Source organism: Struthio camelus, chromosome 7 (assembly GCF_040807025.1).
Source record: "Struthio camelus isolate bStrCam1 chromosome 7, bStrCam1.hap1, whole genome shotgun sequence".
In the NCBI taxonomy this organism is placed as follows: domain Eukaryota; kingdom Metazoa; phylum Chordata; class Aves; order Struthioniformes; family Struthionidae; genus Struthio; species Struthio camelus.
Window position 1 is genome coordinate 24,224,934 of NC_090948.1, and position 282,328 is coordinate 24,507,261.

A 282,328-nucleotide genomic window follows, 5' to 3' on the forward strand; every position below is an offset into this window, starting at 1 on the left:
AGGCTCTGTCACCAGCAGCCTTTAGGCAGCTGGGCATTAGGGGAATCCTGCCCAGCATGGGGACCACCACCACGCTGCTCAAATATCGATAGCAAACACCCTCCAGGGCAGGAGCCAGTGGCTCCTTCCTGTAAAGCAAAAGCCCAGTTTTCCTGTGGACAGGCCATAGCCATGGATGCAGGGTACCTCTTCATTGACCTGACATTTCACTGAGACGGGAAAGCCTGTTCCCTGGGGTGTATTTGCTGCCTGCAATACTGCTGACATTAAAAAAACAGGAACTAGTGCTGAGGATGACTGGCAGGACAGCTCAGGACTGAAGCCAAGGGTGAGGCTGAGGAGCAGCTTTTAATCCAGATGCACATGCAGTGCTGACGGGTTTCCTCATCCCCCCCCCCCCCCCCCAAACCCCTTCTGAAAGCTGCACACTAGACCAGCCACTTCTCCTGAGAGACTTTCTGGCATGAAGTGTGCACACCATTTACTTGTCAAATATACTACCGATTAATATGAACAGCAACTTAAAAAGTACATGTTTGCTAGCCAGCGCAGGGCGCTTGCTAGACCAACTTTCAACATCAGTTTTGCCTTTAACTGGTTTATCCCAGAGCTGCACTAAAGCCCAGAAAGATCCTGAATCCTAGACCAGCTGAAGGCCTGGTACTCTGAGGGCTACAGAAGTTTGATAACATATAGCAACAGGCTTTGAACTGAAGCACAAATTACCCATAACCACAACCCCACACTTACTGTGGAAAATAGCTCTAGGAAAACATGTATCAAAGCAGCCTATCTCACCAAGACAGACCAGTGACACCGATAAACAGCTGAGGGATCCTGTAGCAAGAGCCTGCCTCAGACACACGCCAAAGACATAGCCTTAACTTTGGCATTTCCTGACTTGCTTTTTTTTTAAAGCAATTATTTGCAGTGGTCTCAACAGAGCAGTGCTTACTCACATCAGAAGACCTTGCTTGCCTCTTGCTTGGTGTTAGCATTCTGTTAGCATTGGTCTTTTTTTACCCATTTGGTCTCTAGAAGTCTTTGAATCTGTTTTTACAAGGCTAAAAGTGTATTTTGATATACAAGCCTTTATTGAACAGCTGGCTTGTGCCTCTGGAGACTGCAGCCAAGACAAGCCAGACAGCTCCCAGCTCTGCAAGGACTCGGGAAGCTGGTGGTATCAAACAAGATACCCAGCTAGAATAATGCAGGCGCCCAGAAGGGGGAATCCCATGGGCCTTGCATACCCTTCGTATCTCACCTACCACAACGGCGGGGTGGGAACAAGAGGTCAGTGACCAAACCCAGAGGACACAACTGCCACCTCTAAGGTGAGGGATGGGGGCCAGGAGGAAAAACCCCTGGCAAAGGCCTTGTGACTTTCGCAGGTGCAGGACCAGAGCAGGACATGCCTCCTGTTAAGTTTGTGGATTTCAGGGGCAGTTCACAAAGGTCCTTTCCAAAACAGCATACTCAGGTGTGCTTCTGCAAGCATGCTGCAGCAGCTGCACCCTCACCTCATCTTACACAGGATCCGAGTGTAACCCGGTATTTCCCTCCGCTTTTACACCTTGGTTTCTTCAGGAAGGAGTCAAGGCCTGCCTGTGGCTCACAAGGGAGAACTGATGAGCTTAGACCTGGTGTTGAGCACGATGCCTGGGGTCCAGGACGCCAGGGAAGACCATGGCAGACCTCTAGTGCTCCATATGGACACAGGCAGACAACTAAAGAGGGGCACCGGTACAAAACTGCATTGCTACCAGAACAGCAGGAATAGACTTTATTTAATAATTTGTACAAGGAACACAATAGTAATTCAATACTTCCATTTATTAATTGTCAAATTGTAATCCACTGCAATAAGAAACAAAAATCAACACAAAAATAAGTTGTGGTGTGTGTGAGTGTTTTTTTTTTGTGTGTGTGTGTGTGTGTGTGTGTGTGTGTGTGTGTAACTAAAAATGGCAAGAGCAAGAACAAAAAATAAACCTTTAAATGAGTAGGTTATATACAGTCAGTATCATCATATTACTTTGCTGGATAGATTAAATTTGGTGTTATCCAATCTTAGCAACAGGCCTAAATATTGCTGCAGATAGCTGGAGGGCAAACCCAAAGCAGAAAAACAAACCCATAAGTAAGAAGCAGGATTAAAGTTATCTCCTGCAGAAAAGAAACAATGGTGCTTTGTGTCATATTTGTAACCTTTCATAGTGGATATTTTGTGCTAAAACTCTTCACGTGAACATACATGGAATTCCATTATTTAAATAAAAGTGGAAAAAATCCCAGCCTTTCATAACTGCCTTTTTTTCTCCTCCCTTCACTTAATGTGTTTAAATTATTTTTCTATACAAGGTAAGTACATTGTCTGTACAAAGTTAAATATACATATTTACAGTCAAACTTCTGAGACACTGAGTCTTCTCTTCCGCTGATGCAGGCGGAAGACAAGCCTGCTTGATTTTAAACCCAGGAGAATGGCTAATTTATCAAAACATATTGCAAGTCGTGCTAACAGTTAGTTGCAGTTACACTTAATAAACCTGTATAAAAGCATCAGCATAAAAATAGGCATTTTATATTATTAAATACGGCTTATGACAAAATAGCAATCTAACCCTTTGCTATTTGTATGGTATCTGTAGGAAGCAGAGTCTGATGGAACTGGTTTTGTTTATGCTGTTTTCTTAATAATAAAACATCTATCAAAAGAGTATTTGTACTGGATTTACAGGCAAGCATATAGGCAAGCCTTTTTTTTTTTTCCTCAAGGAAATACAAATATATGTAACTGGTAGTAACTGTGGAAACACAGCCTTCCAAATTGATTAGACTTTCTTGTTAAGAGGCAGCCAAAATGCATATATTTATATGAGACTTACCATCAACACCGTAACCAAAAAAAACCAAAAGGCACCCTCAGTGATATGTGGCTTAGGTTTATCAGAGCCTCTAAGATACAACGCCAGGAAGGAGGCGAAGTCTTCGTCCCCTACAGTATGCTTCAAAATGTGTGTGACCATTTAGGGCCAGCAACGGGGCGGGAGGAGCGGGGAAAGTGAATGGCCGCAGGACTCCTAAGCAGGATTTGCTCTCACAGATGTTCTGTTTATTGATTCTATCCCTTGTGCAGATAAACGTAAAGCTAGGCTGATCTCTTTTTAAAAAACATGACTCTGTTCTGATGCACCCAATACACACACACACGCACACCCCCTGCACAGAAGGAAAAAAGAAAACCCTGCAGATATAAGTAGTACTAAAGGGCCTGGGCAATTTTTGTACTTGTATTATGTTTTGGCTGACCTCTCTGGATTAAATTACCAATCCCAAACTCCTTTTCCACACAGAGCTCTGGAGTTTAACCACATCAGCTGTCCTCTGCCTGTGCTGGGTCTTAAGGTACATGATAAGAAGGAAGAGTTTTCCGTGAAAGCAGAAGGCAGGATGAAGTGATTCTTCACTAGGCAGAACGCTCGGCCTCCCGAACCTCGTCAGGGAAAGGCAGCAGCTGCAACGCTACTTACTGCCCCAACGCACTATCACATCTCAACACAGAAACAAAACCTATACCATGTGCTTCCCCGAAGCCTTCTCACAGGTAAATACTCCATACAAATTAAGATTATCACCAGAAATCTTGCTGGGGAGGGGAGAGGAATACACAAAGGCAGCACTGTAAACTAGAAACTTTGTCTCTTCATCAAACAAATCACACCCTGAATCAGAGGAAGCAGGGCTACACATTCAACTCAGTACTGTACCACATTACCACATCCTCCTAACACTCTTGTCTCTTGTCTGTTACATTCATAAATTGTCTGTTTCTCTGCTATTTAAAAACACCATCCGGAAAGAACTCCATCACTGCCACTGTGGGATCACTGCTTTTTTACAGATACAGAAGTTTCACATAGTTGCCTGGGAAGGTGCCAAATTGTCTTGTTCTCCTGGATGTACCTGTAAGGAAAGAAAACACAAGAAAGTCAGAGTAAGATGGAGCCATGCAGGGAAGGCTTACAGGTTTAGAACGGTAGAGGTGGCAGGCTGCTCTGCTTGCAGGTATTGCTTTTTAAAAATGAATAGGAGTCCTGGTCAAAGAGCCTTTTGGTATAGATGAGATCAGAACAAGTTCTGCTACTAATCATCTTCGCTCTTTAACGATTAATTTCACAATTAGCTGGTGAAAGCTCCTGGGCCTACAGACTAAGAGCCAAATTCCTATCAGTTTAAATGAGCTAATCTCCCTCAAGAACAGGGAGTAAGCCTAAATTTCCGCTGTTGAGATGGAGAGCACTGTCCAGACTTGCATCCTTTGAAGGCAGAGGGCTAGATTTCTAAACCTACAGCTACAGATGAGGCTAGATTTCCAGGGACTGCAGCTCCCATCTGCGCCCTACTTGCCACTTTCTGTAATAACTTGCCATAGCTCCAGGGAAAATAAAGCTCCACCAGCCTGCACTCTAATTTAATGTTCTTTGTGGAAAAAGATGAGAAAAAAGGTGCATCTTTCTTTCCTGTTTTGACCCTGCAAATGAGAGTAGCTTCCAGATGCTCTGCAAAATCGCTTGTTTACATCTCAAAGAGCCCTGCCAACAGGCAAGCATCACACTCACCCACAAACCAGCCATCATCACATTTCTCCATGACATCAACAATATCACCATCCCTCAGTTCCAGCTCATCATCGTTCTGAGGAGTGTAGCTGTAGAGGGCTTGGTAGCTAACTCTAAAACCAGAGAGAAATTACACATTAGCCATCTGACATCCTTTCAGTAGGAGATATCCCCATTCCCTTTTCTAATTCCCACAATACTTTGTTCAGTGCAATCTGGACCTCATGTGGTTTCCATTCGAGAGGTCAAAACCAACTGCATTAAACTGTCTACTGTTACAAGGCTGTAAAAGTAGAGAGTGTCATGCCCGCACTGTGTGGGAGCTTCTGTTTCCATTTTGCCACGTGCTTGTCTCCACAGACTACGATCACCAGAACTTGGCTAAAGGAAACACCAGGAGAGCGTACAAGTGCAGATATCCTATTGAATTCATGCCAAAGCCTGGATACACTAATTCCTGGGCAAAACAAGACTTTTGCTCCCCTCCCCACGCACACAGGCAGGCCCACGATCTAGCAAATGGCTGACAGAGTGAAGGACTTCAGAAAAAGATACTGCACTAAGGTTGCTGGATGATTCATGGAAAAGGAGGAACAATGCAAACAAAAAGCAAAATCTGAATCCTGCCCTGAGATACCCGCCGCACCAGAGCCACTCTGTGACTATAAGAAAGGAACATTATGGAGTGGAAACAATCCCTGGGCATATTTTGGGAGGTTTGGGTTCCCTGGCCATGGACAGTGGCTGTTGTGGGACTTTCCATTCTGCATAAAAGGAGGTGGTGGGAAGCAAAGACTCCTTTCAGGAGCCAGCCACCAATGAACTTCAGCCCCCAGTGTACATCATAGCCTAATATTCTCCAAACCATCAGTGAAAGGCCCAGCTGAGCTTGATGGCAGCTCGAGGTCTAAACCCACTGGGCAGCTTTGAATATCTTGACCTTAGTTTCTCAGATCATTCAGCCACTGGTTCTTCAGTGGACCTGGCCAACAACACACCAGCTAGCACCAGTGTGGGACCGCTCACTCTGGTGTGAGAAGCTAACAGGAGCACGCCCACTGACTCATGCCATATGAGCCAGAGAACTACTGGATGATAATTCATCTGCAGCTTCAGATACAAAGATGTTGAGATAGTCTCCATAACCAGCATGAATCAAGCACCCAAAGGAGACCCAGTTCTGGAGCAAGAGATCTTTGTTCCACTTGCTAAACAAACATGAAAGTCCCAGTTTTAGGCTTCTCACTATGACAATGAGACTTTTTAACTTGTTGTATTTTGTGTCTTTAAAGAAAGGCTGAGGTGTCCCCATAATTCTAACTTAACTCCTGAGATGCTGAAGCCCCTGGAAGAGATGGGAGCCAGGACTTACATGTCTCGGGGTGTTTGACTTCTGTCAGGGCTGGCTCCTTGCTGCTGTGCTTGAGGTTGCTGAGAAATGATGAGAGATGGTTTATTGTCATTAGAGGTCACCTTGTGGCGAGAGTCAAGAGGCTGAGAAATAGTACTGCAGTAATGAACAGACTTTTCTGCAATGTTTATGATCTCATTGCAAACAGCTTCCTGCGTGGTAGGCAGCATTGACATCCAAGAACACCCAAAGAACAGTCAACAAGGGGGTAGGGAGGGGAAAATATAGACAGGAAGAGATGGGACATTCCAGATGCAGCACATAAGTCCAGTAAAAAAAAAAAAAAAAAGAGTTGTAGATCCAGGTAAATATCCAGGTAGTGGAGTGCAGAAGGGATCCAGGTGTAAGCATGGAAAAACAGGCAAGATACAGAAGAATTTGGCATTTAGTTTGAAGATATGTAACAAATACATATACATATGTTTTAAAAAGCAGCAGCATAAGAGGTTGCAATTAGTTATGCAGTGGCACCATTACAAACGCTATCCAATCAGTTCGAGATTGCAAGGCGGGCTGCTCCACTCATGCATTTTGCCTTATTTAACTTATATCCAGGGACTGGCAACACAATTAACCCAACTCTTCATTGGCTATGGCAGCCTTTCTAGGTGCTAAATTCCCTTTTTCTGTTGCAAACATAACAACATATATAAAAAGATAAATATGTACCTATTCTGCAGCTAAACATGGTGCTGGCATTTTATACTCTACTCAGGTATTACTGTCTGGGTGAAGAGAGGCTAGGACTACACATCTGATTTAAACAGTGGCCTTACCACATAGCTCTTTTCAGACTCTGTGAGATCTGGTCCAGCTCTCAATGAATGGTGGGAAGGCTGTGTGATCACCAAGCAAATGATAAGGAAGACATTTTAGCAGATGTTATATTGCTCAGAATTAAAAATTTTTTAATGGTGTGCAGATAACAAAAGAAAATGAATAACTCTTCCCCCACCCCTCACCCCAACACCACTCTTCTTGGAAAACAGGATCTTTTATTTAAACAAGGGACATTAAGGCTACAGTAATGCAATTGCATGGCAGCACACAGAATACTGCACAGAGAAGGGTGGTAGCGAAACTGAAGATTAGAGCAGGGAGTCAGAGGACAATATGGACAGCTAAGGGCACAACTACAACCAGAAAGGGTACATAGTGTAATATCGCATTCCTGCAGCAGGGGAAAAACAAGGACAGAAGCACACATTGAGAGCACCAGACTTGAAAGGCCAAAACCAAGCTGAGAGGAAGCTGCTGCTGAAAGGGCTTTCAGAAAAGCCCTTTATGACTTTGACACAGGAGAGACCAGCAACTCGCTTGCTTCCTAAAGTTAACTAGCTTAGGTCCTCAGAAGACACAATGCAGCGTAGCCCCATCAAAATCACTCCAGCTTGTACCAAGTGAGGATCCGAGCTGCTGTGTTAATTCTCTGCACAAGGCTGAGTTTCAGGTCAGAGGAGGCCCTGACTGAAAACCCCAGCTCCAAACACCACCAGCTGTGATGCCTTCTGGACCCTACCCTGCCTTTCTCCCCACTCACACCTCTTTTCACAGGGAGTCACATGTCAAGCCCAGGGTGCTGCAAGGAGAATCAGCGTGTGTGGGGTTTGAGGCTTGTGGGGGAAGTGTCACTGAGAAAGCTGCACAGAAATATCCAGAGCCTGGTTATGTATGCTTTTGGCAGATTCAGACGCCTACTGCAAGCAAGAGGAATGCTGTGTGCATGCATGAGAAAATAGGATATCTAAAGCCATGTAAGGGTTATTCCTACTGCGTGCAGTGCTGACTGGCAAACTGGATCGGAGAACATACAGAGCACTGCCATCTTCTGTGATCATTCAATAAACTACCCAACCGAAATTCCAAAAGCCTTTGTTTCATGCCTTTGCTTCTCTTCTTATTTATTCACTTCAGCAATGCCCTTCAGTCCCTCTGGGCTCTCAAAGACCTGGATGCAATACAATCTCAGGAAAAAAGCTCTCTTGCTCATGGCCTCTTAAGATAGAGCAGAAGCAGAGGATAAAGAGCTTTGTGCCACCTCCAGCGCAAGCCTGCTCAAAGAGCTTGGAAAATTGTAGGATGATGAGCTCATCCCTGTCTACTTCCCACTCTCAAAGCTCCTCTGAACCACAGCTTGGACCTCTGGAACTATGCTTATCTCTGTACTAAAGAAAATTGTCTCTTTTCTTGAGGACTGTGACCCACTCTCTACCAAATGAACCTCACAGCAACCCCTCTTTTAATCAACGCTGCCCTCTGGGGCTGGGATCTGGGTTCATGGGGATCAGAGTAGTGGGATCACTGCCCCGAAACAATGTTCATCTATCAGGTATGTTTTGGTTCAGAGAAAAAAATGTAATTTGTATAGGCTAACTGCAGTGGAATTAGCATTCATTTGTATTTACTATGGAGCCTGAAATCATGACAGAAACGTCAGAAGTCGTTCCTGTCAGTCTATCATTAGCCCTGAAAGGCTAATGGGGCACTTGGAAATTTAAAATCAATACTGTGCAGAGCAATTGGATATAACGCATCAAATCTGATGAAATCAGAGCTAACTCAGGTGACAAGATAGCTAGGAAAAGCCAATCTGCAGGCTGAGGAGAGTAGCAGCTGTAAGGACGATTTTTGTAATTCAAGAAAGCGCTTCTCCACTCCATACAAATAAACTGACAGCTGGAAATTGCTCCACAAGCTCCTAGGACAGTGTGGTCCATTTCTCATCGATTATTTGTGAACTCACTGAACAGCTTTTGTCCAAAACCTATTAATAATGCTGCATTAAATTGGCTATTTGAAGCTAAAAAATTGGCACTACCTCTGAAGGGTCCATGGTGCAGACTTAGACCTGTAACACCAGCAGGTGCAGCCTGCCCACAGCATCAGAAACTTGTTCGCATTCCCTTTTCACTGGCAGGATCCCCGAGGGGATTTCCAGGAGGCAGCTGGGCAGGGGCAGAGGCCATGCAGTGCCTTACCCTCCCAGCTGGCCCCAGTCAGAACAAAACCACAGCCAAGTGGATTCCCCTCATGCCCTAGGGTGCGCTCCCAGCTGCTGCTCTGGAGCAGGCGCTCTCCTCCGGCCCCTCTGCCCCAGCAGCCCAGGGCCAGCTCCCGCAGAGCCGTGGATGTCTGTGCTGCAGCAGAGCCCTAAACTGAGGTCATCAGACACCCCTAAGTTAGCAATCATGCAGCATTATCCAAAGAGGATGAAAAACTGACCAAATCAGATCCTGTAACTTCTAGCTGTAGATGTAGCACCACACTGTTCCAAACAAGTGACCCTGATGTCATGGCCTAGATATCTTTTTTTCCTATATTATTTTTGTGGGGAGAGAATAGAAGAAAGAAAAAAAAGATGTTTTAGGTCCAAATGCTCTTCACAGTTTCAGAAAGCAGGATGGGAAGAGCACTTCAAGGCTACCACACGTACTAGAGCAGTGCGACTCCCTTTGCTGCCTCCCCATGCCAGGGCGGCTGAGGAATCAAGGAGCGCAGGGCACAGCTCCCTAGGTATAAACCACAGAGGTTCTCCAAAGATACTGAGCCAGCACTGCTGCTGCTGCTGCAGGTTAAACTGAGGGTCCTAAAAGTGACTATGCATTCACAGCCCACCAGAGAAGTTAATTTCTGGGGTGCTGGGTGATATACCCCCAGTTCAGCAGAACACTTAAGGGCAGCTCAACTCCTACCCCCTCAACCACACTATGAGCTTTGCTAACACTAAAGGCCTACACTTAAGCAGGTGCTTAAGCGCCTTGCTGAATCAGTGTCTACGTCTCCATATCTGCAGACTATACAAATATGTGATACAGTCAGTACTAAAGCACAGCTGGCCACTGTTTCCACTCATATGCAGTTTGCATCATGCATAAGCAGATGGATCTAAAAAGCATAAAAGATTTTTAAGAATACCAGAGAACGGTTCTATGCTAAAAGCCTAGAAAAACCCTGAGGCACATTTTTACTTTCAGAAAGAAAGATCCTGCAGCTACTTCATAGCTCTTTCCCTGTTCCTATTGAAGGCAAGTGTCATCAGTGTGTTTATCCATTACAGCTCTTGTTTCCATCCCCTGTTCCATCCCTTTCTGGTGGGAGTTAAAGGACTGCGCAAGCAAAGAGAAAGCTAAGCAGAACAGACTGACAAACAGACAAGACAGATAGAGGCAGACAAATTGATATCCTTTCAAAGACAGACACACATCAGCATCAATGTTCCTGTACGTGAACGGAGAACAGTGAGCAGTGAGGGCTCCTCAGTTCAGCTGAGGGAGCAGAGGAAAATCTCTGCACACATCAAACCCCTGCTCTGGGGAAAGCGAGGGGAAAGCTGGCCAAAGAGCTCTCACAAAGGACACTGAAAAGGCTGCAGCACAGAGCAGCCTGAACTAGAGGCTGTCAAAGTCAATGGAAAGACTCCCTGACCCCTGGATCAGAGGCCAAAGGCTGTGTCTACCACAGGACAATGAAGCGCCCATGGGGACCAGGTGTCAATGCCTGCTTTCTTAATCACCAAGACACATAACTCTGGCTTGGATAATGCACTGGGCAGAAATGCAGCAGCGTTGAACCTGGGAAATAGTGGAAAAGCACGGGAGGGGATAAATTCCTACTGTGGAGAGAGTGGTACAAAATGAATAAAGCAGAGCTGGTCTGCTGGGGAACATGGGGTCTGACCAGGAGCAGGCCTGCTCTCCCCAGCCCGTATCTTCATGCTCTTCTTCCCACTGGCACAAAATGGTGAAAGTCCTCACCGTTGCACCTGAATTGCTTTGCACAGCGGTAACGAGCAGATGGTCCCGTGCTCTGAGCCCTGCACCACCAGGCAGCACCTGCGCTAAGTGGGGACCCTCGTTCAGCCGCTCGCTGGCGTTCAGCCCTGCCTTCCCCACCCAGGGCCGGGCGCCTGTGCCCTGCAGGGCCTTGGCATCTGCACTGCTAGAGCGCTCCGTAACACCACTGCTGACTGTCACGCTGGGGTAACAGGCTCTCACAGCAAAACAGGAAGCAAAACAGGAAATTCCTGAGGGTCCTTGAGATAAATTCAATTGATTGATTACGTTAGCGTTCAATATTCACATTTTATGGGCATACTGGAACAAGTTGTCTGTAAATTACACTTTTAAGGTTGTTTTTTGTCTTTATTTCGTAGTTTGGACTTTGAAACTAAACACAAAGGAATAATTTCATAATATCTAAAAAAACCATTGAACTTCGTATTACTATTGAGAACAGGCAAGAACACAATCCCTATCCCAGCCCTGTATCTAAGGGGTCTTAAATTTGCAATAAAACCTGGATCTGAATTTCATAACTGGGAGTTTTCTCTGTGACGAACAAACCTAAAATTCCCAATTGTAAAAAACCCTCAGGCACCACAGATGAACAGTATGGTAAAGAGGATACCAAGACTCCTGATAATGTCTCAAACAGTTTTAACTTGACACTGACAATGCTCTGATTGTCCAGGCATGTAAAATAAAAATTTTGGCTTGACCTGGACTCCAAGAAAGGCCACTGAGTCGTATTACAACCAGGTGCAACACCCAAAATAGAACTGTGTGCTAGCCAGTGCTCAGGAGGAGCATCTCTCCCTAAATGTGGCACTTTGCTCCTTCTCTTTTGCAGCATATATCTGGTGCGAGCATCAGCAGAACCAAGCAGATCAGAGGTCAGGAAAAAGGACAACACAGAAACTTCTGTAGATTTTTAATGTGAGGCAGAATATGTATCCTATTGGATTCAGATATTGAAATTGAAAGGGAAGGAGGAGGTAGTTTTTCAGTAAAAAGTTTTGCAAGCTCTTGCTCTGAGGGGAACGAGGTAATTAAAGGTGATTGAGGAAAATTTCAGGGTTAAAGCTGTGTCTCACTCTCAAGGACTGCTCAGGAAAATGAGTAACATTGGCAACTACTTTCCCACATTCATCCTGCGTGAGCTACCTGCTTGGTTCACTGACCAAGCCAAGACGGCTTCCCCAAAACCCACTATAAGCTCAGTCCAATCTTTGCTAAATGTGAACTTTCTGCTTCAAATACTGCCATCTAATGGATGCTGCCTGCAAGGACTGATGAGGCAAGAGCAGCTGTGAGTACTGCTCATTCCCCCAGTCCTGGAGGTCCCAGCTGTGCAGCACTGGGGCAAGCTCGGTATGCTGCACAGACACTACTCTGTCCCTCTTTAAGGATGTTTGTAGCTCTCAACAGCAGAGCTGGGAGCCTCTGAAATAACAATATCCTACCCGAGAAGGCTGGGACAGGTCTCCAGCACTGTGGTTTCAACACGTGTATGCCTTACCCTCAGCTCAGAGCCACTCAAAACCCTGAATCCTGCTCTCAGGTGGTTAAACAAAACCTGTGCCAAAGCATATCACATTATGTCGTTCTTGCTAACGAGACCACTGATCCTGTCTTGCAGCTCCTAATAAAATTGAGCTGTAGGCACTCAAGGTCAGAAGCTATTAGCAGTTGGAAGTGCTAAATAAGTCCTGGCTTAATCCCTCGGAGGAACAGAAAGTCAAACCCTCAGCTGGTACACACTGGCATAAATCCGTCGGCTTGCAGAGCTATGTGGATTTGAACCAGCTGAGGATTTTGCCCGCACCTGCCCTTCTGCACAGCCTGGAAATCATTTAAAATGATTTTTTTATGACAATGCTGAATTAAAGGCAAGAGTAGTATCTCATTTGTGGAATCCAATGAATGCACAAACAGGCGTATGGTAAAACAATGGCACGGCATGGAAACAACTCTAAGTAATGGAAGAGTAATCAGCAAAGATGATTACCTGTGGCTTATTGACTCTGCGTGTAAGTCTGGGAGGTGGTTGTGTTGTGACAGTAGAGGAAGAGAGGGCAGAGGAAGAGAGAGGAGTAGATGAAGAGAATGCTTTTGAGTCTGCAGTCTTTTGAAGGAAAGAAAAGTTGGTCAGCATGGCACACATTCTCTTATCACAATCACTGCTAGTGATAAGAGCATCTACTATCCAGTTAAATTTGATGCACACACAGCAAACTTAACTCCATGCAAGGGCAGATGCAGCTATCTATTTGGTTTGTCTGAGCTTACCACCTCAGTGTGTTTTAAACATGCAGGTTATGTCTGTAAAAACTACGACTAGAAATGTATGCAAATAGGAAACAGCACAGTTTCATACAGCTTTCGATACACTCCTGATTACGATTGCAGATTATGAAGCACAAACTAATTTGTCATAAGATTTCCCAGTGTGAAATATATCATCCTAGAAAGCACAGTGCCTCTTTATTTAACATTGGCTAGGTGGGGTATATCATGGAGGCTATCACAATACATTTAAGAAGCTATTCATAATGCTGTGATTTAAAGCTCTCCCAACTCCCACTCTTGTGCAAGGTAACATAGCAACACTCTAATGTACTTTGGCTGGCTGTGGCCCATAAGGTATCCAAGCCACCTGAGGGTTGCAAAGTAAGGCAGATCTCTTGTATCAAAATTAGGAGCAGAAGAGATATTGCAGAAGCCACTTAAGGGTTCCCCTAAGTTTCTTCTCATTGGAACATGCCGCTACATATAAACAAACACTCTTGGAGGAAAATAACACTGGGTCTAATTCTCATTTGGGCCTGGACTCTTTCATACCATTTTGGAAATGCAAAACTAATAAAATCTACTCAAAGTATAGATGGCAGTCAAGCCTCCCTGACTTAGTCACGCTAATCCCTGACTAAGGTTCACTAAATCATAGGCTCCAGGATCTTCCCTTCCTGCATGGCCACAACAGAGCGCAGCATTTGGGATTCCAGGAGCCAGGCTGACATTTACAAGGACTTCCACTCCTTGGCTTTAGGGGAAATAAATAGATCCCAGCACCAAAGATGGTCCATTGCACACTGGAAAATCTTTTAATAGCAAGAAATTGCTTGTATTCTACACAGCTGGCAGTGAGGTATACAGGCATGGGGCCTGTGTGATCACATCTGGTTACAGCCATTTTCTGGGACAATTACCTCATTAGATGTGACCAACTAAGTCAGTTCTGTGTTATTATCTGTCCTAAAATAGTTCTCACCACACTACTCCTGAGCCCTCTTCTCAGGCTTTCTGACCTGCTTCCCAGAGACTGCCACTGGTGACCCCTGAAAGAAGGGCTCTGGAGTCTCAGAAGAGGATGTGGCAGTCACTGGCTCTGCCTGGCCAGCTGAGCAGCACAAACCTCAACACATCAGAAAAATCAGGGACTCAGTAGCATACACACATGCAGGAAAAGTACCTTATTTTCCCCGCTTTGAAACTTTCTCAGATCACCTTTCCTCATGGCCTCATTGCCTCTTTTCTCTCTTTCACCTCCCTGCACAATAGCCATTAGCTCCTGACACAACTGGTTGTCCTCAGAGCAGCCCACGGGTTTCTTTTCTGGGCTCACACGCATGTCTAGTTGGGACGGTTTCAGGCAGCCCTCCACAGAGATCTTGGGAGCAGCATGAGACCCCCGCTCAGGGTCGCTGCTGCCCTCTCTAGTCTTTTGGAGCCAGCCTTGGCTGCCCATGGTGTTGCTCTGCTCTGCAAGGATGCTTTTGGGACCCCCAACTGCCCAGCGAGGGGAGTTACAGTAGCTCACGCTGGAAGAAGGCGAGCCAACAAACTTTTCTTCGCTTTGTGGAGTGGCCTGATAGAAACTGTGAGCGGAGGACTGAGGCCTGGATGAGTAAGAGGGCAATGGGGATTTAATGGACCTGGGTGTCGAGGAGCCAGAAGGATGAAAATGGTGGAGGCTGACCGAGGGGGAAGGGCTGGCCGCAGCAGAGGGCGTGAGACAGTCAGAGCGAGAGAGGGAGGCTTCAGGCAGAGGAGGCAATGGAGGAGTTATGGCAGGAGTGGTGCTAGGAGACACTCCCACGGTCAGGGCGATCCACTCAGATGTGATCGCCTGCACCTCTGGAGACAAGGCACGGCGCGTGAAAGGCAAAGGCGGAGGAGTTGGTGTATGGAGCAGCTCAGAGCTGGCAGACTTGAAAGAGACAAAAGCAAAAGAGAAAAAGAAAGAAATGAACAAAAAATAATAAAGGAAAATACAAAACAACGGAGTGAAAGTGAAAGGGGAGAGAGTGAGAGTGGAGAGGAGCAGATCTGTGACCAAGTGTGGTGTGTAAGTCTTCCACGGACAGGTCCACCCTGGTGGAGAACGAGCTGTCTACAGCTACTCCAACCACAGAGTCCAGCCCATATCTGTGTTGCTAGTATCTTTCTCAGCCTTTGCCAGGATCCCCGATACATAGCGTCTTGTGGAAGACCCTTTATCTCTTACCATACCCTAAGTCCCTCAGGGAGCAGCTGAAGCCACCATCCATGACGGCAGCATGAAGCATTTGATTGGCCTGGCAGTAATTCCCATGAAGTGGCCCTCAGCAATTCACACTGCGGACCAGTCAGAATTCACTGCTGCAATGAATTTTGACTGAATTCAACTCTACAATGAGTAATGTTTGCTCCTCAAGAAACTTGCATTGCTGAAGCTGTGGAAGGGAAAGGGATCAAAAGAGCTAAATGTGGCTACCTGGTACTTGGATGATTAAAGCAAGCTCTGTTTAGAAAGGCAGAACACAGGACAAAATTCTGACCTTAGGCTGTCACCACCAGCAACATAAGTGAGATCAGCAAAATTAGCAGTTACTAGAGTGTTTCTCAGTTAGGCACGCAGCCCTGCCAAGTTAGGCAAAAAAGCAAGGAAGAAAACGGCTTTACTAGGGAGGAATCAAAAGAATAGCAGAGGAAACCAAAAAAAGGTGGATCCAATCCCCTCGATCAAAGGGGGAAGCTTGTAGAGAGCTGGCGGTACATAGGCTGCAGCTAAGGAGAGACTGCCAAGCCCAAACTTAGTAAAGCTCAGCTGGGGTTCACTTTGACAAGGAACCCTGAAAAGGCAAAAAGCGTCTCCCCTTTACAGATGAATAACGTAAAGAGTATAAACAAATACAATAACAAATAAAAACACTCCTTTTAGGGAAGATCCAGACGGACCCCAGGCATGAGCCATGGCAGTCTCTCCCAACCATCCTGCACCACATTTCCCCTCCTCCTGATCTCAGTTCTCTGCTGTCATTCCTTGCAGTCTTGACCTAAGAATGACCTTGCTTTGGTCCCGCGGGTGAGAGAGGGGACACACCAGAACGTCACAGCCCTCACTTAAGACACATATGCTGACCTTCAAGGACGAGTATTTGCATGATGAAGGCAAAACAGAAGGATTTAGAGACTCACTGCCTCCCTGACATGTTTTCCACAGCAAACATTCTGGGATTGCCATATTCCCCATACAATTATCTGTTGCCATTTTGATTTCTGGTTTGAACTGCAGTATGGTTTGAGGTAAATCATAGTCACGAAAGATCCCAGACTGGCCTGCTCTCCAAACCCAAGTTCACTTAGCATCGAGAGCAAATAACGCAGGCCGCCATCTTGACCCTAAAACCTTAGGCTTGACCTGGAATAATTAGGAGTAAGAGTAGGGCCTGATTCGAGTTGACTGGGATAGACAGAAGGACTCAACAGACCATAACATTCCATGAGGCCCTCTTAATAATCATAATCAAAAATTCACTCATCACTGTGGAGGCGTGTAACGTACAAACACCCACCCAGCAGAAAGTGAATCGCCAATTCATCCTATCTCTGGCAGTGAAATTCATTCAGGGGGCTATGAACTGCAGCCCTCTCTCCCTGGCCTGATTCAAGCTACAGATCACAGGTGAAAAACTGAGTGTCCAAATCCCCAGATAACCTAGTCATTAACCTTTCAGGTAAATGAAGCATGACTTTTTCCTGCAGATGCAGCACACTGCAGGGAGCAAATACTTTTACTGTGCAAAATCACTAGTGTTAGCAAGAGCTTCCCTCAGCTATTACTTCTTGCACAGCAATGGCAACATCCCACTTTTCTGCAAGGTGCAATAACTGGCTGCATCTAGTCCAAATACCTGTGGTGAAGCCGTCATGCTGCGGTTAGGGGAGAGGGACATTGGTGGGTCAGGATAATCGATGGCATTCTTGACCACAGGCCGTTTGAGCACTTCCACATAAGTGACAGGGAAGATGCCCTGGCGATTGGTGCCGGAGATTTTTCCTTCATACCAATTCTCATCCACACGTCGAATCAGTGTGATCCTTTCACCCTGTGGGAAGAAACGGTAACGTAGTCCTGACATTAATGTATGTCATAATTCCAAAGCAGATGAAGTTCTTAGTCTTGCTACAGCTGATTTAAAACAATCTGTGGCTCACAGCCTCCCTTATTCCTCAGTTATGTTGTCTAAAACCCAAGCTCTGGGTAGCAATGATTTTTTTTCAGTTACGAGAAGGAGGAAATGCACAGCTTCTGGAGCTCTTTTGGGCTATCTGCAAATTCAGGCAGGGTACAGTTTCGCTCATCTCACATTTTCAAGACCATATTTGCCAGAGCCAGTTTAAAAAATGAAAACCAGAGCCTTCAGTCTGACAATGAGACCCTTGGGGGTATGAGATGTACAGGGAGTAAGCACAGATCTGCAGTTTAAACTTGCTCTCATTAGTCTACCTTGACTTCAGCAAGGCTTTTGACACTGTCTCCCATCACATCCTCCTAGGTAAGCTCAGGAATCGTGGGTGAGATGAGTGGACAGTGAGGTGGATAGAGGACTGGCTGGATGGCCGAGCACAGAGGGTTGTGATCAGCAGTGCGGTCTAGTTGGAGGCCTGTAGCTAGTGGTGTCCCCCAGGGGTCAGTCCTGGGTCCAGTCTTGTTCAATATATTCATCAATGACCTGGAGGAAGGGACAGAGTGCACCCTCAGCAAGTTGGCTGATGATACTGAACTGGGGGGAGTGGCTGACACACCAGAAGACCGTGCTGCCATTCAGAGGGACCTGGACAGGCCAGAGAGCTGGGTGGAGAGGAGCCTCCTGAAGTTCAACAAAGGCAAGTGCAAGGTCCTGCACCTAGGTAGGAATAACCCCATGCCCCAGTACAGGCTGGGGGCTGACTTGCTGGAGAGCAGCTCTGCAGAGAAGGGCCTGGGAGTCCTGGTGGACAACAAGTTAAGCATGAGCCAGCAGAGTGCCCTTGTGGCCAAGAAGGCCAATGGTCTCCTGGGGTGCATTAGGCAGAGTGTTGCCAGCAGGTCGAGGGAGGTGATCCTGCCCCTCTACTCAGCCCTGGTGAGGCCTCCCCTGGAGTGCTGTGTCCAGTTCTGGGCTCTCCAGTACAAGAGAGACATGGAGCTCCTGGAGCAAGTCCAGCCTAGGACTACTAAGATGATTAGGGGACTGGAGCATCTGTCATGTGAGGAAGGGCTGAGAGAGCTGGGCCTGTTCAGCCTGGAGAAGGGAAGACTGAGAGGCGATCTCATCAATGTCTACAAGTGTCTGAAGGGGGGGGAGGGGTGTCAAGAGGATGGGGCCAGACTATTTTCAGTGGTGCCCAGTGACAGGACAAGAGGCAACGGGCACAAACTGAACCACAGGAAGTTCCATATGAATATGGGGGAAAACTTCTTTCCTGTGAGGGTGACAGAGCACTGGAACAGGTTGCCCAGAGAGGTTGTGGAGTCTCCTTTTCTGGAGATATTCAAAACCCGCCTGGACGCGATCCTGGGCAACGTGCTCTAGGTGACCCTGTTTGAGCAGGGAGGTTGGACTAGATGATCTCCAGAGGTCCCTTCCAACCTTGGCCATTCTGTGATTACGCTCTCTCCTGCTCTGCTGACAAATTAAGTGACTATCAGATCCTTAATATAAACTACAAGCCCCATCTTCACTTATAATTAAAAGAGAAGGCAGACAAGATCTAACCTGAACATCAAAAAGACAGCAAGATGGTTGAGAAGGACCAGCTTAATCTAAACATATCTGACTTCACTCTGAACAGCCATTACCCAAAACCCATTCCTATTCTTTGTCTCTGCAGTCAGAGGTCTAGGCAGTCACTTCAACAGCACACAGCCTCACTTGCCTCTGCTCAATGATTTTGCTTGTAGCACTAAGGAAGGCAATCCAGCTTCCTTCTTTTCTGTGTTACTGTTCTTACTTGATTATGTGCACTGCCACTGGAGAGAGGATCAGAGTGGAGACATTGTCACCAAATACGTAACTTGCCTTGCAGAGCCAAGCTTCCAGCACTATACTCAAAACCACCTTCTCAGCTAGCCCTAAGGAAACAACCAGCACTGCTTCAGACAGCCTACCTGCAAAACTCTGACTGCAATGCACTACATGATAGCTATGGGGTTAACACAAGGGTCATGAGAAGGAATCCTTCCTGATTGAAATTCTCAGGAAAAAAACGGCAATCTTATCAGAGCCTTCATTTGGAAACGTTGCAAGCTACCAGTGTTAACAAACGTCAGCACTTATCTGGATTCAATTCATCAGCTCACAAAAAGTCCTACCTTTCTGAAGGACATTTCCACTTGGGTATCTCCGTTGAAATTGAACTTAGCAACGGCATCTCCATATTCCAATACTTGCAATGGTGCTGACTTTTTGGGCTGAGCTTTCTCCGCTGGTGGAAGTAGCTAGAATGAACAAACAAAATCAAACGAGTGACAGGCAAAAAGCTCATAAACTGGCCACTGCCAGAAAAGGAATGGGCAAAAAAAAAAAACACTTCCAAGGGAAGCAGCTACCTCTATGTATGATCGTGGGAAGATGCCAACTCTGCCATGGTGTTCACCTTCATACCAGTTCTGGTCAATCTGCTTGTAAATGTAAACAATATCTCCTTTTTGCAGAGGAAGTTCCCTGTTAATAACACAAGTGATTAACGGATGGCGCACACTCATCAGAATTTCACTGGAGGACAGATGTGTTCTTTACATGTTCAGCACTTCCCAGGTCCTAAGAAATCTGTATCAGCCCTACTGATACAAATCATGCTCCGTCCAAAGCGAAAGCCACATGATGAGAATCACCCTGTTCACACCATGATGTGCAGCGGCTCTCTTGCTCTTTGGGTGTCCCGTACAAAAAGCAGGCCTGGGAGGGTCCTGCTGACAATGCAGCCTCCAGCAGCAATGGGGGCAAATTCAAGCAAAACATGCCACTGATTGCTTTCCATGTTGAATACGACAGGAGGACAGAGGGCAGTGCTTGTGCTCCTGTTTTGAAAGGGGTCGCGTCATGATTTTCTTCCAAAAAGAAACATGACTTTAACAGAAGGTACTTTGTTCACTTGGTGAACCCTCTCACACACAAATCCTGTAAAGTTTACGCTTCTCATCAGCCAGCACTTGGGCAATCACTGACCTCACCTGGGCAAACAATTAGGCAACCTAGAGTCCTCAGTGCTAAAATCATGAATGCCTGCAGCTTGAGGAACTCCTGCTGTGGGCAGCTTGTACTAGGCTCATAAGTCTACTATACCGTAGACTATGTATAGACTACATATTCAGATCCCCACAAGAAAGCAACTAATCCAGCCCGTCCTACCATGGCTTTCACAAGCTCTGCTTTACTTCTGTCTGGTATCCTGTTATGTTATGCTCAAAGGACACAGCAGTTGCTTCTTGCATTTGCTTGAGTTTTATTACAGGTCTTTGAGAGAGGCTGTGCAAATCTTTATAAATCAACACCTATAAGACATACAACAAAATCTTCCCAGGACATCAGCACCAGACAGGAAAAACAACAGGTCCTTCACTGAATTCTGTTTTTCTTTCTACCTCACTATGTAATGTTAAAATGAGAACCTCTCCAGGCTCATGCAGGAAGAGAGGCCTTACAGGCCTTTTGTTCACAGAAGTGTTTCCAAAAAAGAACAAGTAGAGCTTAGTGACTCCTGAGAGGGGCGGTAACAGAGCTCAAAGGCACAACAATGCCACTGTTCACTCTACAAGCATCCCCTGCTATATGCACAGATATCAGAGAAGCAGTGACACCTCCAGGTCTGTCCCCTTACAGGTCCTGATTCAGCAAAATACTGACTCAAGGGCCCACTTACATGCTTAAAATCAGGCATTTAAGTCCCCTGCTGACTTTCAGCTATACACAGTGAATTCAGTAAAAGGATGCTGCTGTGCTTTACATCTATATTCTTCTAATCATTGTTACGTCAGATTTACATAGCAAGCTAGTGACTAATACAGCCCTTCCCACTCCTAAATTGGAGCAGAACCAGGGATGTCATGCAGAGGAGTTCTTTCTGTCTCTCAGCACAATGGCAGAGAGAGAGATGGCGCCAAACAGGCCTTACCCAGCCGTCCCGCTTACAAGCCACGAGGAAGGAGAACAGCCAGAGGGTTGTGCTGCAGCTCAACCAACCTTGAAGCACAATACTTATTTGTTTCAGCAAAGAATGTGGGTTTGCCACAAAAATCATGTGGGATATCGATGAGCTGAGAAAGTTGACATTTTCCTAAAGGTCCTTTAGAGGCTGTGGCTTGCAATATTTGCATTACTTTCCCCTGCCTTACTATGGACCCCTTGCTTTGACTGAGATGTTAGAAAGACACTCCCGAAACATGAATCCAGTTGTATGACACTTCACAAGTGTTGCATCCTGGGAGAAAAGACAGAGAAAAAACACTAAAGGCAGTCGCAATGAGCTATACTCACTTTAGAGTCTGTGCTTTAAAGTCAAACTTGGCTCTAGCAGGTCTCATCTAAAGATCAAGAAAATCAACACATTAAAATAATAGTTAGGTTTTCAACCCCCTTCTGAGGAAAAGCACCCAAATTCTTCTACAGCTAACATTAGTCTGGGGATGAAATTAAATATAGGTATTCTGCTACAGACATGTTTGCAATTGGTACCACTGCCCAGATATGTTAGATGGGTCTTTCCCACCAGGGCAAAAGTGCCAACTTTTGGTATAACAGTAACTAGGAGCTCTAAAGGAAAGGGATTTAACAGCAGTAAACTTTTATATGTGACAAACCTTGCTGAATGCAACAACTACTCCAGCAACTAGTTACTGGGGCTTTGGGACCCAACTTCCCTTGACTTGCGAATCAAAAGGTAAAATTTGCTAGCTGGAAAAAAGCAGTAGGGTTTTATTTGATGTGGCACTTACTGATTATTGCCTCGCCCTACTGAATGGGACCTAAGTATTCTGTATCAATTGGTAGGAAAGAGACAAAGGTGAGGAGAAAGTATGAATAAATTAAGCAATGTGTCAAAAAAAAAGTCTTCTGTGGCTATAAAACCAAAGAGGACATGTTGGCAGCAGGCCTAGGCTTTAAACTTTGATTTACTTGGCTGTTTTTTTAATGGCCATAAAAATATTTAGGCAATTTTAAAGTCATTAAGGAAATCAAGCATAAAAATTAGAAATGGTTGCATTCACATGGCACTAAAGGATCTGACAACGCTATATAAACAAAGGGCAGATAAATGTCCTCCATCCACATGGAAATGACGTCACCCACCTCCCCAGCACTGCCACCTCTGGGTGAAACACAGAAGCACTTAAGAGCCACAGCAGCCATCTACAAGGCAGAGAATGGGCTCTGGCCAGGACACCTGGCCTCAACCAGCCCTAGTGCAAAGTGCCTTGGGCTCACCATCTCCTCCTTTGTCTCTTTCAGAAAGTCTGACCATGTACTTAGTGAAACATGCTGGGACTTACTCCAATCGTTTCTAGAGGACATTAAGCATCTTTCAGGAGGAGAAGAACAATCTATTTCTACAAAAAACTATGAGAGTCACATGGCCAGGATCAACAAGACATGAAGTTTCTAAGCATAAGGCACAGACAAGAAGACAATGTAGCAATATGATGCAGAGGATGTAAAATGCCTTTGAATCACTAAAAGTAGCTGATATTTAAAGACATGCATCACAGGTGTGCACCAGCAATTCTCAGCAGGCATGCTTTAACATATGCAGCTTGGTATAGAGATATCAATTAATTTACCAGGCATAAGAGTCAAAGCAGTTCTAAATGAAGCCAGAGTGGGAAAGGGGAAGGGGAGAAAAAAAACAAACAACATTCTCTGGAGAGCTAATGTCGGCCTAAAGCGCAACATTGTGAGAAGTAAATATTGCTTTGGGTCAAGCAGCAGACTGAGGTAACTTAAAACAGACCTCTGACCCAGATTTCCTCTTTGCTGTATCGTCTATATTTAGGAGGTCCCCAAATCGCTCATTAGTGATAAACTGATGGTGCGTTGGAATAACCCCTGTGTGCCTTCTAGCTGCAATATCGGCTTCTTCTTGCTCACGTTTAAGCCGTCTCTGGTCCTCTAAAAGTTTCTGCCATAAAATTGCATAAAATGGGCAGTAAATCATCTACTTTAGGGCATTTGACAGCTGCCACAAATGTGACTTCAATAAAGTTTCTGAGGTCCCAGCAGATAGCCGGGGCTTTACAGCAACATAAAATACGGATTCCACTCACTACACAACAGCTCCCCTTTGATTTAGCAAACACAGAAAGTTCGTATCTGTGGCATATCTGAAATCCAGCTCATACAGCGGACCTGATCCAAAGCTGGTGGAAGTCAACAATGTTTTGGGCCAGATCCTGAGAGTTTCTAAGATCAGGGGGAGATTTCTGATAATGCAGAGGGCTGATCCAAACCTCCTTCGGTCAACAAGGAGTTTTTCTCATTGACTTCCATGAGTTTTCTTGCTGGATTTTGGGGGTGAGGGGACTGTTAGCTGTTTCATGGGAGAAGACAGCAAAAATATATTTTTCACAAAGGAATTAAAAGCAGGTTTTATCTTATTTCAAAGCACAAACAAACATCATTATTTGAACAGAGAAGGGTAACACAATTATTCACTACAAATATCACTTTGTTTAACTTTCTGGTCTTTTCACACAATGAAAATTAGCAGCTTTCTGGAGAGCAATTACTTACAACTTCTTTAACTCAGCTTTAATACAGTCCATGCTGAAAAGCCGGCATGGCTTTCTTAATATTTCAGCTTGTACATATGTTGGCCAGCCATTTCAGAAGGGACTGTTACATTTTGTATTTAACAATCTGAGAGACGATAAAGAATGCTAGTTTTAACTCAAGGGGAACTCCACATTTTCTGATAGCTTTAAGTATCTCACATTGGCCACTCGAAACCTGAGGCTCCCCACAAGAAAAATAAGTCCTGACCACTTTGATTAATACTAACTCAAGTGGCTTGCTTGGAGAGCAATAAAAACATGCTCACTTATAGAACAGCCATTTCACCTGTGAGACACTGAGGTGTTGTACCACATCTTACACATATCTCCAACCTTTTTACATTCTTTAAGGTCCTCATATATAATTTTTGTGAAATTGATAAGAACTATCAGGTTCATTTTAAATAACAGATAAACTGAAACACAGACAGGTTATACAGTAGCTCAGTGGCAGAGGTAGTATCAAAATTCAAACATGCTAGGTTCAACTTGTTGCTCTAATTTCCAGCATATATCAATAGACACTTAAGTTCTCCTTATGTAAGGCTGAATATTATATTTCTTGCATGTGAAGCTATTACTACTGTTCTTAGGCTATAAAGGAGGGCATTACCTCTTTATCATCATGACGTCTGCGGATAATTTCTTCTGGAGTTTCCATGTAATCAACGGGTGCAAAATGCCTTGGTGATTCTGAATCTACTTCGAAACAACATAAGGAAGTTAAAATACAGGTGGATTTACCGAGCATAGCCAGAAAGGAAAAAAAAAAAAAGGGGGGGGAGGGTATTTTTAAATAATTTGCTTCCATTATGGCAGCAAGAATTCTCAATTGCTATTGACCAAATTGCCCATCAAATGTCAAGAGTTTATCCATTTTCATTTTTTTCCCGTTTGGGCTGTACTTGTGAAAAAAGATCCCAAAAAAGGAGAAAATAAAGGTATAGGAAAGAGTAAAAACATATAAGGACTTCATGAAGAAAAGATTTGCTGCCATCAAAATAAGATTTAACATTTCATTGCTGAGAAAAGTTTAACATACACATACACACACACACACACAACTAGACCTTGAGAAACCGCTCCTTAAAGCAAATCATCTGGGTTTGTTTTATACTCCCAACTGTGCAAATGATATAGGCCTAGAAGTATCTCATGTTGAGATTCTTGTATCCTAGGAGTTGCTTGAGAGACAAACTGAGCCTGATGTGTTTAGAAAGGCAGCGGAAATCGTTTCTCAGAAGTGCAGCTGTTAACAAGTCCTGAACATAAATTCTCAGCAAGACACGCAAAGGACGTTAGACATACTGGAAAAAAAAGAGAGTCAAGGGATGCAAAGGTGGGGAATAAAAATGCAGGGGTTGTGGAAGAAAAGGGGAGGAGAAAGTAAAGCAAGAAGACAGATGAAGGGACACTGGTAAAGAACACAAAAAGCCACCTCCTAGGTACGTCCCAAGTTCACTTTGCGGGTTGTTGTTTGTGTCCAAGCTGTGATAGAGAGCATATGGAACAGGGTTGCCATTGTTAAAGGAGTCAGGAGTACCAGCTTGGCCCATGAAGCTATCTTGGCTACATCCCACGGTGGGGAAGTGACTAAGCTTCTCCACAATGTCAAAGGAAGACAGGCGCTTGGGGGCTAGAGGCCTGCTTTTGAAGCACGGTCCGTGCTGGGAGTAGTGACTCTTGTTTCCTACGCTGCCTTGCAGCTGTACGGGGTCTTTTGGGCTCTCAGGGTGGGGTGCTGACAGGGTTCCCGGGCAGTCCGGGGGTGGAGTCCTCCTGGAATTGTGGCGGAAGGGCTTTTTCAATCGGAAGGGGAGTGGGCTCATTAGGTAGACGTTTCTGGGGAGCGTGTGTCTGTCCCCATAGACATCCCCTTTGGAATCAGGGTTCCTGGAAGACTGCTGCTGCTCATGCCTTCGGATTGTAGTGAACCTGGTGTAGGAAGCTGGGCATGTGCCTTTGCATCTATTGGTTTTATATTTCTGAGGCCCATTGAGGTTGCTGCTGCTGTCGCCGCTGTCATTGGATGCATTTGAGAGGAGATCTATCTCATCTGTGCAAGCTGAAAGTGTGTCCATAGGGATGGCATCACTGACATCTGAAGCTGTGTCCTCCACGTTGCTGCAGGAGTGGGAGGATTTGTCTGCCAAGCTGGCAGTATCCTTCTCTTCTTGGTGGGCTTTTGGTATATCCAGAACGGACTCTGCAGAGTAGGCAGAACTCAGACAAGTTTTAGACTGGAGAGAAGTGGGGAATTTGCTTTGTCCAATGGAAAAGTCAAGCGAGGGCATTGATCGGGATCTCTGGATCAGCTGCTCAAAGGCACTGATACGGGAGGAAACTGTGTGTTTGGGGATCTGCTCTGAATTTTCCTGGCTAAGACTGTGCTCCATCATGTCCTTTGCTTCATTCTCAAACTGAGAGGCAATATCCCTCACACTGCAGGAGGAGACTGTGCCCAAATGGATCCTGGACCGGTTGATCTGGTGCATGTCTTTATACAGCATTGTAAACTCCATCCCGCTCTTCCTGGAGGCAGGGAACAGGTCGCCTTTCCTTGAGTTGGTGCCATACTCCTGCAGGCTCATGGTACTGCCAGATTTGATGGCATACTCCTGCTTCGACTTCATCAGCATGTTTTCTATGCCTTCCCCTATGTCTACCATGAAAGCTTTTTTATTATCAAACAAGGTAATGGAGCTACGAAGGTTTTCGCAGCTTTGAGCTTTCTCATGAGAGAGCAAGATACCCTTCTTGTCCTGCACAAGAGCAGCTGGAGCTGCTAGTTTGGGTTTGAATTTAGAAGGGAGGATTTCAGTAATGCAGGCTTTTGCGGCTGATAAGGGCTTCTTATGTTTACATGCGTGACCTAACATACCGGTATGACTAGCGTTAAAGGTTCGGCTATTAACTGAAGAGGGTGCAGTCATATGAGCATTCCCACCTTTACGATCCACTGGTAAGCATGCAGAATAAAATAAATACAACCTGTTAGCTTAAATGCTAGAAAGCTATTGTGAAAGGAGAGAGAACATGCTTGGATTTCATAAAATGCACTTTAAAAAACAAAGTTCCAAAAAATAAAGAAAAGCAGAAAGACAGTGCACAACAAGCTGCGCTTATAGAAGTAGGTGTAATGTTGCTAATGTTTCTAAAATGAGACGCATGGCCAGAAGCAGGCCTGGAGCACTTTGAAGGTACCATCCTAGAAAGTGCTGAGTATTCTCAGCTTCCAGAGAAGCTGTGGCACCATGGAGGAGGGCAGCTGAACTCTACAAAGGATGTTAGCAAGAATCCAGAGGCACTAACACTGCAAAAATGGCTTAATACCAAGCTTGCAATCACACCTGTGGTATGGTCTCCCCACAATGCTTGCCAAACAGATTATTCCTGGGAGGGAGAAGGAAATCAAGTGCTGATTGCGCTAGCACAAGAAAGCCCCATCAGCTGGCCTTGCCCAAGAGCTGCCTGCTTAGAGATTCCCTGTACTAGGAATAAGCTGAGTGTGTTTCAGACAGTGTGGTTGGCCATGTTTGCTCTAAAAAGCAGGGAGTTAAATCAGGACATTTTTCAGGTCAGATCCAGTCTGGGTTCAGCTGTAACTGCAGTTTTTTAGGTCTGTTTCTGATCTAGGTTCAAACTAAAATGTCAAAATAACCATTCACGTTCAATTGCAGTTTGGGGAAGGGTAAACTTTTTTTTTGTTCAGATCCAGTTTGACTCCCTGCCCTACAGGCCTGACATAATGCTGAAAAACAGCTGGCAGATGGAGACAGAGAGAGCGCTTTTTGGCATGATATACTATTTTTAGGGAGAGCAGCTCAGAAACCCAGTACATTCCTTCCCCAGTCCTCTCTCCATCTCAAACCATTTTTAGGTTGAAATTGGCTCAGAGATATACTCCCCATCACAATTCCCTGATGGGAGTCAGGCTCTTCCTTTTTCCTAATCTTGCAGAGATTTGGGGGGGGGGGGGGAGAACGCAGCAGTCTCTGCTGCCTTGCTGTCCCACAGACTGCAGGGCCACTGCCAGGTTCACAGTGTCCAGTGCCTTTGTACACCCCTCGAAGGCAGGAGGCTGCTCAGCCCATGGTGCCAGGTATGCAAGGGCAGTCAGGCCAGCAGGCATGGTGTGGCCTGCCGAGATACTGCAGTGGAAAAAGCAGAAAAGGCAGGGGAAGGCTCTAGCGTGACAAGGCCAAGGGAGCAGATGGGTAGCAAGGCCAGGCCTGAGCAGCCCAGAGGAAGAGCATGAGGGCATGGGGAAACACTGGCAGGTGTCTGCGGCGCTGAATGGAGGGAGCTGGTCCCTGCTGGGAAGAGGAACCTGGATCAGATAAAGGGGTCACGAAGAATATTGGCCAGTTCGGACTGAGAGGAAAAAGGAGGAAAGACTGGGGATGGCAAAGAGGAAGGACAGAGGAAACCTCAGTTGGCTTGAATAGGACTCCAAACCCTGCAGGAGTTTGCCCTGTATCACCTGGCTTTTGATACTCTGTGCAGAAAAGAGGACAGAGACTAGTGCTCTGCTGACCTACCTTTTGTGGAAGCAGAGCTAGAAGGTCGCTTAAGACCACTCAGCCCCTGCAGCGGGATATCTCCACCTTCCAGCACACTCTTGTAAATCTGCCTTTCATTCTCCAAGCCAGCAGGGTCCCCCGGTGCAAATTCGGACTCTCTCTTCACTGCATGATAGCTAGGTGAATACGCAGAGTTGGAAAACAGTTTGCAAAACAGGAAAAAGCAGGAGGAACATCAGTGGGTTGTTACTTCTGTTTGGTGAAAGCATCAGGAAAAGCAAGAAGGAACCACGCTTACGAACCCAGGCTGGACTACGCATAAGGAACTGATACTTCAGGCTGGCAGAACAGCTGAATGAAGAGATTATGAATATATCGTAATACTATTCTAGGTTTTGCACTACTGTAGCATTCTCTACTTAAGGGTACTCTCTCAGCTCCGTTCCCCAGGAAATAGGTGGTTAGGAAAAGAGAGACACAGAGCAGCTACGTGCTTTCCTTACAGACGCACAGAAATTCAGTGGCTAGCTGCAGGTAGATCATCTTGCAGCTCCCAGTCCTCTCTCCTTAAACACTAGCCATTCCAGCCTCTTGGTTAGAGAGCACAGCTGCTCAAGAGTCCACCTCAACCAGCTGTGCCTCCCAGCTAACATCAGAGGTCAAGACTGGCAAGGCAATTCTCCGAGTCCACCAGTAAAGGACTAAGTAAAGAAGCAGCAGTACCACGCTACGGACACTACTCCAAAAAAATTCCCAGATGTGCACAGTTCTTTATTTCAGCTTTGCCTCAGGCTTTCACTGTAGGGCAAACAAAATCCTGGGTTCTGGGTCTACCACAGAGTCCAGCATTTTGTTTATACGTTTGGGGGATGCATATTAAAAATAGACAGAACTGTAATTTCTTAGGTTTTTAAAGACTGAAGAAATTTATTACAAATTCCTTTCCTCAGTAATGAATCTGAGCGCCAGTTTGGTGTCACATCTGATTTCTAGAGTTGTTTTCTCTCTAAAAGAATAACCAGCATTGCCATGGTATAAATGGCCTTTCCAGCTATAAAAGACTTGCTGAGCAATCGAGCAGACAGTGTTTTCCTAAGAGCTGATCCATCTGACACCAGTTCTTGTGCATCCTCAACCAGACTCCTCAGAATAAGATTTAGTCTCACACACAAAGCTGTTCTGGGGCCAAAACATGGCTGCTGGAAAGTTTAGAAACTGAAAAAATAGGTCATTTGCCGATCCATGGAAAACTTTTTGAAAGCTGGTTTACCTCCTGATGTCCACTGGTGATTCAGATTTGAGTGAGTGTGGAAGTGCTTGTGGTTATGCATGCTTGTGTGTGGATAAATTTCTACATGCATCTGGTTATGTTGGATGGATACTGTGCTTACAAGAGAAAGAGAAAGCTTTGAAATACATCAGAGGACTAGTTATGGGGGTGGAATTACACAATGTCTGGATCTCAAAGACGATTTTAGTTTCCAGACAAAGAAAATCAGGTCATACGAGTGCAGTCCCATAAATTGCTTTCTAGAGTAGAAGAGCTCTTGAAAAACACCAAACCAAAAAGAAGGGTAATACCATCACTTTTTCAAACTGGGCAACGCTCCAGTGGGAGCAGGAGTCACAGCCATAGCTACAGAGCTATTTTGTCTTACGTGGGTTATCCCAGTGCCTCTATCTGTCAGGTTCCTGAGGAAACCCAATCAGTTGCTGCAGCGGATAATTACTCTCCTGAGGTTCCTCACCTGGGAGGTGGAAGTATTTTACCCTCCTTATTAAAAATCAAAGGGTTCAAATGATCCTCTCTTGGGGGATCAAAAGGGAACTCTCCCAGCTCAGTTCCCCAGGAAATAGGTGGTAGGAAAGCACTCCTCTTTTTTTTTCAGATAAGAAAGCAGAGTCACAGAGCAGCTACATGGTTTCCTCACAGACGCACAGAAATTCAGTGACCAGCTGCAGGGGGAGTGAGAGGAGGCATCTGGCAGAGTCCCTTTACTGGTTGCTCCCTCATCAAGGCCAACTAGTAGCATTGCATGGGGCTAATGCAGTCTGCAAGAAGGCCCGAATCAGGTGAGTAAAGGGAAGAGCAACATTGCAGAAAAGACAACAAACTCCATGTATCTTTTCTCCCTACTCTCCACAGGCTGGGAAGGGAAGAATATGTGAATCCATTGGGCCCCATCTGCCCTTTCCCATTTCCAGGCTACCCAGGTTGCTTCCCCTCCTCTAGCACAGATGCCAGCACTACTGCATGCTTTGGGTGGTGTCAGAAACCACACGGGCAGTGCTGCCATCGGTGGAAACCTTCTCATTTGCTAAGGGATCAGTCTATGCACAGAGAAGACGCTTTTCAGAAGAGAATGATGCTCTGTGTGCTGAAAAGCAAGGATGAGACTGTTTTTCTGTTTGCTGAAATATATGACAATGTAATGCATGTAGATCTTCTCTTTTATCTAGAGGGTAATTCTCCTGATATGAGCTACAAACAGTAATTCTGTATGTATAGATACAGTCTACAAGGCTCCATCCAGCTCCTACAGCCATCAGTGGTAGGCTGGGCTAACAGTCTAACCAAAAAGTCATAGGAGCATCTGATTTATAGGGATGACACAACCAGCAAATGGAAATAGTGCAAGTTTTCCTGCAAAATGAATACAGATAGAAGGGAACTGAGTTGATATAAGTACAGGAGACTTCTAGGGCAAACTATGAGAGGAGGCAAACACAGGTGATTTTAACGGACATCTGGAGGAGAACATGCCTTTCCTAACAAACCCATGCAGAGGGAATCACTGTGTCTATGTGGAACATGAAGCATCTAGTCCTCCTAAGGGAGCGTCAGGTTCGCAGCAGGAGCTCCACAGCTCCTGTAACTCAGCACAGCTCAGAATCTGGACTTAGATTTATTTTTCCCCTCAATCTTTTAAAATAAACTATCTCCATGTACAACATGTTCAGACAGAGTACACTGCTTATTATGTATTCCTCCAAGAAAGCAGCACCACATTACGTTTCTGAGAAATATTGTTACTACTACTGCTCTTCCCTTCCTAGGGACTAGGCTATTGTTGCCTTTCATTAACAGCATCCTTCTGATCTAGTGTCCATAACTGGAAACCTCTAATAGGACTTACATTTTTAATTTATCATACCTGAGTTGCAGAAACAACCTCTGTTCTTTCTGGGCAGTAAAGTTACTTGCATGAAGTTAGGGTCAATTTGTAAACTTCATCAAAAAGGAGTTAAAGTTATGTTTGCTCTTCTAAAAGCTGCTATCTGGCACAATCAGCAATCCTTAACTAGCCAATGCAATCATCGTGTAATCACTTCAAATTTTACTCAAGATCAAGGAGCAAGTACTGTATTGAGGTTCAGCTAAAGCACACGTTTAAGTTTCATGATACATGCACCTGTTCATATACATCACCAAAAAAATAAAGCCAACCCTTTTCCAGCATCCTAAAAACCCTGTCCTACATACCCTCAGACTGTAAAAATGACATCAAAAAGCAATGTGAAAACTTACTAGGAAGAATGGTCTGTAGAAGTTTCCAGAGGAGTAACACCTGCTGTATTCTGCAAAAGTCCAAACAAAGGAGTCATTGATACACACTTATATGTGAGGAGAAAGAAAAAGCCTTGCACAAGTAATTTTCCATCTACTGCCGGAATGTTAGCTTTTGGGAGACATTGAGATTTAAGTCTAAACGCAGCCTAAGTTGTCAATGTCTCTGCAGAAAAGCGACAATTTTCTTGAGTTCCTTCAGGGCAGTGACAGGTTTTAGCACAGCCGATGCCTTTCATGGCGCCTATTCTTTTGTCTGCAAATGAGTCATTGAGAATAAAGCCAAAAGCAAGAAGAGATAACCAGCTGGGCCATGACCAGGAGACACATGCTCATAATTATTTCCCCAAGCTTTTCCCCCAACCGGTCACTGCCCCCCTTTGCTTTAAAGGTATATTACATTTCTGCAGCACAATACATTCCTCAGCATTCAAATAAATATCATAGCAATAACAAGAAAAGCAATCTTTCAGTCCAGTTTCCTTACTTAAGAGAAGCAATGCCAGCTGCACAGATTCAATAGCAAAAGCCAGTTCTCATCCGCTTGCTTTAAATCCATCTAACGCTTCTTAGGCGCATTATTTAAAAAACTGAAGGCAATTTGGAAGAAATGCTATATTTGGTCTCCCCTTGTCTATCTGAGGATTCTTACGCAGGAAGAAAAAGCATATCTTGGGTTTGAAAAAGCAGCTTTTTCAAGTCCTGGTTAAACATCACAGTATAAAAAAAAAAAATCAAAAAAAAAAAAAGAAAAATTAGCGTGTTACCAAATTAATCTATCACTTCATGGTTTGAATCCCGCAGACCCTCGGAACAGCAGCAGCAGCTAACATGCCCTAGAAGGCCATGGCAAGGTACAGCTTAAGGAAAATTGTGTAAAATCTCTTGAGAATATCCAAATCTTGGGTAGGCGTGAGCTTCTAACAGAGAGCAGGGCTTGTATGAAGGGAGGGTAGATGGCAACACGCTTGAAAGGCACAAGATGATGACGTGACGCCAACCAAGAATTTTAAGCTGATTGCTGCTGCCTATTCATGTGAAAAACAGAGAGGGGGTTTTTGCAGACATCGAACTCAAAACAAATCCTAAAAGGGGAGCCGGGGTGGGGGCGGGAGAGGTTGAAACGAAGCAGGGGAGAGAGGAGATCACTGTATCTGAAATGGATTTCAAGCCGGATTCTCAGCATCATGTTCTATTATTTCTGACAGCTACACAGCAAGCCATGCAGTCAGACCGGTCAGAACCATTATTTATCCCAACCTCATTTAATAATCATCCAGCAGTGAATAGATTAGAGCAGAGAGTTTGGAAACAGGGATTGGCAGCATGAAAAGAATAGGAAATACCTTCTGTGGCTTTTTATCTGGTGCTTTATAAAGCTTCTCCATTTTTTCTAAATCTGCCTCTAACTCAGTCTGGTAGAGGTAGAGGTCTTTTTCTAGATCAGTCTGGTTAAAGAAGGAGAAGAAGAATGGGAAAATAATGCTTAGGGTTAGGGGAAACCAAAGGAATGTTAATTTTGAAAAAAAAAAGAGCCTTTTAAATAGAAAAAATAGACAAAGATGGTATGGACAATACACAGAAATTCACTAGTAATTAATCAATCATGTTTCAATCATTACAGAGGCAACTGCTTTAGGCATTTAACATTTAAGATCAAGAGGTGCATAGGCCTGCTAGAATCTAATTCTACGAACCATAAAGTTATAAAACCCACCTGTAAAAAAAAAGAATACTGTAACAATATGCAATATGCTGTTAGTATAATTATCATTGCAGGTCAAGATAGCAAAATCACCACTCTAAACTATGGCTGATTATGCTTTAAAAATTATTAAATCAGTTTACTAATTATATAATTGTTAGGCTAATGAGCTCAAGCCCAATTAAAAAAATCACTCACAAGCACACAAAATCCAAGCAATGCTACAAAAAAAAAAAAAAATATCCACGCGCACATACATACATACTAGATGCTGTAGTACAACGTACGCAAGACAGAATTACCTTTCTATCCTCTCTAGTAAGGATAGAGCAATCTCCAGGAGTATAATCCCAAATCTTTTTTGGAGGCTGATGGAAAGCAGAGGAAGGAAATGAGGAAATGAAGATAAGGAAAGACATCACAAAGAGTATGGAAACTGGATTAGAACAGAGGGGGGATACAACAGGGGGATTGCACCAACACTGAAAAAAATTTAAAAAAAACAAAGAAAGAGAGAGAAAAAAAAGAGGGATAAATCTGCTATAGCACAAATATCAAGAAATCATGGGAGGTAAAAGGGAGCATGCACGCCGCCTGGGAGGGGCTGCTCTCAATACTGTTCAAGGACATTTTTATTTTTGCAAGATGCTCTTAGGGATTTTGCACTCTCCAGCGGGAGCCCCCAGCTGGTGGTTAAAGCATTCTTAACGCAACAAAACAAAAAAATAGGAGGGAAAAAAACACAAAAAAAATTTGCTTTGCTCATTCTTCTTTTTGAAAGGAAAGGGTAAAACAAGGGCCTTTCATAAAGGAAAGGGAGATAGGCTTCCCACCCCCATCAGACTACGAATACATACCATGTGAACAAATGGCTGAATTTCCAGTGTTGGCATTGTGGGGCAAAGGGAATGCAGAGTTGTTATTTTTTATTTCACTGTTTGGGAGGGGGGTTGTTTGTGGGGGGTTTCGGTGGAGAGGGTGGGACACAGGGAACTTTGGAAACTACTTATTTAAAATTCAACCTACACATGAAGACTCAGATTTCAAAATAAGATTTTCCTATTTTATGCATGTGTAAATAGCAGGGGAGGATTGTTCAAAGCGAAAGACCTTTTTCCTGGTGTTCTTATCCAAATAATGCCATGCTAATATCCTCATCTCACCAGAAATGTTCCTCACTGATACGCTCAAGGAGACTTGATTCCTGCTTTGTGAAATCAGAATACATTTGCTCTGTATGGTAGATGGTCCTGCAGAGTTTTAGGTTTGAGATGCGGAGGGAGGAACTGGAGGGGAGGAAGCAAGAAGGCAGGACACGCACCCCTTTTCCCAGTCCTCTCCTCCTCCATTTAGAGCAAAGAGCTCACTCAGCGCTGTCTCAGAGGGGCTAGGAGAAGGTGCCCTGCAAGCGTGCCTCCGCGGTCACAGTGAAAGACAACTGAACTACAGCCTGACTGAGGGTCAACTTCTGTGAACGGGCATCATGGTGCTGCAGGGCCACAGGTCCAGAGGAAGGAAGCAGGGAGGGAAGGAGGGAAGAAAAGAGCGCGTGGGGACATAGTCTCAGCAGCACACTGAAAAAGCATCCATGCTTCAGAGACTGAACCTAGAATCTTCCTGAAACAACTGGATGTTTGTCTGCAGGGCACACGCACGTCCATACAGCTGCTTAGAAAGGGATGTGTGATGCTGAGCCAGCAGTGCCGCTTCATCTGCCCTAGGCTGGTGCCTGTGCTTTGCCCAACAGAACACCACATCCTGGTCATTCTGGCATGTTTGAAGAGTGTCAGCCATAAGCTCACAAGACTCTGTGCTCCCTCTTACCATGGGTGTTTCCTGGCCATGTCACGCAACTGCCAATAAAGTCAGAAAGCCAGGGGAAATCAGGCCTGTAGATGTATGCGTTGTCTGCAGTGCAGGGGGGGGGGGGGGGGGGGGGGAAGCTGGGCCAAACAGAGAATTTCTGAAAATCCCAGGCCCTCGTAGACACAAATTGAAATGCTTCGGTTAGACGCAGGGCTTAGCCACAAGCTGGTCACAAAAGTCTGGTCCTCTCATGGCTGGAGTGAGCACTACAGCAAAGACATGTAAAGAGTCTCTCTTGACTCTAGTGACTTTGCTCATACGGAGCTTTGCTAAATTTCTGTCAGATTCCAGGAAGGGGCAGCTCTCTCTCAAATTCTGAGATGGCATCTTCAGCTGCAGTGCCTGGCATCATGCCAAAGCACAACACACCTCATATCGTATTCACGGGCTGACATAGCTCATCGAGGAGCATGCTTGCGTGCCTTTGAGCTAGAGGAAGGTGACATGGGAAATCATGCCAAGGCAAGCAGTAAGAAAGCAGTCCTTAACAGAATAGAGGCTCTGCTGGACAAGAATCGGATGGCTAATGCAGTCTGAGACATCCTCTTCTGAAGGAAGGCCAAGGCTGCGAGACTGAAAGCACGAACACTTCTAAGGAACAGATATGCCCTCACTTGCAGAAAGGCCTGAGGGCATAATGTTCTGTTTTCTCTGACACACGAACCAGTAACTTACGCTAACTCAAAGGAACCTCATCCTAAAGCTGACAAACCTTCCTCCATTGCAAGGGCACGTGACTATTACACAAGAGCAGAGAGAAGTAGGTTTTTTTTCCACGTTGTGGAAATCATAAACCGTGATGACTTGTGGAGAGTTAAACCCTTTGACTGACATTTCTTTATAGCCTCAGTGAAGCATGATAGGATTCACCTCACCTGACTTTTGCTGCCTATAAGTCAAGGGTTCTAACCTCAAATGTTGTCAAGGCTCCTTCTTTAGCTTGGGATAGAAGGTCCATAACTATAAAACAAAGCTGTCTATGATGGGGGGTTACCTGGCCTCTGAACACAACTGTTTTTCAGCAAAAATTGCACAGTTTAGGTGATGTGCTCAGACTGGGCACCCGACTCTAGGCAGCTACATTCAGTGCAGAGGAATTTTGTCACTTCTGTGAGAAAAAGAGAACAAAATTCAGATTTAAGGGAAAAACTGCCCTCTGGTGTCCATGTGTAACCGCCTTTGATGCCAGTGGAGGTAGTACTGAGCCCTAAAATATACTTTATTTTGCTGTACATGCAAGCAAATCTGAGCAATGCTCAAAAGATTTTTGCAAGGCCATTTAACAGTTGATCTCAAGGTGAAAGGGGAAACAGCCACGACGCTTGAATCAGTGTGAGAAGCTGATACTGACACTCTGGGGCAGTAAGAGTAGGTAACAGTACTTAATAATGAAGTTAATAGTGTTTAACCGGTGAGAACCAGGCCATGAAATGCTACAGAAGTCCCTTAGAACATTTTCTTCCAGTAGCCCTGTCCACTGATGTGTTCCTCTATCTAAATGTTCTCTGCCCTATCAAATAAGTAAGCTTTGATTTCTCAGTCTGGAAAAAGATAAAGCAAGGCGTCTTTCACACATGTAGCAACGCAGCTGCATTTGAAAAGAAAGCATGCTGCTCTCAAACTCTTCTCTTGATTTCAGGGAATGGCCGGGGCGATTTAACATAAACTGAGGCACCCCATTTGGGCAATGGGCAGCTAGCTACATGCATAAGGGAAGGAGCATACATGATCAGTTTACAGACAGCTGGAAATTACTGACTTACAGCTTACAAGCCTAAGGCAGGAATAAATGAATCATTCTCCTTGATTTAAAACTACCAAGCAGGGAAAGTAGCAGCAATCCCAGATCTTGTAAGGAAGGGAGAGAACAAGCACTTTGAAATAGGACTTTCATTAACGAGAACAGGGCATTACTGTTACCATCAATAAGAAAAAGGCAGTCTGAACTACGGTATGTGAAAAAATATTGCCTTGCTGGTTCACTTGGCTGTAAGGTTGGGAATGTTTGCAAACAGCTTCAAAATACATTAGGTGGTCACAGAACAGTGCTTTATCTCAGCACCAGGACCAAGTTATGAACGATCACATTTTTAAATGAGTAGGGCAGCTGGTTCCAGGTTTAGGCCTAGCAAAGAGATGTGACAATCATTAAAAAAGGCAGGTTGACTTTATCGGTCATTGCAGCTATCAAACTTACCGGTTTCCCAAACTCCAATTCCGAAAAGAATTTATACCAAGGTTCATTCTTTAAATCTATCTCTTCTGGGCTTATATCCCGAGTCTAAAGGAGTTGGTGATAGGGGAATGGAAGAAAGAGAAGTATAACATTATGCAAAGAATACACAGGAAAGGGACTGTTAAAGATGCGGACTCCATGGTTTCCATTTTGAAATGTGGATATTTAGCTTTATAATTTGGAATTTCTATAGCACCTCTCCCACAAAGGCCATAAACTGCTTTGCAAACATCAGTTAAGCCTAATGGCATCATTGTGAGAGGCATGAATATGAATGGATTCCCTTCTACAGACCAGGAGACCCACACAGAAAGAGATTATGCAGCTTGCCCAGCGTCATGGGGAAACTCAACGGAAGAGCTAGGAGTCAACCACTTCCTCAGTCATACTGTTAGAGACTTTCACTGCAAAAGTACAAAGCTGCATGTACTTTTGAAGCTTTTTTAAAATCTTTAATTGGCCAAAAAAAGAGAAGTTTCTAAAAAAAAAATGTATTTTATGAGACCTGAATCAAATACTGCAAAATACTGCATCTTTAACAGCACATGAATATGTGAGAAACCCTGTTCTATACACTGCAAACAGAGTGAAAGGTGGTTTTCTAAATCAAAGGGGACACAATCAGAAAGAGTACATTCCTGAAAGATTTCTGAAGGGATGGATACAGAGACAATATAATTTGTTTCTTCACAAATAAATGTTAGAGAATCAGACAAAAATAAAATGAAGGAAAACCAGACAGGACAGATAACAGTAGAGTTGAAAAGAAAATTCCATTCTGTTCATAGAATCTGTTTTATGAAACAAAAATAGTTGAAATAGTTGCAGTTGTTTAACAACACTATTGGTGAGGTAGATGTAAGAGAATAAAGTTCACTGCTCGGCTTTATGCGGTGCCACTCCCCAAAGGATATCTAGTTAACTCTTGCGTTTCAGTGCACCTAGCCCTAGACAAAATGGATCTCAGTACACTAGAAATATAAATACATTATGTCCAATATGCCAGTGAGAACCCAGCTTCTCCGTCTCTCAACATGTGATGAGCCACACACAGACAAAGGGCCGACATACGTGCCCTGATGCAAATCTTAGTGTGACAGGTTGACGGGGCTGTTGAGGCAAGGGAGCAGGGGGTACTTCCCAACAGCCTCGGGCTCTGCTAGGTGCCCTGGAGTCTGCCACACAAAGAAAATGCTCTAGTAAAAAGGCTCAAGATTGATGCTTGAAAAGGGGAAATGCTTAAATTTGACAGGTAAACGGTTACCATCACGTTTGAACTCTAAGGGCCTAGAGAAATATTTGGACATTTCTCAAAGGCAGAGTAGAAACAATGCCTCCCTTTTTTTCTTTATTGCCCTCTGACTAAAATTGCCTTCTTTTTTCTTTATTGCCTTCTGACCTCAATGAGAGGCCTTTCATTGATCTAGTTTTGGATCAGGCTCCTGATAGTCACAGCTCTGGGTGTGATTACCAAGAGACATTCATGAATCTCCTGCAGCTCATAGATCCTCTTCAGAAACACAGAGCAAGAACTAGTCACTACACACTGTATTACTGTGGTATTTAACGAGATTAATAGAGACCATGAAGCCACTATTTCCAGACCTTTCTTCTGTGTCTGTGATCTATGATTTGGAATTAAAGCTCAAAACATAACACTGGAAGTAACATAGCTATTACATCTTCTTATCTTTGGTGAGCTCTGTAGGACTTTTCTCATTATTCTGGTCATGGTCCTGCTTGTGGCTTTTAGACTCTGATTCAATAGCTCAATTAAGCACCTGATGAAGTCTGAACATGTGAAGTACCATTGGTTATGTTAGACCTTTCAAAAAGGCTTGAGTGTACCGATGAAGTAGGTCTTTTGCCACAAGGCTTAATCCTGGCTGTTTTCCATGAGACAAAATTGCCACTGAAATCATCAGAAATCTTGCTCCAGGATGGACGACAGGAACAGAGTTGTGATACTGTTTTCAAATCACTCCTCACTGGCACTTATCTACTGGGCTGAGCCCATGCCCAGTGAAATCAAGAGAAAATCGTTGCTCTTTTCAATGGCCATTAGATCATACTCTGATTAGAAGCAATTTTTCGAAGTCCATGAAGTGACACAGGTGTGAAAGGAATTTGGTTGCACGATCTTTAAAAAGTGATGGACTTTGGTTGTACTTGGAGGAAAACAAAACTCACCAAAACACTAAGTACAAGCACCATGTCCCAGATCAGCTTGATTCTTATATTTCTATTGATTTAACTTTCTGTTCACTCTTGCGCTTCAGCATAAAATCCATGTTACGTTTTTCAGAACCACTCCTCTACTACCCCATGAATGGGATCTGTGTTTGAGCTGTTAATGCATAGTTTGTACTCTGAATCTCGCAGTCAGCTAGCACTTCAGATCGAACTCTCCAAATTAATGTCCATATAGAACAACTAAACCTTCAGGTAGCAAACTAGTTATTCAGTAATAACCTCACTCAGTATTTTCTAGCGCTTACAGTGTCACACTTGTACCACTGAAGGACACTTCAAATGAGCACAGGCGAGTTATGCAAGACTGGCTGATGAGGTTAGCGCCACCCCTCTACTCTGCCCCTCACCAAGCATCCTCAGCCAAGCCTGCAGAATGGGACTGACTTTTGTATGTCCCCTAGCTGCCAAAATTCACAGCACTACTTATTAATTCAAACTGAAATTGGTGACAGCTCAGTTAATACTCCAGGTTATGTATCACAGTAGGTGTGGAGTCAGTTCGTATTCAATTTCTCCAGCCCTGCCATGGAAGGGGCGAGCTCCAGCAGAGGAGCAGGGTAGCTCAGGGAAGACTGCCTCCCCTAAAGCATCTCAGCAGGTGTCTCTAGGGGCACAGTACATGCACTGTAAAAAGTAGCTGTTATGTGTTTAAAGTCAATGGCATAAGAGGAATAGAAATAGAAACTGAACCTGCCTACCTCACTGCATAATGCCTTCCTATTACATCAACTAATGCTGTGCCCTAGATAAAGTACAGCTGGCAAACCAGCTGCTGAACAGGTCACAGTGTTAAACATGGATTAAAAACTAGGGTTAGCGATCCATACTTAACACAGAAAACAACACATCCAAAAAGAAGAGCCTCTCAGTTCCCCTGGATCTTGCTTTTTAGAGAACAATAATGTTAAAAGTTATGCAAAACAATTTCAAAACATAATATACAGGAAATACACAAGCAACGTAAGCATAAGGAACCCTCCTATCGGAATGGACCTGGACAAGCACTTGGGGAGTGCGCTACAATCACAGGATCAAGCCACAGACTAGGATAAGACAAACGTTACCATTTTTTCATTGTTCAGAACCGAGGACTTCCCTGGCTGATAGTCATAAATGCTCCTGGGCTCTGCGCGATATTTTCTAGTGTCCACCTTCTTGTCAGGAGGCTCCCAGTCATTTCTGAGGAAAGAAAAACCAATTAGCCCAAAACATGGTGGTTTCCATGGCAACAAGCACTTCCCTTTGACAGGCGCCTTCCCCCATTAATCCTGGTTTAATCAGGGAACTTTTTTTAATCTGAAAAGGAAGCCTGCTGCAAGAGGGAGCGCTCAGATAGGGCTCTGAGTGTATATTTGTTTATTTACAGCAGGTAGATTTTGACATGGCTCAGCTGCAGGAACTACGGAAAGAGACAGAGGGGGGGTTTCTCCAAGTACCTTTAATGAACTGTCAAACCTTCGTATCTTTCACCGTTGGAAATAGCTTGGTGATTGGCTTCAGCTAAGCTCACAAATGCCAACGTGTCCAAACTTTGAGCTGAACTCAGGTTAAACGTCTTCATTTTGCCAAGCCACTGATTACCTGAGCGCTAGGAAACAGCTGGAACTGATCTAGACTCTGGGGGCATTCCTGACTTTCTAATGCTAGGCGAGGTCCAAGAGATGGTCTTTACTAGAGATGTGAACCAACTAGCTCAAACTAGTATATATAAAAATGGCTAAGAACAGTCCACTAAATCCAAACTGGTATAATTTTGTGCTGTGTCCACACGGGTACTGTTCAGACAATATCAGTCACAAAGCATTCAGGGTCCATATCCTACAATGCCCAATTCCTCCCTGAAAAGCAGTATATTCAAACATGTTGTGCAGGATAATCAATGCCTGCGAAAAAGCCCAGACATCAGGTCATTTAACCTCGCCTACAACCATACTGGCAAACTAACTCTAAACTTGCTGTTGATGCGTTCCCCTCAATTGGCACTGGAGTGTGGATACATCTCATCTAGCATTTACCATCCTAACGTGAGGCATCTAACCTAAACTGCTACCCCAGGCTTTCTCCCACTTACCCTACTGACCTGGTATAGGATGGGAACTGCCCACTGAGACGCCCAGCTCCCTCCACTGGCTTTGGAGAGACACAGATGACTAATTCTTTTTTTAAGTAAGGCAAAGCGACAGCCAACCTGACGGGCGCACAAATACTGTAGAGATTTCAAGGAGGTTAACTTCTGCTGCTTAAAACTAACTTGACTGCTTAAGATCCCAACCGCAGAGAAACACCGCCCTAGTAAAAGTTGTTTTATCACTAAATAACAGGAAGCACTAATCATTCTACTCCTTTCACTCACAAGAGTTTTCTCAGAGGGCCAGGGTACTATGTCTTGATTACTGTGCAAGGAGGAGCTGTTCTGTCAGTGAACTTGGTCTCCTGATCCTGTGGCCTGAGATACTCACTGAATTGGCAATCTCAAAGTATGGCATCATTCATTTGAGGCAGTAAGTGCAACACATAAGAGGAGATGGAAATTGAAGAAGGGAGGAGTGGTTTAAAAGCTGGGAGAATTGAGCAGTACATAAAATATTCATTGCCTATTCTACTTTCCTTCCATTTGGTAAATGCATTCATTACTGTTACAAAGAAGTTCAAAATACATGGTAAAAAACAAAGCAAAAAACCAAGAGGGAAGTCAACTTGAAAGATCAGAAATGACAGAGCTAACTAGAACCTACCTCCCATAAAGTCCACAGGGGTGGAAGTTCTTGAAGATGGACAACGAAAAAAACTTTTACCAAGGCCCAAGCTAAATCCAAATTCTCCTTCTCCACAATTATTGCTATTTGCTTATATTCTGAGGCACTTTCATGGTGCCAAACTGAACCAAGAGCTTCCACTGTGCCTCTGCTGTGGGAGGCACTGTACAGATATGATACACAGGCAACATTGCTCACCCCAGGCAGGAGAATAGCTGTGACAGGGGAGGGGATGCCTAGTGAAAAAGACTGACACAACAGGGGTTCGGACTGTGACAATGAAGGAGTTTGTTGCCTATTAGAAGAGTCATAGTTACAATTAAATTTTGCATTTTTGTCCCCTTCCCAATTCAAAGCTTGAAGAGATACTTCCAATATTGATCCAAAGGGATCTTAATTCACATCACCTTTCCGGGCTTGATTTCAGTGATGAAGTACGAGTTGGAAGTGGCAAAGTAGCAGACCTCTTAACAACCTTCTCTGAGTCAATATTGTCCATCTCACTCCTGGAGCGGGGAACTGAAGGCTGAATTCTTGCTGCAGTGTAAGTTAAATACAGAAACGTTGGTGACTTGGATAGGAGGCTGATTAAAACATTCTTTACGTACCCTTTCGGTTTGAGAGATTACACAAGAAATGTTAGTTACTTACTGTCTTCAGAATAGGAATAACGAGGAGAGTATGAATCAGAATCTTCATCTGAAAGACAAAAGCATTTTACAAGTGAGCTGAAACAGCCCCAAAGAAGGAGCACCACAGACTTTTCTCTTTTCTTCTGCTAATATATTGGCCATACATTCAGAAAAACATAATCAATACTTACAACAGAGAAAGGATCCTAAAAAAGAAAAGCTGAATGAGGTTTAAATTGCATTTAAAAAATAATTCCTAGATTACACACAAATATTAAGGCAGTACTTGCACTAACACCCTTCCCTGGGCTCTCACAGCACTTCAAAAAATAATCACTTTCTATCAGAAAACTCCTCCACAGCAAGTGCTATTAGATCCACTTTATCAAAAGATGAAAGATAAATTGAGTACCTAAAAGCCAAAGTACATGCCTAAAATAACCCACTAGGTGTTAGACACAGTAATAGAGCTGAGGAGTCCTGCTCCCCATCACATATGATAATCACTGGGCCTTCTTCACTGTATTAAATAGCATACCCAAATTCAAGTATGCTCACCCACTCAGATTCTCTTTTAAGCACAGATAACGTTCCTGGCATGACACACACATGAATACTTGCACCAAGAGATTGCTCTTGTTCTGAAGAGCCTATATTTTGAATAGGAAAGATATCTCTACAGAATGCAATAGAAATACTCAAGCAGCTCAAAAACAGCTAGCAATGACACAAGCGTAATTGAGTGGTGTGGCCTGGATCCCGGGTTAATTAACTTTCCCTCATTGATAGTGAAAGCGTTGCACTGCATTAACAAGCTATATTGTTTCCAAGATCCAACTGATGCCTTGTGTTATGGAATTATTGACTACCTTATTCAAGGCTAACGTGGCACTGCACTGAACAAGGCAGACATGCCCCAAAACAGGGTGGCAGGTTGGAAGCATTGCTACCCCCATCTCACAGATGTTGGCCAGAGGGATTTGTGACTTGATCCAAGTCTGCAAAGAGAACTGTGAACATATCTGTGAAGAAATAACTCCACTAACACCTCTGTGAAGAAGCAACTAAAAATTCCAGGGATAAAAAGACAGAAAAATAAAATAGATAAAGAAATCTGAAGGAAAAAACAGACTAAAGAAGTGTTACATGAACTTAGTGACATCACTCAGTCACTGAAAAAATTCTCAGCTTCTCTCTGAAGGACATCAGTGAGCTATTTCACCCATTCTCCTCTGCTGGAACAACTACTTGAGATAACACAGCTAACCTGAACTTATGACACGAACAAAGCCTTTCAAAAAGACTCAAAGTCGTCTTAACTTCTCTCTTCTCTGCTGAATTCTCTTGCTGAAAGAATTGGAAGGTTTAAGTTCCACACACATGGTTACTGACTCTGTTGTGCTTACTATAGTCTTCAGGCAAAATAATAGTAAAGGTCTATGCTCAGGCCAATTTCCGCATTTTAGACCCAAATGACAGAAAAAAAAAAATTTATGTATTTAATATTATACTGAACTGTTGAGAAAGTTGACTGGTATTCCTGCACAAAAGACGATTTTTTTCAGATAGTATATTATTTGGTATATCACAACACTGTCCCTACAAATGGGGTATGTCCCTACAAATACAGATGAACAAACGTCTAAAACTATCTTCACAGCCATTCACGTCTCATAGTATTTTTTAGTGTTGGCGAACAATGAAAAAACTGATTTACTTACTTGAAGGAAAATGTCAATATTCGTTATAGCTCATCATTCAGACAAGAATATCATACAGGAAAAAATGCACTTCAGGTAAGTGCTAGTTTCCGATTGCAAATATCCTAATATCTACAATAGCAAGGAGAACATGTATAACGTTTTGACCCTTCAAGTATCTTATGAAGAAGAGTGTCAACATTTCTTCCCATTTTACAGCAGGGGGTACTGAAACACAGAAATCTGGAATGACTCAATAAAGATTGAAGACTAAATCAGAGATGAGCGTTAAAAAGATCCTATGAGATCTTCCTCAAGGAGCTGGGAGTCACAAATTCATAGTTTCTAAATTTGATTCCTTTTGTGAGAACAGGCAATTCCCTTGTAGCTCCTAGAGAATGTGCAAAAATTGCTTTTTTTTTTTTTTTTTTTAACGGTTGGCCCAAATCTCCCGATCTCAATATTGTTAAGACTCTACAGATATTTTAGAGAGAAGCCCAAATATTAATGTTTCTAGGAGATCCTATGTATCAATCCAAAGCAAAAAAACCTCTGACATTTAAAGTGTATGAAATTTGAAGCTTGAGCCCATCTCTGTACAAACACTTTCCAACTGAATATATGGCTTTGAAAGGTTTTCAAAACATTAAACATGGACTCCAGCCCATCTACCTCATCAGGTATTCTGGATTCCTTATCAAGGAAAGAATCCAAGCAGATACTAGAGAGTAGAAGATTTCCCAGTGTACTGAGACTAAAGAGCAAGTGTTTGGTCCAATAAAATTTCAAATAGCTAAAAATAACACATCATTTTCACCTGCACATTTGTAAATGCACAAGAGACATTTATGGGAAATTAGACTCCTAATGTATTAACATCATTGGTTTATTGCAAACTACATTAGTTCAGACAGGAGTAAAATGGATTCTCAAACTTCATTATGAACAAAAAAACTGATATTGTAAGCAACTTTTTTTTTAAATCAACTAGTTACTGAGGTTTTTTAATCTCTCACATCCATACCGATATACCATTCTGCCAACAGAAAATAATTTATATCGCATCTTTGTTTTGCAGGGCAGGACTCTTCACCTTCAGGTTTTACCAAGAAATGAGCAAATAGCTTAGATATCTGTATAACACCATTACACGTTCATTTTAACGGTGAAATGCAACATCTCCTTTACATCTCCTACTCTTCTTGAGCGTCTCTGTTGGAATCCATATTGTATGTTCTCCTTCACAGTACCCACCAGATGTTTTAACATAAGCACAGAAACAGTTAATTAATACTCTCAACAGGGATGGCTTGAGGCACAGGCTAAGTAGGCAAGTTCCTAAATTGTAGTATCAAAAGCAGTACCAAAACACTAACAGCAACTTCCCAAACAGGAAGCTTCTGTCTGTCCAATGCAGCAGAGTCCAATGTTTCTCATATGCAAGTGTTTTCATGCCTACACACATCTACATGCAGTTACAGCATTATCATTGCAGAAGATGCTTCTTCACTGTCCCTGGAACAGGGATGCAAAGGATTTTGAATTGTACTTGAAGTTTAAAACAATCTGCTGAGCATGTTGTGGGGGGTAAGGTGAAAGATGGTGTTATTTCAAGTTGTAACAGTAAGGGGTTCTGATGAGACTGCCAAATTCTGTCCTTGCCTAGATATGCCAGTGTACCTAAGGCCAACCCTGAACATATGTTACCAAGCTACATTTATTCTAAAAGATTACATTGAGGGACTGATCCAAAACCCACTGAAGCAAGTGACCATTTCTCCAATAGACTTCTGTGGCATTTGGGTCTGGCCCTAATTCTGTGTTAATATTCAAAACCAGAAGTGAATAATTAAAGAAATGGATTGATCCAAAAGGGGGGCAGGAGAAATCTCAGTCAAACCATGTCTTTACATGTAAGTCAGCATTGTAGGCATGTTAAGTAACCACTGCACACATATGGCTAAATACAACTGATTAAGCACATAAAACCAAGCAAACCCCAGGACTGTAGCATTAGTCAAAGTCTAGTTAAAAAGCCAGAGGAGCACTGCAAAGCCAGAAAGGCATCACACAGTCAAGGCAACGCTTAGAGTGCAGCAAATCATTAGGAGGCAGCATAATGCTCAGCAACTAGAAAAAACTCCAAGAAGAAAATAAATGGACAAGGCAGCATTTGCACAGAAAAGTATATATGGTCCTTGATTATTACCTTCAGACATAGGACTAGGAGTAGACGCAGGAAACTGGTATGTAGGAGAATAAGGATTGTCTTCTGCAGCAGAGAAAAGCAGTGGATTTTGAGACTATCCACAGCGAAGTGGAGGTACTGCTTCATCCCCCAATTTTCTATCACCATATGATTTCATTGCCTACTTTAACCATACCAGAGTACATGGCATCATACTTTAAAATAGATCAACGGATTAGAAGGATTTAATTATTTTATACATCACACAAGAAGGTATAGGGGGGGTAACTGAATTCCTAGCCAGCATAACAAATGGATAATGGAAACCTAAAACCTGAACCTAGTTACTATTACGGTGCTATAATACAGTTTACTCAAAGCACAAACAACAGATACTCTGACTAAGCTTCTGGTACCTTCAGGTTTTTGCTGGATTTCAGGAAGTTCAGGAAATATGTACGTAGGGCAATAAGGATTTTCTTCAGGAGTGTCTAAGCAGAGGAACACAATTTGAAAAAAGAACAGAGAGGAAAGATTTAAAGGGGAAAAAGGATGAGACAAGAATCCACGCAAGCTGCAGAATGGTTCCTTTCTTTCTCATGTTACAGCATGACATGACCCAGATGCCTCCTTGCTCACTGCTGCCTTGCACTCCTGGGTCTTGTGGGAGATCCTGGAAGCAGTGGGGACTGAACTCATTCTCCTCCCCGAAGTGTGAGCTCTAACTGAGCTGAAGTTTTCTTTCAGCCTTTGTTAGGGAGCGCTGGGATTAGGAAATACAGTTTAACTCATTCACATTCCATCCAATACAATGCAGTGCCTATATATGCACAAAGCTCATCACAACAGCACCTGCAGCAGCAAATACAGCTCAAGTTTTGCATGCTCTATGTTTCATTCTGTAAGCGCGGTTCTGAACGGCATTTGCCTGTACAGCAGGCTGTTCGGAGGGTTCCATTTGCAAATGCTACTGCAGCCATTTCTCACGCAGAAGAACGAACGTGAATATACCAGACACTCAGGTACAGAAGTGCCACGAAGTAGCAGATTCCCTGAGAATGCACCACTACAAAGTTTGCAAGTGTTCACCACAATTTTGTGTTTTTAAAGTAGAAAATTTGGGGTTTTGAAAAGCCCACTGAAATCAATGGGAATCTTTCCACTGGTTTCAGTGAGCCTCATATCAAGCCTTGCTAGGCAGGAACTAAAGTAATACTTTTCTCTTGTGCACAGAGCAGTTTCATTGATAACCTGCTATCGTTTAAAAGTGGGAGGAGGTTGTTTTTTGATTTTGTTTGTTCGTTTGTTTTTTTACATGCCAACACCAGAGTTCAGGGATCTGTTTTCTCTAAGTACGGAATCTTTAGCAGCTGTCTGATTTCACATCTCAAATAGTATTCTTGATTGCATGAAGGCGCTGCAGTTCACCACTCAGAACCTCTCAGGATTTTACTGGCTTCTCATCTTTGACTTTAGAGATTTTAAACACAGTGGTTGAGTTCTGTGCTCCAGAGCAAACCCTAATTAATATATAAAACAATTTTATTTAACATCCAGTACAATTCTTCATGTGTATGAAACAAAATGTTATCAAGGTGATCTTTGAAAGTAAATTAAAAAAAAAATCTGTGTTACAGTACCTCTGTTTAGCTTGTGGATCTGTTTGAACATTGTCTTGTACCAGTCCTTCGATCTGTCTGTATTCTATTGGAAAAATACATACAAACACAAACATTCACAAATGTGAATTCTGCCAACCTTTCAAAGTTTTTAGGAATTTTCAGCAATTAATACTTAATAATTATTTAAATTATGAGTAATTTCACTCAGATGTCTCACTACATTCAATGAAGCTACAGGCTTAACTCAAATTACTGTGCAAGTTTTGCAGGAGTAGGTTCTAACCTGTGTGGAACTGTAGATGGTGTGGAAGGTTTTGCATAGTAACTTAGGGACATATAAAGCACAATTTTATCCTAATTCCACATGCCAAACTCCTGGGACATTTGGGATTGCAGTCACTGCTAAGACTACCCAGATTTGACCACCCAGCCTTGACTTGAATCTCTATGCTTAAAGTTGTTTTTGCTCAGTTTTAGGGTGTCACACATGCTACCGATGAAGACACCTGGGTGTCCGTTACGCTGTCTGAATATAGATCATTTTTTCAGTTTTGTTTTTCAATTTAATAATTGTGCACAAGCCTACAAGAAGTCAGGCCAGATCTCACAGGAGAGAATTTTGCTGACACTAAGCTAGTGTGGAACAGGGACTCAGCAAACCTGATACTATTTTGTTTTGTGGAAGAAATGAAGCCGATTAGCTGTAGGTTGGACTTAATTTGACTTGATTTTATTCATCTAAAAGCAGATACCTTGCCTGGTCTGGTCATACATATTGATTTCCTCTACATTCAACAGAGAGCCAGAAAATTCAGTTTTCAAGTCATTCCAGGCATTAATCTTAAGAACAGGTGAATCGTTCTTTTCCTTATAATCCCCCCAACCATAACTTAAATAAGCAGCTTAGAAGAGATATCATCCTTTTAGATAGTTAGAATACTGTGAGATGAACCTCTGTCTTAGCTGTTAGCAGTGAATGAAACAGAAGAGCGGAAAACAAAACCCTGAAATATGATGACAAGACAAACTCATTTTTTAATTTTTTTTTTTTTTTACTTGGGGCAGTTGAAATACGTCATGAAAGGGAAGGGTTTGCAAAACACGAGATTTAGAATTCTATTTTCTCCTGAATCGCTGCAGTCCCTGGAGCTTTAGTGAATTCCCTAAGTCTAAAGGCAGGCAAAATCTGGCCCAGGTTTTGCACACTGACCACATGCCCAGTGTTGTCTTACCCTCAGTGGAATGCCAATATCGTCCACAGAGGTATCAGCCATGTGCTGAGGGCTCTTGACAGTTCTTCTCTTCTCCTCCATTGCTCTTTTCTCACTTGGAGCCGTCTCCTGAACCGGCTTGTCCTGTGTGAGTGCCGAATCTACTTTTTCAGGAACTACTCTGTCCGGCACTGGATCTGGAAATGAAAATGGGAGATTCTTATCTTATAATAGCATTTCACCACATCACCATATTCTGCTCTTTAAAGGCAAAAATCCTGGCAAATAATTGATGAGACAGACTATGTCACAACTACTTGTGTTCAGTGTCTAGATTGAAGGAAACCTACCAAGAAAATGTTTGATGCAGGCAAGAACAGGCTAGCATCCCTCAGGTAGCCTCCTTCACAGGTCTTGTGAGGGACTCAGCCACCACTTGCATAAGACAACAGGAGCCGATCTTGGCTTGAGGGTCTGTTTGTTTTTTGCTCTTTTGATATAATTAGTGACCCTACAAATCTCATTCTTCATCAAAATTCCTCAATGATACACTCTCCAAGAGCTCCTTTTCTTCCGGTGACTGCTACCTAATGCAGGATCCTATAGGTCTCTATTGTTACAGCAGCTTGTGCTGGCCTGCCTGACTAGAATCTCAGTTGTTAGAATTGGCATCCAACCCTTCTGATTCATCTCTGTACCCTAACCAGTAGAATTTGCTGTTTACAAACTCCAGTGGTTAGTACACGTACAATCAGTCTTGCACAGCAAGACTGCCTTGAGATGGAGGCAAACAACTAATTGTGGCTACCCGTGCTACACCGTGCTGGAGATGCTTTGTTTTCTTACAGCACTGGGAACTGTTGGAGCTCAACACTTGTGTTTGACTGGTGAATAGTAGCTCAGAATAGCTCTGCCCTCTGCACCCTCTGTGCAAAGGGATACAACCTGGACAGCACCTCTGTGGGAACCGCACTCTTACAAAAAGATGGCACTGCCTGGGACTGCCAAAATGCAGAAGCAGGAGCCAATGGACAGAATAACACACCTCAGTTTGATCACCACGGTAAACTAAAAGACTGAAAGTGTTCAAGGCCTTTAGACAATTTTGTGCTCCTCCAGGCAGTTTTGAGGTTAAAAGCCTGAACTCCTAACTAAAAGGACAGCTGTTTTGAGAAGAGCACCATCTAGCTTCCATCTGGGCTGCCCACAGAATCAGTAGCTTTCCGACAGAAGGGGAAGATTTGCTTATAGGTATTCAGCCTGCATGCTGCTGGCCCATGAAAGAACCTGATCTACTGAGAGCGTACTTTCATTTGGGGTCAACTTACTTCTGATCCATAGCAGCCATCTCTCACTATATGTGTCTCTTCTGACAACACGTCCATCACAGGGCTGCCCACAAGCATTCCGCACCCTCCAGAGGCTGCCTATACATCTTTTTGGCTGCCCACGATGTAATTAACCCCCAGAGCATACCTGACTACTTGTTTCACTGACGGAAGCTCTGGTCATGCTTAAGGACCAGCAACTACATGGTTAAGGACCAGAGGCAATGCAGACTGAGTGAAGAGTGATCCGTACACATGGCACGCCACATGAGGACTGCCACTCCTCCTTCCTATCTGTTCTCCGCATCTCCATGTGCTTCTACACAAAACTCCTCAGGGGACTAGAGACGACAAACTCACTGTCTCCCCTTTAGCGAGTCCAGTGGAAATTAATTCTGTAGGAAAATGACGTTTTGGGTACGCACATCAGTTTTTAACTAAAACAGAATCTTTGCCTTCTGAGGTGGCTGTTTAAAATGCTGTCTTGGTTCTAAAAGCGCTGAAGAATGAGCAAGTGCTGCCATATAAAATTTGGCCTAAGCTCCTCTTCTTTCCTAGGGTTCCAAATCCATTCTTCAGACTTTACAGTCTCACTTTCACTGAGGATTTAGAAAGGGATTTGACACTCTAACCACTTATTGGAGACTGAAATTCCAGGCATTAGTTTCCAAAAGCATCTTCCAGTATCATAGTCTCCCCTTCCTTTCCTCTCCTCCTCATTCTTTCCTTCACTTACTCAACTGTTTCACAAAGTACCATCTTCCCAGCTCTTCATGATGTGCCCTATTATTTCCACTCTACTTCCAGGAACACCAAGGAAGAGGTATGTCTCAAGTTTATAGATCCACAGTTCGAAGTATTTCAGCCCTGACTGCTCTCAGGATTAAACATCCCTCACTCACCTTGTGCTTAAACTCACGCTTTTACAGGATAATCATAGTTAAAGGTAGTCAACGAAATTAAGGTTTCCCTCATTTATTCAGAAGAGCAGGCAAGACAGGACTAGAGTCACAGACTCCACGTTCCAGACCGTACTGCTTCCATCTGGAACACCTGGCCACTGCCTGGCTGACACCCATGGGTGGCAGCAGCCACCACAAGACTACCAGGAAACAAGGGAGTGCAGGCTGCTCTGAAGCTCTACAGTGCTCTGGAGAGCTGCAGCATGGCAACCTGTAGGCTCTGCTGAGGATTTGTGTGTGGATTTTCTGGAGAGAAAAACATATGTGAGCTCAGTCTGCCTCATCAAGGCTTTGCCAAGTCCTATCCTTGTTACATCACTGCATGCACAGAAGACAGGGAGAGGAGATGTTTATCCACATGCACATCACCATATTGCCCAAAGCCATTAAACGTGCAGATGTCTGAAAGGGGCAGTTAGCAGAGGAAAGGCTCGTGCATAATGAAGCATTGGTCTGTTGGAACCCACAGCAAACACAATTCTGCCCTGCAAAATTCAGGTGTGAAGGATTTCTGTTTGAGTGGTTCGTTTGAAATTACTAAACTCAAGTCTTTCTCCTCTTAAGAAAAACAGAAATAATGTCTGGAAATGGTCAAAATAGGGCAAAGCTTCAATGAAATCCTTGTTTAGCATTTGCATTTTATTTTCCCTCCCTGTGAACAAAGTGCACCGTCGTTTGGTCTTTTTGTGTTCTTAGTGCAAAGGGCTCTCTACGTTTTGGCAAAGTGTTTGGCTCATTTCCATGACTAAACTTCTTACTAAGCCTCTAGAAACAGAGCATGGAAAGAGCAAGTAAAACTAGACTGTTCTTTCATGACCTTGAAGACCACAGGGAAGCACGATTTTGGATGTAAGAGGATGTAAACTCTGGAAAAGGTCACAACTTCTCTCCACTGCTTATATGAAATAATTATCTCTGCTAATGATAGAGGTCCTGAGCTTCTGGGCTAGAAAAGTCATTATTTTCTGCAACCTAAGGAATTTGCTGCCAGGGAAGGTCACTAAATCCTCCTTTAACAGGAGTGCATAATTATAAGACCACTCTATCATTAAATCTCTGGGCTCAGGTCAGATTTTCTCTTTGATTGTCTATCACTGGAAAAGCGGTTGTCTGTTTGCCAGACGAACCTACGATGAAGATGTTCAAAATACCTGGAACAGACAGAAATAGCAGGGTAGATGTATCATGGTCTGATTTCCTACCGCCGTGGCCATGATACAAGCAAAACCTTCATTTTGATGATTTAGCAAAAAAACAGTGTCTAGCCTATGTTAGCCATCTCCTGACCATAAAGTCACATTCTAACACTGCCATATGAAGGTGAATCCTCTCCAGGATGGCATAGCCATGGGAAAACCATTAGCTAGTTAAACATATTTTGAAGGGGTTTTCAAAAGTATTTCTTGGAGTGCACTTAAAACCGGTCAAAGGTGCAGGACTGATGGCCTTGGAGACACAAAAAAAAAAATCTGTCCGACAGCATGAGTATCATTAGGGTAAGCTCTTCCCATGCAGTGCTGCCAGACAAGCCCTTCCCAGGACCACAGGAATCAACCAGGAAGGCCAATTTAGCCTCTTTCAGTTTGGCTGCCCAGCTGATATTGCAAATATGACACATACTGCAAGGGTATCTTTGCAGAGAGAGAAACTGAAGCAGATATCTTTCACCACAGGTTTCCTATAATCCCCCACAGCTCAGAGAATATCAGCTAAACTTCACCCTGACTTATTTGCCACGTGGCTCAAACGATTTCAGGAGAGTTAGCAGAGGTATATACCAGGCTCTGAGGCATTTAAAATCACATGTAGAACCTGGTGCCCAATTGCACAGATAACCAGACTGCATCAGGTAACATGTCCTGTGGCTTCTGAACCACCCTTTTCCAGGAGCAGTGGTAATACGGGGTCATACAGCAACAGTTTTACTGCTGTGATCAAAAGCACGGGGAAGAGGAGGCAGCCAGCACCACTGTGTGGTTGTTTTGATCTACTGAGAGCAGGTGCAGACCCAGCTGTGCCACAACATGCTTCATTGTTCCCAACCAAGGATCACTTGGGCTGGAACAAAATAGTCTGTGAAGAGCCAGACAGGAGGGTTTCAGGCTATTTCTAGTTTAGAGAACAAAAGAATTCCTAATCATGAGGGGAAACACCTTGGGAAAGAGAAAGCCAACAGGAAACCTCTGTCTGGAATTGCAAGCAGGCATTATATTCACAGCTGAGAGGTGTCTGCTCCTACACTGCCTACACTGAGGAAAGGAGAGAAATCTGTGCAACTCCTATATAGCCCAGTGTCATCCCAAGAGGGTGACAGCAGAGAGGAATGGGCTGGTGTAGCAACCATAGGAACCTGGTGGAAGAAGTAGCTCAGCTCCTGACTCCAGGGCAGACTCCACTAAGCCCTGCTAGTCCAGATCCCATGTAGCAGAGCACAACAGAGAAATATAGGCTTCCCTGGGTTTATATTTTTAATATTTAAAGAGTCTAGGCACTCTCTGTGACTCTCTTCTGTGTTATTCAGGGGTGAAAGGGAGGAAAGATGAACGAGAAAACTACTTACTGTCCCTTAAAGCAGACACTTCTATTGCAAGATCATATAGCTGCCTGGGGAGAGCGGGTGGGCAGGTTAACTTAAGTTAACCTGCACGCTACAGTTTTATCATATATTTCTTGAGATCTGACACAAATACACCTTCCTGCTCTTGGGAGTCATGTAAACACAGATTTTCATTTCTTCCCTCCATCTCCCCACCCCCTGCAAAGCAAGACCTAACTCTCATGGCTGTGAAGAAAAACAGGAGCATATTCCCCAAGGGAATAAACTTAAAAGGCCCCAAAGGCAACAGACAACTAAAACGATGAAAATGTCTGCAAATCTTATGATTTGGGAGAAACAGGCTAGTAATTTAGGGGTTATATATTTTTAACATGTACCATTTGGTAGCATTTGGAGAAAAGACTGAAATCAAGCATTCAGTGATCTGCACTGAGCCAGGACAAACATTTATTTGGAGAAAAAACTCATTCCTTTGCAGTTCCCGAGAAGTGTGTTTGCTAAAGGTACCCCACAAGCTAACAGAGCAGCAGCTTTGCTCCAGCAGAGGCAGCAGTTGGAGGGTAGCAGACCTTTCACATCATACCTGCCAGGCTACTAAGCCTTTTTTGCTGTTCTGTGGTAAAGGAGGAAACAAAACAAAAAGAAATACAGAACAAATGGGTGAGACATAAACAGCAAGTGCTCTGGTGCTGCACTTCTGACAGGCAAGAAATATGCTGTAGACAGAACAGCAGCAGCTGCCGGAGAGAATCTGTTTTCAAATACCCTGCCAAAGTGACAACCCACAGTCCCTTCTCCACACAGGAGCACTGTTGAATAATACAAATCTCATGATGCAGGGACCAGTACATTTGCAAAGAGCAACTATCTTTACATTAGGCAGAAGGAAAAAATCTGGACAGGAGACAGTTTAGAAACCAGTGAAGACTCACAGAGTCAAACAACCTCATGTTAATGGTAACAGAGTTATTTATCAAGTACATGATTAAATGATAATGCTGCAGCATTTTGTAGAGATACAGGAAAGGATCATGCTGCTGTTGGTGCTTGCTGAGCCTTATCACATCCTACTGAGTGACAGATGCAGTGATTCACCCACAAATACAATTAAGAGTTAATGCTATGATTCCCGGAACCACCTCCTTAGTTTAAGGGCCTTTACTATGGAGTCCCCAGATGCGAACATTTGGGATATCTTCCAGGATGCTTGGCCACCTTAAAACTGACACTCAAAACTGCTTTCTAAAGTGATGCCTAAGTGACTTGCCAGCAGCACAGCCAAGGATTCTTAGTTCTCTGCTCTATCTACTTCCTAGCAATGAATCCATTTATTTGAAGCATAAAAGCCATTTTAAAAGAATAAAATATTTTACTGACATATAAAATGCAGCCACTCTTAAAAGCTCATATGGTTAAGCCAAAGATTTCAAAACTTCAGGTATACATTAATAACATCTGTTATATATTCATAATAAACCATGCCATGCAATGCCCTCTCAGGACCGTGCTTCGACGTGGCGTGGGACACTCATCTTCACTCAAGCAAGTGTGCAGTAGGTAAGAATCCCCGAACTGTACGCTGTTTGCTAGGAGAACCAGACTTCACTATATACTGGCACTTAGTGGAACAAGTCAGCCATGGAAGCTGCTATTTCTCCTCATTCAGTGCAGCTCCCTCACCGGTATCTATGAACTTTGCTCTTTAATCCCAGCATTTCTGCTCTGCTAATCATCAACGGAAAGCTTCTCAAGTGCATTACTGTGATAGATATCAACATATGAAACAAACCCATAAGTGCAAGGGGGAAAAGAAAGGGTTTGTAAACTGAAGCTGAGAAGCAGCTTGGGAACTACCTACTGCAGGGTTCCCTCTTCTGAACAAGCCATCAGGAACAGGTCTGGTGTATTACAGGAGAGGAGAAAGGGTAGGAGTGAGGATGTCTCAGCCTCAGCCATCACCTTCACTGAAGAGAATTGTTGTGCTCAATCATTAAGTTCTCCTAGTACATATAGGTGGTTTAAAGGGCTTGTGCTTGAGGAATCTTCCCTATTTCTTCTTCCTCAGAAGAGGAGATATCATGGATGAGTGGACTTTTCATGAAATAATTTTTTTTTTTTTTTTTTTTTTTAGGTGAAGAGAAGGTTTCCTCTTTACTTGAGCCGCTGACTAGAAAAGAAGAGCTGCTGATAGACAGAAGCTGAAGGAGAGGAAGGTGCCTGCTATTTCTTTGTTCTGCCTGATCAGAGCCAGCTTGTAACCCCAGGCACATACTAGCTGACTGAGGCTTTCATCCCTGATCTTGTGTCCTGGGACTGTAAACAAAGGCCAAAAGCTTGTAGGCTATTCAGAGCAGAGGCTGAGCAGAAGAATATAACTGCTGGCAGCAGCAGAGGGATCATTAAAGATGCTTTGGGAATTCCCAGAGGAGCATTTGAAGAAAGATTTGAAACCAATAACAAAAGGGGAAGAGGAAACAAAGTACATGTTTAGTGCAAAACTAAAATATCAATAAGAAAATTAATCAAGGCACCAATGGATGTGAAGGGAAGAAATTCTTACTGTGGTGCTAGGATGAACAAGAGGATGCGAAACGACTTGTTACAAGCATAAATCTTATCTGGCTGGTTTTACTAAAATCTGACACAAAATAATTCTGAGATCTCTCTTCAGCACTTATTGAGGAAAGTCAAGCAGGTGAAAGAGGATAGCGTAGCTTAGATGATTCCGTGCTTTGAATGCCGTTACCTGTTTCTAAGTCTCTGATAACTCTAAAGCAAAAGATTTTACACGCTCACAGATTAAGTACTAGCAGATAAAGCACAAGATGGGATAGTAGATGTCGTCTGCTACAACAGTTACTCCAGAGAATAAGACAATCAGCTCCTTAAACAGCGATCAATGATCCATTGAGGAGGAGGAAAGAAAAACACTTCATCCATCTGGGAGTTAAACTAAACTACCGGAAATCTCAGACTACCAGCATTAAAATGACCCTTTGAGTTAGAAATTTCAAGGTATTACATCGCACGCAAAAGGGATTTTTATTAAACCTCAGCTTGACATAAAAAAAGGGACGGATCCCATAACAAAACTTTTTGAACCATTTAGGGGAAGGTGGATCATAACCTAGTAACAATTTTCATGTGCCAGGAAACCAAGCCAGTTTTGAATGGATAAGGCCCACAAAAATGAAACCAAATATGTGGGGGGAAAAGCTTAAATAGAGAAATGTAAAAGATAACTAAGATCCAAGAACCATTTAAAGCCTCTCACTAGGTCAGCAAAAAATCCCTTAAAGCTATGCTGGAATAAAGCCTAGCTAAGAACGGAAGCAGAAGGAGCTGTAAGAAACCCTCAGTACATAACAAGATGGAAAAATAGATGCGGGGAAGTAAAAGAAAATGACAATGGAAATAAAAGGATTCATAGAACGTTTGGAAGACTCGAAAGAGGTTTTAAGGTACATGAAGAATAAACAGAAACCTAGCAATAGTTTTTCTTGGTCTTTTACCTAGTAAGCACAGTAAAATTGTTAATAAGAATGAAGGAAAAAACACACATTCAATCGCTATTTCCATTCTACATTAGCAAAAAAAGAACAGCTGATGTCCTACTGCTTGATGAAGAAATACTTTCCACTTCAACAGTAACTAAGGGCTATGCTAAATGACAACAACTGAGGTTAGATGCTTGGAAATCAGCAGGTTCGTATAAACTGTACGGAAGAGTTTCAAAGCAGGAAGGAGGACACTTCTCAGGGCCATTGAGAGTCATCTTCCATATGTCTTGGAATACAAAGGGAACTCTACAGGACAGGACAGAAGCACATGTTGTGACATCTGAAAAGCATAAATGGGATGGCTGGTCTGTCAAGTCGACAATAATCCCAGACAAAATATATTAATGGCTGATATAGGATTTCATTAATAAATACACAGTGTGACATATGTAATGTCAACTTATACAGATTTGTGACAAGGATGCCTTGTCAAACCAGTTCATTATGCATGCAATGACAAGTTTGGCTGATAAAGGTAACGTGGTAGAAACAATACACTTAGGTTCCTGAAAGGCATTTGATGTTGTGCAACTTATAAGTGCTTCTTCAGGTAGATTAAAACTGGCCTTAAAATATGGTTTTTGATGGATAATCACCCAGTGGCTGTATTCCTTCTGGCCTCCCACAAGAAAGCTTCATACTTAAAATATTTTTTAAATCAAGAACTTGAAGAAGAATATTAAAAGACATACTGATAAAGCTAAAATATGATATGAAGTGTGTGGGGGGGTGGTAAATAAGGTATTGAGCAACATGGATCTTTTGTTAAACTGGGCATAAGTCAACAATACCTTTATCATCTAATCAAATCTAAATCACAGGGCAGGGAGGGGACAGAAACCATCCTGAAATCACACGTCAGATCATCCTGGGAAGTTGTAACTCTAAAAGGATATATTCCCCAGAAAAACGATGACAAATCAGCTGAACATGAACTCCTAATACAGTAGCACGGCCCAAAGACCTAACGTGATCCTTGGTGTATGAAGAGGAGGAAAATGAGTAGGAAAGAGAAGTTAAATTAATGCTAAACTTTGTACTGGTTTGATCAATATTGAAACTGTATGTTCAGTTCTAGTTCTTTCTAGTGGAAAGTATTTCTTCATCAGGCAGTAGGACGTCAGTGAAAAGGGCACTGTAAGATTGGAGAGTTGAAGAAAGTATAGAGGAAGAGCCATAATAATTATTAAAGACTGGAAAACACACCTTAGAATGAAATACTCCACAAACTCAATCATGTTGCTCATTACACTATGATCCCTATCACAGTTAATAAAAACATAATGAGAGAAAGTACTTCCCTTTAGCAAGCTACAGCATCACGAGTGCTAATGGTCAGAGGCAAGACATTCAGACTAAAGCTAAGGCACCAATTGTTAACTGTGAAATTAATTAATCAACAGAACAATTTAACGTGAATCGTCCCAAAGCCAGCGTGTGTGGATCATCATATTAAGCACAGGGGTCCCTTCTGCTCTTAAAATCTACAGCGAGAAACTGTCCTTGTGCAGTAAACACATTGAAATACTCTAGATTTAATGTAAAAGCCAACCAAAAGGGTACCCCTCTCAAGAAAGACCACAAAAACCTTTCAGATGAAAAGACTGCCTCAGATAATATCTTCTCCTCTTGAAGCAGATAAAAAGCTCTGGAATCCAGACACCTTCACGCAGAAGCACTTAAGCAAAGTTGCTTCAGACACTGGCAGAAGGGAAGAGATACAAACCCACTTATTATCCATGAGTGGTACAATCAGCACGGCTACAGAGGGGTCACTATCTTTAAGGCCAAAGACTGAAGTATGTTTTACAAAGGCACTTAACAAAATACAAGGGGATTGCAAAAGAACGCATCAATGAACGCTTGCAGTTAGAATAACTAAAATAGGAGGGGTGCAGACCTTGCCCCTATTTTGTGATTTTTTTTTTTTATTTCCTTTGCAAAAGGTAAGTTTTTTGTTGTAGTTGTAGCATTGGAGATTGGTATCTGCTTGTCCTGGAGCTTCCCAAGCCCACTGAAAACGAAGGCAAATCAGAGCTGTGGCCTTTTATATGCTACAGCATTAAGTGATGTATAACCATTGACCTGAGAGGCTGGGGTAATGCCAACCATCAGGAGAACTAAGAAGGAGGAGCAAAGTTTCCCTCTAATGTCAGAGGCAAAGGGAGGGTACTATCCATTCAGAGGGAACAGTTGTGAGGTAGAGAAAGTCTTAGATCAGTAAACAGGATCGTGCTCAGTCAAGGTTGTTCATACGCAAATCCAGAGGTCAAGGACTGCTGCAAGGAGGGTCTGAGTTTTTCCAGTTATGGATACAGGAACCAACTGCCAAGTTCAAAAATACGGGCATACGGATGAGCTACTGTTACGTATGTTCTGGTGAGAATTCAGAGGTCAAATCTGTTCTGCAATAACTGCTGACATGGCCATTTTGACACTGCAGTAGCTGAGAAGTATCATACCCCTTTCCCAATGAGGCAGAACCTACCTCGAGCTGGCCTCGATTCTCCTGACAGCACATAGCTTTGCCATCGCTACAGAACACCTAAGGGGTCGTAAGCTTGTCATCTTGCAATAACCTATTTGTATGTCCATAGCCCAATTATAAACCTTACCCCAACCTCACAGTGGCTTCTGATGCACAGATTCTAATCAGAAAAACTAGACGTTATCCCATGCCTCTAACCACGTAAGTATGATCGTTACTTGAGCGTAGCGTGCTCCAGCCACTACACTTTCCTGAAGGTAGCTTTGTTATCTCTTAGTAGTCTGGACTTAGGAGTCCATAGCGCGCACACGCTCAAGTTCCTTATAGTTTAACAGCTTGCTCAGTCTGAGCCACAAAGATCTGTTTGTAAGTCTCCTTACCTCGGTTGTGCTGCAAGAGGACTATAGTGGGGTTGACGATTGTGGTAGAGGGATAGGCAGAGGAAGGCTTGTTGATTGACGTGAAGGAGGTTGGATAGTCAGTGCCAGTGCAAGGCTGGGGCACTTCATTTAGCACAGGACCAGAGTCCTGAAAAGGAGAGGAAGGCATCGTTATCAGCATGCAGGGCTGCTGCAACACTGGAAAAACGTGGAAAAAGCCATTTGAAACCAAATAAGAAACATAATTACAGCAGATTTTAGTAAAAAGGCATAAGCATGAATGTTACCCTGCTCCCTGTACAGACCCTGCTCCTCGTTAATGCAGTTAGTTTGCTAAGGCAGGACTACAATTCTTTGGTGTTGGTTTCTCAACTCCATCCCCCAAGAAGAGGCACTAAATTCATCTGCCAGTGTCTCTGGAGCAAACACAGGGTGGCAGAAATGAGCTATTCTGGTTATGGAGAAACATATGGACCTCCTCCCACCCCCACGCCCCCCAACACACACACAAATGCTTTTTTTTTTTTTTTTTTTTTTTTAAAAAAAAGGATTCCTTTCACAGCAAGAAATCAAGACATGCAAAACTCATGCAATTCTGAGTGAAATGTGATTACTGCACCTGGTCTGGTAGGAATATCAGAGAAATAAGGTTAGCATCATCACTCAGGAAACATTAGACAGTGTGACGCCAACATGGTTAAAATTATGCAAAAAACAGATGGAGGGTAAATAGTAGGACTCTAGTAAGGAAGATACACAGCATGGCTTTGCTGCTGGAGCATGGATAACAAGCTGCTCTTCTCTCCTAAAGCATCTGGTTCTGTTATTTATTTATTTTTAACTCACCTCTGGTATCCTCACAGCTCTGTGCTACAGGAATAAAGGCTGGGTCAGCAGGGAGACTTTAAAAACTATTTGAAAACCCTCAGGCCAGGAATATCATGGGTTTTTTTTTCTTTTTTTGGTAGGAAGGGGAAAAGATAAGGAAAGGACAATAGCCTAAGACTGCATGTGCCTATTTAGGGCGAGATATTTCAAAGCTTCTAAGAGATTTGGACACACGATTATCATCAAATTTAATAGGGAATAAGCACCCAAATAGTGTGAGTGTGAAATAATAGTGTACCAGATTTTTGCGCTCCTGTTACTCCACTATCAGACTGAAATGCTACAGGCCACTGATCTGTGAAATAGCTCTAGAGCTGAGCATTCAGGGCAATTTTCATCACTCAAGAAAAAAAGGAATACACACAGAATATTGCTCCAGAAGAGCCCCTGTTCCTGACTTTTCTTGCCAAGTGCAATCCAGTACCCTTCGCATCCATCAGTATCAGTGCAAAGGACTTACAGTATCAGGAACTCATATTCCCCAGAGAAAGGGCTGGTACCAGAACTCAGAGAGAAATCACGGTCAGAATTGGCCATCATCAGAACAAGCATCTACAGTCACTCCAGTCCAGAGGGGAAGTAAGGAAGAACAATCCTGTTCTGCTGGATAGAGATGACCTTGCTCCAAGGGGCATCTAATCAGGCTATAGATGTTTCATGATGAAATAACAGGTTCTAATCAACAGTCTTCAGAAATAGAAATCTCTAAGATTTCTATCTTAGATAAGAGATGCAACCAGCCCCACTTTGCTAGCTGTGGTAAAATTTCAAAAAATGGCACTTGAGAAAAGGAGAGGGAGTTAAGAAAAGTTAGGAGAGTTGGATTTGAGCTTCATTCAATGAACAGCACACAGAGAACTCACCAAAGAAGAGGGGTGTCAGATCAGGACATGCTCAGCAGTCCTGGCTAAGTTACTAAAGTGGGTAAACAGATACCTATTTAGATGATTGTGGAAAATAGTTCTGTGGCCAAATGCCTTAAGTGAGCATGCCCTTAAAATAATACTTTAAAACTCTCATCTCACCAAAACCAGGTACAACAAAATTTCCACTGGTCCTCCATGATTTGGACACCTGCTGAATTTTTATGGACTCTGGAGCTCATCTCCAAAAAAAAAACAAAAAACAAAACTTCAGCTGTTCTCAGCAGTAAAAATCCCACTGATTTCAACAGGAGCAGAAAGAGGCCAACATTGAGAACTACTGAAAATTTCATGCTTAGTTCTTTCTTTCTTTCTTTCTTTTTTTTTTTCCATCTGTCTGTTGCTAGACCCCTGTAGGGTCAAAGGACAAGGAAGGTATGATCAAGAGCAAAGGGTGATTTTGCAGAACTTCTAATCCTGCCATTACAAGCAATCAAGTAAAAGAGCTGGTGGCTGTAGAAACTTCTGTTACAAGGAGGGCCAAGTAATGTTTCCTTTCTCTGCATCTTTAACTCAAAGCTAACTTCCCTCCTTGCCCCCCAGGCCTTTTTTTTAAAAGGGTGATGAGCTTAAAGAGAACAGAAACCTAATCCAGGACGAACACAGTGAAATCCAGGTTAAAATTGTTGCAGTTCTTTCTGAAAATTTTGAATTCAGTCAGAGCCAGGCAATTCCAAACTGAAGGGACACTCTCCCCCCAATCTACCCCATGGTGTCTCCACACTTGCAGGAGTCTCCAGTCAGTAACCGGTATTCCTCCTTGTAGGTCATTGGGTATTAGCAGCAATCTTACACTGATTTCAGCAGGCATTTGCATAGAGACCTTAGGTCTTGCGGCTCCAAGTGGAACAGAAAGCCAGCCCTAACCTTGAAGGGAGACTGCCGAATGTTGTGAGAGAAGTCGACAGAAAGTCCCAAGCTGCATAAGGCAGGCAACTCGCATGCACTAGTACAGGACGTAAACAAGGTTTCAGTTGTCATGCTGCTGGCAGGGAGTAAGTCAGCACACCTCTCTCAAGTTTAGTATGCCAAAGAGAAAGTCATTTTAATCTGGGAACACAGATTTAGGAAAAGGGTGAGGAGGGTACTTGGCAAGCTTACTGTATGTGAGATGACTCCAGTGATTTCAGGCTTCAAGCCCCTGTGCAAAGCCCCCCTAACTGGAGGGACAAGTGAAGGTGGTGATGAGAAGGATGGCAGTTTCGGGTAAACAGGGGGTAATGTGCCAGATGCGGAGGGTGCTTGGTTATGGTGGGGACCCCTCTGGAGGTGTGGGGGAATGAAATCATCTAGAGTCGGAAAAGTCAAGGGTGAGCCAGGAGAAACAGTCTCAGGGAATACGGAGCCTTGCCCGAAAGGAACCAGAGGCGGTGGTGGAGTGCTGGAGCTGCCTTCTTGCTGTCTGTCTGGGTTAACCTGGAGGAGAGGGACTACTATAACCCCAGGCTGAGCTGTGGTGCTGGCAGTGGCATCCTGTAGGAAACAAGGTGTTGTTATGCAATGGGGGAGATTGGTACTTTAGACTAATGCAGCCATATAGTGACATGCAAGGATGCACCCAAAATAGTATGTAGCCCCAACAGATTTTTTTCCCCCCTCAGGGAGATATATTTCTTCAGCCTTGCAGCCCTGGCCTCTGTAAACATGCAGGGTATTTCACAAAGCCTTTCTTCCCCTCACTACCGCCCCTCTTATCATTTGCAACGAGGCTAAGTCAAATCACAGAACAGGTCTCCTTCATTCCCCCATCACTTGAGAAGCAGTAACCATCACATCACAGTTTGCTTCTTTTACTACCTACTTACCCAGCCCAACCCAACTCCCTGCAAACACACACGCGCGCGCAAACACACATATCAATGTTGGGGGGACATGGGGTGTTAAGTATTATTGCATAGAAGACCATAAGATTCAGGTGGAACAACAGATGCTCAGAAATTAGGAAACAGGAGGATAAAGCATTAAGAAAAGACTGTAATAAATTAGAGAACTGTTTATATAGCTGAAAGAAAACAAGGTTACGGAGAAAACATGTACCATGCTGCGTCCCATTGCCTTGTACGGCGGCTGCCGCTGCTGAGTAAGGTAAGGCTCTTTTCTCATCCTGTCCTCTCTGGCAGCCGTGCTCTGGGGCTCTACCACTTTGTCCCTCAAAGCTTGCGAAGGTGACGACTGAGTCCAGGAGGGATGGCCCGCACCATAACTAAGTGCGTCTTTACTGAGGACAATGTGAAAATACGGCCTGGGAGGAATAGGAGGAGGAGGAGGAGGAGGAGGAAGAGATTTTCCAGTATCTGTTACAGAGGAAACAATGTTGGTGGCTGGTGCTTGAGTGAGCTCAGCGCCCAAACTGGTGCTGGCTGCTGGGTCATGTGCGGTGCCAGTGGAATTTTCAGATGCGGCTGAGCAAGTGCTGTTAGATAAACAAGCTACATATAGTCTGCTGACCTTTTTATCCGCTTTCGTCTCATGACTGGAATTCATTCCAGCCTTACTACTGGGATCTGCCCTAGCAGGCTGGTGTTGTATGGACGATGCATCTGACAATACAGAGCAACTTCCCAAGAGTGGCTGCCCAGCATGCACGTTGTCTTTGGGGCTCGAATAGGGAGGCTGCCCTGCTTGCAAGCCTTGCTTCCCACTGGAGACTGCCCCATAGGGGGTAGGTGACGAGAAATAACACCGTGCACTGGCATTTGGTGATGCACGCTGCGTATAAGGCTTTGGTAAATTCAGGTACACGCAGTCCATGATGGGCACTGGCAACAGGTTGGACACTTTACTGTCAGTGCGAGGACGCCATGCAAAGCTCTCCTCTTTGGGGAGAGGAGGACGGGGAGGAGCAAGGGCCTGCCCAGGCAGAGTCAAGAAGAAGAGGGGGGAGAGGTAGCAGCACCAAATGAAAGGAAAAAGGGGAAAAAAATAAACAAATTGAAAGAATGATTTTGGTCATTAGACTTGGGTTAAGCAGGTTTTAATACAGCAAGAACAAAAAGCAAATACAGTATCTGGAAGGCCAGCGCAGACTCGCTCACATCCATGATCTCACACATTCTCTCCTTCTCAGCACTGCTTCCTGCAGCATGCAAACTCTACCCAGCTCAAGTCCCTGCCCACACATTTCTCTCAGGGCTAACTTTCAGCTAAGCATTGTGTAGACAGGCCTGTACAGCGAGATTCACCATTCCCCCTGGAAAGCCCAAGTAAAGATTTAACATCCCAGTTAATAAACCCAGACTCATGACTGTGTAACCCAACACATCCCAGCACTGGGGACATTTGAACCACAAAGTCAAATTCAGGGCTCTAGACCATCTCTGCCATACTGCTGAAAAATGGATGTTATGAAGTTGTGTCCCTGCTAACAAAAGCAGAGGTCACATGAATACTATAGTTCGTCACATTAGGCTAAATAAAAAGTCAGCATTTGTTCCTAGGAAAAGCTGGCACTCAAATTCTCTTTAGGATTGTTCAGTCCTAAATACGCTTTAAGCAAAACCAGAAGAATTAAAGTTTCTTAAGGGACCGAACTGATAAGAATTTGCCTCCCGAGTCAAGATTGCTGACAGTGAAATCCTGCTTCTAGCAAAGAAAAAAAAATGCTTTGCCGTTTTCAGTGCTTTGCAACATACAGGTTGCTACTCCAGAACTGCTTGCTGATTGCCACTCTGATTCCTATTACAGTGAATTTTTGCTGAGAGCCAAATTGTTCTGAGGTAAAATAAATAACTTAGCAATAGGGAGGTTTCATTTTATTTATTGCTTGGTTGCTAGCAGCTAAAAATAATGAACTGCTGGAAGGAGGAGAACTAAAACACGAGCCTAGTGAACAGTAGCTCCCTGCATTCTTGCAAATTAACCCTTTGAAGACTATGAAAGTGGGTTTTATACACACCCCACTGCCACATCTTTATGTGCAAGAGCTGGCTAAACCACTGCTAAAACTGCCGAAAACAGAGAACAAGGAGGCCTTAACAGTTTACAACATTCAAAAGTCTGAATCGATACCTCCTTTAAAATTCATCCATGCATGACAGCTTTAGGCCTGCACCTATTCGTGTTACATGGATATAGATCTAGGATAGCTTCATAAAAAGCACAGCTGCCATCCTGAGATCTGCTGTCCTCAAGATGCACCTCTTTCCCCCACTTCCCAGATGCATAAGGAATAGAGAAGTGGGTTGGTAAGTGTTCCTTTTGGAGGACTTCTGGTTCTGGAAGAGACTCATCCCTTTCTGTTCCTTAATCCTTAACCAAAGGATTAAGTCTGGAGACTTCAGAGTGCCACAACATTTCCCGGAGTTAGGCTAGGTTTCACTTTAGCATTATATAGCATCATTGGGAAACATTAATTCACTATGATTGCTGTTTTCTATTTGCGCCATTGCAGCTTAGTTTGAACAATTATCCTTGAAAATCCTGTAAGAAAATTATGTGCAACAGTACTTTCTCTGTTCATCGACATGACCAAAAAGTGACTAAAGGACAGCTGTGCACCTCTGCTGCTTTCCCATGCCTTCATCCAAGTTTTGCCCTCTTCTGCCCCCACGTACAGTTTCAGGCATGGTGCCTACTCTTTGGCATTGCTAGGGGTTCCCGAGGATGGAAGCAGCCACCCTGACCAGGGACAAGGCTTTAAAGGGGCTCTGCTTCACACAAGAAAGCAGTTTCTAAAGAAGGGTTTCCTTACCTGCTTTCAGGCTGCTCATCTGCAGACCAAACACCCACAGGAAAAAGGACGAAGCTACGCTTCTCTTAATAGATCAGCTTTAACAATTTACCTTAGGGTACGAATAACATTTCCCTTGATGGCCTTAAAAGCCTTTTATCAGTTCTAGTGTTAAAAAAGAAAGGCATTTCCCCAATATCTTGTTTTTAATGTGGTTGTGTGTAACTCTGCTTTCAGAGTTTTCTTGCAGCAACCTCAAGGAAACAGTCCAAACACAAAAGAGAAACAGTAATAGACGGCTACTTCACTGTTTCCTTGCAAACAAACAGCACTGTCCTCCTCCTTTGTCCGCTGAGGAAAGACTGTAGTGTGCCTGAACACACTATCATCACACCACTCTGCTGACATCAGCGCTACCCTCATTTTACAGGTAGGAATAGCTGAGGCACAGCAACTTACCCAAGTCTGCAGCAAAGGCTGGAGTTTGATCCAGGACCCATACCACGAATCCAGTGCTTGCACCCAGATCATCACCCTCAGAGTCGCAGAAGAAAGGCTTACCTGTGGCTTGCTGTCTGAGGAAAGGTTTGGACGCACACTCCTATAACCCTTGGCAGCCAGAGAAGATGGTTGCGCATCCCCATTGGCATCAGTGTTAGATGACAACCTCCAATCATCTACAGCGGAAGGAAAATCTCAAATCACAGAGGATTCCCTCTAGCTGCTGAAGAAGTCAAAAGGAGGGGACTTTTTTTTTTTTTTTGTGCCAGGCAACAAGACATACTTCCAAGAAAGCAACAGAAGCAACAATATAAACAGCCAATGTTTGTACCTGTTTCTGGGTTCTCTGGCTCCAGACCTAAGCATTTCACAGAAAGCAGGGATGGAAGAAGTGGATGGAGGGTAGGCATAAAGGAAAAGAAAGGGGAAAAAATAAACTGTCACATTTACAGAAAACATGTACCAATTGAAGTTAAGAGTCAATCTACTTCATTTCACATAAAATTCTTTCTGACAGGGCTGCCTAATTACCATAGAGACCAGCCCTAAATATGATGCCCTCCCTGTTTCTGACCTTTGTAAACACAAGGCAATTCATTCAGAGCAATGAAGAAACAATTGTTCATTGACATTCTTATTTCAGAGGCAAAAAGGCAGCCCAGCTAGCTACTTTCTAAAGCTGCAGCTTGAAGTCCACACACTGCAAATTACTGGAAATGCAGGCTCCCATATTCAGCAACAACGTAGGCTGCAAAGACATACCTCTCCTTATCAACATTGCTATGTATGATTAATGTGGGTGGAGGACTGCCAGCAAATAGTTCAGGTTTTACAAACTAAGTGTGTGTGTGTGTGTGTGTGTATGCACGTGTGTAAGGGGGAAGGGGGGGAGTAAAAAAAATATGATGTCACTTTACAACCCAGCCCGTGCAGCTGCATGCTTTGAGACAAGTTGGTCTCATCGCCTATTTATCTGCCTCCTACTGGGCTCCTCCCCATCACCCCTCCCCATGCTGGTCACTTTGCTGTTCAAGTTATATGCAAACAGCTCTTCCAGCTCCAAAGTGCATTTCATAAAGTGACTGAGAGAGTAAGCAAAGGAAGTATTAATGAGCTCATTTCCATAGTAATGGGCTCATTGCCATTCAGGCTGCTGGAAATTTATGAAGCCATCAACAGAGAGGAGAGAGGCTATGGGGGGGCAGGAATGAAGAAACAATGGCAAGCATGAAAAGAGGGAAGGTCATGGATGGAGAAGAAGGGGAGGAGAAGAGAGAGGCAGAAAGCAGCACACTGGGGCTGGAATTATTGGAATCACCCTTCCTATAACAATAAATCCTGCAACTATGCATGCTCTGCTTTCAGGAGCAAGTTTGACCCCCTTCCCCCTTAATAGCATCTTGCCTTTGGGAGTTCATCCTCTCTGCCAGAGCCATGACACTGGCCAGGTTTGTTATGCTTTGCCTGTCTCCTACAATTAAGTAATTATACATCTGCTATTGAAAGACGGTAGAGCTCTGTGGCAACGTTGTCCGTCTGGGACACCATCCCTGCTCCCTTGACAACTGCAAGTGAATGCCGCTGCGGCAGCAATGCCACCCGGCCTCTTTCTGTTCCACCTCACGCCTGGGATAAAAGGAGGCAACACAGGCCTGCCGGGGGGGGGGGGGGGGGGGGGAAGAGTTCATAGTTTTAGGTGCCCTTTACAGGAACAGGGAGCTGTAAACAAACTTACCCCATGAGTAAGCAGTTATGAAACCCGTATTAGCAGAGAACAGGACTCTGTCTCCCTCCACTGGTCTCATCCTTGCAAGAAGTTTATGACTCTACTATGGGACTCAGGGCTTTAGATTTTAGTCAAAAAAAGATCATGCCAAGATCCTGGACTGACCTCACACGAAATTACCGCAAGTTACATATCCCAGTTAACCTTTTACCCATGACACTTACTTTCAGGTTGCTCAACATCCTGAGGACATGGCGAAGAGATATTCTGATTTTCTTCATAGGCTGGAGATGCCCGGAGGGTCACAGCTCCTTTTCCGCTACAGACTTTGCTGGGATCCATTTCTACAGGAAGTGTACACCCACAAAGGCAACACATTGAAACAGATGATATAACGCTATTAGGTGCCCTCAGGGCTCTATGGAGTAATTTTAGCATGGCGGCCTCTGGGTGAATCAATCTAGTAATGTTTATGTAGATGAAGATTAGCTGTGGATTCGAAGCATTGAGAAATCAAAGCAGTTTTGTATTCAGGTAACTGAGGAATGTAGAAATAAGTTCTGAGTCAGTGCAGCAGAGTTAAGAAAGCAAGAAAAAAAGATGACTGTTTGAACCAAATTTCACGAGTCCATTTGCTTTATTAGGTCTGCTTTCCATGGAGATAGCGTACTCGCAAAGTTTTCTACCATTATACCTGTGGCTCTGCTAAAGGGATGTCCCAGTGGTACAAAGCAACACAATTTGTGTGCTGGGCCTTAGAAATGCCTTTTGTGCAGGACTGAAAGAGAAAGAATGTCTTAGGACTACTGGAGGACAAAAATCTCGTAACTATGCTAAATATAATCTAAAGATAAGGCAAGGCACTGCAAGTCACTTTCTCACCATCTCCCCGTTTCATGGCTGCATTTAATCCTCTAACACAGAGACTCTCTCAAAAACTAGAAAGAGATTTAACATATACCTGTTCAAATCACCTTGTGAGCCAAACACCAGATCATGTCAGCTTCCTTGGTGAGGTCTGATTCAACACAGCTTCTTTGCAGGCTTACCCTTGAGCATTTCAGTCCACGCATTTGGGCTTTTTCTCATGCCATCCCATTAAATAATAACAAATCAGGGCTTCAAAGCTGTCTCCCTCCCCTTATTAAAAAACATCCTGGAGAGTTGTTTCCTCTGAGATATCTATTGAAACAGTAAGCTTAAAGAGTCTCTCACTTATCCAATCCTCTGAGATATCTATTGAAACAGTAAGCTTAAAGAGTCTCTCACTTATCCAAGCTACTTCCCCTGGAGAACACACCACTTCCCTTCTCGTGCACTATCTTGTTACTGACCCTGCAACGACCATCAACTTTTTCACTTTGACCTACCTAAAATCAGCTTCCAGTCCTACCAATGCACAAGGAGCCTGAAGGGGTTCTGGGCAGGTGCTGTGTTGCACAAATGACAACACAAGACAATCTTTATCTTTACAGGGTGAGTGTCATGCTATCTACGCACTGAGAAGGATGCAGTTTCTCTCCAGGAACTGTTATTGTAATGAAAGTTATGCCTGCAGAGTAGAGGGAGAGGGCAAAGGCTGCTGCTTATTGCCCCGATAACAGCCCGTATTCGTGCAGATCAGTATCTCCTGGCTAATTTCAATAAGACAACGCCCAACTGAATCCACAGCAGTACAGTACCTACAGACCACAACACCACCTTAGCCGAGGCTCCGAAACACTGCCACAAAATAAAGAACTATCACCAGAATCAGATGGACAATAGCAACAATAGCAACTCAATGAATGTCAAACATCTGGTTCACAGTGGAAGTCCTGTGTGCTGGAATCACCTGTGTTCCAAGCTTTTGCACGAGCTTCCAGCGCTTTGGGGCTTTCTCAAAAAGGATAGTTTCAGGTAGCAAATCCATACTCGGAACTGGAGGAAGGACAGAATGAGTAGGGAATTAGAGGAGACTTTCAGGTCCTACGTTTCATCCTCTAGTTAATTTGCAGTCCTGAGGTGGCCACTACCTATGAAGGGAAAGGCTATATGCACACCAACAGTCAAACGGTGCTTAATCCTGTTTTCAGGTTTTAAATGTGCCAAATATGCACTCACACAACACAACAGGTCATGCCTCATGGTCACCCACGTGGCTGGTAGCATAGATGTTGATTTCTGAGTGATTTTCACATGATCTGAGCAGGATCGGGAGATGTGTTTGCCCAGTTCTGGCTATCATTCATATCCACATCGTACAACATGCAGCATCAGGACTCTACCAAGCCCTGTTCAAAACAGGGGGGCAGGGTTTAAACTCTAAAACTCCAGTTTTAAGAGAGCTGCAACTCTCTAAGGTGTAGACACACTGGTGGGAGTCACCTGGCCCAGTTTAGACACACACAGGGTAGCTGTTCCTCTGAGCTCCTCTCCCAGGCACTGGGGAGAAACAAAAACACCTCGAGCTCAAGGTAAACACCTTTGTCACATTGGAGGAGAAAGGCCCTGGAATTGCCTGTTTCTCTTCCTGGACTGTAAGAGTCTAAATGTCTAGTTTAGCAGTATTTACTGAAGAAATCTTAACACGTAATCCTAGCTGTTGGGGTGCAAAGAGAGGATAAAGCTGTCCATAGCCCCCAGATCTTATTAACAACCTTAAAGCTCGAGAAAGACATATCAGCATCTTCCTGAACCATGGCTCCAGTGGCTGGGGATGCCCTCTTTGCTATACAGTCTATTCTTGCCATAGGCCTAGCAAAGCAGGCAAAAGCAGAAAATATCCCAGAAGAGTGCCTTCCTCTAACTCCCTCCTCACCAAATGCTTCAGTCAGTTCCTTTCCTATTCTCCCCCTCTCCCCCTCCTTTCTAGTCAACATTTTGTTCCTTGGTCATTAAGTTGTTGAGTAAGTGAAAAGGTTTTTCTTGATCATTTTGGCAAAAATAAACATTCTCACAGCAGAGTGTGAGAATGCAGTCTGAGGGGATAAGGCCCAGAAATAACAGAAAAGGCTGAAGAGGCTTTAAATGTCCTATTTTCCTGGTTGACAGGCAGGCGTCACAGAGTGCACATCTTGGACTGCACTCTAACACATCTTGCTTCTGTATTAAGGATACATAAACCATAAGGAGGGGAAAACAGTCAGCTTCTGGGCCACGTTCCTCTCTTCCCTTTGTCTGCTCCTTTTGAATGTTAAGTTTCTGGGGGCAGGAACTCGGATCATACCAGAAAGTGCACAAGAAGCGTTTTCCACTGCAGAATGATATCCTGACAAAATGCAAACACACTGAAGAAACAAATCTACTTCACGGCCACTTCATGGAAATTCTCATGGGAAACTATCAAAGCATTTAATTTTGTTAAGATTCAGACGTTTTAATTTTACTTGATATTTTTATCTCTGTACAACACATTACAAATGTATACAAAAGTCAAAACAATGAGAATCAGAAAAATATGTTCTGAACTCAACAAAATTAGAATGCTTTAAAAGGCATGAAAATGAAATATCATCAGAATATTTCATTTTAGGAGAGGAAGACAAATACTTAAGATTTTGAATTTCCTCACAATTTAGATGAAAAGGAAAACAAAAATCTGAATCTCCCAGTATAGAAATTCAGCAGATGGTAACAAACATGATATTACCATCGTACTAGTGCAATGGCACACACATGTAACAGAGACCAGAAGAGACAGGCAGTATCAGCTAGACTAGTCTGACTGTCCAAATTCAGCTAAGTACAAAAATAATTTGGTACTTTTAGCTAACAAAAAAAAAAAAAGGTGTTTGGGGAAGAGGTGACAGAGAGCCTTTTGCTTTTATTTATCCATATGAAAGTTCTGTGAAGTCGGTGTACGTACAGAAAAACAAAACCATCTCACAGATGCTGAACTACACTTGAACATGTGAAATGAAATCTCTGATGTCTATTTACTTTCATAAAGATCAAAGATATACAGGAAATATTTTCTTTGGTTCATCAGGAGTTTGGTTCAAAATGAGACTGCAATAACAATATCATTCATAACCAAGCATTAGTGGAAGTGTTTACAATGATCCCAGACTCAGGTAAACTCAATTATGTCTGCAGAGGAGCAGCGTAATTGAGAGCAGCATGTTGTGTCGTCATGAGCTAACTTTAATACCTACTGATGAAATCTACAGCTATGGAAGCAGTGAAAAGAGGATGAAGCTAAAAACTAGCTGAAGCAAGTGGGTGAAGCAGAGAGAGAGACAGAGAGACAGAGAGAGACAGAGAGAGAGAATGTGATGGCCAACTAATGCATATGGCGGCAGAGAAGAAGATACCTGTAGGCAGCACTAGGTGAGGAGAACTTTTCACTTTCTTCACAGGGATTATTTTAACGGCAGAAATAGAGCGTGTACATAAAGGGACGTCAACAGCTGCAAACACAAAAGTGTAAATGGCACATCCAAAAAGGAAGAACAGAGTTTGGGAAGCATGCCACAAAGTCTTCTAATGTACTTGGAGACACAATAGCAGGAAATTTCAGATACAAAAGCAGTCCAAAGAGCAGTGATGCAATCGTTAAAAATATCCCCCCGTTCACCCTAATTCAGGACGTGCCTGTTTTATGCAGCATACAGAACTGCTTACTGAATTGCCTAACTGCTGTGCTGCAGGGGAAAAGAATCTGGAAGCATTAGTTTTTAGAGCCATCAATAAAGTTTAGTGCGATCATTTAGCTGAGATACACTACACGCAAAAATAAAAATGTTAAGTCAACATTAAAACGGCTCGGTTAAAAGAAGGTAAAATACAAAAACAGGGGTGAAAGGTTCAGAGAGGAACATTACACCAGCCACGCTATATGAATTCTAGATTTTACAGTGCATATTTTATAAGATCAGCAATAGAAAGTAGAGAAACATGAGAAAATCTGGAAAACAGGCCCATACCACAGGGCAATATCAAAATATCTAGTTTAGAAAAATCAATTCATTTAAATAGTAAATCAAAGAGATTTCTATTGGACTCCACATCAGCTAGTATACTAATTATACCAGATACATTACTATCAGACACAGAATGGGTTTTTTTGTTTTTTTTTTTTTTTGGAGAAAACTATATAGCACTGTGCAAAACTCTAGCAAGTTACAAAAACTCTCCAAAACTCCTGATAGATACTTCCTCTCTCACTATACTGCAGCTAATGTGAAAGTCTATCGTTAAAAAAAAAAAAAAAAAAAAAAAAGAGAGAGAGAGAGAGGGGCAAAATTACTTATAGGTGAAGCTCAACAGGATTAGCTAAGATAAACACCTTGTAAATCATAGCTCCATAAAAATAACTTGAGTTTTGTTGTTGATTTCCACGGAGCCAGGGTCTTCTCCTTTAAAACCTATTTGTTTTCTGCACATACTAACTAGAAAATGCTAGCTGTCTCCTCAAGTTCCATTCCCTCTCCTTCTGGCCTGCAAAACAAGGGTTAAGAGGAACTACTCCTCTTCATGCCCCCAATGCTGAGCACTAGGTGTAAGCATCTAACCTCCTGCTTTCAGGACAGCCTTTGGAGAGGGATAGAAGCTCTTCCAGAGCTTAACTGAGAGCATCCGACTGGCCCTCCTACAGGACCCAAGACAGACAGGCTGGCTACCTCTGCCAGCTTGAGTGAGGCACTGACATCCAGGTGCAGCGTACACCTGCCCCAGTGGTGCGTACACCTCTCTTGTGCCAGTTCTTTCTGGTCCTAGGCAAAAGTGGAAAGTGCAGACTTCACTTACCTGGAAAAGGGCTCTCAAGTAAGAGGATGGGGAAAGAGCTTGACAGATTTTTTTTTTTTCCAACCTCAGACAAAACAGTTAATTTTTAATACGAGGAAATGGTTTTTAATCCATTTATATTAAACAGGAAACCAAATCAACACCTATTCTCCATACCTCTCCCTTGTCCCTGGGGACTCTGGACACACTTGAACCCAAATCCAAACAGCCAGCGGTTTAGGGAACAACCCTAATCACGTTCTGCCCTGTTAACTGACTGAATTCAGCTACCGACGATGCAGTCAAAATCCTAAGCGCTATAAAAAGTCATCAAAGGAAAAGAAAGGAAATGAACCCAGCAAAAAAACCCACTCATATAAGCTCACACTTTCACCCTGCCAAAACATACATTATCACTGTGCAATACTGGATACTATAAAGCACACTCCAAACCCACTAAGGTTAACATAAAGACTGTTTTGTTTAGATGAGTTTGGGTTTTAAATCATTGCTGCTTAGGACAGATTTCTTTATTACTTAAATGGTACTTCCTACTCTCTAATCCTGGGCCCAAACCTTCACCTCCCACTGAGGTTAACAGGATTCACACACAGCCACCCACAAATCCATGCTGTCTGAATGCGCTAAGCTACCGAGGCACAGGTGCTTTCAATCACCACAAGTGGTACACAACCTTCTTCAAAACAGCACTCAAAAACACACTAACAGGCAAAGTTGGCCTGCCACGTTTTGCTGCTTAAGGGATAAAGAATATTTGTTCAACTCAACACTGCTGCTGCTGGCATGGTGCAACACAATGCTTTCCTTGTATCAGTACCCAAGCAAACTAAATTTGGAAACCCCCGTTGTAGTGAATGTCAGGGGAAATAAGCCACATCACTCAGCTGACATGCAGGGGGAGCTGCAGAGACGTCTCTGAAGCTCTTAACCCACCTTTTTCTTGTCCATTGCTGTTTGAGATTAGCCCATTGACAACGGTTTTTGCAACACCAATTTCTTCGTGTTCTGAAAGACAAATGAAAAAGCAGATTACCTCTAGGTTAAAACATTTGCAACTGAATTTAATCTCTAACTATGAGAGGATGTCATAGATCAGCAATATATGATTCGGGAACTAGAAAATATTCCTATTTTAGGAGATGTTGCTTGGAGACACAAGCCTTCTCCCTTGGATGACACCTGTTCCTCCTCTCCCTTTGCCTATCTGGAGTGCAGTCTCATGTAAACAGGAACTGTCTCCATATGCACACGCAGCATCCATGGGGCCTCCCTACTCTAGCACAGACAAAGTAACTGGTCTTCACAGCTGTATCAGCCAGATGCCCACGTACAAGCCCCTCCTAGATAAGGAAGTTGGCCCTGTGCTGCCTGATTTTCCAGCAGTGTGCTGCTGTGTTACGGCACTCAGGGCTGCCATGCAATTTCCCAGTACCTACTGACCTTGGGACTCAAGGGGAGCAAACAGAATATCTTTCGCTATAGCTAACTGGCATGCTGAAGTTTTGATTCTCAAAGCTGCTGGAGTAGTTTTCTGAGCCTGCCCCTCGTCAAATTTGAGATTTGAAGGAAGCCTAACATGAAATCCAGCTTAACATGAGACCAGCATTTTGCTGCATTTAGGGTCAGTAAAGACATTCCAAAGATCTCTGGAAGAGAGAGGTTTTCAAATCTGCAGGGCTCTTAGATGACACAAAAAAAACCTCACTCCGCTGAACTTTGTGAAACACAAGGGAGTGCTGGAAAGGACCTCCAAGGCTCATCTAATCCATCTGCCTGACCCATGGAAGAAGCAAATCTACCTGTATCATTGCTGACCAACGTTTGCCTAACCAGTTCTTATGAACTTCCAGTGTCACCCCAAAACAATGTATTCCAGTGCTTCAAACTGGAACATAACGTTTAGTTTAGTAACGTTTAAGCCAAATTCCCAGGTCACATTTTTCAGACCTCTGATTACTCCCCCAGTTTTCCTCTGGACTCACTCCAACTGGTCCACATTTTTCTAATGCCAAAAACTGTACATGATGTTCCAGGTGAGACCTGATAAAGTGCTAAAATCAGTAGAAATATTACTCCACGTGTCCTACATATGACATTTCGGTATGATGTCTGCGGTTTTTTGCAACGGTATGAGAATTGTTCAATCTGATTCAGGCTGTCACTCAGACAAGCCCTGAGGTTCTCCTCTACCTAACAAGCCCCGTCTGCTGTTCCCTCATTTGTCTCTGAACAGCTGGTTTTTCCTATCCAGATGTCAGACTTGGCATTTGCCCCTACTAAAACATACCATATTCTTTCCAATCATTCCTTCAGGTAGTTAACACGATTTTGAATTCTAATCTTGCATTCCAAAATGAAAAAAGCTATAGAGTGACCTACTCCAGCTCAAGAGCTGAACTTTTTAGTCATTTTTTGAGTTTTATGGGTCAAATCTAAGCAACAAAAGATCAAGCCAGGACATCCTTCACTACGACACCATTCCACTGTTTCATCAACAGTCAGATTCCCTGAGCTTCAGGGGCATTGCCTGAGAACTGGGAAGAAGAAGAAGAAGAAGAGTCAAAAAAGAAAAAAAGGAAAAAAAAAAGAGCAATTGCATCACAGACAGACAGGAATAATTTTAACAGTAAAAAGTTAGGTCAGTGAGGGCAAGTGGAAAATAACATAGACTTACCAGAGCTCATTGTGGCTGAGGGACTTGCCTTTTTCACTTCTGGATTTTCTTTGTCTCTGTTTAAAGTAAAAGGCAGAATAGTTGCATTATGTTTCACGTCTGCCCAGACTGCAGTGGACCTGATGTTGAACATTCATCATAGAAGTCAATGTAGGAGTTACAGCATCTTTAAAAATTTTAGTTTTTCAACTCAAGTGGATTTATTTATTTACAATTTTTGTTGGTAATTAGCAAAAATTAAGTAGGATTCCTACCCAATATAGACACTAATAACAACATTTTCAGACTAACCCTCAAGATTCAATCACAAGATACAGACTTTAAAGCATTAGAGCCTATATTTGGCAAACTGTAAATCCCGCTAGTCTGTAATCTTTGAAACATGCACCATCTTTAAAAAATCTATCTCAGTGATACTAACTCTAAGCAAAAGCCCTCAACCTAGAGCACTGCCAGTTTTCAAGGCAACCTGTTGCTCAGACTAAAGTTCCTCTCTCTTTTGGAAGCTGTTACAATATAGAAGAGTGTTATCTGTAAAAACACATATTAACTTCTGCTCCAATCAATTCCAATCCTGCTTGCCTCTTTTCAAGTTAAAAAGTAAACAAAGATGAAGTTAGCATTTTCTGTTACAAAGCTTGTACTGATACGCCAATGAAAGACATCCATCCGTAACTCAAGATTTTTTTTCTTGTATCTAGCCATTGTTTCTACATAAACAAGCATTCTGTTATTCTCCTTGACCACCTTATCCTGGAGGAGAACTTCTCCTCTCCATTTCTATTAAGAGACTTTCTATATAGCAGAGAATCACCAATCACTTCTCTTGGCGCACATTCAGTAGCTTGCCTTCTCTGCGTGAGCTGCCTTCCCAAAGGGGAAAGCCCAGGCATGCAGCCTTTGCATGAGCACCTGCAAATGAATTTGCTCAAGTGGGGGATGCACAGGTTGCGAGAGAACTCGTGGATGTTGTATCCTTCCAACCAAGAGCACAGACCCAGCAACAAGAGTGCTGCCACACAGGTATATAGAGGGATAAATAATCTTACAAAGCATGCTCTGCAGCTGTTCCTTATCCATGGAGTAAAATAGCAGTGCTACTGGTATTTTAGGACTAGTCTCCTACAGGTGAGGCTTAAAATGAGAAGCTTCAGTTCTTCTGGGACCAAAGGAAGTGGAATTACCAACCCAAGACAAAAACTATCAGATTGGGACCAGAGGATAAAAAGTCAATAGTCACAATCATGAAAATGACTACAGGGGACAACTGTGGGCCTGTTTATACTCAGTGCCTGCTCCCGTCGCGACTTGATACCCACAGCAACAAACAGGTTTCAACATGACACTGCAGAGGTAGGTTTCAACAGTGAAAAATCAGCATTTCTGCAAAACAGGTCTGCCTTTGCCAGCATCTCCTGACTCTCAAAGTCCCAGATTGCATTAAAAATCCTTTCATTTTGTGTTCATTTTATTTCATTTTCATCAAAAAATAGCACCGAAGAGAGTGAGATCAAATGTAACTCCAGCCAAGATAAGACCCAATTTTTCAGTTCTGCCAGCACTCATGCTTTTAGAACTAAAAGGTCCTGGGTTAAGTGCCTCCAGAAATAAGTATTAGAATCTGTGCAACCATGCATAGACAGAGACCCTAATCTGTGAAATATGGGGAAAAGGGAGTAAAAAAAGCCCTCCTCTCCTTCCAAGTTGCAAAGAGAAATGAGAAACCAACCAAGATAGTTGGAGATATTTGTTTTCCTGTTACATGAACTGGGGGCAACAGTCATACGTTGTAAGAAGTGGAAATTGCCTTCAGGTAATGAAGTTTGTTCTCCTGCTTGAACTGTCCTCATTCTTAGCTAGCATTTGTTTCATACCAGCCAGAATATAATGAACATGTTCAACAGACACTCAAAGAGGAACGGAAAGAAAATTCAATAAGCAAATAGAGAGCAAAATAAGATACAAAACACAAGGCAAAAAAATCTGGCCTATTACCTTTTCTGGAGAAGAAACAGGAATGCCAGCTCGCACACCTGGGCAAAGGCAGAGCCTACTGCTGCTACAATCCCAGAGCGATACAGGCCCCCTTCCACAAAGGCAGTATCTGAACAATTAAACTTGAGGCCCCTTGCTGTATGCTGTTCAGATTATCTCATCTCCGTGTAGAAATACTGGCATCAAAACTTCAAGGACTCTCTGATTTCAACGTTTTCTATTTGGATTCAGGAGCTGACATTACTTACAAGGTAAGGTCAGCATTAACGAAAGAACCCACAGAAACGCACAATTTTTTGGCTTTAAAAGAACAGATTACTTTTCACAAGAAGTGATTTGGAGGTTAAAGTGATAATTAAAGAAATAAGTTTGCTAAAAGTAAATGAAGGAGGCGGACAAACTCATTAGAATTAGATCTAGAAAGTGACTTTTCCACATATCCCCAAACTTACTAGCAATTATGGAATTCAATTAAAATAACAAGCATTCAGTGTTTAACAACTGTGAAACTAATCAGTATTATTTAAGCATTCGGCTGAACTTGCACTTATTCAGGTTCCCATACAAAGGATAAATTCATAGTGCTTGGTGGATAAGAACGAGTGCAACTCTAGAGACTCCATTTAAAAGTTGATTTAGATTAGGTGAGGATCTGTGCGTAGATTTGCTGCACGCAGGTAGAAATAATTGCCTTTCAGATTCAGGAAATTATAGTGCATGTTTGAAGTTTAGAACATGCTTCAGTACTTTTTTGCAACAGGGCTACAGAGTAGCTTATTGTACCTGTCTCTCATATGTCTAACTTAAATCACATACTGCAGTCTTATTAGGCCTATCTTGTATTTTAGAAGAGGCTGCTCTTGGGGCTAGATACATGGTTCAACAAGGCAGCACATCCGGCTCCATGGCCCCAGTACGGCAAAGCGTTGCCCTCTAACACCTGGGTATATACATGCTGTAAGTTAGTGTGCCACGAGTGCTGGGCTACTGCATCATTAGACAGAGCAGTCCCTGCCAGGTTGGCCAGGCTGCCTGCAGGCCATGGAAGCAGGGGGATTTGGAAACGTTTTCTGCTCCCAGGTGTGCTGGAGACCTTCTTGCAGACATAGCTGAGCCAGTCCTAAAGACTCATGTAAGCCTGAGCAGCAGCACTTCAGCCTTTCAAAGGCAACCAACAATGCGATCCTTCACGTCAATCTTAAAAACAGAGAAACTGGTACTGCCAGATCAGGCAACACAAAACAAAATAAAAACAAAAAAGTGCCTCCTTCCAGCTCCCTGTTCCAACCAGTGGACAGGCTGTCTCCTTGCCTGACCTGAATTCATGCCTTTCCCGAAACGTGGGGGAGAAGGGGAAGCAAGCAACAAAGGCTTCAAAGCTGCAGACATTCAAAACACAATGAAAGGTGCTGAATTCCTAAGGGCATAAGCCATAGGCTACAACTCTGCACAGGCCAATGTCTGTACGTAACGTTCACTAAGTCCTTGCCAGTTCTGTCGTAGCTCTAGACGGACATTTCATGGTTCCTTCTTCCCTTTCATCCCCAGCACGTTTCTTCCAAGACTGTAGCTCCTTCCCTACTTGGTGTGGAAACAGAGCAGGGGATTTGCAACCCTATTTAGGAGGAATGCAGATAAGTGGTGACTACTGCTGCACAGCATGTCTCTGGATTATCTCACACGCTCTAAACATTCAAGTACTCTCCCCTACAATGGCAGGGAATAACAAACAGCTCATTAATAGTTCCGAGTAAAGACACATGCTCTTAAGTCACTGGTATCTTAGTTAAGGGTTGCAGGAGGTAGTTATTTTTGGTGGTCGAATGTGTGTGGGGAAGTAATTTCCTTTGGTTTCTTCTCTTGTTACTACTGACAGCTCTGATTTTTCACATGGGATTTTAAGATGTAAATTGCTAAACATAGCATACAAAACTTAGGAGGCAGGTCCCCAAACTCCTGAGATTTGACCTCCTGCTTTACCTTCTGAGGTTTGAACTTTTACACTTCCACATTTTTCTCTCCAATCACAAGAACTTTAAGGGTTTTACAGTTGTTTTGAAATCAAAATTGAAATTGGTATTTATATTAGTATAATCTAGGAGTTGAGGCTTTTAGAAAAATGCCACGCTTTGAGACTAAACACCAGGAGGATCAGCAATCATAACATTTACTTTTCCCGCGGTCAGGTCTTGCATATCGTTCATGGCACTCTGTCATTTATAGCCCGCAGCTCTAGCCCTTCTGCACATTGCCAGCACTGTGCCAGATCCAGACGCTTTGCACAGGCAGCCACGCCAGTAACGCAGAGTCCCAAAGCTGGGAAGGGGGTAGAGGGCTGCATCGCTGCCGCTGCCACTGCCCCCACCCTGGAGGGTCTTTTGCTCAAAGGACCCACCGGCAAACACATCTCCCAGGACACAGCGTCACGTCAAGCGTGACGGCCAATATCCCCACCCAACTTAGCACCCAATGCCCAGAGGAATTGTTGCAGTTTAGATTATTTCTGTACTTTGGCAGAGGTGGAGAAAATCAGATTGGTCAAGTTTCTTTTTCGCTCCAGAAAACTGCAGTTGCCAGTTTGCATTCATTCGCTCTGGGAGAGCCAGGCCGTTCCAGCTTGGCTGCTGCCAGTGCCACCCGCAGCCTGGGCACCCAGCTGAGTTTGCCCATGGAGAGGGCTGCTCACATCCCTTCCATCACCCGAGGGCACGCTCAAAGTACACCTAAAAGTTTGGCATAAAGCGTATGGCAGCTTCCTTCAGCGATGCTTCCCAATACACCTACGGTGCCGAATGCCTTAGGCAGACTGCCCGCTGCCTAGCCCCACGGCAGGCCTGCATTGCACTTGCAGTTTGGTCCTGCAGAGCTCTGCCTCAGGCCCAGAGAAACATTTTGGCACGTGCTTGGTTTGGTATTAATGATCTAAAACACGTGAGTTGTCCAACCGAGTTCCTTCCTGCAGCTGAAGCAGAGTTATCAAGGCTACAATACCATCTCTTCACTTCTCACATTATATTATATAAAATGTGGAGAGAGAAAATAACTAGAATACAGGAGGCAGCTTCAGGTTAACCCAGGCAATCGGCTCGCTCTCTCCCTCCAAGTACCATATATTACCACACCTTACCCTGAAATACTGAAAGAAGTGTTGCCTGTCATTGCAATTTTAAGGGTTAAAGAACATCCTGCCACTCCTTCAGAAGACATTATGCTCCTAAGAATAAATCTCACAAAAAGACTATGAATAAGCAGCGCACAGAAGAATCGCACTAATTTTGAACAACACAACGGCCTCCCCGCGCTCCTCAGTGAGCATTAAAACAGCAGAGAGGGAGCAGTGACAGCTCACTAAATGAAACAAACGGCAGCACAGAACACAAGCTGCCATTAAATGTTCTTATAAATAATTGAGCTTACAGCTGTTAGAAGAAATAAACATAGCACATTTCATATGCAATACCACAGTTTTATTTATTTATTTATTTTTAGGTATGGAGCATGCTTGTTTCCTTCCTAATCTGCAAAGTTAAGTTAGCTGGGGCAGATGTCCCCAGATTCTGTGCAATTTAACAGGAGTGTGTTACTCTGAAAAATGAAAGTCAAGTAGGAAGTCTAAACTAGGAGATGTGGCTTTAAGAACTCAGCAATGTTTTTGAACTAAGTCATCTTTCAGTCATGGACTTTAGAGTAAACAAAGCTCACTCGCAACCTGCCTTAACTCATTTCAAGGTCACCACTTTGGAACACAGGTTAGAAAAGGATCTCCTGGGTCATCCAGTCGACTCCCATGCTATTGCAGGCAGCTGTGTCATACAATCCTGTTTGAGAACATTTCGTATCCCAGCTTAAAAGTGGTACAGCTTCCTGTCTCCACTGCTTCTCCTGAAGGCTATTCCAGAGCTCGTTCCTCTTCCAGTTAGAGCGCAGGTTCTGACTTACAGCCTAAATTTAATTCATGACCAGCCAGCACCGATTTGTTTTGCACCAACACTGTTTTTCTGTTGCAGTGGCTCTTTTCCCTCCTGATGCGCACCCCCACCCATGCATTTTTAGATAGCTATTGCACCTCCGAGTCTTCATTTTGCAAGCCTGTAACAAACATTTCCAAAGCAACTGGCCTGCACATCACCACCCATCTCACTAAAACGAAGACAAGAATTACAGCAAATATATCAGAGATCCTAACCTGGAAAATAACGGAAGATTTTAGAGACCGGGTGTCCCAAGTCTGAAGTCTGCTTAATGTCGCAGAACAAGACAGCAAAGTCTACAACTGATATGCTAAGCTGCTGAAAAAGAAGGGAAATCTGTAGGTTTAAAAGACAAACCAGCTTGTTTGGTCAACTAATTCTGGCCTGTCCACTAAAAGCAATTCTGCAGTCAGTGCTAGTTCCGATAGTGATTTAGATGTCCACAGGAACCTCCCTTGCAAGGAAACTGGAATAATTTCGCATCAGCTGGGAACGCTCATGAGGTGACCACAACCTGTGGCTGCAGGGGGCGGGGGGGAAGGGTGGCTCTTGCTGGAGCCCCCAACCCCCTATCCTGCTACAGACACAGTGCTCAAAAGAGCAGTCCAAAAGAGGGTGGTTTGGCACAAGGGACAGAAGAGAAGCTTGACATGAAGTGCCTGACTGGTTCCCTTTGGTTAAGTTAACAGCTCTTATCAGTAGCATCACAGCCAAAAACATTTCTTCCCATGACAACAGATTTCAATACACTGCAAATGGGCTTTGATTTCCTCCCCACTCTGTCAATTCCACCCTCTACTTTCTTGCATTTGATAGCTGAGATGATAGTGACATTAGCTGTGGGCTATGTATCATCTGTGTCAACCAAAGAAACAAACGCCTTTGCGCCACACCTATATGTCCAAGCAGCCCACAGATATATTTTGAAATTTCACATAGGAAAAATAGCAAATTCTAGGATATTTAAATAAAATCTTGTATTCAGCTTAGCAGGAGATCCAAGGCACAACATTTAGGAGCATCAGAAGCTGAGACTTCCACTCAGAAGTCTCTGTGATACGTATGCTAACACCTCACAAACAGAAACACTTTACAAACAAAGTGACATGTGTCCTGCACAAGGGAACTCGACTGCACACAGATCTCATTGCCAGCTATGGAGGGAAAGCACTACATAATATAATAGCCACACAGCAACCTGGGATCGCTCAGGACACTTAGTTCTACTGTGACTCATAGGGGAATTTGGGCAGGGAGCACATTAACTACTGAAATTTCAATTTGTCTAGGGTTAATAAGAGGAAATTAATTCAATGACACCAGATTTATTTTTTGCAAAAGGGAAATCGGGGGAATCGACAATGACTACACCTCGCCAAGAGGACACTGGTTTATGTTGCAGATGGAAGAAAGTTTATGCATGTAGATAGCATGTTCCTTGGGGTCGAGCTGTTTTGAGACTACTTGTAAGACTTGTGTGGCCGGTGCACTCTGCAGACTGCACTTAACTTTGTGTACACCTCTTGTTTGAGGCCGTTTTTGTTTCTGCAGAACAATTGCTGTAAATAAACAGATTCAAATTCCAGAAGCCCTAATTACGTGCAACAATGGGCCCATTCGGCTGACCACAGGATTGAGGGACAGACAAACACTACTTTGCATTTACTACAGTGAATGACATTCTATAAATAGAATAATTTAGACCATCCGAACAACATCCAGCAGCTTCTCCTGACATGATTTTGTAGAGCAAAGACAACAAAAGCTGTCTTCACTGCTATCACAGTCCTGAACAGTGAAGCAGTAAACAAGGGGAAGTTGTATTAAGTAGAAATTCTAATTAGGGAGTGAATAGTGTCACAGAGTTCACATCCAGCTTACAAACATTTCACAAAAATGAGAGTAGATTCCGATGCACCTCTGAAGTATAAAGTAGATACTTTATTGCTACAGATTAGGGTATGCCATCTCGGACAAACCCCGAGATTCCTAGTTGTGTCAGGCAGAGGAATTGCACAGGTATTGCCAAGTGTTCACTGTAGCAACCGTAATCACACATAAATTTTTAATGATGAGCTCTGCTAGCACAGAGCTCTGTGCAAACACTCACTAAGCTGCTGCCACCACGTCCTGAGGTATGCAGGTGTCACTCCTCTTTCACACAGAGATGGAAAACACTGGCCTCTATTCTATGCAGCAGCTGAAATCAGTTGAACTGGCACAGGGGGCACATGTCAGCCTTTCAGGGTGTTATATGATGTTGCCAGAATAAGCAGGAACACTCTGAGAGTTGTTCCCACTTACACAACTGCAATGACTTCCAGGGGATCACAGCAAAAGCTAAGTCTAGCCAACGCATAAGGGGAGTCAGGCACACCCCAGGATCTCTTCCAATACACCTCTGACAAGCCTGGGGGTGTGAGCGGGGGTGAGACAGTGTCATTCGCCTTGGCCTTTGCCAGCATGGAGACACCGCTATGCTAGACAAGTTTCTAGGGAACCGATTGATGCACCTGTATATCAGACACAAAAAGGTCCCAGCAAAACCCAGAAAGCTGGCCGCTGTCATGCGCCCAAGGCCACACAGCAAACCAGTGCCAGAGAATTCACGCTGGAGCCCTGGCCTGCTAACCTGGGGCTCGGTTGGTTGGACTGTGCTGCTCTAAAATCACCGACATACTGGAATTAAGATCCTAGTGATTGCTTCTCATCTCCATACTGAAAATGAGCCAAGAAAACCAATCTGCTGGCTTAAACAACAGTCTGAGATTCCACATATCTCCAGAAATAGCAAACTACCACATTCCAGAAACCAGCCCTCATCTTCACTTCCCTCTGACTCTTCCAGCCTAAGGTGACCAAATTTACACATTGCTGAGAACTCTACATCCATTCTCATCACTTTCATCAGCAATAGGCCACAGACTCAGGATTCAGGAACTGCCTTTAACCACTCCTTCCTGTAAAATTAGTCAGGAGAAAGATCCAGTCATTCCAGCAGGGAAATAAGGACCTGCCCATTTCCCTAACTACAACACAAACCCATGCAAGGTCTATGTAGATAACCCCTCTTTCCAAGCAGCAATTGGCAACACTTGTCCTGATGAAAGGAGCAATCTGAATATTAACCTGTACCACTTCAGCGGAACTACCCACTGCACATCAGCATGTGCCAATGCCATCTAAAGTCCTAGGAGTCCAATTCATCAGCAGCTCTAGGAGGGCTACCTTTTGACTAATTAGATAAAAGATATCGGTGTCCTTACCTTGATTTAGGCTTTTCAGTTAATGGTGCCATTTTCTCAGTCCCTTGGTTTCAGCCCTTAAGAGGCATGAAAGAGTTAAGGAAGCTTTTCTTTATGTCACTTGGCTTGCTGAGGTGTAACAAGACATTTGTGGAGGCCTCTCTCTCTCTCTGGCACCCTTAAATACGTTGCTCCTCCTACTGCTGCACTTTAATTAGCCAGCTGGCTCTTAGTCACACCATCCTGTCACTAGGCTTGCTCACCATCAGCCACCCCCACCCAGCCTGCCTGTCACTCCCTTGCCGCTGTCATCGTGCAAGACTGACTCTTCCTGCAGCTCTGGAGCTGGGGAGAGGAGAGAAAGTTGGGAGGTGACAGTCCACAGGAGCAGGGGGATGAGATGCTCTAGAGAAGTGAGATGACAGACAGACCTTGAAAGAAATAATTGATTAAAGCATGTGGAAAGTGCTTTAGAAAAGCACCTTTTTTTTTTTTTTTTTTAAATATAACCAAGGAGTGTTTGCTTATCAAGGAGGACAAGACTTTCATTAGCACTGACCACTGCAGATCCTATTTCAGTGGATAGGAGCTAAGGGGTAAGCTAAAGTTTCTGCACTTGGCAGTTGAGATTTGCAGCACAAATAACATGATACAAAGAGAAACTGTCTGCTTGTGAGGCTGTGAGGATGAGGGGCTATACCACTCTCTGGGCACCAACGAAGCTCTTTTAAGCCACAAGCTGTACTGAGGTGTCCCCAGAGTTTAGTGTGCCCACCACAGAGCAGCCTGGTTCCCCTTCATTCAGCCCCAGACGCGCACTGGACTGAAGTCGTGCCAGCTTGCAGGAGGGTGAGGGTATATTCACACCACCCTAGTCTGGGCAGTCTGTTTGAAAGGAGGGTAGCAGCACAGCATCACTCTTTCTTCGACTAGGAGCACCTGCACAATGAATGACTGGGATTCAGACTTCCCAAAATCGGAGTTTGGTTATCCAAGGCCAAGTGGTAGTCTAATAGCAGAATTAATTTGAAGGAGATTCCAAGTCTCTTGGTAGCATCCTTTGTCACCAGATCGCAGCAACCAGCGCACCAAGACTGCAGGCTTTTGTGACTGACACTTTAGAGTTGCTCCACCTGCAGCTCTCCTCCAAGTTTGGTGCCTCAACTATGCATGCACGTACAGGCATTGATCTGCAGCAAAATTCACAGATTGAAAAACGTACTCAAAATCATTGCAAGGCAAGCGTTTTAACATTCAGTCAAGACCTAAAAAGCAATGCAGATGGAGAGAGCTGCTGATTGTAGAAGGGCACAGAGCACAGGTCACTACATGGGTCAACACTTATCTAACTTCAGACTCTTTCAGTAAGATGTTAGCAACCTGGAACAGGTTGCCCAGAGAGGTTGTGGAGTCTCCTTCGCTAGAGATATTCAAAAACCTGCCTGGACGCAATCCTGGGAAATATGCTCTAGGTGACCCTGCTTGAGCAGGGAGGTTGGACTAGATGATCTCCAGAGGTCCCTTCCAACCTAAACAATTCTGTGATTCCGTGAAAGAACACAGAACAAAAGCCACCGAATTCCTACATACGCAAAACCATACTGATGCCTTATGAAAAACTGACCGAGATTCTGATTTGCCAACCAAGCCCTTTCTCCTCCTCCCCAGTATAACAACTTTTAGCAACTCAGTTCCTATCTCCTAGCAAACAGGAGCATTCACTCATATACACGTATATGCACAGTCCTGACTTGGTAAATTGGCTAAGGGGCCAGAAGAGTTTGGAAAATACTGTTCTATTTTATCTTTTTATTTAAGATGGATCCCATACTTCAGTGTGAACAAGCCACTGGTAGTACCTAAACAGTTTATAAGGGGGCCCCCATGCCCAGACTTAGTATGAGATCCCAGAAACACTCATGCTTTTAATGAGTTTTGGGTTCATTTAACCCAGCAGATATCAGAGGCTATTTGGTTCTGGATCTAGGTTTAGACTCCAATCCCTCTGAGAGATAGGTGTGTTTGGATTGACTGGAGGAAGAAGAGGGTTATTTCAGACATATCAACAGTCAGGATAAATGATGATGGAGGCCTCCATTTTGAGTGGTCAGACCCTAGTGTCCACTCTACAGGGAGGGAAAAAAGTCTCAACAACAAACCAGAAAAGCCAAAAGAAAATACACAACATTGTCCAGAGTAAACTGTGCAGCTTATCAGCAGCTCCAATTACTTGAAACGTATTTGTTTATACAACAGTACACACCAGGAGAGACCCCCCCCCAAAAAAAAAAAAAAAAAAGAGATATCCTCCTTGATCTCCTTCTCAAGTCTGTTCTGGAGCCTGACCACATGAGAGTTTTTGTCAGTTGGAAGCCACTGCTTGCTGTGCACCAGGGGTTTTATAAACAAGCCTCTGACAGTTTGTCTTCAGGTAATAAAAATGAGCATTGTTAAAACGTCAAGAGAGTAGAAACCATACTCTGCAAAAATAACAGCTAGGGAGCTAGTGAAAATGACACCTAGGGAGAGGCAAAGTAGGAGAGGATCCAGGGGGTTGGTCCCGATCCAAATTCGGATGGGAAAGTTCAGGTCAAGGACGAGGTGAGAAACACTTCTGTCTTGAGGCTTTGCAGGATCCAGCTCAGACAAGCTTCAAGCAGCTTGGCAGGGAGGCAGAAATTTGTACTACAGGCACCCAGCTGGATGGGAAACTGAAGGACCCTCGTGGAATCTGCTGCTCCACATGGGTGAGGAGAAAACTCAGCAGCAAGCTCTGTACAGCCACTTATCGTGGTTGCGTCTGAAGTCAGCCCCGAGAGCAAGATAAAAAGGTTTATGAACTGCTGCTGCACCACCATCAACCTGTACTAACAGTGTAAGTTTCTGCTGTAATTGTCCTGGCATTGACAGGGCCCCTACTGCTGTATTAGGACATTTCCACAGTCACTGCTGTATCTTCCCCCCCACATACCACCCATATCTTTGGGAAACGTAGCATCATTATTATAGCTGAAGGAAATAGGAAAATGAACAAAACTGTGTGCACAACAAGGAAAGTCTTTGGCCTAACAGAGGCAGAGGCCATTTCTAGGATTTTTCCAGACCACTGCTCTACCCACTGGACAAGCCTACCCTCATCTTGTCTCTCTTTTACTATCAAAGTTGTACACAAATCCTTTCACTGGAGGGAGCTGGTTGTTCCAGTTCTAAGCTAGCCTGGAAAGTTTGCTGCACGACCTACACCTTTTTTGTTTTTTTGATAAAGTCACACAGTCATCCTAGTTCTTTCATACCACCCCGACATGCCACGGGGCTGGACCTCCCAACCAGAGGACAAACAGGTACAGTGGAATCCAGTTTAGAAAAGGAGGTAGTTTCGACAGATCAGGGAGATGATAATTAAAAATAATGGAGCTTATTTGGTTCTGCAGACAGAGGAGGAAGGGAAGCAGGCTTACAACATCCTCGTGCTTTTTAGTTCAATTCCCTCCGAGTTCTGAGGTTTGAATGGCTAAACAAAACTCAGCCAAAATAACATGCTGTTGCTAGAGTTCCACCCAGTACTGTAAATGAGCACAAACTCATTCACCCAGACTCCTCATCCTGCTGGGCTGGAGTTTCTGCTGTTACAAAACAGCCACCCAAGTTCCAGTTAGGACAGTTTCACAGCGCTCGCTCTCTTATTGCGGATGAGCCCTAGCTTGCCCCAAAGCTCCCAACTTCTGGATGCCCTTAGATGCCTCAGATCTGAGCCTGACCTCTGCAGCTCAGTCCTCCCCAGTTCAAAGCTAAGGGAACCAATGCCACCAGGAAAGGAAATACTGCAGCCAGCGGCCCCTGCAACCTGTTAGGCAGTTCAGTGCAAAGGCGCACAGATGTGGGAAGCATTTACACCACAATCTGTGTAGCATGAAGGGGTTCAGACCGTCACTAGACACAGAGCAAAACTCCTCCTAAAGATGTGTACTGGCCTTTTAAGAGCTCTAGGCAGGAACCCAGTCTGACACAAAAACATTCCCCCTCAGCTGCTTTTAGGAAAGAAATCTTCTGCCTCTATATCTATCAGGAGCAAGGCTGCAGGGGAGACAGCTTAGGGATTAGCAAGCGGCCTTTGTAACAGTAATATGCCTATTAATCCAGTGAAAGCACATAACCTGCTAAAAGAACAGAGGGATTGGCATGGCCTCAGAGACAAGCAGCTAGAAGACTTTCACAAACAGATAGGAAATGGAAACACCTAATTTGGAATGGAAACACCCTCATCTAAACCAGCTAGAAATACTATCCAGTAGGGTCACAGTTGATCCAGATCTGGGATCTGTGAGAGGCGCAGATCCCACTTCTGTCTTCTGCAGGTTCAAGAACTCAGCAGGAGCTGGAAAACACTGCCTTACCCTGACAAAAGCTGGGAGCGATCAGCTGTTTGACAGCCTCTTGAGCAGCAGTTTCTCCCAGCTCCCACTGAACGTCTACTGATCTACTTAAACTCTCACGTAGAAAAGAAAGTATAACGTTCTCCAACACCCTCGAACAGTTTGTGACCCTAGTCTAAGCAGTTTTGTCGAATTAAAGGCCTGATAAACACAACACTACAGGAGAAGAACTTAGGGCTATGCTATGCTGACCCAAGTCTCAAGAAAATGAGTAGCAGTTACACCATGCAATCAAGGAAACAGCTGCATCTTCACACCAACTTCTCCACCCCTTTGCACCCTGCATTGCCACTTCTGCTCAGGCAAAATGGGAGATAAAAAAAACCTTCATGCTATGATTTGTGGCGTATTAGATAAAGTTGGGACTGGGACATGAGCATTAGGTTCACAGCGATCACTGGGCAGGAGAACCCAGGATCTGTACCCTTGCAGGAAAAACATAGCAATGACATTTCTTAAAATATGCTTAGTCAACTAAGGGCCTGACTCTCCCACCCTTACTGACCCAACCAGCACCTCAATCAATGAATGGCAGGCACTGCTGGCTGTGAAGGTAACACCATGCAGCCTAATCAATATTAAAAGCTTCTGCAGTGAAACACCAGCCATTTACCATTGCTCTTAACTGTCATGCTGCAGGATTTAAATTAACCTTAAGGTACAGTCAGGAAGAAATCATCTCCTACACAACATGCAAGAAAATGGACTTTTGTGAAGTCCTCCCACACCCTTTTTGCAGACTCAAAATATTCAGATATTTGGCATAACGTCTGGCTCAGGCCCAGAGCTTACTGCTTTTACCAACAGCAATGATTTGAGCAGTAGTCCGGGGGAAAACAGGAGAGGCAGGAATGCAGTAAGAAGGGAACTAGCAGAAGCCGCAAAAAGAAAACTCAGACTGTGCTTTCTGTCCATCTTGATATTTTCCTGTAATGCTTCTTCCTGCACCCTAATGGCTAAAGACGAATACAGAATCAAGCCACAGCTGATTCCCTGTTCTCTGGGAACAAAATCACAAGCCTGAAAGAGGCAACATGTCTTCCAGAAGACCAGCCTAAGCATTCATGGAAATTGAGTCACAGCATCTCTGCCCCCCCCATACTTACTGTATATATCATTAACAGAGACTGCCCCCCGTACTTACTGCATATATCATTAACAGAGACCGATTCAGCCCAAAACACTAAGCTAGGAGAAATTTGGATTTGACTCTAATTTTGCCAGCTGGCTGGAATTATTAGCTACAAAAGCTACTGAGAGTAATCAAATCTCACAGTTCACAGCCTAAAGTCATCGCCTTTGAGAGTTAATAAAGATTTAACATCCCCTTCTCTTCGATTCCTCTCTGGCTGCCACAAAGAGAGTTTTGAAGGCATTTGTGAAGTTAAATCTGTCCTCTAGGGGCAATGCCTGGGTACCGGTGTATTGAGAGGAAACGCACTTGAACCTCTGCAAGGAGGTGAGGAGAGAAGCTCCTGTCCCCTCCCAGCACACTAAGTTGCTTGTCAGAGCTGAGAAGCAGCAATTGGATGAGTAGTTAACAATGACTGCTGTTCAGTCCAGCAACACTGGGCTCTGATTGGATTTTTGTTTTTGGCTTCTAACCAGATTAAAACAAACACTGGCCATTTCGAGAGGCAGGACTGGCCTATCAGCTTTAGCGCTAAGCCTGGTCAAGACCTAGTGCCGGTGTCCCTATCCGGAAAAAACAGCCCCTTCACTGTGGTAACACGGAACAAAGTAAACCCAAGCGGCCCATCAGGCCACGAGCTGCTCCCACGACCCTTTGGGTCAAAAGCCCCTGAGCCCAAAGGACACAGCTCAACTGGCTTCAGGGAAAGTTCACCTCTAGAGGCCTGGGGGCGTTGAAATTTGTGTCCTGTAATATCCTGTGCAGGAGAGGCAAGAGCTATGAGTCTACGAGCAGATTGGGAAGACATTAAGGAAAACATTCGAAACATGCTGTCCCTTCCAGCATCTCTGCCTCATCGACTCTCCATCTGTTCCCAAAAGCTCAACAGAAAAGAAGAAAATCACATCTTCCCACTGTCTAGAAACTCACTTTTACTCTGTTGCTGCTCTGGTTTCTGGTGCAGCACTGCACTGTTTAAACCCCTTTTATAGTTTAAGATGGGCAGAGCCAGTATGACCAGCTGGCTGGAGCCAAAATGATGTTCTGAGTGACACCTTCCTCCAGGAGATGTCCTGCCCTGTCCCCAAGGGCTATAGCAGAAGGCAGGAGGACTCCTCGCACTTTACAGCGGCCTGTGTGAATAGCCTTCAGCATTCACTCGAAGCAGTGAACTGGAGAATTAAATAAGGCAGCAGCCACTGACCTGAGGGCCCTAGGGAAACTAGTCCCACCAGTTGGAACAGCAACTCCTTAGCGTCCTCCGCATGCACTAATGGTAGGAGGGAAGCTCTCCTTTAGGGGAGAAACAAAGCAATCAAATGGAGAGCCTTAGATCTACTTGGTAACATTTTCCATTCCCTGTCCCTCAATACAAGGGCAAAACATATAGTCAGGATCGCCCCACCTGTGTTTTTGTAGACTTATTATTGTGTCCTGTTGCTCTGGCTAGATAAAGCATTTTTATGCAGTTCTCCTTTTGGGCTAGAGATCTCCCCCCCTCCCCCAGCAAAGACAGCCAGAAGTATCCAGCACCTTCACAAACTATTAACATCATTTAGAATTTTTTTTTTTTTCCTCCTCTCAGTGCCTTTGGTCCAGATTGTCAGGCTTGGAACTGTTTTCTCTCAGCAGAGTGCCAGATGCCTGGCCTGGAGGTCTGAAGTGAATATTTGTTCTGCAGCATGTGTTGCAGGTTGCATAAATAAATAAAAAATAAAAATAATAAAAAAGCTCTAATTAGATATTTAAAAAAAAAGAATGAACACAAAATAGAATGGTATATAAGCATTCTCCAGCACTCCTATGAGCGTCTGGCAAAAAGAAGAGTCATCGGACTACAGTAAAACAAATATTTTCTCTCACATAAAAAGATAATATAAAGAAGCCATTTAAAGCTCCCCCTAATCTGGAATGGAGACTAAGGAGTGAGTCATTCTCTTTCAAACTCCTGTAGAGGCTACCCAGACCTTGGTACTTGATGCTATGCATTCCTCAATGCAAAGGTGTGCCATGTCTTGATGCCACTTGATGGCCAGTAGGACTGAGCTGGTGTTGAGGATAAGGGAAGAAGGAGAGGTGGTGTCATCATGTGGTTGTTGGCGTAGGCCAGCCACAAATAAAGTGCAAGCAAGAAGCACTGCGACTCCCAGGCACGCGTCTGAGAATCAAGGCTTCTTGGAGATGTTCTCTATTCAGGTCAGTGCCTAAAAGCACACAGCATCTTTCTGGCTGAAGGAAGACTAAGTACTTGGTTCCCTTCACTCCAAATAAAAACGTAGCCAAAGCACAGGATCAAATTCAGACCTGGTGTGAAATGGCTCAGCTCTAGCCACGTCCAAGAAACTGTGCCAGTTCAACAGCAGGGCCATGTGATTCTGCTTATACGGCAGCAGGAGCAGAACGATATAAAATAGAACATGATACACCCCAAAAGCTTCTACAGTGTCCTCTTCAACAGCCTAGACTTTCTTTCCTCAGAGAGGTTTAGTTCACAGAGGACAGCAGAGTCAGGCTGAAAACAGCCTCTGCATGTTCAGCATGCAAGATACTTTGATGCAGCCTCCTTTTCCCCCCCTTATCGGAAGGGCTCTGTATCATTGAAGGAGAGAGATAGAAGCGACCCCTGAATCATTGTGTCAGCATGTGCGTGACTCGCTGGCACAGAGACCAACATCAGGTACAGACAGTATTATGCAGGAAAGAAGTCAAGACGATTGTAAAGAGCTGAATCTTGAGACCATTAGAGCACCAGTGCAAAGGAAAGGGAAGGGGAGAGACAGGAGAGACCACTCCCCTGATACTTGCAGCCTTTCAAGAAATAAAAAAGTAGTCCCAAAAGATTTGTCATTGCTGCTTCTTGGATGCCAGAGATTCAGTCTTCTGTGGCTGCTGCTTTGACCTTCACCTTCCTGCCCACAAACAGGCTCCATATCAGAGTCATCCTACAGGAAAAAAGGGTCTCAGGAGCTTGACATGGACATGATCAAGGCTGAGGCTCACAAGTCTTCTGCTTCAATGAAGAGCTCTCAAAGCCTGCAGCACTTTTGCCTCAGGCAGGTAAAAATATCAAACCTTATCTCAGAACTGTCAAGTCTTTCAACCTAGGACTTAATCTTAGACCAAATGGTACCAAAGACCTTGTACCATCTCCTCTTAAGAAAAAAAAATAGTAATCTTCACCAGTATTTGTAGCTGTCCCCTGTCTGCAGCAGCCCTAAATCTAACCCAGCATCCCCTTGGGGATCTGACCTTATCCTATGTCATTAACCCCACCGTTCCCCCCCAAATCCTGATCCTGGCCCAGCAGCTCCCGTCTGCTCCAAACCGACACCTCATTGAGTGATACATTCAGACACCAGCCCAAACCTAACCCAGAGGTCTCTTCCAGCGGGTTCCAGATGACGCAATGAATCTAGTGCACCACTGCTGTAACCCAAATTGAGTGCCTGCTAACCCCAGACTAAACCTAAAGCTTGCATGCAAGCACCATCACTAAACCTGGATTTGGAGCCTATTCGAGGCCAATTGCTAAGTCTTGGTCTTCTCAGCTTAAAACCTAACCCTGACTCCAATTTCGACAACCAACAATCACTGTATGTTCCAGATCTAGACTGAAACAAGAAATATTTACTGGCACCAGCACCAAAGTACACAGAAAAGGACATCACAAATGCAGATAACAAACAAGGAACATATCTGATGGTGGAAAAGGTGAATTTGATCATTGCTGGGGACTACTGTGTCTTATCTAATGCATTCACAATTAACCACAAAATAGCAGTGAGAGCTTGATCCTTTTTTGAGTGCTAGAGTGTTTGACCGGCTCACATAAAAGAAAACGTTTAATACAGTGGTGCTCTCACCAAAATATAGCTTTCTGCTACACAATCCAGGCAGGCTATTACTAGGAAGAAAGACTCTTTCACTGCAAATGATAGAGATAGATGTGATCTTGGTGTTCCAAGTCAGAATTAGGTCTCCAAAAGACATGCTCCTTCCCCTCCCCATACTCACACTGATCAGCTTGGCTGAACTCTTCAGGCCCAGTTGAAAGGGACAGGATTCTCCCCCAGCGATTCCAACTTCTTCTCACAGGCAACTGTTACATAATAGAGCATACCTACAAAAAGGCAGAGGGGAGGAAAGTGTGTTATCAGTGCCGCTGGTCCCAGTGCTCAGTGTGATCATAGAGAGGTCTGTACCAAAGAATCACCTTGTAGCAGAAATAAAAGTTACTTTCAGACAAACCAGTTCCCTGTGCTTACCATGCAGGAAGCACAGTTAGTATAAACAGCAGGCTGATCAGATCCACATCATAGCATCCCCTACATAAGAACTGAAATCTAAGGTTGTCTCCAGGGAAGGCCGAAACCACATCTGTTTTCTGGCCCCTGTGCAAGAGGCTCCCCCAACAAGTAGCAGGGACAGCTGAACAGCACGAATGCTCATGCCTTCCCACCACCTACAGTGTGTTTGCTGATGTAAATCATTGCTGATTTCAGCTTAATTTAACATGCTGGCTTGCAAGATGCAAAAGCAGAGATGGGGATAACACATCTTATTCAGCTGTCCCTGATGCATAAGTAGGCTTGTCCAATAGGGAGCCTGGACTGGGAGCTAGGGGTGATAGCAGCCACGAGAGCAAAACCCCCTGCTACCTGAGAAAGAAGGGCTCTTACAATAGCTTTGAGGCAATGGGGCAGATAGCAGATATGTACTGAGATGCATACATCAGTTTGTCTTTATATACCTTAATCAAAAAATGTGCCCAACTAGACAGATAGCCACATGGGTAGAAATTGCAGTAACTTTTTGCATACACTGACAGTTACTAAATGTGACTATTTAACTGCAGCTCAGCATTAAATCTAAATGGTTAGATTTGACATCAATTTGATAGATGGCTGTGCAGCTTTACCGTTTCACTCAGTAACATTAACAGCAGCCTGGCTTTAGCAACATGTCTTCCTAGTGTGATTTATAAGTATTGGCACCACTCAACCTTAATCATATCATATATTGGGCTGAACTTGTCAGTTAGTCACCCTAAACTCTCTGGCAGCGAGTAAAGAGAGAGCTTCTTCCAGAGGGCAACTCAGCCTCTTCTCTACACTGCCTGCTGCGCACGTCTCTATATTCAGTAACTTCAGAAAGAACTTGAGGAGGCTAACCGGTCAAGTTACAGGCCAAAAGCTGGATGACTGAACACACCTTTGTGTATGTTTTGTTCAAGCTCTGAGGGGAATGAAGTTATGTTTCTTTCAACAAAGAATGTAAGCCCAGACCCTCCAAGAGCCTGGTATGATATTAGCCACTTAGATGTGCTCCTGACATCACAGATGGTGCATAAACATGACACGGAAAAAGAGGAAGGAGGTGATGGTCAGAAGTAAACACTCAGAGTGGAAAGTAGTATTGGGGAGCCTGTCTGGGAGCCATCTCAGAGCATGCCCACAGAGCCCCAGTATTAACATGATGTTTAACAAGCCTCAAGACTTCTTTCAGGATCCACTAACATCCTGAAAGATGAGCCTAGAAGAACCAGGATAATTTTTTCAGTAAAACTACAATAGTCCTGAGAAAACATGAGTTGAAAGAACTAAGAGTTTCCTGTCCGGGACAATCTAGTCATTTCTCTGTTTCCAATAGGCAAAAAATGAATAGATGAAAAGACACAAATATCCTCCTATATTAGGCAGCACATTTGAAAGTTTTATTCACATGTCCGGGGAAAAAAAATTTCTATCAAGTTGTTCAGAGTAAGCACCAAGAAAAAGTTAATATCCCGGTTAAAAAGTCAAACTCTGGTTTTGCTGCAGCACAAGAAACTGCCATGCTGGCATAACACAGTCCCTTTGCTTTCCCAACCTGCCCTGTCCTCGCGAGCTGGCCAAAGGCTGAAGCTCGCCAGAGTCCCAGTTACCAAATGCTGCCCAAAGCAGAGAACTCATTACACATCACAAGGACTAAGAGCTAGCTTGGGAAGGGGAGAGAATAAATGGCATGAAAAGCACTGCTAGACACTCCTCCGACACCGACACTTGTTACAGCAGAGGCTCTCACCCGGCACACGGCCAGCAAGCACAGAAAGTCACTTACAGAAATATGGAAGCAGACTGGCTGGTTTTGTATCCCAATCTAGAGGGGACAGCTCTAATACCCAAACTTCCCCCTTGGAACATGTTCCACATTAACTCCTGGAGGACCATAAGAAACTATTTTTGGTAAAAATCAATGTAGGATTTGCAAAAGGATTCAGTTCTGGACAAACAAACTCTACTCCCACCACTGGCAAAACTCCCCTTCCTGTCAGTGGCAGCAAAGTTAGGGCAGCGGTGTTGGAAATCCTGCCTTTAGACATGATGAATATTGCCATTGCCAAAGTTTTCAGCATTTTTAAACTAAATTTTGTTAAACTTCAGCTGTGGTCTTGTTTTTATCTGCTCTTAGAATTTGATTTCCACTGTAACAGAAAAATCTGCTGGAGGAGCCTGCTGAAAGAGTTTCCACTGAGTAATGCAAAAGGTACTTGGACGCTTCCTGCGAAATCAGCCAGCACACCAGCTCCCCGACGGCGACTGAAGCGTTCAACCAGCTACAAAACAGAAACATGCAACCAGACTGGTGCTCCCGTCCAGGCACTTTGAATACACACAGCAATGTCACAAACGAGCACTGAACTCAGGCAACCTGAGGAAAACCACAGATCCCCCTCAGTTAAACAAGTCACTGCTGATCAGGGAAACTGCAGTTTGCGTAGTTCAGACGTATCAAGCTATACCCCAGTCTGCCCTGTTTCCCAGACCTGACATAAGAGGCTTTTCAGGGTGACATGAGAGGGGAGTAGCAAGAACAAGATGGGAATGCACCCAAAGCACAAAAGGACCTACGGCCCACTTTTTTTACTGGCATTTCTCGAGTCTGCTCTATTCATGGCACAGGCTAACGCAACCCCTGAGAGTACCATGGCTGTGCAGAATCAAGCTATCTAGCTCCTTTTCTTTCTCCAACCAAAAACTAGTAACCTGGCCGTTCTTAAAGGGGCCGGACACCGGCCACACTCATTCAAACCACGTCCCCGAGGAGAAAGACGCTGCCAAGAGCAAAAAAGGAGGTGAGAAACAGGAGAAAATTCTCCGTCACACAAAGCAACAAGGAATTTAAGGATCCAAGCCACAGCAAGACACATCCACATGTACACCTCTGAGCCCAGGTAACGCCACCTAGTCACAACTAATCCCCTGCAGATGTGGGCATCAGCTCCACATGCTGTTATTCTCACGTTAATTTTCAACGCTGCACAGCGTGAACTCCTTGCACAATCACGAAGCAGGCAGCACAGCTTCCAGTACCCCTGCAGGCAGCAGGGGAAAACACTCTCCAAGCAATCTCACACCTGAAAACAACGGGAGGGCGGCCAACTCCCGCACACAGCTCTAAGCTCAAGAACTGGGGGTGCCAATCCAAAGGAACATGAGTTTCACATTGTTTTCAAGGTAAAAACAGAAAGAGTCTGACCCTGTTTGACTTGATCATGTTGTTTATACAGCACCCTATGCTTCAGGCACTGAGCTGCAAAATCAAAGCAAGTACAATAGCAATGAAAACAATCAAATACATCAGCAGTGCGGGGGCCAGCTTTACAACTGAAAAGCAAAGGGCTGAAAAGAAAAAAAACAAACAGAAGACTCAGATCCAAAGGCCAGACCTACAGCTGTTTAGAAAACAAAAACTTTAAGCAGCTCTTTAAGACTAGTAAGACAATATTATTTTACCATTGTCCACATAAGTAAGAGAACAGGCAGCCCCCTTCACCAAGGGGTCTAAACGGACAAGATGGATGAAGGGGAAACAGATGCATGAAGGAGAAGTCATTTGACCCCAATCACATAACACCATGAGCAGTGCAAGGAAAAAAACTATGGCTTCTAGCACAACGCTCTTTCCACTGGTCTATACTGCCTCTAGAGCTGGAAACAGATACCCGTCTTTTGGGGCTAACTGGAGAGAATGAAGATTTTTCCCACTACAAACTGCTTGCCACTGTCCCGCCTGCCAGAGGTTACCTCTCGGCATAGTTCTGGTAGGAAAAGCCTCCATATGAGCGCTCCACAATCTGCACAAGGCAGAATCCACCAAGCTAAATTAAGCAGCCAACGAAGATAACTTAAGCTGATCGAACTCAAGCTTTTCTTGATGCTGACCTGTGTGCGTGCTCACACACGCTTTTCAGGAGGCAAAACCACAAGGAAAGTTGTAACCATCAATATTGGTGCAGCAACAGGCAGTGAAGTAGAAGGCAGGAAGAGCGCAACATCTTCAACCAGAGTAACTGTTTGCTAAATTGATGCTTGTTCTTGGTCTTAGATTATGGCTGCGTTCTTGAGCTCTGAAAGTCATAATAGTGGTGGCTCAGATAAGAAATTTTTACAAGATCCACTGATCGCTCCTCTGATCTGAACCACTCCATCTTGTGACTTCTAGATTAGTAAGTATCACCTACACCACCACCACCACTGTCCTCAGCTAGTATAGCAAAAGTGAGTAACATTTTTGCTGATTATAAGTAATAATAATACTGAGAATCAGCCTGTTAATGACAAGCCCTCTCTAACGTTCTTGGCTGTCAACTTCAGGTTAGTTTTATTAGATTTTATCAAACAACAAGCATTTCCTATGTGATCTATACAGACTGCTTAGAAACAGATGGCCAGCCAGAGTGTTCAGTCTGTGTCTATGACCTGGAATGACCCACAGAATATTGCTTTCTGCCTCTAGGAAGAGTAGAGAGAGCAGTAAAATACTAACCCATGTGCAAGACCAAATCCAGTTCTCTGATAAAAGCATATGATTCCCAATAACATCAATGAAAGATGCACAAGTATATTGCAGGATAGACCTTGATCTCTTTAAACTGCTTTACATTTTCTCCAATATAAAAATGAACTCTTCTTATGGACAGACCTTTCATCTTAGTGAGCTTATGTAAGCCATTATCTTTGCTCACCCACAGCTCAAACACGACGTATATAGCACGCAGTCTCCAAACATAAACTCCCTACGTGGACTACTCGGGATTCGACCGCGTTGAGAAAATACTGTCAGCACAATACCAGATTAGCTCAAGCCTTGTTCGCAGATTTGGCTGCTGCCAAAAATCTCTCTTTCAGGTTTGTTCAGCCCATGCTTGAGCGTCTGCTTTCACCTGCCCAAATGAGTCAGCAAAATCTGTTTGCCTCTTCCCCAGCGCCAGCAGAGCCAGCCTGGTACAAAGGGCCCTGCTCCGCTTGGGTGCGGCAGTCTTTCCGGTTTGGGCTACAGCAGGTGCACTTTGCCGGGCAAAGAGAAACTACTCAGGAGCAGCTAATATATACCAGTAAAGGATATGATAACGTGACTATCCCAACAAACAGGCATGCAAGAAGCTGAAAGTAGAGAATGGTCAGTGGCAGCTGTCAGTCTAATGTAGTCAGACTTCAAGAGCATATCTGCACATAAAGGGAGAGGAGAAGGGTATATATGTGGAGGAAATACAGCACCGCTTTTTCAAGGAGCTTTTAATTGATCCAAAAATAGCATTAGAATAAGTTAAACTAGATGAAGATAAACTCATGAGTCTACATCCCAGCTCCTAGACTCTTCTGCATCTCCAGCCCAAACCTCAGGATTCCTGTGGACAGGAATAAACAGAAAACAAGCACGCGCGACAAAAAAAAAAAAAAATCCACCCACAAACAAAGTTATACTATATCTTCATGGCAGCCAGAGAAACAAGCTTACACATCAACACTGATCCATCCTCAAATTCAGTCCTCGAGATGTAATTTCAGTAATATACAGCTGCTTACCCCTATAATCCATTGCTAACCTCTTGAAAGGAAAAAAAGTCAGCAACATTTAGAGGGCGAACAGAAAGAACAACACTGCAGTGACTCCAGAGCTTAAGATGCATTCTCTCTTTGTCTCCGTTTTCCATTAGCTAAGATTGTCAGCTCCACAGAGGTGACATATGACTTACCCCAGAGTAATACTATCTAAATACAGAGGTTACTCTTGACTGACCCCAACCCAAGTGAGATTAGAATCAACCTTTCCCACTTCTTTCAGCACTTCTATATTTAACTGCAGATTAACTCATTTCCTCTTTTCCTACGTGAGATTAAAGTGCACTGAGTCCAGTCAGCTCGGGCAGAGCCTCAGTGCATCCTCATGTAAACCACCACTCATTACATTTATTAAAGCATGTCAAAGAGGAGAATGAGTCACGCTCTTCATACTCACAAAACTAAATACTTGCTTCTCAAGGAGCAAAACTGGCAGGGAGCCCATGGCTCCAAAATAGTAAGAGATACCTTCAATTCTAATCTTCCCTCATCTGTTACATAAATCTTAAAGACATAAGAAGTGCCTCTACTTACAAATGTGTTTGAATGAAATGTGGGTCACTGACCAAGGCAAAGGGTCAAATACATAGCAACTTGGCCTCAGGGCACTGTGTTAATTACACTTCTCTGCTTGGAAACACAATAGCCCCTCATACCACAGAGAAAAAAGTGCAACAAAATCTTACTGAGGTCACATTGTTTTTGGTTTGTAAAGGCTGAATCTATAAAATTGCCTGCTGGAAAGAAAAAAAAGAAAGAAAGAAAAAAAAAAAAGAAAGGCGGGGAGGGGGAGAGAGAGAACACAATGAATGATATCCCCCCGACACACAACAACAGTCAGCTCAAAGAGCTGGGCACTCAGGGTGAAATCGCTGCAGTTAGACTGCAATTCTCTGCCCACTCCTACCTGGGAGCACAGGAAAACCGGCCGTAAGGAAGAGGTATTTCCCTTGGGAAGGGGAACAGCAGCCACAGCTGAGGGGTGCGAAAACCCTGCCTTCTCTGGTTTGCAGCGTTGCTACATTCTGGCTCCAGCCGTAACCAACAGCTGGTGTTTCGGTGGAAGGCAACGAGCGCCTTTTGCTCTCACAGCCCCACTTTGAATCTTAAGAATACTGTGCAAGGAAGACAATATTTCTATTCCTACCTGATTGCCCTGCAGATCATTTAAAGACCTAAGGCATAAGGTCTTTATCATGGCTTGAGACAAACATTAGTTGTTGTAAATAAGGCTGGGACTTTAAGTCCTGTCAGATAATTTTATTCCATGGTGAATATAATTTTTCATAGCTAACAACTATGGTAATGAATTTTACCTCAATGAATAGAGAAAGGGTGAACCATGCAAAATTCAGAATAAGTTTCTTGCCTTAGATTTTGTACCAATTTTACTTTGGTTGAATTACAAGCACTTATTGCCTCATCTCCGTAATACTAAAAGCTCTCTTATTCTAACACTTCAGGAGAAGAGGCCCCCTTAACTTTAAGCAGCTCTGATAATGGCCCTCAATTCTTGCCATGAATAATAGAAATATCGGTGTGGACAGCAAGCAGGGAAATAACACGTAAGAGCCACTGGCAAAGCTTCAGCAGAACAGCTGGAATAAGTTGTCAATTCCCCTTACTGTATCTTCCAACTGCACTGCCTGGCAAAGGGGACTATTAAAGGAAAGCAAGCACTTATGACAAATCTCAAAGGCAATAGCAGTCACTGTTATTCAAGAGGCTACAGAACGACAAAGAGATGGAAATGAGAAGAGGAACAGTGCAATGTCGTAAAAAGGGTTCTTCTGTAGCTTGCAGGAGCAATGGTGTATGTCAGGCTGATGCACTGCTGCCAGAGCAGATTCTGCCTGATCGAATACAGTGACTGCGTTGCCTACGAATGAAATCACAGCATGCTGGCCAAAAAAAAACAACTGTTATGATTTGGTGCTGTTATGCGTATACCAGAAGAAAGATGGATCATACACTGAAATACAGAGAACAAAGGTTAAGCAGCTGAATTTCACCATGAACAGAAAGATCTATTCCGTAGATATCAATAAATGCTAAGGTGGCAGTGATTCGCTTTCAGTCCAGGCGTTCCCTGAGGGTCATAAATAGATTGCAATAAATAATAAATAGATTTGCAATGATTCACCACTTATTTAAGGGCAGATAGGCAGGACTGAAGGCGTCCCAAAAAACATCTTTTTTTCTGACAATATGAGGTCACTTATGGCAAGCTTACGACACACCTCAAAGTCAATAGCAGGCTTTCAGTGATTTGAGAAGCTGCAGAATGATGAAACGAGAAGAGGAATAGTGCAGTATGGGGTCACTACTGGATCACAGAAAAGTTAATACAAACATAGCCTGCATGAGCAACTGATATGAAATGTCCCTCTGCTTTTTCTGTGGGAAAGTTCCATCTTGGGATGAAATTGCAAGCGTGTCTCAGGGAAGCAACTCATATTGTATGCTTCCATCCAGGCGTGAGCATGTGTTACCCACAGTTACATACCTGTGCTTGTGCACGCGTCTCTTTTTTTGCATCAAGACTTAGTAAGTGTTCTTTTTTTCTCTGTTATTCTCCTAATTCAGAAGTTGGTCTCAGATGCTGAAAAACACACTCTGTTCTTAGCAAAACAAAGGACAAACGCTGAAGGTCTAGATCAGGATTACGGAGAAAGGAAAATGCTTCCTGTTCTAAAGAACAAATTCATGTTTCAAACCTCATGCTGTTTTGATGTCTTTATACAGAACAGAAGAAAAGAAAATCGATTGTAATCGCTATGAGAAAATTCTCTTGAGATTCTCCGTCAACTCTGTTATCTTATGCTTGAATCCTGAAAGCGACAAAAGTAGCTGGCAAAGTTACATCAGGTATGACTGCAGTTACACTAATGGCAAAGGATCCCTAAAACGGGTGAAACCAACTCCCTAAGAAACTTCTCTGGCTCAGGAGGCCTTTCTAAGAGTTTAAAGATGACTAAATACAGCCCTCAGAGAATGAGTGTCTGGCCAGAGCATGCTGGGTGTACTGCAGGTAAGGTACTGCTTGAGGACACTGAAGGGGGGGGGGGGGGGGGGGGGACGTAGCCAGCCGCCTCAAGGCTGCTGTGATTGCTACTAGACCACGCAGCATCCTGCCTAACTCCAGAATAAGGCCAACGCAACCACGCCTTAAGATAATTCCTGCCTGTCTCAAGCATGGGAGGGGAGTAACGGAAAATTAAGCCACCTACAGCAATGGCAGGAGCAGCCCTGGACCAGGTACACAGAAGCTGTTGGAGATCTGGGCACCACACCATTATCTGGTCTGCAGTCCGCAATGCTGTCTCCAGATGAGCAGCAGAAAAAACAGCAGACTCTTACAACAGCCACTCAGAAGATCTCACTCGCTAACCAATGTATAATTAAAAAATACTGAGAAACCTTGAAAGGTTAGAGAGTGGAGTCAAATTAATGCTTAAAGAGACCAAAAAATGGCAAACATATGTTGAGGTTACAAGGAAAGATCAGAGGAATATTTAACTGGAAAAGATAGAAGCAAAGGGGAAAAGCTGATTGATTTCAGAGCTACAAGTGAAATAATGAATGAATAACTCTGACGCAAGACTGGCTTGTGCTGATTTATCCTGCTCCATGCTATAAAAAGGCAGTAAATGTAACAGAAGGACATTATTTTATAAAAATAATAAAAGCGGTGTAAAATCAGCCCGAGGAATTTATCGCCACAGGGCAAGGAGGAGGAAGGTTCTGTAGGGTACTAATAGCTATACTGGATTTTAAAAAAGATTAGACAATTATATGAACATAAATAATACCTACAGCTGGGAGAGCTGCATGAAGAATTACAAGGATAATCAGCCCCAAGGCATTCTTCTCTCTACCATCTGCAGCTCTGCACTTGCACCTTCAGGCAGGGTCTGCCTTTTCTTAGTCATCATTTGAATTACAGAGGCTGTAAAATTCCCATTTGGCCCTTAAATGGTCTTGTGTGTGAAGAGTGTTCAAACTCTGGGGGAGCACCGATTCAAGTTCTCTTCTCAAAAGGTTTGGGTTGTGCCAGCGCCAGTAGGAAAGCCTACAGTTTTGGCTGGTACAACCACTGCTATTTCTATTCCTTTAGTGAGCTGGAAAGCTAATGAGCACAGCAGCAAGTTGCTTACTTTAAATCAGCAATCTTTCTCCCCCAGAGTCTGCCCCAACTATGGCTCAGACCACTCATACGAATGAGGATAAGGATGGAATACTCTTATCTTTGGTCTTCCTATTCATGTTTCCATGAAGCGCACAAACTCTGACAGAGATTAATTTCTCACAAAGACAGGATGATAAGCCACTTTGTATCAAAGTCTTGGTGCTAAAATCCCAGCCCAAACTTTGAACATTCCTTGTTTTAATAATTGAAATAGTTCCAAAATGTTATTGTTTTTAAAAAAAAAAAAAAAAAGCATTCTCACATAGCTCTAGCCATGTAATAACATTGAATCGTTAACCAAAGAACCTCCCAGGGGGATTCTCTAAGCTTGAATCTCTCCAGAATTGCCCACAATCATTTACGGAGCTGTTCAGAACTGTACAAAGTCTCCTGGCCAGTTCAGAACGGACAGAGCACAAAGTGCCATCTCCCAGTCTGATGCACCCCTGGGCACTGCAAACCTCATATGGTATTGTCAGCTCGTACCACGTGCGATGTTTACATGAAGTTTGAGCTAATGGAAACAGAAGGCTGCATGAAATCTCAGCTTTCATCTAAAATAAAGACACCTCTCTCACAAAAACAAACAAAACAAAACAAGAACAGTGAGTTACTGAGCCTCACATTAAATAGAAACTTGAAGACCAGAACGGATCAGAAGCCAGAAGGCAAATAAAAGGACTTCTAACCTGTATCCTTAACATGATAAACAAAAAACTCTCATGGTTCTTTAAGTGAAATCTCTTAATGGGGGCAGGGGGGCATAATGATTCAGGAACATCTGAAGTGGCAGTATACCATCCTCCAGGCATGCCGTCTTGGGAAGCACAGATCCTATTTTAATCCAAAGGCCTATAGCAGCAAAAGACAGGAGAAGGGAGAGTCATAAAGCAAGAAGCTGAAATACTGCCAAGTAGAATGATTTTCAAAATACTCAGCCACATTTCTGAGAAGGCGCTTTGGTGGCTGCCCGGGTGCTCGGCGTGCTGAGGCAGGGCGACGCCAGCTCTGCGGGCTGCGCTCGCCCTAGGAACCCAGCGGGGCTCAGTCCCTTCCACCCACACATGCCGACCACAGCAACCAGTGCCTCATAGCACCACCATGCTCTGCCAGGAGTTGGGTATAACTTAAAAAAAAAAAAAAAAAAAAAAAAAAAAAAAAAAAAGAGCCAAACCTGGACAAACTCAGAAGTTCCATTCAATCTCTTTGCACTGAGGTCTAACATGTCCAGCAATCCCAAAGCTCAAGAAAGGGGAGAGTTAAGTTTGGCAGGTGACATTGCTTTCCCATCTGTCTTTCACATGCGTATTGACAGGAAGCTGTGCCCTTTTCTCCCCATGCGAGGAAAGTTTGCCTTCGTTTAAGCCACACTTTGAGAAACACGAAAATGGAACGTATTGAGCGTGGTGACAAGACGGCATAGCAGTCAAAGGAGCTGCTCTCCTTGGATCCAGCTCCTTTTGCAGTGCACAGTAGTGGGCGTGAAACAGAATTTGATCCCATCTCCCAGGAGGGTCTCATTCCCTGTAGCCTAGAAGCCGCTACAGAAGTCGAGAGTCAAACGTAGACTAAATACAGAAGGCCCAGTTCAGCCATGTCAACTCTTTTGCTTTGACTGCAGCTCCTGAGCTACTGTTAACTCATGCAGTAACCAGGAATCTCAGATTTCAACTAAAGAAAAACAAATAACCTGGAAACGTCTACACAACACAGCGCACGGCTATACAGAAATACATGTGCAAGCTCTGAGCTAGCTGCTAGGTATCTATGGTAACGCTGCACCCCAGGACATATGACAGATCTTCCCCTGGTCCCCAGGTGAGATCAGTTAAACCTTCATGTGGGTATTTCTACTGTAAATACACACTAGGCCTAGGCAGTGTTTACTTTTCACATTCCTGAAGACTTCCTTTGCGAGGCCCTATTGCCTTTGAAGGAGCAGACTGTCAGCATCCCTCTCCAGAGCTGACAATTGCCTGCACCCCCCGGAAAAGTGAGCACTGTCTTCCCACTGCAGAGGGGCACTGGAACAGCTTCATCTCCTTCCAGGATGAACGTAACCATCCCTAATTTTTTTTTTTTTTTAAAAACAACTTTTTGCCTGTTGTCACAGTTCTACTGCAAGTCTTCCTGTTAAATCCTCACTTCTTGGAACTATGTCAGCACATAAGAACCTCAGCTTTGCTTGTGGCTACAGAAAAAAAAAAAATCTTGAAAAACACATCAAAGGCTCAAAAAAAAAAAACCCAAACAGCAAACAAACAAACAACCACCCAGAAAACACCCACTCCACCCACCCAAATGGCATAGAAAGATTGCGGTGTACTTTTTAGAAATGTAATTACCTCAGGGTGGATTAACCATCACAATCTCATTATTCCCTTGAAGGTGCTTCTATTCATTGGGAGTCTATCAAAATGCAATGGCAGATACATTTCATAGCTAAATACCCTATGGGATGAGAGATATACTGGTAATCCAAATAAGACTGAAGCACATGTGTTCAGGTTGTACAGGATATCTCATAGAATTTTTCTATCTATAGGAAGAGCACTATAAAGACAACATCAGTGCTTCCTTATCCTGCACCAGTGCACTCGTCCCCCAGATTTTAGAGGCATCACTTGTGAACGTGAAAGGGTAGTACAACAGCATGACCTACATATCTTTGCACCAATCAGAGAGGTCATCCACCAGAATAGATGCTATCCATGAACCTGAACAATTAACTTTTCATGTATTTCCTATGAGGATTTATAAAGCATTCATGTCTATGAATCAGCCAAGTTTTGACTAGTCTCCTCTTGTTTACAGCTTTGCATAAAATGCAAGCCATCAAGTCAAGTTGTTTTTCAATTTCTCTAAGCACACTAAACTTTCAGGACTAATCCTCTAAACTAGATTCTCTGGGCTTTCATAGCTTCCCTAATACGGTCATTAAACAATCTGAGAGATGAGGACACCTCACAAATATTCAATGAACTATAAACTCTTCAGACTTATCATTAAAAAAAAGAAGTCAGAGACAAAAGATATGGCAGATTACAAATTGAAGCCAAGAGACAACTAAGCCATGTGCTTGACAAGAGCTGCAAAGACGTCTAGGATAGCTCAGACAGAACAGTCAAATATGGTGAGATAATTTCAAAAGGGAGGAAGGATATTGTTGTAAGGCTGACTAAGACAAAATTATCCAGCACGCTTGTGATTGGTAAAATGGTTCTGAGATGACATTGCTCCTTTTTTCCATTTTTAAAACAAGAAAATATATTAAAATCTGAAGAGAAGCACTTGTGAGTGTAACTCAGCTGGCACTAAACGTCCAGATCAGACTCGGCTCGTTTCTTAGCGCTGCCTATAATTCTAGCTACTCTTGCTGATGTCTTTGCAAACATTTATACACTTAATCCAAGTCAAAGTTTTCAATCTGAGACAGTGCTGACATTTACAAGGCCACAGCTTGGTTAGAGAATTCTCTATTATCCCCACGTCGGAGACCGACAGATGCTCTTCTTCAGACTTAGGGACAGAAATTTATACCTGATGTGACTCTTTTGACTTCTTGGAACTTCACAAGCTAGACCAAAATCAGTGCTGTACAAGAACAGGGATACTGATGGAAACAGAATGAACTCTCTTCTCATCCCCTTCACCTATCCATCATCTGTCACACCTGCATCCTTCTAACAAAGGCAGGATACTTAGCAGAAATCCCCCACGTAAGCAGCTTGCTTGTCCTAGTCAAGCACCTGATTGACAAGAGCCTGACCATGAATTCAGAAGTGGAGAACACTTTGGCTCAAGTAGACAATGTGCTTTGGATGGTAAGCGCTGGAAAGACCTTTTGTCCATGACTTGACAGCAAAAGTGACCATATTTCAGAAGACCAGTAACTCAGCCGCTTCCTATTTGGCCTGTAATGTGATGAGAAATGCTTTTTCCCTTCCATCCATTCAAGCAGTAATGAGCTTGGCTTTGTTATAGCACAGCTGGGCTAGTTATAATGCCGCTAGGCCAAAATATTTTCAACAGGTTGTTCAAACATGATCAGTTTTGTCCTAAAAAGAGCAAGGTACTTACTTGTCTTGGGGTTTACTAACTAAACTCTTTCACAGATGTTCAAACACTAACAAAGACACGCAATGTCCGTTAGCTAAGCTGCCAGGATCTCGGGAGCATCCATTGCGTTGTATTCCTATTCTCAACAAACGTTAAGTCAGCATTGCTCTACGCATTTCCCTGTAATCAGGGCAAACAGAGCTGCTCTCAGCATGACACGATGGGAATGAGATAGTTAGATATCCCCGTTCCAAAGGTCAGTATCAACAGACATGCAGCATTACAGACTTAGCTCTTTGCTACCTATTTGCTTAAATCTGCAAGCTATGTAAGCAGTGAAAGTGACCAATTATTATACAGTCATTTGTATTACGTGTTCATGACTAACATATTTTAGTCATGAAACATGTTCAAACCTTTGAAGGAAAACTATTTCATTCTAAACTCTCTATGGCTCACATATGGTATACAAGCTCCCAGCTGCGTTAAGTGCCAAGAGAAGCTAAATAAACCTTCACAATGATTATTAACATTTTCCCCCAATTTCCCACTTTTATTGGATCAGTCACTTTTTAAACTGTGGTTCTTCAACTAGGGCTCAATCGGGCAGGTCTAAGGAGGCCCTTTAACAGTAAAAGCAACTATGCACTACTTTGATAGCCAAGGTACATCCATACTACGGAAGTAACGACATTGGTGGTCTCTGCCTGATGAGCTTTATATTCTCCACCCCAGTCACCTGCATAATGGGAGAATGCTTGAGCCAGGCCCACAGCTTTCTACAGCCCCTTTAAGCCAGCAATTACCACACCTCTTTGGCTTGTCAGTGCTGAAATGATGATGCACTTCCGGACTTGAACCTGCATACTCTGTGGTAAAACATCTGCTGATTTCAAGGGAAATAGTAGCACATCCCCAAGGCTTCACTGCAGCAAAGCTTTTAGGCATGTATATGTGAGTGAATTCTTGAGCCCCATGTAAAAGGCAATAAAGATAAAGCTCTTTGCTTAACAGGAATGAAGTCCTGGGCTCTTGAAAAGGGAGGGAACAGATGAAGGGAAGAGAAGTCAGCTGAGATGCTGGCATGAATAAGTATGACCCATGACCAACATTATTGTGCTTGTGTTAGTATAGTTATATCCATGCACTGGAACCCTGCCTTTTTTTTTTTTTTTTTTTTTTTTAAAAAGAGAAGGAGAGGTGGAGTGATCTCTTGATCTCTATCCAGAAGGTGCAGTTTTTCCATAATTTGCATTTATGATAGATACACATTTCTTTCACAGCATACTAGTCATATATTCTTCATGTGGACCTGGCCTGCATTCTTGTACAAATTAATCCCCTCTGGCTTTGCTATCAGGAAGTTGTTACACAGGAATAAATAAAGAGGAATGCTGCATGCAGTCAGTGAAGAGGTGGGTGACTAAACATGTTTAACTGTAGTTTAGGTTACGTATCTGAGCGCGTTTGTCTCAATTGCACAGAATAGGATCTTCTATAGAAGACACTGACTGATTCTCGGAGATCACCGATAAGTGCGTTTCCTGGAAGGAGACAGAATTCTGAAATGGAAAGAAATTCCCCTCTAGTAACTTCTGTGAACCAAATTTGGACATATACTGGCTTGTTTTATTCTTGCCATTTCCATAATTTATGAGAAAGTATTCAGCAATCCTATGATCCTAACAGTTCGTTCCCAAAGCCCAAACAAGTAAAAGGAAAAGTTCTGCCTAACAACTTTCAGAAGTTATATACAACATGATACAACAGATTTGTTATCAGTAAGTAAATGAAGTCTGCAGTTAATTAGCTTGCAGTGTTTGAGATGTTTCCTATAATAGCTTTAAGGAAAGAAGTAAGGCCTGAACTGTTGATGTTTTATCGTTCTGCATAGCTAAACTGTATTACAAATTAGAGACCTTCCTATCAGCAGGAAAGGAGCCTCAGCCCCAATCATATCAGGAAGTTCCAACAGCGCTCTCGCTCTGCATTAGACAAAATAATACACAAGCTCTTCTGCAACAGAAGCCTAAACTTGCACTCATCTCCTCATGAACTCCATCTTTCCACTGTGTCACATATAGACCCATCCTAGGGGCTCAGTTCAGAGGTAAGTCTATCACCACCATAAGATGGCCTCAAGCACAGAGGAGATGAGGCATCTCCTTGGGGATCTCACAGCTCTTCCAGTCTCCATTTGCCATTTGAAGCTCTGTGCTTTGCTAGCGCCAGGGTTCCTTCTTAGCCCAGACTGAGTAGGATGTATTTCACATCTTAGCTGAAGTAAATCATACAAGTGCTTTGCATACTTGGCAAGCAACATCCTTCCCCAACCCCTTCTATAATCAGATGCAACGTCATGCTGTTCTACTGACTCAACTGCTAGAAATCAGAACAGCACTTTCTATAAAGCCCACATTGCTGTAAGACCTTATTTAGAGGGGTTAAAGAGTAAGGTTTTAATTTACAGAAGATGGTATAAAGTCAAACTGCCTCACCTTAAGGCCCTTTTGGGGGTTATCAGTGCCTCCAGAGGAGCAGTATGTCACATACCCTAGTATAAGCCATCTTTTATTTTTGGCTCCTGTGCCCCGAAAACAAAGGACTTCTTCTGTGGGCCAGAGGTAGCTGCGCCTCGCATCAAGTTGGCTTCCATCAGCATTCTTTGCAAACAGCACTGTTGTTTACTGAATGTGGTATGTTCTAGCACATCTTGTGGCACACATGATAATTGCCCAGAGCTGCAGAGAGGCAGTGTTTGATTACAAATTGTTAGTGACAGGTGACAGCACTGTTACCAATTAGTCTGAATTGCCATGCAAATTGTCAGTGGCAGCCCATTGCCAGATATAGACCTGTTAGGAGAACAACTGTGAAAGCAGAATTCATTGTTACCTTCAGGGCTGACTGCCAGTCAGGCAAATGGAGACTGCAGGGCTGGCTGGGCTGCTGCAGGCCCAAAATCCTGTCCGCCAGAGGAGCTACTTGACATCTTAATAGGCTTGCCAAAACAAGGAGAGTTAGCAATACAAACCTCTGTCTCTCTCTTGCATCAACAAGTCACTTGTATTTTAAACACTGCAAACAGCACTTACTGACTATGCAGAAGGGTGATCAACACTCAGGAAAGCAGCCTTGCTTCTGTCAATGCCAGCATGATAAGTAAGGTGAAGAGGAAACAGAATGAAAATATTTAGGCCTTATTTAGTCTCAGTAAAACCTCGGGTAGTTCAACCCAATTTACTGCCAACCCACTGCATCTGGATTTGGTTTCTGATGAAAGTATCTACAGAAACAAAATGAAGTGATATAATCCAGTCCTAAATAATGAGGAAAGCTTAGAAATAGTCTGTCATGGCAAATGGAAACTACGCTGTTACAAATAGCAAAAACTTGCCCTGCGATACAGTTAGAGAACTGCTATCAGTACTAAAGCCCTGGCACTCTCTTCATAGAGAAGTGTGAGAAAATTATACATTTCTCCAGCATGCCACCTCAACAGCTTAATAGCAACTCTAAACTGAGGAGTCCCTATTACTGTGGCTATGTGAGTGTTGTCCCACTCTGTTGACAGAGAAATGAAGCACAGCAGGTTGCGATTTGTCTAAAGTCCCAAAGGAAGTCACAAGTAGTCTGATGAACAGAGCCTACAGCGCAATCGTTTGCCAGTAGACTCCCGAAATAACAACCAGAATCCTTAGTAATACAGCAAGCTCTCTCCAGACTCTGTTTCTCTAAATAATCCATGCAATTTCAGGCTTCATGTCTACAATCAAGATATTAAGAGTTAATTAATATGCTTATACAGTGAAGTGTCGACACCCTTCAACAGACACACTCCACAAATGTGCCTAGAGAAGTGTATAAACAACATAATGAAGAAATTGGATGACTCAGAAGAGAACAGCTCTCTCTATAATACCACTCCACTAGAACATTAGCTTGAAACTGGTCCAGGAGCGAACAGAAGTCGCCACCATGTCATAACTATTTGTTGGATCGTGCAAAACAAGTCAGCTGCCCAGTGCCTTACAAAGAGGAACTCTCGCCTCACAGGCATGAAAGCACCTTCTATCCAAACTGACTGTACATTGCCACAGACATGAGAGACTGAAAGATGGAGACAACTTCACGGCTCAGGTCATGTCAGAGTGAAGAGCTAAGCAGATGGCAGAGTGGCATTTGACATTACCACTACTCATGGTACACTAGACTCATGACTCAAGGATTCAATATCCCTGGCAACGATCCCAAGTACAGCTTGGATTCCAGCAGGTCCAGTTTTCAAAGAAACCATAAAATTAGGATTTATCCCTGTAACTATTTAATTCTGTGCGTATGATCACTTTCGCTAAAATAAACAGAATTATGTATTAACATCACTTTAAGCATGTAAACAATTGCAAGATTTCGACTTCAGAGAGATGGATTCCAAAGCAGGAAACAACTTGTGTAAGCGACTATGAACTTTGCTAACAGTGGTTTAACTTTATACCTGACTTCCTGTGGATACTTCCATTCTTTGCTAGAACAAAGCCACATTCACATTACGTATCTTCAATTTTCATCTTCACACAGGTCTGTAATTTTTATTTTCAAATCAAGTAGTATTTAGTGAAGACAAAGACCAATAGGTAAGTCTAGAAAGCTTTTTTCCTCCCCTCTGCATTAAGACACACAGGTTAAAAAAAAAAAAAAAATTCTTTGTAGAGCGACCTATTTTTCAACATGTTCTTTAAGCACAGGTGTTGTTTGCACAACACCTTACACAACAGACTCAGCATCAGATCTTTTAGATGGTATTGCAATATAAATATTAAATTCAGTAACTATACTAACCTCATGGGATGGCCCTCTCCATAATAAGAATATTTGTGGGACAGTTTTAGAACCACATGGAATACAGTAATACACTGATAAGAGTACTATAGACCTCAGAGACCCAAATTCAGAACAGATTTTCACAATCATTTTGTGAAACACTTAGAGCAGAACTGTCTAATTAAAAACTTTACAAACGCAAAAAGGTGAAATCCCATTTGGATCTAAACGACCACCAAACGTACCATGCACCTGAGGTATTTATAACTTGAAACTCTCAGCTTTTTGATTTTTCAGAAGTTTTAGACCTTACTGACAGCTGTAGGCTTAATGATCTCTTTATGGCCCTCTGTATTTTCTATTTTCCATCAAGATCAGCTATTTGGTGCTTTCTAGCAATGAGAATCTCCCACAAAAATGTTGCAAAGCGTGGCTTGCAAACCAGCATACATGTAGAAGGGCTTTGTAAAACCTAATCCTCGCTCAAGATGTCACCGATTCTAAACATGAACATTTCCACTTGCACAAATATGAGAGAAAAACAGGAGTGATATGATCCACTTCACCTAACTAGAGGTTAGACTAAACACTAGGCATTTAGACAGTTACCTCTGCAGTCAACAGAGAGTGACAGGGGCTTCGAGAGAACAAGTCCATCTGTCCTGAGGTATGTCAGAGAGAACAAATCACCAGATGGCAGTGCCTTTCTTTCTGTACGTGCTACACAAAGAGCCTGGAAACCTAGTTTTTACATGAAGGAGGAGCGAGATTTACCTCACCTTAGCAAACACAGCTATCAACCCTCTGTCACAGTCTCGGCTGGTAATAATTTACGCTAACTAGATGGCAACATACAGGCAGGAGCCTCTGTTTGCAGGACTTCTCTCACGCGTGGCCACATGCAGACATTAAATCCTTTACAAAACGGAGGGAAGCAACTAGAACAGAACGGACAGGCGGATTTCCTCCCCTCTCCCCCCAGGACAGCAAATATGTAGGTAGGTAGTGTCAGCTTGTAACTGACTTAACAGTTGTGGTTTGTGTTTTGGCATAGCCATTGTTTGGACCCAACCATAGCTGAAAGCGTCAACTGCAGATTACAAATGCAGTGGTTCTTAAAAGATAGACAAGGCTATGATGGAATATTTAGGATCCCACCATATTAAGATCACTAATACAATGCCAGATAGCCTCGTTTTGTGGTGAAAGCATTAGGTCTGAACAGTAAAACACTGAAATGGCAATTTCATAACACAGTCACACTTTCCCCTTCCCAAAGGTGCCATGCAGGTTGCATGGCTGAGCGTTCAAATGAAACTCTAAAATCCTAGCAACCCTCTCTACTCTGACACAAATGAGGTCAGGACCTTTTTCATAAAAAATAGGGTTTGGGTCTAGATCCCTCAGAAGAAATCTGCACCCCGAGTCCTAAAGATGGTGGATCCATCTCTGACGTTCCCTGATACAACCTCTGTGGAGCACTGTGGGATCTGAATAATCATATCAACTATGAAATGCTGTAGCTGATAAAATGTAATGCAATTAAATGAGATGCTTAATGTAACGCTGCATTGGACATCAGGGGTGGTAAGGAGCGCTCTCAGCTGGAGTAACTCCAAGATCTACACAGTTATTGGAAAAGTGCTGATTTATTCACTTCCAGCCTGCTTTGCTACTCGTGTGTTGACAAACCAGTGATCTTCTTTCATTGCAAATCTGTTTGCATTTCAGAAACAGTCAATATTATTAGCTGTATTTAATAATCTGTTCTGGCAAATTCTGTTCATTCCAATGTTAACACAGAGATAAAATACACCACAAAGAGAAGGAAATATAGATTAAATCCATGAAAGATTTATGTACGTTATTGATTGTGTAAATTGAGACAGCAATAGGGAATGGAAACGGAATGAGATGTTTCTTAAAGCTACATTTCAGATCATCATTATTTTTGTACTATATTCATTTATTTAAGGAGAAGGCAAGAAAAACATGCCTCCAGCTCTATGCCTCAAGATAACTCATCACTTCCACAGAATACCTATGCTGCGTTCTTTACTGAGGATCCGATTCTGCAACGTCATACACAATTTCACAAGCCCTTCCATGAGCAATTCCACCAACAGCAAGGCAGTTACTCATGTAAGCAGGGATTTCTCTTGCAAACAAGCGTTTGCAGGCCTCTGTTAGTATGTGTTTGTAGGGCAATCTGGGTTTATATTAAATTGACACTTAATATAGTAGTCTCTTAATATATCTAACAACTGTCTCAGATCATGTAACAAGAACACCCTAAGATATATTTTGTATTTACTTCTGTTAGCCCTTTAATACAAACTGAGAGAGGTTACCCTGAGCTACAGGGTGTGGTATTAATTTGAGCTTCAGAATGTCAACAGGAGAAGAAAAAGCAGTTCATTTTGGTCCATTATCAATCCGCAAAATACATGTGGCATTTAGAAGATATCCTTGTGAACTTTAGCAAGGATCTGTTGCAAAATGCCATGAGCAATTGATGAATAGTTGTAGTGTTGTGACAGAAAGAAATTAGCTCCGATTAACAGTCTTGTGATCTACAGCATAGTTAACACAGGACAGAATCTCCCACAGTGATGCAACCCTGCACATCAGAGGCCTACATCACACATGGGGCTCTTAAATAATTTAGTTTTATACAGAAAAAGAATGTATTGATTATTAATTTGAATTTGAGGCTGTTCCTCAGAGAGATATAAAATACCTTACAAGTTTTTCACTCATCAGCTAATAAATTTGTTCAAGTTAATGATGAAAGCTGGCATTCACATAGTACTGGACATGTTCAAATGGCTGTGCAAACATTAATTAAGCTTTGCGGTAGTTGTATGAAGTATGTATAAGGCCTATTTTAAAAACTGGGAAATGAAGATGCACAAGATGATTTTTTTTTTTTTTTTTTTTAAAAAGGCTGCTGTGTTTATTTAATTTTTCTTCCATCAAAGTCAATGGAAGGACTGCCAGGGCCAGATTTGCATTTGCATGGGACCGCTTTATACCACTTTGGCAGCACAAAAAGCCTAGTTTTAAGGATCTTTACCTTGCCAAGCAGTGTAATGAAGCCTTAGCATAAAGGAGAATTAGGCCTCCATCAGCTTGAACTGGAACAGATTTACACAAGTGCTGTACACTTTTGAAAAACCTATTCATAGTGGCTAGATGATTTGACCAATATGACACAAGAGGTAGTGGCATAAGCAGCGTGACAACTTAGTTTGTCTGATGTTAGCAAGACTGGACCAAGTCTCCTGCTTTGAATATTTCTTGCTTGGAGGAAAGATCAGCCTAAATTTTAAATTATATTTTTAGAACATCCTCTAGAAATGAGTGTGAAGATGGGAAAACTTAAGGGACAGCAAGAGCTCTGGTAGTTCTGCTGCCCACCAGTTATCAATCTGCTCAACAGTAAGTACTGTCTGCGCAAAACTATTGTAAGGGGAGAACCAGATGACTTGGCAATTGGGGTACGTTGTACAAAGCCAATGAAGCTAGCCAAGTTATTTCATCAGTATGAGTAAAGGACAGACACAAAGAGAGAAAGGCTGAAGGAAACCTGTAGAAATCTGACTTCAGAAAAGACTCCTGCTACGACACTGGGCCTGGACGGTGGTTTGGGCTAGACGCGAACACACTGCATTCACTGCATACGTGGACTGCTTATTTTCATTAGCTTCCAGAACCGTTAAGACTGAGAGATGCCCTGTGTGTGAATATACATACATGACTTCAGACTGAAATGCTGTTTTAAGAAAACCACCTCCAAGTTTGTTTAAAACTCTATTGGGTCAGTAAGTTATTCCCTCCATTTCTCCCCTCCGCCCCCGGCTAGTGGTTACACTTTAACCATGTAAGGAAGAGATTTCAGAGGTCTGAGTCATTAAAATCTACAGAGAATAGAAGAACTTGGAAAATATGAAAGCAAAGCATTTTAAATGGCTCTGAGACAGCCTGCTACCCTTGCTACTGAAGATGTGATAGATGAGTTACTATTTGTGTGTAGGAGCTGATGATTTGAGGTTCTGGATAAGTCTATAAACGTTGATTACATGCAGCGTGCCCCAAATCAGTTCAAATACAAATTATCACGCCAAGATCTGTGGGAAACCTTCTGATCTTACTAAAAAAAGAAGAAACTAAAGTTTTAAAGTACTAGTCTCGCGTGCTATCTGCAGACAAACTTCCTGCCAAATATTCTTGCTCGTGCCAAGAACTACGGTATTTTTGGATAGTTTCTTATTTACAACCCTTTAGCGTGCATGAAATAGTAATGTTTTGCCATTTTTAGGAGTGGTTGATCACATGAAAAACTAACACAATTTAAAGTTACAATCTCTTCTCCCAGCACATGGAGAGAACATTACAGCAGGCTTCCTCTTCCCAATAAAAAACAGACATTTTGGAGTACAGATCACTTTGAGGAAAGATCCAGGATACAGGAAACAGTCAGAAGCTTATATAAGAACACAAAGTTACCTGTAAGCATGCGGGACTTACAAGGGTGAAATATAATTAGGAGACAATCTGGTTTTGAGGTTTTTTAAAAAAAGATGTTTATCCACAGCTCTACCAGATTTGCTTTTATGCAAAACAGACTTGCTGGCAATATTCAGCTTTCAAACCTTTTAGGATGAGAGGCAAATGCTTCCCAGGCAAAGCGTTGCTAAGAATGCAATTCAGCATGATGTTTCCTCCCTAATGGTAATTCAGTGGGATTCATGTTCTCAAAAAGGTCATTGAGGAACTGGGATTCAGGAAACCTGAACTTTATTCCCAGACCAGCCCTGGCCTTCTATAATCACTGCACTCAGTTATGCCTCAAATTAAGTTTTCTTAATTTAAAAATAGAAATAATACTATCAGTCTATTTTTCAAGCACTTTAAAGTTGACCAATACTATAAAAGAGCTACATACTTTTATCTGTGCGTTATGTACTCAGCCCCTCCATCCCAAAAATGATAGGATTTTGACATTTTATTTGCTGTACAACTCTGGAAAATCTCAGCCAACATTCACACCAATTTGATCCCAACAGCATTTTCCAAGAGCACAGCTCTCACTTATCGCTGCGTCAATCCAGAGTACCTGCTTTCAAATTCAGTTACTCGAAATTTCAATTGTATTGGTGTAAGTCCTAATTATTGTCCTTATCATGGAATCTGATTCATGTCAGTATTTGCAGATAGAACGAGTGTCTTCATCTGGCCAATTGCAAAAGTTTGGGATGAGTAACTCAGACAGACATAAAGACAGGCCCAAAGTGATTCGTTGCACTGCTTGATTTCCAAAAGCATCACTTTACTTCTAAGAATCCCATCTTCCCCCCTAAACCTTCCTCTGATCCACAACATGCAAAAGTTGGGAAGGGAAATATTGAGTACAGGGAAAGCAAAATCTACCTACGCCTTTTAATTATTTCATGGCTAACAATCCTGCTACGCATACTATCCACAAGAAAGCATTTACAGATAAGTAGCACTTTAAAGATTATATGAAATTAATATGACTTAGGAAGAATAAAGAACCACTCACATATGCAGAAAATCCTGTGTTTAAACCATACTCCCTACAAATATTTTCCTGTTTCACTTCCTCTCCTTTTCCATTAATGAGGACTCAAATTTGCTGTTTACTTATTATTTCTTCAACTTCTTTTTTTTTTTTTTGCAATATCATAATCAGCAATGATGATAATGATTAATATGTCACAAAGAAGATAGTGGGACACTGAGTGAGAATGAAGACTCCAAAGAGGTATCTGAGAGGGAACTGCAAAACAGGTTTGCACAGATTTGAGTGCCAAAAGCTTCTCATAGCCTGGCAAGATGATAAGAAGTAAACAAAACAGAAACAGGCTTCGGGGTTTATTCTCAGTGAAAATTTAGTAGGTCCTTTAAGAGTCTTCAGAGCTTTGAATGTATAACGGTTGGAATTCAGAAACTAATCAAGCCAGCCACTGTATGGGATTTCTCATATGACAGGATATCCCTGAGTTATGTGCTTTGGGCCCTGGGGAATCTTTAGTGCATACAGATGGATACATTTTTATTTATAAAAATAAATTAAAACATATTCATATGCTAAACAGTGCTGCAGCCTGCCTAGCGCAGGGGACATTCAACACATAAATCTATGCTTGCTTCCATTCAGAGGTTACCAGAACTTAAAATAAAAAATGAGCAGAAAAAAAAAAAAAGAGAGAGAGAGAGAGAGAGAGAGAGACACAAAACACAGACCTCACTTTTATGTACTATTAGCATACTGAAGTAAAACTGACATGCTATATTTGACAGATGTGACTCTTTCCTCATAAAGTTTTCAGTAGATCCTTAAGTACTTCAGCAAGTGCTTTACATATGAATAAACAAAGGTGATGCAATTACCTGAAAGAATCTGTTTTTATATCTCAGTATTTCTATTACAGCAGTTTCCAACGGCCCAGATAAATCCTGGCTTTAACGTGTTAGGTGTGTTTAAGGATACAGTTCCCACCAGAGTAGCTCAAAACCTACACAGACAAAATGGACGAATGAAGTATTATTACATTCACAAGTATGGAAATTTAAGGTAGATAGAGCAAATAACATGCCAAAGATCACACAGAGCCTGTATAGCAGAGTTAGGTATTAAACTTATTCCTAGTAAGCCCCAGTTCAGTGCCAAGACTCATTTTTGTCTGTCACAGGGCAAGCTGGACTTTCAAGGTTGTTGCGTCCACCTACGCCTGTGACTAGCTGGTTTGTATCTCTCTTGCTGGCCATGGCCCGATGGCTGTGCAGCATGGTAAACTACCACGCCATGGTAGCACAGAGAGGATTTTTCCTATAAGGAGAGACCAAATCAGATCATTTCCAGAGAGTCTTACAGGAAAAGTCTCTCCCGTAGAATAGACAGAAAGCTTTTTATTGAGTGGTTTAAAAGTTATTATAATAACCACATGGTGGGGAAAGATGTTGGAAATAACAAAAAGAAGTCTCTGAAAAGAGGCCTAAGAATCTAGAGTTGGACTACTCCAGATCTGTCCAGAAGGACTTAGAGAAAAAGAGCCAAGAACTGCTGTCCCAAGAAAAAAACTGAAGGGACTTGCAAGAGTTTTTCTGGGGCAGTCTGGAAACCCTTATAAACGTGAGGATGATTCAGAAAGGAGCATTTTTGTTTTGTTTGTTTTTGAAACTCTTCCTCTAAACAGACTGCTTCTATCAGACTGTTTGCCTTGGGAAGTTGTGGAATAGCAAACTATTTCTAGCAAATCATTTGGAAAAACTAAACAGGAAACTGAGGCACAGCGCTCATTCTGTTCAGTCTCCTGAGGTCAGGCAATGACAGGTATCTCTGGTAACTGATGGGAGAATGGGGAAGGCTCTCTGGGGCATGCTTGACATAGCCCCGAGGAGCAGCCCTGAGGTCTCCTCCTCACTAGGAAGCACTAGCAGGTAGGCATTTATTTACAACAATATATAACGTAGTTCCAGCCTTTCAGAGTGGCTGTTACCTAGCGGAAATATTAAAATTGAGGACCGTGTTGAGAAAGAGACAGGGTTATAATCTTCAACTATCACCCAAGTGTACCTCAATTAAAAATACGCTATTTAGATGGCCTTGGAGTTATTCTAAGTTTTAGCTGGCTTAATTTAAGCCTGGCTTTCCCAAACAAAAAGAGATAGACTCATAACCTGGAGTTAAGTTAGAATGAAAAGCAGACTAGCTTCAGTTCTCATTCCTCAAATCAAAGCCTACAGAAGGATTTAAGTAGCTGAGAGCAGTTGCAAGGCTGCTCTACGCAGCACACAGCCATAAGAATGCTCAAACACAGTGCTTGTGCTCTCCTTTGGGGAAGTACGGGCTACTACTGCCATGCAAAATTAGGTAAGGTGAGTAGTACTAGGGCAGACACAGGTGGCTACCAGAGTAGCATAAAACTGGAAAATGATATTAGAGATCCAGAACCACAATGCCTGCCTGAAAGTCCAAGTGTCTGCATACTTACAGAGACAGGAATTTTTAAAATGAATGGAATTATCCCATATTTATGCCAGTGTAACCACAGGAAGAATCTAGCCCTAAGTGTCTCAAAATATTTTAAGTCTACTACTAATAATTGAGTTAAGTCATCAAATTGGAGTCTGGCACTAAATGATTCCGGTGGCAGCAGAAGTCCAAAACCACACCCAAACATTAAGTGTCTTAGACTTAATATCAGTCTCAATCTTCTATGAAATTAAGACAATAATTTCAGCCCCAAATTAATAGTTATCAAGAAAACTTGAAGCTGAGCCCATCTTATTCCTCAGTTAATCAAGTATTTCTTAACTTGAACTTGTAGTTAGTCACCAGGCTCTTTTGCTTTTGTTTTAGGATGTTCATTTGGGGAAATTTAACAATCAGAGATGCCTATCTGAGAATGGAATCAATCAGGAATGCAGTTCCAACAAGAAGTATTTCAGCAGACCACAGAAGAGAGAGAGAGAAAAAAAAGGAAGAAAGAAAACCCTGCTACAAGTATAGTCCAGCAAAATGCAACTGTAGAGCGTTTGGGCTGCTTCCCAGTACTCTAGAGGGAATTCTGCTATTTGCTGAGTTTAGTGAATGTAACCTAGTGCCGAAGGAAAACGAGCAAAAAAAGCACTGCTGCTTTCACCATTTTCTCAGTTCTGCTTAGTATGAGACAGCACACAAAGGACAGAGAAATTATTATATTACTCTGAAAGCAGACAGAAACTTGCAAAACAGATGTTCTCAGCACAAATAAGAGGGACTGACTAGATATCGAAAAAACTATACAACTAGGGTTTAAAAAAAAAAAAAGAAAAAAGGCAATCAGCAGGAAGGGGTAAGTCAAGAAAAAGGAGACTCGAAAAGTAGTTTCAAAAAAAACATTTGTAGTGATAAGCAAGTCCCATTTAGTTATAATACTCTCCACTACACATCAGGCACAACATTAATTGAGTTACTTTCCTCCAAAAATCTGTGTGCGCAACATTAGCTCTGACTCTATAAATCATTCAGAAAAAGATATGAAGAGTTAACAGGAAACACAAAATGAAATTATTCAAACAGAATCTACCTCCAAAGACGACAGATACTCTACAGATTATTTACAGTGGGAAACAAAAGAAGCTGGAGAAGGCTTAAATCTTCAGAGCTTTTAAATACTTACTTCTTGTGGCCAAAATCACATCAGATTAATATCCAGGGAAATTTTTAAAAGCTTGCATTAAGAAGCTCAGCCAGCTGAGAACATGATGTAGCCCTTGCTCTGGACTATCCAGCCATAGGCATTTACTCATTCAACACAAGCACAGAGCACGATACTGTAGTGCAGGCTTTTACGTAGTTATGCCAAGGGGGGAAGCCCTTCCCCAAAGGTTTTAGTTCAGCCCACTCATTAAAATACTGAGTGGAAACAGCTGCTACAGAAAGGAAGAGGATTTCCAGACAGTTTTTGATTAAGTTCCTTGGGTGTAAAGGAGTTTCATTCTGGAATCAGAATAGGCAGAAAACCCAACAGTTTTTCTTCTGAATTATATTATTCCACTGCATTGCTCTTAAAAACTGGCTCTAACTCAACTCAGAAATGAGTTAAGTTAACATCCTGAACAGTCAATTCTTCACTTTCAAAATCATTACATTTTATTAGGGAAAACAGAACCCTAAAAGATCCTCCCTCCCCGCTCCCTGCAAGGACTACTATGAGTATGCACGTGCTTTAGAAGACTTAAATCTACGTGCAATGCGATTCTCCGTAGAATGAATGCCCACCAAGAAGCCCTGAAAACCCCAAAATATTTTATAAATAGCAACATTTAGAATTGCTATCATGCCTCTTCTAGATTAGCACCTCAAAGATGAAACTAGAAAAAGAACAGACAAGGGTGGTAAGAACTATGAAACCTCCAGAACTGTTTCTCTACAAGGAGACAGTGAACAGACAAGGACTCCTCAGTCTGGGTAAGCACTGACAGAGGGGAAATGGGAGAGTGCTATTAAATCTTGAAGGGCATCAAAAACCTTAACCTGGGAATGGTTGTTCACTGCTTCTGGTAACACAGGAACTAAGGGGCACTGAAAGAAATCATTAAGCAGGAGTTTTAATACAAAAGGAAGTACTTTTTCACAGAGCACACAATTGCATTGCAGAACTCATTGCTACAGGATTTTGTGGAGGTCAAGTGTGTATGCAAGTTCAAAAAATACAATTCAAAAAACGACAGAGAGATCCTTTGCAGGCTCTTAACAGAAACCACATAGCTAAAACACTTAGTTTGGGAAGTCATGAACCACAAGTTACTGGAAGGCTGGAATAGCTCAGGGGGAAGTAACAATTTGCATCTGCCCTCTGCATTAACCCTTTCCCAAAACCTCTCATGCTGGGCACCAGCAGAGACAAGGGAGAGGATTAGAAGGATCTTTGAGCCATGCTTGTAGCCAAGAAGTGACTTTGGACTTGCTCAAGGGCAGCACCTGAGTTGGCTTGTACTTCAAATCCCTGCATATGTGACTGTTCACTGAGATACAGTCCTGCTCATGAAAATAGATACACGGGAGCCAACAAAGTTACTCACCAACAGGAGTTTTTCCATAATCAGATTTCAGGAGGTATTATTCCTATTTCATGCTCTCTCACTCTGTTCCCACTTTGACTACAATTACAAAAGCTAATACATTCTGGTAGTGAAATCTGATTGTAAAAAAGCTGCTTTAAATACTCGCCTTTTACATAGGGTCAAATAGCATTTTTCAGTGTAAGGCAAGCAGTCACTGGGTAATGACTGTTGTTCTCCTCGTAGCAATTAGCAAACAGTTGTACAGTCAAGATTTGTTGTTTTTTTTCTTTAATAAGAGATATATTTAAAAAATACCATTAGAGTGGCCGAGCATTCACTGTGTGGCAAAAGCCGTAACTTGCCAATAGCCCTGCTGGTTCAACAGCTGGTGTTAATTAATATTCAGAAATAAGATACTTTTATGTAAAATAAGATAAGTAACTTGATATCCTTTTCAGACTGGGTCTGAGAAAAGCAGCCACAAACTCCCCTTCCCTCTCCACTGCTAATTTCAAACTGGGTCTTAATAAATAACTGTTTTTCTGTCTTTGTGTGTTTAACATTTCCTGCAGACCTGTGAAAGCATGCAAAATATTTTAGTTCAGGGCCTCTATACAGTTGTAATAGGAAATAGATGTCTCCTTTGAAGAGCTGGGTTAGTACAGAAACAGAGACTCTATCTGAATGACAGCAGAGTAGTCAGTGTTTATTTCAAAGGGAAGGAAAGGAGAGATAAATATTTGCTGCCTTCTGTACACATTTTAGAATACAGATGCTGCCTATTTTTGGTTACCTCTCTTTCAAGTAATTCAGGTTAAAGCCTGGTACTGTTCTCTTTGTCAGAATTCTTTTTCATATGAAAAGGAAAGTCCTGATACCATAATTTGCCACATAGTTTCTTTAAGCTACAAAAGAGCCTCACAAAGAGAAACCCGGTCTATAAATCCTGGGCTAGTAGAGACCTCAATGCTATCCATGTAAGGGATGTGGTCACCAGAAGTAAGCAAATCGCAGACCTTTTGGTTTAGCTGAAAAAGTGCATGCTTCCTGTGAAAGGCTTCAAACCAATATTGAAAGAGTCCTTTGGAAAATTCTGGGTATCCAACTGCTATCAACATGAGAAAAAAAGATGAAGATATGGATGTAAACAAGGATCTGTTTGCTACTCCTCTCCCCTCTCTCATGTCACATGTCCTAGAGAGGATGCATGCGTGGCAAGTGGAGGGCATGACACAGCAAGAGCTCCTCCCTCCTGCACAGGCCCTAGTCGATAACCCTGATCTTTGATCCAGTCATGGCAGCACACTGATCTGGAGGCTCCTTCAGCGCTGCTTACTGACAGATCCATCCTTTCTCTCTTTCACTTTTCCAGGCACCTACTGCCAGGGAACCAGCAGAATTAAAAGTCATTTTGGGACAATTATCCTTTCCTAGATGCAGTCTCATCATCCCTTCTTTCAGTTCAAGACTGAAACTGATCTCCCCCCCTCCCTTTCTTTCCTTCTATTAATTAAGAGTTGCATGGTAAATCAAGGGGAATCAAGAGGGTTTTAGAGGAAATCTTGTTATCTTTCCTTAGTTGCAGCTACACTTTTAAAATTAAAGCTCTTATTGTTAGAAGATCAGAGGACATTAAGAAAATTACTAAATGGAGTAACTCATGTAGATATGAGGCAGTGGAATTTTAGTTATCCAAAAAACTGCCAATGGGCAATGATACTCTGTTGAGTAGATGGGGAGGTCAATACACTAATGGGACATGTTCCGGGAAGTTTCTTTGCCCGTGGGTATCCCTCCTTGTGCATCAGCTCTGTTAAAATCTCCTAAAATAAGCAGACTGAGACAACTCAATAGCTAGATAGGAAGTCCCTCAGGTGTTATGGAGAGAGACGGTGATGCGGTAAGTGATGCTTTTCTCTGCACAAGTACCCTAGCACAAAGCCTTCACACACAAGAGTGGTACACATCAAGAGCGTCACTATAATGTCTGTGTGTCCAGTCAGACAGCCTTTGGCATACCCAGGTGACAACAGGAGTTATAACTGCATGAGCTGATTAATGTAGCTTATTGTAGCAGTTGCAACCCAACAGGATTTTCTGTGCAGCTCGTCAGAGTTTTATTTTCGTCTCACTTTTAACATTGTTTTTGAAAAAATATAAAGTAATAAATCAGGTTTGGGATATCAGTGAGTTTTTCCTAGTTTCATCCTTACTCCTCTTTTCTTTGGACAGAGCAGAGAGATTAAAAGGAAAGGATAGCAAATGTATTTGGGTGAGGGAAGGGGAGATAGAAGGGATAGGAGAATAATTTTTAAAGGAAAAGAGTTAAAAGCTGAAAAGTGAAAATCATTTTTTTCCTTTTTTGAAAATACAATGCAGCTAATCTTGCCATTGAAACTTAAGCTCTTTTGCCTTATTTTGTTTTACAGTTTTAATCAACAATCATTTTTTGGTGGATATAGTCATAACTATTTCAAATAAAACATTGAAAGGGAAAGGGGAATAGTTATATAAATGGACAATAGTTATATGATGGACAAATATAAAAAAAAAATAAGCACTTCCTCAACAGAGACCAGCATGTTGACCATGTCCAGCATTTTTCATGACCATAGAAGATAAGGCTCATTTTGACTGAGGTCAACACAAACTGCAATGTTTACACAGAAGTCCAACTAGATGTTTCAATACCCATCCTGAGCACAGAGGGTCCACGTTTCTCAGGACCATTCAGAAAATGCAAACATTTTATAGAACCAAACTAGGCCTGACCTAACTCCGAATTATGGAGGCCTGAGCCAACATTGTCAAGCTTCAGAGATGCTGAACAAAATCTCAACAGTCTGAATCTGGTCTTTGGATCATTAAGCCTCTCCCTCCCAACTAACTTCCCCATCCACCCTGAAAGCGCTCTGCTTTGGGAGTGGCTTTTTTCACCAGGGAAGCAAAACTTCCTTTTACTGTGCCTAATGGAAAACGTTGCTGTTTTTCTTTCTCCAGCCCACCTAGGCTGGAAAAAATATTAGTCCAAACCAAAAGTCAATGTTAATGACTCTGTCCATCTGCAGATAGTTCTTTTCAACTCACTAAGAAGCAATCCCACAACTGCAGTTTCTTGTGGTTCATGTGGGAATGATGGTGCAGTTGTACTAGAATAGCTTGAGCATAGTTATTATAGAGCCATTGAGGTACTTTTATCTGAAAAAAGATTTCATGAAAACAGTGACTAGATCCAGTCAAGGCAATCATGGTCACTAAGTGTAGGAAGACCTCCCATAAATTCAAAGGGTAATAAAGACAATTGGAAATACAGGATGAATTTTATTCCAACTTCTTCTCTTTAATGTATATTTTATGGGGTACACAGCCTGAGCTGTGAAGTATAAATAGTACAACCTCCAGGCACAGTAGCAGAATTTATTTCTAATCCAAAGTCTGCTATCAGTAACATAATTCCTATTATTGCTTTCAATGGGCTTTGGATCAGTCTCCCAAGGAGCAACGTGAAAAAGGATATGAAGTCAGACATCTAGAGAAACAAGGACTGCCTCATTTTAGCAATTTATAGGAAAAACTTTACCTTCCAGAAAAAGGATCTGGCATATACCACAGCTGATCAGATCACTGATTTACTTAATCCAATAGCCCTTCTCAAAACCAGAATCCTCAGGGTCACACAAAAGAAACCTATCAGAAAACAGTTTTGAGGAAGCCGCAGCTAGGCATCTCTCTATGAGATGAAAAGAAAATAGAAAGCAGCTTCCCCAGGTCAAAAAGTTACTATTTTGTCTTTGCTAGGTAAAGTTTTAGCTGGATTCGTTCCCTGTTTATCTCACCATGTCCCAGCAACACTAGAGCTAACACAAAGTAAGGGTGAAGTTGGGGTAGGAGTAAAGTGAGACATCTTTCAGTGGCAACCAGGACTTGGATCAGTTTATAGCAAATACAAAATCACAGCTCCATTGAAGAAATTAGAAAGTGAAATCTTTTACAGTTTGGTGTGACAAAGCAGAAGCCAAGAGAACAAGTGAGCTGCAGGTAAGCCAGACCTCTGGGAGCCAGTATGATTGTCTGTACTTCTGCAGCAAAGCATCTGGCACTTCTGGGGACCTACACCCAAACATCTGAATCTGCTCTCAGGTGGTCTGCTCAAGGTCACCTACAGAACCTGCAGCACAGCAAGAAGCAGAATCTGGAAGCCCTACCCTGGCACCCTTTCCTCTTTGGATGGCTTCATGGTCTCCAGAGAGCTCAGCTCCTCCCTAATTACAGGGGGAAAGGCTCTCCTCCATGAAGGGGCCCTACACTTCCAATAAGTCATTCTTTATGTTTACTGACTACCCTGTTTTTAGCATGAATCCAGACGTTCCCTCCCCTGAGCCGGTTTTAAGTTAAAGGTTAGCTATAGAGGATCTAAATTTTCACTTTCAGTCTAGACTAGAGATGTGCCTCAGCCACAAAGTTGCAATCTGGGTCCCCATGCTGTCTGTTCCTGGGATTTGGCTGAAGCCTTATCACTAACTCTGCTTCCTCTCCTCCTCTCTTTCTCACTGCAGCTCTGGTGGTCCACTGCATGCAGCACAGCTGCTTCTCCTTCCTTCTTGCTGAAGCTTATTTCTAAAACGTCTCCTTGGAGCAGATGTTTCCCATGTGTTTCCCCCTTATTGTCATCCCAGCCCCCTTCTTGTTCTAATACAAGTAACAATTTACCTCCTTGGTCTTTCAGATCCAAACCTGAAACAGCACAAACACCCTTTAATCAGGCTACCCGGCTTGGTTCTGAGGCAGGCAAAAAAAATGGCAGTCCCTGTCCTTTTGCCTGTGATATTATGTGGGGGGAGAAAACAAAGTTTAACTCTAGCACAGCTTTCAGTTCCCATTCCACCTTCAGATCACCAGCAATTTTGCTCTGGCATTGCTTGTTTTCCTTCCAGAGATGAAATTTCATTTCTTGGCGATATTCTGCTAAGCAAAATTAACATCTGCCTCATTTGCCACATTCTCTTCTGCCTCATCCCCCTGATTTCTAGCTGCCACTAAACTCTCATTTGAAGATGTAAATCTTAAGTTTATAGAAACTTTGTTGGCCCCATCCCCTTTCTCTGTGACATTTCCCTTTCTCCAGCTGCCTTTCTTTGGCACCAGTGCCCACAGTGGCACTAGACTTTATACAAACTACCTTTCCCCTGCTTTGTGCTTCCAAAATTAGTTTCAGTATCAAGCCTGTAGTTCAGCCCAGTTTCAAAAGCTAGTGCTGAGTACACATCAAATCTAAAAAGAAAACACTCCACTGGAACAATGATGCTGCAATGCCCTAAAACTGGGGTTTGCAGTTTCTGCTCACTGTTATGGAGAGTTAGGTTTTGGGGAGAGATGGATGGGTGCAGAGCTTCTGTCCCCTCCCATGGACTGTAAGGTTACTCTGAGCAGGACTACTTGGTTTAGGCCAAGTCCTGAATCCTCTCATTACTCTGCAAAAGGAACACATATCCACATCCCGCAGGCTGGTCAGCCCGCCCTGCCGCAACAAACACGGAAGGGGCGAGCAGCAGAGGGTCAAGTTCTAACTGCTGCCAATAGGTCAGATCAACAGAAGAACCCAAGCACCCAGAAATATGAAGCCAAGGATTCAAGTCATACAGATTTTGCCCAAATCAAGGTCAAAGCCCTCTGATGCAGAGAAGCTTACAGGGAGACAATCCACAAAGTACTTGTTGACAGGGACTTCATTCTTTTAAGTCCTCACACTGGACACTAGCAGTGAGTAGCTTGCTGTTTCTCAGTGTCCTGCAGCCATGAAATTCATTACCCTGTAGAAGCCCTCAGAAACGGGCATGAGCTGGCAGACTCAGCCAGGCAGGATGGATGGTGTGACTAGCCCCCATGCTTCACTGGTAGCTGTGTCAGAGGACAAAAGCTGGTGACAGGACGTCCCTTTTCTGACAGCTTACTCTTGAATTTGCTATCTCTGTGCGAGTAGCTCTCCAACGTGTGATTTCTCACATACCACGAGCGCTCTGATAAGAATTGCTGTGTTCAGCCAAATGTTGAATAACTCCTCTGATAGCTGTGCATTAAAAAATGACTGTGGGGGTGAAGGAAAGGAAAGAGAAGTGTAATGGCCTGAAAACTTTAAGTGTAGTGCTGGGCAAAAGAAAGATTTTGCTTTCCAAATGCCATGTGCAGATTTGTTGCAGGGACAAGATGGGTCTGTAGGCAGTAAAAAGCCATGGGCAAAAACTTGAGTTTCATTCTCAGCCTTACATAGAGGCTCTCTGCATGACTTGAGCTGAGTCCCTTCATCTTCTGGAGTTTCAAAAACGGGAAAAGTTTACCTTAATGCTACATATATCAAGTTTGTATACCAAGAGTGCACACCCTTCACAGGGGCAGTTGTGTTTTACTCTATGCCCACATCTCAGATGAGACCTCAAAGCACCACCACGATACAAAATTGGCAGAAATCTACAAGATGTTGTAGCATTGCCATGTAATTATTTATATGGAATTTGGCAGCACTGCCATGTAATTATTTGTAGAGAACACTAAGAACTTGCACTAGTTGGTTTTAATAGGCTTGAAGTTTCCCAGCAGTAGAGGCAAAATTGAACGCCTATGTGAGGGCTGGATCTGGCTGTGCCAAAACCACTCTTGCCACAGAAAGGAGAGGCAGGGACACAAAGCGGTTCTGAGACAAGCATGAGCGGAGGGAAAGTCCTGTGGAGCCCTGTTGTTCCTGCTACAGCAAGGAGGAAAAGGACGTAGGAGGTGCTACTCCTCTTGCAACACCAATGAACTTGCTGTTTTATACGCTCTTGCACTCAGCAGTGCCAGCAGTGGAGTCAGCTTGGTTTTCCAAGGCTCACATACAGATCTAGAGAGGCCCTGACTTCCCCTCCTCCTCCCCCTCTTTTTTTTTTTTTTTTGGCCCACAGGCAATCTAGTGCAATCTAGATAACTTTGCTTGGAGCCAGCCCTAGATAATATCATTATTTCTCTTTTCCCATACAGTCAACTAGACTTAGGGATTATTGAGATTCCATTTGGGTGGAAGCTCATTATGCAGTTCCCCTGTAGGACACAGACTCCAGGCAACAGATATAGCCATTTGTACAACCCTTTGTTTTTCAATTCCTCGATATTGCTGTAAAAGAGAAGAGAAACTGAGAAAAGCTTAAAGAATTCGATACTAATCTAGAGAGAATCAACCCACTCAATTTTCTAAACTCTTGTTCAGAAGAGAGAGAGAACGCACACAGCACTCAAAAGATAAAAGGGTATTGGAGGAACCACCATTGCATTTTGATCAGTGCAGATTGGAGTTTAACTGCTTTTCAAGAGTCTTTCACAGACTTGGTTCCATTCTGCTGAGATACAGAGAACCGTGGCAGGAGACCAAAGCGTCCCATCTGCAGAACCTTGTAAGTAGATCTAGGTGCTGCAGCAATCTCTACTTGAATTTTTTTTTTTTGCAACCTTTTGAACAAAGAAAATTCTCCTGTTCATTCCTGGCTATTTCACACTCAGACTTCTCTCTCAGCTAACAACATCATCTTCATTCTATGCTTACCTGCTAAATTTCTTGCTATATTACTTCTTTTCCTGTTTCCACTCTGTTTTACAACTTTTACTAGATCCTAGACCTGCAAATTCCCTTCTGCGGTCATCGTCTTCTCAGAAATCACTTTTCTTTCAACAATCTCTCACCTTTCCTCCTACGAGCAGCTGTGCTATATATAATCACCTAGGCATGATTTAGGCTAGAGGCTCAACAGTGCAAGGAATAGGTCTTATTATGTTTGTGAATCCTTGTCTAACTTTATGCTGCTGTATAAATGTTTAATAGGTAATAATGCATTTGCTGGAACAAGCTGTGCAGTCCTACTCAATGAGACCGTTTGGATACGATCCTTGCTGATTGTAAGAAGTTTCTGGAATTAAAAAAAAAAAACTGGGGTATTTGGTGACACTGCAGTCTCAGTGTTAAGGGAAGTAAGTTAAAGTCGTCTAACAAACTTCAATCAGAGCACTGTAACGGCCGCTCTACTTTCACCATTTCTGAATCAGCAGAAAGTTTGGGAGCTCTACGCTAAAGATATGGGGCTATGTGTAGCCACAACGTACCTCACCCTCCTCTATGTTATCTACCACCAGACTCCCCATTAACATAATTTTAAACAAATATTTCAAATCTCTGCTTTCTCTTTAATGTTGGCTGAGCACTCTAGAAGGGTCCTGTCCATTTATTATACTGTTCTGGGCATGATTTTTCTCTGGTTTTGGTTGCAGCAAGTCCTGTGTTACTACTAATTCTGAAAGAAAAATCAGTAGCAGATAGGAAGCATAGTTTTTATTTCAGGGACTAAATAAGAGTTGGATGATTCATCACCAGCACCACAGAAGCAGTGAATGCCCAAGTAAACAGGGAATGTATGATGTCTTGGCCTCAGGGCCAGGGAATAAAATATGGTGATGCTAATGCAGAAAATCCAAATTGGGAGCTGGAAACTCAGGCCTTTATATCATCAGGCCTCAGGTTAACACTGATGGATATTAAGAAACTACATCAGAAATTTCCACAGCCTGTCGAAGCAGAAATCTTCATCATTTGTTCTGTCCATATTCTCTCCATATCAGGTTGTTCTTACTGGTGAAACTGGTGATGACAAGTCTCATCCCATAATCTCAACATTTCATCCACTGCTGATATGAAATCCATAAGTATAGTAAGCAACAACGGTGCAGCACGTTCATAGGGGGTCTGAAACAAGGAGTGAATTGGGGCCCCTGCCCGGCCATTTACCTCCAACATTGCGGCAGGGGGCCTGGATCTCTCCAGTAAGTTCTAACGCAGTTTGGCTAATAGCACCCTTGATATTTTATCCCTAAAAGAGATTTGGCCAAGTGATGAATTAAGATGATTTTCATGATTGCCAGTGTGCATATTTTTGCATTCTTGCCTCTAACAGTGAGGGTATGCAGTATGCATTAAAAAAGAAAAAGAGCTATATCCCAGGGGAATAAGTCTAAAATTAAGCAAAGGAAAATTCTGATTATTAGGAATAATTCCTACAACAGTGAAATCTAATGGATTTTAGTACAGCTTCCTCAGTGATGTACTTCCTTCAGCCATTTCAAAAAGTAGATTGAATCAAGCAGTGAAAAAAATATATTGTAGGGAACACTGCTCTATCGACATGGCAGTAAAACAGATGAGCTACTAACTCGCATTCTTCTCTCATTATTAGGAGTGCACATGATGAGATTTCAGTACTAGCCAAAGTTTATTTACCTGTGCAAACACACTTCTCAAAGTTTGGATTTATTGCCAATTCTATACAGTGAACGTCTCTTTGGGAGGAAAGGTGCAACCATTTATCCAGCGAAGAGTATTACAGTTCCAGGGAGGCGAAGGTGCAGCTAATTACTACTGAAGAATTAGGGACCAAGACTTTCAGAGGGATCAGAAACATTTCAGAAAATCTGCCCTTGTATGACTGGAAGCTGAACCCTTTCATAAATTCCCGCTCAGTTGTGATTGCTCAGCTCTTGAAAAAGCCTGACCGCAGCTCTCTACCTGCTATAACTGGTGTCAGAAACACTTCCCCTGGATCTATAATAATTTTCACAAACTTTGCAGCTCATCAAGTAGCAGAGCTCATATACGAGAGGATTTTCAAGTGAAAGTTGTGCTCCACAAGGCCAAACTACTTACTAGAGCCAGACGAAAACTGGTAGAAGCTTGAGGACTTTAGTTCCTTTTAAATAGACTAAGTTAAAATCATAGGCTCTTATTCTGCCTAGTCAGAGACCAGCAAAAAAAGATTTTTAAGCAGAAGACTGGAAAGCTCTTGGTGAAATCCTCATTATTTGAGCAACATTATTTTCAAATTAAAATAACTCTTGCAACACCCGCCAGATAAGTGGTTCAATGCCTTCAGTGTTTAACCCAAACTAATTAGAAGCAGAGAAGAGGAAAGCAAGATCTGTTGGTTGTTGTTTTTAACCTCTAAAGATCATGGTTTCAAGTATCTAAACAAAAGTTAACTGAACTAACCCTACACAACTAATTTAGAGCCACATATATGCAACATCTTGTAGGAACCACAAACCTGTAGCTTATGACTTTTTTTTTTTTTTTTTAAAAACTGTGTGAAAGTCAAAGTTGGTTTTCTCAAGGAACCCAGACCTAATTCACAAACATATCTTTCTCTAGAAACTATAAAAACTTATTTCTCTTACAGCTGTTTTGCTTTGTCTCTAGTTTCTTTAAAATATAACAAACTCTGACTCAGATATAATTAGAATAATTTGCATTAATTCTAGTACTGAGCAGATTTATGATACTTTGTATGTTCACAGAGGAGTCACATCTTCAAAAGGTTTCAAGGATGAACTGCTGAGCCTCAGGAAATAAAAAGCCCTTTAAGACTGGGGTCAAACTAGGCATTTAGACTCAAAAATAATAAATAAATCCATTTGGAGACAAAAGCCTATTGTATATCACTCCTCCAAGAAAACCCATGGGAGGCTGAGAATTACTGGGGACAACTGCGTGAATTCATTCAGAAACATTCTCAGTTCTTTCTTCCGCACAGAAACGAGGGGGACAAGGCAGCGTGAAGAGCACTGAACTGGGGAGTTCACACAGGGCCAGGGAGCCCGGCTTTCGAAATGCCAAACTGCAAAGCGTTTATGATTGATGAGACACTCAAAGAGAGAACTAGCATCTCCCCTGTCCATGGTTCACTAAGAAACTGGGGCACCTTCACATCCAGCTAAGGAAGGGTGGTAGTTAGCAGGTATAGAGAGGAGTACAAACTGCAGCACTCAAGGCTTATGTGGAGCTACGCTTCAAGGAACCACTTCCTGCCCTCTACTGGGGGGGTGGAGGAAATCGGTGCCATTGTTCCTCACCATACATTGTTTTCTGTGCTAGCCCACGGACACTGCCAAGCTGACATGTGGAAAGCGAAAGAGAGTGCATTAGAGAAAAGAGAACGTTGCCCAGGATTTTTGGAGCGTCCTATAAAAATTATGTAGGAACTGATCTCCAGGCTACAGCTCTTTGCATTAGTTCAGAAAAACTGTGGAAATATTATGGGCTTTTACAGTAATATTTATAGAAGAACATTACTCTAAGTACTCTGTAATCATATGTTAACAATTACCATCACAAAAACTATTTTAGTTCTTCCAAGTTATATAACAAATTAGACAGCAGGGACAGCTTTGAACACTTGAACATCAGTTTCTTATTTACGTTGTTATCCTATCTTTAGGCTAAATTTTTACACATCTGCTGAAAGCATTTTCTCCTCCTGAGGCAATTCTCATAGTAAACACTGGTTCAGGTACCAAGCTGCTGAGGAGGAAAGGCACAACCTTGATTCAGTGCTTGATTAGAAAACAGGATCTCCTCACAGAGAGCTAGCAGGACTCTCAGATTCGGCGAGTAAGCGAAGGAGGCACTGCTTCCCGTAGGGCATGTATTCACTTAGAAGAGATAACTGAATTAGGGCATGACCTTGAGGAATCATATTAAACAACAGATAGTGGCCACAATTTTGCAGTCAGTGTAGACCTGCTATTAGATAGCTTTGTTCTTGTCCTGGAGCTGACAAAATGTTTATCCATTACCAGATAGCCCAGTCTTGAACGTTACTTGCAGCAGGCAGTACCCACAAAATGGTTATTGCTGTATGCATAAGCCTGAATTTTCCAGCTGAGTTATAATTCAGTGCAGCTTTCTGAGGAAGAGCATTTTAATGTGTTTAAAATATTGCGTTAAAAATAATCAAGTATTATTCTTTTGCCAATAGCTTTGCAACTCACTTTTCCCAAGTTTGAAAGTTGCCATACTGCATTTAACATGAATTCTGGCGAGATTAATGGAGCATAAAGTACGTACCTTTGGCAGAGCTTGGAGAAAGAGAAGCCACAACTCTACAGGTATGCTCTGGCCTCCTGGAAGAGAGAAAAGCAATAAATGTTGTGGAACATAATAATCTATTGCAGCTGTTAGAAAAATGAACTACAAAATGTTCTCTCAGTCTAAAATAGAAGAAACCACCACCCTGGGGTCTGGTAGGAAATCTGACACTTATTTCTAGTCTACCTACTTCAACTAGTATTGTTATTTTTAAAAGCTGATAGTAACCATTTGTCTCTGAATCAGCTTTTATGAGGCAAGAGCATCCATGTCTATATGAAACCCAATGCAACATCATCTGCGTTTATTATTCTGTAAAGAGAAACAGTGCCAAACTTCCTGCAACACCCACTTCAGCTGCCGAAATCCAGAGGACTAAATCCACATGCTAAATGTGCTGTTAGCATTTGGAGACAGGAATCTGTTTTGATCTAATGTATCAGACACAGGCACACTTGGTAACAAGAAGGAACCGGATTCCATAACAGGTTAAAATAGTGCCAAATATGAAAACACCTTATGCAAATCATATAGGATAACTCCTATTCATCGTCTTTGAAAATTTTCAAGAATTTTCTGAGCATCCTAAAAATACCATGAAAGTTAGTAAATACCAGTTAAATTCTCCTGGCTTGTCACAGGAATGACAGCTTGATTGATGTATACAAATATTTTAACACTACTCTTACTATTCTGCATGTAACACAAAGTTACGTGCGAGTTAGGACTAGAACAAAAGGACTCATGAACAGAGCAGTCTCTTTTGGAGGAGTCATTCTATGCTGCTGCCACCAAAGACCAGGAGTCAGGCACACCAGCAAGTGACAGAAATCATCTCCCACTCTCCAAGTCCAACGGGGATGATACAAGTAAGGCCCATGCTCCCAGTCATCTGTTGCTCCTTGCTACAGAATCTCAGCATGGTTAGAACTGACAGTTCTGCATCACTGTATTTAGATCATGATCAGGGAACACGTGATACCCTCTATAAACTGCTAGTGTAAAGCTGTCAGGTTGCAATATAGAAGCAGATGCTTTTCAAAACTGCACAATCCCTCCCTACTTTTTTATTTGCTTTTCAAACAGTAGCCAGCTTCTGCCCTATGGGAAAGGTACTAGAATTAAAAGTATTCATTTGCTGCATATACTATGTCCAAACCTCCCTTTCTTATCCTAGAGGCTTTATTTGAGTCGGACAGGTGTAATCCTGGAGCATGAGAAAGAAGAGTGCGCCTAACTCTCCAGCAGAGAGACACTTCCATCACTGGGAAGGCTCCCACCTAAATTGGTAGGTAACCCCCAATGTCAAATATTATTCCACCATCTTGTGTACAAGACGACCTTATAGGGAGCTACTTACACTAGATCACACAACGGTTGAGGTTGGAAGGGACCTCTGGAGATCATCTAGTCCAACCTCCCTGCTCAAGCAGGGTCCTCATATTTCCCAGGATCGCGTCCAGGTGGGTTTTGAATATCTCCAGAAAAGGAGACTCCGCAACCTCGCTGGGCAACCTGTTCCAGTGCTCTGTCACCCTCACAGGAAAGAAGTTTTCCCCCATATTCATATGGAACTTCCTGTGGTTCAGTTTCTGCCCGTTGCCTCTTGTCCTGTCACTGGGCACCACTGAAAATAGTCTGGCCCCATCCTCTTAACATCCCCCCCCTTCAGACACTTGTACACATTGATGAGATCGCCTCTCAGTCTTCCCTTCTCCAGGCTGAACAGGCCCATCTCTCTCAGCCTTTCTTCAGAGGAGAGATGCTCCACTGCATCATCCCTTTTCTATCTTACTATTCCTTTCTCAGTCATGGTATTTATGAACATGTTGATGTGTTCCTGTACTTCAGTCAGGAAGCACATGAATTCATGAATTTTTCTCTTCTCATTCAATCACGTAAGTAAAATTCCCTTTGCCTTTCCTACCTATTCCTGCCTCTCACAAACTAGCCTACCTCACCAGTTATTGTAATCTAGAAGTAAGGACTAAGGCTCCAAATATGCCTCATCCTTTTTGTCCCCATCTTGTCAGGTTCTGAGGCTCCTTTTCAAGGTTATTCAATATATAAAGCACACTACATTGGGTGGTACAACACACAACCATGCCATAACCTCTTGGGTACTCCAGTAAGATAACATATTGTATCATTGATAACCTAACGCTTCTTTCACCAACAGATGCATTTTTGTTTGGCTGTCTTCCTGGGGGGGGGGAGAAGAGACCATGGTATTCAACTCTTCATTTCCCAGTTACTGCCAATAGAAAAGGAAAGAATAACTCTGTTCTACCCCATCTGGGTGCTGTGAAGTGTTAAGCCCTACAGAAGAACCTCTGATAAAGGAAAAAGGGACAACAGGCTAGCAATGGCACAGCTGTATCTTTCCCTTCTGTCCTATACTTACTCTTGGTCAAATCCCACATCCAACACCTATCTTCTGGGCATGGAAGCAAGCCAACTGGAAAATACAGTGGAAAACACAGAAGTATAATTTTTTTTCCTGTGTTAATTTATCAGAGGGAAATGCTGCGTACAGGCTGCCTATAATGTGTCAAACTTGAATTGTTTACTTGCACAAAAAAAATTTGACTCACATCATGCCCTATTCCCAGTCACATTTCAACAATAAATGCCTCACTGAAATGAGAAACAAAAAAAGAAGTCAAACATCTTTTCAAAAAAAAATTTTTGAACGTTTTTGGCTAAAATGTAGAGACAAAGGCTGAGAACATGAAGTGACCTAGGTATACCCCGATTCCAAGAACATTACTCAGAGTGATAGATTTTCCATATGTGAGAAGAGAGCAAGTATACTGGAATGCCTCAGTATACTGCAACACACATTATTATGAATAGGAATATCAGTAAATACTGCCATTAGATAAGTAAACTCCAACATAAACGACTTTCATCTAACGTTAATTCAGATTGCCAAAGGACTGCTGTTTCCACCGGTTTGCCATGGAGTAGAAATTCTCTGAGAGCCCAATTAAGTTCTATCCCTACCACGTGCTTCCTACGGATATCCCCAAGGATCAGACAGGCACTCCCCTACTACAAACCTAACAGAAAAGCAAGCACAACAAAATCAAATTCTGCTTTTAAACTGCTGATTTAGAGCCTGAAGAAATAACATGCTGCCCAATCCCTGCAGAATGGCCCAGCGAGGGCAAAATATGCACAGATTTCCTTTATTGCAAGTATAACGGTCTAATTTTTGCTTTGGTAGCAGCCATGCAGCTTCCAGACAGCTTGAGAAAGACGAGAGTACAATAGCAGAATTATCTTTTATATTAAATATTACGTGAAGTGTAGACAACATATGTTCTGACTAGGGCACTATTCCAGGGCTCAAGTAAATTTTTTAAGTGACTGAACTGTGGAAATATTTGGATCTCCAGGTGTGAGCAGCACTTTTTTAAAGTGCATATCCTACGTACCAACAACGAAAATGCTGGAAGGAGGTGTTCCAGGCAATCTTTCCTGCATCTCGTGAACAGAAATCGCATTCATAACCACTCCACTTCATTGATTGCCTCCTCTCAAACCACTCTGTGCAGCACTTGTTAATTACTTCTCACCACGAGCATTCACTCATGCTCTGCTCAGCCTCTTGGTTCATACTTCTGCCATAGCTGTTAAACATTTAAGCAGAAACAAGTCAGATCTGACAGAGAGAATTTATCTGACAAATCTGGACAAAGCCTTCTGCATGTATGTAATGTATGTCCTGAATGAACCCAGGAGGAAGCTTAAGCAGAGATGTTTTGTATTCCTAATATGAGCTATCTGGTATAACAGAAAGGGTAGCAACATTTCCCTGAGCTTCTTGGATTTTGATGAGGACTGAATATTGTCTTCAATTTACTGCACCAAGTGTCAACTGCTGAATGTCTGCTACTCTCTAACCACATCATATCTTCTGGCATGCTGCGTGTTTTCTTGCTTCCTTTCCTTCCCTGGAGCACATGGCTCTGTAATACAGAGGCAGGACTTCAGCTGTGCTCGCTGTCACAGGTTGCACCAAGTAATATGGATCAGCCAGGCTGGTGGGAAGCTCTTCAGAACTTCACTTTGTAGCAGCTGCATGATGGGCCTTTTGACCAAGAGGGATCATTCAACCCTATCATTGTTATTAAGCAACCCACTCCTGTATACGTCAGGCAAAGCATTTAAGACCCTCAGGGACTCAGATTCCTCCAAAAGGAGCTCCTGCTGTGTCAAATAAGTCCAGTGGGTTCCAGAGACCTTGGGACTATCCTGTACTACTTTGACCACTGTGAAGGCATATTGAGCTTCAGGTTCTAGACGGCTCCTGCACTGACTGTATTTTTTTCCTTCAGAAAAAGGCTATAGTAGATGCTTGGAATAGGCACTGCAACTTTCTGGAGCTGAACTATGTGGCTCAAGTTCTTTGTTAAGCATACTGATAAACAGGCTCCACATTAAAAAAGTCCCCACACTGTATAAAAGCACATATGTTTATCAGAAAGTACAGAATATGTATATCCATTATATCCATTCTTCCACCCACAAGTCTAACTCAGTGTCACCTCTTGCCTGCAAAAATGAGTCTGGCATATCAAAGGATGGTTGCTGTGCCACTTGTAATAAGATGAAGGCTGTCATTTTCCACACACCTCCCATGAAGGAGAAACATGCCCACTTCTGCACTGTACGTGATGTGTCACAGAGTCAGCATCCATGTTTACAAAACCAGAGTGCCAGGAGAAGGGAGCCAGAGAGGGAACAGAGCATGGTGCCGCTGCCCCCTCACCGTGGAGCACTTGTCCCTTTTCATCACAAGGGAAAGTACTCCCCATGCAACATACTGAAGGTTTAAGTCACACCATAAAATGGGTTTGAATTATCCTCCCCAACTTAGTCAGACCGAATTTCTAATGCCTGTCAACCAAAGAGCCAGGAAAAGCATCAAGAAGTGCAGCAGCAGTAATAGCACTGCTGCTAAAAGGTCATACAACAAACATGCCTTTGGAAAAAATGACTTAACTAATGCAAAGAAGAACAGAAGATCCCAAAAGGAAGCTGATGACGAAGGGACACTATTTTCCCCCTCCTCTAGCCTTATGAGGGCTGCAATCCTAGCAACCAGAGTTTTCCAAAAGCATACGTAGGAGGATAGGGGGAAGAAAGGGTAGCATTGTTTATAGTACACAGAAATAGAGGCTGCAGCAGTAGCCAAATGAGAATAAAACTTTCATACAAGAACGGAAGAGTGAAAGGAAATGGCTAGGTAAGGACAATTGTAGGATTTGTACTGTATGGAAGAGAACCCCTTCTATGCAATATGTAGTTTCTTCCATGGAAAAGACCGGAGTTAGATGAAATAACTCATCTGGAAGAGTAACCTTTTAATATCGTTATTTGTAGCTCTGTTACCAGAAGGGTTGCAACTCTTACTCATAATTAGCACTTCACTGGCTAAAAAGTCAGTGCGCTCATCAATCCATTCAGCCTTACGTCACCTTTCCGAGATGGGTATCAACCAAGACTGAAAGAACTGCCTGGTGTGAATCACAAATACCTTTAAGAGTTCTCAGGGTATGAATATTCAACGCTTTCTGAAAATAAACTTTCTGGAATAAACTTCTGGGTCACTTCATATCAGTAAGCCTTTCTGAAATCCAGACTATTTGCCCTCTCTTATAGCTAACAGAATGGAGGTAAATAGAGGCATAAGAGTTAACAAAAAACAAAAGAAAACAACAAAAAAACCTTATTATTCACAAACCTAAAAGAAAGCAGTTGTTTTTTTTCCCCAGTTGTCAAGAACCTGCAGATCTCACTGGGAAAATTACTTCCCACCGGCAGAATGCTATAGAACAATTTGAAAACCCATCAAGAGGCATCAAATAAATCCCACAGGATTTCAAACAGATGTCTACAAAAAACCACTACATTCATCTGTATTAAAGCCCATGCAAGCTCCTCTATGGACAGCATTATGAAAAGTAGTCTGCTTGTTGACCTGCTTAAATATGAAATTAATTACCTAGTCTGCAAGTGTGACAATACCTTCCTAGCTTTCAAATCAGGGCAAGAACCACATGCAGAATCCATGTTTTTGGACTCATAGGCGTTCTTCTCCCATTATCTCTGTGTGGACTCTTTCTCTACAGCCAGGCAAGTTGAACCAGGCTGCCACCCACCCACTAGTACACATCAGTGGTTTTCTATGGACTGCTTCAAGGATCTCCATGAAAGATAATTAGCAGATGCAAGTCTGCTCTCATTATGCTTTATTTGAGGAGGCAGGGATCTGGGGCTAACTGGAAAAAAAAAAAAAAAGAGTACACACATAGGAGAATATTGAAAAACACTTATTTTCACTCATAGTATACTAATTATTGCCCCGATTAAGCCTCCTGACACAATCCATACCTCCACACCATCATTTGGTGCTATTAGAACACCACCTAAATAATCTAGAGACACAAACAGCAGCAAGGCAAAAAATATACTGAAGTGGAAAAGGATCCCCAGGAATTGATGGAGCTGTGACAAGCATCCAAAAGAAACACATTTCACCATTTAACTTTTTCACGTTATTTCCAACTGATTTTTGACACTGGAACTGGCTTTTAATAGATGCAAAGGAGATAAATGTCTCATTACCAAAAATAAATCCGTCTGTTACGGATGACAGAGAGGCAGAAGCACTGCACTGCCTATTATGGTATTGAGCAACAGATTTCATTCCCTCTGCTATATGCCCATTAATTAAAAGTCTGACAAGCTTTTCCCAAAGAATTTCTGAGCTCCTTTGGTCCTCTCTTTAATTCCTCCATAATTCTTTGTATATATAAACATGTCAGGCCTGGAAAGAAGCGGGACATTGCCCATAATTTTTTCATTACCACAGAACTCTTTCTCTTCAAATACAAACTGGTAAAGAAACAACAACAGTCAAAAAGGAAATAATGCAAGAAATTAAGGCAATGAAACAAACGTGCCTGCAATTCCCTGGCCAGTCACCAGATGAAGCTGCTTAAAACACCAGCACCAACATGCTTGTCCGCCTCTTTGACCACAGGGACACTTAGGTCCGTGCCAGAACTAGATGCATCAGCTCCCAGTAAGCTAAATCACTCTGCATGACAGCCTCTTTTTCATGAACGGGAGAGACACTACTTTAATAGGAAATGGTAGCTTGCTTTAGCGTTGACAGCGCGTTGTACATAGCCATAACGCAGCGAGGCCTTTGTTCTCTCTGCAATGTGTTGCTCTTGTAAAACTCCCTCCCTGCAGTCAGGCGGAGCAGCCATTTTGTTCTCGCAACTGATCTAATACAGACAGATCTGTCGAACACGCGCACACACACACACACACACACTTGCTCTCTCATAGATGGCCACACTCGTGCATTTTTGCTTTTCTTTCCCCCCTTGTTCTCCTTTGAGGAGATAAAAGTCACAGCAGAGCGAAACTGCACATCTGCGCAACCAGAACAATTTCTGTTCAGGCTGCTGTTACACTTCACGTGAGACACCCTTGGGAATCTGCTGTCGGAAATTGTCAGATGTGTGCTTCAAAGCCAGGTGCAAATGCAAGAAGTGAAACAGAGGGGCTTCTACCACGTTACACAGAAAATGGGGTCTGATGTTTTACTCAGCTATTCGTTTTTCCTCGAAAGCAAATCCGATTGAAACAACTCTTTGCTGGGGCACAGCAGGGCCAGAGCGCCTACCAGGTCTCTTCCACCTCCAAGCAACCCATGCCCTGCACGGCCTGTTTATACGGACTTATCTTACTGGCCGTTTGTGGGCAGAAGCACATGCCTCACGCAAATGCCAAGATCTCTCTTTATTTGTGATGCTACTGTGCTAATGCAAGTAATCAGAATTAAAACAAAACCCACTGTTTTCCTCATAAAGCATGGGCTCTATATCCAAACGCGTGACTTTTACATATACAGAGGAGAAGCTTTGGCAACACCACCTGAGAAATATCATATTAAATGCTTTAGCCCTACCAGCTCAGGGTCACAGGCTTGACAGCTCCTACTTCACCACAGCTGGTATCGGAGCTGCTCTGCGAAGACCCGAGCTCCAGCACCTTGAGCAGGGACTCCCAGGTGCGGAGGAAGACGTCTCAGCACCTGAGACGAGCAGCAGGAGAGAACGAAGCAGCGTTCTGAACATAGCAGACTCTCAGGGTGGAAAACACCCTCTTCATCGAAACTATTTCCTTCGTGCCCCTTCTTTACCTCTGCAGAGACTGGCAGCGACATTTCAAGCGAGCAAAAAAATGACACGTTTGCTCAGAGCTCATTTGCAGCAGTGGGTAGGGATGGTACTTTGGTACTGTTAACTTAAAGCCGAGTTTTAAGTTATCCCTGCCCTAGGGAGTATCCCATGGCTTTGCCTAGGTAGATTTGTTTTGCTTATTACATGGAAGAGCTAAGAGAGAGAACGAGAAATAAGTACACAAGGGAGAGTGTGTGTTACCCTTACGGGCTTTCCATGTGAGAGGCTGATTTCTAGGCAAATTATGGGTCACTTCTACGGAAGGAATTACTAGTTTTACAGAATTGCACTCCTTGAATTAGACTAAAACACAGACAGACAAAATCCTCTCTAAAAGCACCCTGAGGAAACAAAGAAGCACGAAGAGAGTATTTGTTGATCCTACCAAGTCCCATCACAAACATATTTCAGTGCTTGAAAAATATATAATCAGTAAAGCAATTCAGGGATACACACAGGATTCAAATACTGAACTATCATTTTTTTGCATGGGTATTTTGCCCCCTAAAATGGTAACAAACTGAAAACCTGGGGCAAATTCTTAAGCATTTTCCTCCTACCTGAGCTACTCTGCAGAGTGATTGCAGGGAAATAACCTCACAGGATCCCATTTTACTTTTCCTCATGGATTTCAATTCACATATGTGCAGCACCACCAGAAGAATGGGATTTTCATTCCAAGCAACTGTTCTCAGAGCGAGAAGAGATTCTGTTGCGTTCATGCTCTGTTATACAAACTGCAATTAAAATTGCTAAAGATGTAAGATTCCAGTGCAATTTAGTGCCTATTTCCAAAACTCGGAAAGTCCAACAAGATTATAAAATCCTACTACTGCTGGTTTAAAAAAAAAAAAAAAAAAAAAGCACGCACAGCTTTGAGGACACACAAGGAAGAGATCTGTTAAAAAGCTGATATTTCTTCTCAGAAGTCTTGCCCCTGGGTCAGGTCCCCAACTGATGCCAAAGGGGGTTGCTATATATGTTTGTAACACAACGCAAATCCCTATTCTGATTAGGCCTTAGAGTTACTGTAGCATCAATATCAAATCACAACATTTATTATCACCACCTTACTGACTAAAAGAACAAATAATGGAGCTTTCACTTCTTAGTCGAAGTACAAAAAAAAAAAAAACCCAAACCTATTATATGTTTCAACATTAATTTACCATATAAAGATTTTTCCCTTAAGGCTGTCACCTGGAAAAGAGAAGCAACCTAGGTCACAGCAGTTAAGAAACTGAGCGCTCCAGATTTCTGGCTTTTCACATTAAAATAATGACCAAGTAAGCTGTAGTTTTAAAAGTTAAGCAGCAAAACTTAACTGCAAGAAGGAAAGTCTGCTTTCACTGCTTCAAAACATTCCTGATTTTTTCAGTGGGAACATTCAGTAGCACTTGTTAATTTTTAACTCTGTGTTTTTCCAGTATTACACCATTCTTCCTCCAGTGGCACAGAGGAAGACAATAGCATAGCTGGACTGTTACACTCCTCTAAAAGCAAGAGGGGAAATGAACACAATTGAGAAAAAAGAGATAATGGCTACAGAAAATACACACCGAAAGTCAAGGAGTTTCTGAAAAGAAGCTTTCTGTACAGCATATCGCAAGAACATCTTAGTGAATCAGCAGTTCACACAGACAATAAATGATGAAAAGGATGTAAACAAGAATATCAGCTGCCCTCCTCAGAGCCATTTGAAGAGAAATAGCACTGATTTACTTGGTCATTTAGTCTTTCTGACAGTGCAACAGGTTAATTTTGACTAGACCTTCAATTAACAGCCAGTGGACATCTGTTCATTTCTCTAGCTGCATAGGTACAGGACGTTGCCCCCAGTTCCAGGACAAGCATAACTGGTGCTTGTTCAGGGATGCGCAGGCTGCTCTATTGCAAAGCATTATTACTGTCTAGTTTTCTGTAATCTTGTTATGAGACAATCTTTCCTTTTGCCTGCCCATTTTTTCCCCTGCTTTCTTCCTGAATGTTTTCCAAGTCCATTTCCTTGATTTTGGGTTAGCCAGAAACAAGATGTTCAAATTAAATGCTGGACGGAATCCACCCACGCTCACAGTAAGACACAAGGCAGCAAGAAGTGGGTGTTCAGAGGGGGTAGCCCCTCTTACCCACCGGGGAACCGGGATTTGCATTCCACATCCTCCTTCCCGTCTCCGAGAGCGGCATTGTCATCTAGGAGTCACAGCCTCATTCTTCAAACACGCTGGCCAAGAGGACACAGCGCTGACTGTTCTGATGGAAACCAGGGGAACCTAGAAGCAATCTTCACCTTTGAATGGTGAGACATTATTTCGGTGCTTAGATCACAATGGACTATTAAAAAAAAAAAAAAACACCCAATGACTGAATAAAGGATGACATGATTTCCAGATGCAAGTTTCATTGTAATGAAATGCCAAAGGAAAGGCAATATTCCAGCAGACAGTATGAAAACCTCCTAATATCAGAGCCTTCTCTCCTACTACCGTTCTGTTCAGCATGTTTTAAGTGGGAGGTATTCTGCAGCCTTTCACACTTGACCTCTTAATTAAAGCATGGTAAAATTAGCATCTCAGACACGACACATCCTTTACCCACCTACATCAGTAATTAAACTAATTCTCTAGGAAGCAAGAACATTTGCTGTGTAACGTAACTTGAGCTGGGATATTCCAAAGAAGGAGAAAGGGCTGAGGTAATAAATGCAGTCATTTATATTTTAAGGGAGCTGTTTTAATTGAAAGAAGAATACCTGTGACAGCTTGAGACAGCCCCCAGATGAATGAAATCTTCTGCCTCACCTCTGGATAGGACATTGTATATGGCCTCCCCATCCCCAAATGCAGTATCAAACAGCTAAAAGACAAAGCAGACAGACCATGGATTCTCCGACTCTCAGATGCTAGCACTAAAATCTGCTCTCAAAACTGATGGAACTGTACCTTATAGTAATTTCATATTCATTCGACATGAAAAGCAGGATAGGTCAAAGTAGGTCTAAGGTCTTTTTATTTTTGCATTTGTGGAAAACCTAGAAGTAACAGACTTCGACTTAATGCTGAGACACCCCTAGACTCTTATCGCAATGCAAACAAATAATAATATAGAAGCATTATATGCAGTTAAAGATAACTAAGAAACAGTTTATCACGTGCAAATTAGCAGCCACTGGAACGAAAGGACAGCCACAAACTATTTCCTGTTTCTACTCCAGCAGCTCCAACCACGTGTTCCATCACCAAATACAGAGTTGGGTTGGACTTCACAGAACATCTATACCGAAAGCCCAAGTGCGGGGAGTAATGCAATGCGAAAAGAACTTAAGCTTTCAGTAAGAGAGAGAGAGTAACGCAACCCTAGATACAATGGCAAACAGCAGTGTGAATGGTGTAACTGATCCTTGCTCCTTGAGTTTGCAGATAGGCTGAAACAATCACTTGAAAAGCTTTGAAGGGAACTACCCCACCTAATTGTGAAACTCTGCAATCCCAAGGAGGCTCAGCACTACCAAACGGGGCAACGGAAGCAGAGATGCTACATGGGTCCCGCATTCCTAAGTTTAGTGCTGAAAGATGACAGTGGCCACATCCTCAAAGGTAACAATTCTTGACTTTGGTTCTGCCCTATTACAAGATCAATACAGTTCTGCAGAGCCCCAATGGGAGCAAAATGAGTGTAAAGTGACACCCAGTGAGAATGGCAGAATTTAATATCCTCTTCATGTTGATGCATAAAGCACCAAGCAACATGAAATACATCCTAGAAATGAACTAAAAGTGTATATATAAATGTTACATTTTTTGGGAGATATAGAAGACACTGAAAGTAGCCCAGAACATAAAACCCATTCATTCAGGAAGAAGACTGATTTGCTCACGTCTTCTCAGATGTGAGTTTAAGACTTCATTTGTGCTGGAGCTTGAACGTGAAGCATGAAAAACACCATTTTAGTTGTCAAGTCTCTGCCTTGCTCAAAGGGCCCGTGTATTCAGCTGAGGCATACTTGTCGAGAAACCAGGCAGAGGTCTGTTCCCTAATGTGTTCATCAGGTAGCCTTTTCAAAGGAGCTGTCTTTAACCACAGACAGGCAACCCAGGCCTCACTGAACTTCAGAGATTCTGCCCAGAAGTCTCCTTCATTCAGCAATTAAATACACTACCTTCAGATTATAAGCAGCTAACATGCCCTATGGCATGCTGTCTCTCCTGAAAATACAGTCAAGTCCACACCAGGTAAGATTAAAATTCCCTCCATCCTCCCTTGCTGTATTACTAAGCAATTAAACATTAGACAAACTGTATAAACTACAGCCTAAGCCATCATCTTCAGTTTAGCTGACCCCAGGATCCCTCCCCTTAAAGCTACTCAATTAAGACTGATTGACAGCCTGGCAAAAAAAAGAAAAAAAAAGAAAAAAAAGAAAAAATGTATTATTTCAGAGAGAAAGTGAGCAGAAACCATTCCCAATTTTCACATTTACAGTGGAATTAGTAAGCCACCTGCAAAAGGGAATCATGACTGATTATAAGGTATCTCCCAGCAGGGCCTACACCTGTCTCCCTGGATGAAGTAAAGAGAGAACACTTACTGCCCTTTTGACATAGCCAGTAAGGTTTAGTATGTTTTTGACATAGGCAATAAGGTTTTGGCACTGAGACTGTTCCTATTGAGTTTTAAGAGGAAAGCTGGGCTCCAAAATGATTCTCATGAAATTGGTAATACGACAATCAAACCAGTTCAAAAACCAAACTCCAGTGGCAAAAACTTGCAAGAATACTTCTGCACTTAGCAGTATTTAAAAAACAAAATACCACAGCTAGATGCTTTAAAGCCATCTTGCTTTTTAAAGTGATGCTAAATGGGAAAAGCAGGGGACCTCTTACATAGGGACTCCAACACCACTCTCCCCTATATTAAGGAGGTTGTTGCTTTAGCTGCTCAGAAGTCTATACTCCAGCAAATCATTGGTCTCAGTCCAGGGTTTATTGAATGAGTGGCCGCTCTGCAAACTCCCAAGAGAACATATCCACTTCTGCTGCTGGTACTAAGTGTCTCCCTTACTGCAGGCAAATCAAAGACCGAGAAACGGACTCAGCAACTTTTAGCCTTCCACATTTGAGAATTGCTCTATCAAAATTTCAGGCACACAAAGTTGCTGTTGTTGTGAATTCTGCAGCAAGTTATCAAAATAGTGAGTCCAAACAAACATCATGAAAAAAATACTTCATTTCTGATCTATTTCAACTATCTTTCTCTTAGCTTACACTACTCTCTATGATCAATCTTTAAAATGTTGCTGAGGAAATAAAACAATGATCATTTAGCTATCTTAAGTATACACTGAACATCTTTACAGGACAGCCAGCTTATTTCAGTTCTGCTATGCAAAGCATCAAATACTGAGCACATGACAGCTAAAATAATCAGAAGCATTCAGAGGTGAACAAACAAGGCCAAAGCAGAACATGAATGTGGCAAGAGAGGATTTTATAAACAGACTTATTATCCCACTAAAGGCAAAATTTACTGGGCAAGTTCCCATCATAACCAGGGTACCATCTGGAAAATGAAGGGAACACTTTTAGAAGTAATTAAGAAAGCTTATTATGATGATCTTAACAGCATTAGAGTATATATAGGCTTGAAAGACCAGATCCTCAGCTAGTACAGTGAGAATATCTACTGAAGTCAATGGAGTTACACCGGTTTGTATTGGTAATACCAATACTAACACATAATTTTACCTCTCTTCCTCCTGCTTTTATTTGCCAACACCAGAATCTCAAACCCTTAAACAGCTAAGTTTCTGTTAGCTATAGATCGTATTCAAGCTTCTGATCTTTGCTGCACTGAATTCAACAGCTTCACTCTAAATAATACTACTCCAGATTTATAGCAGTGTAATTGAGAATCTGATGCAATATCATTAATACCTGAAGCACTGTAACTAGTTTAATCCCTTAAATAATTCCAGGTAAAACAATTCTCCATTAAAAAAAAAAAAAATCACCACAGAAGTACTGCATAGATCACAGAACTCAAGTCTTAAACTTGCAGATTTGACTCTTCATCCCCACACTGGTACTGTACCAGCGCCAATGACTGACTGACCCATTTCCTTGTCCACCTCGGTACAGTCTCAACTATTTGTCGTTTCAACAAGCCTTATGGGTTATAGCTCACGATAATGCAGAGTCCTTACAGTCAAAATGCTGGGATACTCAGCTCAGAAAGTTTACATTTCTATGAGCAAGACCTGGCAAATAAATAATCACATCCAAAAGAGATTTAGGAAGCTAAGACTACAACAAAAAACACAAACAAAAAAAAAGTCAAACTTTTTTTGCTACAGAAGAATTTTTGAAAGTTTCAGATCCGAAATGACACAGCAAAACTTGTTCCCAAACCTTCTGATATATAATGGTAATCACATACTATGAAATGGTTTAGTAAATAAACGTGAACTTCAGAGGTCTAATTAAAACAATACAGATAAGGGTTCATAATTAGCTAGAAAATGATCTGCTTTCCACAAGAAATAGCTTTGACTTCACTGGTGGTACCATGATACGAAGAGCAAAATTTGTCTCTCTTAACAAATCTGTCTATGGGTAGACAGTATCTACTGTCTGGAACAGTAGACAGTATCTACTGTCTGACAGTATCTACTGGGTCTGGAAGTATCTAGCAGATACTTCAGGTTCATGACTTCCAGTAGAAACATACCCCGAAATGGTGAGAATGAAAAGGAGAATAATGTCCCAAAACTACATTGCCAAAAATGTCACTTTCCCTAACCGGAGACACTGGAGTGCATTAGCCTTGATGTCACTAGAAAACTTCTGCTCTTGGAGAGGAAACAGAGCAAGAGATAATAAGTCATTCACTTGAGAAACTCTCCCAGAAATTCTCTGGGAACTAAAAGGATTTAAGCTGTTCTGAAGATGTAGCAAGAAAGCTGCAACTCCCAAACAAAAAACAAAACAAAAAAAAAGCGCAGATTTATCATCACAAAATGAGACCACAGTTCTGGTTTCTTTGGAGGACACAAAAGAGACAGAACTTTGCCAAGAAATGGAACACTTCCAGGAAGGTTTTAGGTGAATCTCCTGAGTCCTTCCAGACCACCTCCTTCAGCCTGTGCTGCACATTATCATCATATGATGGGTGACCCCCCGAGTATTTGTTTTGAAGGAAAAAGCATCCTGGAATGAACTCCACACAGCATTTGAAATGCACAGGGAATAAATATAATAATCACTGTACACAAGGCATACTATAAGAGCTGTAAAAATTCCCTGGACAAAACATACCTTCCCTTAATATCATCCTCCGCAGAAAAAAGCCTGCACAATTTATTTGCTACCAGACCATGGCTCTCCTAAGCTGGCTGCTCTAGCTCTATCAGCCTGTGGTCCATGCAGCCCTAGTTTCTGGACAGCCCTGGCGACCTTCCTGGTTAGCCATCAGCTAGCTAGTTCTTCCCCTCACCTTCCCTTACCTTTTTCTGTAATGAAGCAAAACATCAGGGCTCTCCTAAAAGACCCTGCAACCGGTTTGTTGTCAAGTGTCAAGTATACCATTATAACTTAAGTTTGCTTCCCCATAAAAGAGTCCTATTGTCATGAGAACATCACAGGAGGAGGAGACATCATATTCATGTCCCTAACTAAAGGTCAGCTACAGACTGAAAGTGATTTTGCCAGTCTCTCTCTTTAGCACTAAATGAAGTCAGGTCCAGGGCATTAAATTCAGCACAACTCTATTGCAGAAAGGACAAATCTCATCCCATAGAAATTACAGTCTAAAGATATAACAGGTTTGATGTGGAAAATGAGCATAAGATCTACTTGGCTTTATGCTTGTCTGTTGTACTTGTTATTTTTAGGATTACAGATCTTTTGATGACTCAGACTAAGTAGTGGGCCTGGCAATATCTCAGACCTTTCATAGCTTCTCAGTAAAGCTTGGGGACAACACTGCTGGAGATTGCATTTCTGAAGATCAAATGAAAGGGAGTTGTATGTACATATGTCCTTCAGTCACTATTGTGACTGACATACACAGGACAGCCTTCATGTGACTAGCACAGGTGCTGACAGCAGTGTAGCCACAGCCACAAAGAGCTCAGAGAAAGCTGCCAGCCCAGCCTGAGAGGTGACGTGAACATCCAAGTAGTCCGTCCAGTCGGAGTGCCAGGCTGCCTCAACTAAACAGTTACTGGTGCCCAAGCTAACTCCACATTAAGTGGGGTTTAGTGGAAAATCAGGGGTCACATACATAATGTTTTTCCACTGGTTGCTGCCTGTTTTCCACAACTTCTCCATCTGTTCCCCCAAATAAAAAACAGGTGGGCAGGGGGGAAAAGAGAGAACAATTTTCTACTACACCTCATCCTTGGAATGACTCATTGGTGACATTACACTAAATACTTTTGATTATTCATTAGTGTCATGATTAGATCCCAGGTCATCACCACTTCAAGATAGCAAAATGGCCTACCTTTCCTATCAGGGACAACAGTTTAGGAACCCTGTGCAGTTTACAGGTCCTTTTCGCATGAAGGCTGCCAGAAAACAAAAACTATAGTTGCAAAATAGCAGCATTTTTCATTAAAATCCCAATGAGTTAATTACATAAATACTGTTATACACTGCACTTCACAGTCGCTCCCCAGGAAACCTATTAGGCCTTTTTAATAACGTACAAACATCATCTTATTCCCATGAAATGGAGGAAATAACGCTCAGCACAGCCACAGATGTCACCGTGAGGTGTTCCTGCACAAAGATAATAGGGATCAACTTCTGTGCGTATCCAGTGGCAGAATCCGGCCTTCGTCACAGATAACACGTCCAGTGATATCAGAGAGGATAAAATATTTCACGAGGACAAGGGCATTGGTGCTCCGTTCAAGGGCTTGTCATCACTTCCGATTAGGAGCTCATGAATGCAAAGCCTGTTTACGCTCAGGAAACAGGACACAGGAAAAACAGCACCAGTCTCAGCAGTGCAAGTGAAAAGTAAAATAAAAATCAACAAGGCGAAAAGGAAAGAAAAACCCTGAATTTTAAAAAAGTAAAGCTGCTACGTAATCAGCCTTCCACAGTGGCAGAGAAAGTAAACACTTCTAGCTTCTTTTCAGGCTCACTATACAGACTCAAAAGAATGGAGAAGGTTTTCTCATTTTTTTCCAGCTTTGCTTTTTATCCAGTTTACATTTCATTAAGGTATAAGCAGGTGCTAAAGAACAGAGGAGCAGAAACAAGTACACTTTCTCCTCCGCAGCCTAATAACTCCTGTCCTGTTTCAATCTCCTTTAACAACAGGGTAATACTACATATTCCCTCAGGAAGTTAGGACAGCCTTAATTAGTCTATGATAATGAAAGATACTTTTGAACTGCTGTATCCTTTCTAGCACATATTGGAGGCCTTCAGAAATTTTCACAAACTAAAGCATGCAGGCATTTGACCCACACCAGCTGCGCTTGCATTCCTCTTAACCCTAGTGGCCCACAGTCACCAGCTGGGACCACCAAATAACCCAAGACTGCTGACAGTGAGAGGATACTAGGCAGCAATTAAAACTCTCGTAGCTATCATTGCTGAGAGCCCCAGTACAGCTGAGAGAAGGAAAACGCTACTGTAGATAAGGCCAGCATCTTCTAAGGATATTTCCTGGTTTTGCCAAGCTATGTTAAAGCTAAATAAAAAATATAATAATAGAGAAAAACTGTGATCTTCTGATCTTGCCTTTTTAGCTTAAAAGCCAAGAAAGAAAAAGTCTCCCACGATTGCACCCATGTGCTTAACCCCTCTAGCATTTTGTACCTGAACCAAAGCACAGAGTGGCTCCTGCTTAACAAGAGAGGATCCCTGTTTTTATAACTGAAGCACACAAGAACAGAGCTTCTAATTCAGTTACAGTTCAGATCATCACCCAAAACCATGTCATCACACCCACGCAGGCACCTGGAACCAGCACTCAAGTGTAAAAAGAAGATTCCATTCTGCAACATGAGCAATGCCATTACAGCCGGAGATACCACCAAACACACTGCAACTACCGGCAGGAGGCAGCGGCAGCAGAAAGGTTTCAGTGCTGAAGATTACACAGTTTTTGTTTCATGTGGGAAAGCAGGCTGACCCAGTGGTGAAGGCTGAAGAGTTGAGTTAAGCTGCCTTTGAAGGAAGCTCCTGAATGACTTGACCAAATCATTTAATCTCTTGGAGCCTCTCCCCGCCTCATCTAAAATTCAGGGATAGCATTAACCCTCTGTCTTGTAGGGATACAATACCCAATTCTGCAAGGCAACAGTGATCCAAGTCTCTAAATCAACATAACTTGTCTTTTTATTGCCAGCATGATGCACACTTCAGAACAGCGCACAGAAAAGCAGTTCTGACTCGTGGAGAATGTTTTCATCTTCGATTTTTTTTTTGCCTCTTTAGAATGAAAAAGTATCAAATCTTTGCCTATTCTCCGCAAAAGGGTACAGAGTACTGCCCAGGGCAAGCCATGGATCCTGGAGGCCTGGAGCATCGAGCCCAGCATCTCCCACAGACAGGTGACTCGGAGACAAGGTAATTCAGCAAATGAACTACCAAGGAACCAGACAGGAATCAGACAGGAAGTGTGCTTGGCAGTTAGGATCCTGTCAACGTTTTGTCAGAGTTGAGCTATCTATCTCTGAAGCACACTTCAATTTCAGAGAATTTGTGACTTGCTAAAAATACTGCACTGGAATTTTTCCAACCCGTTCTAGTCACTGGAACCAAACTGTACTCAACTTTCATGTGCATTAACATTTGCTAAGTTTCAGATAGCATTTATAGATTTAACATTATGAGCCTTTGATGAGCAGGATATTTCTTAGTTTCCTGCACAGGCTGAGAATGTTCATTTCGAGGAGTGAATTTGGGATTTATATGGGTTTTTTTAAGCTGCTAGTGCACATTTTGCTTGGCAGAAGTCCAAAGCTAGAATCTTCCCAGGTTTGGCTTTGGGAACATGTAAATAACAGAGTCCATTTAATACTGTTCAATATCTCCAACAACAAGGCTTCATCCAACTCATAGGATTTAAACTACAAGCAACTCAGTTATGCTATTAAAAAAAAAGCTTCTTTAATGTTGGGAGGACAACATATTCCCTATGGAAAAAATGTTTCGCATTTTGCTGGATAGATATAACCAAATTTTAGTGAAAATGAGGAAGGTACTGTAGCAGTACTAGAAAACATAAGACTCATATACTTTTCCTGACCGCTTAAGGCATTATCATTCTGTGATCCTCACAAAATATTTGTTCTCATTATTTATATCATTGTAGAGGTTTGGTCATTTGCCAAAAAGCATGAAGTCAATCTCCTTTGTTGAATGAATTCAATATGCAAAAAAACACCCTCCCCTGTGTATCTCTTCACAATATTTGCTTCAGTGTATACTGTTTTCATCAAATATCTGGAATGTTATACTTGCTCAGAAATTTCTCAAAGCCAGGAATGACTGAAATTGTTTTGTTTCACCACATATATTTCATGGTATGCCCAAGTCAAACAGATCCACTGCATGACTGAAATTCAATTTTCTTCCTGTAATGACACTGAAAAATGCCATGTAAAAGTGATGCTAATAACACAACCATATTTCAACCCATATTTTCATTTTATCTGCACACACTGTAAAATGTTTGCGTAAAATATACTGCAAAGTGAGCCAAGATAAGAAGAGGAGATGAAAAACTTTCAAACAAGTTTTGCTTCAAATTCACAATACATCCAGCTTCCGTTGCTCAGTTAGTACTAACGAACCAATAAAAGATTTTACTCTGAGAACAAGCTTGATGACGGCAACAGGTAGATAGCCTTAATTCAGGATGTAGATGTCAAATTAAATGAGAATAAATGATCCGGAAAATGTTTCTGAGCCAAAACTACATAAAATGAGGTTAAGTAGCAGTCATTACTACAGTTTAAGAGTGTATGAAAACCATTCGACAATGACGTAAGGAAGAACAACATAGTATTGTTTTAGGCCAAGTGAAAATTGCTTTCCATTTCTTCTCAGCTTTGCATTTCATTATACTATTCTACAGCTAGGCAGATAAACAAAGATATTTTCCTTTTGCCACAGATAAAGTGTGCTTGTACTACAATGTCTGGTTGGACTGTAAGCTCTTTGGAGCAGGAACTAAATTTACTTTTGCGTAGAGCCTAGGAAATGGAGGTTCTGGTCCTGACTGCGTCCTACTGGCACTACTGTAACACAAATAATAAAACATTAAGATTGCCTCCTATTCAATTGCAATTGAGTTGCAGCAGGCTACATACTAAAACCTCTTGAGCTATGTACTAAAAGTTGTTCACTGCCTGAAAGTCGTAATATAGTACCAGAGAACATGGAGGAACAATGCATAAAAGACGACCAACTAAAGTAAAGTCTGGTTTGATGAATCTATACTTATGTTGATGAAGTAGTAACCCATATTTTCCTAGGAACTTTATCACTCTCTGAACTATGCAGATTTACTCTAGTTGAGATGCCATCCCAATGTGTTTACTAGTACTCATTTAACTTATTTATTATTTACACTTAAGTCTTAGAAAGAATCCCTTACAGACATTCAACCACTGTACGAGGGAAGCAACCCTGCTGCAGATCGCTGAGATGCGGCGGGATGGAGCATTGGGGCCAGAAACATAACATTGACCTGGTGTTCTAGCCAGTTCATTAGCTAAGTTCCTGACACCCCACAGAGGGGAAATTCTGGAAGAAGTGTTAAGTTTGGCTGAGACGTCCAGTTAATGACAGGAATTTAAAATGCATCTAGGCAGTGCTCTCTACAGGGTAACAGGATGATGGGACAGTTTGCCTGATTAAACTTGCTTTCCCCCTCAGATCCACAGAATCAGATGCAAGAACCTGATGTCAGAGACAGGAACATTTCTACCAGGAGATCTGAATTTGTCCTTATAATCTTTGGCTATGCCATGTAAATTCATATAAATTAAGCTGATCTAGCAAAAAGACAAACAGATGGACAGAAAGGAGACCAATGACGCAAATGGGTCTTTACTTTTGTTTGTTACAGTAAGCTAGAACTAGCTTCAACTGTTCTTCCTAACTGCGAGGTGCTGCATCCTTCAAAAGTAGACACACAGAAATCAGAGATACAACATCCTTTCATCTTTATCACCTTTGCTGATATCCAGGCTGCAGTAAAAGATAGTTTATCATTTTGCTGTTAGCAGCCAAAGAGCAGATAAATTGAATGACCTGGGAAAAAAAGACTCTTGGAGAACTCTGCAAGCTACTGTACCTACTGAGAAAATTGTGCTCTCTTCCTTTGACTCGGTCTCTACAGAGAAAAGCTCAAGGACTTAAAACTCCAAGATAACAAATAAAGTTAAATACCATTTCCTGAGTCTGGATCTTGTTCCTGGCATTACACAAAGAATAATATTCACAGATCTTCACCACAATAGGTTTTTTGTTTTTTTTTTTTTAAAGCTGTTTTTTCCATGATACACAGATTTCCCACAGCGCACACTGAGGTATCTGATCAAGGCTTTAGACTCTTATCTTACAGTTCCTGACTCTTGTTAGTGAGCTCATCTCTCTGGGAATAGCGCTACAAAAAACAATCAAAGGAGAAAGACGCTACAAAGGCATTTGTGTGAAGAGTAATTTTGCTCCCGATGTTTTAAATATAAATGGCTTTTCCTTCTGATTCCTCAACATTTTAGGTCATGTTTAATGAACAAACTATTGCAGGTGGATTATTATAGATTGATTGCTACTGTTGAAGAACCATTTGAGCTCTTGATAGGAAAGCACAATACCTGTTAAACAAACAAACATGATATTCTGGACAGTCTAAGCATGCTATCAAGTGGGCAGATCACTACATCGTATAGATCACTACATCTAGCAGACACACAGGAGTTGCTTTGTTCTCAAGCTGCAATGTCATTCATCAGAACACCTTGTTTGTCTGAACACTGAATGCCCTATTTGTTGGGACCTGACTAATTCAGGATCCACACCCCCAAGTAACCTGATGCCTGTTAAGCAGTGGACCAGACTGGTTAGACCACAGCACAACCTGTTGTTGCAATGGTGCGAGGACGAAGATCAAGCAGCATACAGAAGAGAAAGGCCATCCTGAAGAACAAAATCATTTGGGGGTTTAGGCATTAAAGATGCACCTGTATTTCTGATGGTTTGAGCTTGTTTACTGTTCATACACTTGCTCCACAGATCCTGACATTGCAATGAGGACTGAGGGGGGAATAATACATCTTAATTTCCAAGCCTTCAGAGGTTTGGTTCAGAGCAGAGGTTTGGTTCCTCTCCTGCTTCCATGAGTCTCTAGACAGTAATAAAGGCTGGAATGAGTTATTCACTGTTTGTATTATCACAATACTTAGAAACACTGTACAAACACATAACATTACTGCCTGAAGGAGTTACAAACATCACAGCCTTTTTCATTATGTTTGATCCTTCCCCTTTTAGCGTGCTCAAGATTTTAGCAGCGCTTTGCCCCATAAAGGCTAACAAAGAAAATCAAGCAAATATGGAGCTTCCACACCCAGCCATCTCAGAGATGACTTAAACCAGAACAAACTAGCAAGCTTTCCAATAGTGGACTTAAAGTAAGCATTCAGAATTCTACTTCTAGTGTGAGGGAAGGTCTTAAGGGTTTTTCTTGTACAATATAGTCTCCTTATGTAACAAGGATCTCAGCATTAATGGCAATTAAATATTCATTAACTAACTGTACTTGGTATGCAACCCAGTGCAAACCAAAACTGCCTACTGTAGCAAAAAAGGAGGCAGATGCATTCAAGAAACTGCAGTGGAATACCTTAAAATGTATAATAATGGACTTTCACTTAACAGCTTACTGCAGAGTTTCAGCATTTTCAAGTAACAGAAGTATGCCATTATAACTATGCATATAATCATATTTTCCTGGCTGTATTTACTGCCACTTAAAAACTGCTGTTCAAGAAAAAGGTGTTTTGTCCTCTCCATATGGTGTAGTCTCAGAAAAGTGTTATTGACTTTTCTATTCAAGACGTTCAGAGAGGCCCAAGATATTTGGGAATCCAACTATGCAGAATTTCATGCCTTTCAGCACCTGTGAAATTCCCAGTCATAAACAAGGACATTTGTCTTGACTTTTCAAAGTTAATTTTATAGACAAAATAGCCCTTTGAAATTTGAGCCTTAAATTTCATGGCATGGTAAACTTCTTTAAACACCACTGTGCTCCTGTGTAACAACTTTTTGCTGGTATTTTGCCATTCATTATCCCTCTCCTTGTCCCAAAGCAAAAAAATCTCTGGGAGTATTGTTCGCATCGAAACTGAAGCTTGGAACCTTTTACTTAAAAGCAGGAACCTCTCCTGCTTCATGTTAGGAGACTTTGTCCATAAACTCAGAGGCAGCAACCAATACAAAAGTCTATATACGTGGTCTAGCTTTGGGCTGTATAGAGCCACCATTTACTCCTGAGGGCAGCTCTAGCGTAACATCGTTATATGCTAATAAAGGTTGCTCTATCTTAATCCTTTTTAATGCTAAGTTAGTTGTGTTCTTTAGTACCCAGTGAATCCCGGGTTTATTTGACACTGAAATAATTTCCAAATATTGCAGGGGAAAGCCAAATGCTTGACATTTAAAATCAGATGAAGACAATACCTCCAAATAGTGCTTTTTTTTCCCATGAACAGTTTCGCATTCATCTCCAGAGAATTCTTAACAAGAGAATGAAAAAACGCAGCAACGATGTGATACTAGAATAGATAAGACCTAGACAGACCACTCATGCAGTGAGCTGAACAGAGCTGGTACAACTGCCCAGTACGTTGCACTGGCTATTCAAAAATCTCAGGTTCAAGCCTTTCCTGAAGAAGTCTGATGAAAAGGACAATTTTCCCTGCAAAATTCACTGCCCACCTTAAACAATCTCAGTGAACAGGCACACACAGATGAGGGATAGATCAGTCTCTCTCAAACTCGCGCTTCACCAGCTTTGAGACAAAGGCCGTTTCGTTATTCAGACTACCCGCTATAGGTGCCTGACTTTGGTGTTGTGACTACTATAGCATTTAAGCTCAAGATAGCAAGGAGCTATTAAGACTGCCTAAAATTCAGGACTGCCAATGCCCATCATCAACAGAAAAGAGTAAACATAATGTCTACCTTACACACCTATACCTGGCATCTGAACATGGCTGTAAGTGATATCCCAGGAAGGTCATAAGAGTCCCAAAACACGTAATGTGTATGGATTTCAACTCTGATATATGTGGGTATAGTACTAAATTGAAGCGTAGATCAGTTGGATCAACTTTAGTTTAGTTGAATTTAACCATACGCTTGAAAAGAAATCTCTTGTGCAAGAACCTTCTCAGTTGATTGTTAAGAACTTAGTAACGCTAATGCTCTGAGACACGTGAAATCAATAATGCTCCTAATAACTCCAAATATTTAAGATTAGACTGCTACACAATAGACCTTTTGAACATATGTTCAGAATTTACAGGTCCCAGTCCTGCAACCTCTGAACTTTTTGAATGTTTTCTCATTTCTCCACTAGGAGACAGATCAAGGTAAATACCAAGTCAAATGGATAAATTTAAAAACATTCGAGATTTGTCTGGAAACAAACAGAAGGTCCTGAGTGATTAGTCCACTGAACATGTGCCTGAAAGGCAAACTTACTTTTGCAAGAACTTGAACCTCAATGTCTCCTCAGAATATCACCATTCCTTGCATTGCTTCCAGTCAACTTCAAGCTGATGAGATAGCTACTGCGGAATTGTCTGACAGATGCTAATGTCTCTTGTAAATCCTTATTCTTCTCCAAAGGAAGAAGCATGAAATGGCTTCAGACTGTAGCCCAGCTGGTGGTGAAAGTTGCACCGACTACGTGTTCTGTCAGGCCCACAGCCGCTCTAGCTCAGCCCTACAATACAGGCCCAGTCAACGCGGTGACTCATAGCGCTCTAGAAGACAACGATCAACAACAAAATCCAGAGCTTTCACTGTTTCTTCAGCAATTTAAATCCTACTCATTTCAAAAGCTATCAAAAACCATTGTGTTCTGACTATTGTTTTGTGGCCTTTAGGGAGTGCAATAACACTTTCAGGCTACTTCCTAGCCTCCAGCAGGAGGCTATGCAAAGGTATTTAGGCACCCAGAGATACATGAAGCCTCCTAATCAGATTTACAGTGTGAATTAGGTGGCTAACTTACTTAAGCAATTCTGAAATCCCATTTAGAGTCTAATGGCTCTTAAGCAAATAAATACCTTTGAAAATCTGGCCCCAGGTCACTGAAAGTATAAAGATTATCATAACAGATGACAGCAGTTGGTAGCCTCAATGCAAAGGCTGCATGCAGAGTCAGAGGTGTAATTTGCCTTTTAACTCCAGAGATAAATCCCCTGGAAGAGTAATAAAGGCCTTATTAGAATATATATGGAGGAAAGTAGGCAGCCATATTGGAATGACTGTTTGCTACTTACAGCAGAGGAAGAAGATACTAGTTCTGCACTTTCAAATGAGTATTCAATGGCATGAAAGACCATTATTTCTAGTTACACATATTATAAATATCACTTTTATATTTCCCCTAAATCAAAAGGTCACATCGCATCAATTATTATCAGGAAGTACTAGATGGTGTCTAAAACGTAAAAAGACTCAAAATGATTTCTTTAGCACGGCATAATTACAAATTAAAAACACAGTGGAAGAAATACACCTCCCTTACCACTCTCTGGCGATCTCCTCTCAGGGAAGCAGTCCTGCAAACAAATATGCAGGAGCCGTTCCCAGAGCAGAACAGCGCTACCATATCCTTACACCAGGTTTCTGGAGAATTACTGCAATGTAGTCCCAAAGATAAAAACTTAAACATAGACTTTTGATTCCACTGCTGAACCAGCTGATCTTCCCTCCCTCCATCACAGAGCTCTAACAATAGGAATTAATGAGTTTCTGAAGGCTGAAACGTGAAAGCGGCAGCCGGCAACAGCAATCATGTAAAACTGGGCTCATTCTGTTAAAGCCAACGTTGATTAACACCAACACGGGATGTGATTTTTCTCTGAACAGAGCCTCTGCTAGACACAGAAGGGTTTCATTTCTCAGTAGCTAAAATGAGAACACAGTGACTTCAAGATGTGATTTTAAATGAAACACTTGAAAAACACAACCCCGGCCTGCACCTGAAAATTCCTGTCTTTTCCCTGAAACAGCACAGGGCAGAATTGCAGAGCAGTATCGCTCCCTCATTAAACTGGCCAATGCACATAAACACAAATGAAACTATGGCTCACTAAAAAACATTTTCTAGCTACTCACTAAAATAGCTTTGGGAGACCAGGTCCATACATGGAATAAAATGGCTTTCACTGCAGTCCTAAGCCAAGTTCGCCTCTGGAATGACATTTTAGGTAATATAAACAGTTTGAGGCAAATGCAGAACAGAGCTGCCTAGTTTTATACAATCAATGCAACAAAAGTGAGATTTATTCTGTGCTGAATTAAACTTGTTATATTGTTTCTACTTAAAAAGGAAATATATTGAATGCAAGTTATAAATCTATCACTCATGACAAACACTTTCATAACCTATTTTAGATTTCACCAAACAATACCAGGCCCACTAAAAGCGAAGGCAGAATTTCAGCCCTACTCATTTGAAAAAAAGTGCAAAAGCATTGCCCCTTCTACCGTTCAAGCAACGTAACGGGTGACATAAGTCCTCCCACTGCTGTTCCAATAAACTTCTTAACAATAGTTATATAAAACTCTTAGAACGCATGACCTAGACGCAGACTAACGCTTTTGAAAACACTTGCTTGTATCCCTTAGCTTAAACCAAAAAGTTCGGGTTTGTATTTAGAAGTACAAACCCTTTCAGGAGCTCTATACGTGACCAAAGCACTGTGGAATGTCTAATTAACCCTCTCATCTTCCTGGTGCACTACATGGAACAATTTTCATTTTATCTGAGAGCAGAGCGGAGACTAAAAGAAATAGTGTGATATGAAACACGAAGCACAATCGCAGACCTGTATCTTTTAGTTGTACTTCATGATTTTTTTTAGAACGTCTGACAAAGTCTAGACGAGAACTGCTAGAAGAACTGTATGGATTTAACCTAGCAACTGAAGGACCAAAGCCACCTGAAACAGTCCTCAGCAGTACCTGTTACGTACACCTAACTTCTTTCTCTAGGACATAGATATTGTCTATTGTTTTCTTGCACTGTTCTGGCGCAGCACTGTGTAGCTGAAGACACCACAACACATTACAAATGTTCATCCAAGCCTGTTTCAACCCATGTTCTACACGCGTGGGTGGATTCGGTGGGATAAGTAATACTCCTCCCCGTTTTGCACATGAGTTAACCAAGGTGTAGTGTGGTAGGTGGCACTGGCGAACACACGGCACGCCTCAGCAGGAGCGCAACTCAGCGCGGGGCGCCCCGCAAGTCGCTGCGCAGGTGTCAGAGCAGCCGCCTGCAACTGCGATGGCGTCGCTCGCTCGCCCGCCCGCCGCGGCGCCTCAGGCTCGGGACCCAGGAGGCGCAGGAATGAGGGAATCTGCCCAACAGATCTGCCCAATCTGCCAGACAGAGAGAGCAGGTCTCAGAACCCAACACGGATTCGGAGTTCCTTTCTCTAAACATCAGACCTCTTTCTTTCAGCTTTCTTTTCATCAGCTTGCTTTCTCTACCCTCATGTGTGAAATATATGTGACAGTAAACTGCACGTCACATGCTACAGCACAATAGAACATGACAGGGACCGCGTGGACGTTTTCTGCCTAAGCCTATTATCTGCAAGCGCGGAAACGTTTAACAGGGTATGTTCATCAACCACCCGCGTCTCAGATACACTGGAACAATGACTAAAAGACTGAAAAGCCTGTTGGGGTGGGGTGAGGGGGGTTCAGAAAGAGGGTGATGAAAGAGAAAAGTTAGCAGACGGCTAAATGTGAAGTCAGGATAGACCTCAGTTTAGGAAAAATGGAATGCCTAAGTTTAGCCAGCACAATAGCAAGAAACTGTTGCTAAATATTATCTTGGATTAAAGACTCAGAATATTAGCAAATACCTACATGTGCATTCGTGCCTGCAAAGAATTACGGGCGCAGAAAGTTCTGACTTTCAGTGTGCAGACTAGAGAGCACAACTGTAGTATTTCAGAGAACAAACGCATGCAACATATTTGGAGATGGCAAGGGGAATCACTGGTATGCAACCCACAGCCTGGGTCTGATACACATTAACGTTATACAATAATGATAAAATTAATGATTTTTGCACTTCATAAAAGATATTCAAGGCAGTATCAGCTGTCTGGGCTGGACCTAAAGCTCATTAAAGCTAAAAGAACATTCAGAAATCAGGCGAGTTGGCCCCCTCAAGTCATCAGATCTTTTTTTTTTTAATCATGAGGTTTTGCTTTGTTTTTCAGTGACCTCATAAGCAATACATTTTTATTATATTTTATTTTTACTTCTTGGGTTCTGAGCTCTTAGGAATAGCATTTTGATGCTCTGTAACCTCTGCAGCTGGTAGGGCTGTAAATTTTGCTGACAGGAAGGAAGAAAAGACAAAAGAAAGGAAGTAAAACTAGAAGAAAAAAAAAAAGACATGTTGGTGACTGGCAATATAGTCAGGGAGTCAGCACTTCTGTGAGTCCTTGTGCTCATTCACTTGGGTTGCAGGTGCTTCTAAGAATTTCTTCGCCTTATCTAGCCATTTCTGCAATGAAATGATAATTCTGCACTAGGACACATCCGTGTTGTCATAAAAATAACGCTTCATTTTTCCTTTTCCAAGGAAGTCAAGAGGGAGGTAGGAAAAGAGAAAGACCACATTTAAATCAGCTGAAGTACCTAATAAATCATTTTAAGTACCTGAAAACCATCAGTATCAAACAGAACAATTTTAATCTGATCACTTGAGCCTGAGCCATCCAACATTGATCTTAGTTTTAAAGTGACACATACGTGCAATTTTCAAGGCTACTCAGATGAGGGATTCTGGTTCAGGTCTTACCAGTGACAGAAGAGGGAAGACAAAGAAATTCTGAGAGCACCTGCATTGTTTGGATAATGTCTGGATACTGTTTCGGGGGACTGGCTCTGCAGACAACCGCATATGAAAGTCACAGAATTTTTGGATGTACTTTACACAACCATTCAACATTTCTCTCTGCCACTCAGCTCTTCATTGCTTACCTTCATGCTGCTGAGGAGGGGAAATAAAGAGATCAATGTCTAAGGCTGTGAGCAGAAGCTGTGATGATATTTCAATAATCCATTTGATTTAAATCTAGCATGAACTCTGAGTAGATTGGAAGACACCTTAGACTAAAATGGTATCAGGCATAGAGAACCAAGTATACAGCCTTTTCATCTTTGAGGCATTTTTGTCTCAGTTGTAGGTGTCAGTGGCTATGCGGAATTATGTCACCTGAGACTTTAAATACAACCATACATCCCGAGTGAAAGATGGCATGTGTGAGTAATATAGTTCCATCTGACCTTAATTACACATTATAATTACAGCAGCCCTGCTGCTGGGATGGGATTATTGTGTGACTGAGCCTCTCAGAACCATATTCTAGGCAGGCCTGTCAGGAGAGCCTCAGACAGCCTCACCTGAACTTGCCCTAGAAAATTAATGACAAAGAGAAGAATGTGAATTTCTGTCCTGGTATAAAGACAGGGCTTTGGAAGCCCTGAGATGGCTCAGAAAGAGAGAGGACAAAAATTTCACTCCTATGTAGAGGTTCCTTGAAGCAGGAGCTAAAAATAACCAAAGGCATTTCCCTCAGAGAAAATGGACAGCCAATGTACTCTTCAGGAAAATAAGCTAATGATCATTCCAGACTCCCTTAAGGATGATGACATCCTTAAGGCTGAGGAGAAAGAATGAACTAAACCTGCAGCTCCTTTCTGCTGTTCCTATGCTTCTTGATAAGAGGGAGCTAGAATTCCCATCTCTCTTGGGGGACCTAAAAAAACAGTGCAGCACATACAAGGAAAGACTTGCTAGTTATCAGTCTCAATGGCATCCCAGCAACATGATACACCCTGCAGGACTTGCTTCAGAACGCTGCTTTCCCTTCAAATATTTTCCTTTCCTCTGCGCTAGAGAGATTTTATATATCAGCACTCTGGTATCATGCATTTCATACAGAGAAGGCACTGCTGCTCCCTTGCATTAGCTTTTCAAGGTGGTCTTATCCAATTTGGTGTCAGTGACCCTGAGAATCACAGACCTGAAAGGTGCCACTAGAGTAATCAAATGCAATCACTTACAATCACATTTTTTTCTTTCCTTACTTTGTCTATCAAACCACCGGCCACAATTGCACTGTTCAGTTCTGCAGAAAGCAGCAAAAAATCAGGCAAGCTGCCACTAGGAAGAATCTGGCAGAGGACATGACGGGACTCCTTTCCAGGTCCTAAAGCAGAGTTTCATCAGTAACAGTGGACAAAAATTTTGCATGCTCTAGCAACTGCACGAAGGACAGGAATCAGGGACGTATTGCCCGTAATACAGAACAAGAAAAGTTGGCCCTATCAGTACTGCTTTTTATTCTAGCTAATTAACTAATGGCCAGATTTTTCATCTACCTATTCACATCTATTGACACTGTCCATTAGCTTCAGAGGAACTATGATAATTTACACCAGCAGAGCTTGCCATCTCCAGCCTTCTCTGTGTACGTTCAAAAACTGATGCCCTAGGACACACCATGTCACACACAGCATGATGTACTTACACACACAGCATTATAAGGATAAAAAACAGATCAGACCCCTCCAGTTCAAACTCAGATAGAAAGGAAATTCAGATTTACATCTCCCTGGGACAGTACTAGTAGTGTTAGCAACAGCTTATTGCTGCTATTGCACAAGCTACTCCAGTGATACTAGTTTGTTCAAACCCAGATCAAAAACATCTTTTCCTAATCTAGCCTGGAACATAAACCTCAGTTTAAAGAGAACTGGCCCCAGAAAAAAGTATCACCTCCTCATCCATTCCCTAAAATAAAGCAGCAACAATCTGGGCAAGCACCGAGGCTGGAAAGCCTCGGTTAGGATTCTGCTCTTGCATTTTTGTGTTCTCCTCGTCTTCCCACAGAGGAAACAGAAATAGCAAAGCACAGTGAGACATCTTCCCCAAGATATCTGTAAACCAAAGAATTTCTGTAAAGAATGAGCACCTTCGTGCACTAACACTGCGTGACACCCTCACCTATAGAGGCAACATGAGAGTTATCTCTGCGTTCACTGGCGACACGGTACACGTATCATCTGAAGTTCCCCAGAGAAGACAGCAAGCACACCTTCTTGCCCCTAAGCTGGGAGATAATGAACTTTCTCCAATAGCTACTGCAAAAGCAGGAGAAGAGTAACGATACACAGTTAAATAGTCCTGTTTATCCTGCAGAGCACTGTATACTTGCACACAAGTACAGTATTGAACAAGAACTTGAATTCTCCAATGCTACGGTGCACAAAATCAGCCCCTACAAAACCAGCCCATCACAAAACACCAGCAAAATAAGCATAATCCCAAATAACATCTAATGAGAAAGGCTTTCAGGTTTACATGAATTACCTTAAGAAAAAATTCTGGTTTTTTAATACTTCTCTTAAGCCTCTCAGGAAATCACATCAATTCAATTGGATATCTAATTTCAGGCATTTTTAAAACACTTCCCAGAGGACATACATTCACCGGATTAACAAGATACATAGAGTTAGTAACAGAGAATCAGGAGTCTAGAGTTTGCTTTCTGTCTGGAACTGAAGGACAGGGTGCGACTCTGACTTATCTTGCTTCCTATGAAGAAAGAACAGCCCTGCTCTGTGTTACCAGACAGACTTTGCCTAGCAGCCCCCCCAGCCTGCCCTTCCCACCTCAGCCTTCTGCATCCCACGCACCCATCAGGCACCCAAGCACACCCACATAAACACAGACCCTTTATCAATGCCAGCTTTTATAAAGCAAGCCACTGTGGCACGATGAGGACCTGATAAAAACCAACACACACACACACACACACAGAAAAATGTAATCGTTCCCTAAAGCCAGAGGAAAAAAAAAAAAACCAACAACAAAAAAGGAGTTTTCTAAACTTAACTATTTCCAATGGCGCAGAAATTGCAAAGAGATCTGTAAGACTGGTGAGGAAAAACAATTTTGTAACTCGTTTTTACTCACAGCCAACAGTGGCAGCTTGGCTAATCTGATACAAAAAGTCTTGTTCAACTTATTTAGTTAATATTTACTTCCACAAATAACGTCTTGCTTATCAGTCTGATGTACCTAACAGAGACCTCTATAGTAACATACACAGAGGATGACCTTTTCAGTATGGTACCCTCTTTTTCTAGTTCCTAACAGCCTGAAAGCTGTCTAAAACATGGGAAAGAGTTGTGGGACTTTTTTTGCTGCACGTTCTTTTCATTGAAAATATTACTTTTCTCCATTTTGACCTTCATGGTTCTTTTGAGGTCTTAGGAATAGACTTAGAGCTCCTTCAGCCATCCATCCGAGTAAGCTGTTAAATTCTGGAAAATAACTTTTCTCCCAAATATTTATTCAGGTGTTTGAGGTCTGGGGGTGTTTTTCATTTGGTTGGTTTTTAAAAACTTTTAAGCAATCTGAATAAAAATACCAATTCCCCCAACAGTGAATCAGTTTTCATTCTCAAGGTATCCCTGAGATAATTCTACCGGATCATCAGTTATGCATCCAGTCTGGTAGAAATAGATAAAAATAAAAAAATAGAGAAAACGAGATATGCTTCTCATACACCAGAAAACTAGAGGTGGGAAAAGAGGGGTCCTTTGGCCTTTTTTCCCCCCTATAGAACAGAGGGGGAAAAAAATGTCACAAGGCTATGTTTTATGTTTTGCAGATCACTTGACAACAGCTTGCAAAAGTCTCCACAAGGACAGAAAAATCTTTCATTCATTTCATCCACTTTGTATATGTTGAGTATAGAAATAAAACCTCTCTCTGCTTAAGGAAGACAATCTAGCAGGAAGTTAGCTGCTCTGCTATTAGATCATAAACAGAATTCTTAGATTCAAATTACATTTTCTTATAAAATATTGAAATGGCAGGAAAGTCAATTATCATAAGATTCGCATAACTAATTAAACTTGTTTGGGTTAAAAACATAACATTTTAAAATCTATAGGAAGGATTAAGGAAGGAAAAGCAGTCACTCTTGCAGAATCCAGCTGACAGTAGCTTGTGTTTTGATTCTCTAATACCTTATGCTAACCGATATTTGTTTTCTGCTTCCTTGCGCTCTTTCACTCATGGGCATCCAGTTTTCCTAATTTGGGCATCCAAAAGTTAGCCGTGGACTAGTCATGTAGACTCCTTCTATAGTAAATGGAGTTGGGATAACTCATCATTCAGCGTTGCCACAGAAGGCTACGGTGAAATAAGCAGCAATACACCCATTTTATCATGCTGTTGTTCCACACTGTAATACATGGACTGAACTCTGAACAGGGATTATCCTTTTGCTCTGACTGGGACAGCACCAAGCACAACCGTCTCCTGGTTCACAGTTGAGGCTCCCAGGCACGAGAGCCCAACTTCGCCAGCAGGGAGGCTGCACATTTTATTTTAACAGCAGCAGCGGGCTTTGTGCACAGCCCTTCTCTTGATATAAGGCCAGATCTACAACACAAGCTATAGGAGCAGCTACCACAACAAAAACAGTTAATTTTGCCATATCTGCAGCCCTATTTAATCCTGTGTTGGCTCCTCCCCACCCCCCACCACCCAAAAAGGTCAAACTGATAGACCCAAACATCCTTCAAGCCACAGGCTGGACACCCCTCATGGGAATAATAGCACCCCTAATTGGAATAATAGCACCCCTAACCGGAATAATAACGGAGTAACCTTACATGGGGCCCTTGGAACAGGCTCAAGCATGCAATTTACACCCAAGGATGTGACTGCTGTGTGCCTATTGGGCAAACTCAGCGTCACCCTGTCTGAAATTCAGGGAACAGTGGCTCCACTACAAATATAGTTATCATTTGGGACCCTGGGGATAGTATATGGAACTTGTTAATTTAAGTTACTTATGTGACATACCAGGCGAGTGTTCTGAGGTACAGGATGGCTTGGGGAAAGTGACAGTGCTATTTCAGTTCTTTCCTTTTAATGTCCAGGGTATCCAGTGGACTGAATGGATGCCCCTTTATTACACTGTGCATCTGCCTTAGAGTGCCTCTTGTTCCAGGACCATAAACAAAGATCCTCCATCCTTGACTATTCCAGAACACTTCTGGCACGTGTTCTCTGATGCATATAACTAAACAAATCATTTCTCCTCACTCAGACGCAGATCTGGACTCCGGTTAAGCTCCAGATAGTCCAGCTGTGCATTTGGGTTTGGTTCTCAACATCAGGTATGAGCACTGTACCTAGCTGGGGTTACAATACAGCACTTCAAGTCAGCAGGTATGCAGTACACATCTATGGTTTATGGAAACAGAAGTCCAGAACTGATAGCTTTTACAGGAACATACGGTCCACAAGCACTTAGTGGCTATAAAAGTGTTTATCTCAACATTTCATAGAGGGAAAAGCAAAACAGAACTGAAGATAACATAACACTGCTTCCAAAAATCTTTTCACTAGCAGCTCCCTCTTCTGAACTCACACAAAGTACTGAACAAAGAAAATGAAGAAAGGTCCGGTATTCAGAGCTGAAGCTTACAGTAGTGAAGATCATCAAGTCAACTCCAGCAGTGTTTGGTTTTTTTTTTTTTCCCCTCCACAAAGATAACAGTGTCTCACACATCTACTGTACTTTCCCCTCATAATGACTCAAAACTGCTCCTGCAAATCACATGCAGGGTAAGTTGCTGTCCCCGCTGCAGGAACCTAGACACTTCTGGGTTAGGTCTCAACAGATGCTTGGAACTGTTGTCTCTGTGTCATGTCCCAAATCAAAGGGTAGTGCCTGAGCTGATGCCCCTGTACACTTGCAAAGTTCCAAGCAGAGATGGTCAGACCTCTTTTTCACATTTTCACTCACGAATCCACTAACTACTTGCTAGGCACATGCTGACAGTGATGCTGTCCAGTGCAGGAGTGTCCTGCACTGAGCCACAACACTGCTTCCTGCATCATTTATGTTTTCATGTAAATTCAAGCATTAGATGCAGAAACATCTTCCTGTCCAAAATAAGAACAATCACCCTGAGCACTAGCGTAAGAAAAATAAGGTTCTTGCTGTACAACAGAAAGCAACGCTAATCAGCGAGCAAAACTTCTCCAGCCGTATCATAGATGGGAAAAGGGAAGCATAAAAGAATGCTGGGCAACTTACCCGTCACCATGCACTAAATCAGTAACAGAGCTGGAAACAGAAGCCTACTCTATTGGCGTTACCACATCAAGAGGCATGACAGGTGCTTCACAGAGCCCTGCTCCAAAGCACGCGTAAACTAGAGCATGGCTGTAACGTCAAGAGAGAAACAAGGACGGGTGCTGAGGCAACCTCAGCCAGCTTGAGGGTGAATGCTTTCCCCTGCATCCACCTCTTATGCAGTCACCAGCTTGCAGGAGGCCAATTCTTATCATACTATCTGCACTACGTGATGACAAGAAGTGGTAACATAACAGTGGCTCACCTCTAACAGAGCCTTAATAACGAAAGGTGACAATCCCAAGGCTCTTTAATAAAGTAAACTGGTCTTCATTTCAGTGGAGTCTTCCCAAATATAAAATGAATTGCATCCTCAGATTTTGCCTTACCTTACTAAGCCATAAGGAAGAGAATTAATTAATTCTGAATTTAATATTAGGCCAGACCACAGTTTGGCAAGGCACCAAGTGAAACAGACTTTTCACAGGATTAAGCCTTGTCTGAGAAGCTAACTTCCAACCAGTAACTAGTTCAGCATCAAGGAGTCACCTAGGACATGGAGGTCTGTCATGTCCAGTAGCTCAAGCAGCCAGAATTTCTTGTCAGTCAGTGTTACTGGGCTAGCAGAAGGCTCTGGTGTCCTTGTACTCATACTTTGGGATTCACAAAGGACACTGGTGGGCAGGTGACTGAATTCTTGTCTTAGCTGATGTGGCAGAGAAGTGGTGTGATATTCTTGAAGGTCATGTGTCTACATAAAAATTATTACGGTTGATTTCCTTTTATGGAACAGCTAGATTTCACTTGTAAGAACTTCACTGAATTGGCTTGTGTGTCTGTATATCCTGGTGGAACCCAACTGCTGAGCACTGAGCTACTGCAATGATTTTCCTTTAGCTTACATGGTGGGAAACTATCAGAGCACAAGGGTCTTCAGGCTGGTAATGAGGCTGAAGCTCCTACAGACTTCCCATTTTCATCACAAAGGTGGGGGACCTACTGGCCTAGAACTGTTAGACTACTGGAAAATCCTAGTAGAGGACTAAAAGCTATGATAGGCATGAAATTATTCATCATAAAATTTTAGTCTTTCTTCCTTGATTTTTAGTCTTTAGGTTTTTTATTTGTTTAGTGTAAAACAAGCTATCTTTGTGGAGGCATCCATGATATCTCTTATTATGAGAAGGACATATTAAGGATTTCATATGGCTGAACTGCAAGCCTTTACAAATATGAGAATGTGCAAGTTAGATGATAATTGGCCTTTTTATATAAAGACACTACTACTCTTGCCACATACCCTCACTTAAGGCAGCAGCAGGACAAAGTTTGACAAAAAATAGCAGAAATGTTGTATTTAATCAAAAAAAAAAAACCCCAACACACCCAGCTTCAGTGGCAATCAAAAAGTTAATTAAAATGTTTGTGCAAGCAAGTTAAGATTGGGAAAATTCAACCAGCTGAGCTTTGGGAGAGAGAGATGAGGATGGCTACGTTGTCTTCATTTACTGGGCTGTGAGCTGGGAACATCTAAGGCCCTCTTGGAGGCCTCCATAAGAACTGCCTTTAAGGAACTTGTACAAGCCCTGGACTAACAGGAAAAACTGGACAGTTTGTGACTTGGTCTTCCCTACGGAAGGGCCTCCGAAAGGTACCAACAGCTTCTCCTTACAGCAAAGGATCTTGGCAGTGGTGGGGAGAGTCACAGGGTGGGTGTTTAGCAGGACTTTTTGGCACCTGCTGTGAATCATGCTGATTGCGGTAAGGCAGTAAGAGACTTTTCCATCTTTTGAGCCCAAAGTGTTGCTAAAAGCAACAAAGAACTAAAATGCCATTCCAGAATTTCCACATTCTCTCTCACTCTCTATTAATTCCAGGCCAACTTATTTCAATTTAAAAACTAAAAGGGATAATTTATTTAACATTCAGTCCTGACAACTCAGCCCAAAACCTTTCTGGATGAACCTAATCCACTGAAGCCAACGAGACTGTTTCCATCAACTCCAGTAAGTTTGGATTAGATCTTGCACTGGCAAGAAGAATCAGAGGCTGGAACGCAGCTAGTAGTTATATCTCATGAAGCATAAGTCACAAAATACCACAGCTCACACTGTGTCTGAGCCCTACTGACTGCAATACCAGCAGCAAAACGTGCATTTGGGTCACCACAGTGAGTTCATGCCCGACATTATGCTTTTCAGTGAGCACAAATATGCAAATGATTGCTTTAACTGTTTGTTTGTTCAAGTAAAAGTCAAACCAAAAGAGCAAGAAAGAACCAACATAAAGGCTGTGAGATGACAAGGGGTTGTTGTCCTCTCTTTAATGACGCTGCAGCTCTGCCTCACAACACAGCAGGTGCTTTTCCAGAGGCTATCTCCCAACTTTAGACTGTACACATCAGAGACATTAACCTTACAACCCTTCCCTCCACATGCCAGAGGAGATGTTGAGGTACTTCTGCTCCTGCCAGCAATATGATTGCAAAACAAGAGACCTAGGTTCTTGTTCTTTAAAATTCCACCCCCCAAAAAAAAAAAACAAACCATACAAAAATATGTAAATTGAGGGAAAAGACTTACTGGTAGGAGTGCCACGAGCTCCAACAAGCTGCAGTGAGAAGCTGCCATATTGAATGTTCCTCTCCTATATTGAACTGAATGATTTTATATGGAATATCTGACTGCTAAGTATATTGCATTTTCCATCATTCAGAGCTAAATAACAAGATTCCCTTCTGTCCCTCCAACCACTTCTAGCCCAAGAACTTCCAGCTAATTTATTTGCTTGATATATCATTTCTCTTAGGGTTCTTTTTGTTTGTTTTTAGCACAAACATACAGACTGACATTTTTATAGAAGATCGTAACCATAGCATCAAGATATATGCAGCACATTTCTCTACTAATTAGAAATAAAACATGAACAACATAATTTAAGTGCAATAATCTCTTGTTCAGTATCATAAGCACAAAGATTTATTGCCAGTTGTTTCCCCAACTCATATCCATTTGTTATATACACAGGCCTGGTGACCCAGGAATTACAAAACAGTCTTTGGGGTTTTCTTCGTTTTATTTTTCTACGTATAAATAATTTTAAAGAAAACAAGTACAGCCCTATGATTAAAATATTGACACTGTTTTTAGAACAGTGTTCCAGGAAGTGCCTAGATAATTGAAGCTATAAAGGATATATATATATTTTAAGAACATATTTTAAAATAAAAACTTACTATTAATAAAGAGAAAGGATACTCACGCTTGAAGATCTATTCTACCATGAGTACCAGCCTTACTCTGTAAGACAGCTATTCCTCTGTTAAGATGCCAATAGTTTCTTCTTTTTAAGTACTTCCTGGTACTTTTTGCTATGGACAACATCTCATGATTGAATAAGCAGTGTATTACTTACAAAAGTCTTAGTTTCACAGTAGGAGTCTCATAAAACAAAGCAGCCTGCTAAGAAAGGGATGTTAGAAAGCCTATGTTTCTTCTACTGCTAGTTTTGTCTCATACCTACCTGAGGCAGGACCGTACTCACCACTGAATATGCAAACTGTCCAACTATACCAGACCACAGGCCAAACGAGCCAAACGCCTAGCTACAAAGCCAAGGGAAGGAAAAGGTGACCACCAGTCTACAAGGCCCTATTTCATTCTTCACACAAGAGTCCCTGCCAACAGCACTATGCCCCATTGCCTCTGTCCTCCTTCTAGCTCTCCCACTTCTGGTCTCCTTACTTATTTAGGCTAAAAACATGTTGGGTCAATGCTGTCTCTGGCATATTTGCACAAAGCCTAGTGTCATAAGGACTTTGATCTTAGTTAGTGCCAGTACTGTTTGAATCCAAGCAATTAAATAGAACCTGCTGTAAAAAGGTCAGGAAGACCTAACAGTTACCCTAATAGATTGTATTATAGCAGTGCCATGATGGGTGTAATTAAATACCACCTTTAAAAGAACAGCAACACAATTGTACAGAGCTTTGAAACATCCAGATGTTAGAACAGCAAGCGAAGACTGTACAAGTATTTTGTTAATGTGCTCAAGGCACTAAATTCAGATCCAAGCGTCCTCAGTGTTTGAGGAAATGTGATGCTCAGGATTGGGGTCTCTGATTCGATGATGTTTGGTACATCTGTATAGTTGGCTGTAAAGGCTCCCAACTCAGATATGCTAAGAGCTAGGTGTCTAAGAATATGGCCAGGTAGGAGACAAATTATGAATTCTTAATAAATGTATGTCTACCCTCATCTTACCACACCATACTAGCTTTGCTTATTATGCCTCACCTTCTAGAAAATAAACCTTCTGGCACATGGATTTGCATTTACTTTACATTCATATAACACCTTGCATAAGAAAAGCTCAGATTTGCTGGACATATAAATGCACAAAAGAAATCTCTGTTTAAAAAACACACACCCCTTCCCCTCCAACCCCAAACCCACAAGAAATAATTTCCTTGGTGACAGTTTAATTAACAAAACAGATTCAGAGAGATACTATAGGAATAGTGAAAAGGTGGAAACTGAAACACAGCTACAGTGAGGAAACAAATGTTTTACACAAGCTGTATTCTTTTTGAACCTTTTACAGGAAGCCATACAGATTCTTAGCATATACTGCGATTAGTTTTTTTTCCACTGCTGTTGTACACTCTTAAGAGGAAGAAAAGAGTATCAATAGATAAAAAGACAAAAAGTAAAAAGAAGGTGTAAAATATTTAGTGTGCTATTTTAATAATTGATCAGCCCAAGAGCTTTCAGTCTAGCTGTACTGACGGCACAGCCAGACCTTTCAAGAGAAGAAACAAAACTAAGTATCTAGTCACCTACTAAAATGTGTTATTAGAGTGCTATTTCCAGTCCTCAGAATGTCACCCTGCACCAGGAGAAATGGTGATACCTAAGCATATTTTTCCTGAAGCTCTAACTCTGGGGCATATATAGCTTTTCACTGCCATCTAACATGTGGTGTATTTTTTCGCCCCAATTTGTTTGTGATGATGTCTTGTACAGAACAGGTTTCTGAGATTTCTTCTTGAGAGATGCATTATACCGGTACAGGGTGCTAAGCAGTAGTTCACGACAACTCTCTTTGCAACAAAAGACTTGACTAGTAACTCTAAATTGATATACAGAATACTATGTGCAGTATCTCTCCCAGTACACAAGGGAGGGGACTCCTTGTAATTAATACAAAGATCTTCTCTAGGGCTTCGAGGAACAGAGGCTGTACCCTCACAGTTGTATGGAGCAGCCTCTCCGTTTACTTCCTGGCAGGAGCCTTGGGAAGGCCGTTAAGGAACCCTGCTGGGATTCCCAGGGAAAACCTCCGATACAGCCAGCGTTGCAAGGAGACCCTACACTGCACAGCCTCTAGACGCACCATCTGTCCTTGTAGCAGTACTTTCAGGCAGGCAAGATGAAGTAGGAATCTTCCTTCAAAAATACCCCATAGTACTTTCTGAAAAGACTCTCACATGACCTGATGCAAGGATAGGTAGGATTTTCAGGCAGCCTAAACTCACATTGAATTCAGACTCCTTGCGAGGGACGAAATGATGTCAGATCCCAGATGCCCGCGGGTTACCTGGAACCCGGAACCTGGGCCATCCTCTAAGGCACAACATAGACACGAAGGGATCACATCAGTCTTCCTGACCTTTTTACCCCTACCTCGCACTGGCTGGGCTGCCTCCTATCACAACCATACAGGTCTCAGCTAGGACTTGAGCAAATGACTGCCAACTGCACTTCAATATCCAAGTGTTTGTGAGCTCAGTGCACTGCCTGGCTGGTAACTCTCTTAGTATAACTTGTGCTTTGTGACTGGCTTATCCCCAAAACACAAGAATGACCTTTGACGAGGATGAGAGGTACTTCATGTGCAAATAAATCCTACCCAAGCTTTCCAGAAAAGCAGCCATTCGTAAGAGCAGAACTGTATTCCGTAACATGTTACAAAAATTAGCCAAGAAAAGGGAATTACAGAGATCACCATTCCATAGATATGTCTTATTTGAACAACCACGTGCAAATATTTTGTCGCAGCATTTAAGAGCTCACACAGAGCATACTGCAAAAAAAGAACAGGAGCAGCAGAAAATAGTTGTTGCCTTTATAAGTAAAATAGATCTACTACAAGCTAGTACTATCCTTTGTTTAAACACCACCAATGATAAATGGAGAACTATCTACAAATTTACCTACACAGGACAATTTTATGCACATATCATGATCTACCATAAATGCTGTATATTTAAACTCTCAGAAAAGCTGACCTGAATTTTTTTTTTCCAATAAGGACAGCTAAAATCCCACATCACATGAAATAAGATGCTATTCCAGCCCGGGACTCAAATAACTTTTCCACAGCTTTTCTAACCTACGGGCTTGAGTTTAGTTGAAGTGAGAGCTAACTCTCCCTTTCATGTCATTTCTGCTACTTGGCCCAGTTGGGCCAAATTCCAAATACGCAGTCCCTAAATCTGGCTTCTTCCTCTCTTCTGCCCTAAGGTCTCACCACACGACTAACAGACCCTGCTCGATTTGGAAGAACCAAACCTCTGACTACAAAAGGAGCTGGGCTGTGAGGACCGTTAGGTCTGGCTTTCCTGCAAGGACATCTTTGGTGTCTCTTGTAACGGCAACGTTGCAGGCTCTAGAAAGTGGGTTGAAACTCACAAAGCTCAAAATAATAACTGAACAAGAGCTCTTTACATGCTAAGATCAATACAGACAAAGAAATAAAGAAAAAGGGATCCATATTCTGTTACCAGTCTCCCTTTCCACAGTCAGCTTCATCCTAATTGCGTTCATTTTGTTCTAGGAAAAAAGGTAACCTTTTGCTCCTTGTGCGAGTGAGCGTTGCAGCATTTATGGGAGACCAGAAGAGCCTTCTGGTTTGGGGGGGGGGGGGGGGGAATGCAAGTTGCATTGATATAATATAAATAAATTAATTATTTGAAAGACCAAAATAGCTATAACTCAAACCTGTAGGCAAACTACATTTTTACCCATGCTACTGTGTTTCCTGTTTACCCTTTTTGATGGGGTCAGTGAAAATCCCCAGTCATTGCAGTTCTGAATAATTTTCTCTTGGTTCTCAGGATTCAAGGAAGTGGAATTCTTCCAGTAGTCTTCCCAACCAAAAATAGTCAAAGCAACAGTTCACTTTCTAAGATAAGGCCACTCACTTCAAAGCCTGTATTGTTTATAAAGAGAGCAAACATCAACAAACTGTTGCAAGATGGCTATGGATATAAGACATCATTTCTTGTAGAAACTGCTTCACCTCCCCACATCTCATTTCCCTCAGCTGTAAAACGGTGGAAAGGCTGTCCGCCCATGCTGGCATCTGTAGATAAGAAACCTCTTAGATTTAGTGCTGCGCTATAATCCTGCTGCTAGGGAGATCGCATACAGGATACGGGACAAACTTGCCAACAAATCGATCCAGATTGTCTCCTCTCACTGTGAATGGGTAGCAAATCCAAATATGCAGGTTTACACTGTACACTTCAGTCAGGTGTAAAAGCAAAGGAAGAAGAGAAAGAATAAGACACTGAATGACATATAGGCATTCACACACCCAGATTCAGATATGAAGCGTCTGATCTGAGAAGCACATCACAAAACCAGTTCCCCTGCCTGACTATTCTTACCTAATATCATTTGTTTTTCTAAACACATTCCAGTGAACAGCATCTATGACGCAGGGATCCAAAATTATTTAATTGTGCTTCGTGACATCTTTGTGACACATACATAAAGGCATTATTCCTTCTAGTACTTATTTTAAAAGCATTTACCTTTGAGTAGTGCCTGTTTTAACAGCGCTCAGCAACAGTACACAACAACATGGAGAGCAAGTGAGGCATAACTGTATCTAGTTAGCAGGGATATTACAGAATGGCTGATCATAGTTACCCAAACTGCAGTTTGGCATGGATCAGTTCTCATGCCAAGGGAACTGCAGAGTCATGAGGAATCAGAGCATGCAGGACATCAGTACAACACCTTCTTTGAAAGACACCTCCAGAAGCACGCTTGCCTTTTCTGCCATGCTTGCAGAAGTACTGCCTCAACCAAGTGTGAACACTGGTCACTTCCTGAACCCTCTCTTCTAACTGATCCAAATACCAGATTGGCCAAAAACATGCTTAAATTGTGGCATGGAGAAGAATCACAGCGTACTCTGCAGAGGAAGAAAGGCTGAAATTATATCCAAGCCCAAGGTAAGGTTCACAAGGCTCTGTGTAGGTATACAAATAAGTGCCAGTCACCCACAGGAAAGGAAAGAAGTGAAGGGAAGCTTCTGGCTACTCAGCATTGTTGAAAAGCCAGTCTTTTGTTAGGTTCCTCCTTCAGAAATCTTGAGCAGCAAGTAAAAGCCCCAGCATATTCTTCTACACAATAATGGCAATGAATAAAACAACCTACCCATGACTGAGAACTTCAAAGGCTTGAATTAAAAACAATTTTCAAAGAGCATTGAACATTATTCTTTGCTGCTAGTGCATTTCCCAATGCTGGCTAAGTCCAAAGCAAGAAATCTTGCAAAAAAAGCTTTCTGTTGAAAACTTCTTGTCCACTTTTAAAGGCACAAGCAGTTTCCCATAATCATGTAGGTAGCCTTTTCTATGATATAAATTACATAAAGCAATGAAAGTGCTGACCATGTCTTAACACGTGCACCACAAACAACACATACTGTACAACCTAATTCCACAACACTCATTCACACGTATAGCTCCACTGAAGTTGATGGGATTTTGGAAGGGATGGAAGACTTCAGGATCAGACCAACAGATCCTCTTTCACACATTGCAGAGTACTCAGCTAAAACCTGATGACTGCTCATCCATCCTAGGAAATACATGCTGTAGCCTCAGTTCAAAACAAAACAAGCACAAGTCAATAGCACTAATGCAGCATCCCCATCTGTCCTGTTCTATAACAGAACAAAGAGGCATTTAGTGAGTTAAGGACGAGAAAACTGAAAAAGCACCAGAGCAGCATGTAGGAACAGGTATTTAACCAGTGGAGTTCACTGCTGCAGGATACCTTTGAGACAAATCACTTTCATCAACTGATTAGCAAATTAGATATAGTAACACATCAGGATAAATAAATTCTATGACCTGCACCTGTTGCCATCTCTTAACAGTGACCAGCATGTCTGTGCACATATGCATACACCTAAGTACCTATATACAGTCCACACTCTTAAAAATGACATGCAATTTACATGAAGGGTTAACATTCCTATTTTTTATTCCCAATTCAACTCTAGCAAAAACAGTAAACTCAGTAATTCAACACTTGCAAAGTGCTTCAAAGTTTCACCGAGCGCTCCTTTTCCCCCCACCCCAAATATCTTCCATTCCCTGCAAAGAGAGAAAACACAAGAGACCTGTTTGCCACATGATATTCCATTGGAGGAATCCTTACATTTATATTCTCTGAATCATCTATGTGCTGAGGAAGAAGGAAGCCACCAATAGGACTCACATGGAGCACACAGCAATTCTTACGTTCCCAACTTTTACATTAGCCTTCTGGGCATGTTGAATTCATTAGGCACGATTTCTTTCTTCTTGTAGACAGGGATGGGTGGGTGTATACACGTGCATGCACTTATACTTGCAGTAAATCTGATATGTTCCAAAGGAGGCACAATTACTGTGTTTTGACTGCCTAAATATCACTACTTCTATCTGCCTTTATAGAGCAGGACTATCTTTAAAAAGATTATTCCTATCTTAAGATAATAAGCACTCTTACTGAACCAGAAAAAGAGGGCATAAGAGAAAGCCATTAGAAACACTAATTTGATCCATATAGATATACGTATGTATCTATGTATATGTGTAACAGAACCAATATGGCCCTGTCCTTAGCCTAAAACTCAGGAGGCACTAACTCTGCTAGTAATCTTGAGAGAGCTAAATATCCTCTTGCTTTAGGTGTCGCTTCTCTACTGAGAAGCTGTTTGGGACAGCTGCTGTTTCTTTTTATTATATGGCAGCAACAAATATAAGAAGAGATCAATCTTCCAATGGCCTAAGTCATATAAAATGAAACACTAATACTGTACCAAACATTGCACTAGAACAGCAGTATCAACAGCATTATCAGGCAGAGTACAGAAGCAGAAACCACAAGTAAGCAAACGCTGCCCTTTGGGTGAAAGGCTCAGCAGCACGTTCTGCTTGGAACAAATCCCACTAACAGCCTTCTGGGCTCCACTCTGACCCTTTTGAATTGGGGGCTACAGTCAATACCCATAACGTGGAAGTGTAGCAACCGCAGCACTGACACAAGCACAGGGCACTCACTGGTTAAAAATCAAGCATAGCTGGCAGCAGGAACACAGGCAGTTTTGCTGAAATGAGATCTGCACAGCAGGGCATGCATGACTTTTCTTCATTACCCTAATAGCCTAATAAATAAATAAGAGATAGTTGTGTCCATGGTAATCTGCTGGTGATTTTTTTTCTTTCTTTTCCAAGACACCTTAGGAGAGAGGTAGCCATACCAGGGCTTCACAATCTGATATATAAATAATAAAAAAATCTCTAGAAGAAGCCCTTTCTGCTATAGGATTTAGTTAAAACTACTGTGAATTCTCAGGCATCTAAACCATCTACCATCAGGCAATGGGGATACCCGAAGCTGTTGCTGATTATTTTTCACTCCTGAATTTTTTACGAGCAGATCGCACAAGGTACTTACACCTTTGCAGAGAAGTACACAAAATACAAATCCTCAAAAACGATGGGCTGACCGAGACTAACGAGCAGCCCTTTCTCCACCTAGAGAGGCAACTGCCTCTTACTCGCCCCCCCTTCCCAGCTTGTGTCTTGCCCACGCTACAGCAAGCGCTGGCGCCCCGAAGTACCGCGCTCGCCGCCTGCCACACGCAGGGCAGCGCTCGGGCACTGCTGACTTGGTAATTGCATTATCCACAGCCGCTGATGAATGAACAACTGTAATGCATACATCCTGCGTTTAGCTCCCTTGGGACACGGAGGCACAGACTCCCCGCACCAGATTGAGTTCACCGTGTCCAAAGGCACACAAAAAAAAAAGCCTGTGTGCGTTTCCTCTCGTTTTAAAAGCAACGTTACGTTCTCCTCTCCCCTCCCCCAGGGAGAGGAATAACATTTCTGTTTACGATCAGGAGAAAGTCCTTCCTAAATCTACTTCTCTGCATCTGCAGTCTATTTCACCTGCAAACAACAGCGCAGGAATAAGGGCTTGCAAAAAATTATAGCTTAACATTAACCAAATGTTCATGTATATACATACATATAAACATACACACACACACACACATATATATATAGGAGCTAATATCCTACAGCATAATGGCCCTTTAAAGAGCACCTAGTCCTTATGGGTACAAATAATCCCCAAAATAAAATGGAGCCAAAGAGATCTTCATTGCGGGGGGGGGAGGATTTCCAGCTGCCACGGCCGCACAGGCTCTGGCTGCCCTGGAAAGTTAAACGCACAGACGAGCTTACCTCGGAGGCGAGCCGGCCGCGTCCTTGCCCTGCCAGCACTACATGCTGCGGCTTTGCAGCGCTGTTTTTCTGAGCCGCGGAGCGCCGACTTCCCCGGCCGCCGGCGGCCGCCCAATGGGCGCCGGTGCCTCCCACCTCCTGACAATGGCTCCGGAACCATCCGCCCCGCCGCGGCCGCAGCGCCGGCCCCCGCGCCCCGCGCAGCAGCCACAGCGCACGGCGGCCGCTTTGCCGGCGCGGGGCGGGCGGCGGCGCCCCGGGACTTGTTGCGGGCGGCGGGGACACGGCCGGGGCCGGGGCCGGGGCCAGCTGCTCCGCGGCGGGGACGCGCTAGGTTAGAGCACGCAGCAAGGGGTAAACTGAGGCATTTTCAATGCATCCATCGCTGTGTTTGTTTTATGTAATGCAACTCACAGGAAAATAAGGAGGAAGAGATTACGGAATATACTGACTGGTAAATTACTGACGGCTTCGTCTGGGGAAAAGAAAAAAAGATCAAATAGAGGAGAGGGGAAATCCCTAACAAATCCCTGCCTCATTCACCCTGCATTACATGGGATTATCATCACCATTCAGGTTTCATTAATGCGTAGGGGCACTACTCCTGCATCAGCTTAGGTGCTCTACAAAAAACGAAGGAAAAGCCAATCTAGGCTCAACAGAACATATCCACAAAGCACATAAATGAACCAACCCACATAAGGTCTGGTTTTACCTTCTTCATGTAAGAAGAAAACACAGCAAAGATAGTTTTGTCTTTCTCAGACTACCGTGACATCTTGTGTTCTTTTCTTCAGCAGTTACAACTCTTTCACCTTCAAAATCCTCTTTAATACACTGACAGCCATAGAAATCTGGTTGTATTTCTCTTCACTGCAATACTACCCACAAAACAAAAATATCCCCAAATAATTCAAACCAGTTGCCAAAGGAAATAGATATCAATCTGGCAATTAGTTTGAAAAAGATCAAAACATATTTTGGCTGCCTTTGCCAAAAGATGCTAAGGAAGTTAAGGACCAAACTTTGCTCAATTTAAAAGGGCACTAACCTCTCAAGGGCAGCTGGGAAAACCACCTTAATTTCAGAGAGATAAATACATACGAAAGGCAGGCTATCTGCCTTCCAGATGGGAACCAGAAGTTTGATGATGATCCCGGGCAGCCCTCTGCTTCTTGGAATCCCCAGGAGAGGAAGGTGACAGAAGAGCACAACCGACAGCCGGGACATCTCAAATCTGAAATCCAGTTTGGGCAAAAAATAAATGGGGTGGCAAGTTATCTTGCCACACCCGCCCATTTCTCACCCACCCAATGGAGAGAAGGGTGGTAAAATTTGCGGCATCCTGCCGCCCTGAGCCAGCTCAGGCACTCATGCTGAATATCATCAGGAAGAAGAAAAATATTGACATTTTATTCATCAATTCTCCTCCCTGCCCCCCTCCCAAAAAAGACTCTCTGCATTGTAAGAATAGCAGTCTGTGAGAAGAATTCAAAGCAAGGCCTAAGGCTATTAGGTTGACCTAATATCTGAAAGGCTTATTTTCAATTTAGAGACTTACTGAAGTGCAAAATGTGTGCAAGTGTGCGTGTGTATATATATGTACCTCCATGCAAGAGAGGAAAAGCTCAGGATCAAAGCATAGTAGACAGCCAGATAATCAATGTAGCCTTGATCTCTCATGACCTATCTAGGGACTGGAAGAGCTGTTGGCATGTCTCTACTCTTGTAAGAGGCTTCCAAGGAGCAGCTCAAGAACCTTTAATTTCTTAAGTAGATTAGGGGCTTGCTAGTTCATCCCTGGACGCAAGAATGTCAATCAGCCCTAGAATAATTGTTCTGTTACAGGCTCTCGTGTGGGGAAGGGAGAGAGGTGCTTAGCAGGATAGGTCTATATACGAGCGACAGATCTAGCAGGGGCACAAAGCAGGCTGTACCCTTCTCCTTGCTTAGTGCTGCTCAGTGCAAGAAGCGCTAAACCCTATTTATAGCCACACAGCTACGGTACCAACCCTGCTATCCTTAGAAAAATTCTGTAGTTGCCTTATGGAGCCTCTGCATCAGTATAAATGAGTCATGGGATCATGGAGAAAGCATGAATGAAGCTCTTTTCTTCTTGCAGTAGAGGAGTCAGGTCTGGTATGATTTAAGCTTAGCTTTTAAATCTGAAGCATGGTCACCAGTCTAATCCCATGCACAGCAGCAGACAACTGTAGGTCAAACGGTGGAGAACTATGACACTAAATGTATGCATACGTACATACATGGCCCAATTTTCAAAACTTGGTGAGCTCTTCTGAAGAGCCAGCCACTGATTTCTATACCTAAATAACAACAGAGATCTTTCCAAAAAAAGTCCGAAAACAAGCCTGCAACATTTATTTCATACAGATTAAAAAATATACATATACTCAGGATATCTGGGAGAAGCCAGCATTTCCTTGTAACAGCTGAGGGCTTTGTACCTTAGTACTGCCAGCAGGTGACTTTGCTGATGCCCACATGCTAAGGCTGTTGTAAACAGCAAACACTTGTCTCCTGAAATGCCCCATCTTCCTGCTCCACTCAACAACAGGAAGCCTGCCTTCCTGCTTGTCCCTCTGCTGCATTAAAAAAGGCATGTAATGGACTGTTACTTCATGAACCACTAATCATTTCACCTCCAAGGTAACACACAAAGAAAAGAGCTTGAGGTACGTAACAAGGCCAATCGTTTTGTTAGGAAGTGAGCTGAGCTCCTTCTGGGAGGAGCTATGTAATCAGAGGGAGCAAATCTTTCATCACAAAGTTACTGATCTGAATCCACCACAGATCAGAAGAGGCTAGGTCACTTGGTGGTGACTCTCTAGGACAAGTACAAGGAGGAAGCTAACACTGCCAATACCTCAGTTAGAGGTATGTAAGCAGAACTGTCCAATAGCCCTCACAGTAAGCGTCCTTCTCTTCTAAGGGCTTGTCCTGTGTGCAAAGACAAAGACTGCACCACACTTATAACCCTCAGACATTACCCAGGTGCTTTGGAATTATAATACTAACTTAAATACCCTCACTGAAACAGTATAAATGTAATGGCTAAATAACTGGTGTGAGGAAACAGCAATAAAGTGACTACAGTGCAACATGGAGGAAAAGTACTCAAAAGCAGATCAAAATCCTTCTTACTGGATGAACTTTGCCTGCACCACATATTTCCTTTTCCTTCCATTTTCGACTGAAATTTTGAAATGTGAGTTAAAAAAAAAAAAAAAGTGGACATTCCATATACAGCTAGCAGCTGAGTCCACATTCTGGTTCTAGGGGCTGTGACACCACCCCTCAATTTTTCTGTGCTCCCACAAACCATTTGTCTGCATGCATTCTTAATGACAAATGTTCATATACAATAAACATACACGTACAAATACTCTTAACTTATTGACATTTGTGGGACTTCTGTGATCATCTTCATGATGATGAGAGTTTATCACATTGACCATCAAATGCCCAAACTGTACCTCCAGATTACAATGGAGGAGGCACACGTTAGGTCTTTGCAAGAACAAGCCCACCGTTGCCCTTAAATGCTGGGTTTGTTGCTGGGAAGTGGTGTGCTGGAGTGGGAATCCCCCGAGCAAGGCAGCACAAGCACTGCATAGGACACAGCTCAGCTAGTAGCATTCCTAATGCTGGCAATGATGTGAAAGGAAGAAAAATCCCTGCTTGACTCAAACCCAGACAAACTTTACACAGCTTTAGAAGCAACACTTTATTTGCAAAATACACAAATTTTTAAAACAAATTCTGTGACACCACTAATCCCAAACCCTGCCATTTCCATAGGCACAGTCCTGAGCAGAAGTGCACTTCAAGGGTGAACTATCTCACTTTATAGACAGCATCTTAGACGAACAAGTCAAGTGATATAACCAAGGTCAGTCTCTCACTGTCACAGCCATAACACATGTATACCAGCTCCAGGCGCCACTGCTGGACTCCCCCCGTTCAGCATCACACTGTTTAAACCAGACACAAAGTCATGCTGATTCTGGGAAGGCACCCAGACAGAACAACCTCAACATTTTCCAAAAGCAAAATCATAGCTTGTAGTGAAAGGGAAATTGTATTGACTTTCTGTATTGCTAACAAGGGATTTGCGAGCACACAGGCTATGTTTGTTCAACCAGAGTTGAAAAGAAAACCAGATCATATGAAACGTCCCTCTAATCCATGAGCCCAGTGAACAGGATGGCCCCAGCTATTGTGTCAGTACATACAGCTTGGGCTCCTTAATCCTTCAAATTATTGGCATGGTGCACTTGCTCTGTGGCAGCTCTTTCAGACCTTTTCCCATCTCTATTATGTTGCTTTATGCTTGAGTTAAGTGGTAGGCCAAAAGTGAGAAACATATGTCTCTGCTGTCAGGATGAATGGCCTGGATCTCCACCACCCTGCTTTTTCTTTCCGCATTGCATCTTGGCTAATGAACATCAGCTACTATCAGGGAAGGAGTCCTCTCCCATTTAGTTCTGAATGAAAAGTGCAGACTGGAAGTGACGACATGAAATACAAAGCTGTGGAGGAGGGGGGCCCAAACATCTAAAACACAGACTAGAAACCAGATTCCACCTGACACTCATGGTCAGCAACCGTAAAGGAAACAATCTTGCCTCCATTTTACAAACGGAGAAGCTGAAGGAGAGAGTGGTAACATGACCATGGTCATCCAGCAAACCGTTGGCAGAGCAAAGCAGAGACCCCAGTCTTTCTAGGTCCTAATTTCATCATGTGTCCACTAGGCTGCACTGCCTTTTTTTGTGTGTGTGTCAGAACCATTACAAATTTTTAAACTAGGATGACAATTTCTTCCAACTTTGCACAGACAAAAAAGGGAAGCAGAGGAGTTAGACTCTAGAAAGGATCAGCCATGAAGTGATCTTGAACAGCTGTTTAGGGATTTTGTATCACAGGTTTCAACCTTTGTCATGTGAAGGGCTGTCTGTGGTAAATTCTGCAGGCACCCAGCTAATATGGGAAGGGTCTTCTTGCATTCATTCAGTGGCAGCCTTTATCTGTCCCCCAAAAGACTCAGTTACTTTTAAAGCATTTTAGAGTCTCCAGAGAGTCCCACTACCTTTATTCTTCATAATACAAAAAAGAATCACAGTAAAGAACTGCGATTCTTGTTAATATGGATAGTAAAAAGGGAAGAAAGCTGCATTCTGTTTGTGCTCGCTCTAGAGCCTTGCTGGAAAGAGAGGACAATGATAACACTGACATCTGTTGTTATATACTGAATCCCAGGAGGAATGAGAACTTGCAACGCTAGTTTTAACACTTCTACTGCTGGGAACTATGTAAAGGGAACCAGCACGCCCTGTGAACCAAGGCAGGTTTCTTCTGAGCAGAGAAGTAGTTTGACTTGTCCTTCACTGTCTTCCACCATCACAGCTTATTTCTTCCTTCTGCCTGGGAGACAGGGTAATATGGAGGAGGACTTAGCCATCAAAAGACCTGGGTCTATTTCCAGCTTTGCCACTACCTCTGCACTCAGCCTTACACAAAGCACTTGTCCACTCCATGACATTGTCTGTTTTTCCAGCCTCTTCAGTTCAGATAAGGGCTGCCACACAAACAAGTTTCCACAGGCATGTTCCCTGTCCCTAACACTGTCCAGATGCAAGGTCAGTAACATTTGTGTTTGAGTCTTCTGTAGACCACATATATAAGAAATCCATGCTTCCTCAAAGGGACTGTCTTGCTATGCAGTTGTGGCAGGGAGGGTGGGCATATGTTTTGGTCTGGGCTAATTAATCATTAAAACATTTCAACAACTAATTCTTCTTTGTCAGGCTGTGCAGAGGCATTCGTATGTATGTGAATACATGCACACACATGTACACAGATACAGTTTAATATAGCTTATTATTTAAACAAGTAATATTGTACTCCCCGGTAAAATATAGAAAACACTTAGAATAAGGTTTTCCATGATCATTTATGAAGCTAAAATGCTTTCCACAAATACATTATAATGGTTGCAGTTTTTCTTTTGAAAAACAGTTCTGACAACTGACTGGAATGGTTGTGAGCAAATAATATTAAAAAAACATTAAAAGAGTATGAATAGAGTCCAAGTGCAATTTAGGTTTTTAGTCTAAGCAAATCTAAATCTGTGTATTTTTTCCACTGATATCTGTTCATCTCTAATCAGAATCCATAGACGTCAGCCCTAAAGAGCGATCATATCTAACCTAGTGAACAGCAAGCTGCGCCCTCAACTGTAGGGAGACTCTTGCCCTCTGCCCCTACAGGTAACAACATACCTTTTTCTAGCTGGAAGCTAAAACTGGGCAACAGATAAAGTGTACCAGATCTCAAAAGTCAACGGTTCTGGAAACCATTAAACAATCAATAAAACTGTGCAACATTCATGGCTGGCTATAAAAATACCTTCCTCAGACTGGCTGCCTTTCCTATGATCCCAGTTTCCCCTATTTCCAAGAGCTGATGTTATTCCTACCATAAAAGAGCAGAAACAGTCTGCAGCTCAGGCCAGTTTCTTCCCCTCTGCTCATGGAAGAAGTGTGAGGGCTCTTCTGCCCATTCTTGCTCCATCTACCCTGGGAAAGGAGGGTGAAGAAATGAAAAATCCAAAAAATCTGTAGGAAAAAGGTGAGTTAGGGTTGTTGGAGACAGATATGAAAAGTAAAATTGCTGAAACAATGCAGTTTTAGAGATGCATTAATTGTTGGCATGGTCAAACAGATGAGCAAAAGTAAGGTTGATGATGGATTCTCCCTCCTACTTCAGTCAGAGCAATTTAAGGCAGATTGCTTTGGATAAAATGCCAATTCAACTTATCCAGCCCAAATTTTCATTTTAAATGCAAATTAAACTAAATAGGAAATTGGAAAAGTCCTGTTGTCTTATTGCTTTTAGGATTTAACTTTCCTTGCATTTCTTTATGCGTGGTTTCAAGCAAAAATTAAGTAGAGATATGCTGAATCCAAACATCTTTGGAAATAAACAACGTAAGAGAAACTAAGTTTGTAATACTTTAGACCAAAGCCTATCATCTCATCTCTCACCTCTACATTCTCACTCAGGACCACTGACAGCCAGGTTTATTTCTCAGTATTTTCACTTGTAAAACTGAAGTCTTGAAAGCAATTTCGGAGAGTAGCAAAGCGGTTATTCTCTACTGGGAGTTAATTTGTTTTCTGCCTGTGTTTCCATCACCTAGAAAGGAATCTTCATCCACCCACAGCAAACCTAAAACATTTGCAGTGCAAAAGGAACTGAGTGCAGCAACACTGAACAGACTGGAAAACCAGAAATAAGGCTAAGGTTGAGAAGAAAATAGCTTTAGACAAATCAGATGCCTTTATCTCTCCTTCTTCAAGGAGTGTTAAGCTTGTAAAAATGTTAGATTAATCTAAGTTTAGATCTATCTTGCATAAGAATCATAACAAATAATGGCAAGTTTAACAATCAAACTTTCGAAATAATCAATAATAATTATTATTATTATTGCTTTCCATCAAAGGCTCTAATAGTATTTTCGGGGCATCAGTGAACTGATTTTCACAGTCTACTTATTATATGGACAGAAATTACTACTCCCACATCAAAGAGCAAAATAAGATAGTGTGAGTACTCCCTCTCTCCAATTCCATTTGAGATTTAAGCCAAAAAGAGCCAGTAACCCAGAAAGCTTCATTCAAAGGCCCAACTCAAGACATCCTCTAGGGACCTTTTGTTTAGAGTCCTCCTCCACTCTCAAGCTCCCAAATGCTCCACTCTCCTCCAGTGGGCTGACATCTAACGCAAAACTTGTATAATGCCAGGGAGAGGGTAAAGTAGTAACTGCAGGTATTTGTCCTTTGGTAGTCATCTGAAGCCGGATAAGCTAACTCCTGTTGAGTCCCAAGCTGTCATGGTTAGCCTGTTCTCAGCACCCTTACGAGTTCTGGGCTTTTGTATTCTTCATGGTAGACCTGGCAAACTTCAGTGTAACACCTTGCTGACTCATCTGCTTTCTCTTCCCAGTTCCCAAAACTATCTTTGCGATCCACACTCTAAAAATCAGGATTTTCTAGTCTCCTAAGTAGCCACCATCCCACTGAGGTAAACTAAGTGCTATCTACAAACCTTAGACATGGACTTGTTTCCCAACAGCTTTATCTACCAAAAGGCTTCAGCTAAGATTGCAGTATTGAAGTCCTGGGATTGAACCAGGGTACAGAGGTATGTTTCATGTAGACAGAGCACACATCCTGCTCTGCTGCCCCTTTTAAAGGGAGGCTATCTCCAATTAAAGGGGAGAATGGACAATTGGAAGCAATAATAGTTTAAGCTATCACAACTAATCCACCAAAGCTCTATACTATCATGTTTGTGTTTGGCTACACAATCTGTATGGCTACACAGTCTGTATCTGTCTCAGTCTGAGGCTTAAAATTGAAGAATTAAGAACTGAAGCTGAGAACTGAGAATTAAGCTGTGTATATGGAATCCCTAATGTTCTGAAATATTTAAATTATATAAAGTCACTGTGCTACCATTTGTTTGAAATAAACATATACAAATTACAGCGAATTACTGAAGGACATACCCTGAGTCACTGGGCTTTCACTGTTACTTGTTTACTTCTCCACTCTGGGAGCGTTGGCACTTTATACTGTACCCACAAAGGATCAAAGAGGCACATTTCTATTACATATACCTTATAAACACATAGAAGTGCTTCTGCTGTATAATTTGGGAATCCTGAATGACCAAGCAGGGAGTCAGTCTCCCACCTATTTGGCGTTGAAAGTCAGCATCTTTCCTATGTACCTTTCAAAGCAGTTTCAGGCGGAAATCAAAGCTCACTCTTCCTGACACCCAGAAAATTAAATGCCTAGCACAATTAAAATCGAGCCATGGATCTGGGACAGAAATCTTGATGTTCGGACTCCCAATTGGAGGTCCTGTGTATCAAAAGCTCCATCACTGAACAATGACTGCAAGGTATAACCATTTCTCTTACTCAAATTAGGATATGTTTTGTATTCCAGAACAGAAATCTGTCCTTTCATACCTATGAATTACCCAGGAAATGCCCTTCATTGTCTCCAAGTCATTAGTATAAATTCAGATCTATTTCACAATCCCAGGACTTCCATTAGTTACTGAACTAATGCTTTCCTTTGGGACTGCACAGTGTTTAAGGAAACCTGCCTGTACAAAAGCCTTTCTCTGAGAACTTTTATCAATCCAAACCACATCTACAAGAAATCAATCAATACATATTTAAAACAGGAAATATGACACAGCTGAAGGAGGAAAGTACAGAGCTTCCACCTAAGGGTCATGGATCTGAAACCATATAAGGTTAAACAGTGACAGACAGTGTTACTGTCACAGTACTTCACTGATGAGGTTTGGAATATCGTCTCTGCACTCTGGCTGTCTCAAGACCATTCACAACAAATAAGCAGCTTCCTTATTTAGCTGTCACCTTGCTAGACTGACCCCGATGGGATGGACAAAGGAAACCAAACTGATTATCATTTCACATTTACACTCCAGAAAGGCCTAGAGGATACCAGCGTTGGAGACTACTGAGGAAAGCCTGAGGGTACTGGAGTTAGGTGCTGGACTACAATGCCGAATCTCACGTGCCAAGTCAATCTTTTTGCCATTATTACCCAGAAGCTTGGGGACAGATTTTTGCCTCTGCATATTAACTAAGCATATATATGCAAATGTAACAAGCACGAAAATCATCAATCATACAGCTTGGCTTAATAACTATATTCAGATATGGCATCAGTACCACTCATGCCATATTGGCTGTGGCAACCATTTTAAGACCTTTTATAGTACTGCATACAAGGAATGTACTCTTGTTTTTTCTTTAACAAGAACTTTATTGTGATTAACATATGGACGTGTTCACTAGTAATTTTAACAGTCAGGCACAGTCACAATCCAAAATATGAAGAAATATAAGCTTGACAGGTATATTCTTTTTTGAAAATCTGTGTAGGTATGTATGCATGCATATTCTTGTGCCCATGCCACACAACGTATTCTGTGAAAATCATCACACTTTGTTAAAATCATCTTCCGGTGATGCTTGAAGCTACACAGATTAAATAAATTGTTCTGCCTTCCACTGTTTAATTTGCCTGAATGTTAGCTATTATGATAAACAGATTTAAATGAATGTGGCCTTGGAAATGTTAATACATTTCTCTTTTCTACTTATTGCAGCTTTGAGTCTGTAAAAGGTGATCGGTAGCTTGGGAAAATTAACTGCATATAGCAGAGAAAGACTATTACTAGCTTATTAGTGCTTCAGGCCAATAAAAAGATGCATATCTACTCACGAGTGGTGTACATCAACAGAGTCATTCCATGCCTCCACTGCCTGGATAAATATATTCATTGTCAGGAGGCCAAAAGTGTAGTAGAGACTACTCCAGTAGAATCAAAAAGGGATCATATTGAATGTGTTTTGCAGAAAACATTAGATTTTAACACAATTTTAACCCCCCTTTCCTATACATAGAAATTGCTAGACTAGATGGTAATGGTTTAGAGAAAGACTTTATAAGAACAATTGTCACTGATACAAACCCTACTACGACAAATTTTATGAGATTAAACTTCAAAGGTCCACAGGAGAAAACGGGATGGAAGTTCACCTTGGCAAAAAGAATGGTGATCCGATGACTACTCTGAAGAGCAACTTTCAACCTCAAGGTACAGCTCCTGCCAGTGATGCCAGCATTTATGATGGAGCAACATTTGTGAAGGTGTTGAAACTTGACCCTAGCAACACATGCAATGACTATGCTATGCAATGTTTTCTGTCACAGCAGACAGGACTGTAGATTGAGCTGTTTATGCTGCCAAAAGTCTCAAGGCTCAGACCAGAAGCAGGAAAAATGAGGGAGCTAAGAGGTTTTTCAAACCTCTACCTCCAAATAATTTGAACCCTGCTACTTCCTCCAAAAAACATAGCAAAACTGGCTGTAGAAGGCAGACACAATTACTGCAGATGGTCAAGATGCATGCTGTAGACCCACACATGCTAAGGTCTGCCTTTCCTTCCACTACCACAAAAAAGATGCCAGAATAATATTGCACACGTTCAGCTACATGGAAGTTCTCATGCAGAGTCGGCATAGAGAAGGCAGTTTGGGCAGCTGTATATATGCAGACATCCAGGTTCCCGAGATCTAGAGAGAACTTGGGACACCAGGTTAAGGTATGACTTTTTTACTTGGCCCAAGCAAATGAAGGGTTGTACAAGTGTGCCATGCCAAAACTGACGGCTACACAGCTGCCTTTCCTTGGAAGAGGAAAAAGACCACATCCTGGAAGGCACTGCAGGAGTGATCTGTGCTTTCATAGGTTTTTATTCAACATAATCTATAGATGATGCAATTCAATCTTTCCTGGAGACCTTGTGCCATAAGCACTATTAAGGAGACCCCAGAGAACAGCCAAGTTCTAGACCTCCTCACATTGGGCAAAGCTACTCTGTCTCCACACATTAAGCAAGCTGCATACTGAACAGGACCCTGATGGATTTAGGCACTTGATACCTGCACCAGAGCTTCCTTTACTCTCAGAACATGGATGGATTGAGAGCACACTGAGGAAGACCCCTCCATAAGAAAGCAATCAGCAGCACTGAATTGCACTCCCCCAGGGACCCTGGCAGGACATTCAAACCGTGCACTGATGACCGGAAAAGACTTTATTGTTCCTTATTAATTTAATGCTGCACACTTCTGTAAACCCCTTTTCCTAACGTTTCTAAATGTTTATAACATTGCGTATATTCCTGAAACGCAACAGTATCTTCGTACACATGCATCAATCTGTATTATTACTATTAGAAAAGAGGGGGAAAAAAACCTTATACAAAAAATGATTATATAGAAAACTATCATGATAAACACTTACTGATCACATGCCACACAACATTTTAATTCCAGTATTTCTATAAAACTTAATCCGCTAATCCACTGCAATTCATGGCTTTAGATAAGAATATAAACATACAAAAAGTAATTGGGATGCATTAACAGTAATAATAGTCAGTACTGGAAAAACACTAGGGCTCAGATTTTAGACAGGCTGCCATCAACAACATGGAATGGTTTGGCAGAAGCCTCATACGGTAATGTCTTCAATAGCTCACACCCTAAAATTGTAGCAAACTTCAGGCTTCATCATGAAACCCAGAACCTTTCACAGGTGTCTCTGGTTTTTTATTTTTCTTAGCCACAGTAATTATAGGAGTGGCATATAAAAATACAGTGTCACTTTGAATCTTGCTTCAATCTCTTGGCTTCAACGACATTCATCAACAATAAGTTTTACTGCTTAATTACATGCTATGTGAAAAAATATTTATTTTATTGCTACATCAGCACATTATGTAGGGTTTTGTTGTTGTTGTTGTTTCATCTTTGTTGCAGCAGGAAGACATGTTAGAAATCTAGAAGAACCATACAATTAAGCAATCCAGCTGTTAGAACCAACTGAACAGCTCAAAGCAGCTACCCCTTATTTACATATTACACATTATTTACATTTACAACCTGGAATGTGCAAATAGATTTACATTTACCTATGCGAAGCACATTTTATTTAAAGAACAACAGACCAAATCCCTGCCTTGTGAAACTCCAGTTAAAACTGATGAGGTTAACCTCATGCTGGATACATATAAAATAGATTCCTAGGGATATATTATCAGCAGAGATCTGACCGCTGTCTCCCCTTAAAATAAATCACCATGTAGTCAATTGCTGGGCAAAAACAAAGTCGGTATTTCCCCCCCTCCTCTGACCGCAAAAAGCTGCTCCATATTAAATTAACAGGCCCCTTTGACTTCTCAGCTTTCGAAGGCTGTGTCTGTGTGTGGTCTGTTCACCCTGTGAAGTATGACTAGCAACTCATGTGTGTCCGCCACATTTGCTCAACAGCCATGCGTGGCCCAAAGTATATGCTGCAAAATGAAGCACACATGGGAGTGATTAATGGGGACTGAGAAGTAAATGAACTGCTGAAGTCATGAAGAGGATGGAGCTCTGAAACAGGCACAGAGTGGAGGAGAAGAAAGCATCCTTTGCGAGTTTGATGATGCATTCAGAAGTGTAAGAGGAAAGGAAAGGATAGTGCCTGCTCCTTGAAGAAAGAGAAAAAAAATTAGACAAACACATTATGCCCAAGATTTATAACACAATAAAAGTGAAGAATATCATGTCTGAAAAGATCATCATAAAAATATCAGCTTCACTGACAGTTCTCAAACTGGCAGCAGGGCTACTTGACCATTAGAGAGAGCTTCTAGCAGCAATTATTAAAGAAATTAGTGAGAGAGTAAGAAAAATAGTATCCCTTATGTTAGAGCTTTGTGACACTACTTCAGGGACTGCGTCTTTCATCTAAAAGCACCTACACGTTGTGTGTGGGATATATGTACAGGGATACACACAGCCGTGCACAGAAATATGTGCTATGTGATATGAATGTCAAGACTGATAAAACAGGTAAGATTCAAGGTTACTTCTGTGTTAATACCTGGGCACTGGATCCAGCTCCAGGATCGGATTAGAGGGCTCTGAAGCTGCACAAGAAGCCAGCAGCCCTACAAGGTAAACATAGGCCAAAGAATCATAAGGGCCTAGGTCAAGAGTCTGGGAATCAGCAGCGTTCAAGTCATCTTGACTGTACTCTTTTTCTCACTGCCGTGTCCCCATTCCACTTTTTGGCTAATGTTATGTTCACGTATGTGTACGGATGGAGGAAAAGAAGAGTTTCCACAACTGCCGAGTTCCACAACTAGCCCTGCCCTACAGCACAATCACCCGACTCGGGCACCTACATCCCCAGAGGAAACATGGGAACTGGACCATGGTACACAGTCCCATATCCTTTACTCCAGGGCTGCTGACCAGTCTCTGGGCTCCCTCAAAAGAGAAGGAGTTGTTCCTGAAATAGCTCTGCTTTCTTATGTCTGACTGGATCAAGTATGAATTACTGGGGGTAATTTCCTGCTGATTCTGAGATTTTTCCCTGGGATGGGGATGGGTCAGGGTCATGAGACACCATTCAGTCACTCATTTTGTTCATTGCCCAGACTAGTGTCACAGTAGCTGGAATCATAAACCTTTCTGCAGTAGCAGGCCTTCTTAAGGAATAAAACTACAACTAAAACAAAGCAAGCAAGCAAGCTTTCAAAGAACTTGGGTTACCACTTCTTTTCTGCCTAAAAATCTCTAGACATCACAGCAACACGGCTGACTAACATATTATAGGCAAGCTTCTCAATACATCCCAGCCCACACTACTTCACTCTTATCACAGCCTCTAGCAGACACAACGATGAGGCCACTCACCTCCAGAGCTTCAGCGTATTTCGTTCACCTTGTGCAACTTTCCCCATGCTTAGCTGAGAAAGAGGCTTTGTATGTAGGTCAACTCAGATGGGGAAGATGATAGGATGTTATAAAAAAAAAACAGTCAAAGAAAATAGCAGAAGTATCTGCTTTCTAATCTATGGGGGTATAATTGTTTTCTTCTATTAGCATTTACAATTAGCTGTATCTTCTTAGCTCCTTGGCTACTTCGGCATATCCAAACAGTTGTGGTAGTCGATATTTTTATTTACCAATTTTTGAGTAAGAGGTAAAAACTGTTCCTTTTCCATTTGGATGTTATCCATTGCCTCTCAGCCTGCACGGACGGACTGCAATAACTGTAATGAAATACACTGTACTGAAAGGCCACTCAGCTGCATGGAGCACCTCATCCGTTCGAATGACCTTCTTCCCTGAATGACAACATTGCTTCTGAATTGACTGAAATGGGTCAAGATGGCAGAGCCCAGATTTAAATGCAGGACAGGATATTCTTAGAAAAGAGACTCCGCAGTCCAGGACCCATCACTCTCCGCAGTTACTGGCAGAACAGAAGCCTGTAGGCTTCTGGAGCATGGTGCAAGTCTAAGTGATAGAGGAAAAAAGTGGGAAGCTCTGGGCTGCAAGGCAAAAAGTGCTGTCAGAAGCTGAAGCCCAATGGAAACAGCTGTATTTTCTTACTAATTTGTACAGCGTGTAGCGCTCTGGAGAGGTAAGTTAAAAACTTATTAATTTTGAAAGAATTATCCCTTTAAAGTACAAATTAGTATTACCAGATGTCTCCCATCCAAGCACTGACTGGACTGTACTTACCAGTGAAATGTGAAGCATGATGCCACAAATTATATTTTAATGCACAGGACTATGGATAAAGCAGCGGTATATACTACATACTTGTTTATATACTCTAGAGTGACAAAACACTCATACTCTGCTCTCCTGTGCTGTAACATGAACAGAGCTCCTTTAGTGAATTATGATATTCTATTAATTCATTCCAGGTCCAGCTATTAGCCAACAGAGCTACAGTTCCATTTTGATGTTCTGGGGTTTGCACACATAATAAATCACAGCAGCAGCACAGGGATTTACATGAGCAATTCCTCATACACTTAGACAAATTCATGCACCTAGCAAGGCTGTCTTGTTTTGCAGCTCGCTTCAGGCACCCTCTGCAAAAACCTTGTAAAGTTTCAGGATCTGACATTCATTGGCCAAGTTACGCAACGAGAGTCAGCAGGACCAAAGGTTCGCGAGGCCATTTAGAGAAATGCTTAACAACGGAGGCTCTTGTTGTTACCTCCTCGTCCCCCCTCTAGAGCCCCAAACACATTCAGTATATTCATGTACTGAAATCAGAGTTACAGTAATGTACTTGTCTTGAGTGTTCCCACATTTTAAGGCGTTCACCCTGTCCCAATCACATTGGCATTTAAGTTTCAAGCAAGCAGAGGTACCAAACACATATTCAGCAAAAACTGAGGCACAAAAGCAAGAAATTCCTTCTGGTCCTCAGTTTTGCTGAACAAAGGATCAGGACAGGACTTTCAGAGAAGCTCAAAGAGCTAGACACTCAGGTCCCATTGAAAACTGGCTAACTGACTTCATTGTCTTTAAAAATACTAGCTGTAGTTATTCAAAGAACACATCAGTTAATGAATTTGGATGTCACAACTAGGGTTTATAAAAACAGAAGCCTAAATCAGGCTCTTAAACCCAGACTGAGGCATTGAGTTAAGTAAGCATCCTGGTTTGCAAAAGTGCTGAATACCAGCCACTCCTATTGACTCACTGCATATGCTCAGCACCTTGCTAGTGAATCAGGCTCAAATAAGAGTAATGACATGAAACTATTAATCTGTAAAGCTGCTGGCACATAGAGCACCCCAAACTAAAAACAGTTCATCAGGGGAAGCAAGCCATAGAGACAAATTAAGATTACAGAAAAGAGTGAAAAGACTGCTCTCGAAAGGCAGCTTTAGATTATGCTCAAGGTGACTTTCCTTCAGAAGTTTGACATTATTAACGTATATAACGTGAAACGGTTCTGCCAAAAGCAGCCCTTTGCTCGAGCCTGCTAGGACAACAATAACACCAGTTTTACATAACGCACAAGGCATCCCCAGAGATTTGCACTAAATCATGTTGACAAGAAAATCAGGCTGGAAACCACTCAGAAGAGCTTTGAAAAATAAATCAAAAAGGCTAGACTGATTTTGCAGCATAGCTCTGTGCATACATAAGCCAGCTTCCTCCAGATTCATCTCAGATTGCTACCATGGCATGCAAAGTCCTAGGAAGGTGGGATGCTGACTATGTAGAATTGACCTGTGTAATATATGCCTATGACAAATAAATAATCTTTACTGAACAGTTTGGGAATTCTGTCCTAAGTCTGTCAGCACTCTCCTATTGCTTCAGCGATGGAAGGATTGGGCCCTTGTTGTTGAATATAGCATGTTCTTTTAAAATATTAGAATAACCACTAAGTTAATTTTGTGCTTCCCAGACACAGGCTCTCTCAAACTCTTATCTTCTGATTAATATAACAAGTTTTTCTTACATAGATTGATGCACTTCTATGCATTCCTAGTTTGCCTTCACATAGTTTCATAAAAGGTAAATGTTTGGCCCCTTTCCAGAGATACATAGCAGTTATAAAACTGTTCTAATCTGTCCCTAGAGAATTCTCCAGGACAGCAGATTCCCACATGTGACAGAACCACTAGAACAATTTCTTTAGCACCATGCCCCATTCTCAACCACCAGCCCTGAGGGTTTATCCACATGAAAGAGAGTATGACCCAAAAACCTCAAAATGAGCGATCCCTAGGAGCCAACTGCACCCTGAGAGCTATGAAAGACAAGAAAATTCAGAAAAACTTCATGGCTATCCTGAATTAGACAGGGGCTTGTCTACTTGTGAAGATTGCGAACGTGATTTAAGCCACTACAGTCCTTCCAGTCTTTGGCTTGATCCATGATTCCAGCCTACATATTTTGGCAGATTATGCCCTCCTCTGTAATTATATTTGATACTATCTTGTTTTGACAAATATGCACCCCAAACGTATTATTATTTCCCAACACATTTTTTCACAGAGCTCTGCTTCATCTATTTCGCTGCTGATATTCATTACTTTGGGCAGTTCCTGCCCCAGACTCCTCACACTCCACATTCCTAAGACAAAACATCAGTGACTAAGGTAAAAACGTATGGAAGTGGGTGGCATGAATAACAATAAAAATGGGTGTGCTTGCATAAATCAGCAGTCACCATGGTCACAAATGGCCTCCAGCTTCAAGACTACCAGATGACAGGGATTTGTACGCAGTGCAGCAAAGACAGGCCTTGAACAGGCTTTTGAAGGACAGCTAGGGGGTAGCTGAAGTTTGGCAGAGGAGTTCTTCGCATTTACAACAGAACACACCTGAGGGGGAAAAAAAGCAGACAAATAAGGACATTAAGTGTGTGTGTGTGTGTGTGTGTGTGTGTGTGTGTGTGTGTGTGTGTGTGTGTGTGTGTGTGTAGGTAGAACAAAGCAGAGGCTGATCTAGTCATAGGAAATCAGATATGATTTCTTTAAACAGTGGGTGGAATCTTAGCTATAAAGAAGAAACTACTTCTTTGGCTTTGTTATATGTACTGAAGCTGATATTATCATCATGAAATGTGATTTTCAGTCTGTTTTTAGGTGTCCAGCTTATACTATCTTAACAAGATTGATTTTTTTTTTCTAAGAGAAATAATTAACACCTGCATTCTGCAAATAGTAAGAACTTTCACTGGAAGAGTCGTGAAAGCCTAAGTATACTAGTATATACTTAAGAAACCAGGTGCAGAGGAAATCAGTCTGATATAATTTAATACTTGGTTACCTTGCTTAAACGGATAGTATCTTTCACTAATACCATGCATGAATAGTTCTTACTGAATCCTACCTAGCAGTTATACTACTAGTAGAAACTATTAGAGCAATCTAAAAAAAAAAAAAAAAAGTAACATCTTTCTAAATTATCTGATACATTGAGAAAAAAACAGACAAACTTCTGGTGATCTCTGCTTCCTAGGTCTTTGCTAGAAATGCTCCATAGTACCAGGTGGATTCACCTTCTCTGACCCTCTATGACAAAACCTTTGACCATACCATTTAACTTACTAGTAATACAACCACAGGGAATTGACCAGTTTAGACTCCTAACTTGACCTTTTATCAAATTTGTTCTAGCCAGCACCTGTCGCCTGAAAAAATTTGTTCCCAAGGACCTACTATCTAAGGAGCCTAAATCTGATGCTCCCTATAAACATTATTCTAGAACAAATTCGCAAGCCCTGGTCCTTGTCCATTTAAGACCTTACAAACTAAGATCGTGCATTTTATTTGCATCTGGGAGTGATCAAGGAGGAAGGCATACTTGCAAAATGTATCATCTAAGACCTGGCTATATGGCAAACCGCTACCTAATTTCTCTCTGTGTCTGGGGAGAAAGAGGATGAAAAAAAAAAAAAAAACTGTTCATTGATTGCCTTAGATTTCTAGGAAAGCAGGGAGGAATTTCACACCTTCCTTACTGCCACGTATCAAGTGCAAGTATCCAGGCACCACAAACATCACAGCTTTAGAAGCCACTCACTGGCTAGCTTCAGCATTAATCTAATCTACAGCACCAGCTCTTGTCTTTATAAGATGAAGATTCTGCTCCTGGCCATGCATCTGACTTCAGAAACTCACTGTTTAGAGCTTGAGTGCAGCATTACTGTTCAAAGCGAAACTTCAAACAAGTTTGCTGTGGTTGAAATATATACACTATATACTGCTACCTTAAAAAAAAAAAATCAATTAAAGATGAAGAAGAGTGCCTAACCATTAGTGACTTGGTAAGAAGGACTCTTCCACGCAGTTACCTGGTATTGTTATATAATGACCAACCCTAACTTCAGCACTTTTAATGAGAGATGAGTTATGGATTGTTATGCTGGTCTGTTTTGAGTGGGAGGAAGCAGGAGCTCCCCAGGCTGGTGCACAACAACATGCCCCTGTCCCGTGTTCAGTGGACCTTGCAAAAAGCAGGAGGGAGAGGGAAACAAAGGTTCCATCTGGTGCATCCAACCTAGTGTTGAGCAGCTTTCCAAATTCTGCATAAGGTTCACACAAACTGGAACAAGGCCACAACTTCTAACAGATTCCATGCATTAACAAAGGGAGTACATCTAAACCTTAAGTGCTATTTTCCCTCCCTCAGTTATTTCGAGCTTGTGTCAGATAGTTCTAAAGTGGCTAATACTTTTCTGATTTCAGTTGTAGGCTACAAGGTGTTACAAAATCCAGGAATCATTTGAGCACAAGTTTCTCTTAGTGGGACCAAAAAGCAGCTAAAGTCACAGTTCAGGTCTACAAAATCCTGACCCAAATCTTGCCTGACAAAATTCAAATGCCACTTTCTTGGCTTATCCCTGACAGGAGAGAGGAAACCAAAGGCATCTAAAATAACATGAAGTCTTGGCAAACCAGTCTTGTTACTTTAGGAAGAGGTCTCATTGAGATCAGTCTTATCAGGACACAGCTGCAGAGTTTGTGTTCACCCAAGGCTGCTATGCTATGAAAAGGTGGGGCTGTCACTAGTAAAACTACAGTTACTAGGAGGTGTTACACAGCATGATGACAGTTATTTTTTACATCCTATTTAATGTTTCTAACAACTATACTAATAATTCAATTTTCTGCTCTCTTATTCTGTCAATGCTCATCAGTAAATCAGAAAACAATGGTCCATTATGAAGGTATTATTGCTTTATTTCCTAAAATTCATATTTTTAAACCAAACTGTTTACATTACCATATTTACACATTATAGCCATTATTCAATGCAAATATAAATAAATTGGAATCGTCAACTGACACAATTGTGTATGAAGATCCTTTACAATCCTTTTGAATTCGAACGCTAAATGTACTCTGCCTTCTGGCTCAATATGTTTGTCTTTCTCTGCATCCAGATTAGTATCCCAAGAGATATATCAGTGGCCCAAAAGCAGAGCAAAGTGATTAAGTCTCCTCTGTTCCATGAATGATATTAAGTAACTTAATTGTGTAAAGGCATAAAACTGATCGTGCTGGAGTATGTAGAAATGCTAGGACAGTTAATGCAGTTTAGGCCACCTTTATCAACTCTGTTTGGAGCTCTGGCATGTATGCTCCTTTTTTCCTACTCTCTAGGTTTACTATACCCAGAAATGCCGTCAGCTGAATACTACACTATCTTGCAGTGCTCATGAGCATGCCATGATATAAGTCTCTGAGTATAAGTATTTTCTTAGCAAAGCCTGAATGTGTGCATTGGCCTCATCTTCTCTATCAAACTTCATTGTGAATCAATGGCCTAGTACAGAGGTAACCGTGTCTATTATAGCACTGGAGCACTGTTAAGAAAAACTCTTGAAGAGACAGGAACCCAGGTGCAACAGATACGTTCCTTCAAAGTGCTGTGAGCCTAGTTTTCAGCTTCCATCTGCTTTGTCTCCTGAGTGCTATGGGTTTTGTTTTGTCTTTTTAGGCCACAGAGTGAAAATTGTGGCACTCTTGGTTTACCTGCCTTTAAGAGAAGCTACCAACATTTTTGCTTCATGGAACTATCATGTTTTCCTGTGTCTTCCCACCCCCCGCCCCTTACTACTTGATATGCTGCTTACTACAAGGAAAACACCGATTAAAGGGCTTTACTCAGGTGGAAGTAAGGGAATGCTGAGGTTCCATTGCACCCTCTATGTAGTCAGCGCTTATGTAGTAATCAAAATAAGCAAAAGCTTTTTGGAGCCTGGGGGAACACACAATATTTGTTCCCTCCTGTTGCAGTGAAGGAAAATCCTGCAGGTCCTTGGGACCTAAGAGTATAAGGCCATCTATTTTCCCTGTTTCTATTCCTCAGCGTTCATAGTTTTCAGGAACCTAAGTAATAATGACCTCAGGGAACCCAAAGGAGAAGTTCAAACCAGTGAACTCTCACTTTTTCCTCCCTGTAGTATGAATGGCCATATAACGGCTCAATTCCTTTTATATAAGTGACATGTTCTGTTTTCTTCCCCCCTCCTTTTTTCCAGTTTCCTTCTATATCAAAAGGAATGTTTGCACTCCTTCACTGCCTGGTTTCCTTAGATTGGCTTTTTCATAGAGCTTCTCTACATAACAGCACTTCCTTTATTCTCACAGAAACCATTCTGTGTCTACCTGCAAACTATCCTAAATTAAATAGTCTTTCTTTCTGCCCAGTGCAATTATTATCCCTGTAAAAATGACTTCTATGCAATACAGACGCATTCATGTTTCTGATGCATGTTTTCTATATATCCCTTCTATTGCATCAAGTCATATGTGAAGCACCCAGGATAGAGGGATAGCTTCGTCACTTGCTAATAGGTTTTTCTTTTTTACATCAATAGAGAGGTCTTCTTGCTTTAGAGGGAGGAGGCAACAGGTTTCACACAGTGAAGGATCAAGTACACAAGAAGTGAGCGATCTATCAGATGTAGGCTTCTGCGTACGTTCTGTTATCAGACCTACCTCTTTCAGAAGTTGTCAGCGCTGTAGATCCCTCTTATCAAAATATAAATGCAGGGGTACATAGTTCTGCATCTCAAAACTTATCATCTCCACAGTGGTTTGAGTTTCAAATATCTTCATGTAATCCCAGATAAGGTAAAATTCTGTTAATCATCTCTGACAAACGAGGAAGCCTTTAGAAGGGCAGGTGAAACAGCTTGCTCATGGCCAGTCAGTAAGTAGCAGAGCTTGAACAAGTATTTCCTGACCTCTGAACATGAACCTCAAAACCATGCAGGCTCCAGTTAGTCTGAGCTACAGTTCAGCATATGGAGCCAGAGTGTAAACTGTAATCAAATGTGATTAGTTTTCTTTTGCAACAAGCACTGTGCATAGTGGGGTCTCTTTTTCTACAATAGTGTAACTGGATAATTCAATGGCTGTAGTTTCCCAAAATCAGTGTTGCTGAGTGAGTTGTTATAACACTCACTCACAGTTTTCTATGAAGTGTTAAAAATAAGGGATGTTTATTTAAAGCTGACACTCTGAATGCACAAATCAAGTTTCTCCGTGACATAACTGTCAAATAAATTAAATGTGGTAAAGTAGAAACACGTCCTGTAGCGTTATTTACAGGACTAGGAATGCACTAGCATGGAAGTTAAGAACAGAGCTGTGTTGTGTGAGGAGACGTAATTACAGAAGAATAGCAGCAAATAGAAAGAGCAAAAATCCTTTTAAGTGGTTGCTGATTGTAGGTGCCCTATTTAAATTTTCTTGGACATGTATTCATTTCTTCACAATTGCTGAGTGCCTGCAGTATGCCTTTTTTTTTTTTTATAAGGTTTTTAAGTTATAAGGATTTCAATTTAAAAATATCAGAGGGGAGGATTTGTTCTACTATTGTCTTTTTCTTTTTCTCTCTCCATCAGCCTTATGATCACTGGAGTTACTGTCAGCATTTTCTCTCATTTCTCTCATTTATTTATTTAGTTGCTGTGACAAAGAGGAATTACTTAGCTGGAATTCAACAACATTTTGGTCTCGCTGGTTATGTAACGAAATAGATTTAAAACAGACCAAGGATGAGTTCAGCATAAGGAACACTGAATGGGGAAACGAAGCTGATCTGCCACTGCCTTTTGGCTGAAAATAGAAAAGTCCCTTCCCCTGACTCAACTTCCGCCTCTGCATAGTGCTGATAAGATTTATCACTCCTTTGTAATGTTTTGGCAGACAGCATTTTATTCTTCCCTTCTCCTCTCTATAGATAGAGTTAGATCTCACGGAGTACTCTATTTCAAGGTAGCTGCTAAAATGTATTCCAGGAAACGATTTTTGTTAGCACTTCTGCTGAAGACAGCATCAAAAGCCCTACCTGGTGGTCCCAGAGAGCAGGGCCTTCTTGTTTCCAGCCTTCCAGCCACATCACGTGAAGCTGTAGCATAAGGTGAATATTGAAGCTGCCCCAGAAATGCTATGTGATCATGGAGTATGCCAGTTTGTCTCGTAAGATCTCTCAATTCATGGTCAAATCCGTGAAAAAAGATAGAAAGTTCCAGTGGCTAAGATATTTTCATCTACTGAGGCTTAAAACTAATTTTTAAGGAAAATATCAAAGGCAAAGCCATCCAGTAACCTATTACCACACATCCCCATCTCCCAGGTGCACACCTTGCTTTCACCCAGGTAATTCCTACATAAAAACTGCAAGTCCCTCAAATACAATGGGGGTGGGAAAATTAAATATCCAAAGTAAAGTCCGGTTTCTGGTGAAGGGGGTTGTTACGCACTTGCTTTCGTATTCCAAACACCACCTAAAGACTGGAGTTTACAGATTAAAGAGTAATTGTTTTTAGCTGTCACATCTCAAACACAGCTTCATACAATAAGCACAAAATTTATTTAAAAATAATTGCACTGAAAAGCCAACCAAGCATCAGTCTTTTGCTTTGTGCTGGTCCATCCTTAGTTCAGCCCCCCAACAAGAAAACTTGTTCTCCAACTGCTAATTATGGGGAGAAAAATGCACTTAGTAAACTCGGATTTGTTCTAATTCACTGTGAATTTCACAAACTGCCTGAGAGCAGTATTATTTGACCAAACACTGGCAATACCTTTCAGAACTGGTAAGAGAAAGAAACTTGACTCACAAGCAAGTGCATCACTGAAGTGATGCCAAGGCAAGGGAACTGCAGCCTCAGTTCTGGAGGGGAGGACGCACATAGAAAGTTAGAGTGCATCTAAGCGGCTGGTACTGCTTTAGTAAATTCAGGGTTTTCCCCTTGGTGAACGGTTCTCGCAGCTATGCAAAGGTCTATTAGATGACTGCTTAGTATATTCCAATGCTCCATCCAACAGAGCTGCAAGAGTCGGACTTCCTCTTTGACAGAAACATTGCAGCCCACTGTATTCCAGACAGAAGGCACTAAATCCTTACAGAGTGTAAATCAGCTCTACTCTATTGAAAGATGTGCAACGTATAGATCTGTCCCCACATAAGCAACATCAGCAGTAATGAAAATCATAGCACAGACAGCAATGACTTTGCCTCTACATCATATATAATTTTGCCAATAAGCATATCCAGTCTTAGCTTAAAATTATCTGAGGCTTTCAAAGTAGTAAATCACTGTGGTGTGAGATTGCTAGCATTGATGAAGAGGTGTCAGCCAAGTTTCTCTCATAGCATTTCCAGAGATCACATCTCTTACTATTGTAGTGTATCCCAGGAGGCTGCAGAAAATGGCTTTCACTGGCAAAGATGACCCTGGGTCTGCTCAGCAGTAATAAAAGAGTTCAAACCACGGGCAATCTTTCCTGTGTTGCCTTTAGCAACACTGATATCAAAATAAGGTTAGATACCATGGTGATATAAACACCTGGAGCCCTGGCTGGGCTATTTAAAAAGAGAAGCATGGCTTTCTATTTTGCCAGCACAGATATAGTCCAAATAAAGCCTTCAGCAATCATACCTGCCTTTCCTCCAAATGGGTTGTGCTGGGAGCCTGCCTATACTGATTCTAGGCACTTCTGCAGCACTATTAGCCAAACGTTGCCTCATTCTATTGAAGCCGTCCGGCTTGGGTAACGGGGCAGTGGTTTTGTAGCAGCCCCATGCACTCCCCCACTCCCTCCCAGCCATGAAGGAGCTTACAGAAAGGCAAATCACTGCAGTCCTTCCACCATCATGTATGCATTTCCCTGCAGCCACAGGCTTGCTGCCCAGTTTGAGGCAAGTCCCCTCTTCCAAAGTACACAGTGTAAAAGGCGGGATGAGACTTACAGTCCTGCAGACCTTCAGTCTGATTGGCCCTGGCACAGCATCTGTCAAACAAAGCCGTCAAACTTCATGCAAGGCCAGCGCAGTTCGAAGTAGCTACTAGTGCAGATGTCAGGACTCTGTCCACTGTGAACTTTCTGTAGCCACATGTGCTGTCACAGCAAAAGTCATTGTAAACCTCTGGTCTAGCATGTGTTAATCTGCGTTACAAAATATTTCATATCAGAAGCCTAGTGGAATTCAGTACTAGAAATCGTGTAGGCTTCATACTGCTGTTTACTACTACAATAATTATATGGCTTGCACTATGATCTTACTACTGCTTTCCAGGCAAACTATCAGCAAACATGAAGGAATTTTCCATGCTTAAGTAAATATTTTCATGGAACAAGAAGATCGCCAGTAGGAGAAGGAACTACTGCAGTACTAGCTGGGACAGACGCCAAGGTATTTTCAACTTTCCCATTAGAAGAAAGGGATATTTGGTGATAAAATAACGTGCATTATCCACGACCTGTACTCAGACACTCCTTAGAACGTTAGTTGTTCAAAATAGACAACAGAATTACAAAACTTCGCACATCACATTTTGGTTGTTCTGACCAGTCTTCTAGAATCTGTAGACTTGTTTAAGTGTTCTGCAATATGGTTAAACATTCAATTTTTATTAAAGTTACTGCTAACCTAGCAATGTCAAGCCTCTGCCAAACATTTCTAAACTCAAAGAGAACAAAAGCAACAGAAGATCTCATGTGGATCTGTACCCAAACTGCAAGGATGTAGGGGAACTACTAGAGGTGTCTTGCTTCTAACAAGCCAAAATGGCCTCTTGAGGAAACAAACCTGGTTCTGCATATAGCTTCTGCCAGTACTTTCTCTAAGTCTTTCTAAAACAGACCCAGTCAATATTATTTATTTTTAATAAAGAAGAGATCCCCGGGGTCGATAGGAGGTGAGAGACTAAGGTGAAATACCTCTGTAGTACACATGGATAGCCACCTATGTCACTTAAGAATTAGATGGCCACATAAGATATGGAAAGAAACTGTTTCCAGTTAGATAAACAGTTTGAGGAAGAGGATAGTTTCACATAGCCTTCAGTGCAGGGAGGCTAAATCCTTTTCTGGGGACAGTAGAGCAATACTGTCAGAGAAGGTACTACTTATAAGGCCTAGAAACCTCATGGTTAACAATTAACTGTGGTAATTATAGAGAACTGCAAACCGCATACACAGCGCCTAATGGGATGCACATGAACGTCACATTGGCATGAACATTACATTGAAATTCATGAGTGAGGAAGATCAAAAAACATATCCCAATATCACTTTCTCAGAAAACAATTGTTCTATATCGAGTATTATCTTTGAAGGGCCCAATGCTGAAGCTGTTGCCTCTGCCTTATGTCCTGACAATCAGCAGGCTTAAAACCTAGCGAATTCAACCAGCAAGAGATGTCTCCTGTGAGAGGGAATCCTTTCATGGAATGCCACAACCACAGCTGTTCCTTCCTCAGCTCCTGCTACAGGAAATGCACCTGGGGGAGACAGCAAGGCCCAGACAGCAACAATTCCTCAGTTCCCAGCTTCTGGAAGAGTGCAAGAGATCAACAGTCAATATAATTTTTAAAGTAAGGTACAAACAGACATAAATTTTGCTGGAACAATTTTAGCACATAGATTGCACAAAACTGGGAAACCGCTAATGTAGTCTCTGCACCCCTAGCCTTCTCCCCACCCTTCTTACCCTCTGCATTCAACACTAATAGCATTTGATAAACACTCCTGTATGATGCAAGTCTTTCAAGGGGCTGGTGTTTCCAGTTAGTTCAAAACCTCACTAGATAACATCTGGTCACAGATATGCAGTGGCTGGCACAGAGCAGTATGCCATACCACCGTTGCAAATGCATATGCCAACATTTTCTGCAGAACAGAAACAGAACATGAATAAAACTCACAGGATTTCTCTCTAAAATCGGAAGATCTATTTCAAACACCGTAGATAAGCATTTGTAGATATGTCTGCGCAAACGGAAGCCCTGTTCGCTTAGTATGATAGTCACTCAAAAGGAAAAGGCTTGCCCTATTTTTGTTCATTGCAGTCCAATCTTGCAGTGATAGGCAGTGGGTTTTTTGGTAATGTTTTTGATTATGCTTCTACAGCAATAAGGAACACACTGCAGTTTTCTGTACTGCTTATCTTCTACCCATCACACTAATTTGAATGTTCAACACCCACTCTTAACAAGAGCAGGTTGCTGGGCTTACCTCAGTTTGAGCTTTCTTAGTTACCCCAACTCGTATCCAATTGCTGGGAAAGCCACTAGAGTTTTGAGCAGTCCGACACCAACAGAGGAAGAGCACTTGAGAATGTTTTTAAGCCTCATTAAAGTCAATAGATTTAAGCACCTGGGCTCTTGCAGCCATGCTTATCAGCATTCATTCAGGAAAGCAATACACAATGCACAAGCAATGAATTTAGGCACACCAGAGCTCCCAGTGCAGGAGACTAGTCATGCTTCTGGAGCACACAATTAGAAGTCTAACAAGACTATAATTCTCAGACAGCTAAATTAGATTATTCGGGACTCCGTGATTCTGCAAATTAGGGTCTTGCTGGTATCCATCAATCTAGCTTACATAGCTCTCTTTAGTATTAATTTACCCTTTACTTCCCTCTCTTACACTGCTAGCAGTGCAGAAAAAGTCATGTGCAAGATTCAGCCAAGAGTACAAGCAAAACACTACACAGGACAGCAGGAAAAAGACATAAGAACAAGAAAATTCAAATATTGGACCTTAAAAAAAATTGTTTCCAGCTGAACTGTGAATCAACCCTTCTCTGACTTAATCAGCCTTTCCCTAGCTAGGGCTGTCACACTCCAGCAGATCTAAGAGAACTCTTGGGGGAAAGGGAACAAATTTACTCGTAAGGGGACTCCACTGAGCTTGCGGTACTATTCTAGGAGTGAATTAGCCTAAGTAGTTTATCCGCAAGCAACACTTCCCATTTTCAAACCACTATGCCAACTAGTACTGCCAAAGGAAAACTGATTGCCAAGTCTTATCCAGTAGTTTAGCCTTGCTGTATACCATAGTGCTGCATCTTGAAAATTCATTTTGGGAGAAGGGCTCGTCTTGAAGATGAAAAACAGGATAGGAGAGTTCAGTGCTATGCGGCCGCTCCTCAGTTCCTTCCAAAAATAAACCACTACACCCTTTAAAACAAAACCTTGCCCACACAAGATACTAAAGCCCTTAGCTCAAGCACTCTCTGTACACAGCAGGAGGAGATGTTATCAGGAGCAGGCCAGCCAACAGAAACAACTGCTAAAGCAAAATCCTTTGTGACTGGTCCATTGTTTCTGAACACCCAGCAAGAACCAAAGCGTCTCCTTCTCTGGAATGGAACCACCCTGTGTAACAGCAAGGTGCTTTGCAAATATCATTAGCTACTAGTCAAAACTGCAAGACAGTGAAAAAACATAACACAGGGCTTACATATTGTTTATCACTTCTCTGCTATTCCTTCTCCCTCAGTACATCCACTGCCCTAAACAATAAAAGGGAAGGAGGTTGCTGTCTAGCGGCTAGAACAGGAGACTGCGAGGCAGGACCTCCTGGAGCCAGGTTCAGAGTTAAGCGCCAGCGGCTGTAAACCGCACAGCAGGAACCTGCAGCCAGACTGAAGCTCTGACTACATAAATGTACGAGGGAACAAGGGCAAACAAGGACATTTATCACTTCTTGCACAGATGATCTGCGTTTTGAGTAACATTGCCATTTCTGTGCCTTCGGGCACAAATCGAGTCTGGCACATGCTGGTGGGTTAGTACAGTAGCAAAAGCAACCCATGCCCTTTGGCGATGGTTGTTTCCTCACTGGAGCAAGAACGGGTAGCAGAGACTCACAAGAGTCAAATCTGATACCTGGCCTTGGCCACACCATGCATCCACACAACAGCTTTAATCCAAAGCATGTGAAAAAAGCCACACAGAGGACAAACAAGAGTTGTGCTGTTATAGTTCGTATAGCCAGGACAAGAAGAGATACAAAACAGGAGAAGTCGCTAACGAGAGCGTAAGATACAAGATGGAGCAGTCCCACCCAATAACGTGCTGCCAATATTTTAAAATAACAGCTCCCAGAAGCCTCTCCCCGTCACAGGATGGATCCCGTGTAGCAGGAGTGGCCGTGCTGCAGAGAGAAGTGCTGGGTGGGTCAAGCAATCCGTTTGCTCTTCTCTTGTTTTCCCCATTTAAACAATGCTTTCATAAACACAGCCGAGGAGGGAGGTGGCTCCGCTTGGCGGACAGGCTCCTCCTGTGTGAATTTGCTGGAAGTGTTTGTATTCTGTTCCTGAAGGCTGAACTGCACATATCAATAGCTCAGCACAGTGCTCAGCAGGTATAACCCAAAGCAACGCTGAAGGATCTGGGCAGGGAATGAGACCGACCCATCCCTCGGTAATCCTTCCCCCTCCCCCCTCAAAACCCTGTTCTTCCAGCGTAAAAGGATGCATTTTAAAAGCAAGTTAGGCTTACTCCCCAAAATTACTTGCACAAGCCTCAGAGATGATTAAGCAACACTCAGAAAATGTGATTTGGCCTAAGAAATTATTTTCCTTTCAGTGAACTGGGGATCCTTGAAATTCCGATGAGCATCCTCCCAACATACAGTTATCCCAAACCTTACAGACTGACATAGGATTACTGAATGGAATAAGTAAGCCTTAGACTCTTCCTCTGCAAGCCCCCTCCCTTTAGGCACTCACATGTTTCCTGACCACTTTTTGGCTCCTTAGAAACAGAAGAGAGGTAAAAACCACTGCAGTGCAGCTAAGCTCACCCCCGTTCTCACTAGGGGATGCAGTGTAGGAGGAACTTGCTCTTAAATCACCTGTTTCAGTTCTCTTCCTCCACACGCACATAGATGACTTGTATTATAACCGGCACCTATTTCTGCTGCAGAGATTGCTTTATTGGCTCCAGTCACGTAATGCTTCTTTGCGCTTGCGTTCCCCCACTCACATGCCAATAGAAAACATAACTTAAACATGCAACTCGAGGCATCACCACCTCTGACTTTTTCCCCCCTGCATTCCAGTACCTGCTACGCCAAAACATGACTCTAAGACGGGACATACCACTTAGAGTAGTTCCAACACCTACTCTATCTGCTGCCCTTGATATAACAGGGCCTGATTTTCAGGATTACCGGATGCACAGAGAACCTACAAGAGCAGATAAAATCACCAGTAAAGACACTGAAAAATCCCAATCTTATTTTATTGCCAGGTCAGGTTCCCAAAAATCTGAGCTAATGAGCTTATTTTCTCCTCAGTAAAAGGAAGACAACTGAATCTACTTTGTATATCTCTAATTTTGCTTACTTAACAACCAGGTGTTGAACTGTCCTCTAGGGATGTCCTTTCAGGGCTGAGATGCTGCAGCATTACAAAGACGCTCACACTGAGGCCACTTATGATTTATACACTATATGATTAGCCAGAATCAGTCTCTAGGGTTAAGCTTTCAAATACTTGTTTGCCATAGACAGAAAGAGAAAATATCTAATCAGGGATTTTGCTATTTAATATGTAGCCTAATTAAAAGATTATAACATGTCCAGAAAATAACATAAGGTCCATGCCCTGTGAAAGACTTCTTGTAAGAAGAGAGAATCACTTTTGTATAGGTTTAGGGTGATTAATGAGAGGAAACTAGCATTAGAAAAATAAATAAATAAGAACCAGAAACATCCAGGAATGTTGGCAAAGAAATAAAAAGGTCCATCAGCAAATAAAAGCAGCATTATGATCTGGGCTGAAAATAGCTCCTGGAGTAAATTTATCATCTTTGGTACGTTAATGTAAATTCATGTGCACAGCATTTGGGAAATGGCAGACAGTGCTGTAGAGACTGAAAATACTGGTAAGAAAAACAGTCTGCGGTACTGTTAGGTATTTAAAAGGGTCAGGTTCTTCATTCTAGGGTGAAGCAATGTGACCTTGTTTCACAGAAAGCAGGACAAAAATGGATTTGTGCTCTGTGCAGGACTGTTATTCATGGCAGGCAAAACACAGTGACAGCAGGCCACAGTCCTTATTCCCAGAAGTTTAAATGTAATCTCATGCTCTTACAGGCTGAACTTGTCCAAAGGGGCTGAGTGAAGGTCAGAATCAGAATTCCCAACCTGAGGGGGCTAAAAGTCAGCTTCAGCAGCCTTAGAAGCTCCAGTATGATCCCACTACTGCCAGGAAAAGGAAATGCATCAAGCCTAAATGCAATTACAGTGCAACCTGAGGCAGGCGCCAAGTTCGCCTTGCAGCTTGCCCCACAGGCCATGACAGTCAGCTCACGTCATGGCTCTGACCTCTCTGCTCCGTCCCTCTGCTACAGTAGTGCTTTGGATACAAACTGTTATTGACAGCGGGAGGCCAAGACGCCCACAACGCATGTAAGTCGCACAAAAACACTTAGTGGTTTCTAAAAGGTGTGCTAAGTTCCTATACTTCAAACTACAGAACAGCAGTACCTGCGGGAGGCAGCAGGCTAGGTAGCTTGGGGCAAATTACAAAGCTGAATGAGAATACTAACATGCAGTTTTCTGCAGCTAGCATCAACTCAGGCAAAGAAAAGTTAGCAGAGCCAAGCCACAACACTGCCTTGATATGCCATGGTACAATAATCAGCCTTCCAGGGAGTCACTTTTTTCCCCCTCTCTCAAATTTGACAATAAAAGTGTTCTCCAGTGGGTCAATATTTGATAACTGTGATTAAATAATACCTCCCTGTTAGGAAAGGCACTAAGTCAACTACTCCAAAACTTTAGAGGAAAAGCTAGTCTTGACAGAGATGCCAAACTCTGACGAGACCACCCTGTTCTAGGCACATTGTTGCAATTGTTCATTTGTCCACAGTGTTAACAGCTTCAATATCATCTCTAATTTATGTTTGCTGACTTCCACTTACCACACCACTATCTAGCCACTTTAGTCTGAGCTATCTAGATTGCTTTTCTTTTTTTTTCTTTTTTTTTTTTTTGAGATACACACTTTGGCTCTACCAACTTCAGTTAAAACCATGAACACCAAGCATATTTTATTATTCAAATGGCATCAGACTTGTACTTACTGTAGAAAATTTTATAACCTTACTAAGAAAACTATATTCAGTTCATCATATTTTGAATAGTAGTAACTAGGAAACCTGGAGAGATAGCAGAAGAGCAACTGCCCAAAAAAAAAAAAAAAAAAAAAAAAGGAGGTTTAAATTCAGCTGCACAAGAAAGACAGAAACCAAGATCTGGCTTATTTCAGAGACTCCACCTAAACAATTCCCTTCAGGATTTAGAATGGCTACAAACAGGACCAATTCAGTGCCTGATAACAGCACTAGATGAGAAAGCCTCAGTGACTGCATTTGCCCATGCACGTATTTGTGTTATAGAGTTTTTGATTTTTTTTTTTTTATTATAGTGATGTTGTCATCACTTGCCTTTCCAACTTTCTCCTTAAGCTTTTGAATCACTAGTTGTGTCTTCATCAGACCAGTAAAAGATTTGCACTTTTTTTTTTAATTGAATTAATGAATTAGTCAGCATGGTCAGCTTAAAAGCTTTATCCGAATGTAGTTTAACACAATATACATGAGCTGCCAGTTCTTAATAACTCAGTGAGAGTAGTATGTTTAAGACAATTTTCTTCTCAAGAGACAATGCTGTGGTATGTGTTGCACACTGTGGCTTACTAGAAAAAAGCAACCTAATGATTTAAAGTATTTTGTATTCAGGATTTATTCTTGAGTCATTTTTCAATGTTTCAAAGGCTCAGAAACCCAATTAGCAGGCAAAGGAACTGCCACTTGAAACAGATTACAAAACACAAGACAAATTCGCATCTATTGCGCTGAGCAAATATTAAAGACAACAGTTGAGCGTTCACGTCAATAGCACTGATTGAACATCTTCTGAAAATAAAGGGTAAAATTACAAATGGCTGTCATTCTACACTTATTACAGACAGTGATATAGATATTCTATAAACCCGTTATGTGACTGCGAGAGTGTGTGCTGTATTAGGCAGTACTGGAAGCCTATGGTCTTTTTAGCCTCTCCCACCTTTTTCTTCTGGTAAGTTTAACCTTCTTGTTTAAAATAAATAAAAACAAAAAAGTGCAACATTATCCTCTTTATAGGTGGCTTCTTCACAGCTGCAAAAAGGTGTTAGCTGATCAGATTCAGGGAATATCAGTTTTACAATGAGGTAGGTAAGACAGATTTTTCCTACAATTTATGTATCACTCTTGAGCACAGATATTTTATAACCAGGTAAAGATATATCTTATAACCAGCTAAAGACATCTTTATAACCAGGAAGACATCTGTGCTCCTTAAAATTCAGCTTTAGAGAATACTAGTCAATTCTTAAAGTTGGGAAGCAACAGCCCATGACAGAGCAAAGTAGCAGCAAGTTTTAACAGTACTGTTACAAGGTGGTTTATGTGAAAAGCATGGACAGCACAAAAAGAGATTATAGTGAACTGTACAGAGGATGTGATGATCTCACCAGGCCACATAGTGCTACATTTGCAACTCTTGTCTCAACCTGACCTTCCATGCCTGTGTTTACCTAAGGCATTTGCAACATTTTCCCTCTGTGGTCTCAGCATTAGACTGCATTTGTATTATTCTGTAAACAGTCCTACTGAATTCAGTGGAACTGTTCCTGAAAGTGGTCAACTGCACTGGGAAAAATACAGATTATAAATCTATTTGCAGAAGTTGTTCCGATTTAGAATTTAAAGTATGCTCTCCTACAAAGTCATGATTGTAATAAATTTTGCAAGACATGCTGTCAAAACAGATACAAACAATTGCTTATGACAACAAAAGCATTCAACAAATATTAGATTTTCTGTAGAAAAATATTTGACTAGACTTTGCACTTAGAATGTGTTCCTTGTTCACTATTTGAATTCCTAAAAGCATGAGTAAATTGACAATTCTGTGTCAGCCAATTCTAGGCTGTTTTACACCAATCATCCACTGTTCATCACTTTCCTAATCCATATGATATCCCTTTGTGGCTCAATGGATAAGTCAAATCACAGCAAGTACATAAATCAAACATAAATGCTTCTGCAAGCATATTTTGCAAAGATTTTAGAGCCTCCTCTTTCGAGGACATGTTCTTGTGAGCAAGAGTTCACACGAATAAATACTAATAGAAGAAAAAATTCAAGGGTTTTCTAGTTTTGCTTTCTGGTGGTATTTGCCATCCTTTATACTTGGAGAAAAAAAAGTGTCATTTTCCTGTTTCTGGCACGTGCAGGTTTAGATCTTACACCATGAAAAGTATTTCAGAGGTACAAAACCATGCACAAGAGCAAGCTGGAAGTCAGCTGAGCTGTGTCAAAGCCTAAGCTGCTGTCAATCATTGCAGCTCTTTTGACTCAGCTGAGGGATAACTAAAACTGAGATTCTGGTCTTTTATACGCTGTCAAAGGGGGAGACCGTGGTAGGCAATTCCCACAGAACCAGGCTTCATTCACATTTCCTGCCATTCTTTATCTGCAGTTTCCCATTGGCCTAATTCATAATGTTATGAAAGGTCAGTCTGATTATATTTTCTCTTACTTTAGGTGATATAACCCCACCCCCTCCTTGATCCCATTACTTTGTTCCTCTGGGACAACTGCTAAAGGTTTAAGTATAAACCCTAGGACCTCTGGCTTTTAGGCACCATGGAGTTATATCCTCTTTATTTCATAGTAACTAACTGGGTTCTCAACCAAACAAATGCAAAAAAAGCAAAACAACTGTAGATGAATAACAGTTTTTGAATCTTCTCCTGTTGATATGGCAGAACTATATCACAACAGAAACCAGCCCAGACTCACAAAACAGCAGTTACCCAAGATGCCTGCAGTGTCCACCCTACTCTTGCTATGCAGATTATGAAATACACGGACATTGTAAGATGTAAAGTAATAAAAGGATATCTACTAGGGCTGCTTCATGAACTAAGAAGTCAATGCAAACTGCATTGACTCCTGCAAACTGCAGCTCTTTTGAAAGGCTCCATAAAGAATCAAAGACTCTTCTGCATCAAATGTTTATAGAGTAGAGCCCAACTTTTTATGGCTTCATGTCCTCGGTGGAACTACAGCCTCATAAGAGGCTGAAATCTCCTTCTACCATTTCCATTAACTACAACTTCAATGAGATTTTTTTTTTTTTTTTAAATAGTCCTGCTATAGCTGCATTCATTTAGCTTCCATAGCTCCCAGATAGGTGAAATGCTAGGTACAAGCCTCTCCAAAGCAGAGTCTGTTCCTGTGCTTCAAGAGACAGGTCACTCAAAACACACAAAAGTCTTTCTTTAAAGTCTAACAATCTTTATGGTTCATCATAAAGACAGTCCTAAACTCATTATTGTCTTCTCAGGGAGTGCTTACAACAAGGTATCTTCACAAGCAAGGAATTCTGAACTGGAGCAGTAACTACTCGTGCTGAGCAAAACCGAGCAGCAAATACATGAACAATAAATGTGTTAAGCTACTAAAAATGCTAAAATCATCTCCCAAAGAGGAATCTCTAGGATTTTAGCCCTTTTAAATGGGCAAGTAATTTCCCAAAGCTTCTGACCTAGCCAGGCAACTTTAATATATCACTTTTAGAGAAATAAAAGATATAGGGCTCACATGGAGTCATGATTAGAGTTCCACGTGATATTTAGAAGGGCTACAAAACTACAGCATCATTCTAGATCAAAGAGAACCGGCAATTACTTTGCACCAAATTCACTAGCATAAGCAGATGCAATTTCCCAACTCATGCCAAATTGTAGCCACTTATTCTGAGAACATGGCCTTTTGCTGTTTCCAGTTATTCCTACTTCCCTCTGCCCCTTAACTTCGGCATGGAGCCCAAGACTGCATGCAACAGTTATACTTCTATAATACTCTGGTCTTAGTTTCCATTAAGTGGTAAGAACAGCCAAAATGCATATCAGAGGGTCCTTATAAATAGTTAAAATCTGAATGATGCTCTTAGAAGAGGAACATATTGAAAAAAGGCAGCAAGGAACAAGATCTTACAACATGCAGAATGCTTGAGGAATCAAATTTAGTTTGACTGAGGAATCAGGATACACAAGGCAGTACAATTTCAATTACATTTCTGCATTAATAGCAATGATTTCATAAAAATATTATATTTTGGGTAAACACAAAGCACCCAGCAGTGGTGATACATGTTAAACAGCAGGCTAAAGGTTAAAGAGGGATTCAGGTATCTCTTTAATCCATGGTTGCCTCATCCAGATGTCTAGGTATCCAAAAGGCTTAAAGTGTAAGCAAACCAACAGATCAGCAACGTAGGCTTTTCTACTAACCTAACAGGGGCTTTAAAAGCTGTTTGGATTAGCCAGACTTGGCTGTCTAGTCATCATTTCAAGACTTTGCTGTCTCTTCTCATGCCAAGTCTCAGGCCTCTCCAGGATAAAACTGCTGAAAACAGCGAACTTGTACTAAGTTATGGCTAAGTATGTTTGTTGCTCTACTTCCAAGCCCATTTACAGGATCAAAGCTCCTTTCTTACATTCTTTCAGTAGAACAAAGACTCAACACTCTCTCTTGCAGTAAGTCACTTTAAAAATTATTTTAATTTTATATCCTAGCAATTCAATAAGATCTCAATTCCAAGTGACTTTAACACAAGAAGTACTGAATTAACAGCCCTGAAGACAGAAGACCTGCCTACAGAGAAGACATGCCACAGGAGTGTAGCAGACCAGGCGTTCAGCCCGTAGCCTCGACCCAGCTGATGAATATAAATGCTGACTTCGACTTCAGCCGCATGCACCTCTGCATACTATAATGGCAGCCTCTCTCAAAAGACATAGATGTCTAATTTGCAGATGCACTGAGCTGAACTAGCCCACAAGTAACAGCAATGAGAAAACACCAAGATTTAAAACACTACCCTAGAAATGGAAAGTCCACATGCTGCTATCCACCATTTGAATCAGCTAATTACTGTACAGCGGGTAACTCTGGATGCTGTTTAGGAAGTGAGCTGTGAAAGCTGGTAAATTAAGTTATGTTTAGCTTTTAAAGAGTGAACAGTCTAATGTATAGGAGAGTAACTGCTACATATAAGCACATTCTTGATCTTGGCCAGTGATTGCCAGAGCTATTTATATGCAAATGCTAAGTATATAATTGCAGCCTATTACTCCCTACACAATACCTGCAACATCAGGACTTCTGCCTGGAGTCATCCCCAGCAGCCTGAACAACTGCAGAGTTAATCATAAACAATCTATTTCCACAGTCAATGGAAGTTATGAGGGCAAAAATAGAAATCACACCACACAGCCATTGTCAGTCACTGCAAACTGCTAATATAAAGGCTTATGGCTAACAAAATATCACGGACTCTGCTCTTCAATAAGTTACAGGGTTGCAATTTCAAAAGAGGTTTCTATGACAACTGGATCGTTAATCCATGTGGGCTATGTTGTTCCAACTCATGCTACAGATCACATTTGACAAACCTAGTAAGCTATGAATTTGTGTGTGATGGTTTCCTTGCTTGGGGATATAAAGTGCCATTTTCCAGGTTGCAGGTATTACGTGGCTTGTATCTTTTCACACACTGTTTCTTTTATTTACAAAGATCGAAAAAACAAATATTTAAAGCAGAACTTCACTAAAGCGTTAAATATACTAAAATACAAACAGAGTCAGTACCTATGATACTTAGTGTCTAGAGCGTCCCTGTTACTTTCCCCACTCATTTCTTCTTGTATGAGCATCAGTGGGCAGGACTTGTCTGCACCTCAAAGACCTGCTGAAGCTCCAGATAATCGCTAGCAATGCCACAGGTTAGGTTAGGTAGCATCAAGCAGAGGCTGGAATAACAAAGGATTCAGTGTTCCTTGAGACTTGGCTCCATACTAAGATCAGTCACTAGCAGCTTATCTAATACGAGCACGTTTCTTTAAAAATAAAAGGCATCATTGCTGTTTTAAGGGATATTTTACAGCAAGTGTACTCCCTTTAAGGTATTATGGGAGTTATTTTCCCCCCATTCAAATGCTTTTACCAACTTCAAACTATGCATTACTTTAAACTATTAAAGCTCACCAGTTATAACACATTCCAAAATACTGTAATCAATTTCATAAGACTGCTTAAATTAAGTGACGTTCATGTGAAGCTCAGTCTTGAAAAAACAGTATTTAGCAGTCTTGAATATTTAGCAGTCTTAAAATTGGAACTCATCACATTTTTCCAATAATTAGTATTTGTAGCATAATTACAGTTTGTCTTATCATTTCAGTAACCCTTAAAGAGCTTAGCTGCAAATGGAGAGTCCTTATCTAACATATGAGAATGTTTCTAACTAGCAGAAAACACTCAAAATCCTTTCAGCTACAGAGTTTAGAGATCCTCATGGGGGAGTAGGGGAAAGGGGTATGAGACAACACACATCATTTCCAGATGAATTCAAGGCCTGCAAAACAAAGTATCCACTAGAACTTTGCAATGCAGAGTAGGGACTGAAAATTTGATTTCAAAGGTCATGTAACAACTGATGATCATGCACCCTTCATTGTATTACATGGTACAAAAGCTAAGGCTCACTTCCAGTTAATTTCTCCTTAAATTTGGTGCCTCTTTAAATTATTAAGGGCAGCTGATAAGAGATACATACACACACAGTCAAGATTCAAATCATACAATTTCAGTAGACTTGATATATCAAGTATTCATAACAGTTTCATTACGATCCTGAAATGAATCGGATAGCTGAAAGGCAAAATAGTCTTTCTATAGCTGTTCTCTTTCTAACCATAACATTTTGCTGTTCCCTAGTTAACATGGTGGCTGTGAAAGATGTGATACCCTTTCAAACTCTTCTCTAGGGAAGGAGAAGCTTATTTAGGCTTGTCAATACACCTCACTAATACAAAAGCTGGAGGTATCATTTTGAATTGCGGGTACAACTTACCCAATGTTATATAATTTGGGAACACAGTCAAGTGCTTTCAAAGATGCTCCATCATTCATAAGTTATTTGGGACAGTAAGCATTCGGCATTTTCGTCATTCCCAAGACTTCCTTAAAGCCTCATTTCTCGCAGCATTAAAAATGGCTAACAGTTTAGAGAAGCCTGTGGAGAAAAGAAGGGACCAAACACTTGGAAGTTAATAGTATAGGCTATCAAGTTTCGAGGAAGCAGCAGAGAACCTTCTGCATTTGCGACCTTTAATTCACTGTGCTACCAGCACAAACAAGTTAGCAACGACAAGAAACAAATAGCAGAGATGAGGCCACATATGGAACCTAAAGTCTTAGGGGTCTGCTGACCTCAGGCAGCCTCCCACACCGTTCATTGCGTAATACGGGAATGAGAGTGATGCTGACAAAAATACAAGTTTATATAGCATCCTGTCTACCCACTCAGGTTTTGCTTTTTATGACTGGCTTACTCATGTCAGTCTTGATACTAGCCAGAAAATTTGATTCCATTGTAGAAAAGAGCTTCCTTCTGCCATTGATAAATATTTGCTGTAAAGGGTAAAGCGGTTCTGTAACTTCAAACTCGCTCATTTTTATTGGTTTGTTGAGTGCCTTTTGCAGAGAAATCTCTATTGTTTAATTAACAGGGCCTGTTTACAGGTCAATTGATACATCCATCACCTGTTTAACAATAAGCAATTGTTAGAGTTTATACAGCAGACGTGGATCAACCAAGCTAGACATTCTCTGCTTACAGCTGGCAAGAGTCCACAGCACCAATTAATAGTTTTTGACAAACAGATGAATACCATTGTCATCATTCAATACTATCTACCAGCCATCAAGAAAAAGGACTTCATTAACAAACAAAAGCTGTATCTATATGCTTGCATCTACCCTTATACGGAGCTGTCAGAATAAGAAAGACTCCTTCAGTTCAGCCCTGCAGAAACTAGAGAGGAAATCTACTTGTCATTTTTTCTAGTGATTCAGTCTGTGCAGACACAGAGTGCCATTAAGTCACTTCAACAAGATGTCTCAATCCCAAACACAGGCAATACTTTATAGCATCCATGTGGCTAAATTCTGCCACCACAGCCCTACACAGATCACGGAGCAGTGGTTAAAGAGTTATTAAACGTCTTGTTAGAGAAAATGCTCAAGTGTGAGGCTTAACGTCACCAATCAACCTAGCATGCCTATTATCTCCACAACAGACAGACCGATTAGTGGGAAGCAGTGAAAATCACTATGCTAACTGTTAGTCAAGTGGTTTTGGAGTACTTACCCTGGTTTTGAATCAGAAGTGCTGGGCATCCACAACTCCACAGCTGAGGTTGCTCAGTCCATCTGAAAGCCAAACCCTAGCCTGAAAAATAAAGCACATAATTATTGGATAGTTGCAAAATTCAGGCTTCAGATTTGACAGAATCCAGAAATGGCACCACAGTCGGCCAGTCTCCAGCCCTTGATCAAAACTGCCATTATGCAGTGGTGAACGGATGCCAGACCAGCAAAAATACTAGGCTGGGAACTATGTATTCAGATCAGCATTCTTATCATGCTGTCCTCCACAACTACAAGACTAAAGAGACAGAGACAAGGACCAAATAACAAACTTCAGAGCTCTAAAATAAACAAATAAAATAGCATTCCCTCCAGGTCAATCAATTTAATTTACTGCAAGAAATAAGTCCACTCTAGATAGTACAAGCAGTTGCTTCTCAAGACAACTTAAACCCGGATGCTTTACAGTGACCCTCTTACTAGCAATAGACTCACAGTTCAGAGAGCTCTCTGGAGTTGGAACTTAGTGGCTTGTGCCTATTTTGGAAGCTATTCTCCAGACCCAAAAGAGAAATGTCAGCCTCTAATACCACAAACCACATTAAAATACTATACAATATATTCTCTCGCTTGCGCATTACAAATCTTCTCTATCTTCAAGGTGACTTGTATTTATTGACCAAACATTCAAGTAGTTTTGACAAATTCAGGACTCATGACAAACTGAACTTTACTGGTACTCACTCTAAGGGAAGATTAAATCAGAAATTAAGGGAAAGACTAAATAATATGTTTCTACCAGTCTGTTCTCCTATAGTGCACTTATTTAGTATTCTCCTATTCTGTGGCTATTGCCTTGATTTTCTGAAGAATTCCAAGCTCAGCAATACACACCTACCTGCATAGCTCCTGTAAGCATGCCCAGCTCAGCTTTGCAGTAACTACTGGTACTTATATTGAAGATAACCCATATCCCACTGTAACTGCCTCAAACCTCCTTTAGACAGATATCTTGAGAGAAAACACTTCCCCCATTTCCCCTCTAAACAGTTGCTTTAGCACACAGACAATTGTCTCCAAACTTGTCTATGGGCACATAGGGGCCAGTACAGAAGCACTCATATATGTTCTCATTTTATAATATTCCACTGATGTAAGATTATTTTCCAGACATGAAACTAAACTGATATCTAGAAGAAGCCATACCAATAAAATCTGAACACAGGGAGTTGACATGCCAAATTTACCCTTTTGAGCACATTTTAAATGTAATAAATGGGATCCAAAACTCCAAAGCTGTCTCTCTTCTTAAAAAAAATTGGATCCAAAAGAAACAAACCCAAGCCCCCAACTATTATACTGTTTAAAAGCTGTGGGTTTTTTGCGGCTGGAAATGGAGTTGAGCTAATTTAATTTTATCATTTATCATACAGATAAATACATAATGCTAGATATATGCAATGTCAAAACAGAACTGTATATTTGAAGTAACCCTCAGTTATTTTTGGAAGCCTGTTAATTTCATGCCAGTAGAAATTGCATTTCCAGAACAGTACATTTCAGCTAGATGAGATAGGGAGACTTTTTTTGACTTGCTAATGCAACAGGGAGTACTCAATCCAGAAGCACGCAATAGAGAAAACGTCCTTCTTCCCACCCCTCAAAATAGGACTGGCTGGAAAAAACAAAGCACCCTAATAGTATTTAGCTTAGGTCAAGAATAGCATGAAACAGTGCTCTGGGTTACACCAAGAGCTCATTTAGGATGTGCTCCCCGCAAGTGTCAACCGTGATCCTGCTGCTTGGCTTGGACAACGATACAGTGGCCAAAGGCTTAAGGTCATTTCATGAGTAACAGCATTAACATTGTGCCTAAGGGTCACAAGGGGTCCTCTGAGTCTTATAAACTGAAAAGTTACTATTCAAAAAGAGCTTATAATTACACATATAACAGGAAGAAAAAAAATTAGTCACATTTTATAGACAGGAGATGAAGACACATGATTACAACATGACTACAAGTTTGTGGTTAGATCTACATATTTAAACCCGAGCAATAGCTGAAAGGTTTTTTGCCAGGCTCCTCCCTTCTCCAGCATAATAGTAACTGATATGGCTAATGTCAGTTCCACTGGAAGCAAAGCACGTGCCCAAGTGCAGCCTGCGTAGAGATGACTATGCAAATTCAGCAGTTAGGATACCACAGGTAACTACTCACAAGCATCAGAACCAGCTGTTGTGAGCATGATTTGAACGAATGGGAAAACAATTCAGCTTAACTTTAAGCTTCCAAATTCTTTTTATCATAAGCATAAGGCTGAAGGAAATACACAGCTGGTTCATACTTCCACAGGAAAGCCAAGATAATTCTTTATAGAGCCCTAAACACATACAGAAGTGGCTTGAGAGGCAAAATTTTCTGAGGAACAGCAAGAACTCTAACAGAATCACAGACTCATTTAGGTTGGAAGGGACCTCTGGAGATCATCTAGTCCAACCTCCCTGTTCAAGCAGGGTCACCTAGAGCAGATTGCCCAGGATCACATCCAGACGGGTTTTGAATATCTCCAGGGAAGGAGACTCCACTACCTCTCTGGGCAACCTGTTCCAATGCTCTGTCACCCTCACAGTGAAGAAGTTTTTTCTCAGGTTCAGATGGAACTTCCTGTGGTTCAGTTTCTGCCCGTTGCGTCTTGTCCTGTCGCTGGGCACCACGGAGAAGAGGCTGGCCTCATCCTCTTGACACTCCCCCTTCAGATACTTGTACACGTTGATGAGATCCCCTCTCAATCTTCTCTTCTCCAGGCTGAACAGGCCCAGCTCTTGCAGTCTTTCTTCAGAGGAGAGGTGCTCCAGCCCTCTAATCATCTTGGTAGCCCTCTGCTGGACTCTCTCCTGGAGTGCCATGTCTCTTGTGTACTGGGGAGCCCAGAACTGGACACAGTACTCCAGGGGAGGCCTCACCAGGGCTGAGTAGAGGGGCAGGATCACCTCCCTCCACCTGCTGGCAACACTCTGCCTCATGCACCCCAGGAGACCATTGGCCTTCTTGGCCACAAGGGCACTCTGCTGGCTCATGCTTAACTTCTTGTCCACCAGCACTCCCAGGTCCTTCTCTGCAGAGCTACTTTCCAGCAGGTCAACCCCCAGCCTGTACTGGGGCATGGGATTATTCCTGCCTAGGTGCAGGACCTTGCACTTGCCTTTGTTGAACTTCAGGAGGTTCCTCTCTGCCCACCTCTCCAGCCTGCCCGGGTCCCTCTGAATGGCAGCACGGTCTTCTGGTGTGTTAGCTTCTCCCCCCAGTTCAGTATCATCAGCCAACTTGCTGAGGGTGCACTCTGTCCCTTCCTCCAGGTCATTAATGAATATATTGAACAAGACTGGACCCAGGACTGACCCCTGGGGGACACCGCTAGCCACAGACCTCCAACTTGACTCTGCGCCGTTCACCACAACCCTCTGAGCTCAGCCATCCAGCCAGTTCTCAAGCCACCTCACTGTCCATTCATCTCGCCCACACTTCCTGAGCTTACCTAGGAGGATGTGATGGGAGACAGTGTCAAAAGCCTTGCTGAAGTCCAGGGAGACAACATCCACTGCTCTGCCCTCATCTACCCAGCCAGTCATTCCGTCATAGAAGGCTATCAGATTGGTCAAGCATGATTTCCCTTGGGTGAATCCATGCTGACTACTCCTGATCACCTTCTTGTCCTCCACATGCTTAGTGAGGACCTCCAGGAGGAGCTGTTCCATCACCTTTCCAGGGATGGAGGTGAGGCTGACAGGCCTGGAGTTTCCTGGCTCCTCCTTCTTGCCCTTTTTGAAGAGTGGGGTGACATTGGCTTTCTTCCAGTCCTCAGGCACCTCTCCTGATCTCCAGGACCTTGCCAAGATGATGGAGAGTGGCCTAGCGATAACATCCGCCAGCTCCCTCAGCACTCGTGGGTGCATCCCATCAGGGCCCATGGATTTATGGATGTCAAAGAAGAATTCTGAGGTAGTTATGCTAAGCCCCACTTCATATTTCTTGACGATATCAAGGATTCTATCATACCAGCATCTTAGACTTACACATTCCCTTCTTCACAGATTCTTTTTGTTGCTGTTGAAAGGTTCCCAACAGCAATGGAAACTGGATCTTACTGTTCATCCAGAGTCAGAGATACAAGCAACATCAGTTACCAGTTTGTCTGTCTCCTTTCTTACCCTTATAACTTCTCAACACATAGGTCTCCACTAAAGCCAAGAAGAAAGCTTTCTCATCAGATATGTTCAGACTTTTACAGAAGAATCCCCAGAATGCTTCAGTTCTGATGTCTTAACACCACCTCAGCTATCCATTAGTCTGGTATCTATCCCTTAGATACCTTCACCCAACCTCTGGTCTGCTCCTAGTCCCCAGCTTTCCAGGTAACCCTTTTGCCCTTCTCAATCTAGGAGAAACAGCCTGCTAGGAAGCAAAGCTACAGGGTACCTCTTCAGGGTAATGGTATCGTACATATAAAGTTGATAGACTGCAATATCCCACCTTTCTATTTGCTTAGCTGTGTTCTCTGCTATAAATATCCTTGGGTTTTGTTTTTTTATTAGTATCAAAGAGCACCTCTACAAAACTGGGGACCACTGAGCTGACTGGTGGTCTTAAACATCTGGTGACATTTCCAAGACCTGTTTACGTATTTCTACCAGTGCCTGGTATAGTTAAAAGCAAATCCTATATACGTGGATAAACAACTTAGCCTTGCAGACAAGAAGCACAACTGGAAAGGTTCTCTATATGCTGCAGCTCAGACCTCTCAGTTCCTCAGGATCATTGGATGCAACTCTTTGCAGCACGTTACTGTATTTTGCCAGCTCTGTCTGGCTAATGCTGCTGCAAGCATCCCTTCTTGGTGGGCCTAACAGTGCCACGCACTAAGGTTTTCAAGGAGTGCTCTGAAGAAGAGCTCAAAAGCCACTCCCTTTTGCCCTCCCTGACATACAGAGAAGGCAGCCAGAGTTCAAAGTGAAGGCAAGAAAGTTCTTGCATGGACTCTTTAGGTAGTCGAAAATATCAAGATCACCTATGGGAAATGCTTTGAATATCTGCCTGCTCAGGTTGCATAACTGACTGGGGAGTGTGCTCCTGGAATTGGTTCTCTCCGAGCACAAGAGAACCACCCAGAGATGTTTGGATTGAGGGTGGATCTATCAATTCTTCAGATGTTTGTGGAGCCAATCCTCAAGTTCCATCCCTTAATTTGAAAAAGGGAAACAACGGCATACAGAGGAATGTTTTTTCCTGTTAGTTTTGGTGGTTTATCTAAGTCCCCTCTCCCCCCTTTGGAGAGACACTTTCATGGTGCAGAGCATCTTCCCGTTCTTTGGGATGGCCAAGAAGGAACTGCAAGCGTGCATGACTGGAGACAAGAGCGCTGGCCTGGAAATCCAAACTAACTAAACAAGGCAGTTCCTATGTACTTGCTTTCTACACATGTATAGGCATCCCAAAGAGGGCCACTTGCTCCAAATAAAGTCCTCAGCACAACTATAATAAAGTCATCAACTTTCATCTAGTCAGACTCACAGTCACACGTACAGAGAGCTGGAGAGCTGATGTATAACCTTCATTTCTTTCCTGCTACGACTCAGTAGTGACCTAAAGTCCCACCAGGTGAGGCTATCTACATGCAAAATAAAGGAAGGTGAACTCCTTGACTGATCCCTGTAGGACCAAAATACCATTAAAATCTACTAGTGAAACAGGAAACAACATCTGAAGCTAAATAGAGGAAGCAGCACAAAGCCATTTAAAAAAAAATAAAAAATAAATCAAGACAAGTTCCTCCCAAATAAGAAACAACTTGATTTATTCAACTCAGTGCTACCAGCTGACTTATCTTGATACCCTATTCGCATAGCCAGGTGAAGGCATGATAGTTTTTCATGACAACATGCTTGCAGTTTTACATAGAGAACAGTTGCACACTTCTGAATAAATTCTTCAAAAGACTTAACAGTCAGGCTAGGCTTTACAAAAATCCCTTATATTGGAACAGGACACTTCGAAAGTAATGTTTTAGAGGCTCTCAGGCCCAGCTAGTCTTCATACATTGGGCAAAGTCTTGGATCAATTAAAAACAATTGGAATTCTTCTACTAGCTGGACCATGATCAGCTGCGAGTGCACTAAGGACTTCACTACCCTAAAACATTTTGTCCTATTTATAACACAATAGCTAAGCCTCAGTAGGAAACCTCTCCTGCAGCCACAAATTGCATAAATATGATCAGAAAAAATGCTTAAAGGCACATTTGTTATCATCTTCTTTTTAACTGAGGAACAATTTGACTTTAGGTCATACTAGACTTTTGTAAGCATATGCTGTCTTGCTGTGACTTGCAACAGCAAAGCAACCCTTACATTTCTTAATTCATCAGTGTCCTCCCCCTCTCACACCCAACCCATACACTAAAAACAAAGCAAAATAGAATCACAGATCCCTGATATAAGCATGCATCCTGAGTCAGGCACACGGCTGTATCTAATTCCTTTTTAGTTGCTAGCGTGCTTACCTGTGCTAAAGTCTGACTTGACATCAGGCCTGAGAACACTGAGAAACCCAAGTGCCTCTTCAAGTAAGAACATGTACCCAGCACAGACAGCACCAGTGGAGCTGGAGGATGGATCTGATTTTAAGAAAAGAGCTCCAAACGGCTGAAATCTCTAGATTTGGCAGGGAAAGAGCATAGCAGGTTTCTTTGTTTTGTTTTGTTTTTCTGACAACACAACACATGTTACAGTCCTATGAGGACACGATACCTCAATTTGGCCAGTTGCTAAAAGATCATAAAGCAGATAGGACACCGATGATAGATCTGGTCAAAAATTAAAAAGCAATCTGATTTGTTCAAGCCCTGTATTTTTAGTCTGATGAAGTCTACTAACCAGGACCACAGAGACTTGGGGCTTTCAGGCTTCTGGTCCAAGGGAAACTAACAGCAGAGCCAACAAACTCTAGGCAAAGCACAGACTGTCTGGGCTTCCAGGATTCCTCCTACCAAAGCAGGAGCCCTGGGCTGCAGACCTCAAAGCATCCAGATTCCAATCAGCTGTTCCACATTGCTTAACACCTCATTGTGTAACAAGAAAAAAAGGTGATTTCAATCAGCAACTGCTATTTCTAAGAGGATATGTAAAAATTCGATTTGCAGATTACTGCAAGAAGTGGTTCTAAGCCAGGATACACTTGAGCTAAGATCTCCTATGAACCAGAAATATTGAAAGCTAATAATGCTCAAGAATAAACATAGTGCTTCAGATTTGTATAGCATCAGAAAGCGTCTGGGGCATTGCAAACGCCTTAAGGATAGCTCTCAAAAAAAGCCAACAAAAAACACCAAAGAAATCTAGCAAAGACGTTTATCTCTGCAATTTAGGTTTTGTTGAATGAAGTCCTTCACAAAGTTAGAGATGAACCTGAGAGAAAAACTGTGCTTAAAGAACAGGGAACATTTAAAAGACAGCATCCTGGGCTTACCAATCACCAGTTTGGGTAACAGAAGGATCAATACAGAGGTCGAACCAGATTGAGAAAAGTATTTCCTCCCAATACAAATAATAACATGCCTTCTCATTGAGCCATTAATAATTTTTATTGTATTTTCTAGCCAATGAGCAGTATGTCTTTCTTGTTGTGACTTTGTCTACGCTTAGCCTGAGATCAGCTCTCTCTCAGTATGTTTAGTCTCTCTGTGAATATACAGTTCCTTACATTTACATTAAAGCAAGCACATCTGCTTCTGCTAGATGGAACCCGAAGGGCTTATTTATGCTCTAGACCCTTCAGTGTTAAATGCAGAGTCTTAGCCCAACTTGGAGGAGTTACTTAAAATCAGGTCAATTGGAGATTTATTCCCATTTTCACAGAAACTGAGCAACTCCTGATATATATATCATAACACCTGCATCCCATAGCATGTTACTATGGTTTCATTAACTTGAAGCTGAAGCCAACACTCCAGTTCTTTACCACAAACCACTAAGGCTTCTTTAAATATAGGACAGAAAGAGCCACTTCTGCCAGACCTCACAGGGTTTGGACTAGTAAGCAAACTGAAGCTCAAATGTCTCCCAAGAGCTGTGCTAGACAAGCCATACAAACCAAGCAGCTTGTAGCGCAGAGATCTTGAACAAGACCTGCCCAAACTGAATCCTAGCAAACACTGGAAAAGAGATATTTTCTGGCAGTGCATTTTCCTGAGGTGCAACTTTTTTAAAGTCTCATTCCTGGTAACACAGCACTGCTGCATATCTAGTAAATATTGGAGTCAATGTGAGCCAATACCTTCCAAAGACACCTCCTCTTCACAATGAATACTGCTTGGCCAGTAACGGCACCTTAATTTGTTGTACGATATCAGAGCACTGTACGCTTTGAGAGCAAGTGCTGTATATTTTTAAGTGCTTTTTTTTTTTTTTTTTTTTTTTTTTTTTTTTTTAAGTAACCCATCTCTTTCTCCCCCCACTACTCTCCTCTGTGATCTTGGAGTTCATAGGGTAGGAGTTACAGCTATAGAATGAGACCACCTGCTCCGTGGTTTCAGCCACACTAGAGTTTATGCAAAGGAGCATCAATCTCATTGTGCTATTTCCATAGCTGGTATGCACACAGGCTTCACAGAATCAGTCCAGGCAAAGCTCCTTCTAGATAAGAAACCCAGTGTCAAAAATAGTTTAAATAAATAAAGCCATATACACAAATAAAACCCTGCTTCTCTAAATTTAGAGATTTATGCAAAGGGTTGGCATTCTTGTCATTCGGCTCATCACCACCCCTTTCCCGAACAAGCTCCAGAAAATGCAATGAACAGCATCAGCTCACTGAATAAACTAAAAAGTCAAACCAAGAAAATCTCCAGCTCATATAAGTACCATCACAAGGGACAGAGCAGGAATGTGCAGCCATGAGTGGATGGAACCACAGCAGCACAGATTTAAATCACTTTAAACCATCACAGAACAGCATCACCAAGCTGTACTGCTGCAGCATGCTGAATCAATCCCACTGCTGGCCATCACAGCCCTGCTCTGCCTTGCCTTAGAGTCCCACACTCCTCCATTGCCCTAAAAGAAACCACACCAAGAAAGTTATTAGCTTTTTCACCAGATCTGAGAGCTAAGATAGCATTACATGAGGATACAGGCCAGAACCAACAAAAGGGAAGGAAAGGCAGCACTGTGTAGACCAGATCAGCTTAAATTCATACCGGAGTGCAGCTTTAGCAGTTCTCAGATCTCACTAGCACCTGAAACTTTTTTTTTTTTTTTCGGGCATATTAGGTATGTCATGGAAAGCATGAACGGAAGGCCACAGCGGAACCTCTTGATCCAAAGAGTTTCTATGGTGCAAGCTAAACAGAGTCTTTAGGAAATCACAATGCATGCTCCTCAGCTGTTATGAAAGGAAGCAGGCCTATTGCTGATTACAGCAGTACTCACAGCAAGAATTGGACTAAGCCCCAGAAACTGAAGTGAGGTGGCAGACAGGCGAAATATGTCCTCTAGTTGGCGGACCCCTAGGACAGAAGGGATGCAGCTTGCCCACACAGCAAGTCACAACCAGGACTAGATAGCTGCCCTTCCCTTTTCTTGGTGTACTCTTTCAACATTTTAGCCATTCAGTCTAGTGCTTTCTAGGTTGAACATCTGTTAGAGCTTATTTTGGCTCAGCTTCAATTCTCAGTCTTGTTCTTGGGAAGGTATTTTGCCAAATTAAATAGCAATCTTTTGGCTCCAGCGCTTGAGAGCAGATACTCAAAATATCATTTTTGTCAAGGACAACTTCTTTTGATAGGCTGCAAAATAGCCAAAATCAAATTGAGAAATTATTGCAACCCCTTGAAGCTCTTTTTACATTTGATTAAAGGACAGTAGAAACCAAAGATTTCATCCTAACTAAGCTTTCTTGACCCTTTCCAAAATTTTACCCAAAACCCAGAAGATCTTCTCCTATGGCAACAGGAGTTGGACATAGAACTTAAAACAAGGGATTTAAGGCCTATGTTTTGTTTGCACAGTGTGTGTCCTGTCACTAGTGTTCAGCCAACAAATCAAACGTGTTGAGCAACAATTAAGATACACTCAAATTGCTACTTTTATGAACCTACAGCCAGATTTACGTCTTAGGAAAGGCTTGCTAGTACACAGGAAATACAACTCAAGTTCTTAGGCTGAATAAAGACGATAAAGATGGAACAACATCTTAAGTAAACCCTGTTAAATATTGGACTATGCTCAAAGTCACTATCGATGCAGACAGCCATATTTTCTTTGTCTGAGTACCAACTAGCAACACAACATTGAACTGCAGCTTTCAGTTGAAGGAACGCTCTTCCAAGACTATTGACATGAAATATAAGAGCACAGAGTAACTATCAGCAAACAGGCTGAAAAAAGCACACAAAATAAGAGTTTTCAAGGAAAAGGCATAAAAAAAGAGAAACAAGAAGTGTTCCCAACTGAAAATGCTTCTGCAAAGCTCTGACTAGCACCCCATCCCACCAGCTTTGAGGAGTTTTATTGTAAGATTCACAGTCATCCAAGGGTAATAGACACATCAAGGTGAAGCTTGTGCTAACTTGCTGTAGCCAACCATCAGCAGCTCTGCAGTTCTTAACTACTGGCTTATATAGTCCTGTGAGGTTCCGTATACCTACAATAAAGTACAAGGCTTGGCACAAAAAGGAAAAAGTACCTTCCACAGTCCACTAACTTGTTCCCACAACCCCCAGCCTTGCTATAGATGCTGTGTTACTTATCATTTGATTACCACCTGCACAGTGTCTGCTTGTTAGGAGAGCCACACTGAAAATATAGTTAGCTGACTCTAGGTTACCGTTATTCTTAATGAGTAGCCTGTCGTATATTGAAGCTATCAATAACGCTATTCCCTTAGAAAGAAGGTTGAGCATATTAACTCAGAGCCTGGGATCTCTGCTGAGCAACGTGGTTTGTTCACATGTTTATTATTCTGTGAAGTTATATCCCTGCACTACAAACAGTGCCATACAGAGATAGCTGTGGCATCTGAGCTTGAGTATGGGACATAATATAGCTGCCTGAGTACAGAAATTAAGTGGCCCCACTGAGAAGGTTGTATTAGTCCAGGAAGGGTGCTGTACTAACGCAACTTTTGGCCTTCTCATACCTCCACTATTCTGAGTAGGTCTGCATTGCATTTTATTTGCCATGTATTGGTCTAGCTGCAAACGTACGTTTGTGTTTTAATTGTTATTTTCTTCTCAAGGATATTCCTATATTGCCATCAGCTTTTGCCACTCAAATATCCTAACTGAAGCTCCCTAAAATCATGCAAGTGGTTTTAAAATACAGAGAAGGAGGTAAAAGGTTTTGCATATTAGCAATGCTTGTTTTTGCTCAATATAGTGTTCACATAGTCAGAATTTTCTTCTTTAACATTAAGAATTAAAAGTATAATTTAAAAAAGCTCTGAAAGCTAATAGTCTCACTTACTTTAGGACTACAATGTCTCGTTTTTAAAAAGACAAAAAAACCCACAATGCACCAATTATCGCAGGACTTGCAACAGAACCATGTGTTTGGCACGGTGGCAATACTGCAGCATGAACCTTACACCAGAGAAAGAGTTCAGGGCTCAGAACAGCCAGTGGGTATAACTGCAGGTGCCTCAACGGTTTTAACGCGCAAAGGCTGCTACAAACTGCATTTAGGATTCACCCTCCTGTCACCTAAAGGCGTTAAGTAAGCTCAGCCAAAACTACTAACTATTCCCTATTTCTATCTCAAATGCAAACTCTTTGGAGCCATATATCCTTTTGTGCCTGTATAGCTCCATCTGAGCAAATAATAATCCAGGCTGCCATGAATCCAGACCCCCCAACTCAAGAAGGCTACTGAAGCTTTAAGTCCTACGACCCAAATTCTGTTGGCAAAGTGAGTTTCTTGCAGCTTCCCTTTAGACTCATAAAGCATTGCATCCAATAAAGTGTTATTCAATGTTTATGCATTTAAAAACAACATTATTTGATAACTTTCAGAATACTTGGAAGAAATTAAACAAAAACGATGAAAAACTCCAAAAAGCAGTTGGGCCTCCCAGAAATTGATTGCTTATATGAATAAGCCATGAAATAAATAAAAGGCCAGACTGACCATGGTAATAACTCCCAATGCTGATTCAAAGAAATTAAAAGCAAGCCAGGGAGCTTAAATCTAAATGTGTTTTCAATTGATCTTTGCTCCTGACTGTGTTTAACACTCAGCTGTTCAAGAAACCCTCTGGGGTTCTACTAGTTGATTTCAAACTGAGAAACAGCAAACAGTACCACAGAGAGTTAGATGCTTTTCTTTTTGAGAGTGAATTTAAACCCTGCTGAAAGGTTGCAGATTGCCAGCGTTAGAAAATGCTTTACAGAAGAGATGCAGAGAAGCTTCTTTCACTCTGCTTTTATCCAGAGTACTCACCCACCTCCCAGGACAGAATATCTGAGCTTCTAACAAACTTTAATTATCTTCATAATTCTCCTGTAAAGCAAGCTGGTGCTATTATCCATATTTTACTCTGATGCAGAAAGACCCAGAGCTACATTCAAACGGCCAGTATTTCACCTACACCCCTGAGCTTTGTTTCCTGCAGGCTAGGTTTATCTTTGAAGGCCGCATCCAGCCAATACAAGACTCTGGGTGCAGGGACTGAGGTAAAACTTGATTTGAGCATGGCTCCAAGATGCTTGCTTTAGGTTTCATGGGAAGCTTGTGGTGGTGAAAGGGATGGAATTCCAATTTCCCTGGGTTCCCATTTCCATCTTGAGCATCTGGATGTCACTGGGATGTAGGCAAAACTGCAAAAGCTGTATTAGCGTAGGAAGTTACTGCCCCACGGTCTACACTCAGCTGCTTAAGCCTACCATTTTTCTGGAAGGTACCTGCTAGCCCCTTTCAGCAGGGACGCTCAGACATTTCTCCAGTCCGTTTCACTCAAAATTAGTTGGAATAGCAACTCATTAGAAAAGCTGCTTCACCAGTGTGGATGAAAGGGGTGGTAACAGCTGATTGCATTTGTGATGAGCAGTAGAGGACACCACAACGTGGCATTGCTGGAAAAGACCAGTTTTTCTCTCCCCTGAGCAGACAGTTTCTGTCCGTTTTGTGGAGAATCAGACCTACAGAACGTATGACTCCAAGGAGATTAGTTTCCAGAGAGAAAATAGGAATTTTCAGTGATCTTCATTTAATTTGAAATGCTATTTAGGCTTGAAGGCTATCCTGGTATTCTTTAGAAAATTTGGCTCTGCATATTACTTTAAAAGCCTCTTTCCTTCCTGGCAAACACTGAGGCAGGGGACCAGTTACATGTTTCTAGAAGTAAAATATTTAATTCACATCTCATACATGCCCTGCCTTCCTCTTCACTGACCTCATATATACTTTGATCCTGAAAATACCTGAATAGTACTTTTAAAGACCACAAAACCTACATATTCATACCATTTAAAGCCTTTGGGAGACCTCTTACTAGTAAGTTTTTCTCAGGGCAGGTTCCTCCTACTGTCCAAAAAATCTTTTGTTCCAGAAACTAAGAAGGGATTTCTCATTTTTGCTAAACACGGACAATCAACTATAAGATTTAACATGCAGAAGAAGGTGACTTCCACTGTCTTTAAGATAACACGCACTTACTAAACCTAGCATCCCCAGGCAAATACAGATGAGTGTATGGTATTTAAAAATGAGGCAATTTATTCATATTTGGTAAGCAAGATTTTCTGAAAACAAAAGGATCTGGGAGGGAAGATTTACAGTATTTTCAGAGATTGAGAGAATCCACTGTGAACTTGAGAGGGAACAGACGAAAAAAAGAGAAGGATTTCTAGACAGAACTAGCTAAGGGAAGATGATGGGGCATGGTAAGGGAATATCTCCTTTAAATTAATCAGCCATCAACAGAATGCAGCCTTGCTGGCAGCCACGAAAACAAATGACCAGGATGGTATTTCAGTGATGGATCAGCTCTTATAATTTATTCCAATGCAAGAAGAGATGCAAAGGGATGTCATCCAGAACAGTAAGTGGCAAATCCCAAATGTTTCGGAGAATTAGAACAGAAAGTCCCCAGAACAGCTAAAAACAGCTCTGGAAATTCTCAACTTCTCAGGCCAAGTCACCCTGGGGGTGAGCACTTAGCTGTGAAGCTGTACCTGCAAACAGCAGTTTGACTTTTCAGAACGAGGGTGGAAGCCACCGGAACAGCCTAATTAACTGTGCGTGCGTGCTCCCCTACCTGCCACAGTAACCAAAGTTGAACGGTGCTCTAGGGGCTTGGGGTTCAGTTTGAGTACTGGGCAGCTTGGATTCAATTCTCTATTTGTGTGGGCCAGTTTGCCCAGCCATAGGCAGGTCACCTGGCCCATACCGTGTCAGACTTTCTGATGCAGAAAGATAGATTGGCAACCAGAAAAAGAAAAGTGATTTTACATGCAAGCCAAGCACTTGGGATATTTCAAATCCACAGATAGATTGGCTAGGGCAGCATTTAGCAAAAGGAGCCCTTGTTAATACTATAGCAGAGCCCAAACTTTCCTAATGAACAGGTTTATATAAAGTGTAAGCACGTTTTGCTGCTATATCTGAGGTCTCAGCAGCATGAGCTCAGCTCAGCAAAAGAACTACTTTCATTTACTATTGGAAGACAGTGCAGAGGCAGTTACCATCCCTTCTCCTGCCTAGGCTAGTAGAAGGCTTCCTCCCCATCCACAATGACTGGGTGAGGAAATGTACTTTTCAGCTTCCTCTCAAAGCTGTTTCCTCAAAGAGTAAGGTCCTTCCTGTCTCTCCTCAATAGCCTGTCTGTAAATATATATACAGACCTAGCCAGTACGGTATCATTAGTCACATTTTCAGATGTGGAAAACAGAGGCATACATAAATGTTAAATGACTCTTCCAAAATCAGTGGCAGAGACAGGAGCAGAATAATACTACCTAGCTGTTATCAAGCACTTAACATTGAAAGAGCTAAAACACTACCCAAAGCATGTCTTCGTCATTACTTCAGTTATGTGAGTGATTTGCCTAATGTCACCCAAACACGTCAGCAGCAGAAACAAGTACTCAGGTCTCCCAAGTTCCTGCATAGAACTGTCCCCTAGATTTCATTACATCTGTTCCTTTTCAACTCCTGTTTCTGTCTGCAAACAAATACCTTCTCCCTCATTGCTCCCTTATCTAATGCGTCACAATGCAGCTGCTTTATACTGGGGGGGTGGGGGGGGGAGGGGGAAGAGTATAGTGCTGTAAGGGCACATACAACACTGTTAAACTCTAGCGGAGTAAAAATCAAATAATCCTCAGAGTTTACAACACTTCTGCCATTCTATCTCTAGGCAGGCTTCTCTGCACCATCAAATGAAATATATATTTTTTCCAGTCTAGTTACTCCACTCGTGCACGCAGACTCCACTTCAAAATACCAAAGCAGATGCTTGTGCTTGTTCACATATGTAACAGCACCAGTCCCAAAGATCCAGCTCAGTGCTGATGGGGACATATGCTATTTTTGTCTGGGCTCAAATGTGCGGAAAGTGGTGACTTGACCCAAGCTGTAAAGGACATGTTCACAAATAAGAGAAGCAAAGCTGTAAAACAATTTTGTAAGAACCAGGGACTGGGAAAAGAGATGCTGTTTTTCCACAAACGGCCCACTGACACATTAGCTGTTACAAGAATTACGAGTTTTTAATATTTGAAATCTGCCTACACAAAGACTTTCATACTGATCTGCAATCAATGACATTACACTTCATTTTATTTGGATGTCGGTAGGTATTCACGGACACAGTACTGCTCTGTTACAAATGCTTTTAAGTAGAGCACAGTAGCAGCAAGTTACCAGACAAAGGGACTCTGTGTTAAAGGCTGCCTGCCAAAGATTCCTTTTTCACACTGATTACACTGAAAGGACAGTCGCACTTCTGCCCCAAACTACCCAGGAAAAAAAAGAAAAGCCAGGAATCATAGCTAGGTTTTCTTCACTTCTCACTGCATGGGGCAGGCAGGAAGAATGTAATGTAAATATCATGGCACAAAGTTTGATCCTGCAAGGTACTGTGCATACTTGCACTGACCAAGTAAAGCAGTTATGTCCTTACTTAACTTTAAGCATATGAGTCCCATGAAATTAACTGGTGAACAGAAGAGGGCCAGGCTATTCAGCACTACACAGCTCAAAGTTTAAAAACACTCATTTCACAGAAAACAGAACCAGCAAGGGTAATAAGGTAAAAATATCCACCAGCTTTCTTTATTCTGCCTGTGGCTACTGATAGATGAAATGCCTTTCACTGGAAACCTGACTCTGAACATGATTTGAGCCAAAAGGGGGAAACAGTCACGATCAAAGATCAAGTTACAGGAATGTCCTGAAAGATGTTGGAGTGTTTGTTTGCAAAGGCTCAAAACACTCTTTATTCCCATTTATTTCAGTAGAATCTGGAGTTGTACAGCACATCTCAGGACTGCGCCTCCCTGACATCCCTGAGTACAGCTCTGTGCGATATTCTTCATGAACGACGCAGAGGCTGGCTACCTTAATTTCACAAACTGAAGAAACTGGCATGTTATGGAAATACCTGCAATAAATATTGGCGGAAAAAGTACTATGCACATGCTCCTACCTATGATACTTTCTTCAAAGTAGACAGTAGTTAAGTTAGTAATTAATTTGCATTAAGTGATTACAAAGGATGTGGTTTGCATTTGTGACCAGCTAATTGTTTTAGTACCAGAGGAAAATAAAATTGCATCTCTTGGCAATAATCAGTAAAGCCAATTAAGCATGAAACTCATGTAAAGGCAATGATTTAAGACCACAGAAAAGTGGGCTGGCACTAATTAACCGCCTGATATTATGCAAGATCTCTGTACGTGTGCGAGAGGGCGTGTGCAGAGCGCCTCCCTGCGGGCACAGCCTGCTCCAGGCCCGAGCACTAGATCTGGCAGGGCGGCCGCACGGAGCCCCCTCTCCCCGGTCTCTGCGCAGCCCCAGCGGCACCACCTCCGGCAAAGCAACCCTTCGGGACACGGGAAACCCTCCCTCCGCCCGCGCTCACCAGGCCGACACGTACTCTGCACGGCTAGGCGTAGACGTGGAGGCAGGATGAGACTTTACCTCCCACGTTCATGCCTGTAGGGCAAGCACAAGATTCATGCATTGCCCCTGCGCTTTTCAAATTGGGGATAGCCCCCCTGCCTCTAAAAAATAAACAACCAAAACACACACAAGTGTGACTCATTTTCAGCTATATAATCATCTGAGCAATCCTGAGGGTGAGGTCTATCCTGGAGAAGATTGATATCTCAGAAAACACCTAGCACGAGTTATCTTTTCCTGGCTGAAAGGGAGAGAGAGAATATATTTCATTAAATCAATTGATAACACTAAAAAAAGCATACTACCTTTCAGGCATATAAGCTATTTCTTTCAGGTCTGTCTCCTGGGAGCTACTACAAGGTCTCCTATCAGATCATAAATCTCACATGCCAAAGGGTTTCACATTGCCAAAACATTCCTATTTCTTGTTTCCAATTTCGTTTTCTCTACCTCCTATACATTTTATTCTTCCTTCATTCTTTTATTTCCTGTCATGCATTTTCCTTATATTTTCAGAAACAAAATCTAGACAATGGTACATTTAAATTAAGGTAAGATTCTACTTCTTATGTGTTTCAATCAATGTATCTGAGGCATTCACATTCCCCGATGGTTTGTACTCCGTAAGTGATTTCTCATTAAATACTTCAAGTGACAAAAGTGCCTCAGAGAGAACTGGTCCAAAAAGTTGGAGCCTGCCCTAGTAAAATATCCCGTATTTTGAACAACCCTAACCAACACAATCTGTCTTTTTGCAAAAGTCTGCAATATGTGTATGTAATCTGGAGCACTACTATTACAGAGTTCTGATTTTCCTCAATAAACAGGCAGTTACGGTGTGGCAGTTACATTCTACGGCAATACCTGCACATGGATTTCTTGCCTTATAAACTTTTGCATTTTTATCTGGACAGTCTTATTCCCTGCCATAAGCATTTGAATATCCTGCAGCCAACAGAGAGAACTGGGGGGAAATAATGGATATAGCACTATGTTTTTATGCTCCTTCGTTTAGTATCAAAGAATGGGTATGATCTTGGCCAGGATCTGAGAACAAGTGAAACTTTTCCAAAAATAATCTAGCCAAGAGTTTATTTGCACAGTACAAATTCTAACAGGGTTTTCATGAGTTCACTCCAGTTTTATAGTTACAAATGTGACATAGATCTTGATAAAATACACGGCTTCATTTATATAGAATATTAGAGCTGGCATTTGCAGATTGTCAAAGTGTTCAGAAGAAAATAGGGGATGCACTGGTGAACGTATGCTTTTGTGCATTAGGAGGAGAGGCACAGTATGCAAACGAACAGAAGACTCCTCCAGAATTTAGAGAATTTCTAAACCTTAAGCTTTCTTTTTCATTTCTTAAGATATTTAATTGCAATTGTCTTGTAAAATCCCCCATGTTTCACTAATACTAAGAATTCTTATTCAAACTTCCAAATTTTCATTTTTATTCTGTAAAAATCATATTTTATTTTCCAACTATGTTGCTGATCTTCTCCCATTTCTTCTTCCCTTTATTTCTGGATTGTTCCTCCCGAGACCAGAAGAACAGAATGAGGAAAGACTCTTTGGCTGCTCGTTCTGTATCTGCTTGGCAGATCCAGTGCTCTTAACCCTCTAAGTTGTCAAGACACTACATTTTAGCAATATTAAATTTACTTGTACAGGAAAACTAATTAGCTAGTTACAATCTACTGAACACCACTGAAGACCACCAGTTCAAATCTTATCTACAGATCCAGTCACGTCTTCTGTGATTTAATACCTTTATTGCATCTTCAAAATCGAGCCCCATGTCTGAATACTAGGGTGCTATGAAGTGCAATTTTCTCTTCTCCTGGATAACTGCCTACCTTTTCTAGTACTACCAAAAAAACCCCACAAAAAAACCAACCCACCCTACCCTCTCTTCGGGAGAAGCCTGCTCTCAGTTATAGTGAAATGTCCTGAGGAATTACACTACTGCAACAGCAGAAACCTGCCTCCTCCACCAAAAGGACTTGTAGACGCAGTTCACCTTGTCATTTTCAAGGCATCTCTAACACACCACAAGCAGCAACGCGTTTGGTACATAAAAGAATTCTGAACAGCTAAATCAATCATTTAGGGACTTATTTTTACAGTTCAATATTTTCGACACTCGTCTGAGACAATTATATTGTAGCATTTGGTGTTTGCTAGGGTTTGGGTCCCCTGCCACCCCACAGCTATCATTCACTCAGTTGGTATATATTTCTTCCTCTTCAATGAGTGTAAAGCTCTGACTGTGAAAGTATCTGTTGGCCTGCCTATGACAGCTTGTGTACATTTATCTTCGCTACTTTCACTTACTATCACTGCAACTTCTTTTGTGAAGTTACCTTTATTTTAGCTTGGTTTTCTGTGTTTCTACATAGTGACTAACAAGCACACGGCAATCCTCAAAGTGCTGTTTTTGAACACCTGATATCTTCTCTAAAGTTAGCATGGTGATGAAAGTTATATTTTTACATTGGTGCAGCAGGCAATTAATACTACACCTCATTATTTTTAGGTAGTATTTGGATTTTCACTCTCATGCTACCTCTATAAGTCCCACATGTCAGTATTATTTCTTTTATAATTAGAGTAGCCCCTTAAACATTATGCAAAAGGCGAAGTGCTTGAATGCCTCTTGCTAACATGGAGATAAATCACTGCCTATGACTATACCATATAAAAGCCCTGGACTGATGGTAGAATATATGGCCCCTGAAAAACACAGATAACCAGTAAATCACAAAAGCATTGTTAACTTGGCATAAAAGAAAGCAAAGAGAGTCTGAGAGCACAATGAAGGCTGGAGACACAGACTTCCAAGCAAGAAATCTGAAGTGATTCAGAAAGTGAGACTTGATATTCATTTTCTTCTATGTAAGTATAAGATAATAAGTAGGATTATGTAAAATAAACAGTAAGCTCACTGACTGATTTCCTCTTGGCAGAAATAACTGAAAGACTTTAACTTGGACAGAACACAATAGAAAATTTTGTTGTAATAATGGAATAAAAACCATCAGACCTAATCCCATGAAACTAACCAGATGAAACCTCTTCCTGAAACAGTGAATGAAATAAGTTGTAAATATTTTATTTTGCCTGTACTACAGAAACAGTTTTCCTCAGTGCTAGAAGTGATGCTGCTTCTAGTAATATAAGCAAGATGAGGGGATAGCTACTGATAAAGGGATTATACACCATCTGTGCAGGTGACACAATAGCATATGCAGTAATGAGTCGACCACATAAGAACTGTAAAGAGAAATCCTACAAAAGCAGAGCTAAAAAGTCATTTTACTGTCAAAACAAGATGGAGGGAAACTACGCAACAAAAACTGTAAAATCAGAAGGCCCTGTGGTACCACACTGATCTGTGTTCATGTGAGAACGTTTCTTTCATTTATCCTCTAGGCAGATAGATTGTCCTGTAATAGCTAAACATCTTTATCACTTCAGAGACGGACACTAAGTTTTCAGTGACAGGCAGTCCTGATGTGTCACTGGTAAATTCCCATCTCAAATAATAAACTGATTATTTGCGAAACAGTATTAGTTCTGAAGGCCTACATTTTCCACAAGTCACACAACAAGCAAGAACAGTTTTGCAGCTTGGACACCTTAGGTCCTAGCAGCATCACATGACTGATTTTCTTACCATTAAACAATCTCTGTATAAACTGAGCTTTGTGTGAGCTGACCGCTGATCTTTGACTTTGGAGATCTAGACTGTCCATCCTTACTCACTATACACACACTCTGGCATGCTGTTCAGCAGCTTGACATCAACATACTAAGGAAGGCTGTCCCAGTTGCTAATTTCAAAGCACAAGTGCAGCTCCAAACTAAGCTGACCAATTTTAAAGGCTGCAGCATAAAGCTATAATGGTCAGGTCTTCAAGAGCCTTGCTTGCTTCACCTGAATCAGCAGGTGACTATGTCAAATTAAGCATCAAAGCCAGTTTGATGCAAATAGAAGTGAGATCAAACAGCTGCTCTCTAATAAGCATACCTCACACGTTTGACTTCCCAACGACACATCAAAGCTCCAGGAACATTTTAAGTCTTACACACAACCTTAGAACCCAGGCACACCTACAGGAAACGAAGGCTGCATAGCAGAAGCCTAAGAACAGGAGAGTCAGTCTTCACTGGCATACAGACCACCAGGTGCTTTCACAGAAAGATGAAAGCTGTGCATGTTCCCAACATCAGTGGATTAATCGCCTTTGTAGCTGTGATAGGTGCACCCTGCTTATGGAAAAGAGACACAAACTGCTAGAACAAATTCTTTTTGTTGAGCTGCTCCTTTTATGGTCTTCAACGACTGGGTAGGAACTGCTCGTCATCTGTTGATAATCTCCCCTCAGCTGATGAGGTAGACAAATCTCCAAAAGCCCCCAGTCCTGACAGAATGCTTTCTGATGTTAAAAGGGCTTTAATTAGTAACCCAAATCTAGGAAATTGTGTCTCAGGAGCCCAAAGTGGATCCATGTAAGAGCAAAGACAATTGCACTCCATGCAATAACCAGCACAGCACTTTTCTCTGTTATACTTGGGAAACAACTACCTTGAAAGATTCTCAATCATTCAAGAAGTCATCTGATTGACAAAGTGGTGCCAGAAAACTTAATTTCTGCCTGGCATAGCTTCACTGGTCTAAACATTTTATCAGGATGCAAGACTCCTCAAATACTTCAAAGACACTTGAAATTCTCCCTTGAAGTCTGTCAAATTAATATTTGTGAGGAAAAAGTTTTAGACTAAGACAGAGATCTGTTGTCATGTCGCTGCAACTTTTGAGATAACAGCTGCAGGCAGAAGGCAAAGAGAGGGAAAAGGAAGTGCAACAAGAACCCAGTATCCTTACCAGTCATCAAAAGCATACATAGTTTATTTTATAACCATACCGGCCCAACACACGTTGCTTTGTTTCCTGTGAGCGGACACTTGGAGTACAAGTAAATAGGTAAACAAATCCACAAAATCAATTTGTTAGATAACCATTAAGCCTTGGATACAGGTGATCAACATTCAGTTTCACTCTCTACGTGATACCTGATAACCACTTTGTTCCTCACTGGGAAGGAAGATCTAAAAACAGGGGTAACAGCACTGCAGCACCTCATGGGGCCATTAGTGCCACCACTGCATAGTGCTGGCATACAGCATTACCAGGTAACCTCCGCAGCTTGGTGCCACACTGTTCCCACGCTAGAGGCCTACAGGCTGCCGTGCTTACCACATCTCATATAGCTGTGGCACAGCCTCTGCACCGCAGGACATAGCAGGAGAGGCGCTGGCAGGTTCCACCCTCGCTGCGAGCAGGTCAAGGCAGCAGTAACGGCTCCGCCACCATGGGCTGGGCCCACCACTTGCGCTGCCACTGCCCAAACACCTTGGTGGCCATCTGCCATCAACAGTGACAGGTGCCAGGGTGCCTGGCCAACAAAGGCCCAGCAACAGCACTAGGGCCACAGAGGCAATAGGGCCCAGAAGACCCTGAGGAGCTCAGAAGCACTCAGCAGGACCCCGGCCTACTGCCTGCCCACAGCAGGGGTCTCCAGCCCCGAGGGACTGCCAGGCGACACTCACGAAAGCCAGAGGACTGCACACAACCAGCCAAGGGCTCAATGCTACACACAAAAGCATAAATCCCGCCCCTGCCTTATACCCGGGGGGGCGGGAACAGAAGGGTCACAACCAATAGACCGGCCTCCGTACACTGACAGACAGCAGTGGGAGCCTCACCAGCCAATGAAGGAGCTAACAGGCACGGAGGGTCCAATCGAAAAAGTTGCCGGACCCCAGAGAGCGCGCTAAAGACGGTGCGTTCTCCCTCCAATCAGAGGGTGCCTTCCCCCATAGCTTTCCTCAGATTGGTTAACAGATGTGAGGAGGGACTTACTGGGCGCCTCATTGCCCAATGGGAGGCAGAACTGCATGACAGGCGTTCAGGCCAGCCAATTATTACTGGCGCAGCCCCCTCTCCGCCTCTCTCTTCGCAAGATGGCGGCGACAGCTCCCACCGCAGCTTCGGTTCCTCCCGCGGCCGCCCCGGCACCGAGCCCCACGGCGGCGGCCGCCCCCCCGCCCGCCGGCGCCCCCCCGCCCGCCGCCCCGGCGCCGCCCGCCGCCCCGGCGCCGCCGCCAGCCGCGCCCTTGTCCGCCGCGCTCTCGGGCCCCTTCCCCGGCGGCCGCGTGGTGCGGCTGCACCCGGTCGTGCTCGCCTCCATCGTGGACAGCTTCGAGCGGCGCAACGAGGGCGCGGCGCGGGTCATCGGGACGCTGCTGGGTAAGAGCCGCTCGCCGGCCCCGGCGCGGCCCTGGCGGCCGGCAGCCCCCACGCCGGCCGGCCGCGGCGCCGCGCTAACCGCGCTGCCCTCCCCGCAGGGACCGTGGACAAGCACTCGGTGGAGGTCACCAACTGCTTCTCCGTCCCTCACAACGAGTCCGAGGATGAGGTACCCGGCGGCGGCGGGGCGGGCCGGGCCCGGTGACTTCGGCGGGGTGCCCTTGCTCTTCCCTGAGCTCCCGCTGATGGCAAGCGTTGGGGGTTTTCCCTGTGCTGTCCCGTGCTAAAATTCAAGTATTCTTGTTAGAGCTGGCTGTGCTGTCACGTTTTTTAGGTGGCAGTCGATATGGAATTTGCCAAAAACATGTATGAGCTGCACAAGAAGGTGTCTCCTAGCGAGATCATCTTGGGCTGGTAAGTTCTCCTTGGGCAGGAACATGCAAGCAGTTGTGTAGGTCTGTTAAGCTGCTTGAAATGCATAGTTCTTGTCACAGGTTAAGACAGGAGCCCTGATGCCTGCAGTTACGTTCTGCAGCTCCGTTACACACAGGCAGTTGTAAAACTGCTGTAATTCTTAATAGGAGGAAACAGTTCGAGAGACTCGCAGTGTTTACTTTGGTTTAGATCTAGAAAAGGTATCGCAGAAGAGTGATGAGTTACAGAATGCTTGCACGGATTTGTTAGAAGAACTATTTAGTGACCTGTAATACAACCTGTGCCATGGAAGATAACTGGTTAGAAAGAAGAGAGAACACAAAAATAGTTTCAAGTACCTAAGACCTCAGGATGAGTCTGTGATTTCAGTTTGAGCATGGAAAAGTTCTCTGCTGAGAAAAGGTGGAAAATACTTGTGTTTGGGAGGCCAGGCTAGAATCAGGAGGGTGTTACAGGGACAGAATCCGTGTCTAGGCCTCTGGGTGTGTGGATGGAGCAGATAGTTTCACTAGTCTGTCCATGTCTTCTCTGATCCTGGAAAATAGCATAGCTCTGTTTCTACGGAGCAAAATTCTGCAAGCACAATGCTCAGTTTTCTCAACAATCTTTTAATGGCACGGTGAACCACAGATGTAATGACGGTTTTCCTATGCATACAGGACGCTAATTGCAGACCAGATAAAGGATCTAGATTAACAAGTCCTGTCTCCAGCACTGAGATGTTTCATCTGTGGAAGATCTACTTGGTGGCTTATTGCTGGATTCAATTAGCATGCTTTGATTTACATTGAAATAAGGAGTTGGTCCAGAGCGTAGTGAGAGATGCTTGAATCTTGGGTGTTTGACAGCAGCTGTACTGACTCTGTGTGGCTGGTGCAAAAATGTTGGTCCTATGCATGTTGCAGGTATGCTTGTGCTCAGACTGTGATTCCTACAGTTCTGGAACCGCTAGTCATAAAGCTACAAATTATGTGGCTGAAACACTATTTGGTATGCCTCTGCAGCTCAGTGTTTGGAAATCAGTGTTTTAGGATACAAACTTGTTAAATATCCACAATAGCAAACATTGGGCACCTGAGTGTTGGAAGAACGGCTCCTTATGTTTGTGTTTTTGAAGGTATGCAACAGGTCATGACATCACCGAGCACTCGGTCCTGATCCACGAGTATTACAGCCGGGAAGCGCACAATCCAATCCACCTCACTGTGGACACAAGTCTCCAGAATGGACGCATGAGCATTAAAGCTTATGTCAGGTATTTTGGAAAGTTGCATTTTTGGGAAGGGTATATTTGGATTACTAAGAGGGACACCATCAGGATAACAAGAAGTACAATGGGCTACAGTGTCCCACTGAGACAATCACGTGCAGTAGTTAAAACAGAGTTGTGAGCCAGGGATCGTGTTTTTCTTCCCACTGGAATGTCTTGACCATCGTACGCAAGCTGAAAGACCTAACCTTTCATAAGCTGGTTCCTCATTGGAGGAGGAGAAGGGAATTCTCACTTAACTCATCTTAAGAGAGTTTTGAACGTCTTTGTGACATTTTACCGGATTTATATAGCTAGCATTAATGTCACTAACTTCCCTCCTATTGTCTGAATGGTAGACTTTATTCACTGAACTTTATTGCTGGGCAGTTTAGTTATACACGTCAGAGAATCAGTGTGATTAAAACATAATCAGCATCTTCTTGATCAGTCTTTCTGGCCCTCATCCTCTGCATTTTTATCCATTGGTAATGGAGGTTAAATACTGAGAAATGCAACTATTCCACCTCACTGTTCTTCCTGGTACTGACTGAACACCTCTCTTCTTTCCAGAATAGAGCCCTGGCCTTTTTTTTTTTTTTTTTTTTTTTAAAGCCAAAATCATACTGCTTCCTGACTATGCATCTCCAAAAAAGAAGCTGTTCCATGACATCTTACATACTGAAAGCATAAATGAACTTCAGATAGAAATCACAGATCATAGAAATAACAAAGGTGTTAAGAGTGCTTTGTACTTGAGTTTTTGTCATCTTTATTTTTGTTCCTTAAGGGATTTCTCAAAGACCGTGGAGTATTTCAGGATACTATTCTTGCTCTACAAGCAAGAAGCAACTAGACAGTACTTAGCTCTTCATGTGCTCACGCAGACAAACATCAGGCTAGTTAGGAATATTCTTGGATGAAAATGAGCAGTTAATAATATGCTTGTGTGCATTTCCTGTCCTCGGTTATCCAGGCTCTTAATACTGCTGATTTTGGTGAGAATGAGTAATCTACTCATGTTCACGCTTCAGTGTTAACAGAGATCATCAAGATGGAAATATATTATCTCCTTCCTGTAATATGTCCCTGCTGAAAACTTGGTGGTGTTTGTTATTTTTTTCTAGTGCTCCAATGGGGGTCCCTGGTAAAACTATGGGCGTGATGTTCACACCTCTAACAGTGAAGTACGTTTACTATGATACAGAGCGGATAGGAGGTGAATGTTTTCTTCTTATTACGGTCCTAACCAGAAGTTTTGGTGTTTGTTTTCTGGTGGGTTGGGGAGAGTGAAAGGATCTGCAGTTCTAGGTTTTATGGCTGAGGGCTACATATAAGGATTGCTGCATATTCATGCACGCAGATGTTCCTGCTTGTGCTGCACTGCCCAAAATAGCAAAGACCTTCTTTCTTCGTGCTGTTGTTAAAGATATTCATGCAGGGGTACTGTCACACAAGACGGTGAAGACTGATGAAGGTGGAGCAGTGTTCTGGGCAAATGGTGTTGCTGTCTTGAGCATGCAAAATGATTGTAGAACAGAGTCAGAATACAGTAGCATATCAGTCTAGGAAAGAGAAGTGATCAAGCTAATTATGAGATGTAAGCTAACAAGATAATGTTAGGAAATTAAAATGGTAAAACTAGAGAGATGGAGGCAGAGGCTGAGGACTCCCGTCACAGGGACGGTAGATATATCATATTTCAGAACGTTATTAACTGTTTTTTCCCCTTGGTTCTAAGATGATGTTAGCCCTTAATTTGTTAATGTTTGGGGGTCACAGGTATTTCATCTGAGTTTGCACCACAGTTAATGGAGACAAATACAAATTAAGGCACTAATAACTTAAAACTGCATTTCTCTGAATGTTGCTCATAACTTCTGAGGTTGCTGTGAGAAAAAGGGATTGGATAGCTCTCTTTGTGCAGTAGTTTAAATCTGGCAGCAATGCAAAAGAAATGCAAACTTAAGGCTGGTGTTATACCTAGAGTTGCTACTGTGCTGCCTCTTAGAAGTAGACTAGATTTCTTATAAATCATGGCAGCATGTTTACTCTGTGTTTATGTGTGTGTGTGTGTTTTTTTTTATTTATTACTACTACTACTACTTTTGGAGAGGACAAATTGCTTTGAGTTTTCTTCAGTGTTGCCCAAATTCATTTTGGGAGATGCTGATGACTCTAATAGAACATGAATTGCATAGTGTGATTTTATTGTCATTGTGCCATGAAGATAACAACATTTCTGCCTGGTGGACTTGGAGCAACAAGATCCAGCAGATCTGGCAAGGGAGAAACCTTCTGCTCTCCTGCATAATGTTTGTGGCACTGTGGAAATTCTTTTTTTTTCCTTCTTTTTTTTTTTTTAATCCTGGTAACGTTGCCATGCTACTGGGAATAGTGATTAGACTTGTTGAAGTTGATGTTATCCTCAAATCTCCAGAGAGCAGTTAAGGGCTTAAGCTGTTTTCTGTGGCAGTCAGTTCTATTCACTGATTCTACTTATGCTTTCAGTGGATCTTATCATGAAGACCTGTTTTAGCCCTAATCGAGTGATTGGCTTGTCCAGTGACTTGCAACAGGTGGGATCAGCCTCAGCCAGGATTCAGGATACCCTGGCCATGGTGCTGCAGTATGCAGAGGATGTACTGGTAAGGCCAACTTTTCATGAGCCAGCAGATAAGTTTGATGGAAGCTTGTGTTTTGTTTTTCTTCTTGTATGTTCTCTTTTTGTGCTACAGTTTTGAGTTTGTGCCATGAGTTTTGCTCATGGTGTAGTAGCTTTTCGGTGTTTTTTTTTTTTTCCTCCTGTACCTAGTCTGGCAAAGTGGCTGCTGACAACACTGTCGGGCGATTCCTGATGGATCTTATTAATCAGGTGCCAAAGATTTCACCAGAGGACTTTGAGACAATGTTGAACAGCAATATCAATGTAAGTTTGTTTTATTTCTTTCAGTGTATTGCCAGCAACTTTGAAAGTTTGTCTTACAGACACAAGTTTGTCAAAACAAACCATCTTTTCATACCAACACGTTAATAGCAAATATAGCCTTTTTTCTCGTTTGATATTTTAAAAGCTGACTGTGGATAAAGGAACTCACCGTAATAATCTTGCAAACAATTGAAAGTGAGAGAACAAGCCTTAAAGTACTTAAGAATTGGGCAAATAATCTGAAAGCCAATATTGATTCTTCTGTTAGAGTGTTTAGACAATATAATGTAAATTACCAAACATAATGCAGTATGGATTTGAAGGGTAATTGCTGACTTGTCAACTCTCTTTACCTGAGCTGAAGTTCTTTTGTCTCATGTAACAGCCTCACCGGGTAACACGTAAGGCATGAACAAGGTTTTAGTGCTATCTAGTCTCCCTAACAGGTTTTTACAAAGCTAAGTTTCTGAACTGTTGTTCACCCACAGTCTGGAAGACTAGAAGTAATTTTTAATTTTGCTTATACCCTTTGACTTGCCTGGTTAACATAAATGAACTCAGAGTTAAATTTTCACAAGCAATGTTTCCTGTCCTGGGAATACCAAAACATTCTTCCTCTTAGGGAAGCATTCCTCAGGGTAGGATCTTCAAGACTAACGATAGTTTCTTTAGCTGTTTGTGAATTGCTTTAAAGGTGTTGGAAATTCACATCTCCCTGATAGGCTACTGTCTTTGTTCATACTAATACTTCTAATCACACTGTGTGTGTGTTTTGTTTTTGTTTTTAAACCTCTCAGGACCTCCTGATGGTGACCTACCTGGCAAACCTTACACAGTCACAGATTGCTCTCAATGAAAAACTTCTGAGTTTATAAAGAACCTTCTGCCATCCTACACTTCAAAAAGCCTGAAGAAGGAGCAGACACTCTTTTATGATGGTGTTACAGATTTCATTGGACCGTAATTTAATTACCAAATGACTTGGTTTACATCTTTATTTCCATTTCCCTGAAAAAATCCCTAACATGGTTTAGGAAAGGAATAGGAATTGCCTAATGTTTAGTTGTGCCCAGTATTTTAAAAGGGAATAGGTGAATCTTTTTTTTCTCCTGAGTTTATCTACTTGTATGACAAAATACAGCTTTACTGTAAGAATGTATTTGAAATAAAAGTTCCATTCCATTGGCCAGAATGGCTTCTGTCCAGTGATACCTCTTCTCATTTATTGTATAGCAAATGTCCTTTTGACAGACGGGGGGAAAAATGCTATGAGGAGAAAAACGGTTTCAGAAAAAATGGATGCAAGGTAACTCAAATTCTGTAGACTTGAAATTTTTTTCCCCAGGCTTTAACGCACAAAGTGTGGCTTCTCATCCTGAACATAATATGCTTTTCACGGGGGACTGCAGAATTGCCACTGTGGGCCTATGAGTGGTGGTGTGTATCTACCCTTCTTTAGCAACAAGGTATGAGACAGATGAGTTTACATTGTGGTATTGTTGCTGTGCAAGTCTGACCCTTTGGGAAGGGAAATAAAGAATAATGGAATTGAGGCCCTCAGAGTAGAAGTTTAGAGAGCTAAACCAGTAACTGGGTTGATGGCTGAAAAGGATTTGTGGCTGAGCAAAGACTTGCTACTGGAATTTCCATCTTTGCAAAAGAAAAGCACAGCAAAGCTTATACTCCATTGAATTTTTGAGGTTAAAAGTTTGAGGGTCATCAACTGTGAATCTTCTGAATCATGACCTTCTACTGCTGCTGAAATCATGTGAACTGATATTCGCCAGCTAAAAATCCAAGAATGGCATACCTGTTACAAAATCCAAATTCTGTGGGTCATGTTCAAAAGCTGAGTTTGTTCCTTGTTTGCTGTTTCACATCTGATTTTAAAAAAAGATTTTATTCACTTAAAAGTGAATAAAAGGACTTTAGGACTGGCTGTTCCAATTTTGAGAATTCTCCAAGATGTCCACTGTTAAATTCTAATTTTAGTGAAAAGGAAGGAATGTGCCTTCATGAGAACATGCTACTGGATAGGCAGGATGCCAGAGTCAGATTTCCTATGACTGCTGTAAGGTACTTAGGATTGATTTTTGCACAGAACAGTTCTGGTGGGGGGGAAAAAAGCACACTATTCTCTCCCTGACCTCTTCCCTTTGCACTTAAACTCTTTACACTCCCTGTTAGGAGCACTGATAGAATGTCCCTAAGAAGAAACAATGTATTCAACCTGTAGCATGTTTCAAAACAGTAGCTTTTTAATAAGCTGCTATGCACAAAATACAAAGTTCTCAGAAGAAGATGATGATCAATTTGTGATTGTTGATATAGAAGAGGTATTGTGGAATTTGCCGCTCCTTACAAGTACTTGAAGCCTAATGTTGATACATCAAGAGGGACTGAGGTGTCTTCCCAACTAGTAGGACTGTACTGCAAAGCAAAGATGTCAGAAGAGCCCACAGTCTATAGGTTCAGCTGTATGGTAGACAACATAGTGACAAGTGCATGGAATTGAAGTACAGTGGAGGGAAAGAAGTTGACCTTTTAGGAACGCTACATCTGATCCCATCCATTCTGACCTTTGTTACTGGGTGAGCTATGCTGTGAACCTTAGTCTGACTCTGGAATTATGAATATTTTTTTCAAATGTCAGTGACCATTCTTGTGAAGGACACTCTTGCAAGCATAACTAAGGTCTAGGCTGTATCATTATTACTTAGGAGGCTGAGGAAAAAGGCATTGCCTTCTCTGGAGTTTGCAAATCTAGACAGAAGAATTTCTAAGGGTGTTCTATTTGAACTATGGAATTTCCTATCTAAAAGTTTGAAGTCACAGCGAAAATCTGGTGGGAAAAGCTCACGAGTCAAAAAATGTCACTAAGGATTTCAGGCCTTAATTTGCTATTATTTATAAATCATAGACTTCTTGGATTAATTATGGGACTTATTCTTTTCTCTTTTTTCTTTTTTTCTTTTTTTTTTCCACTTAGGATATGGTGCTCCAAATAGCTTTGACAAAGCGTAGCTTTAACTTGTCTGACTTAAATCGTTCTTTAAATGGTCAAGATATTTCTCTGGGTATGCCACCATATATTCACCATATATTATATTTAGTCATAGCAGTACCCTCATCTAATATATTAAACTTTTCTGTCCTCTATAATATGTGTCCAGCCTTTTCCTTAGGTGTCTTCTCTATGAGCAGATGCTTCTTTTCTCTTAACCCCTCAGCATTCAGTTTGTTTCCATTAATTTTTCCATTAGTAAACACAATGTTTACTGGCCATTAATGTATTATGTGTTTCTTTTTGGTTATAAATGTAAACATTTTTCTGATAAATACCAGGCTTTAAACTACCTTGCTTAAAGGGCTCTGCTACCACCACCTAGAGCTTATGTATTTGATTGCTGAAAAGCTAAGCTTTTTTTTTTTTTGTATTCTAGCTTCGTCAGAGCTGATGTCGAGTCATTACCTTGACGCAGAGTCTTTCTCCTTGAGACCCTCTTCTCCTCCAGACACCTAACAATACTCGGAACAGAATTCACTCTTACAATTGATACAGTTATTCCCTTTGGGTATAGTGTGCGCTTGGAAAGGTTGGAGGAATGTATAAAATGGGTTTAACTTGCTGCCTTTGACCGTCTTCTCAGATATGGATTTAAGTCAGCCTCAACAGAGACACAGAGCTTCAGTGAAGTGTCTCCTGACAGTACGAGAAAGCAATGAAAGCTTGTGTGAACTGTCTTTTCGGTGAGCATGGTAACTTCTGACAACTTGCAGTTTAATTAGCATGCAGACATTGTGATTTGTTCTGACATCTTAGTGCGGCAAGACTGTGCTTGTTAGCATCTTTGAGCAAGTCCATGCAAAACGCACAAGCACATACAGGTATTCTATGTTTGTATTTTTTATCAAGATTAATACTTACAGGGTGAACTGTGTTTAATAAGAATGACTTCTTAAAATAGCAGGAGGGAGCTGGTAAGGCTTCTATATTCCTCAACTGATCAAAGTTGGGGCAGTAGGAACAAAGTAGAAGCGATGGCAATTGGAGAGAGCTGGTGGTACTTAGCTTGTGTGCTCTGTTGTGCTGTAAGTCTTGCAGCTGACATTTACAGGATTCTTCCTGAGAAGATGCTAGTGGATAGGCAGGATGCCAGAGTCAAGTTTCCTATGACTGCTGTAAGGTACTTAGGACTGATGTTACACAGAACAATTCCAGTGCTGATTTTGACTATAGGATTAGAATAAGAGGTAAAGGACTCCCTGCAGACTGTACCGTGCTGTTGTTAGTTTCCTGGTCAAGCTAAGAAGTGGCTGAAATTTGACATTCTTAATGCATTTGACTGAAGAAAGTGCATGTTTATATGTGTTTCTCTGGGTAAGGGAAGAATGTTGTGTTGCTATATTTGGTGCATTTAACAGATGCTATGTTGTTGCTCTTTTCTCTGGTTCCCTGTACCCACTATTTTTTTCCTTTAGAAGGGAGTTCCTGAATCACAAATTCAGTTCTTTCCTGTCTTAGACAGCCGTATCTTGAATTGCTTTAAATATACCTAAATGCATTTCTGAGATGCCTTATAATTTTGAATCCTCTCTCAGCACTTGTCCTTCCTAAAGTTCTTGTTTCCTGCTCTTCCTGGTATTTATGTATGACAGGTAGCCACCATACCGCAGCCATCATTTTGCTAGATTGACACGTTAAACTTACCTCCTCTTTCCTGATGCCTTGTCTATGCCTTGAACACTTAGCAGCCCACTTTAAACTTAAATTCTTGAACTTTAGCTGATAAAGACTATATCCATATCAGTGTATGGAGCAGTGGCTAGAAAAAGGCATTAATACTTTCCTGTTTCCTTGTTTGTCTCTTGGTTTCTGTCAGCTACTGTGCCTGAATACCCCAGTCTGTCAAATCTCTCTTCACAGCTGTCATTTGCAGTTCAGCTCCAATTTGCAGTGGAAATTATTACTTTAAATGCATGGCTTGGCATTATGACACTTTTTAACTGAAAAATCTAGATGTTATAATCATCCCCATTTTTCTCGTGGTTTGCATTATTCTCAGTATCAGCAATACCTCACAGTTTTGTCAGCAGATATCATTGGCTTATTCCTAACTTTTGTGTTGTACTCACTTAAGAAGAAAAAAAAATTGGAACTGATCCCAAACCAACTTAGCAGAATTCTACAAATTCCCTTTTCAACGTGGCCTTTGTTCTTATTTACAAGCTATTTATCCTTGTCCATGCTAATTCCTGTCTTCTCTGGTTTAACTAATTATTGGTTCTTGTCAAGTCCCCTGTGAATACCCAAATAATTTATACCAAATTCCTCCTTTAGAACGTACATTGTGCTAAACTGACGCAGTATGTCCAGGGACTCATCTTTGATAAGCCATATGCTTGGTTGTAAGCCTTGTATAGTGGAGATAAGATTAATTGTTCTATATTGCTGAGAATAGCAAACTTTTTTTTTTTTTTTACTATTTGCAGTTTCATAGCTATTAAAAAAAATCCTTGCTGCCAGAATTACATTTCATTTGATAGTGACCTTCATCCTAGTATACTGAAATAACTAAGTTTGCCTTGTTAAGTTGAGTCATTTAAGTTTCTTTACGCTTATGCCTGCTACAAAGAGGAAGTAGTGTTTTGGCATGTGGTTTTCCTTGTGTGCTTTGAAGAAGGGTGAGGCTTTTATTTGTAGTGTGATTCCACCCAACAGAACCAAGAGACCCAGGCTGCAACTCAGCTGTAAGATCTGTCCAAAATCTTGATGTTAGGACTGTAGTGGGTGGAGTCCTAACATGACTCAGTGGGTAGTGACTCTCGCTTGAGCAGCTCACCAAACATATGGCTCTTCTTGAAGTGATCAAAACTTGCTTTACTCCCTATTCACATGGAAGGTTAGCTCAACAGCTGACTTTGACTATCCACGTTTTAATTACTGCAGTCACAAGGCAGTGTGACAGTGAAACTTTTTTTAGTACGTAGTTTAGACTTGGATCACTGCAGTATCCTGTTGGTTTGTTGTACTTTGACCTGTGGTTTAAGGATGAACAGATCTTGTTGCTTATTGCAAAGTCTGGGCAAGTATGCTTTTTAGCTGCACTGACTGAAATATAACATCAAAAGTAATGCTTTGTACTATTTAAGTGTGAAGTAATATTCCAACCAGGCCTACGTAGCATAGAGAAGCACCAATGCATTAAGTGATCTATGTCACCGACGGTAAAGTTACTCGGAAAAGAAAGTTTTGTTTTGGCTCCGCTATTGAAAGCGCTCAGTACGGTTACGTATTTGAGAGCAAAATCCCTGAATAGCTCAAATCCAAGCAGTCTGCTAAATAAAATATATGAGGAATCGTGTGTTTTATAAATGTTGTTGGTTCCCATGGAAACAAGGATTTGAATGTATACCTGTCCTGAAAGAAGTGAGCTCAACAGAGGTGAAAATAAGAGTAGGCATACACTGGGAATGTCAACTGAAGGACGCTGCAAAGATTAAATTCTTAAAGTTGTTGCTGATACATTCTGGGCATACAAGAGAGAAACAAGCCCAATGTTGCTGAAGATAGGTCACTGTTCAAATTCTGTATGTGCTGTTGAGTGCTTTCCATCTGAAGTGGGCAAGCATGGTAAATTATTACCCATCTATTTTCTGCTGCCTGCACTTAATGCTGTTTTACAGACAAATAGCGCAGTGGTTGTTGTTTCGTCTAACGCTCAAGCACAGCCCCAGATTACGGGGAAAAAAGAGCTTGTTTTTTAAGTGGTCTCTGAGCTGCTAGCACATGCTTATCATAGCAAAGCAGGAAGAAGTTGCCTTGAATAATCACAGGCAACCAGTGCATAGCATCATGGGTGCATCCTTCCTAAACTGCATCTTGCTGAACAGGATTTCTTCCAAGTAATTAGCCACAGGGTAAAGGAAGGAATAATTCTATGTATTGTCTGTTCAAAATATAATATGAATAAACATTGCAATAGATTTAAAAATAGAAGCAAAACACTAAGTGCACCTCCCGCAGCAGTTACTCGTGTACAAGGGACTGTAACTGAGATTTCTTTCTAGAGAAATCAGTCTAGTAGTCAGGACAGTCTTACCTTTATGCCCTCTTGGGACCTAGATGCTGATCTTCATTAACTAGGTAAGAAGGACCCATTCTTCTAGCCCCACTAACGCCCTTGATGCACTTTGCCAGTTAGACGCTCGTCTGGTAGCCTGGGTGCCTTGGCTGACTACCTGCCAGTTACTGGAGGATAGACTTGATTGAAAGCTGCCTCATGTGTTACTGGATAATAGACTTGATTTAGAGCCTCATGTGTGAGGGCTGAATTTCATTTTAGCGGTGTCGTGGGGAAACGGCAACGTGGACGTCAGTCCTTCCTCTAGAAGGGGAAGGTGAGGGGACCCTTGGGGGGTAGGAGCCCGTGGTGCTTCCTGGCGCGGCTACTCGTTTCGGCGGTACTTCTGCCTTTGGACTTACCTCCTCGCCGTCGAGAGGGAGCGCTGGACCCACGGCAGCCGTCGGTAAGGTGGGGCAGGCCCGCGCAGGCGGCCAAGGGGGTCGGGGGTGAGCGGGGTCAGCGCCCGCCGCGGGCCGGGCCGGGCCGGGCCCCGCCGCGCCGCCTTGGGGCGCGGGGCGGGCCCGAGCCCGAGCCCGGGGGCGGGGCGGCCGGGAGCCGCCGGCCCCACAGCCTCCATTTTGCGGTGTAGCTGCGGGAGGGAGGCCGGAGGCTCCGCAGCTTTTTCCTCAGGTGAGGCAGCGGCGCGGGGGGGAAAGGCCCGGGCCGCCGCCGCCCCCCCCCTCCCGCCAGCCCTCTGCACCCGCCGGCGGCGCCCCGGGGGCCCCTGAGGGACCCGAGCGGCCGCCCGCTGCGGGGCCCCGGCCGGTGCGGGGAGCGGCGCAGCCCAGCCCAGCGCGGCGCCCCGGTGGCGCCGAGGCCTCGCTCGCCTTGGCAGGAACAAGCGAATTGATACCTGCCCCGGCCGCCTCCGCCCCTGCGGCCGCCTGTCAGCGGAGGGCTGCGCGCCCGCGGGGCGCAGGCGGCGGCGGCCCGGGGGCCGCTCTTGGCCGGCGGCAGCCGCCCCCGGCAGGGTGAGGGGCGGCCGCGGATAGACGGAGAAAACGCGAAGACCCGCTCTTCGTTTTGTGTCTGTAGTTGTGTAGGAAGCGGGGCCGCGGTGGGGTGGGGGTGGTCAGATGAAATGTCGTCGTTGCCGGTACCCGGCCCCAAAGAACTTGCGTCAGAACCGTCGGAGCGGTCGGAAAGGAGCCGGTGCGACGCGGGTGGTTCATCTGCTGACCACAAACGTGGGACAGCTTTGAGAGCTTTTTTTGGTTGAAAGCGAAATGCTGGAAACGCACATCTTAAACACGTTTTAAATTAATTATCTTGCCAGTTAAGTCTGAACTCTGGTGTATCTTAATCTGCTGAAGGAGTGTTTGGTCCCGTTCATCGTACGGATTAAACTGTTTTTACCGCTGTTGAAACAGCTGAGCTGCAGTCACCACTGGGTGATTTTTGCATCATGAAAAGCATATTAGTACAGTGGAAATGCTACTGCGCACGTGAGCATGCTTTACGGGCTTAGCCGTCCTGCCGTCTTAGTCGGTAACTGCAGTTGCATTAAATGAAGTTGAAAAGCTGAAGGTTTTTTTTTTTTTTTAATTTTCAGTTGTGCTGCTTTGTGTTGGATTGTGGTAAACAACTCTGATTTAAGATTTTCCTATAAGCAGGAAGAGTGAGCTAAAATCAAAAGAAAATGTTGCTAGTTGGGCTTGTTCCTGAAAGGAGATACAGTCCGCGCTGAAGTAACAGAAATAGCAGAAGAAACATGTTGTTGAAAACTAAAGTTTTAAAGTCAATTCAAATAGCTGTCAGTAATAAATATTGCCGCAGGTATTGGTTTAAAGTGTTTCTTCTTAGGGAAATAAATAGCAATTAGCAGTGTTTATGGTTAAAGTACAGACTCAAAAACACCCCTCATGTTGTTCTTCCCCCTTTATGTACTTGGAAAGACGGTTTAAGAGATTATTTGAGTTGCTTGGAGTAGTTCGAGAGCTCTCGCTTCGCATTTGCGATCTCTAGTTTATCAGTGTGAGACTGTGTGGTTGTACTTCTCTGAAAGTTTGTTTTGGCACTTATTTGAACTAATGTACTCTTATTTTTAATGTTTTTCCACATTAATTCTGAGATGTACAAACAACTGTTGCCTTCATGGTACAACACAATAAGAATACTGTTTTCAAATCTATGGGTTTCGGTCAGCGAATGCCTAGAAATGCTGAACAATCATTAACTGTATTGTGTTCTTTCTCATTTATCCCGTTTCCCTTGATTTGTGCAGATAAGATACTCGTTGTCTTATGAACATACAGTAAGTAATTCACAGTCCCTGGTCAGGGAATCTTACTGGTCAGCATTAACATGGTTTTTCCTCTTTGCCATTAAATTTTAGTAACTTGGCTGACGGCCTTGAAACTCCCTCTCCAAATGACTGGAAACATGGTTGATCTCTGCCCTGTTCTGCTTCTACTCCCCGAGTCCTTCTAGTAAAAATGGGACTAAAACGAATGTTTATTGTCAGGAAACAGAAATCTCCTACGGAAAGGAAACCATGCTGAGGGTAGTGCAAATAAGATATGGGGGTAAATGGGGAGTATGCTGGAAGTTGACAAATTTGCCTTGATGCTTCCAGGTTTCAGTATTCCAGCACAAGGGTGATAATATTTGCAAGTAAAAAAGAAAAATAACTCCAGCCGCATAAAGTATTTGTAGAGAGGCTAAACTCGATCTTTCTGTTCAGGAATAGATTATAAAATAGCAGGTCTAGTGACTTTTGAAGAATCTTTAAAAATGGAACTGATCCTCCTCCTCCTCCCTTCCCAGCCCAAGCAGTTCCTTTCACAAGTGACTACCCGCCCGGGCTAAGCAGAAGTGAATGTCAAGGCGGGTTGGGTGCAGGGATCCCCCCACCCCAGCAGGTTATCTCCCCCTCTCCCTCTCCAGTGGCCTTTAGGCAAGAAATGAGAACGTTTCCCATCTGGGAGGACGCTTCTGGCAGAGGAGTCAATTAAAGCATGACATCCATGCATGCTCAAAAAGTGGGCATCTGTCTTTTACCTCAACTTTTCCTCCCATTTCTTGCCTGCCTTTTGTGCGAGTTTCTATTATGCTAGTAGCTTTAAGTGCGTTTAGCTTGGAAACTGCCATTTATAATGTTTTCTTATCTTTAAATACCCACTTTGTATTCAAACTCAGATCTTTGCATATACCCTTTTCATGGTGCGCTTAGCACTGTCTGGTGCAGTTTAATTCTGCCGGAGGTTCGGCGTTCGCTACCGAGTCATTTCTCATGTTTTACGGGAGTCAGATGAACGTGGAATTCTGAAAGTGACTCAAAGGTCAAAGTAATTGAAATATGGTTGCTGAATCACTCTGGCCCTCCCATGCTCGAGCATGCAGTTAAGATATGGTTAATAAACCTGTTCTGCTGTCATACTTGTAACAGCTAGTCTCATTTTTTGTTTGCTTTAGTCAAAAAAATTGTACTTAGCTGGCTGGCTTCTAAGCTCCAAGTAATGTCCTTCTGGTACGGGGCTTTCTCAGGTAACCGGTCTGTCACAGCCCTAAGCTTCCTTGCAAATTGCACGATGTAAGCATTATTCTGCTTTTTAGTTTAACTAAATTATTTGATCTTTCCAGTCGTTGTTCACTGTTTAGCAGTGCATGCATCTATTTCATAAATATCGCCCAAAGCAGTTAATAATTAAAAACACACTTTTATCAAATTACCTTTTTACGTGGGATAGGTAGGGTTGCTACTCTTCTAGGAACTATTCCCGTGAAGGAAGGTGTGCAGGGAGAGAGGAGGTAAGTGCTTGATGCAGTGCAGAAGTGGGGCCTTTTTCTAGCCCAATTCTTCTGTTTCTATTCTGGCATGGGACTCTGCCCCCCTCCTTTCAGCACTTCAAGCTCTGTCAGCCCCTGTTCCACAATTGTTTTTGGAGGCTGAAGCCTCTTATCGTACTGAGGGTATTTATCTGACGCTAAATAAGGGTGGCAGTTAATAACAAAATTGATGATGTTTCCCTTCTGAATCCTGCTCGATACTGTTATGTGCATGAAAAAATGAAAGTTTTTGCAGGTTTAATAGCTGACAAGTACTCGTGAGCACTACTGAACATACTAAACATATTGTTCAAATGATATAACAGGTAATGACAGTAAGCAAACAACTCTACAGACTCATATGTAGTACCATTACAGTGAAAATATCTTTCTTTTCCAGGATGTCATACCCAGGTTACCCCCCTTCAGGCTATCCTGCTTTCCCTGGTTATCCTGTAAGTACGGTTCTTAAATGTGTTGCATTCCTAATATATTTATATTCTGTGAATACCCGTTCTTGCTATGCTGTGTTTGTGTAAATACTAGCTGTCCGTTCACACAAGGTATTCTCTGTAGATTATGGTCTTTGTTTTCATCCTCAGATCCCTGAGGATGACTTCTTACAATTGAGAAATAAACAGTGGGAAGTAAAAACACCTGAGCACTTCCAAAGTTGCCAAAGGATGTGCTTTGATTCTCTGTCTCGTAAGAAGTCCAAGAAGGAAGTTTAAGATTTTTTTTTTTTTTTAAATGTTGCCTGTTGTTCCAGAAGGGTTATTTGTTTGGCTTTTCTGTTTGTTTGTTTATTGGTCTTGTGCGTTCTTATAGCTAACTATCTCTGTAAATAAATGTTTTTAAGAATTCGCAGTCCTTACATAAATATGAGGGTCTTTTGGTATGGGATCAGAGGTAATCTCTGAATCTCTCTCCGCCAAAGCTTGGAGGAGCCTGGAGTTCCAGTTCGGTTCCTTTTCTAATATCCTGTGCGTCCCTACCCCAGCATTTATAGAGATGCTGAACAAACCAGAGTGGCCATTGCCTTCAGGAAGAACCTGCAGCGCTCAGCAACTTTCCTCAAGTACCCCCAACTTTCATGCAACACCAAGCAAATATTTTGCTGACGATGCAGGACAATGTCTTGACTTTGATGCGCCCCCCCCCCCCAGTCCTTTGGCTGCAGGATTCGGTTCCACCCTCAGCTCATGGCTGATGAGGCTAAACATTGCAATGAAACTTAACGGAAGGAATATATCAGTTTGTGGCTGGTACTGCAGTGTTGTTGATACATCTGCATTTTTTTTCAGTGCTAGATGCAAGTGTGTACTTTTATTAGTATGGCACTGAACATATCGTAACTGTGGGAATTTTACGTGGTTTGTGTTTTACGTAGTGCTGTACTAGACTTAAGCATGGAGCTCAGTTTGGATACCACTCATATAGCTAAAACCAAAAAAAAATGCAATGAATTCTCCAATTATTTTGCTGTACAGTTGCAGATAAAGCTTCTCTCTCTGTTCAGAAGAGTCATGGTTTAGAGAGTGACTAATGAGAGACCGCTTGGTGTTGCAGTGACTAGTCATGTGGCTAGTGGAGAAAAGGCCTGGACAGTGAGCAGGGAGTTTTGGAGAAGCACCTTCTGGGCTACCCAGGAAGGACCTTTACTAAATTCTGTGTTATTTTTCTGTTTTTTTTTTTTCTTTTTTTTTAATGTAGCTTCATACCCACCTTAGGGCCTCTGATGCTCATATTTTTTCCCAAATAATGGTTACTAAAAACAGTTGTTTCACAGCATCTTTTCCTATTAGCCCCTCCTGTATCTGACTGACTGAACCTGATTTTAAGTAAGTGGGTTTTAAGATCAAGTATATGGCTTTTAACCTACAGGGCTTTCCCTTAGAGATCCTGACCTTTCAGGTAAAAGTTTTTAATGTGCATTAATGCTAATGTCAACCTTCATGGCATTATTAATAAAGTCTCCCACACAGCAAAATGAAGGTATTTGGATGTCCGACTTGTTAAGTTCTTTTTGTTTAAAACCTGTAATGGCTGTTAAATCTGACTCCGTGGTCCAGATTTAGTCTTTGAACGTCCATGCTTTATAAGCTGGTTTCCAAAGAAAATAAAGACTTCTGCCAGTTTTTACCTTGTAACTTCTGAAAATATCGGCTATGTTCAGCCAAATGCACTTGAGAAGCAGAAACTTCAAAGATATTACGCTCTTAAGAGCCTTATAAAAACAGGAGACAGACTACTAATGATCCACTGAAAGCAAGCCTGAACTGTGAGCTCACGTCTTAGTTAAGAGGCATAAGAGTAGAAGCTTTCCCGTAAGGGATCTTGGTCTTGGTGATTAACAAGTTGAACACGAATCAGTGGTGCGCTCTCATGGGGATGAAGGCTAACAATGCACTAGGCTTTAGCAAGAGCAAAGCCAGCAGGTCAAGGGAAGTGATTACTCCTCTGTGCTCACTGTGTTCAGTTTTGGACCCCAAAACAACAGAGATGTGGGCAAAGTGGAGTGAGTCCAGGGAGGGCCGCTAGCCTGGAGAAGAGAAGGCTAAGGGGAGGTCTGTTCCGTCTTCCACTGCCTAGGAAGGGGGTAACAGGATTGGAGCAAGACCTTTCTCAGAGGTGCAAATTAAAGGGCAGCAGGCAACAATCACAGGTTGCAACAAGGAAAATTGTAATTGGATTTGAGAAAACATTTTTCACATGAGAGTGGTTGAATGCTGGAACCAGAGAGACTGTGGAATCGCTCTCCTTGGAGACTTCAAAACTTGACAAGGCCCTGAGCAACCTCGTCTAACTCTGAAGTTGGCCCTGTTTTGAAGGGGGATGCGATCAAAGGCCTCCAGAGGTGCCTTCCCCCTGCAGCACTCTCTGGTTCTGTACAAGGGTTCTTTCAACAAGGGAGATGCATCAGAAAGCGCAGCCAGGAGGCTTACATCCAGGCTTTGTGAATTCTTCCGCTGTTTCAAATGCTAAGTCTGATCACGTTATTACGTATGTGGGCATTTTGGTGGCTTGAGCGGTTTTTATTCTAATGTCCCATTAACAGAAATACAAACGGCCTGTTTTTGTGTTTCAGCCAACAGGCCAAGAGTCTGTTTATCCACCAGCCGGTCAGTACTCCTATCCCGCTGTTCCCGGAGGATACCCTCCGGCAGGAGGTGGGGCCTATCCTGCAGCACCACCAAGTGCTGGGTATTCAGGGGCAGCAGGATATCCGGCCCCTGGGGGTTACCCTGCCCCTGGGGGCTACCCCGGAGTGCCCCAGACTGGAGGAATGCCATCTTATCCTGGAGGTAACATCCTTTGTGAGACTATTCTTCAGCAGTTACTTCTGTTTTTCTGTACTACTTCTACCAAGCATAGGGAACGGTTAGAACAGATTTGTTTAGTAATCAATTTAGGCAGTAGTATTTAGACCACCAGATGGATTGATATCCATCAGTAAATACTTGTATGTTGATAGCAGGGCCTTGATGCCTTTGGGTTGCAGGCCACTGCATGGGCACAGAGAAAAGAGGTGACAGGTTGCCATTGGTCTCTTGCCTAACTCTGATCAGTAGTAACCTGTCTGACACTGTGTCAGAAATCAACTAGAAAACATAAAGTATGCTAAAACCTTTCTTCTTCTCCTACCTCCTACAGGCCCTGGGTTTGGTGTGCCTCCCGCCGGCCCTGGCTTTGGTGGCTATCCTCAGCCTCCTGCCCAAAGCTATGGTGGAGGTGGACCAGCACAAATTCCAGGTATGTGGGTGTTTCACTGTCGTATGTAAGAAATTTTAAGCATCCAAAGTTCAGCCAAGAGATTCCAAGCCAGGTAATAACAAATTAGGCCCTCACTTCTAGCTGTTGAGCTTCATGTGCTGTACATGTCCTACCGCCTTACTTGACAAGACCAGTGAATGGCATATGAGAACGATCTCTGCACGTATTATATCAAAAAGGGATGTGTGTCACTGATGTGCTTATCCTTCTTCAAACTGCAAGTATCTGATGAGAGTTGCAAAATCCAGAGTGTGCAGTCAGCGAGTGTCTGGCTGTTCTGCACAGCTCAGAGAAATTTATGCATTTTTCAGCAGTCTTTAGTAGATCTGTGCGTTCACGATCCCTGTTATAGTGGGGGAAGTGGAAAGGAAGATGTGCACGTTTGCTTAAAAACAGTGTGGTGCTTTTAATTCTTGGAGTGGTCAGCTGCCATCAAGAACGTTTTTGTCCTGAAATGAATGCATCAGCCATGTTTGCAAGAAATTCAGAGCAGTATTTTATATACAAAACCTTTCTTTTGCCTCACTGACTCTGATAATAACTAAGCTGCTGTTAAAATGATAATCATGTGTATATACTATAGATAAAGAGAAAATTCCACAACAAAAAAAAATATAGCTTTTGGATATACAGTGCTTTTAATTATGAAATCAGATTATTTCCGTTCTTTTTGCACCAATGAATTTTCAGTATAGCCTATATGCTAGACGTTTTAAAGTGAATAGTATGCCTTTAACAGAGAGTATGCAACAGGGATTTGTTCTTTGCTTGGAATATCTTGGCTTATGTCAAGGATACAAACATTTAATGAGGAGAGATCCTACCAGCTACCGCAGCACCAGTAAATTTAGTATTTTTAGTATTGCTTTGCAATTGCTGGTGTATATACCAGAATGTTCTGATCATCCTGAAGGGCAACAACTACAGTTCCTGATCATTACAGGTTTCATTACTCAGGAAACAGGTTTTGTGCATCGGTAGGCCTGTCATTTATTACATCTATAGATGGTTTTATTTTCAGATCAGATAGCATTTATGTAATAATAAGAAACATAATTAATTCCTTTTATCTTGTTCTTAAATTTATTTTCAGTAGGATATCCTGGTGGACAAGCGCCATCGCCAATGCCTGGCCTGGTATGTGTTGTATCCTCTTTTATAATCAAACTTCTGTGGCTTCTGTAGTTTTCTCACCTGGCTGTGTCTGCTGGAAGAGCAATGTATTTACAGCCAGTTGTGTGGAGGAAGGTAGGGACTGAACATGGGTGGGGGATGTGTGATAGAGGATCGTACATCCAACTATTTTTACTGGGGCTTTTCGCTCAAGGCAAAAATGATGAAAGTGGCCGCACAGAAAAGTAATTTCTTGCTACTGTTTTCAATGGGGTTCAGATTTACTCCTCTCTGATTTGCAATTTGGAAACATAATTACATTTAAGCAAGTATATAGTTAAATACAGGCATGTTAGTGTAGCTTTTCCCGTAGAGTTTGGTGGACATGAAAGGGTATAAACTGCTCCTGCATTATCAAATGGATTACAATGTGACCAGCCTCCCTTTTGTGCAGAAAGATCTCTTTGCAGCAGTGAAGTCTGGCACGCTGCAGCTAGGCAAACTAAACAATTTAGTTTGTTCTGCATCAAGAATTCCCAGGCAGTTTTCGATGAAAGTTGCTTTCTTTGAGCTGCATAGCAGTTCTTCTCTCAGACCTACATCCAGAAAGTCCAAATGCTGCACTCAGAGTACAGCCTGAACAAAATGGTACCGTATCTGTGTATATTCTGCAGGTAGGTATTCACGCATAGCACTTGATAAAAGCGCTCTGGCATTGGTAGGCCAAAGATGTTCAGCAAAACTAAATGTCTTGAACTGAAAGTATTGGCTGCAAAGTTTTAATTCAAACTTGTATTGTGCAGAATAGCTAGTTATGCATGATTTTCTTATTCTCAGCCTGCAGCAATGGTTCAGTGTACCCAGGGCACAATTCAAGCTGCTACGAATTTTGATGCTGGAAGGGATGCAGAAATTCTGCGCAAAGCGATGAAAGGGTTTGGTAAGTACATAATAGAAGAGTAAATTTCTACTGAGCTGATTTATTAATGCCATTTTGCCCTTTTCTTCAATTTTTATTTAACCATATATCTTTTCCCCTTGAGCTTTTGAGTCACGTTTTCAAAATGACTCGGGTACTTTAGCAGAGTAAGTTATTAAGATAATTTGGTAAACAGATGTAAATGATAGTCATGCATTTATGTAACTAGACCCAAATGTGCAATTATAAACTGGACAGTCTTGGAGGGTTTATTGAGTTCTTATGTGAAACTGCCCTTCTGTTTCCAAGGAACTGATGAGCAGGCTATCATCGATGTTGTAGCTAACCGCTCCAATGATCAAAGGCAAAAAATCAAGGCAGCTTTCAAGACTATGTATGGCAAGGTATGGTCACTAGTTCTTTGAATCAGTAAACAAAGGCATACTCCACTGCTGCTTTAACTGCCTGATTGCATTTGAGTCTTGGGGAGTGGTTTGGGGGATTTTTTAAATGCAGCTCTTTGGTTATATTCTTTGGGAAACCTGGTATTTGACATTCGATATTGTCCTGGCATCTGATAGGACTGGGAGGGGAAAGGCTCTGTCCCTGACCAAACAAGCTTCTTCGATTTTTAATGCTCAACAGCTAGAAAACAATCAAGCTTAAACTGTTCTTGCATTTATGCCTGAAACTACTCAGAGTTGTTTATGCATGCAAACTAGCACTGAAATCAGTTTCGTCCTATGAAGAAGAGAAAAGGGTTATGGATTGGTAGCGACTGAGCACCTAGGGCTTACGTTGCTGAATTAATTCAGCCACAAACCCTTTCTACCATCAGTCTTGGGGCTCGCTTTAAGGGTGCAGTCAGGTACATACCCATACCCCACCTCCTCCTTTATGATCCATAAGGTACAGTTCCTTTCCAAAGAAAGTGCTATAGGCACTTGCTCTCAAATCATTCTCCCTTCTGTGCTTTCCGCTGCCACAAAATCTTATGCTTTGGTTAGCTCAGTGGTACAGCTTCAAAAGAGGCAACAGAAAGAGGACCTTTCCCTCTTCCACCAGGCTGACTTACTCATTTGTGGTTAAGGTAATTCTGCAAGAGGTAGAAGTAGGCTTTGCCAAATAGCTGTTGCAGAACTCAGGTCTCCTCCTTCCTGGGTGAGTGCTCTGATTGCTATATAGCATGTTACAGATGGTATTGCTAGCCATTTTGCCAGTGTTTTAAAAGAAAGGAGTAACATCTGTGCTTTGTGAGGAATGTTAGTGATTCTCAGATATAACTATGATTCCCTCAGTAAGCATAAGCAGAAAAAGATCTTGAGCTGCTCAGATTGAGTGGTCTTGGGTAAGTTTAAAAGAATATTTCCGGTCATTTCTGAGGTCCTGAAGCGTGAACTTGGGCATCTCAAGAGGCAGCAGATAAACAGGCATTTTGGTGAACTATTGCACTGCGTCTTAGCTAAAAGACTGTTTCGTGATGAAGAAATAAAACAGTTTAGTTCTCCTTTCTTCCCATTGCATACTTTTGGCAGACAAACTGTTTTCTTAAAACTACCGTAAGAAACTCCTCTGCAGCCAACTTTATGGAAGTCCCAGTTATCTGTACCAGATTAGAGAAGCTGCTCCCTGTAAGTCAGTAAAAGGCAACTGAAAGTGCAATCTTATAGTTGTGGCAGAAAGATAGAAATCAGTCACACAGGTAAGCTATAGCTTGACCTTTTTCAGTATATAATCTAAACACATGGCTAACACTCCTAACAGTTAGTTCAGCTTTGCTGTTGAGCACTGGAAGTTCAGATGTTCCTGTGCAAATCAGCACACAGACTTTTTTGAATTTTGGATCTGATGTCACAGTATTTTTCCTTAGCCAAAGTAGTAGAAAATCTGTAAAATCCATTGCTTGGGAATTCTGACACTCTAGCCCGAGTGAGTTGTAAAGACAAGTCACTAGACTTCAGCACGGTCAAACGGTGATCACCTGGACTTTTAACTGAAGACTAAAGCTTGCTGTAAGCCCCGACTTGTGAACAGGGCAACCTCAAGTAATTTCTAATAATTTTGCTGCCCCTGTATTATGTAATATGACTCCCTTCTTGTGTTTATAATTGGACAGGATTTAATTAAAGATCTGAAGTCTGAGTTAAGTGGAAATGTGGAAGAACTGATTCTTGCACTCTTCATGCCTAGCACCTATTATGATGCCTGGAGTTTACGTCATGCAATGAAGGTATGGTTTTACTGTGAACAAAATAGATTAAAACCATCTTAGAATGCTCATCTGAGAAAATGGAGTACTTGATCCTTGCGTCTTAGCTGACAAATCTTGTGGTGGCAAACAAATTTAGGTACTGTGGGGTTTAAAAGTCTTTTCTGATGCATCTTCCAGTTCCAGCCAATTTCTGCAGGACTCGCTATTGGGAGGGGATCCCCTGCTCCAGCAGGGGATCAAAATGCTGCAGCACAAAACTTTGTTCTCTGCCATTCTCTCAGCGACACTTTTCACTAGACCCTAGTACAGGTCGGGGTGCAGTCAAAAGTGAACCCACTGTTTGTACGTACCTCTCCTTGCTAGGAGCAAGCTGCTGGTTTTGAAAGATATTTCTGGAATATCCCAGGGTTCTCAGCAGGATGATAAAAGAATATTGTCTTATGGTCAGATGATGAATGTATTTGTTCAAGTGTTAAGAGTGCATTAGAGACTAGGTAAAATGATCTATACTTTTAACTCAGGTAAACTGGGGCCTCCAATTTCTCTGAATTTCTTGCTTGTTTGAGCTGCAGCAGCTAGCAGATTGCTGGACTATAGTAACAATCCATGTATGAATGCAGATTTTTAAAGAATATGGAACAGAAATGAAGATCTGGATTTAGCAAAGGCAACAAACATTCTTGACTTCTTTTTTTTTTTTTTTAATTTATGTTAGAACACTGCCTAAAAGTCCCATGTAGACCCACCCCTACCTAATCCATGCTTGAATAGCGATGAGCAGGTCAACATGATGTGACTGCACACAGAAATCACAGTTAACTGTGATTAATTCTGGGGACAAGGAAGCATGATTGAAAAGTTTCTGCTGGTGCTCCATGTTGAGGAAGCAGCCAGGTTTTGGATAGGGAACACATCTGTAAACTGAGCAAAGCAGGATTTAAATCCGTATCATTTGCTTCAAAGGCTACCGTAAGGCTTTGTCTGGCTCCAGCACATTCCCAGAATAAGGGTGCCCAAGAATTTATCTCCTTCCCAAATCATTTTCCAGTTAAATTTGGCTGTCACCACCATTGTGGAAGCATAACTTGTGGATATTTTTTAAACTGATGCAGAACTGAATGTTTCAGAAATCGTCATTCCATGTTAAGCATACAGAAGAATTAATGCATTGACACTGGAAGGATGCTATTCTTACAATGTAGATTGTTTTAAAATTAAAAATGAGTGCTTTATTTCACAGTTGAACAAAACTGAGTAGGTAGTGCTCTGCAATATGCCCTCTTTTCCTCTGCCTACAGGGAGCAGGTACACAGGAGACAGTGCTGATTGAGATCCTTTGCACAAGGACAAATCAGGAAATTCGAGAAATAGTGAAGTGCTATAAATCAGAATTTGGAAGGGACCTCGAACAAGACATCAAAGCAGACACTTCAGGACACTTTGAGCGATTACTGATATCCATGTGTCAAGTGAGCTTTAATTATTATTATTATTTTTTGTTTGTTTGTAAGATAAGGGTGAACAATCTGATGCATATATTCATAATTGCTCCATGAGTGAACTGCCTGTGCATGCTTAGCCAGAGTGAGGTTTTTGTCAAAAAAAATTAGCCCTGGACCATTAATTTCTTCCCTAATGACGAGACAGGACACTTCAGTCCCTCCTCAGGGAAGAGAGATTTCCCATCTAGAACTCTCTGATGAATTGAGTGACCTAATCAAAGAACCCTGTAATTACCTCAGGGAATGTATTTTTAAATACTTTGTTGTGCAGATGCAATCAAATGGCACTACAGGCAAAGCTCTCTGTCCTGATGACTTTGTTTAAAAAAAACAAAAAACCAAAAAAAACAAATTTGGGTGAATCTGATAGGATCAGCTTTATGGTATGCAGAATACCTGTGAGAATCCCCAAGAATAAGCAAAGAGGCACTGCAGGTCTAAACCCACCTCCCAAGTTGTGTGATAGACTCCCCTTTTCAGATCACCAGAATTAGGTGTGTGCTATTACTGCACTCCAGTAAACTATGGAGCCTACTTATCCTGTATAGTTTACTAGGATTATTTTTGTTTTAAAGAATGGTAACAATAGTTATCTGTGTTCAGGAAGAAATATGCAGCAAATGCAACTTCCCGTATTTCTCTAATAAATCTGCCTATTCGCTGTTGGAATTTCTATGACGCCTGTCTATCTGGTTTGCCTCTACCTTTGTGAGAGTTCCACTCTGCACTAGGTATTTGGATTAAAAAGTCAAAATACCCAAGAAAGCAAAGCTTGAGAAGCTCATGCTGCTAATTTTTATTTTGATAAATCCAGTACTTTACAGTAGCTGACAACCGCATCAATTTAAATAATATTAACCACTATAGACACAACAGTATTTGAGAGTATGTATTAAGCCTACTCAGCCAGTATATTTAGCAGTATCCAGCCATGCATCGATCAGCAAAAAGACAAACCTCAAAGTACGTAAAATGTCACATAAGCTCTGCCGACACATTACAACTACAATGAGCGCTTTCTGCAGACGTTCTTACTTGAAATTAGCAAATTCTAAGTATAACAGAAGACCTGAGCTATTTGACGTGTGCATATTCAGTAAGATAATTCATTAGTTCGTTTGGGAAGATTCTTTGCAACTTGAAGCCTGGAAATAAATCAAGACAAAGTTCATATTATTAAGAAAATATGAGAATTAAAAGTACAATTCAGGAAAAAGACTAGGATTCTGAGATGGTATGTAGAGGTGAAACAATCCTAGTCAGTAATATCTAGTTGTTTAAAGCATGCCCTATAGATAAGAGTTTTGAGGCACTTACCTATTTTCTGTTTGTAAGAAATTCTGAACCAAAGAATAGATTTAAAGCAATGTAAAGTATTTCAAACTCATGTTACTCTCTCTACTTCAAGTTGTACTTCAGTTTCTTGAAGCAAACTGCTTGGAAAGTTTTGAAGCAAACCCCAAGCATATAAAGCATAGCCTGCTCTGGATAATTTCATTTGACCTCTGATGTCTTTGCTTTCAGGGTAATCGGGATGAGAATCAAACTGTGGATTATCAAAAAGCTCAGGAAGATGCTCAGCGTCTGTACCAAGCAGGTGAAGGAAAACTTGGGACTGATGAGTCTTGCTTTAATCTGGTTCTGGCAAGCAGAAGTTTTCCTCAGTTGAAAGCAACAGTTGAAGCATACTCCAAGGTAGGAGTTCTTCACTAATTTCAAATGAATTTGGCCAGTGTATTTTGAATTAAAGTTCCATTTGTTATTGCATTTCACTATCCATATATTAATCTAACTTGTTTTTAGATTGCTAATCGGGATTTATTAAGCAGCATTGACCGAGAATTTTCTGGAAATGTGGAACGTGGTTTGAAGGCTATTTGTAAGTGATATGTTCTTCCTTCCCCTTGCCCCTTTGGAATTTAAACATCGCTCCCTTCTTAACGTTATTCTAGAAGAATTCAATTCAGCACTGGCCATATAGCAAATAAAAACACAATCTGAGAATCTGCTAATAGAAAAGTAAATTCGATTACTCAAATTACTCACTTTGCACTTAACTGGAGAAAATAAGCATCCATTTCAAAGAAGTCAGTTTGAAACAAGGAAAAGGTTACACAGAAACTACTTGCCACTTCTCCAGAAAGGCAGTAACTACACAGAAACAAGGGTCACTGTTCAGTATCTGTAGTTTTGAATTCACTTTTCCCTGCTGGCTTATTATAGTAAAACATTTTACACGTAGCATGATTTACTAATAGTGAGAACAAGTGCCCAATACTCTGTAGAAACCGGTCATACCAACACTTAGAAGAATGACAGCATTACTGTAGCCGTAATTGGTAAGAACCTACTGGATTAAGCAAAAACTTTCCAGATTATATTCTACAAAAGAGTTCTGTTGGAAAAACTCAGCTCTGAAGGTCTTGAAAGAGAGTAAAGGCTTGTCTTTAGGTGTGAAAAATCTAACTGAAACAAGATGTATTTTGCAAGTACTAGAGAATGAGAACTTTTTACAGTTGTACTTCTATTAGTGAAACTCTAGCAATGGAGCATAAATAAAAACCACCTATCTCAGTACCAGTTATCCAAGGAGAAGAACTGTTTAAAATACATATTTGGGAATTAAGGTTTCAGTGAACTTTAAAAAGCACTTACAGAAAAGTCAACTGTTAATGACGATAATTTTTCTTGTAAGGGAATTACCTGTTGGTCAGCTAGAAACCAGACTCAACTCTCTAAAACAGTCCCTATTATCCGTGATAACTGGATCTTTACCAATGCCTACCTCTACCAGTCTAGAGAAAAAATCCTGAATTGATCGTGCCAAGTATCACCATACAGCACACAGTACTGGAACTAATTTGAAAAATTCATCTTATTGCAGTGCAATGTGCTTTAAATCGCCCAGCCTTTTTTGCAGAAAGACTTTATTACTCTATGAAAGGAGCTGGCACAGATGATTCTACGCTTATCAGAATTATTGTCACTCGCAGTGAGGTAAGAAACTTTTTCCTCTCAAGAAGGCAAAGACTTTGGATGTAAATGTCACATGTACGTGAAAGCTGTCTATCCTAGCCCGATTATCCCTTAGTCCCTTTTTCATAGCGGTAGAAAGTATGTATTGCAATGAAGCTTTTATCCTGTTCAAAATTAGATGAACAAGTTGATTTGTTTTAAAGCCAGATTTCATGTAATTAAATTATCTCTGGCTAATAATTTAATTCTCTGTTCGCCTTCCTTCCTAACTGTGGTTGCCTGCCCATGTAGCAGATGAACATCTGAACTTCAAAGGTTCAACTACTAGAATTGGGATACTAACGTCCAAACAAAGAAAGTATCAACTGCTGGACCGTTTGCTATGGGAGCTGCTTGTCCCTCCTTAGAGGGAACAACTGGCTTAAGACCTGTAATCAATGGCACATTTGGCCTTTGACACGTATTTTATAGCCAGTGAAGAAGAAAATGTTTGAAGGAGGAGAGGCAGGGTGACTATCTGGGAATTAAAATCACTGTGTTCAAGCTTTATGTTTTTTTTTTTTTTTCCTTTGCACAGATTGACCTTGTGCAAATTAAACAGATGTTCACACAAATGTATCAGAAGACTTTGGCCACAATGATAGCAAGTGACACAAGCGGTGATTACCGGCGTTTGCTGCTGGCAATTGTTGGTCAATAGAAGAATATTTTCTGGGTTTTTTTGTTTTATTTTTTAAAACAAACTGAAGGACATGTAACATGCTTGATGCAGAAACTGACTATCCATGCGTGTAAAAGAGTAATTTTAAACTTGGTATAATCAAATATGCCTTCTTGATGATTCAAAAAAGCTTTTTGCACTTACATTTGCCTTGATTTACAGCACATAATATTCTCTATTGTATAATAAAAGATGTATCTTGTCTATTAGCCCTATGCCTTGGTCCTTTTGACCCAGACAAAACTACCTCCCTGCTGCCGAACTCCTGCATGATTAAACTAATTGTCTCAGAAATATCTCCAGTATTCAACAGATTTCCTGAAATAGCTAAACTTTACTGCTGAGCTAATTGTGGATGACAGAGACGGCTGAGGCTATGATGTAAATAAAGTATTTTACAAAAACCCAGCCAGGTGCTCTAACAAAAACCTTCTTTAATACCTTCTTCTTGTAATGCTGAAGAACGTGAAAGTGCCCCGTTTAAATCACATCACACAGACAGGTTGTCAGAACTGGATTGTATCCCCCTTACCTACTTTCTCATTCAGCAGTTAGTTACTATTATGCTTAAGGAAGCAATAGGAAGGAGAAATCGTCTCAGATCTACTTTGAGCTATCTCCTTGTAAAGGACAGGGTTATACAGCAAATGACTGAATAATTAAAAAAAAAAAAAAACCACCAGGTAAATACTAACATTACTGGAATGTGTTTAAATCCAAAGAGAAGGTGACAGTGACACAGACAATTGAAATGACTATGTATGTGGATTATTTCATAGGATTTAAATTGAAAGAACAGCTTTTGAGTAGTACATTGTTTTATAAAAAGCCAAACTGAATCTGACTTCCAGCCATAAATTTATTGGGTGCTTGAAGTCCAGCAGCTTGCAAGGTGTTTCCTAACATCTCTAAGCAAAGCTTTAACTAAGGGTAATATGATAAGACACCTTCACACAAACAGTAAAATGCCATGTCTGTTAACCCTCAAACAAAAGCAGCTAGGGCTGATAAGAGTTACTTTAATGAGGCAAACCTTTCACAATTACATGACCAAAAAAGTTTTCTGCAAAACAATATCAAATTTACCATACCAAAAAGGCCTAAGTATTTCGTTTATATTAATGTTCTGCAACTGAAATCTGACATTAGACTACAAACGTTTTCTGATGTAAACCTTAGATATACCTTTCATTTTAAGTTTCCTTGGTCAGATTAAAACTAAATAGTCCAAATTGGAACAAAAGATAGTAGTACGTTTTAGTAGACTTAAAAAAAAAAAAAAATTCCACTCCTCTGTGTTACTTTGATCAGCACTGAGATGGTGTAAGTAAGTAGTGGATACACATATAGCTCTCAATACTTTTCCAAGCCTGACCAAGATTCTCTCAAGTTTTTGTTACTTGTTTCTTTGATCTTGAGCAAGCTTCTTTGCAAGTTTAAAAAAAAAAAAAAACAACCACCCAAAACTTTAGTATTTAATAATGAAAGCATATTAGTATATCATCTACATCTTTTCATATGTATGTGACTAAAAATATCCCCACTAATTCATCTGTCATTCAAAGCAGAATGCTGAAGTCTGGCTCATGCATCCTACTACTACAAGAAAACGAACAGACAACTCGGGTTCCATTTCCTACTGTTTTGCCATAAAACAGATGCTGAATGGCATTACGGTTTGCTTACATACTAGGAACAGAATTCTCAAATGGGCAATAACAATTGAATGCTTGAAAATGAAATGATAGCAAAAACAAACAAAAACTCTGTATCCTGCCTCTGGGGGGGAAAAAAAAATCCTTTTACATGTAACTAACATAATGGTGGGCCAAGATTAAAGCTAAGAACAAAGAAAGCCATTAAAGAGATTATTCCTCTTAAAAATTCTTCAGCCTAGAACTAGAAGGGCCCTGTCTCTAGGAGAAAAACAGCCTCACTCCTGACTGACTGTCATTTTGCTGAAGAGGCCGAGCCCCTTCTTCACAATTGAATCCACAGACTATGGCAATTTGTCCATTTCACAATTTGGCATTTCATAAGCTTTGAAAGGAAAGCTGCTGCTCGACACTAAATTATTTTAGCTGGAGAGGTGGCGTGTTTAAGCGAGTGTAGGCTGAATGAACTAGGCTGGTTTTCCCTGTTTGGCTCACCAGATGGCAGCAAGTTTCTCACCAGCACAAAGCCCTGCTTTAAAAGGAAAGGGAAAAACCCAGCTTGTTACTGGAACACATTCTGTAGGTTTGGGCCAGCTTCTCAGTTTCACTGAAGTGCATTTACACTTCTCTGAATGGCTAGGAAAGCCTCACTCGGATACTGCCTCTCTCTGCCACTGCAGTACAGATAATGTTTTAACGTAGGAGTTCAGGGAAAGACGTAGCATATTCCTTCACAAAGGGTCCAGTGAGCCCAGTGCGAGGCAGAAAAGCCTTCACTGCTCCAACTCAAACCAGGAACCACGGTTTCTCTCATAGCCAAAGGACACAAAAGCTGACAGAGCTCCAAGATCGTGCAGCTCCCCCCCCCCCCCCCCCCCAAAACCAAGAACAGAGTAATGGCACACGGACCTTTTTTCTTTCCCTAAAACACTGACAGCATAAAGCAAACAATGCAAGACTACTTACTGTTTTCTGGGAGGGAGGATATAATCTTTTCTCTTTCAACCATGCAAGAATTAGATACAGTTCCAGACTCCACCTTTCAGAAACACAGTAGCAAAAAAATGAATGTTCACTTCTGAAACAGAGAAGCCCCACAGACATAATCCTGTTACCTAAAGGACCACTTGCTGGAAGGGCAACAGGAGAGATGCAGCATGTGAAGACTGAACAGGCTGACAACAACTGCCCAAGAAATTTTCCTAAACTGCACATCTCCCTTCACACCTGGCAAAAACTGCAACAGACAACAGATACTGCAAGAGGATCCTAAAGGAAGCCAGCACCGTTGCAGCAGAGCGCCTACAGACCAACGTATCCGAACCCGTTCTCTCCACAGAGGATGTCGTTCTAGACAAAGATTCTGTATTTTCTCCACATACACAATTCCAGATAGTCAGAATACTAATCAAAACTAAGCGTATCAAATCATGAAAAATACTGTCTTGGGACGGTTGAGACATTTTCCATTAGCACTGCCAAGCAGAAAGGTACCATCAAACTCTTCATCATGTAAATCTTTAGTTGTCCTGAGGTAACAGGTGTTGAATTCTGCTCTAACACAACATCATACAAAGACTGTATGGCTTACTAGTATAAGGGTGCTTCTTAAAAAACAAACAAACAAAAAAAAAACGACCAGCACTTACCCTTGTATAAGTTGGTCTTCTGCACTCAGACTTTGAGAATATTGTTTTCAATTAGAATGCGTCTACAATAAAGTAAAATCAAATATTAAAACAACTCAATTAGCAATAGTGTCACTTACAATTTTCATCCTATTTTATCTTCATTTCTTATCCTGTTCATTAGCAGTTCGTATTTATCTTTAGAGAGAATATACCAGAAAGACTAAAGCAAATAATA

At 42.2% G+C, this 282,328-nt stretch overlaps 3 protein-coding genes across 32 annotated transcripts; 2 read left to right on the forward strand and 1 right to left on the reverse strand.

Annotated features, from left to right (window-relative positions):
- Window positions 1-1,768: 1,768 nt before the first annotated feature.
- Window positions 1,769-186,285, reverse strand: SORBS1 (sorbin and SH3 domain containing 1). 27 transcript variants are annotated; one of them, XM_068950344.1, is made up of 36 exons: window positions 186,041-186,183; window positions 138,751-138,806; window positions 97,323-97,428; window positions 78,533-78,588; window positions 76,792-76,863; window positions 70,353-70,472; window positions 68,734-68,760; window positions 68,463-68,578; window positions 64,334-64,705; window positions 61,422-61,569; window positions 55,577-55,606; window positions 50,168-50,343; window positions 48,954-49,017; window positions 47,730-47,804; window positions 47,335-47,397; window positions 43,445-43,492; window positions 43,201-43,330; window positions 41,102-41,216; window positions 37,746-37,829; window positions 33,985-34,050; window positions 33,324-33,425; window positions 31,939-31,988; window positions 28,428-28,585; window positions 25,325-26,845; window positions 24,500-24,585; window positions 23,067-23,234; window positions 21,596-21,642; window positions 19,669-19,783; window positions 19,432-19,557; window positions 16,988-17,182; window positions 14,284-15,021; window positions 12,820-12,936; window positions 6,810-6,869; window positions 5,995-6,053; window positions 4,623-4,735; window positions 1,769-3,966 (listed from the first exon to the last, which is right to left on the reverse strand). In XM_068950344.1, exons 4-36 carry the CDS (start codon window positions 78,540-78,542, stop codon window positions 3,899-3,901), a joined length of 5,439 nt encoding a protein of 1,812 aa, XP_068806445.1. In that variant the 5' UTR covers window positions 78,543-78,588; window positions 97,323-97,428; window positions 138,751-138,806; window positions 186,041-186,183; the 3' UTR covers window positions 1,769-3,898. The 27 variants fall into 27 exon arrangements, with proteins under 27 accessions (XP_068806445.1, XP_068806449.1, XP_068806439.1 ...); XM_068950348.1 differs by lacking the exon at window positions 64,334-64,705 and adding an exon at window positions 74,424-74,519; XM_068950338.1 differs by lacking the exons at window positions 97,323-97,428; window positions 138,751-138,806; window positions 186,041-186,183 and adding exons at window positions 65,270-66,082; window positions 74,424-74,519; window positions 87,765-87,918.
- Window positions 186,286-249,786: 63,501 nt separating this feature from the next.
- EIF3F (eukaryotic translation initiation factor 3 subunit F) lies at window positions 249,787-255,904 on the forward strand. Its single transcript, XM_068950377.1, has 8 exons — window positions 249,787-250,082; window positions 250,181-250,251; window positions 250,417-250,496; window positions 251,635-251,772; window positions 252,894-252,985; window positions 254,278-254,414; window positions 254,582-254,695; window positions 255,493-255,904. The coding sequence occupies exons 1-8, from the start codon at window positions 249,797-249,799 to the stop codon at window positions 255,568-255,570; spliced, it is 996 nt and encodes a 331-aa protein (XP_068806478.1). The 5' UTR covers window positions 249,787-249,796; the 3' UTR covers window positions 255,571-255,904.
- A 6,212-nt stretch (window positions 255,905-262,116) lies between these two features.
- ANXA7 (annexin A7) lies at window positions 262,117-279,016 on the forward strand. Of its 4 annotated transcripts, none has more exons than XM_068950374.1 (13): window positions 262,117-262,225; window positions 265,991-266,045; window positions 268,679-268,895; window positions 269,245-269,343; window positions 270,458-270,501; window positions 271,315-271,417; window positions 271,706-271,800; window positions 273,513-273,626; window positions 274,907-275,077; window positions 276,635-276,805; window positions 276,914-276,989; window positions 277,995-278,107; window positions 278,664-279,016. In XM_068950374.1, the coding sequence occupies exons 2-13, from the start codon at window positions 265,992-265,994 to the stop codon at window positions 278,784-278,786; spliced, it is 1,380 nt and encodes a 459-aa protein (XP_068806475.1). In that variant the 5' UTR covers window positions 262,117-262,225; window position 265,991; the 3' UTR covers window positions 278,787-279,016. The 4 variants fall into 4 exon arrangements, with proteins under 4 accessions (XP_068806475.1, XP_068806477.1, XP_068806473.1 ...); XM_068950376.1 differs by having other exon boundaries at window positions 262,152-262,225; window positions 270,461-270,501; XM_068950372.1 differs by lacking the exon at window positions 262,117-262,225 and adding an exon at window positions 262,314-262,452.
- The last annotated feature ends 3,312 nt before the right edge of the window (window positions 279,017-282,328 follow it).

What these genes read in the sequence shown, in the direction of transcription:
- SORBS1 (XM_068950338.1), bottom strand. Translation starts at nt 87,796, where the DNA reads ATGGCACCATTAACTGAAAAGCCTAAATCAAG. An exon ending in TTCTGAACAATGAAAAAATG is followed by an intron (nt 37,830 to 41,101) that starts GTAACGTTTGTC and finishes CAACTCCTTTAG; the next exon opens with ACTCGGGATATAAGCCCAGA. An exon ending in TAGCTCTGCTTCCACAAAAG is followed by an intron (nt 26,846 to 28,427) that starts GTAGGTCAGCAG and finishes CATGCTTACCAG; the next exon opens with TGGATCGTAAAGGTGGGAAT.
- EIF3F (XM_068950377.1), top strand. Translation starts at nt 249,797, where the DNA reads ATGGCGGCGACAGCTCCCACCGCAGCTTCGGTTCCTCCCGCGGCCGCC. An exon ending in AGCGAGATCATCTTGGGCTG is followed by an intron (nt 250,497 to 251,634) that starts GTAAGTTCTCCT and finishes GTGTTTTTGAAG; the next exon opens with GTATGCAACAGGTCATGACA. An exon ending in TGATACAGAGCGGATAGGAG is followed by an intron (nt 252,986 to 254,277) that starts GTGAATGTTTTC and finishes TTATGCTTTCAG; the next exon opens with TGGATCTTATCATGAAGACC.
- ANXA7 (XM_068950374.1), top strand. Translation starts at nt 265,992, where the DNA reads ATGTCATACCCAGGTTACCCCCCTTCAGGCTATCCTGCTTTCCCTGGT. An exon ending in TCAAGACTATGTATGGCAAG is followed by an intron (nt 271,801 to 273,512) that starts GTATGGTCACTA and finishes ATAATTGGACAG; the next exon opens with GATTTAATTAAAGATCTGAA. An exon ending in TTATTGTCACTCGCAGTGAG is followed by an intron (nt 278,108 to 278,663) that starts GTAAGAAACTTT and finishes TCCTTTGCACAG; the next exon opens with ATTGACCTTGTGCAAATTAA.